Source organism: Excalfactoria chinensis, chromosome 2 (genome assembly GCF_039878825.1).
Source record: "Excalfactoria chinensis isolate bCotChi1 chromosome 2, bCotChi1.hap2, whole genome shotgun sequence".
Lineage (NCBI taxonomy): Eukaryota > Metazoa > Chordata > Aves > Galliformes > Phasianidae > Excalfactoria > Excalfactoria chinensis.
The window spans coordinates 31062757-31337891 of record NC_092826.1 but is presented as its reverse complement, the minus strand read 5'-3'; the positions used below and the strand labels follow the sequence as shown (position 1 = coordinate 31337891).

Genomic DNA, 275135 nt, shown 5'->3' with positions numbered 1-275135 from the left:
TGTTCCAGTACCTCACCACTCTCGTAGTGAAGAACTTCCCCCTAACATCCAACCTAAATCTTCCCTCTTTCAACTTAAAACCATTTTCCCTTGTTCTGCTGTTATCAGCCCTCTCAAAGAGTTTACTCCCCTCCTGATTATAGGTTCCCTTCGGGTACTGAAAGGATGTAATTAGGTCACCCCGCAGCCTTCTTTTCTCCAGGCTGAACAAGCCCAGCTCCCTCAGCCTTTATAGTTGTTGTTCTTTTAATTTTGGTGAGGGGAGCTCAACACAGACTTCGGCTCCCATAAGCAGGAGTTGACTGAGCTCCTTTGACGCAACGAAATAAAGCATTTCCATGTATGACCAGGAGAGGGCAACATCACGTCACCTAAAAGACAGAAAGGTCTCGCTAATCCCTGACTCGTCAGAATTCGTGCTGTGAAATACAGGAACTGAATTATCGTTCGATACCAACATAACGTGTGCCTCGAAGATTCCTCTGTGTTTGGTTTAAGCGCATGCAGAGGTGCCACTGTTCGCTTGTCCTTGTGAACTATAAACCTGTGAACAAAGGAGAACTTTATGGTTCTGTGCCTCTTCTTCTGCCTCAAGAGTCTTAAGGCAAATATCTCACTCAATCTGCAGAATAGGCTCTGAACCATAAAATCACCCAGGAGCTGGGAGATGTTCTCTTTTTAAAGAGTTTTCTCAAATCTTATAGGCAGTAACAATACATCACTTTATGAGAATGCTGACAGCTCATAAAATCTCAATTCATGGAACGAGGAAAGCGAGTGATTTCTATTCCTGTTCTCAGTGCTTTTCCAATCAGATGAGCTCCAAAAGCAGCGGAACTACGGGAGTGAGGAGCACAGCCCAGTGGTATGGATGGGTGCAGACACCCCACATTCAAGCACTTCATATTCAGTGAACTTCTGCCAAATCTGGGGCAGGTTTCCTGGCAGACTGAGCCAGTTTCCATCAAACATTCACCCAGATAATCCTTATCGAGCAGATCACCCCAAGGCAGCGCAGACAGACAACATCCTCCAAACAATCTGTTGGTTTCAGTCGCCTTTTCTAATATCAAAAAGTCAAATCTTGCACAGTTTGACATTTCCCACAGAAATGTTACTTGCTGACTAATTATAAGCAAAGCACTGTGGTTACAGTCTTCTAAATAATGTTTCATTTGGTCTTTAGTTGTCCTGACAAGCAAGAGACAAAGCAGCACATGCTTATAAAAGCACTGTACACCATAGCAGCCGTGGCTTGAAGTAATAATCATGTTGTGTGCCTTCAAGAGCTCAGAGTTTTACAAACATTAAATAATTAAGCACAACAGCTCTAGTGGCTAATATAGGCAAGGGAAAAGATGGATCAGATGAGACAGTACAGAAATTCATCTCTGGACAGCACTGCAGACAGCAAATGCATGGTGAGTGAACACAGAGACAAAAAGAAAGAAACAGTGTCACACCTTAAATACGAAGGAGAGCTTGAATACAAATATATTTACTTTGGTCACTTTGTGAATATCTCCCTTTTTATTATTATTATTATTCCTTTACAACCAAGAACCTACTCACCTGCATCCCATCAAAATGTCCAAAAGAATTATCATGGGATAGTGATTAACATGTAAAAGAACAGCCTGTTGCATCCCTGGCTGCCACGGCACCTCAGCAGACACACAAGGTCAGAGCTGGTTCAGCCCTGCTAACCCACAGAGTTACAGCACATGCAATAAGGCTGCTGTCCAAAACTTAGAAAAGCATTAGTGCCAGCAAATGGTCACAGCTCCATGGGAAAACAGGCTTAATGTTATTTATGCTACTTCACTGCCCTTAGAGACCCATCCTATTTGCTTTTGACTCATGCAGCTTACACAGTTTTATTGTTTCCTTGCATTTTGCTTTTGTTACCCTGGCATCCAGCACCTCAAATCAACCTCACTGATTTTCATCTCCTAGTACAATAAACTCCTATTCATTTTACTAGAATGCCTGGATCTAATCTTGCCTAAACTCCACTGCCTTTCTTACTATTTTGAGATTGTTTTGAGCCTTTATATGTATAATGAGACAGACAACCACATTAATACGGTCACCTGTGACTCACTGTTTCACTTCTTGTTTTCAGGACTTTGAAAGACAAAGTTAACCTGTTGTGTGCTGCACAAATGTCTTCTTACCACCACCAATTACTACTATTCCTGGTTGGAAATACCTAGATATTCCTATCTATAATTTAGAACTAGGAAATCATTGGTTTTCCTCAACTGGTTCTATGGTTTTCAGTCAGCCAAAGCAAACACAAAAACCCAGTATGATCACGGTGCAGGGCCTTGGCAGTAGCTCATTGCCATGAAACGTTTGGCAATAGGGAACTACTATGACTCCCTTTGCTGTAGGTCCTGATTGCTCACTCCTTAAAGCTGAGCTGCATGCCCTTGAGGGATGTGATAAAGATTAAACATCAGTTTCTTTGCACCTGATACAAGGAAGCTACAGTCAAAATCTCCTTATAGATGTGTAACCGAAAGCAAATTGCTTTCCTATTAGTAGATGGAATGCTATACTAAAAGCCATTCAGGACAAAATACTTGTGCAAGGAAAGGAAAAATCATTAAAACTCCACTAGTTTGCTACAGAACTGGGATAATATTGCAACTTTAGCAATTATAGGATGAAACCTTCAAAGCATATCTGCTAAAATCAATGACAGCCGATTCCTGGCTTTTCCTTTAAATGAAACAGAATAAAAAACAAATGATAAAAAAAGCCCATCAGTAAAAATACAAAGTTACTGTTTTATCACAGCGTAATAACCATGACACCTCTTAACGCATTTCACAGATTGGAGGAAACAAAAATAATGAGAGAGAGCTGCTGGTATAGCGGTTTGTGGGACCCAGGGCAGCGCTTATGCCAATCACACAAAGCCATTGACCAACATCTGCGGTCAGATCACTTGACCTTCTTGTTCTTCAGTCATCCTAGCTGAAAAGTGAATTAAATGCAGCACTCCTGGAAAATGACAGCGTGCATTCATGCTTTAATGTGCATATAGGATATTGTACTTCTCTTTCCCTTTCAGCCTGTAGTTTCTGGTTTCCTAAAGTGTTACGCAGAATCCTGTGCAAGTGATGTTTTACATTTCCTAAACCTTTTATATCCCTGAAGTTTGAGAAATTAGATAGTGTTAGATTTCCTCCCTTGGATTTCTAAAGGCATTTCAGGCTTGTCTTTTATCTAAATCATTTTACAGCCCATTAATTGAATAGATAGTGTTTCACAGCAAAGACTGAAGGGTCATTTAGCATTTTCATCATGACTATAACATGACCACAATGTATTATCAGCCAAAAGGTATTTTAAATGTATTAATTATTTTGACATATCTTTTTTAACAATCAACAAGTGAACCAACCTTCTGTAGCCAGTGTTCTTGATATACATAAATCTTTCAGAGGATATTTACGGAAACAAATGGGTTTGTTGTAGTTGTTAAAATGCCATGGCTTCTAGTGCCAAGTTGGAAATGGTGGAAGTGCAGGGGAGGAATGATCGACTGTTCTTAATACAAAAGGAGAAGTCAAGGTCTCCTGCAAGCAGTAGAAAATGTGGTGTCCCTAACTTACACTCCATGATGTGGGGTAAAACTGGGATTCGTCCAGTAGAAAGAACTGCAAATGTTCTGCCCACCCCAAGCCACTGTGACTAACAATGGCTGCTGCCACCCCACAGCTCGCTGTGCTGCTTTTTCATCCTTGTGCACTTATCTCATGCATTTGCATTGAAAGGTCTCTGGGACAAGGGATGCTCAAATATTTTCTCTGTGCCTTTAGGCCAACTCTGGTTCCTGAACTGATTTATAATACAGTGCTAATCTACTCAGTACAAGAAGTCACAGAGTATCTTAACAGACAGCACTTCCACACTAGATTATGCCCACTCTGCTGAGTCTGAGACCAAGATAATGTTACAACGCTACTTCTTCTGACATTCATAAGAACACCAGCAGGTACCTTTTAAATACTAAAACAAAACAAGCTCTGTCTCACCGTTTCTTATGCACATTTCTTTACAGAATGATAATTCTTGCAATAGATGCAGAGGAGGACTCAAATACATGCAAAGATATACTATGAAATGAAATTCTGTCTTTCATCAGGCATGTTTGCAGTGTGTCCATATGCATGTTCTCAAAAATCAAACAGATGGATGTTTTATTGGTAATGAGAAACAGGCTTGTAACTAAACACTGAAGGTTTTAGGGGGAAAATAGCTGTGAAAAGTCTGAATCAACCTACTGACTCTGGAGGGAATTTGTTGCCTTCCAGTGAATACCAAGTGATCTGATGCTCCAGGTGGAAGCAGAAACATCCTAATTCAATTAGAGATGAGCAGCAGATAAAATTGATGAGATGGTCTGTGGGATTAATGATTTTAAAGAAGCAAACACAGCCCACTAAGAATGGACAACAAAAACAACCTGTATGTTCCCAAACACACCTTCCTTTCCATGCTGCAATGCTTCAAGCAGAATTGTGGTTGCAGCACACCTTTACCTTGAAGCTTGCTAGTTCAGATGTCAATACCCACAAAATCCAGTAGGAGACACCAAATACTCAAGACAGGACTGAGTTCACAGCTCATTCATTGCATCCATGGCCTTATCTAACACAACGCTGAGTACACCGCTCATTTGTTACGCCAGCGGTCTAAGAAAACAGTTATCTGTACATAAGAGATCTTACAGTGATGACATCCTAGAGGCTCTTCAGATTCCTCCACTGGTCCCAAAGGCAGAAAATGACAGCAAAGAAGGAATGAACAAGAATAATTATGCGGTTCATATGGAACTGTGAATACAGTTCAATCATCATCTATTCTTGTGGCAAAACAAAACAAAACAAAACAACCTTGAGGAGATTTCTTCCTCTTTTCTTTCTTTTTTTTCACAGCCCTGGTCCTGACACAATTTGCTTCCCATTCTGCGGATGGCAGCACACAAAGTCATGCATGTACGAAACCATGGAAGCAGAGCCACAGATCAAATCCCTGTGAGAGGAGGAATTCCTGCGGGAACACAAGCAGGAAACTTCCTGACCCAGTTCTGCCAGCAGAAAAATCAGAGCACGTCTATTGTACCTTTAATTTCTTCTGCCAGAGTATTTGCATTCATACTAATAGATTTCAAATAGATCTCTGATATTTGTGGGAGCCAGGACAGGAAATCTCAATCAGAGTATCACACCTCTGTTGTATATGAACTTAACTTCTATAGTCTTACTTGTTGTTATCTTAACAAAGCTAACAAGCTTGTCTTATTTTCCCCACCTGTGAATGGCAACGATAACGTTTACCAGATAACGATGTATAAAGAGAAACCAGTCAAGATCATATAGTGAAGTATATTGGTAACCACAGGTGCCAAATTCCGGTTTTGTGTGTCTGTTTATCAGAAAAAATAAAATAAAATAAAATAAAATAAAATAAAATAAAATAAAATAAAATAAAATAAAATAAAATAAAATAAAATAAAATAAAATAAAATGGAATAATCAAGATCTCTGCACACACACATCTTTATATTTAAATACATCCTCATTACTTACAATTTGTGTTTCTATGTGACTGCTTAACCGTAACTTCTGACACTTGGAAGATCAGTTAGTGCAAGTTAGATTTGTATAAACCTGTGTCACCAAAAATTCACCTCCCTGTTACTGATATAACTGTGATAACGGATTATTTTAATGCATACACATAAGCCTGTTGTGCGAAGTTGGGCCATGCACAAGCTTTATGATGAAATCATTTGGGTTGTGTCCCTATTTAGATTTCCATATTTACTTAACAAAAGGTTTCGCTGAGGCTTTTCAGTCCATATTTACATAGATCCATCAAAGCCGGCATAGTTAGACGCAGGATGTAGTTGAAACTAGACAATGGCACAGCAGGGTTAAGGTATTGGGCTGCAGCTGAAGTGTTTTGTTAGGAAGATCTGATAAGTGCTTAGACTTTTTGCTAAAATAAAGACCCCAACAACAGTGGGAATTCAACGGGGTAATCACACTTAATGCAGACTGTTCAGAGCAATTAGAGTTGATTGGCAGTGTCGTAAAGCCCTTAAACAGAAACTACGTACAAAAAGAACTGATCTCGATTGGATTTCAGCTTCGTTGCCAGTTCCAGTCTAATGCATTGTATCATCTGGTTCAACACATATAACGTACTTTCTATCGGTCTTGTGGCTGTAAAGCATGGCTACGGAGACGTCTTCTTCCACAGAAATATTACAACCCTTCGGTGGTACTTAGCTGTATCAGGAGCCAGTGTAAATAAAGTGTTTGTACTTGCCATGGGATAGATGGATGTCCATGAGGAGTTTATCAATGAATGGATCAGGAATGCTGAAAGGAAAGTGGAGAGACAGTGACAGATGATCCAATAGCAGAACAGACTGCAAGCACAAAGTTTATCAAAGCTCATTTTTAAACAGCTGTGGGTTTGTGCCTATAAATAACATCAGACATTTCAGCTTCAGTGGATGCAATACTCCAGTTTAAATCTATGCCCAAGTCACAGCAAGAAGGCTGATTGTTTTCCCCTCAAGGATGTAGCTCATGGCTCTAAGTAAGTGGAACTAGAAAATGCACTGAATTGCACACACAGTAAGTAACACACTTAGGTGTTTGGGCAATATGCATTTCTGTGACAGTGTCTTTGGGCCCGAATTTGCTAAAGCAATCAATATTGCCAAATTCTGAGTAGTTGTCCCAGACAGAGGAGCTATTTGAAATGACAAAGTTGTGCTTATCTACTCCTTAGAGACAGGGTTTGGTCAGACAATACTATCCAGCTGGAGCAGTTTGAATGGTGGCAATCCATATCAAAATTACCATATCCTTGGTTGAATTGCAGGGCCAGACTATTTGCACATTCCTTAATTGTTGGAGTGCAGAATTTAAGTAGTTTAAATCACCTTCAGGAACTTTGAAAACCATGATCACTTTTGAATGTGTAATTACTGCAAAAACTTGTATGTATTTTATATATTTTTCTTTGATCCTTATGTATCAAAACAAAAACATTTTGTGTGGGTTTGACATTTCTTTCACTGCAATGGTGTATATTAATATACCATAACCACTACAACAATATATCTGACTGTGGGTGCTGGAGTTCTTGTGAAGAGATGCAGAGAACACAGCCACAAGCTGGCTGCTGTGGCAGCCGCCCCAGCCCCTGCTTTTAGTGCTTCAAGGGTAGGGGACTGCTCAAGACCATAGCTGGATGCACTGCTTCAGCATCAGTTTATGCTGTATGACACACACACTTCTGTAAGTTCAAAATAATGACTGAAGGGAATAATTATCTGCCAGTTTGAATGCACAGTGGACTGAGTACATGGGAAAAGCCTTCTGGGTAAAATCTAGTAAGGGCCTTCATTTGCATTAAGCTTAGTCAGTGGACTCCGTTATGAAAGACAGCCAAGAAAGATGTTGTTTCATCTCTCCTAATCAAAGCCCAAGGTTATATCAGTAGCCACAATGATCTCATCTACATAAGTGTGGGAATCACTTTACTTGTTCAGCACCCAGAAGATATGCTGCTGGCCTAACCTACTCATCCAGGCTCTCACCACGGCAGTGGAGACAGAATAGGCACCTTCACTGAGATGATATTCCTCCCACCCCAACTTAGGTACATAAACCAGGTGGCACAAGAAGGGATAGGCTGTGACTATCTACGAGAAGTACTTGCACTGTTAACCCAGGCGAGAAGCTAGGTTTAGCTTAGCTTCCGGTGATTAAAGTTTACATAAATATTTGCAAGTGGTATCTAGTGTGATCAAGAGATTAGTGGCATTGTGTCTTTCTTCAGTGAAAGGATCAGCAGTCTAGGGGAGATATGATCCTGGCAGACCCTCATGCTTCCATTTTAGCTATGGATCTTGAGAAGCCTTTCACCTGCTTTCAAATCCAGTAGGATCAGAGTTTTCTTTTGTTGTTTTATGTCAACTGTCCTGTATCAATGGATAATTTCTGAGCCCTGCTTTGTTCTTTACTGGACATAAACCTTGCCTCAAATCTCTGCATACATTTCAGCAAGAAAAACACAGGTAAATGACGTTTTGTAGTTTCTATGTTTTGCTACTTTGGGAGACTGAAGAAAAGAGGTGAAATTAAAATAATCTTATACTCCCAAGATATCTTGGGAAGGTATTAAAATAATCTTATACTCTCAAAGACAAAGAGGCTTCACAGTTGGCTGATAACACAATTTTGAGGCTTTCCTCGAAGTTCTGTTTTCATTTCTATAACATGAGTTAGAGGCTTGTGGCTACTTAGAGTGTTAGTTAATTAAAAAACACGTTAAATTAACATCCTTTGCCTTGCCATGGGGAGCACACAGCCGGAGGATAATGAGCATTATTAACTCTCATAATGTCAGTGTTGATTGCATCCACATATTGGATCCATTATTTGTCAGTCCCCAGAGAACCACCTACAGAAGGAAACGGGTCAAGGATTAATTGATCAGCGTGAGGTTTTCTCCTTCCAGTCATGTTTATGCTGTTGTGCCATTTATACTTGCAGGATGGTTGAGTCAAGCTTCGGGACAGCATTATTTCTGCACAGCTCCTTTCAGAATACCTTTTTGCCTGGATTCTCTTATAGGCTATGTTACTACTGCAGTTTTTGGGCAGGTGCCAAGTACTGTTACAGCAAACACTGATCTCCCACGGAACTGATGGAGGAGTTATCCTAGTGAAGGGTGGTTTTACTAATTGTTTTGTTTTTTAAAACCCAATGCTAATTTGTGGAGATGAAGACATTACCTGAGAATGCACCGCCCTCCAGGAAATTCTCACCAGGAAAGGACACTTCAGCACAGGAATTTTGAGAGACATCTCCGCCCCAGACTAAGGAATAGATCAGTGATTAGGACACTTGCCTGGGATGGGGGAAACCTCTTCTTCCTTTGCATTCAGCCCAGCATGTAGCCTTGGGCAACTGCAGGAAGAATTTTCCCCAGGCAATTCTGAGGGCTGGACGACAAAAACTGTTGTCAAACATATCAGATACTTAGATGTTAGCCCAGCATCTCCTAAGCAGTTTTTTCCTCAGATTCCCTCTTGACTACACTGAGATTGTTTTTAATCCAGCTATTCTGACTTGCATCCCTCAGCTGCAAAGCAGAGGCAAATCCCCACGACACCCCATTGGTTGATCTCAGGGATAATTTCTACCCTGCAAGGAGCAGAGAACGTGTCAATCTCTAAAAACTCCACAGACTTAGAGGAAGCAAGTTAAATCTATTGCTTCCATGGTGCATTGGGTGAACTGTCAGAAATGCTCCCAATCAGACCCAGCCATCTCTATTGTTCAGCTGTTGAGTCACACCGTGTGCTGCACCGACTGGATCTGTAGCCAAGGGCATGCAGCTCCAAGGAGAGGCTGTCCCACGTTTCTGAAGTCAAACAGAAATGTAGTGCTTCTTACCTCTTGAGCTGTCCATAAATTGGGTTAAATTCTGGATTCGGCTCATTTTTAAAGTTAGTTTGAGAAATAGAACCGTTTGAGAGGAAAAAAAAAAAAAGGTTCAGATGGCATTTTTCATTAATGAACCCACACAGCAGTCAGTATTTCCTAGTTCTTTAACAAAGCACTTATAAAAGTGGTATTGCAACAGCTTGACCCTTCAGATACATCAAGAACTGAAGTGTTCTGTTCAAAAAATGCATCATGATCCTAAAAATAAGCAATGAAATGTCTGAATATGAAATATATATTTTTTAATTGCACAAAATCCTTCAGAAGAAGCTAAGCACAAGATGCATTTGCATCTCTAGAAATTACAGTGCTTTGTAATGTGTTCCACAACATTTTAAGTCTCACCTCCCACAGAACTCCAATGACTAAGCTAAGCACAGGATTTCCGGAAAAGCAAATCTTACTTCTACACACCACTATGATCTGAACAACACGATAATGAAATTCCTGAAATATCTTCAATATAAATCTTTCTGAAGCCCCGTTACCAAAGGACATTTTCCCATTTCCCTGAACAAGGTAGCTCAGCCTTGGCAATGTGAATGGAATACAACCCATGCAAGCTTGAAAATGCAGCTCACTGTTTTCATAGAGCTGATGTTGAAAATGCTCTATACTAACAGCAAGTTGTGATCTAGCAAGAGCTGGTACAAACATTCATGGCTTCACCCTGCTGGGAGGTCAGTGACATACTAGTGTCATCTGTCTTCCCTGATTCATCCAGTCTAATTCTTGTACAGTGTCAAACCGCTCTCCCATCCTATCTAACGCAGCTTCTCATGGGCAAATCCTCTGAAACAGAGTAGAAAACTGACCCGAATAAAAAGAAATCCTAAACAAATGAAAAAGCATCTCAAACTATATCAGAGAGCAGTCATAAACCAGTATCACTGCTTGTATCAATCTCAGCAACAGGAAAACAGCAGAGGACAAGACAATGGGGTTTAATGCAGTCTGTAACAAACTTTGAGCTTGCTTACTCTCAAGGGGCTCAACAAGGCTTCCACTTAATGCAGCAAGCCAACCTCTCCTTAAAATCAGCAGTGTTGTTGGATATTAATACTGAAAGCCATCTGCAGCCTGGAGAGCTGCATGTATTTTAGACAAGGCAAAGCCTCCAGAGTGGCCTTGTTTTGTTAAAATGGATAGAGAAGCAGGTGAAAGGCTATGAAGATAAATAATAAATGAGTGACAGCTCAAGACCACAATTAGACCAAGGTTAATAAGTATCAATTCCAAAGGATAAGGGATTTCTCTTTAGAATAGCAACCACATAATAAACGTCTTGCTGCTAACTTAATGGATAAAGCCACTTGGCATTATGGTTGATTAAAAAATAGAGGAGTCATACATAAGAAAAGCATAAGTAAAAGTAAGGTGTTTTGCTTCATCTTTCATAATGTCAGTCAGGTAGTGAGCTTTGGTTCCCTTTTCCACTGTTCTCCAGTGCTCCCAATGAACACCTATAAGAAAAACCTGCAAATATCTTTCTCTTTTTTTCATCCCTTGTTCAGACTCAGCAACAACTTCACAATGACATATACAGAGTGAAATTATCTGTGTATTTTTCTGTCCTTCTATCATGCAGTTCTAATCTTCAAGGAGGGTCCTCCAAGCATGTCTTGCTTTGCTCTGTGTGCTAATGGCACAACCAAAAGGGAAATCCCTCCCTGTGACAACTTTACATTTCATGTCTAATGGGAATTACATTGAATTCTGCTCAGCTTTATGTCACTCATTCACTTTATTGTACATTTTAGGTCTTCTCAAGGTAGCTGAAGCAATCAGAAGAAAACTACCATTTTTTGCTGTGAAATGTTAGTTCAATTCTGCCTGTCTTCTGTTGTCACTGTTTGATCACGCCATAGTAAATGGCAAAAGATCCCTCTGATACATTCCTACTTAGCACATTAACCTATCTATCACTTAATCCCATCTTTCACAAAATCAAATCTTGTGACAAAACACTGCATTTAATCCTGTTTTTAGTTCTTCAGCTCTAAACATCTTAATGTTGTTTTACCTTTGTTGAAGGGCACTAAGAGGCAAGGTATTGACAAAGCATTGATTTATGAGACCAACAGAACATAGGAAATAATAATAACAATGACTGGTAAGAAACAGAACCTTAAAGAGTGATAATAAGCTGAAGACAAGGTGTCAGAAGAGGGAGAAGACCTTCAGGAGTGAAGGTGTAAATCACATGGTTATTCAGGACTGACAGCGCCTTGTCCGGCAGGCAGAAGAGGAAGCATCACCTCTATTGTGTTAGAACACCCGATTGCAGGTTTCTGTTACACTCACTCCTAAAAACACACCAGCAATAAGGGAACACGTCAATAATTTCTTAAGCAAATGTACAAAAGTAGCACTAGAAGTTAAATAAATGAGGTCAGGTGTTCTGACAGCTGAATATCTTCCAGCTATCAAGAATTTAAAAGAACTATTTTCTTAAAATAAATAAATAAATAAATGACTTCCAAGAACCACGAAGGACCACATCAATAATAACTGTAGTGAAGGTCACTCAAGCAATCACTGTTGAAGCACTCCTTGTTTCAGTTCTGGGAACAATGTAAGAGATGGTGGGAGAGCCAATACACCTCTGAATGATTCTTGCCACAGAGTTGGCACAAGCCTATAATCCTCCTGGCATCTCCAGAGGGAGACCAGGTGGTATCAGCTCTGGAAGCCAATGTCAGCTGAGTGACTGAATGGATTGCAGCCTCATCTTACAAACAAGAGGAGTGTTTGCCCAACATGAATGACTGAGAGAAGTTTTCACTCTGTTAGAAGCCCAGTGTCTCTAAATACAAATTAATCCCGAGGCAATAATCTATTTTCTTACATCTTTAAATGCAGAAATATTCCCAGAATAAAATGTAGTTACAACACTTGCAAACACACTTTAGAACTTTATATGATATTTCACATAATCAGTCAGATGATTGCTCCCCCTGTAGAAAACAAGCATATACTATCATTAGATTAGGCATGAACAGATAGAAACTTTAACCTCGTGCTGTGTGGATACAATTCTGAAAGTTTACCTCTCAGGTTACTTTGGCAGTGAACAATTGACAAGGTCTATTAAGGCTGCCTGATGTCAAAAAGCTCTGCTTCTCACTTTTGTTACCTGATTTCCTAGTTCACAGCACTGCGCCCTGCCTGAAAGAGAGACAAGACTGCAGTAACTATTGGTGATTATCACATAATCTCAGCATTAATTATGTACTGTCAGCTCTTATGTCCATGTATCACCCACTTATAGACACTGTACACTCCAAACAATGGTGTTTATGTTCATGATTGATACATTTGATTTGTATCTTTTTCCATCAATTCAGAGGACATAGCCCTACTGACCGTCTTTATTAAAAACCTGAGAAATGTAAATATTGCTGACATTTGCAATTATTAGTATTTCCTCATGTTGTTTTAATGTTCTCTGCCAGGATGATTTGGCCCTGCTTGAGAAGTAATTTGTACTCAGAGCCTGTTCATTAGGGTTACTCAAGAGTGGGTAAAACAACTGAGTGGTTTAAAGGATTTTTCAGTTCTGGATTACCACCATCTAGAACACAATCTGTGGTGATTCTGGCCAGCAGCTCCTCAGTGATCCACATAAAATTAGCTGCTTATAGATGCCAGGTCCTTGGGGACCAGACAGCCAAGTGGGAAAGGTGAGCACGGATGACTGTGAAGCCATCAGAGTCCAGATGGGTGAATACTGAGCACAAAATCCCAAAGAGATCATTTCACAAGCCTGCAAAGGCCCTTCCACACCCCAGACATTACCTTACTTGCCATTAAAACCATAAATTTTCCAGTGCCACTTGGAACTTGTCCTGCTAATTAGCTTCTCATTTACAGCTGACAAAAGGGCTCTTTTGTTGCTGGGGAGATATAGGTACAGGCACAATTGGGCCCATTCTGTTACGAAACCTGGTAAAGCTGAACCAGTCACATGAGCTTGCCTCCCCTGTAGCACATGTACTGAAACAGATTAGTTTGCTTGCTAGGCAGAAGGGTTAAAAAGCAATGAATAGTCTCTCTCCAAAACCATTAAGGTCTTTGTGATACTCTGGTTTCCTTCAGCCAAGCAATTGTGTAAATATTCAGCCTTCCATAACAAACACCTAGTAGGCCTCAATGTAGCGATTCACACTAATCAGTTTTGCTATAACAAATCTGTTATTAGGTTTGTAAGCCGCCTTCACAGAATCACACAGAATCACAGAATTTTCAGGTTGGAAAAGACCTAGAAGATCATCTAGTCCAACCATCACCAATACTTCCCAGCTAAACCATATTCCTCAACGCAACATCCAAACGTTTCTTGAACACTCCCATGGTCGGTGACTCTACCACCTCCCTGGGCAGTGCATTCCAGTGCCTGACTACCCTTTCTGAGAAGTAATACTTCCTAATGTCCAGCCTGAACCTCCCCTGTCGCAGCTTGAAACCATGTCGCAGCTTGAAGCCTTGTTTCATTCCCCATGCAGTTACAATGATGCAACCACCTTACACATTAAAAGACTGTTGCAGGCCTCGGTGTTGCAAAGAAACAGATACTACGAGCAGATGGACTGCTTAGCTATTAGACTAGTCAGACTATATTTCTTTTCTGACATGATTTATAAATTCATCCAGATTAATTTGCTGGTAGGAAGTGGAGTCATTTGGTCTGATTTATACCAGAAAAGTGTACAAAAGAAAATGGAGGTTCTCTATCTTGCTCTTGTCCTCTCCAAGATTCTTGTTACTATATAACATGCATCCTTTTCCTTTAATTACCTTCTTCATGGCTTGAGAGCTTTGATGACTTGATTAAGCTTTGCAGTGCAGTTCCAGTCCCTACCCATCTGATTAATTAGCCCAAACCTTATTAACTTCCTAATTCCAATCAATAATGTACTGATGCTGAACTGTGCAAGGGCAAACTAAGGATAGTAATTTTATCTGAAGACATGGAACCGCAGACTGTTTAACTAAACTTCTTCACAGCTGCAAAATTAAAACTGCAAGTCATGAATATAAGCACACTGTAATGCACTTTGGCACAATGCTTATTGTGTCTTAATCATATCTGTAATAAAACTCATAGTGATGTAGGCATACTGGTGGCATTTCTGTGCTGAGATGTCTTTTATCCTGAATGTTCAGCTGTTGCTTATTGAGAATGGTGCCAAGCAAGTAGCTGTAGTCTTCTGCATCTCTTGCAGGTGCCCTGCTTTCTCCTCCATCTGCCTGTCCAAGGGCTGGGTGACCATATTTAACTTAATGATGCCTGCAGACAGACTTCCACTCTGAAGGGGTATTTTAGTCAGCATAACCAAAACAAGACCTAGCAGAGCCAGTGAAAACTTAACTACAGGTGGTTAAAGAGAAAAGGTTGCCAATCCCTTTTCTCCTCAGCCCTCACTCTGTTGCTGCACTCTGCTGGAAACCTAGATGCTACCAAGCCTTGGCAGAAGGAAATCACTCATTTCCTTTCCTGGCATCATCTGTATGTGACAGAAGAGAATTCAAGCATATCCAGAACAGCTGAGAAATCTATCAGGAAACTCTTGTTTCACAGCTTTTCTTTCTCAAGCTCCCACTTTCCCACTCAGTGACTGACTATTGCCACTATTTTGTGTATTCTAGTTACTATAATAAAATATGATAAAGGGCCTGGAGCATCTCCCATATGAGGAAAGGCTGAGTAACCTGGATCTTTTCAGCCTGGAGAAAAGAAAACTGAGAAGGGATCTGATCAATGTTTATAAATACCTAAAGAAGGTGGAAGGCAAATGGATGAGGCCAGGCTCTTCTCAGTGGTGCACAGTGATAGGACAAGGAGCAGTGGCCTAAGACTTGAACATAGGAAGTTCTGTATTAACATGCAGAAGAACTTCTTAATGGCAAGAGTGACAGAGCACTGAAACAGGCTGCCCAGAATGGTTGTGGAGTCTCCTTCTATGGAGATATTCAAGACCCAGCTGGACACCTATCTGTGAGACCTATTGTAGGGTACCTGCTTTAGTAGGGGGTTGGATTTGGTGATCTCTTGAGGTCCCTTCCAACCCCTGCGATTGTGTGATTCTGTGATATGACAGACCTAACATACATGACCAGTAGTTGTGTTCTATTTCATTTTTCCAATGCAGCACTGATTGTGTGAATGACATTCAGATTTCTCCAGAAGTCTGCTTCAGCAGAGATTGTAAATTGAGTAGCTATACTTGTAATAAACTAAATAATTATAATTATGTGGTATAACAATGTGCTGCATTTTTCAGTTAGTTCATTCCACATTTTAGGTGATCGTGTTTCCTTTACAACTTACATTACAACATACTCGTCAGTAAAGAAGGCTACTCCTGGTTTGCATCTTTGGAATTTAGGATAAGGGTGGGTAAGGCTGATGTTTGCTTTTAACTACCCACCATTTATTTTCCAAATAGATACAGGCGATTTCCAGACTGAAAGCATCTGAATAACAGACCTGAGAAGCGCTGTATTGTGCTGAGATTATCTGCAAGCAAACGAGGAGTCGCACAGGTAGAGCAGCCAGTAGAATGCAAGGGACTGTACTTAAATGCCATTGTAATTCTTATTTTCCCTGGGCTGTAATTTTCAGACGCAGGTGAAGTTTTGGGGTTTTTATTCTTCTCATCAATGTCTGCCTTTCTAAACAATCTATAGTACCAAGTACCTCCATTATGCTTTCTGCAGGCTACTAACAACAAACCACAATTCTCTGTACAATACATTGTCTTGGAGGTTGCAAGTACCAAGGACTCTTAATAGTACAACGGCGAGGATCAATTGTTCATCTCTATAGCGCAGGAGTGTCTCCTGAGCCTTCTGCCTTTGTGTACAGTCTCACAGATAGTGAGTGACATTTCTTTCTTAGGGAACCTTCCATTAGAGAGGCTACTTTGCCACAAATCCGGTGGTGGAGCATTTAGAAAACAAAGCATGGGTACAAATGGGCTTTTATCACATTTGGTCATGTGATCGATAAGGAATCTGCCACTTCTTCCTGTACTCAATGAGAGACTTTAAGAAAACGTTTAAATTCCTGAGCTGTTGCTATTAAAGTTGTTCTGGCTCATTTCTCTGAAGTTCTGGATGTAGAATCTTGTCAATTTCCTAACACAGAGCATTCAAAATTTCTTGATTTTATTGATCTTGATCTTGATCTACATTTTATTGAAATTTACTTTAAGAAATAATATTCCAGGTACCTCCTGGACCTTTCTGGAGTTACAAAATCGTAGTTTTCATGCATCTACATTTTAATTCCTGTGTTGAAATGTAGACAGTTACCAGAGTTAGGCCTAACCAGTGTTTATGCAAAAGTTTTCACTAAAGAAAGCTGCAGATGGGCTGAAAGCAGATCAGGTTTTCAGCAAGTCATCCTACCATACCCATGTAAAATCCTTAACTTATGCATGGGTACATGTGAGTTTGGATTCCAACATCATGATAGAGGTGTGAAGTAAATCAGGATTTCATTTTTACTGGTGATAATCTGTGCTGAAGCAGCACAACATACTTTCCCTCCCCCTTCTCCACACCCACACCCTCCACTCCTCTTGCATTAACAAAATCCTATGCTATCCCCAAACTCCTCATTTCCTAGACTTTTTGGGGGTATAAGGAGAAACCAGGTTGTGATAGAAGGCAGCAATGGCTGTATGAGATACACAACAGCCCATTCACCAGTACATTGAGTAATGTTGCCATTAAATGACTTGTGAGAAGCTTAACATTACAGTGTTGGTTGTTAAGCACCACAGAGTTAAGAGGAAGCTTGAACAAAACAGGATGAACAACTCTCTTTGCCTTAGCTTCACATCTTCAGGCTGGAAAGGAGTGATAAGTCATACAAATCTTAACAGAACACTATGAACCCCAAGAACACGGGGCGATAATGTAATTGGCACCCCAAGAGCGAGGTGAGCAATGTAGCATGGTTTCACTTGCATATGATTTTGCATAGCTAGAGAAAGCAAGAGAAAAACAGTACTGCTGCAGCTTTACAGAAGTGAATTTCTGTGTTAGCACATACAGGGAATTTATGGAAAAACTTTCCCCTTCTATGGTCCACTTTTGTGTACATTAACTGCACACAGATTTTAAACAAAACAAGACTGAAGGACTAATGTTCTGAGTCTAAATAGATTTTCTGAGGGCAAAGGTTCATGAGAAATGGGGTTAAAGCAGCAAAACCAAATTAGGAAGATTAGGAAGTTCCCTGTAACTTCCCTCCTCCTCCCAGCTTTAATAGAACATGTCTCCTATCCGCTCCACTGGGTTTGACAAGGATGAGCCATGGCTTCTGTTGGGACCAGTCCTCTAAAGAGGGCAGAGAGGGATGGTGTGAAGGAAAGAAAGTGTGCCTTGAAGGACCCCAGCCCTGGAATACAAGCAGAAATATGGAGGCCACCAGGGCTGTGGAGAAGTTCTAACCCCCGCATGGGAAAGGGCTGCTTCCACCACATCTGTTGCTGAAGTCAGGATACTCAGGCCTAAGGAGATTCATAGAATGGTAGAATCACAAGGTTGGAAAGGACCTACAAGATCATCTAGTCCAACCATCCTCCCATTACTGTAGCTACAGCAAACCACTAAACCATATCTCAGAGCTCCTCATTCAGATGCCTTTTGAACACTGCCAGGAACAGTGACTCCACCACCTCCCTGGGCAGCCATTCCAGTACCTGACCACTCCCTGAGAAAAAAAGTTCTTTCTTATGTCCAATCTAAACCTCTTCTGGTACAACTTGTGACCATTTCCTTGGGTCCTGTTTTTTGCCTGGGAGAAGAGGCCAAACCCCTCCTCATCACAACCTCCCTTAGGGAAGTTGTAGAGTGCAGTGAGGTCTCCCCTGAGCCCCTCCAGACTAAACAATCCCAGCTCCATGAGCCTCTCCTCATCAGACTTGTGCTCCAGATCCTTCACCAGTTTCATTGTCCTTCTCTGGACACGTTCCAGGGTCTCAATGCCTTTCTTGTAGTGAGGAGCCCAAAACTGAACGCAATACTTGAGATGCGGCCTCACCAAAGCTGAGTACAAGGGGATTCCTTTTCTCCCTGTCACCAAGGGGTCTTCAAAAGTAATGTATCTGCAAGGCCCTGGCTCTCACAGATTACAGAAAAGAACACAGCTCTTCAGACACTTTCTGACTTTCTGCTTTTTTAACATACTCCAGGACAGCAAAGAACTTCAGGCAGCCAAGGCCCAACACCTCTGATGTCTCTAAGGTGCCTCATCTGATTCTCACTACCATGTCTCCCTTCTATTTTCTCAGACATGGTCTTTGATGAGTCTTGAGTCAGTTTGACCTCTCTTCCTCCTCATATTGTCTTCAGTTTTCTCTCCACCCTCTATTAGTCCCTTAACCTTTAAAGTGCCAAAAATCCCAATCTGATTTTCACAGATATTCATGTGACCATACTTTCTACTTGTACTTTATTTATTTATTTATCTTTCTCGTTATCTGTTCTCCTTTTCCTACCACCCTTCAACCCACTCAGAAACATTCAGGCTAGATAACCATCACAAAACATAAACAGCATTATGGGTGGCAGACAGTGCTGAAAAGACAATCAGCTGCTGAAGTTTCACAAATGCTGCAGACCATTGTGTAGCAGAGCAACACTGTCTGCAGTCAGGAAGAGGACAATATAGGTTTCATCAGGAATATAAAGAATATACCATTCCTTCCCTTGATTCAGTGAGATACTTTTTCACCACCTTTCTCCCTTCTGTGCAGCTATCAGTTCTTTCTTTCTCTAACACTGCCATGAATATCATGGCCACCACTTTCTGATACTGGGCCATATTGCTTGTTGTGGTAGTCATACCCTAAAGGACTCAATGGTGATGCTCTCCAAATCAGTGTCTTGAGAGACATTGGTGAATAGCATTATCTGAGCAAATATGTATGCATTCTGCTGCAATGCAAACCAGACTTGCCAGCAAGGATTGCAGAAAGGTTATTTTGAATTATGTGAAAGATTTATGTTGAGTGTAATGGGGAAGGGAACTGCTAAAGAAAATGTTTCAGGAACAACACATAGCTCCCTAGGTTAGAGGAGTTACAATGGTATGAACAGCAACATGGGGCCTCTGCCAACCAAGATCTTCCTCTACACACCTCTGGATTAGTGACAATCAAAATGTTTTCTACTAATGCTATTACCTCTGTATTATGTTTATCATCTCAATGCTTTTATCACAAACCATACACCCTATTTAGATATATGTCATTCTGTTTCAATAGCTGCTTCTGGGATTCTTCCCTCATGTTCCTCCTTGGCACTGCAACAACCAGGCTAGTTAAAACTTGTCCGGACCTCTTAGACCCAAGTTTCTCACTGAATAATGCATTCTCAGTTATGCATTCTTGTATCAGGTTGTTTGCTACCTGCCAAAGCATTCATAGCTTAAAGGATTAAAACTGTTCATCAAGTACAGTAGCTCCATCATGTGTTAAAGTCTTCTCTTCAGGTGTGCCTTGGGAAAAATGAAAACCATAAACAAGCAAACAAAAAAATGAATGACAGAAACAAACAAACAAAAAAAGCTGCTTATGTATATAAAAGGAAAATATATATATTCTATTTTTTTTGTATTTTTCTTTTCTTTCAAGTATGTGGAACTGTTGTTCTAAGATGCTCAAAAGGGATTTAAAGATTAAAAAAAAGTAACAAGACAGCAAAGTCTTTATGGCATGGTATCACCCCCAAAACACTAAATATTTAACGTTAGGATCCATCTCACTTAAATATATTTTAACAAATGGATTGCAGTGGCCAGAGGACAGTGAAATTCCTCTGTTGCTGATATCCCAGGGGCCTGAGCTACAGCTTTTGTTCCAGAGCATTAATGGAAGATTCCTAACCAGGCTGAGTTTACTCAAGGTCACCCTTCTTAGGATGAGATGTGTTCAATAGGATCACTGAAAAGGGCACATATGTTGCACACAGATGTACTTATAGATGTCAATTATACACATTTATACCTTTTGAAACCTGGAGTGCAATGGGAGTATATCAATGTTAAAAGACATCTCAAAAAATATCGAGTAATCAATTTCTAGTAAGAAGCCTTCATACACACAAGAACAAATGCTCTATCTGGCACTTTTGGTCCTTTTTTATTTTTAGGCTTACAGACAATGGAGTAAAGTACAGTAGGGGCTTTGTAACTGTTATTGATGAGGAGCAGCCAAGGACATCTGTGGTCTTGAAAACACATGATCAAGGCAAGGGGGAAAAAAGATCATACATTAAAAATAACAACCACCACCACCACAGAACCACAGAAATCTACAGTTAGTTCCTTCTGGTATCTCCAATGGAAATGTTTCAATGTTGTTCTTTTTTTCCTTTTTGGGTTCTCCCATATCAGTGAGACACCAGATGATCCACTGAAGCCCAGAAGCAGTGAACCTATTCCTTAGGTAAAATATCCCATGACTGGAAGAAGCACAAAAGCCCTAGTGCTGTGCCTAGAGCGCTGTTACATAAAGACATGGAGATACTGATCTCTCAATTCTGTACTGACTCTCAAACCTACCAATGCAAACTTGACAAAAATTAGTCAGTCTCCACATGGAGAATTAGAGAATTTATTCCTCAGTGCTGTATGTTTCTTTGGAAGAAACCTGCACTATCTTGAACAGTCCTGAACAGAGAGACAGTTTTCTTCATTTACAATAGAATTCAGAAACCAAAACGATCAGTAAAAAGTGTGAGGTTTAGCTGGCAGAATTGGTTTGGTTAAAACATAAGAAACTGATTTTTAAGGCTAGTAAAGCAGTGACTAAAATATAAGCGTGCAGACCCTCACTTCTCTAGTTTTGTAACTACGGACTCATTGCAATAGTGTTAAAAGGCACCACTGTTTCATTTTTATTAGACTTGGTTTTCTACTTCATCAGAAAAATAAAACCACTGAAAGTTAATGCATTGACATTATCTTTGGTACAATGAATGCTCTTATTTCAAAATATCTATTAAAAACTCAAAGCATTTGTTTAACCAGGTAAATCCAGTGTACTGTAAAATATAAAGGAAAGGATGATACTAATTTCATTTCAGGCTTGACTTCAGATGGTGAGAACTTCAGGAAAATGACTTGCTATTTTGTGATTGTAAGTTTAGGCTTTTGGATCAGGCAACACAAAATGTTGTGTATTTACTCAGCTCTGGTGAACTGTACAACTGAAAATATATAACATTCTAATTCTTGCTTAGATATTTTTCCACTATGCTTACCTCAGTAAGTCTTGCTAAACACATGCATAGTTTTACACACTAATTAGGAATTTAAATGGTCAGGAATGAAGAAGGAACCGGTAATTTCTGGACACAGGCACTAGCATAATAAACATTCAGTAAATAAATAAAATAACTGGATACTGAATAATTGGATAATTCCCCTCCTAAGGAATACTGTATTTCTATTTTATGCCATTGTTCTCAGGAATGTAATACCAACAAGACAGTTGTCTTTACTGTCATTACTGTCATTACTGTCATTACATTACTCCATCCCTAGTTACAATTCTAAACCAACCACTTCAATAAAGCTTAATAGAATTACCTGTTTCTGTTTAATCTTGTTGGCTTCTTGCAGCATATTCAACATGATACAGAGTACCCTCTAATATGATTTTTTTCATCAAGAGAACCTCAACCCCCATAAAATTCTCTATACCTGGGAGAAGGTTTCCAGTCATGTGCATGTTCAGTAGCCAATACAAAGCTGAAATACAGAACAAGTATTAAACTAAGTATCTTCATTCACCTTTGTGTTGAACTTACCTCTTATCCAGAGTCCTCAACTTATTTCCTGTGGCTCATGTTCTACTTATTCCAAGTGTACTCAAGTGCCTACAACAAGTAAATAGCTTCATTACAGAGGAAGGAACTGAATCGAGGGAAACCTGTCTGAGACATTCTGAACAACTTCTTAAGTCCCAGCAACAGTGAGGACAGATGCCCTGACAACTAGCAATTGAAGGAGTTATCAGCTTAATAGACTTTTACATGAGTTTCCTGAGTTTGGTTACAGAGGTATGGATACAGTGATCTAGCAAAAGGCATCATCAGCTGTGTAAATGCAAGCTCTGCCCTTGGAAAGCCAACAGGAACTCAACAAACAGGAGTAGGAAGAACCATGCAGTAAGACCTGGCAAAGACCAGCAAAGTGAAATATTCAAGAGGAAAACTATAGAACTAAACAAGAAACAGTAAATCCTGGTTACAAATGTGTTGATCTGCTGCTTGCTGTCAATATGTGCTACAGCTACCCTCCACATCAACAGTAATACAGACATAGGCTCCTCTCTTGTAACAGCCTGTGTAGTGCAAGGAATATAATTTATCTGATCTGTGGCTCTTTCTTCCATTTGGAAATGAATCACTGCCCCCATCTGGCTTTACAAATGACTCAGAAGAAAAAGGCCAAAATATTGTGGGCTGTATCACACTGATACATAAAAATGTACCCATTCTAGGTTTCCCAAGCTTCTGACAGCATCCTCCAGGCCTGACCCCATTCTAACACCTCGAGAAAACACCCTTTCAGGCAGAAAAACCACCAAAGAATAGAAGGTTTACTAAAACATCTGTGCTGCAGCCTTCCCGTCTTGGCTGCCTTGCAGAAGAGATCATCATCATCATCATAGTATCATAGTATTGTGCGAGTTGGAAGGGACCTTAGAGATCATCGAGTCCAACTCCCGGGATTCGAGCCCTCTGTGTAGCAGAGCGGCACTTCTACCCCCCGCTCCACAGGGAGGGATTCGAACCCGGGCCCCCTGGTGTTGCAAACGGGAATTTTACAGCTGCGCCACCGGAGGCACACAGATGATGGCAGGCAGAAGGCAGCAGGAAGGAGAGGCTCGGCTGTGCCGTGCAGTACCAGAGCCAGCCCTGCCCTACCCGGCTGGGAGCCGGGATGTGTGTCGAGGACATCGGTTTGGGGCATTGTGCTGCAAAACTCCATTGTCGGGACAGCCACGGGGATGCTTTAAAGCACCTTTACATGTCAATTCTAGCGTCAGAAGCGAGCAGGTCAAAGAGGGCTGGCCCTCATAGCAAGTTAAACTCCTGAGGGTGGAGATAATATCCCAGCAGGAAGGGAGGAAAGTGCTGCAGCCGCTTGAGCCGAGCTGCTTTCGCACTCCCCACCGCCAGCTTTAGGCTACGGAGCCGGCCATTATCACAGTCATTGTCATTATTATCTTTAAATCTGCTGCCTGGCATTCAGGCACCTATCAGGAAAGACCCGAGACCCTATTAGTACAGGCAACAAGCCCAGAGAAGAGGAGGAAGCCAGTCCAGAGATAAATTAACGCTCCTGCGGGCTACATTCCTCAGTCACCTCTGTTAACTTTGCATGACGTTTATTGAGAAGTCAGACTTTAGCACCCTTCCCATCAATCAGCTCGGCCAGCCTCCAAGCACAGTTTTATTATCCCCACACAGAAGAATTTGGTCCACTCAAACAGTGCTTTGCTGGCCCAGGGAGCTGGGGATGGTCACGCAGGCCCCTGCTGCTGAGGAGCAGTTCGGGGTGCCGCCATCTTGGTGCCTCACGGGGCCTGGTGGTTGTGTCAGTCCCTGTGTGCCCCTTTCCCAAAGCGGTACTTCCAGACTGAAAACAGCGACTGGAAAAGCCACGTATTTCACCGATACAAAATAAATAATAATAAAGGTATTAAGAAAGACATTAATAATAAGCCAAGTCCAATTGAGAACTCCTCAAGATGATTCAGGTATGCTTGGCCCTGATCTAGATGCCCAGCCATAAATGACAATATCTGACATAGGTAATTTTAGGTTAATTGAATATTTTTACAGCAGCTCCGTGCCATGCAAAAAGAAGTAATAGGTACGCTTCTCCCCTCCCTCCATCCATTTTAGATAATCGTTTGGGGAAGTAAATATTTGATCGTGAAAGAGATCTTTAAGGATTGGGAAAAAAATAGAAAAAACACACACCAAAACCACACAACACACACACAAATTAACTCCAAATATCAATAAAATATCAATATTGCTATCCAAGAGAATGGAGGCGGGTGGAAGCTCACTCCTACAGCTGTATGGGGGGTTGGGAGGTCAGGGGAGAGGAAGAACGTCTACGACGGCTGATTTGCATACAGGTTTAAGTGAAATAGCCCAAACTCGTGACATTGTGTGTGAACAGCATGGTCTTTAAGGTGATGAATAGCACTGAAAGACCTGTTTGCACCTCTGGAGGTAGTTAACCGAACTGGCCGCTTCTTAAGCTTCAACAATTTAAAATGCCTTGTTTCTCAAGGGAAAGATGGATGAAGTTTATAAAACCTTGGCTCTTACTCTCCAGCCATACACGAATCCTCTAAACTTTGTCAATTATTTGTTTGCTTATTTGATTTTTATTCCTTCCACATCCTGCCAGTGATGTGGAAAAAAGAGCCGTGAAGAGGCCGACGCTGAATTAAAATAAAAGCGTAACTCCGTCCCCTGCGAGGCGAAAGGTGGGAGGCGGCAGCCTTCCATGAGAATGGTTACAATAGCAGGTTAAAAGCTCCCTGGTTTTGAGGGCCCCTGGGAATTGATATGTATATAAGCAACCTATAATGCCTCTGGATGTCGCCGAATTGCCGGCCGAGGAAGGGACGTGGTTGCACTGGGAGGTGCACAGCTGCATCCTTTTGGACTTAGCAGGGTAAACGTCTCAGGAGTTTTTAATACCTAAAGCTCCCCTTTGGCTATCAGTGCTATAGCTACTTAAGAGGCTGGTCCTTTGATTATTTCTGCATGTAGAAATCGTAGAGAACTTTCTTGGACCTGCACAGCCCAGAACAATACCAATGCAGTAACATTAAGAAGTGGAGCAGCTTCAAAAGCAGATGCTAAAACATACTGATAAGAAAGCTCCTGCAAAGGACTTGCACTTTGCTGGGTGTTCTTTCATTTTACAGAAAGGTCTCAGAAGCCCAAGAAAATACAAGGAACGCCAAATATCAGCTCAACACAAAGATTTAGAAAAGAAGGTTAAGTACCACAGGGACCAAAGGAAACATGGCTGTAATCAGCAGTACAACAGTGATTGCCATCTGCCACTGCTGTAAGGTCTTCTGCTTGCCCTGCATTCAGACTGTGTGGGGAAACACACTGGTCATGTTGAATGTGTGAAGAAGCTCTGAGAGTGGACGTTAATTACTTCTGTATCTGCTTATTTGAATATACAGTATTGGTTAATGTTTTGAAAGGACGTTTTTAATAGACTTTTTACATACACTCAGACATACTTACACCTACACAAATGTTCATGTATGTGAACACACACAAAATCAGCACTTAGGTTCTGTTAAGGGTGGTGATTATGCTTGCAAGAGGGATCTACTAATACAGCCCTATAGTTTTATCAACAGAAGTAAATATGGATCTTGTAATCCAATGCAACACTTTGATTCTACCCCACTTAGTATCACTTCATTATTACTTGCAAATTTAATGTTGTCATGAGTACTATGGAAAAAAAGATTTTCCCCCCTATGAAAATAATAAAAGCATGAACACAACTCGCACCATCTTTGGTTATATATACTACATATACTGTATATACTATATGTTATACAGGAGCTCTAATTTGCTCTATACTGATAGAATTCTTTTGCTAGAAGGATGAGTCTGAAAGACAGACTCAAGAAAAAGCAAAGATAAAATGTAAAAGACGGTGACTGGTAATGATTTTGATTTCCTTGTTGCTATCAAAACTAACAAACAAACAAGATCCAAAGTTTCACTGTGCAAAAAGGTTCCAAAGGGTTCTGGGGAAGTTTCAAATGTTACCTGTCCTTTTAGTTTCCCTTCTCTTCTGAATTTCTCCAAAACGAAGGGATTTTATCTCATTTGCAAGAACAACTGCTCTCTCTTAACCTCCCTGTGTAACCTTTTCTCATAATAACATTCCAGTCAAAACAGCTCTCACGGGACAAAAATCAATCGACGCCATAAAAGAAGGATGCGTTTGTCATGCCAGGCCCTGCTGCTCATGGTTTACAGTTATAAAGCTGATAGCAACAGTACAGGATTACACAGGACATCTGAAGAGATCTGTCCGGTCCCCCTAACTAAAATTAACATGCTAACTTAAATTGGAACAATATATAGTGTAAAAAACAAACCCAAACAGCCACACAGAAGGAAGCTACGTTAACATTGTAGTAGTGCTATAACAGCAAGAAACAACAACAAAATATCAGCTTAAAAGCCCTAAGTCCATTCTCACAGAGTTGAACTCAACCCCCCCATATGCTTGGCTGACAGCACTCTTGAAAAGGGCTCTTTAAGGCAAGTAAAGAACTCAGATCCTTGGACAAATAACTGACTCTATTATCCAAGAATTTTCCCTTTTGCTGACATGTTTTTCATTCTGCTTTGTTTGCTTGTTTGTTTACTTGAGCATCTGGGCAGGGAACCCCTGAATTTCTGAGACTAAGGGGAAAAGGTTCAGAGGCAGGGAACTAGGCTGATAAACACACTAATATTCATATATGATTTCACACCCTTGACCTCAGGTCTATCAAAGCCAAGAGGAAAACTGATTTTGACTAGCAGATATTTGGATCAGCTTCATTACACTGTAAGGAGCAAAGCCACTCAGCAAAGGCCTGTCTCAGCTCCCTGGCTTCAGAAACATAGCGTGACTGCAAGAAAGGAAGTGTTAAGAGAAATTAGGTTGGCAGACATGGCAGGAAAGCCAAGGCAGAAATCCACCTCATGAAAATTTGTCATCCTCACTGCAGTTGCCACACTTAGGATGAAAAAGTGAGGGATGGGACATGGGGGGAAATCTGAGCATTGCCCCCTTCCAGAGCTGGACTGCCACATTTTCAGCACACAGCTCCCACCACTGTCTTTCAGTACTGCCATCTCCCAGCACTGCTGGCTGACCCCACTTTGCCAGCTTCCAGCAGTGACAAAACGGTGCTGTCAGGCTGCTTTTCCCGCTGTTCACTGGTGGGTGCCTTGATGGAAGCAGTTACACTTCAGCCAGCCTTGGGGGCTGGGGTGAGGATCAAGATTGCGCACAGATTCTCTTTTGGTTGTTTCCTTGGGGTTTTCACATCCCCGGGAAATAAATAAATAAATAAATAAATAAATAAATAAATAAATAAAATCCACTTTTCATGAAGAGTCATTTGAGGATGTTGTTGAAACTGATACTGCAGAAATAGATGTTTCTGCATGCCGTCTTCCTCTTCCGTAATGGCTCTTACATTAGGGACTGTAGTGGGGGGAGCTGCTGTTGTCCACTTACTTTAGTAAAGATTGTTATTGAATGAAACCTTTAATGGGGTGCTTACGATCCTACTCGGCTAAGAGCTCAGAGCCTGTGGCAGAGTAGTCTTTCTCTCCACCTTGACAGCTCTTAGGGCATCAATATGGGTAATTCCTTCAGTGGCGGTCAGCCCCAGCTGGCCAGAAGACTGCAGTGGCCACATGGAGAGCCTGTGGGTCACTTGTGGGATAGCGAGAGCTCTCCAGGGAGCAGTTTCCCACCATCACTGTAACATCCATCCCTCCCTCCTTACCATCACCACCCAGGGCTCTCCAAACCACACAGAGCCCTACAGCACTATGGCCACTGTAGGACAGGCAGAGCTGCCCTAGTACTTTCCTACGGCTCTCCACAATAGTTCCAGCAGCCAACATCTTGAAGGGATTGGCATTTCACAAAAGCCATTCACCTGTAGACAGCAAGCTTTTCTAGAGCTCGAGTCAAATATCCCCAAGCCACAAGAGCAAACATTTTGAATCAGGTTAGAAAGAGAAGGAATGCAGAGAACAGTTTGACACCTCCTGTATGCCTGAGGCCCCGTGGGACATGCATTAAGGACAGTCAGAAGAGAAACGGTTTAAGTGGATGTGCAGTGTATAAGGACAGAAGGGGAAATAAAGATGGTGGTGACTGTGCCCATAAGGGTGAGCCAGATTCCAGCACTCTGTGGTAGTACATACAGGGCTGGAAACCCTGAGAAACTACCCTGATGAATCACCTCTCTTGTTTAATCTTAGAAACCACAAAGTGTTTGAAAATCTTTTGTCTCTCAGGGCTGAACATTAACAACTCACCTGCTGCTTTCCTTGGGTAGGACTATTTTTCATCACAGTCAGGAGGAAGAGGCAGGCTGCTGGCTCAGGTACAGCTCCTGTCCACTTTATCTGGGCTCAGGGCTACACTCTTCCATAGACCTGACTGTGCAATAGCTCCCTAATGCAGGTGGCTCTTTCTGGGCAGCTGCCAAGCTAAATGCTCACTGTGCACATGTTGCCTCCTGATACAGTCAGCTGTTACCCAATGGGAGGACTGCAATTCCCAGGAAGAGGCAGTTTGATTCTGTAATGACTTACAAATGACACGGTAACATCCTTCATCCATTCATTAATAGCTCCAATATACAACTGAGATGCACTGGGCAGAAAACAACTCGTAGCCAATTCACATATATCAGAGCCCCAAATAATTTATTTTCTTCCTTTCTGTGAAAAGCAATTGTCATAAAACATTTACATATACGAGTTTAATGAGCAAGACAAGTGGTACCTCGAGTCACAAGGACAAGCAAAACTCTTCACGTACTCTTTTACTCATCACAGTGCTGTAGAAGAATGCTAATAATATTTGAGGACAAGGTAGATGGGGGTGCCCACAGCTGCATTCATCCATGGATTGCTTATTTCAGATGCTGCCCAGTGCTGGGCCTCAATACTTTACTTACAAATGACTCTCTATATAATATATATATATTTATTTTCAGTTTTCACCATGAAAATGAGGACAATGCAACTTAAAATACAACAAGCCATATAAAAGTTAGTGCAAGTCAATACACGTACTTATACAGTATTTGCAAGATAGAATGTGCAAGTAACTTCTAGTTTTATACTGTATTTAAAGAGGTATTAAAAGTTGATAGGCACAGAATACACTTTCAGTTTCTGTACTTATGCTCAAAAAGTCCTTGGTAATCCTAGGTGACCTAGGATATGAAGAGAACCTTATAGCCCCCAAAACACCAAACTGCCTGCATTAAAGAACCAGCTCCAGCGAGGGTTGCTATTGTCTCCTGTGTGCAGCACAGCACACACCTCTGCAGCCAACAGGAGCCTCCTGTGGAAACACAGCCTCTGCCCAGCACTGACTGATGGAGGAGGGCTCTATGCCCCCCATGCACAGTGGCCCACCAGTGCGTATCTCTACATGAGCAGAGATTTCACATTGCCATGGAATGCCACAGTTACTGATTTGGGGAATATTTTGCAACAAGTATCACTAGGGATTTTATGTTGAAAGTATTTTAGCCATTCATTAATATATACTGAGAAACCTTCACCTGGGATGGTTTGTAGGTGCTGCAAGACAGAATGCATGAGGTTACTCAAGTCAGAGCACAAAAAAAGCAAACCCAGTTTTCAGCATACTCATTCTTCACCCATAGCTAAATGAGCAGCTTTTCCTATAGAAAACAAAAGGCATTTTTCTGAGCAAACCTTTTCCTTTAGCTAAAAAGAAATCAGCAGAAAGCCCACACGTCAGTCTGAACTTACTTGCATTGTTAGTGAGAAACACGGGGTAAAACTCCCCAGCCCTCCCTCAAAGTAAAGGCATTCCCATGGTTTGGGGAGGGAATTTCACATGCAGAGGGATCTGTGCATTGAGAAGCCCCAGGACTGTCTGTTGTACGCATCTCACATTAAAGTGAAGGTGGGAAAAGGACTTTCTCCCTTTCCTTAAGTGAGGTATCAGAGTTGATTAAAAACCTTTATGCCTCAATACAGAGGAGCCTAGGGGTGGAACTGTGCCTACCCCTGGCATGCGCTGAGCCCAATGCAAAGCTGCTACAGAATGCTAAGCGTGCCCACAGCCCACCTGGGAGAGCTGTAGGTGTTCCAGAACCGCTTCAAGCTTGGTCTTCTGCAGAGATAGAGTAGGTTACAACCACCACCTCACAGCACTGCTGGAGCCATTTCACACACCTGCAGCCATTTTCATACACCTCACCCCTCCCTCCTGGGCTAAGAAAGAGTTGGTGTCGCTGTCCCAAAGCTCCGTGGTCAGCTCAGCTGGCCCTGAAGCCACAATTAAATACTCTTATGCTGCTCCAGCAGCGTTCTCTATCAAATAGGGACTCATTAAAAGACTCGCACACTACAAAGAGACAGAAACCCACACCAGGTCATGTGCCTAAATAAAACAAATAGGTTAAACTGTCTTTGGTATACATACTTGCTAAAAACACCTCTAAAACAAACCTTGGCACGGACAGCACCAGGCAGCCCACAGCTGCAGTGAATTAGGTCTGGTAATATCCTTCACAATGATACTCACAGGAGGCTTTTGGGGAAGGGACCCTCCTGAAAAAAGAGGGAGCACGTAGAAAGGGGAGGGAGGGTCAGTGCATGTCAGGGCTCACCGCAGTGCATAGTCTGCATACAATAAACCAGCTGTCTGCACGCAGAAAGCTATTTGAGACTGCACTCTTGTGACCCAAGCCATGAGAATTAATGCCTCCTGCGGCATGCACACAATCAACGTATGCGCACATACACCGATACACCCCCAAAGCTGGTCCAGAAAAGGACACCCAGCTAATGAGCAGCAGCGTGGACATTCATGTGGAAGCGGTAGTCCTCCAGCTCTGGGAAATGCTGGCCACACACCGCACAGGTGCTGCCCTTGTCCTTGCTGTGTGTGCGCCGCATGTGGCTGTCGTGGGCCGCGTGTGAGGCGAAGGCTTTGCCGCAGTGCTTGCACTTGAAGGGCTTCTCTCCAGAGTGCTGGCGGATGTGTGTGCGCAGGATGCTGGAGGCTGTAAACGCCTGAAGGGCACAGAGGGAGGGGTGGGGGGAGAGCAGGGAGAGGGGGTTAGCGGGCTCCGCTTCATGGCTGTGGAAACTCAGAAAGATTTCTGATGGCAGACACCAGTAAATATCTCCTACGTGCCAAAGGATGAGAAGTCAAGTCAATACTATCCTAATTAGCTTGTATAGGAGAAACATAATGCAGGTTTTCTTTGCAGTGTTTACTTTCAAAGTTAAACCCTTTCATGTTGATGAATGCTGGCTTGGAACTGAGCTGCTGGAATTCATTCATGCTGGGCCAGCATCCACCTCCTGTCATATTCTGCTCTGGCTTTAAGTCTCACCTCCTAGCCCATCTTTCCCCTCACATTACTATCCCCTCATAACAACCTTAACTTCTGAGAGAGAATATTGTGGAGCATTCCTATATGCTATCCCTGCAGATCTCTGAGCAGGGAATTAGCACAAATTCTGCCCCATTGGAAAGCAAGAACTAGGAGAACCATTCTCCCACTGCAGCTGTACCCAGAACGCACACACTCAGCTTATCTGGATACCAACATAAAGAGAAGGCATCTTTTTCCCAGATAGGAAAAGGGGAAGAGCAGCACGTGGTGCTGTGAGGCACTGGGACACAGGAGCTGCCCACCTTATTGCAGTAGACACATTTATAGGGGCGCTCCCCGGAGTGAACCCGCATATGTTTGTTCAGGCTGGAGGACTGCGAGAAGCTCTTCCCACATACCGAGCACTGCAAAAGGAACACGAGAGTCAGAGAAAGCACACAACGGCACGGCTGGAAAGAGCTGTTCTACACGGGGCTGAGGTGGGGATGCACCCAGGGGTGCAGCCACTGCCTCTGCTGCATCACTGCATTACTGCAGGCAATGACACCCGGTGCAGAGGTGCTCAATTCAAGGGCTCCATGGGGACAGTCAGTGTACAGGATCCCACCGATCATTTCCTCATCCCACTATTAGTTTGGAATAAATCATCATCCTCGAGTTCAGAATCAAACTATCCTATGGAAAGTCATTCGTTACTGATACATTTCCCTTCCTCTCTTTTTTAAGTCGGTTTGTCATTTAAATGCAATATCCATTCAGAACGAGTTTACCTCCCTGCTGTTCTTAACTGCTTCTTTCTTATGTGTTAAGAAACGAGTTATTCAAGCTAAAGAGGAAGGGGGGAAAAAGGAGGGGTATGGGGGAAAGGAAGAGTGGAGGAAGAAGGAAAAATGGGAAGGAAGAAAGGAGGAATGGAGGAATAAGGAAAAGGGAAAGGAAGAATTCAATGATTTCAAACTGCATAATTAGTAGAATCATATGAAACCTCAAATAATAGAAGCCTATTTTAATTCTCTTACTAAATCCTCTAAACGTTCCAACGTGACATAAAACATCGTTGATTTAATTGTATCTATTTCAGGATAATGGACGTTGTTTGGAGATGACCCATAAGGAACAAAGGAGGGTGTTGGGGACCAAAGCAATAGCTGTGCCAAACTGGAAGCCCCCCAGCCTTTCCCAGCCCCACACCGCAGCGGGTCCAGCATTGCAGAGGCTGCGGCTCACATCGGGCGACACTTCGGGCTCCCGCTGTGTCCCGACAGCCTCGGCCCGGGACAGGCAGCACCGAGAACGGTCGGGGGGGACAAAGTACCTCCCCTAAGACCCCGAGGTAACGGCCGGGACATCTCACCTTATGGGGTCTGTGCTTCTCGTGGACGTGCAGCACGTGGATGCGCAGCCGGTCCCTCTTCTCAAAGGAGCGGCTGCAGAGGTGGCAGGGGAATTTCCTGTCTCCCTGGTCCACGCAGCGCGTGTACTTGAGGTGTTTGTCTCGGTAGTAGCGGTAGGCGAACACCTTCCCGCAGCGCTCGCATTTGAAGCTCTCCCCGGCGCCTGCACGGCAAAGCGCGGTGCCCGTCAGTCCCCGGGAGGGTAAGAATGTTACAAACGGATTCCGGCCTTATCAACAACCAAACACGAGTCGCAGCTCCGAGACAAACGGAACGCTGCCCATCGGTTCCCTTTGTGCCGGGTTGGGGGCGGAGGAGGGGGGAGAGGGAATCTCCGCACCTCCCGTGTCCGCGATGGGACGCGTTCCTACGGCACGGCCGGCCGCCCCCCCGCCGCTCCCCTTTCTCTTCCCGTTCCCCAAAAAGGACCATCGATCCGCTCAGCTTTTCTGTCTTTAACAAAACGCCATCAAACAAACGCGCGTTTATTTGGTTTCCTTCGGGGTTTTAAAACTGTCCTTAACCACTGAACTTTGGAAAGATACAGGAAACGTTTCGAACGTTAACGTTACCCACTGCCTCCAATCGAAGGCAGGTAAGTGGCATTCCCTTCAGCCCCAAAACGAATGCAGCGCTTTACCACCGGCAGCCCCACCGTAGTCCCAGCGCCCCATCGCCAAGCGTTCCCCTCTCCCGCTGTCAGCGCACCCCCACCACCCTCCTCCGGCTTTTGTCTTCTCACAGCCCCGACTTCAGACCCAGGCTGGGCTGACAGCAGCACCTCCCTTTCCTTCTGCACTGCATTTCTCCCCGAATTAACCACAGTTGGCACCTCTGCGGTAGGATTAAACCAAACCCCAACCAGGAACGCAGCAAAAAGTCCCCCCACACCAACAACCCGGGAACAACGGGGGATGCTTTACATTAGCACCGCTACGCAAACCGGGGCGGCAGAGGGAGAGCGGCGCTTTGGGCTCCAGGATGGCCGTCCCAGAGCAGCCCGGCCCGGGGCTCCCCCACAGCCGTCTGATGCGCGTTAAGAAGGGCGGTGGCAGAGTCCCTTCGCTCCCCCCAGTGTGGGTCCGAGAGCGGCCCGGGGTTCTCACCTTCGGGGTGCTGTGGGGGCCGCCCCGCCTCCGGCATGCCCTTCAAGCAGATGGGGATGCCCAGGAACTGTACGTAGCAGTCCCCGTACCACACCAGCAGCTCCTCCTTGGGCGCGATCTCCCGACAGGTCTCGTAAAAGATCTGCCCCTGGCACTGCAGGGCCGTCAGGTTCTGCTCCTCGGGGAACCGGGCGCAGTTCACCAGAGACATCCAGTTGCCGGCTGCGCCCTTCCCGTCGATGAAGTGGCTCAGCTGCCCGTACTCGAAGACCTGAAGGGAGGGAATAGTAAGATCAGGGCCGAGAGCGGATCGTGGCCGGTCACAGGTCCCCTCGCAGTTACCCCACACCGCCATAACGTACTGCCTGCGGGGAGCCCCGCCGCCAACATCGCCCCGGCCTCCCCCCCCCCGCCGCGGCTACCTCCCACATCAGCGAGTTGTCGTCGTAAGTCTTGATCTCGGTGGTGTTGACCACTTTGCCTTGGAACGGACCGAAGCGGACTCCTTTGGGGATGGGGGCGGTGCAGAACACCCCGAGGTGCCAAATGTCCCCGTAGGCCACGCGCAGCACGGCCAGCCCTGCGGGGACAGCGTGGGCTGAGCGCGGCCGGAGGCAGGGAGCGGGGCGCGGGGGTGGACGGTGCCCCTGCCCATACCTTCGGGCAGCTGCAGCGCGTCCCCGTCGGGCGGCGGAGCCGGGGGAGATCGAGCGGCAACTGCGGAGAGGGACCCTCGTCAGCGGCTCCGGGGGCCGTGGGGGCGGCCCCCGAGCCCCCGTCCCCATCCCCGGATTCCCTTTTCCCTTACCCGGGCTGGCGGGGGGCACGCGGAGCCCCGATATGGCGTGCAGCCCGCCGGGCAGCTGGGGACTGCGCAGCGCCCCGTACAGCACCGCGTTCAGCTCCTCCTCGCTGAAGTGGAACCTGCGGCTCTGCTCCGCCGTCTCGCAGCCCCCCGCAGGCCGGGCCGCCCTCTGCGGGGTATCCGCCGGAGCCTGGGCGGGGGGCGGCGGGGCCGAGAGGGGCGGCGGGAGGCTGAGGAACGCGGGGATGCCGAAGGGGGGCAGCGGAGGGGAGGGGGGTAACAGGCGGCTCAGAGGCTGGAAATAGTCGGGGGGCGCCTCCAAGTACTGCGCCGGGGGCAGGAACGGCGGGTAGTAGGCGGCGAGCCCGGCGGGGCTCAGCCCGAGCGCGTCCGTGGCGTCCGTTGCAGGGCCCGGTTCTCCGGCCAGGGCCAGCGCCATACCGGGGGGCAGCAGGTAGAGCGAGGTCCGAGGGGAAGGCGAGGAGTCGGTGCGCCGCCCTCCTCTCCCGGCGCCGTCGGGGCGAGGGGGCCGCCGGCCCCCCGCGGCTATATGGGACCGGGCAGGGGGCGGCCCGCCCGGGGGTAGCGTGGCCTCGGGGGCGGGCGAGTGGGGGAGCTGCCCCGACGGGAACCCCTACGCCGGGGCGGGGCCGCTGGTGGTGGTGGAGAGAGCGCTCCGCGATGCCGGAGCCGGAGCCGCCCCCCCCGCCGCCGGGCACACTCGGGCGGTGCTCCCGGGCCGCGCGGAGCGGCTTTTGGCTGTGAGAAGGCAAAAGTCCGCTTCCAAAAGCTCGGCGGATCCAAAAGCCGGCAGCGCTCAGGGTGCAAGGCTGCGCAGCGGGCTCCTGCTGCTCCTAGGCCGGGCAGTAGCTCCGCGCAACACTGCTTAGCGACAACTAAAGCATCGCTGCGTTAGCAACGTCGTTTTTCTCTAGAACTCAGAACGCGGCGTCATACCAGGCATTACGGCTCTGTCCCATCTGCGACCAGGGGGACACACCTGAGAGGGGTGACAGAGTGCAATAAAAAATGAATTCTCAGTACTTTGTTCAGAAGACGCAGTCCTGTGTGAACTGCAGCCTTCCTCTCACAGCAGGGACGCACCAGAAGTCACCTAGAGCGGCTACTGACAGTGGCTCCAACCAGTCACTGACTGTGCTTGCCATCCTCCAAGCCCTGATTTCACGCCGGCACTGCAGTTCCCACCTGCCCAAACGCTTTGTTTGGAGCCTCCTCTTAACCTTTTGGTCTGGCTGTGGGCGCTGAGTACTTGCAGGCAGCGCAATGAGGAGGGCCAGAACGATGCCAGGCAGCTCCAGAGACCCTGAGCCTGAGCTCATGTGGGACTAATTCCCCCACCTACAGCCATATTCTCTGTCCCGATATCTGTTTGCAAGGCAGAAGCAGCCGACACACCACAGACAGCCAATGCGCACAGCAGGCTTAGGGAGGAGGCAGGAATGCAGCCCTCTGATGCTTTCTCAAGGCAGCCTCTTAGTCTGTATGGCTGTATGGATTTTTTGGCTTTTCATCATTTTCACTTTTCTCTTTCATACCAAACCTCTATCTGTAGGGCCGAAGTGATGCTGTATTGCTTTAGGAAGTGGCTTCAGGTGGGCAGCATCAGTGGTATAAGAGAAGTGCCATGGTTAGAGGAAGTCTTTTGAGAACTTGACTGCAAAAAGAAGTTTGCTTTCTCCTTCGAAATAAAATGCTGCCATGGAAAGAAAAGGGAACATATCACTGTTGGGACCATTTAATGGTTAATCTCCAATGACCCACAGTCCCTGATGGGTTGAATGATTTTATGGCTTAGAAAGTAGCAGCAGAGTGGGCATCTGCCTGCCCTGCTTAGAGACTGGAGAGGAGACAGCCTTGGGACACGGGGTGGGACTGCACCGCAGTGCCCGCTCAGCATCCCCACCTCACACCTTCACACCTGAGCCCTTCCTGTCTCACCATGTCCCTCTGTGCCACATCTCCATGGATCTTGAACACCACCTCCCTGGGCAGCCTGTGCCAATGCGTCACTACTCCTTCTGAGGAGCGATTTTTCTTAATATCCTGATATCCAGCATGGCTCCCTGGTTTTCCCTTACACAGACCTGCCCCTTGGTTTCAAGGAGTCACAGAATCAGTGGTGGGTTCGGGTCAAGCTTCTTTCAGCTCTGTGTGGAAAGTCTTCTTTGCTTAGTGGTATTTCAGAAGAGCATCACCTGCCAGCAGTAAGGTGCCTGCACAGGAGATAAAGGTTCTGTGTGCTCCACTAACACAGGCCTACCCATGAAGATTTCATGATGTGACAGGCAGTGCTACCTGGTTAGGGCAACCCTGTTGTGCATTAATGCAACAGGTAACACACTTGGACATCTTAGGCCATTTGGGGCCAAAATCTTTGTGAATTTGATTTTCAAGTAAGACCTTTATTCTCTATAGCCCCACTGGGCTGGGAATGGGAGACATGGAGAGAATTCTGCTTTATCTGTGGAGATTAAAGTGAGTTTCTCTCTCCCTCTCTGGTATCAAGAGATTCCAAACTGGGGGATTAACTCCTTTTAGAGTTTCTCCACAACTGTTGCTGCACCTGCATATTTACAAAGGTGTGCCTGTACCTGCCCTGCATATCCTTCTAAAACAACGAGTGTGCTCTCAAACATGATGGCATCTGCACAGCTCAGAGGGTGCAGCTTTTCTGTCTGCTCCTGCTGTCCTGAGTTACTGTGTTGAAAAGGTATCCTAACAACAGGACAGGAGCAGGAATTAGAACGGTGCTTTGCTTGAGAGCTTGATTTCTGAAAACCAACCAACCAACCAACCAACCAACCAACCAAGCAGCCTCTCCTTGCTCATCAAACAATACAATTATTTAGTGGAAAAGGTGAGTGAATTATATAAATGCTAAATGCATGTGGACCATGAACTAGAAAGGAAATAATGGATTAAAGTGCTTTAATATTCCTTCTCTGGCACTAGTTTTGTCGCTGGGCATAGCAGCCTTTCAATGACGTCGTCTTTGTGCAATAGCTGGACCTGATCTGCTACTTCCATGAGGCACTGTAAGTGTTCTGGTGAACTTCTCATCCCTTCTAATGTTCTGTAAGCCATTTTTCCCCTCTTTTCTTTTTCTTTCCCACTCCAGTTGCTCCCATCAGTCTGAACATTGCCTAGCACAGGTCCATTTGGGTCCTCACATAGCACTCTACAAGCTTGGTTACAAACTGCATCAATGAAGCATCTGTGCCCCATCCCATGACTGCGTGCTCATAACTTTGGGGATACTCAGACCTCAACGGGCTACAAAACTGCTGAAGGTTCTTAGGAGTGGTTACCTCTGGTGGCTGTGGCCCAGGAACCTCCTGGCAGCTGCCTCTGACCTGGCTGAGGGATGCACAAAACACAGCAATCCACGTCTCAGTTGTACTGCAGTGTACGCTTGCAAGGTCAAAATGCAAACCGTGTTCTGTTATAGCTGTGGCCCAGTGCCCTTAGGATGCTTCACTTGACCTTTTTGCAGCTCTGACATTTGGCTTGGGGTTCTGTTCTTTTGGAGGCCTCATCCTATGGAAAACATATATCCCACTGAAATCAGGTGTCTTATGTCCCCTGGACTCCAAGCTGTTCCTCAGGTGCATTTGCTCAGGGATATGATTTAGCAGAGGGCTTTTAGAGTTAGGGTACTATGGTTAGGCTGCAGTAGGACTTGATGATCTTCAAGGTCTTTTACAACCTGGATAATTCCATGATTCTATGATTTGTTTGCCAGGACCAAAGGTACCTTTTTGAGGAACTGTTTTGAGCAATCATTCTTTTGCTCCAAAATCCCATTTATGTCAGTACCTGTAAGCACTGGGGGAGTGCGGCATATACAGATAATACTGTGCAGTTCTGTCTGGGGGTAGGGGAGCTCCCTTTTATTGCCTGAATTCAGTTCTCATTCATTTGGGTGCAGCAAAGACAAGTCTAAGGATGTCAACACCACCAGGATTCTCATTGAGGGGGCACTTGATGTATTTGCGACTGCGGTTGTTAGCGCTGACAGGTGCCAAAGGAGGCTCACACTGGAGTGAGATAAGGAATGTGGCATTGGGCACACAGAGATCTCACACCAACACTGCCATTCACAGTGGTCAGCCAAGAGATGTCCCAAAAGTGTGTCCCTAAGTGGCAGCAGATCTCAAAGTCCAGCTCTCAAGAGCTGCCATCCACCCAGGTTCATTCATGTGGATGTTTCCTGACCTACCTTTCCCCTAAGGATGTGTACAATCGTCATCACTCTTCTCTCTTTTGCCCAGCAGTTGGGTCTGGGCATCTCTTTATCAGAAGCTGGGATTCAGCAGTGCATGCAAAACTAGCAGACAGCCCTTGGCCACAGTCCCAGTAGGGACTTCAAGCGATCCCATACCTTTCTGTGCAGAACCGATGGGTTTTGACAGAGAGCAGCCTGCGCTCTTGCCAGGCACAGCAGCAGATGCTGCTGCAGCAGTGACAGAACTGTGATTTAGATCAGGTCAGAGCAGCAGCAGTTTGTTGCTATAGCTGGAGGACACAGCACAGAGCAGCAGTGACAGCCTCTACTGGTGGGAGCTGCCTTCCTGCAAGGCAGATACGGCTGATTTACACTTATCAGTGCTATGCCAAAGCCTAACAGGAATCAAGTTGTATGAGTCTGTCACGTGCACAAGCCTGTGCAACTGTTCATGAGCTATCTGTATTCTACTTTCTCCTGCTCAAGAACTAATTCATCACATTTACTGTTTCAGGACATCATTCGGAGGCTGTCAAGAGGCCCACTCGGGCCTTGGCATTTCTGCTTCCGCACTATGTGACCTGCTAGGCCAAGGCAGAGGGCAGATACCCGAGGCTGCCATTTTTCCTTGCCACTCTGTGATGCCAAGCAGTGTTTGTTCTGCACAGTGAGACATACAGCCTCTTCCCATATTGGATATAACAAGTGGAGAACCAGAAGCAGTGTTCAGCAAGCTTGGGAATAACACAAAACAAAATCCCTGGCCATCCCCTGTTCTGTCCTTAAATTCTCATCCACAAGATTCATACAGGTTGCCTAGATAACAGTCCTCAAAAGGCTACCTCACATCTCTGTCGTTCTTATGCTGAGTTAGAGTAACCTGGGAGGCTCTTGGTAGCTCACTGTACATTTAGACCGATGCCAGAAGTTATATCTGAAACTGTTGTCAAAACCATCATTTCTTTTTAATACCAATGACTTAGAAGGGGACAATTACACCCACCTTTAGAAACATTTCAAATAGGAAAAATATTTCTCCTCCTTTTTGCAAGCATTTTCTCTAGCATTTGTTTGTGACCTCACTTCACAAAGAAGCATCCTCCTTCCCAGCTTTCCTTAATGTGCCAGTGCTTTCCATAGTCAAAGATCACCACCATTTTGATGAAGCCAAGCAAAGAGAACTGCAAGACAAGCCCTATTATTTTCATAGAATCATAGAATGGTTTGGGTTGTAAGGGACCTTTAAGATCTTCTAGTTCCAACCCCCAGCTGTTGGCAGGGATGCCTCCCTCTAGACCAGGTTGCTCAAAACCCCATCCAGCTTGGCTTTGAGTGCTTCCAGGTGGGGGGCGTCCACAATGTCACTGAGCAATCTGTTCCAGTGTCTCACCGCCCTCACAGTAAAGAACTGCTTCCTAATATCTAGTCTAACTCTACCCTCCTCCAGTTTAAAGCCATTTCTCCTCATCCTATCCCTACCCGCCCTTATAAAAAGTCCTTATCAAAATATTTTGGTAAAATGGTGAAATCTTTTAGTGGGATGGTGAAAGGCTGACACTGTTTGGAAGTCTTAATAATAGCAATTATTTCAGCTTCTAACGTTTTTGACACAAATACCTGCTGTCCCTCCTTCATTTCCTACACAATAGCAGGTGGTTCTTGTGAACAGCCATTCCAGTAGCCACTTTTATCCTTTTCAAATCAACTCTCCATACATTTCCAGCTTTCTTAAAACAACAGCATGGAGTAACGAGGAGAACCAGGCCCTGACTATGCTCAGTCCTACTCTGTGCCATTTCAGGTCTGTCTCTGCTCAAACCATCGTGAAAGATGCTCGTTTAGGGTCGCGATATAGAAAAGCTCTTACCGTGATGTTTCCACACTAAGCTACGCGATGAAGGTGATGAACAGAATCATCAAAAGCAAATATTCCAAGTAATTACTGGTTGGAATATATAAAACATTCTTCCATAGAGAAAGACTGTTGTGCTGGTTAAAACTGCAGACTACTCAATCCCGCAGTGCTTTAGTACTGCCTCCTAAGCCCTGGTAAGAAGAAATGAAGACACGACAGAAACACGTTGAAATCTCTAAAGCCATGTAAAACCCGAAGGCATTAAAATTTATTAAATGATGCAATAACAACAGAATTCTTTATTTACAATAGCATTATTTAACATCAAATAAGCAAATAGCATCGGCAAAGCAATATTAACTTGCATAAATGTATTTAAAATTTCTCTGAATATATCTACCTTTGCATAAACTGCTCACACTAGAAATACAAACATCAATGCAGGTGAACAAAGTGATGTTCAGAGTTAACTCCGCTTTGAAAATAAATCACAACCTGAAACACTGTAAGCTTTCTCCTGAAGAACCATAGTTTATATATTGCTTAATTTTACCCTTGTATAATCTTTTCATATACACACATCTCAGATGCAACTTCATGATGAAACTGTACAAATAAAACCCACAAATGACATCAAGGGAAAAAAAAAATTAAATGACAGTAAAATGTTTGAAGAAACGTGTCCATCATCTCTATCGAACAACATAAAGATTAAGTGATGATGCACTTATTCCAAAATTGTACACAATTCACTATACAAATATAATACATCAGACAGCTATGTAGGAATATACAATACTTAAAAACAGATCTAAGGCATTATGCTAGATTTTAGCATTTTGAGGTTCTTGCACATAGCTTTTACCTGTAGTAAGAAACTTAAAAGATTTTGTTTTAGTCTACAAAGAAACACCAGGGAGAAAATTCTAATTCAAATCAAAGCCACTACAGTAAATTTTCTTTTGTGCAGAGAATGCTTTTGCTCTTAGGCAGCATACTACCATACAAATACTAGAAAACTTGGAAATTCACACCAACAATTAATGGCTTCAGTTGCATTTCAAAACTGATTGTGTATCTTTGGGTTCTGCGAGTGGAGCTGCGCCACCCATTTCATCTGCTAAGCCCATATGAATTCCGTTTTTCAGCAAAGATTAAAAAATGTATTGTATAAACTGCAAAAACATTGCTTTTAATTAATAGGCCCAAAGGGATACCGGCGGGGGACAATATTTTCAAGATCGAGTACAAATTAATTCATTGTAGCAAAACAGCTCACTTCACTTTTTAAACTTACCACGTTACATGAACACTTAACCAGGCCATATGACCGTGTAGATACGCTTATTTTTCACATTATGCGCCTTTCACATTTAGTAATGTAAGTAGAACACTGATTACTTGTTCTGTTAAACAAAATCCTAGTACTTTCTCCGACAAATTTACTGTATACACGATGAAAATACTGATAATGAAGGGAATTGATTTGGCTTCTTTTGTTTCTATAGCGATCAATATGATCAGAAGATTCCTTCACTCACTTTTCTTTTTCTTTAGTCAGAAGACAACAAAGTCACGATGAACCCAAACTGAGCCGAAGTGATTGATAGGTACAACCTCCTGTCTTTCAAAATGGCAATGGATGATGGAGCATCGTAAGCACTATCGATGACGGGGTTTGCAGGTCTGCCACACAACAGGACAAATTTCCACTTGTCCACTGTGAAAAAGAATAATCTATCTGAAGAGGTTACGGTTAAGAACTGAAACTGATTATAACGCGATTATTTGGAAACTCATCTACGTTTTGCGTTGCATGAAGTTGATTCATTCCAATATAGACATTTCTCGTACAAATAACATTTCGTCAGATACAGAACGCAAGTTTAACACAGACGTTGGTGTAATAATGAGGCTGTGGACCTCAGGGCTGATGGCTAGTTTGGTTTTCCATCAGAACACAAAAGGTGGATTCAGCTGACCCAATATTCTTTCTGAGTTTGACAGCCAAATGCTGACTGCTGGAAAGCGTAGTGTCCCCAGAATCGTGGCACTGCCCTCCTTAGAAACCAACAGCATTGTAATGTTTCCTTGACGATCATAACAAGGAAACAGATGCCTTCCAAAGAAACGACCTATTTCAAACCACCTTCACCATATTTCCCCTCAGCCTTAGTACAGAATGATGTCTACTTTCACTCCCACCTGAAAAATAAAACAAAACTGATCAAACGGCAACAGAACAAACCTTTTACTCCCCAAAGGCATAGCTGATGAGACATTATAAAATGCACTGCATTTTACGTGACATCCAAAAATTTGCGTTCAGGTTAGAAAGTCTGAGGGCAAGGGGCGAGGGGGAAGAAAACAGAGGTCAAAAACATCAATTTCTCAATATTTCCAGTCCTCAGAAACTGATGTCAGCTTAGTAAAAGATTATTCCAACCACAGTGGGCAAGAAAAACAACAACACCCTAACAGTGGCCTGCTTAGTAACAGTTAGTTTTTCTAAGATTTGTTACGAAAGAATATAAACATACAAAAATCAAGAATCGGTTCCTACAGTGGCTGTATATAATATTGGTTAGATAAATGACATTATGAGCAGAATCACAAGGTTTAGAAAATGAGAAGTCTCAAGCCTACAAATTAGGGCTAATCAAGGCATTGTGATTCTTTACAAAACACTTTTCCAGGAGACACACACGGCTAAGAAGATATCTAATTTAATACTGAAGTACCTCATTTGGAATCAACTTCACAACATGTATATCTCACAAAAATTATACAAGTAAAACACTTAAGTTTTCAACTTAAATTATTGCTTGTTTACATATAAACTGGATTTTATGTACCTTACAAAACGTCCTCATAGTCCACACTGCTTTAAAATAACCAGAAACACACGATAGTGGTGAAGTCTGTAGTGATATCTGCTACCGATATTACATGAATCGTTATTCCCCCGGCTGTGGGGGTGGGAACCAGGAATTATCATGCCTTAAAGCAGGTATCTTTAGCTCTTTGATATTACGCACCAGTTCTGCCACTACCATAATCAGTACATGCATTATCATTGAACATCGCTGCTCAGCAACCCTAACTTGCCGCCCAGATTGCTGGAAACACACCTACGTAAATAAAGGGGGGGTAACTTGTTTTTTCATTGTTAGAAGGAAGAGGAAGATGACAGAGGTCAGGAGAGCCACTTAAATCAGGATTTGCTGATCATTAGGAATTGGATTAAATAAGAACGCAGCAGACGTGTGTTTTTGGACTCGTGACTTTGCATTAAAAAAAAAGTGTTACTAAAAAACCCAACCGAAGCGCCCCTTGTCAACAGCCCTCTCACAGGATAGTTCTCATCTCTCACACAACTCCAATCCCATTCAGAATTGCTCGGTGCAGTTTTCTTCATCGGTCCATCCTCTCCGACGTGCCGGCAGCAGGAAGGGCCCCCTCAGAGGCCTGCGTGCACTGGGCACCATGTTCCGACCCTCCTTGTGCACTCGCCGCCCCACAACACAGGCCTTAGTCTAAAACACCAGTATGCAGACAGAACGGAATCCTTTGCACCAGAATGAGTAAGCCAGGGAAAACAAAGCCAAAAACCAAGGTCTAGAACTAAACGGAAACAGAACAAGAGCATGGTTGTTTTTTTCCTTAAATACATACATTTAAATACATTCAATCTGACATGGTTTATGAAAACTGCCTGTCAACATTTACTTCGCAGGAGAGATCTAAGTTGCACTAAGGTGAATGCAGTGAACAGACTGAGCAATGTCTGTACGCTATAGCCTCAGACTGTCGAAGAGGAGGCTGCTCCCGGCACGAGGCCCCGCGGAGAGCAGGGCTGGGCCCAGCGGCACTGGGCGCCGGCACGGCTGCGGCGCAACAAATGGGTGCAGCTCCTCCAACTGGGAAGGGTGTGGGGCCGGGCGCCCGCTCAGCTGGAGAAAGGAGCAACCACACCGCCCTCAGGGTCAGCAATATTTCTGCAAAAAAGAGAGATGGAGAAACAGAGGTTTAATTGTGTTCCTTGCTTCTTTATTCCTTCCAGCTACCGTAGATATCGTAACGACCTGGCATCATCTGCCACTTGTGAACTGCATGTAAATGCACAGCAACATGGTTTTAGAGAAGTCTCGTACCTGAAGCATCTATAAAATGTGCCTGTGTTACAGATGCACACTTTCAAAAGAAACAGCCATCTTGATTCAATTTTTCTTTCAAAAACCATAATTAAAAGGGGGAATAAGGAAGCAAAAACAAAAAAAGCTTCAACTATCAACCCCCAGAGATGCTCTTCATGCTTACTGCAGTGTCCTTACACAAACAGAGTACAAGCTGGTTTCAACTGAGTAAATTATCCCTTACTTTCTTCTTATTATTACTTCTTTAAAGCCTCAGGATGTGGTTTTCACGGTTGTTTTAAGATTGCCCCTTCCAGTGACTGCAACCTGTGCCTCTCTGCAGACTCCTGCTCCCATGTGGCTTTGGGGTCAGGCAGGTCAGAGAGCTATTCTAGCTGGAAACCGTTTTTTTTTTTCCCCCAGGGGCTGTTTCCCACTTGTACCCAGCGGCTCCTCACTGGGCAGCCTCCCGCCATGCAGGAGGTAGGGCTCATTGCTCAGGGATGGCAGCAGCAGCTTCTCTGCCAGCCTACAGGAACACCATTTACCCATCTTCTGGAAGCCATCCACACAGTCCTTTAGACTTTAACACCCTTTTCTTTGCAATCGCAGAAGGGCTAGAAGCACACCTCCACTGTCAAACAAAGCCACTGTAGGAGAGCATCCCACAGACTGGGAAAGCAATGTCTGAACTTTTGTACCGAGAGTGGACATTTAGCAAACAGTATCTCTACACAGGTGCTCAGTAGATTCTTCCACCATACCACTGACTCAAATAGAAATGCTCTTTAATGCTTTTAAAATTATTATTGTATTTCTATTCTAACAAAAATCTATTTTATAGGGTGATTAAATATAAGAAAGGGAGAGTAATAAAAAGAAGGCACACCTCTATTTCTAGAAATCATTTTTTCCCCTCCCTTCTGTTTAGAAATAGCGAAAGCAAGAAGGACATTAAAGAAATTGGCAGATAATTATTTAAAGGCCAATATGGAAAGTGAGAAAAATTACTTCCATAATGATTCATACAACTTGAACACTAAAAAAAATGCCCAAGGTTTACAAAGAAGCAACCTGAAAAATGCCAAGCTTACACAATACTCTCCATATCACAGAATCACAAGGTTGGAAAGGACCTACAAGGTCATCTAGTCCAACCATCCTCCAACCACCATTACTACCACAAGCTAATGAACCATATCTAGTAGCTCCTCATCCAGACGCCATGTTGTTCGCCAAGATGTTTATTTCCAAATAAGAGCAAATTCAAGATTTTCTTTTACAGCATGAAATTAATGAAAATAAGTTGGTTTCAATAATCACAAAATAAAAACTTCTTCAGTTTTTCAGGTGCAACTACATTCACCTTTTTAAATGAAGGGTACTTTGAGCCTTGAAAGACAGAAAATTCTGTTTTCTAAAACAGCTTCTTGGTTAAATATCTGTATCATTCTTGCATGTCCTAAAAGCTCTGAAAATTTTAATCATAATGTGTTAAAACAAAGTGAAACAGCATTAAGGACACAGAGTAGAACAGTAAACACTGAGACCTGAAGTCCATGGTTACAGGGATTTCAGCAATACCCTGGCATTTCCTGGTTATTCAGCTGTAATCAGAACAGATCCCTTTAAGTAATCCAGTTGTTGAGATCAAATTTAAGAAACAATGAGAAAACCCTCTCCAGTCTGCCTGATGAGTTTCTCAGTTTCTCATTTGTCAGATTAATTTCTAGGCTTTTATATGTTAATGCCACAACTGTCAAGGGATGAAGCCCATTAATCCTCTCTTCAGCTTTCTAATTACACAGCTTGTGCTTTAAATGTAAGTATCTTACGTAGGAGTATAGTTTATAGCATAGAAGTAGTAGCTACTTAGTCTCTATTACAGGTCACAGTTCTGTAACAGATACTTACAGTGCATACAAAATGTTATTCATCAATATTTTCATCAGCCAGAGCTGCATTAGTAGAATAAAACTAAAATCACAGTGTGCCATGAGATGGATCCTTACTGAGTATCCTCAGACGCAGTTGACTTTTGTCCCCCCTTTCTTGCACCTCTCCAAATATTTTACATTACATCTTTTCTGTCTCTTTTAAAACATCCTTTAGACTTTTCCTCTATCTCCTATCTTTCCTCAGTGGTACCCTACATTTATTCTCTGCATTTGGCTTCTCTTAAGGCATCTAACTGGCTCAGCAACGTGCTGGTTCGGGAAACCATAAGGGTAACTCCTTGGTGTAGGACAGCTTCCACTATATCACAACACACTGCACCTATTTGTTAAGCTCCAAAATGACTGTGATACTGCAGCAGGAAGAATCCTGCGTGCACAGATCCTCCACCCCAAGAGACAGGCACTGCTCATGGGAACCAAAGAGCTGTGCCAAGAAATTCCTTTCAGGAGGTTTTAAACAGGTGAGTAAAAAGAGGTGGATATGATAAAATGCAGGCAGCTACTTCTTCCTCAACACCTTCACTGCCTTCGTTTCCTTTTATCTTAATACATCTGCAGTCAGTTACCGTTTTGCTTTCACCTATTGCTCATTTTTGTTCCCCCTTAACAGTTGAAAACTTTAAATTTTGCTTTTGGATTCAGCATAAAAGGGATTTAAAAAAAAATTTAAATCCATATTTCTGATTTCAACACTGCATACAAGTAGATGGCAGTAAGTGATTAGGTTAAGAATGGACTTCAGGCCGGTTATAAAGCAACTCCTGTAGACATCATGGGTTCGATCTGCTTGTTTTGATTACTTTTGAAGACTGCTTCCTGCAAAGTGTGCCTCACAGGCCAACAATCTAAATAAAACCATCTCTCTTATAATGTTTCATATTCAGATCTCTGCCCCTTGCTGCCAAAAGCTCGCTATTGCTTTCCGGTCATTTTCCACATGTTAGCCTACCTGAATCATCTTAGCACAGAAGTTTCCCGACAGACAAAACATGAAGAAAAATAGAGAGGCTAATGCCCCTTGATTAAATATTTGCCCAGTGCTGTTCACCAGGTTGTTCAGGAAATGGATGCATGTAAAGCAGCATGCGTTAAAGCCTTACTGTCCCTTCCTTCTGAGGAACAGCAGCTGAACAAGCAGAGCAGCAGCCACTAGATGGTGCCTCCCCCTGCTGCTTGCCTGCACACTGCTGGCACAGGCACTTTGTCCTGTGAACCATCCATATATTATTTTCCAGAGCACAGGTTTCCATGCAAGGCTGCATAGGAAGGTCTGGATGGGTCTGCACATCTGCGATGCTTGGAACAGGCAGGAAAGTGCTGTGCTCCAGTTTCAAATCACTTCAGGTCTCAAAATACCAGGTTTGTTGTAACAAGCTTACTATTAAAAAAGGCTATTTCGATTAAGGAAAACTCTTCCACAGAGGAGGGGCCCATAAAAAGCACCTCATTCACCTGGCCACATGCGAAGATCTCTACCATGTCTGTCCTTAAATACCGCTACTGCCTGGAACACAAATCACTTTTGAACTAAGAAAACACTGATTACACCATCAGCTGGAGATTTGTGCAAATGAGTTCAGTATCACCACTCGTCGAGAACAGAAAGTAATAAATTAAATAATTCATGAAAATTTTGCCCTAAGTATAATGCAAGGAGAAGTGGAAAAACACTTAGGCAGGATGAAACACGAAATGGGCTAAGCATGCCGCAGTGCAAATATAAATCAACAGTCTTTTTCATCAGCAGCAAAATAGTCGTGCAATTGCTCAGTAAAAAGCAAATATAACTATAAATAAAAGTCTGCTGAATGCAACTGTCTGTTAATTCAATAATGTAATGTATTCTGTTAATGTAAATGCATTCTGTATTCGCTTCAGTAATGCTAGTGGGATCAAAGAAGGAACTTAATGCAGATGTCACCTAAAGATGAACTCAAAAAATTAACTGTATAAGACTTAATTACTAACACCGTGGGTACTCTTAACTTTGTAAATAAAAACATACTGCATCCACTCTAGACCACAGTATATTCATAGTTCAGTAGCCTTTGTACACCATCTCTTACCCGTGTTGCATCTCCATCTGGCTTTATCATATCCATTCCAGGCAGCTGGTTTGGAAACAGATTGCCTCCCCTCATAGCAGGATCATTAACCTATTGGTAACAAGATAACAAGGAGTATGAAATAAAAACATATTGGGAAAAGGAGTGGAAGTTAAAGTAGCATAAACCACTAACCTACTTGCATATATCAAGAACTATATTTGAAATGACAGTAATCAGAAAAGCAACCATAGAGCTGAGCACCCTTCTTGTGCAGCCTGTGTTTGACTCATATTATTCTGCTTCACAGTCAACAACGAAGATTTCATTCCTGATACTATGACCTCTGTGCGTATTGAACAAAACAGGCTCCATAAATTAGGTCAGTAATATTTGTAACAGGACTTGTCTGCCGTGAAAGTCCTGAAAGCTGAAACATATGACTACTTTCCTAACCTCAGTGACACACAGCTTTTCTGTTTTGACAAAACTACAGGTGATTTTTCAAAGCCTGGTAACACACAGGCTGAATTGCATCGACTACTGATTTAGTGTTAATAACACACATTATTTTTTTGCTCATGAACAATGGGAGGAAGATAGCATTAAACAGGAAGACCTGCAGCTGCATGCTTTCCTAATTGGATGAGCTCAAAAAATTTTATGAGCAGCCACAGGAAAGTATCAAAGCTGGGTATTTCTGCACAACTAAAGTGTCCGTCACGCTTAGTTATGCGGGAAGGGTGGCTTGCCAAATTTACAGTCTTAATCAAAGGATTAAATCTTGCCATGTAGGAACTGATGTAAAACACAAATCACTGCCCATCAGCAAAGGCCTGAAGCTCTACAAGATCTCTTCCTTACAAGTTTTACAGGGGAAAACACATCTCCCTGGAGAGTTTTGGTTAACTCATTTCTCTCTCACTTCCCTCAGTTGAGGCGTCGGTGACAATAGTGAAGAGAGTCCCCTTTAGATTTTGCTGGAAGCAAAAGGCTGTTTTCTGTGTCACCTGCCATTTAGGACTCTTTGGTTGCCAAGGAGAGGAAGTTGTACCACTGCTCACTTCAGCTGCAGCAGCTTGCTGCACCAAGGGAAGAAGACTTCAATTTACCACACCAAAGTCCTCTTGTTTCAGGTCCTCCTGACTGTTTCTGTTGCTACTCACTGATTTTGCAGACTTGCAGCAAAGCTCAGTGCAATAATATGGCCAGAAAGGTGGTTTCAAACTCTACCAGCGACAAGATCGCTGTCTAACAGGAAAGGTTAAATCTTTTAAAAATGTTTTAAAACTTTAATATTTTTCCAATGAAATTTTCAACTCTCAAAAAACTCAGTGAAGCACCGGAAGTCTCCAAGCAATGCCATCCATGTTTTATAGGAGATAGACTTTTTTAAGCTTGAATCAGAAGATTTACATCATAAAGGAAGAGAATCACACTATTTCATTTCGAAACAAAGTAGACGGTGTCACAGTTTTATCTGTAAGCATTGAGCTAAGCAACAGAATTAACGATTTAAAGGTATTTTCTGCTACTGATCGACTGGAATGCACAGGTCCAAATGCCTTTTCTATTGTCTTCACTAGACAAAGGAAGAAAAAAAACAAATAAAAAGCAAAGCCACAAAACTGTATCTTACTGAACCGAAAGTAGTTTTGGAACAAAAAGGTAAGTGTGTGATTTGCACCGTGACAGAGTTAGGAGAGTCATGGAAAAGGAAGCTGTGTGAAGTTGCAGTCACAGAAACTCCTTGCTAGTGATGACACAAAAATCCTGGTCTGTACAGTAACAGGTAAAAAAAATAACCCAACCAATCAAGAAAACAATCCTGCAGTGTTTTGTTACATGGATGTATTTTCTTCAGAAGACCTTGAAACATAAAATATCTCACATGAACTGGGACTGCAACAACATTTCAATCAGAAAAGGAAAAGGACAAAGAAACTGAGAAGCATTTATAATCTTTTTGAAGGCTAGTACAAATGGTCTATCTATATAGGAAATGTGCCTAAAACAGGGCAGGACATGTTTTACAGCCCTTTTGCATTTGAACACGCTACTACAGCTGCCTGATGATAAAATGGAACTATTTACAACATGACTATAGGAGAAGTTTTCTTTCACTGTACAGCTCCCTTCATTGAGGATGCTGAATAAAACCAAAACACTCTTTCAAGGTAACTCTCAGTAAATACCATGATAGTTCTGACCTCAGAATCGCTGCACCTATGAACAAAGAGCTCCCTCTGATCAGACAACTAGAGAGCGGTTTATTTCATAAACTGAAACATTTCTTTCTTGCAGAGGCTTCAAATTGCTTCTCTGACAGCCCAGGAAATAACGCCTGTCCATGAGGGAGAATAAATAAAAGGCAAAAACAAAGCAGCAGTCCATTGCGTGAACAAGATGACTATGATGAGGAGACAGCAAGGTACATGAATGGTGCAGCACAGGGAAGGTTTAGACTTTCTTGGCCCTAGAGAAACTGTTTGAACAGAAGGAAAGGTACTGACCTGGCAGCCAGCAATTCAGAACTGATAATGCTAATTTCTAGAACACATACTAGGAAGAGCAGCCTGGAGAGCTTTAATGTAATTATAAAGGAGAAGATGATACTGAGACAAGGTCTCAGCCCTCAAGTACATAAAAATCTCTAAGCATCAAACATAGCAAGTCTAGGGTGAGCACAACATTTTAGGCATAATCTTCATTTTCTACATGGTGCTGCTGGCAGCAAGAGAAGCTGGAGATATCAGTACAAGCAGCTAAACGTGAAAGCCCAAGATATGGCTGTGTGATACAGCGTAGTGCTGCACAGCGTGACAGGAGACAAAGCCAAACAAATCTGTTTGGTACCAGAGGTAACACACCTGTTTCTCAGCAGGTAAATCAGCCCATGCACAGATTTTTACCAGCACATAGTATATGTTACTTCCAAAATCATCCAATAATACATGAAATGCCTTTTGAACACCTTTACAGCATCACTATTATTCATTGTGGTTAGAAAGAAATGAGCATGCAAAGTTAAAACGGTGTCCTATAGAAGAAAATAACCCATAAAACAGAGAAAGTGGATAGCAATGAATAAGTAAAAGCACAGGTGACAGCGTAAAAGAAAAGAAAGAATGAATGAAATAGCTGTCAGCAGAATTAGAGAAAATACAGTTACAAAAAACATAAATATATCTCTTTATCTGAATATTTATTTATTCCCGTCTCTCTAAAAAGAAAATGCGAAGCAGCACAGCAAACATTCCCGCAGAGAAAAAAGTAGTGCCTTGTGGCCCAGAAGTGGCCTCTAATCTGCCAGCTGCCCACATCTGACCTAGATGAAACATAAAAACATTTGCTAGCAGACTGCAGATGACACAGCGCTGGGGTGGTAAATCAGGAGGAAAACAGGTTAATGTTACAGGATGAGCCAATCTACCTTTGTTAAATAGACTTAATCTGACAAATGCAATTGAGTGTAGACAAAAGGGAGGGAATACACATTTGGGAACAAAGAATGCAGGTTTTGTTTGTGCCGTATCTAGGGGATCCGTATGATATGGGTAGGTATCATGCTGTGGGTTTCAGTATGATTTCTTTGGCGTGACACTGTCACAAAGAGAGGCAAGGCAATCCCTCTCTGTACTGAAAGAGAAATTATAGGCAAAATTTGATTCCAGACAGCTTTTGTGAAATCACCACGGCCAGTTACTGTGTGTGCTTCTAGAAAGATAATAGAGTTTAAAGTACATTCACAACAGGGACCGGAGGGCTGAAAAATAAATACTGAGATGAATAAAGAAATTCAAGCTATTTGGTTTACTGGAAGTTAGATAAATGCTATCTTGAAACAAGATCTAGTAGTCTAACAGGAAGGAAAAGCAGTGCAGCAACTGTGCCAGTGGAAACAACTGTCTGCACTGGAAGTCTTTGAGATAAAACTAGATCTCCTTCCATAATGTTACATTTCGTAGTTCAGGTTCCTGGGGAAAATTATGGAGCACATGCATGTTTACAAACCAGACTGCGCTGTCACCTTCAAATCTCAACTCCTTTCATAGTATCGTGCGAGTTGGAAGGGACCTTAGAGATCATCGAGTCCAACTCCCAGGATTCGAGCCCTCTAGTGTAGCAGAGCAGCAGTTCTACCACTTGCACCACAGGGGGGATTTGAACCCGAGCCTCCAGTGTTGCAAACAGCGGTTCTAACACCGTGCGCCACCGGGGGCACACGAGTAGCTAGAATAATTCATGCTGCAGAAGGTAAGCAATGTCTCTCTTTTAGCCAATTCTCAGGTTCTGGGTTTTTGCCTTGTTTGGTGTAATTTTTGTTGGGGAATAGCGATGGGAGGGCAACACACACAAAACACGGACATGCCTGACTATCTGACTTCTATCCTTTTGGCTAATTTCAGTCACATTTATCAAGGAGGTTCACAAAAGTAGATTATCAGTTGCTCTTCAGTCAATGGAGAAAGATAATCTCATAAACCTTATTTCCTAAGGCTAAGAAGGTTACTACGATTTCAGATTTTCCACATACTTTTACAAGCAATTCAGGAAATCTACACTGTTTTGCAGATTACCTTTAAAATTATCCTAGCAAAGAATGCAACTTCCTGTACTTAAGGTACAAAATTTGCTTGAAGCAGTGGTTTGAATATAACATGCAGAGTTCAAGACTGCTTTTACTCCGCTTAACGTTGTTTATGTTGTCTGTTTAACGTTTATGCTGTCGTCATTATAAGCAAAAAGAATTTAAGCAGAAAAGGATGTAAATAGAATTTAAATAGCATCAATAACTCTTAAGGAAGTTAACTCTTGCTTTACTACATTAAAAAATGTTTGAGAGTACATGCTTAGGAACTAGTAATAATTCACAAGTTTGCTATAGTTGGATTTAACAACTGGAAATATCAGAGAAGGTGACAGACTCGGCAGTATCAGAATTACTTCAGGACACCAGTAGGCAGCAGCTGTAAAAGACAAATGTGATCCGGGGCTAAATGTGTCAGTGTACTCTGAGAGAAATGGGGAAGAACTAGTGCTATGCACATGGCACTGGTGTTTAGAAGATACTGATTCAAACAGGAACAGGTGCAGAAAAAGAAAAGGAATGTAAAGGCTGCAAGAAGAGATAGAAACAGCCTGGCTTGTTTAACTAGGCAGAAAAAAAACAACCCACCCAAAGCCACAGAAAAACAACCACATAAACACAAAACAACAACAAACGTGTTGATAGTATGGCTCTTTTTAAAATACAGATAGAGAAAAAAAGAAAAGCATTTAAGTTAAAGGGCAATATTGGACAAGTAAATAGCCTGTTGCCAAATTTAGGCTTAAAAAAAAAAAGACAATCATTAACAAGTAAATGATACGGTCAGCTTTAAATTGTAATTTAATTATCTCAGAAAAAAAAAACGCTTGCAATTTTGTCAACCATAGCAGTAGAAAGTACCAGAAGACATAAGAGGTCTGCCTGCCAGCATTTCTAAGAAGGTCTGTAATCTGAAATCTGCACATTAAACAAAGCAAAGTTCAGTTCTGAAATAAGCCTACAAACCTGTTAAGAGGACTTGTTTGTCAAATGTTTTTAATATACCACGTGAACTTAATGATGAGCCTACAGATGGAAATGTTATTTTCCCTATAACAGATGCCCTAACTAGCAGTCCCAAATGAAAACAAGTGTGTAAACCTGTTCTTGGCAGAAAACAAACAGGCTACTTACTGGTTTAGCAATCTGTTTTATATGCACCACGTTACAGGAAGGATGGATTTGGAGCTTACAAAGATGCCAGCATGATAGTTGTTGAAGTTGACTGCTTGTGCTCTGGTACTATAAAGAAGCAGAAGCATTTTCCACCTTTCATTCTTACCTGCCTGCCATTCAGCCTCAGCGTCAAGGACTAAGCACAGACACAGGCCCAGCCACTGTGCTGTGGCAACTTACCTAGTGAGAACAGGAGCTAGACTGGCACACATTTTCCACAGAAGTCCAGGAGCTAGTTCTGTACATGCTAGCTATAGTGGTGCTAGCCCAAATGGGAAATCTATTTGCAAACAATGCTCTCTATCTCATTAGTCGATAGTTATTGGTTATCTGAGTGCAGAGCTAAAAACAAAGCCTTTTTAACATAAACATTTCTTAAGAAAACTAACATAAGAAACATAATGGCTTACAGCAGTTGCAGCCCAACACAGCGGACCTGAAAAACTACTGAAAGTCACAGAAAATCCTCTAGCTGTCATCTCAAGTCCTTAAATTCTCACCTGCTCAGGACCCATGGAGGACAACCCTGATGTAGGCACAGAGGTCGCTGAGGTCATGCTGATCTGCCCTGTCATCTGGTTCATGTTGTTCATACCACTTGTGTTGGTTGCCATGGATACATTGATGTTCATGTTATTATTGTACATGCTGGTGCTTGCTTGCTGCCCAAAATGTGGTGGGGACTGTTGTGAAAACATGCTATAGCAAGGAATGGAAAAAGCAATGTGTCAGAATGCTGAAGCCACTACGAAACTGCTCTCTTTTTAATATATCTTCAGCTAGAATTCATACATATTGTTGTTTATCCCAACCTCAAAAACAAATAAATAAATAAAAGACTAGTTTTCAACTGCATCGGTGTCTAAGGAATAGATTTTCAATATGCAAGTTCCCATGTCTGTGCACAAAAACGCATGCCTTTGCGTGTGGAACTATGGCAGAGTACAAATCTGTTACGTGTATGCAACAATGGCCAATTAGCTGCTGAAATTTGTCTTCACATATTACAAATATATTAAGGAAAGTAATTTTCGGAAGGGAAGGAAAACACCTTTTTCCCCCTCCATCGTTAGCAAAGCATAGGATTGTTGAATCAGCATTGGATTTGATCTAATAAGCTTTCTTTTCACAGCAGAGGCTATTCACACATATGTATACCAGATTTGCACATACAATTATGGCACGTGGGCTCACAAATATAGACATGCAGTTGTGCAGAAATTTATTGACTAAATCTTAGCGTCAGAAAAATGTGGCACTGTAAGAAAGAACAGAACATCTGAGACAACTGCCCTTTATGCTCTTGTAAGGATATTTCTGAACAGCATTAAGTGTAACTGTGAAAGATTTCATCCCAGGTTTTACTCAAAGCCAAGTGCTCTCTGAATGCTATCTTCCTTCTCGTTGTGTTAAAAGTCATATGAGAGGGTTTTTATATTTCCTAAAGACACTCCATTATTTACACATCAGTCTTTTCCACTCTTTAAACATACTCCAGCAGTCAATGAAGGAATTACTGCTGAATATGTGTCTGTTTAGAGGATCTGCATTAGGCTGAAGCACTGCAGGAGGACTGCTGCATATCAGGTGGCACACAGCAGCCACCTCCACATCAACAGCTGACTTTCACCCTCCAGATGTGGAAATCTTTTCAGGGTTAGTGCTCAACCTTTCACCCGGGTACTCCATTATGCTATTGCCACCCCTTACTGTTGGCCTGTTGTGACACTTTCTTTAACAGAGCCCTTTGTGGAATGCAGCTACATTCCAGGCACAGGACCAAAGTCCAAAAGTCCCGCAATTCTCTTCCTTCTATTCCATCTCTTTTCAGGCCACCTAACCCCATTTTTAAGTTGTTATCTGGATGGCTGAAAGAGTACACTACAGATCATTGTGAATACTCAGTGGCTTGTGTAAAAACATGTGACATGTCTCCACTGTCGAGCTGCAGTTCAGCGAGCCAGCCATTAGCCTACCCCTGCTGCAGTTTCAGCAGAAGCCTTGGCAGCAGTAGCTTTGTCTCCTGCAGATGCTTCAGGAAAACAATGAGGGAGAGGTACAGTCAAGGATTAGGATGAGAGATAAATTGGTTGCTTTAAGGGGAACTCGGATCAGCCTCATCACTGAAATATTGTTATTCTGGGTTTATTAAATATATATAAACAAGCAGGAAAAAGATTTCTTGCTGAGCTGGGATAGTAAAAGCAGTGTGAGAGCTTTGGGATGAGACCACTGTGCTAGAGACCTGTGAGCACTTCAGCCTCAATTGATAGAGGTCAGTTACGCAACAACCTGACAGATCTTCCTGTCTTCCACTGAAAAGCACAGATCATTGCCATCCGGGAACTCCTTGCTGCCTACACAATGTGTTCAACACCCAACCCATCTAAAGATGACAGGTTGGTTATAATAGAGTTACATTGACTGGGCACAGGCCTCAATTGGAAAGGTGACTGCATGCATAAGGCATGCTACAATGCTCTCAGAGAATGATAGCTGATCCCAAATATGTGCAGGTACTGGAATGAACCTGGTCGCACTCCAGCGTTTGAAGTGGAAGGTGATATCCAGTCACCATAATTCCAGAGCAGTTTAGAATGCACAGGCTACGGCTCAGCTGATCCAGCCATGTGGAAAGCACTGTGGGAGCACAACATTAAAATCATATGCAGAAGAAATGCATCCACACAAATGTTAGGAGCTGGAGCTCACTTGCGGCACGGTTGCTTCTTAGGAACACAGTTTTTTATCAGTTATCAGAGAAGAAGCAATGCATTGCATGGATGCACGCCTTTTAGCTATGCACTCACTTTGCCTTGTATGAAGACAGTATTTAAACCAATTCGTCAAGCTAACTTGAAAAGAAATTTTTTTGAGGACAGACCACTAGCAGCAAACAAATACATTTAAACACCCCCATAAATAAGTGTGGACCAGAAATTACCCCATTACCCTGCGTGCTCATTTTTGTTTTGTTCTGGATTTACCTGTTTCCACCCATATTCCCTTGTGCCCACCCATTCATCTCTGTAGAGGACTGATAGGCAGGATTAGCCTGAGTCTGCTGAATCATGGGGCTTTGTGTATGAGCCAGTCTTGGGGACATCAGTGGACTCTGAGGAGTGGTGGCCCCTGTGAAGCCTGGATCAGGCTGCTGACTGATTCCTAAAAAATAAGAAGAGAAAATTAGCCACCATACATTCAGAGTTTAAAAAAACAAGAGCTCGAACCTGCAGACATATCTTTGCACTTACGTCACTTGGAATCTATAACCTTGCATCTTAATGTAGGAACTGGATTTAAAGCAAGATGTTGTCAACTCAACACTACACCCATAACTTCAGAAATTATTTTGCTTAAGTATGTTGGCTACTTGCTTGTCCCAACCACACAAGTACTCTTCCCACTAGAGACCACCAACAAAAACACTGCTAAGTGAATTCTTTGCAGAAACTGCAGTCAAACAAATAAACCTGCACACAAACCCACTTTTGTGAAAGAAGTTACGCACTACCCATTTACTGCACAACTTTTAAACATTTGGTTATATTTTTTAAGTGCTTCTAAAGTTCCTAGAGCCCTTCCATCTTGATTGCTCTGTCCACACAAAACTAGACAACACCACTTTGTGAAAGCATTTAATGATCTTGTAAAATGAAAAACATATCTAGATGAAGAGAGCAACTTAGTCTGTAAAGTGCCAATTAGGTGCAGTAATTTTGTTTTCAACCAAGACATTTTGATCTTAAGTTCTTCTAGAACAGAATACTCAACAGAAACAAGCCACTCTATGTTGGCATATGACTCAGGTGGTATGAAATCAATTTCTATATTCACTGTCTCTGTGACAACTCTGTATCTGAGTTTGTGTTATAAAAAGAGAATATCTTAATGTCTCTTCATTTTCATAAAGCAATTACAAACATGTAGAGGGAAAGCACAGCTATGATTTAGAAGATGGTTTGAAGTATAACAAACCAGCAAGAATAGATAGCAAATTTAGAATCAAGTGGTAATAATTTGCTTCGATTTTATCAGAAGAACTTCAACTTATTTTCATTAACTTTTACTCTCACTTAATTGTAATGTAGCTTTTACAACTTTTTACAATTCTACTACTTTTACAAAGCTGCCAATAGCTTTGTGAAGCATACAGACAAAATGATATTAGCTGTCATGTTACACACAGGTTCAAGGATGGAGACAGAAATGCCTGATCTGAAACTAATTTTCATGACAAACTCAGTAGATGGTTGTTAATTTTACATTATACAAAGGATTGGAAAAAATTGGGAAGAAACTGTTGGGTATTAAAGCAATACTACATTATAAAAATGTAAACAACTCCCAACCAATATAAAAATGATCTTAAAGGATCACGTATAGCTTTGGTTCTGACCATTTCATGCGGTTTGCTGACATAAATTCACATTCTTTGTCTGAGCTTTTAGTGGATGAATTAATTTGTTTAGTCAAAACTGAGAGCCTATCAAGCTAGTACATATACTTCCACATGTGCATGTGTGCATACACATTTGTACACTCATGTATCTATGCACACAAACAATCACACAGATTACACTTCTGCTATTGATCAAGGAAAGAGTAGAGCTCAGGGAGGTATTTGAGCTAGAAGAGTGGCAAGTACCATGTTACATTTGAGGACGTCTGGGAGGCCCAAATCTGTATGCCTCCAACTGGAGCTGGGAAAGGAAGGGGCTGTGGGATGGGATCTTGGGGAGACAGTGGGTATAAAGGAGTGCTGAAATTACAGTAAGGACAGTACCATAGTTTGGAGGAAATGGGAACTGCTGTGTGTTCGCCTGTGGGATCCGCGGGTTGCTCATGGTTGCTGGTATGCCCCCAGTAGCAACCATGCTGGGGGTCATGCTCAAGCCCTGCCCTCGCATCATCAACGTCCGCTGCTGCACCTGTTGCTGCTGTTGCATCTGCCGCTGCCGCAGGTGCTGGCTCAGGATCTCCCGTTGCCTCTGTGCCAGCATCTGTGCGTTGATGGGGCCCTGTAGGAAAAGCACCGCTACCTGTTAACAGCCCCTGCAAAGGCAACACCACTGGAGCAGTCAGGGAGATCCCGTCTCTTTCCTCCTCCCCACCACACACCTAACATCAAATGGGAGAAAATCACCTTGCTAATGCTTCTGCTGGGAAAGATTTCCAACAGTGCAAGAGTCATCAACAGAAATAATAACGGCCTTTAATACTGCAGCAATTTCTAATTGCAAAGAGGGCTTATTATAAAAAAAACACAGCTTTAGGAAATAAGAAGTCTAGTTAAAAATGCAGTCATATCTAAATCTAGTAAATATCTATCCAGCTTGGGTAAATATGGGACTCTCAGAAATAAAACAACAAGGAAATACCAGTAAGACAGTAAAATATCATTTAGACTGCATTATTATACTTTCAAGCTTCAACATTTGTGGTGATCACAATACTGTAGCTTAGATTAATTTTAACAGGAAACGGGAAAATACAGGGATCTGTTTTGTAGTACTGTTTTCCTCACCTGCGTTGGCACCCCGGGTCTCAAAGACAGGTTCATGTTGGAGACATTGCTGATCTGATTTATCAGTGGCTGCCGATTCTAAAGGGTAAAAATAGTTCTTAGTAGGATAAAAAGAAAAGGGAAATTTTATATGTATCTTTTTCTCAATCAGTAGGCTCAAGGGTTTGAGGACCCAGTTGTGCAGATGCCAGCAGAAACTAGTTTTCCTGCTCAAGTCCTGTTATTCATAGACTATACAAATAACAACACTAATACAGTCTCCAAAGTTCCAATTGTGTTTGAGTTTCAGACTGGACTCTTGATGCTGACACCAAATCAGACCCTATCCTGATGTTTAAAGGCAGGAATGAACAATCTTTCTTTCTCCAATATCAATATATCTTTTAAATAACACTATGAACTTATACATTTTAAAACAATCCTAAAGTAGACCAAGAAAAAAAAAAAAGAAGAAAAAAGGAGGTAGGTAGGTAATATCTTAGGATGCAATAAAAAATAATGCAGATTACTGGAAGATTCATAGAATAGAATGATTAAGGTTTGAAAAGACCACTAAAATCATCCAGTTCAACCAACAACCCAGCACCACTTTGCCCACTATCCCATGTCCCTCAGAGCCACATCTTCATGGTTCTTGAACAACTCCAGAGATGGTGACTCCACCACCTCCCTGGGCAGCCCGTGCCACTGCCTCACCCCTCTTTCTGATATTAAATTTTTCCCAATCTCCAACCTGAGTCAAGATATAACAAACAGAAGCAGACCTGTGCAAGAAAAGGCTCCACTATGGCCTTGCTCAAGGAATTAGCAAGCCCCAGGCTTAAAAACTGGGCACAGTTTTGTGCGATATTATGGAAAGGATATGGGAAAGCTGCAAGAAAAGATCAAAAACTGAGAACGTGAAAGGTGCTGTTCCAGAAAACCTCATTATGGCTTTCGTTTAGAAGTGAAACTAGAGTTTGCTAAGCACACATGCAGGGCAGCCCAAGTGGGCTGACACAGTGAGGTTTGTGCCATACCTGCTGTGCCTGGAGACGGTGCTGCAGCTGGAGCCGCAGCTGGTTGGGCTGGCTCTGGATGATACTGGCGGGCCGTAGGCCAGGCCGGGGCTGCATGCGCAGGGCGGCGTAGCCAGGGCGCTGCCCCATGGCGTGGAAGCTGGGGTCCTGCATGGGCGCGTAGCTGCCCTGAGCCATCTGAGCCTGAGCTGTGTACTGCTGGGAGAAAACTTGAGCCTTCTGTTCCAACAGCATGCTTGAGTCCTGGCCAGGGAAAGTCTCTGGGTCCACAGCCTGGCTCTGCAGAAATATGGGGATGACATAAGCAGTTGGTGGGACATGGTTTCCACACGACTGTCTGAGATTAATACCACCTGTGAGAACACCCTTCCAGCATATGAACACTTTTACATAGCAAATTATGTAAAACCTTTTCTCTTTGTATTATTATTGCATTTCTTTTTTCTGATAAAACAAATATAATTGCATTTTGGTGTTACAACATGTTTCCATGAAGACAAATTCTGCCCATCTTTTCTCTTCTGCTTTTAAAACAATGACTTGCAGTCTTTGTAATGTTTTCAGCATAATAACTTTATCATTATGTTAATGAATAAAAGCTTGAAATGACAGATTTTGTAATAAAATCTGTAAATAAAGCAATGGTGGGGTATTTTTACCACTGAATCAGAGACAAATTCAAAGACATTACTAATGAATAAGGATGAGAAAGTAGATTTTGATCAGTATCTTTAGACAAAATAACAACTTGAAATAAAGACGCCTAAAACTACTACTGAAGCTAATGGGAATAAAGTGCCTTATTCTTTCAAACTGATTACCCATTAGCATAAAAAGCAAACACAACTCTAAACACTATTCTAGATAATATTTGTTCTTGCCGGAATAATTTTATAGCTTATTCCACACTGTCCTTGGAAATTGGGTTAATCTAAATCTCACTGCCCTCATGAAATAAAGATTTTACGCTTTTCTAAGACGTGTGATGGATATTTAAAAAATAACATATTCTAAAATGTAACGGTTGTGTTATGTGTAAAACTCTTTAGCCATTTTTACTAAGATATTCATTATACACAAATATATTTAAGGCAGAGTTTGAAATAAAACATTTTGGGGTTGCTCTATTACAAAAGTTATATAAAACTGCATAGAAATTTCACAATGCAAAACTGAAGTTCACCAATAAATTACACTTCACTGAGCTCTGTGTTGCACCAAGTCAATTTTGGGAATGGTTTTCACGTGTCCAAAGCAAGATTTCATCAGTCCTATTTCATAGTTACACATAGTGCATGGATGTGGAGAGATAAAAGTAGTATATAAAACAACAGAGATAGTCAGAAGTTATCACCAGGCTGCTAATGAACTCTACAAAGTGAAATGGATGTTCTAGCCTTGTCTGAGAATATGAAATCATCATAGAGGCACATATGGTTGTTTCAGAAATACAATTTTGATATCAGAATCATCAAGTACCATCTTTTCTTCAAAAGCTAGTTTTTCTGTTGTTGTTTATTGGATACATATTTTTTGCTCTATATAGAACTGAAATGGACCAGAACCAAATGAAAGCTAGCAAAATGTAAGCAAAAGCCTTTGATTTTTCAGTTTGGGTCAATTTAGCTTTATAAAGCAAATGGGCACAGCAAATGTCAGAAGAACTGGGCAAGGGCTGCATGGGAGATGCTGGGAATTAAAGCTGGGGCTGAAGTAAGCTTTTCAGGTGACAGCAATCTCTTAGACCAGCTTCCACTAAAATATACAACTTCATCTTAGCTGGTAAGAAGTAACTCCCTTCTGCAACACACATTTTACCTCCATCTTAATCTATTCTTTAACCACACTATCTAATGCATGTAATGCAGATCCCACTATACCTGGCTAACGAGTTCTGGTATTCCCAGAGCTCTGTCGATTTCTTCTAAGCCATCAAAATTTCTTAATGCCATATAAAGCTGATCCAGGAGAGCACCTTCATCACTTGGTGATTCTGATGAAGGATGATTACACAAGAGATCATCTGGTGAGCTGCCAAACGGTTGCCTGTGAAAACATGAACACTGCGTTGGTAAACAGCTACTGAAGGCTGAGAAGTAGTGTCAGAGGGTTAGTAGTCAAACTGAACTAACAAGTGGAGACAGAGATTACTTCAATAGCTGTCAATTTTGTCTGGAAACCTATTCTGGATGAAAGTTCAGCCTCCCAAAGAAATAGCTAAATAGAGTGATTAATGCCTGTCAAGACCCTTCAAGCACTGCACATTCAACAAGCAAGCACACCCAGTGCACCCGACTGCTGACTGCTTACTACAGAGAGAAGCATATCGGCAGAGAGGCATAGAAGTCAGTATAGAACGCAATCACTGAACACGGAAAGCTAATTAAATTTATCTTCAGGTAACTGTAACCTTGAATTTTAAATATTTCATCAAGTTTACAGCCATGAGTAGAGAAAAAATTCATTTCCATAGTTACTCTTAACTGTTTTTCTAACATGCTAAGCAAACTGAAGAGTCATGGAAGGGTCCAAAGATTGCCTGAATGTGTACAAACTGAGCAGCTGGAAGAGCTGGCCAGAAGCAGGAAGAAAAATACATTTGCCTTTTTGTTTGCAGTAAAACACTGTAATAACTCTGCATATCCTACGGAATTGCACACTTGGGTACAAGTTTATCTACTTGGCTATATGCCTCAGAAGAGCATCAGCAAGAATTTGGATACTGCCAGGCTGATGTAGCCCTACAAATCCTACCTACCTCACTCCTGGATTTGTATGCAAAGCATACACACACTTACAAAGACAGAATAAATATTTATTCACAACCTAAAGGAGGAAACTTACTGAGAAATAAACTAAATCTGAAATTACACATTAGCTGCAAACAAATGACATGTTTTTGCTTTGCACTGTTCACATACTGTAGGGCTTCTACATCACACACAATGCTACAAGATTAAAACAGCAAATATTAAGATAAAAGCATTCTGTGAGTAGCTACTATGAGCACATCATGGTAGAATCCCACCCAAAGTAATTACTCAAGAGAAGACAAAAGGTGTCACCAGGTGTATTCAGGGAGGTGGTTGAATCGCCATCCCTGAATGTGTTTAAGAGCCGTTTGGATGTGGTACTCAGGGATATGATTTAGTGGAGGGTTTTTAGGGTACTGGTTAGGCTGCGGTTGGACTTGATGATCTTCAAGGTCTTTTCCAACCTGGGTAATTCTACGATTCTATGATTCTATATATGGAGGGAGAAAAAAACGCTATATGAGAAGCCTTTTCGCATGCTTATTTGGTAAAACAAAAAAGAAGACCATGATTGTGTAGTTAGTTTCCATAATGAGATAAATCATAGAATCATAGAATGGTCTGGGCTGAAAAGGACCAAGATGAACATCTAGTTTCAATCCCCTGCTATGTGCAGGATTGCCAACCACCAGACCAGGCTTCCCAGAGCCACATCCAGCTTGGCCTTGAATGCCTCCAGGGATGGGGCATCCACAACCTCCTTGGGCAACCTGTTCCAGTGCGTCACCACCCTCTGTGTGAAAAACTTCCTCCTAATATCTAACCTAAACCTCCGCTGTCTTAGTTTAAAACCATTCACCCCTGTCCTATCACTATCCACCCTTGTAAACTGCTGTTCCTCTTCCTGTTTGTATGCTACCTTCATGTATTGGAAGGCCACAATGAGGACTCCCTAGAGCCTTCTCTTCTCCAAGCTAAATAAGCCCAGTTCCCTCAATCTTTCCTCATAGGAGAGGTTCTCCATCCCTCTGATCATCTTAGTGGCTCTCCTGTGGACCCATTCCCAGAGCTCTACTTCCTTCCTGTACTGGGGGCTCCAGGCCTGGATGCAGTACTCCAGATGGGACCTCACAAGAGCCAAGTAGAGGCAGACAATCACCTCCCTGTCCCTGCTGCCCCCCCTTTTCTTAATGCAGCCCAGAACACAGTTGGCCTTCCAGGCTGCATGTGCACACTGCTGGCTCATGTCCAGCTTCTCGCCCACCAGGACTGCTCTCAAGGACACCTACCCCCAGTTTTTATAAATGCATGGGATCACCCCGACCCAAGTGCAGCACCCTGAATCTCATTAGGTTTTCATGGGCCCACTTCTTCAGCCTGTCCAGGTTCCTCTGGATGGCTTCCCATCCTTACAATGTGTCAACTGCACCGCTTAGGTTGGTGTCATCTGCATCCGTGAGGAGGGTGCACTTGATGCCATTGTCTGTGTCACTCACTGATGAAGATGCACCAGTCTCAAGACCGATCCCTGAGGGACACCACTCATGACCAGCCTCCACCCTGACACAGAATCATTAGTCACAACCCTTTGGCTGCGTCCAGCCAGCCAATACCTAGTCCATCCTTCAAATCCACACCTCTCCAATTTAGAGAGAAGGATGTGGTGAGGGACCATGTCAAAGGCTTTGCTTTTAACATATATGGTTGTCACAAAGGTCTACTCTCTATGTCAAAGCTGAGTAGAAGAGAAGAGATGCATCACTGGGCTACACACCTAAAAACACCCTGAAGGACAGTAAACAGGAAAACTAAATGTGTACGCATATGCCCTATCTTTAACACACTGCAAAAGCATTAATCAATCTCATACACAAAAAAGTTTCAACTCTCAAGATCGCGTTATAAATCAGCAAAGATCTTCCAAATAAATTGCTTGCAAACTTTAAAGTTGACTTAAAAATATGAGCAGGAAAAACAATCAATCCACGGGGCTAGAAAAAACAACCTCACTCAAACTGTAAATGGGCATAAATAAGATACGGTAAGAAAAAGTTTAAAACATTTGTTAAATTCTTCACATTAATGAATAATTACTTTTTTCCCAGTTTCTTTTATATACCAGAATGACAGTGTTTAACTTCTGTCTCAAGTAATTATTTTTACTCACGTTTTGACTTTGTAAAGAGATACATGATTTAACAGTCATGCAAACAATTAGATCATAAAAATGAAAATCCCAGGGCTTAATATAAAACAAAGTGACAGCACCAAACAATTCATCACTTCTGTTCTGGTCTAGATCGTCAAAATACTTTCAGACGCAATGTGACAGGATTATTTTTTTCCCCACCATCTCTAGCTATGACAAAACTGGAGAATTATCTCCCTGGCTTGCTGACCAACTTCTGGGGCCCTGTATTTTATGTTATGGTATCATTAATAAAGTGGTAAGTTATGTCAGCAGTATTTTGGTATATGTGCATCCCATCAGGGGGAGAATTAGCACCAGGACGCATTTTGAAAAATGTGAAGAAGTAGAAAAGTAGCAGAGAATATGCCACAATGTTAAAGTTACATATAATATTGTAGGACACGCTTTTGTAATGAGAATTAAGATAATGCAGTCGGAAGATTCAACTTTCTTCACACACTTTTTTTTTTCCAATTGCTTCCTCTTCATTTCCTTTTCTGTCCTCCTCCCATCTGCTACTGGATATTCTTACTCACACAGTTCAAAATATCTCAATATTTCTCCTTTGTCTGTCCATTTTGCACCACTTATATAGTCCACACCTCTCTAATTTAAGCTGTAAGCTTTTTGGGGAAGACATACAGGTCTTTTTAAGCAAGTGGAAACTGCTTCTCATAGTTATGACATTATTTTAAAGGCATAAAAAATAAACAGCTTTTTTATATGAGAGTTAATATAAGCTGTGATCCAATGTTGGTTTTGATTACCTGAGGAGGAGCTAACCTCAAGGTGAGGCAGCCTCCCCTTCACTTCGTCTTTCTTCACTTTTACAGGATTTAGATCAATTAAAAAGGAACAAACAGAAGAGATGATGACAAAGTCCTGCACTACTAAACTCACTGCTCAACAACAGGAGAAGACAGCCATGTTGTAAATACAAAGGCTTTTTTATTTAAAGTGGCATTTTCCTGCTTTTAGTTTTAAGTATTTTCCTTGTACGAGTACTGTGTTGAAAGTAATGGTTCCTACTTTAATATGTTGGCCCACAACATCAGAGATGAATGTTGGTGGTATGGCAGTGGAAATAGAACCTTCCCACCGGTATTCTGTTACATGTTATTGCCATGTGGCAGATGGAAGCAGAGGGACAGTCTGACACAATGGCATCTGACATGGAAGTGTGTATGGAGCAATGATGTGGAACTGAATTCCTTCACCATATGGAAAAAATGGCACCTACTGACATTCACTGATGCTTGTTGAACATTTGTGGAGACCAACAGTGGATGTGAGCACAGTGAGGCAGTGGGTGGTGTGTTTCAGCCGTGGCAACAGCTACAGAGGTCACTTTGGTCACTGGTGAAAGTAATTTTCGGAATGATCCACGTCCTTAACAGTATTATGCACCACTAACAAGAACATTGCTAAAAGTAGATAGAATTATGCTCATATTCATATTTGAAAAGTGAAATTGATGCAACTACCTGAAGCACTGGCAGCATTTGCTGTGATACAAAACTCATAATTTCTCCAGCCCTTTAAATGGCAAAGAAAGCATTTGCAAGTGTCACTGCACTATGTGTACATTTCATGAGCATGAAACACTACAAGCATTACACAGATATACCTGTGGAGAGACACAGGATGCTGTTTCCATGAGGCATAAACAACTCTGGCCTGTTAAAACTCTGCATGCTTTGATGTGTTACTAAGACTTACCTGTTCTGACCACCAAAAGTTGCCTGGTCTATAGGCAAGATGCTGTCTGGCCATGGTGCAGTCTGATTTGGAGGAGCCTGCTGTTGGCTATACTGAGGTCCTCCAATGTTCATCTCCAATTCAGACGGCCCTAGTCAAGAAAAAACAACCACACAGATTTTTCTACTTTCATGATAATCCTTTCCATTGAATCATTGATATTGCAGTAAAAGCAGTACAAGCATTAAGACTCTAGTAACATTACACTTTGAAGCATCATTACTTTTCGTTAAATACCACTTTGAAAATTTGAGCAAATGATGTAATTACCATCACAGGGTTTGCAACCATAAAACAGCAAATATGACATCACAGATGTAAAATACCAGCAAGAAAAGTATTTTAAAAGGTAGTATACAAAGTCAGCATCATGAGAGCAGTGTACTTGCTTTGGAATTGGCCAAGTACAATGACAATGTTCACAGCATATCCACTTTAAAAATGTTTTCAAAATTCACATCCTCTCTCTTAGGAAATCCATATCATTAAGAAGCTAAAGAGAATCTGGAGTTGTTATTAACAAGTGTTAAAACTTAACATTTTACACACTTTCCTTCCTGCTCCCACAGGAAGCTTTCACTGTGGAATGCAGTTCTCATCAAATCTAGAACTGCGGTGAGACATTTTGCTGCTTTCACCCTTGTCAACCCAGCATGGAAAGGCACAACTCTGCACACTTACCCATATTCATGACCTGAGATGGAAGCATCTGCCTCGGGCCAGGCTGGTTGCTAGGTCTCAAGGGGATGCTGGCTGTGGGATTGCGGATCAGGCCTGCCTGCACTGGCCTGTTCATGGCGCTGGCGGTGGGCGCGCATGTCACCCTCACAGCAGAAGCCTGGCTTCCCCACTCTCCAGATGACATAGCAGGTCGCGGGGCACTACCACTGATCATTCCTGCACAAAAGTTGGGCAGAGTCAGGTGGAAGAGCATGACTCAGGGCAGCTGGCTGATGAGCTACATTTTTAGAGATGAAAATGCAGCAGTTTCACTCAAATCGCATTGTAACACAACTGCCTGTCCAGATGTGCGAGGCTACAGAAAGATGCCGATCACTGCTTAGTCAAGGCAGTGGAGATTATTATGCACCTTACATGAGGAAGATCCTTTTATCATTTCTGAAACACTGTTAAGACTAAGTGTTCCCACATGTAGTCTGCAACAGGTGCTGAGGGTGTGTGGATAGCACTGACTTCCTTCCTCAGGAAATGAATCACGTTTGCTGATGTGTGTCTGCTTTACTTTCCAAGTGCTAAGTGAGAATGAAGATTTGAGTAATGACATGTTATCGCTACACACGCTTGCAAATTGTAAGGATTAAATTCAAATTTGCATTCTGCAAACATCTTTTGGCAAGTCCTTTAATTCACAGTATATAGCCTTCTTAGCTCCAAGGCTTACCCAAGATAATCTTGAACCAATATACAGTGCAGGGAAATTACTCACAGGAACTTTCCGATAGATGCTGAAGTTCATTACCGTTATTTTAGGGGAAGTCCTCCTACATCTACTGTAAACAACTGATATGGTTTATTTACACTTGGAATATACAGAACACTACACACTGACAGCAGTAAAAAAAACCAAGCCAACACAGCACAGACACACAAGAAAGCAGAACAACAAAAATCACACTTAAATCAGTATGTTCATACGGTTTGTACATTTCAATTTTATGCAGTCTAGAGGGCAGATAAAATACGGATTTCAGACAGGAATATTTCTCCATCCAGCTGTACTTTGCAGCATCCTTAAATGAATGCTAAATGCCAACCTTATAACTGCAACTCATTTGTTTGATTATTTGGTGATGTATAACCAAGGAGAAGAACCCTCTGAAGAGGGTCACTGTTTCATCTGCTGAGCAAAATTTGCTTCAGTACTGCATCCTCAGGTTTGTTCTGCTTGTGTTCACATTCTATCAGCTGAAATATGTGGTGTGCTGAAGCAAATGGCAGGAACACAGATAATACTCTCTAACTTGTATACATAAGATGAATAACATCCTCAAATATGTATACAGAAGGTGAAAGTAACAGGACACTTGAAAGACTACAAGCTGACCTCTCATCTACTCAAATAATTTATATCAGAATCTGTCAGTATGTCTCTTTTAGTAGTGATGCAAATTTTGGCAATGAATAGCCAGATGAAATGAAATACGTATTTATTCAGTTCTCTTAGCAGTTGTTTCACACTTGTACAGTCTTGGCCTATATATTAGTTGAAGTAAGTCAATCAGACTGACTTTTCCAGTGAAACAGCTTTTAGTGTCTTTATACTATATTAAAGCAATGTGAAGAAATCGGTACGCAACAAACAGCAATACATTACAAGGTCTCATGTTTCAGAAAACGATGAAAGCTTTAGCTACTCTTCAATTTAAACTGAGAACTAACATTAATAAGTAAAAGATAACTAAGGGCAATTGCAGGGTCTGTAGAGAAACATCCCAGAAGAGCAATAATAATGTCTACAATTTTGTTTTGAAAAGAGCACTCGTAAAAAGTGGAATTATTCATTTATTTACTTTCTTGGGGCAGAAAGATTTGATTTTTACATAAGCTTCAGCTGAACCTGGAACAATGTGAACAGACTCTAACTGCCAATACTATACATGCATGTAGAAGTTTTAAAGGAAGTGAAAAGCAGAGTGCAAAGAACATGCCTAAAAATAAGCAGAAAGTTCAAAATAGGTATGCCAATATGTAACACCACACTGAACACATTTTGTTTTTCTTTTTCCAGACTGTTTGGATACCAGCATTCTGAATTTGTTAATAACCTCAGCATTAAGCAACATGTAATCTGTCATGCATTAGGCTATATGTAATGAGTCTGTGAATCAAGTACATTAAAACAAATGGAAAGTGTTCTTACCTGTGCTACTGTTTCCTAAAGCTCCTTGACTTCCTATCATCCCTTCATTCCTGCCCATCAGTCCTGGCTGAGGTATCACTGAATATGGGCTACTTGTCCTTATGGGTGGGAAGGCTCCTGCACCTGTTGGGTTCTGCAGTGTGATGTCAAGTGGTAGATTCTGGTTTGGTAATAACCTGCCCAGTTGCCCTGCTCGTGGGTTATTAAAAGCTACACAGGAGGAGCAAACAAAAAAGCAAAGTTACAAGAATGGAAACTTGTTAAAAAAAGAAAAAGAAAAAAACCAAAACAACCCCAAACACACTCAGAGCTCTGGGCTGAGCTATTTAATGCTGCTTCATTTACCCATTCCATCTGTCTGAGAGACATCCCTCCTTGACATTTTCATGTAAATTTCAAAATGGAACATTCTGATACTGAAACAGATATGACTTACCTTTTATAAAACCTTAGGTGATACAATTTAACTTAGAGGGCTGCTGCAGCAAAACATACCATGATGCGATGTGCATACTACTGCCACAGCTGATCTTACACCTAGTAGGACTGTAATCATGGGCAGACGTCACCCTGAGGCAGACTGTTAGGAATTATCTGTCTTGAAATTTTTCCAGCATGAGCTGTGTCCTTGAAGAAATTACCAAAATTAAGGACAGATCGAGTCTTTATCTGATCCTGTAGCTCCATCTCCACGTCTCCTTCCTATTTTATTTTATTTTATTTTATTTTTGTCATTAATAAATACTTTCATGATTTGGCAACAATGAATAAACTGTCCAGATTTAGAGCCATATCACCACAATATTCTGGAAAACAGAACTGTGTTTGATGATTACTGTCATCTTTCTATAACTGTTTTCTTCTACTGAGTTGTCCTGTGCTTTTAAAATCAGCATCCGCAAAGAAAACTGCAGGCTGTCTAACAAAAGTGAACTTCAGAGTTCCTTGGTTGGCAAGTATTTGGGCCAGCTGCTCAGCGTTCACATGCATGAAACTGTCTCCTGCATGCACAAGTAGTTTTCAAACACGAGCCAAACATGAACCACGTGTCTGCATGACTTTGTTCCCAATCACATAAAAAACCCACATAGACATTAACCATTTGTGTAAAAAGATTATTTGCAGTAATTTCTGATAGACTTCCCTAAAAGACTTTCTGATTTAATAGCATCCTGACGGCAACTTCTACATTTTACAATTCACTACATAAGGAAGAATTCAAAGAAGTTCTTTCTTATTTTAGATAAAAATAATGTTAGTTTCGAATCTGAGAACTTAGATGAGGTTTAACAATCTCCTTCTTATATGTACAGAAACATATCAGAAAGGTCTCTGACTTTTCTTCCTACTTTGTGAAGCCTGGTTATATGAATTCTCTCTGCAAGTGTAAATTTTCTGTTAGGTGAATTTGTGTGGAAGGAATAAATTACATCACAGACACCTATTTCCTAACCATGAGGTCACACTTTTGTTTTCACTGTCTGTCCAGACAAGCAAATAAGTTAACTTAAGAGACAAAAATGACACCATAAAGTCTTGGATTGACCCAAAACTTATCACTATTGATGATTTCAGAACAGTCTTCCCTATAAGTCTGAAAGATCACATAGATTAATAAGCTAGTATATGCATAACTGCAAGCAATCCCTGATGCTACAAGGGGAAAGCTGGAAATCCACCATATTAAGAGCAACACAGATGTGACAGTGCTCTGATCACACATTCTGCTTTAGGTTTGGATGGGACTGAAGAAGCAACAAACTGTAAGAATTTAGCAAATCTAGCAGTGCTCAGCAGTTAAAAAATATATATTTCTAACAGGTCAAATTATTTGAAGTATTTTCATGTGGAACTTAAAAAAAAAAGATGAAAGCAGGTTATTTCTTTGGGGAAAAAAGCATAATTTGAAATTGTGTATGATTTGACATTCATTTTACATTGATTTTCTGTGAGCACACAAAAAGCCACTCGTTGCTCCTGTGCACCTGTTTTCTGTATGCTCTTCTACTGAAAATAAGGCAGAAAATCCCTGGGAGAATTAGGCACAAACACAAGACTGAGCTAGAAGGGGAAAAAATAGGTTTTCAGTTTACATAGTAAACAGGATGCTTCTTTTTCAAAATCGCTGTTACCCTCCAAGATACCCCCATTGATAATCACACTTTTACTACACTTCCAATAGTTTTGAAAGCAGATTAAAAGTCAAAGATATGGAAATGATTGCAAAGTCCCCTTGTGGTATGTAGTACCTAGAAACAGGGTGAATAGTACTGTATTTGTAGGCCAAAAAGGAAAACAATTTCAAGCAGTATACTATATTATATTGTGCATGTATAGATATATAGTCTACATATATACGTAACAGGTTGGATGGGACTTTGAGCCCAACTAGACTGGTCCTGAACACTTATAAGCTGAAGCAAAGGCTTAACTTTGGGAAGCCAAAAGGAGCCAAGAGAGACCACGCTTCAGAAAGAATATATTGAAGATTTCCGATGCATGGAGATTTTTTCCTGGCAGATACTACTGCTGTTAGTACTCCTGTAATTGCAATCAGTTTCAATAAATTGTACTGTAAAGATCTGCACTGGCTTTAATGTAAATTTAAACATCAATAACTACTCGAACATTTCTAAGAACTAAATTTCATAGAATCATAGAATGGCTTAGGTAGAAAGGAACTTTAAAGAGCTCCAAACCTCTGCTGTGGGCAGGGTCATCACCCAATAGATCAAGCTGTCCAGGCCCAATCCAACTTGACCTTGAAAGCTTCCTTGTCAAATTATTGTATATATTAAAAAGATATAGTCAGAATGGCTACATTTAATTAAGAATTTGATCTAAATTGCATTTTATAAAAAAAGCCCTCCAGTATACATTTAAGCTGAACAAATGCTGCTGTCCGAGACAACAGGGGAAAAAAATGAAACAACTCTGTATATTTTCTTCAGCATTCATAGCTGATAAAACCGCTTCTTTGCTTGCTTGCTTTCCACTATTTTATGGCGGCATACCAACATTTCAATCATGATTAATTGATAGAGTTAAGGGCAACAGTCAGCTGGAAATGACTCAATTAGGAGCCACAATTCCATCTCAAATTTAGGTATTCCTCTTAATCAAATATTCTGACATGCTTCAAAAAGCCTCACTTGTCCTGTTTATGGAAAGAACTGTTGAGAAAGAGAAACTGACATCAGCGCAAAACACATGTACTCTGGAGCCCTGCAGCAGCAGCAGCATTACCCTAATTGTAGTTCTTTCCAACAGACATGTTTATTTGGAGAGCACACCTTAAATCTCCTTAAGAAAGGATTTAAGTGTGCTGTGTGAATGAGATGCAATCTCCTACTGCGTTTCAGAATAAGATGACCGCAGATGGCGCTACGCCATCACACAACACCAGGGAAGGCTGAGGAGCAGCCTCGTTCCTCCCCTGCTGCAGGCCCACAGGCACGGCAGCCCCTCTTTAGGCTCCACTTGCTTTCCCTGCCCATGCACAACCGGGACTCACTGCTCTGTGAAATCCTCATTGCTGGTTTCTGGGTGGCCACAGCCGTGCCGGGGCTGCTGTCACTGGTGAGCTGCATGAGGTCATTGATGATGGCTTGCTTGTCGACCGAGCCTGCCGGCGCGCCTGGGCGGCTCTCTGGGAAAAGCTGCGGTAGCTGGCTGTTCTGTAGGTCATCCAGGATCTCCTCCAAGTTATCCAACTCGCTGCCTGGCTGCAAGCAGAGAAAACACAACACACGTTGCTAATCGCCTGCTCCCAGTGCCCTGCTCGTGCCACAGGGCAGGGCCTTCGTATGTTTTCTCCAAGCAGCCCAAAGGAAGCTTGCCAAGTTGTCAAAAAGGGACTGTGCAGGCTGCCTGGGGCTCACCCATCTTGCTTTGGGGAGCGTGGCACTGCAGGCAGCACGGGCACTCCCTTCAGAACCCTGGCAGTGGGATGTACACAGCCATACAACATGTACCTCATGCCAATGGGAACCAGGAGGCTTCTTGCCATGATCTGTACAGGCAGCACGTGTAATTTGGCAGGGAGAGAGATCCCACAGTGATGATGATGGGGATTTATGTAGGTATAACAAATACTGCTTTCAGCACAGCTGTATTTCCAGTCTCTTTATGACTTGATTAAAAGCATATGATGGAAAAGTTGCTCCATGGCTAAAACAATTCCCCATGCGTATTTTCTTTGTTACATTAAAAATCGTAACAGTGAGTAACTTTATAGAACTTAACTGGCAAGAAATAGACACTTCGGTGAAGCTCTATAAATTAACAACTGTCAGCTAGTTACTAGATTAGGAATTTATTTTGCTCACAGCTTTCCAGATCTGTGAAAATAACTTCTCTACGGCAAGAAAGAAATCTAATTACACTCAATTCAATAGAAACCTAACATGAAATGAAGATGGCAAAAAACATAGAGTTCATCCTACACTAACATAAATACTGACCCGCGTGTATTTCTTAAATGTCACTCTTCACCAGGATTGCTTTTGCTGACCTCTCTCTCTATAAACACTCAGAATTCAAAGCTGCTCACTGATAGTTGGATTACAATTCTAACTTTTCCAATCCTGCTTTAAATTGGAAAGACTTTTAAAGCTCTGTTGGGTAATAGCTACAAATAGGCAGTACAGTCTCAGCTACCTCCAAGTTACACAGGTAACATTTTATGATAGTATTTATAACAAAAATCACCCCTACATCAGTATCTTCTGTAGGAATCTACAAGCACAGAAGAGGGACACAGCTGGAGCAGACTAGATGGAAAGGGAACAGAGCAACAGCACCACAAACACACACACACCAAGATACCATTCTTCTTGCTTTTGTCCACCCACCACCTCATGAGCTTGTTTGCTTATTCACAGTGAGATTGTGCTGCAGAGGTCAGCAAGTAGAAGAGAAGCACCTGAGCTGAAATACCTTCAACTATCTACCAAGCTGCTTGGTCTAGCTAAGAAGTAGTGTGCTAATGCTGAATTAAACTCCTGCCACCACAGTTAACCTGCTCCTGGACAGCTGAGCACTTTTACTCAAAGGTAGCTAGAGTGCCTCTAAGTTACATCTCTCAATACCTTTTTTGGATCACTTACTGCAGATAAACATGGTATTACACTTTCCTCCTTCCACATAACCTTGTAGTCCTACAGATCAAACTATATAGTGCAAAGAGGGAAGGGTTTACTCAGTTAAAATACAGCATGTATGCGGTCTGGTGTTAGTGGCAAAGTGGCAGAAAATCACAGAATCTGGAACTAGGGATGGAAGAAATGTAAAGCCTCAAGGCAGACAATCAGTATATGCCATAGCCTACAGAAGTTGATATAACCTCTTGTTAAAGAAAGGCAGTGACAAAATCCACAGCTTCCCCGGGGAATTTCTTTCAGCACTCTACCATCCTTACCGTTCAAGTATTTTTCTTCTTCTCAGTGTCAACACAAAACTTCCCCCACTGGAATTTAGGCCCTTCCTTCCTGATGTATTTTGAATCCGGAGAACAAATTGCGTTTTTCTGCCTTCTTCTAATTTTTTTCTACATTTGAAAGCTGCTTTGTGCCTTTTAGGGCTTTAGGCTAAACTCATGCAAACTCAGACATTCCAATTTTCTTCAACATATAACCTATTTTTGAGACTTCTTATCACTCTTGATATTCCCATGATCTGCCTTCAGCTCACTCACATTCCTGTTGCAGCGCAGTGTCCAGAGCAGCACTTTGGTTGCTCTCCATCTCTTTTTTTGTGTGTGCCTGTGCTATTATTCTTGCTTAATTGTAATAAATAGCATTTATTCATCCTCAGTATTCTCCCAAGGTTTTGCCAACATTATTTTCTGCTTTCAAATAAAATTGAATTCTGTCCTCCAAAGTATTTCCAGACATTCAAGCATCACATGCAGCCTTACTGAGTGTCCTCCATTCTAGCACCAGGTCATTTATGTTAATTGAAATATGGAATAGCTGCTGCTCAAATTCTTGCAGTACCCCTACTTTGAGGGCGAATCCTTAAATAATTACTTTGTGTGTAAGGATTTCCAAGCAGCTTCCTATCCACTCGCAGTAGTTTCATCTCGACTATGCACCTCAGCTTACGAGAATGCCTAGTGTAACAATGCCAAAAAGCCTTACTAAAATCAAGATGCACGGCATACACTGCTTCACTTCAGCCAAAAAGCCTGTTGCCCTGTTACTGAAGGAAAATAGATGGGTCTGACATTGCCTGCTCTTGACAAATCCCCATGCTGCCTCGCTACCTCCTAGGCTCGTACAGGCAGTTTGGTTGACACAGCATAGCAACAGAAAAGGTCGAGCCAAGAGGAATTGAATGTCATTAGAAGAAACCTAAATCATTATGAGGACAGGTGATAAGCAGATTCAAAAAGGCACTCCAAGCAAGAGACAGTCAAGAAATGTTTACAGAAGCAGCATTTTGAGCACTGGGAAAGCTGATGGAAGAAGACTGCAAGAGCCGGTAGAGGAGGCTGATGTAGAGTATCATGAATTATAAAAGGATGATTCAATACTCCTTGGGGGAATTAAGACATATGGCCCTTATTAAGCATATTTAAGACAACAGTGAGAGAAATTTTTGCATGTTGCAGAGTTTTTTCCTTTGAATTTGTGCTGGATTTTTTTCTTACTCTCTTTTTTTCCAAACATAGTGGCTACTGCACTTTGGTTAAATATCAGACATTAAAAAATCCCACAAAACACCAACCTAACAAACTGAGAAGAACATACGATACAAATGTGTCAGAAAACTGCACTCTTCACAATGCCTTTAATTCCTCCCAGGAAGCGGCCACATACAACAGATCTGTTTTAACAACATAACCTTTCTTTTCTTTCTCTCTTTCTTTCTCTTTGGCTTTAACATGATCAATATCAAATATTTTACTTTTAATTTTTGATGAGATGAGGGTTCTCAACAGTTACAAAAATACCGAGATAGTGTTAGCTATGATCTTAGCCCAAGTTTTTCCAGACCCACCCTCAAATGGCACCATATGTGTAGAAAGTAGTGTTAAAATATTTACTTGGTAAGTTTCATGGGATCTTTCTTTTATTTATACTCTATATTTATTTTGTTAATGGTCTAGATTGAACTTTATGTAAATAGAAGGCACACCCTAAACTCCCTGTAAAGCAATTATTTGTCATGAATCAAAAACAGAAAAAAATATATCTCCTGATAAAGAGCAAAGCATCACAAGAAAGTTCTTGTGCATATATTTTTAATACCTCTAAACAACACAAATCCATCTCCATGGAACTGAGACACTTCGTCCTAGAATACGTTAGTTTGTGCTTAGAAATTCCTTTTCCCATTTGAAAAAGCACCCGTTTTCTAAGTACTTACCAGCATCACACAAAGCAAGTCCAAGTATCAACAGAATTCTTTTAGTACAACTAAAACAGTAACGCCTAAACATGCAGTTTGGTTTAGAAATACTGCCATGTTAGAGCCTAGTTTCCACTGAGAGAATCTTTCCACAGATTAAGACTGGATAATGCCCTGAACTCCGCACTCTCTGGAGAGCTCTTTTTTACCATGGGCAATGCCCACAGCTTGCGGGCACTGAGACCGCATTCCAAACTCCCTTACAATCATATATGACAAAGGTACCTGGGACTTTTTGCTTACCACAGGATAGCTTTAGGTGTGGACATAACCTGATGGTTATAGAAGGAAGGTGTAGTTACAGCTTAACTCACTACCCACCTCCTCGGCACAGGCAAACATTTGATCATAAGAAGTAGAAAGAAAACAACAAATCACTGCTTCAATCTAGCCACAAATAAAAGGAATAAAAAGAGGAAAACGTAAGTCAGAATTGGAATCAATATTGTATCTTCCTCTCTGCTAACTTCTGTAAACATACCGTTGGCTAGACACCCTGTTTTATTATAAGGATAATCTACTACAAACTTCTGGAAATAGACTTCTGGAAATCTAACTAAAAGCTATTCAGAAATTCCCAATCCAAGGTTCTGGTAGAATTTTGATATGAAACCAAAATCTATCATTAATCTAATAGATTCCGGACTCTAAGAAAACTGTTTTTTTGGAAGATCAGGGATGTGTGTGGAGGAGATAGTTTAGTGTCAGACCATTACTGGTTTCCATGTAAAGCAAGGGGATAGCAGACAAGACGTGAGAGGGACATCAGAGCAGTATGTGAATTTTGGGATAAAGAGGTACATGCATATGAAGATTTCTGGAACAGCACTGGTGGGAACAGTAGCATTACAAAGTACCTGTCAGACAAACAGACTGCATACTGTCTGCTGGCTAAACAACAGGCAAATACTTCTAGAGATAACAATTTCACTCCATACTATGCCAAGTGTTTTCTCAGAGGATAAGCCATGTCACGTTCCTACATCTTGGCATCTTTATCTGTAACATGAACATCATAATCCACACCCAGTTGTATGAGAGTTTTGCAGCGCAAAACAACAAAACAAAATGTTTCTATTGCAGTGCAATACATGACATTATTCAGTGCATGATGTTTCTGTAATGCTTCTGTACATTCTCATTTGCCTCCAAGCTGTCTCTGTCAGAGCTGATGAAGAACAGCAGCATCATATAAAGCAGATTTCTCAAGTGTCTCCTAAGTCAGTGATGGAGCAGATGAAAGAGATCCAGTTATTGCCACCGTTAAGGGGCAAGGAGAGCCCAGGCATTACATTGTGTTTTGTTTCACTTTGTTTGGAGGAAAGTAGCTAGAAAATGTTGATTCTTCATCATGGGCTGCTCCAGAGCAGCAGCAGTGCATGCTCTATTTTCCTGAGAGACAGCAGAAGCAGAGGAGCACAGGGCAGGAGAATGAGGGGTGAAGTCCCATCACAGCAGCCCTATGGGAGTGCTCTGGGCTGGCTCACTGCTGAGAGACAACCTCTGGAACAAATCTGTAGCTGCAAGATTTATAATCCCACTGCTTTCCCTGTGCACAAGTGCTTGCGTACTCAACAGCAGCAGTCCTGCAGGTCTCTCTCTCATCCTCTCTCCCACAGCGGCCTGAACTGGAACAGCAATCAAGCCTAACAAAGCTCGATAACCCTCATCACACCAAGGAAGGGAAAAAGGTGCAGAGGTCCTGGAAATACACTCTGCCATTTGAGAAAGGTTTCCTGTCAGTTGCTGGTCTCCACAGAAGTGTATGTTTAAACACGCTACCTAGAAGACTGCTATTTTTAGATTGCTGGCGCACTTCAAAGCATTTCCTGCTCAGAAAGTCACACCAAAAGCAAAAGGAGAAAATGTAATGGCTCTTCTGCCCCCGAGCACCCCTTGCAGAGGCCATCCCAGTGCTGCTCCATGGTAGTTTCCAGAAAAAACTGCATACTCAAGTGACTAATTGCTTAAAAATACAACATTCCTTGGGGATGAGAAGTTTTAAATAAACCTGCAAAATAGGTAACACAAGCGCACGGCTAATTTTTATGTACGGGAGGAAGAAGGGGGGGGTTGGGGGTAGGGGCAGGGAAAAGGACGCAGGAGAATGGAAGAATTTAGCACAAGAATCTGTGTTCCAGTCTTGTACTAAATAGTTCCAGCTTTGATCTAAATTTAGGCAATGAGCACTTCCTGTGGGAGACCGTCTTCCAAAGCTGAAGAGTTTTTGATGCTAAATATTTTCAGTGATTTTATAATTGGAGTAAAGTGGTTATTTGTATAAAGGCCTGGCCTCCAGCTAGATAAATGCTTACATTATTTTATATTCCCCACCATTTCCTCTCCTAGCCATGCTGGATTTCTCTTGTTTATTCAGCTCCAGGTTGCACTGCATTTTAAGTAGGGTTTGAAACTATTTAAAACCAGGATGAACAACAAAAGCCCCTCTGTCATGACCCAGTAGCTGCACATGGCTGCTGTGGGTTTGGCTTCTCTTTGCCTCAGCACCAAGCAGGCCCCAGCACTTCAGCCCTCATCACAGCTCCAGCAGGGCCCAGCTCCTGGCCCTTCCTGCACCTCCATCTCCTCTGCTCATGGGGGAGAACCTCCACCTTCAAACATTAAGACGAGGCAATACATCTACAGTCTGCACTCCAGCCCCAACAAACCCACCCCCGACCTCAGAAACACAAAGCCTAAAAACAAAAAATGAACAGACTACTCATGTTATTGAGTTTGCAGTGTTGGGAGCTCAATTTTCAAACGCTTGTGGTGGGCAATACTTGAAGAAATGGAGGCCTCTTTCTTTCAGGTTAGTCTTACAGTTACATGTTTGCATTTAGGGTGAGACTCAACCTGCCTATCTTTAATCACAAAGACAAGGCAGCTGAATTTAAACTAGCTGTCCAGGCTACCATTAGTCAGCAGAAACACTGCTAGACAGCAGCTTACTTTCACTATTTTAAACACACATTAGGAAAGCTTTATACTGTCTTCCCCACTGCTCTCTCCTAAGTAATTTTTCTATTTTTTTTTCCCATAAACCCTAACAGAAGCTTATAGCACTAGCTTAAACTAGATTGCTATCTTCCCTTTAGATAGCACACTGCCCTTTGTGAATGGGTTCACAGCTAAGCTATTTTTCGTCTTCTTCAGAGATATCGTGAAAGAGAAAACTTTAAATCTTTACAGCTTTTCATTTTTGGGGAGTAAATCATCTGAAGGTCGTGATTTTGATCTACTCAGTTCCTTACACAGATGTAAGTTTTCTGGTGACCATTAAATCCTAAATTCTTGTACAGTATCAAACACTAAGGATTGAAGGATCTATGCTTTCAATCCAGTATTATCTGAGATAATACCATTGACTTCAACATGTAGGATCTGAGCTAAGAAATACAAGTATTTAGATATCTTTGCAATAGCTTACTCTAACCAGTTTAGTGGTGAATTTCTCAATTATCCAAGTCTTTCCAGCTTAGCAAAGTATAAATTTTCAAAGAGAATCTGAGCCCTCCCTCTGCAGGCAGTAACAAAATATTAGTTGTATTCAGAACGACTGATATCCAGGCCTGAGGATTAATCCCCATAGAAATTAGTGTAATTTGACTCAGTTTCCCTCTAAAGCACAAGATGGATATTAAAACCACAACTGACGTAATGGCAAATAGCTATCACATTCAACTGAAACAGAAGAAAACCTTAGGAAATGCTTGGATTTAGGAAGAGAATTTCTGCACAAAGGCTACAAATTGACATTTTTTAGCATAGGCCCTAGTGAGAGTGGTATAGCAACAAAAAATCTTGCACAGAACCCTGAAAAATCTGGGATGCAAAATGAAATGTACTGAGAGAAACTGTAGGTGGCTACCTACAGGACTTGGGGTTGAAAATAAAACTTTAAGTATAAAACACACAGCATCACTGCCAAAAAATAACTGGCATTGAACCAAAGGAAGCCTATTTGCCTTGATTTCAGTTTGCAGACCAAGCATAGCACAAGCACCTGTGATACCAAGGTGGAATCACTCTTTTTAAACAGATCCTGTCCTTGTGTATAAACCTTCCTTGAACAGGAGAAGTGCAGCTTGTGATGCTGGGCTAGGTCACAGGCTCATCTAGCCATGCAACAGCCTGTGGGAAAAGCTGTCTCTTAGTAAGCATCACCCAACAATTGTCAGCATCTTCTCTTAGTCTGACTACCAGCTGGGCAAAGTTCCTCAGATTTCAGTTCCTACTCCCAGGCTGAGCCTGTCAATCACACAACCACTCTGCTCTTATAGACAGAGCGATGACCACAACCTACTAATACAGACTGGGAAACAGTGAGGACTGGATTTCAAAACACTGGATTTCAGAAGACAGATAACAGCTTACTTACAAACAGCCGCAAGTGCCAAAAAACTACCCGCAGAGGAAGTTTGGAAAAAGAATTTAACAGGAGGGAACACAGATTTGGAACACCTGATTTACACATAATGCAAAGATTTGCTTACCTGTTCATTAGGCTCAAAGCTTATCTCTTCTTTTTCCGTCCTCATAGGTATTAACTTTGTGCTACCGGAAGGGTCTGTCTTACTGTCCAACCGCTCCAGTTTTGGGGGTATGTCTGGTAAACCAATATCTTTAGTATCATCTTTATCTAGCAAGTAGCGAAGTAGTGCATTATTATTCTTCTTAGGACTCACTGGCTCCTGTTTAACAGTCACCTCCGAACCAGGAGCTGTGCTACTGGACTCCTGGTTCAGTTCTTTTCCTGTGGCCTCTGCTGTGAGCTTGGCCAAATCTACAGGAGAACTACTGTCCTGTAATAGTCTGTGCAAAATTTTATGCTTCTCCTTGAGTGAGGTTCCGTGTGCCGAACCAGACCCAGGCAACCCTCCCGTGGAGTCCTTGCTGATATCTCCCATAGTACTGGACAAAGGCGAAGGCTCCATCTGATCTGATTTGGTGGTCAGCAACTGTAAGAGCTTTGTCTGGCTTTTTCCGTCATGCAGCTTATTCTGTCCATCAGGTCTCTCGCCACTCACTACCGATGGCACGCTGCTCTCACTGTTATCTTTCTGTTCTCCTGAATGGCAGCTGCTCTCTGTTTGTCCAGTTGTACCTTCCGATTGCTCCCCATAGAGTCCAAAGCAGTCTTTAGAGTCCAGGCTTCCCATCTTGCTTAACTGGGGAGGGTTCATATTCACAGGGGAATTTTGTAAATTTCCCACTTTTAGGTCAGGTGAAGCCAACGACGATCCTAGAGAAACTCCATGGCCCTCACTGAGGGCCTGAAGGGCATTCAGGGAACTGTTGGTGTAGTTATGGCTATTTCCTGTGCTGCTGCAAACTCCCACGGGTGAATGCAAGCTTCCTGCAGGGGAGAACTGACTAGGTGGGATTCGAGGACTGCCTGCCACTCCAGGGCTCACACGATGCCTTGGGGAAAGCATAGAGTTTGGCTGCCCTGGGTTCATGCCGGGGCTGCTTTGAGAGGGGCTATTCATTTTTAGTGCATAGTTACTACCCTGAGGAGTGGATGCTTGGATGCTTGACACATGGTTCATTCCCCCTGAACCACCAAATCTGCCTGCTGGCATGCCCATTTGTTCCTTTGGGCCATTTATGGCAAAATTCATATTGCTACTGATGGTCATATCCTGACCTGGGTTCCCACTGCACATGGCCTGATGGGCAGGGCTGCTGGAGCTAATTGGGTTCAATATCTTTCCCATTCCTTGTCCAGTCAAATCCTGATTCATTCCACAGACATTCTGCTCTCTATGTGGCAAGGGGAAGAAAAAACAACCCATTAGATAAAATAACAGTGGCCAGCTTGCAATTATGTTACAGAAAAAGAAACAAACCCCAAACCTCCCTTTAAAATAAAACAGCAAACCTACAACTAAAAACAAATTGACATTTTATCAAACGTGATGTGCAGTTACCAACACGGCTGCACATTGACAGTACGTTTTTTCTGCTGCTCGTTAAGAAATCAGCGGAATAGAGGAAAAACAAAATTAATCTCATTTAAATGACAGTCATTAGAAACGCAGATAGGTTATAATTTCAAACTCGCTCCCTTTAATGTATATCTTTCCTCTACAATTCAGCAAGGGCTAACTTCCATAACAGAGAAATCTCATCTCAAAGATATGGCCCAAACAAATACATATTTTGCAAGACAGCTGTAGACAGCTGTTTGACGGAGCTTTGAAAATCTATGAGCTAGCCCTAGCACAAGGCTGGAGTGGGCTATTTGCCCACCAACTTCACAGTAAAAAAAAGAAGTTGAAAAAGTCACATTTCTACACTGCCAGAGTATTTCGAGACTGCTCCAAAAAAGCACGTGAGCCAAAACAACTAATGGACGCCACTACAGAATGGGAATAGGCTGTTAGCAATCCAGTCCTGCGCGGACATTCAGAAAAGGAGAGGAAGGGGAAAAAAAAGTCACATATACAAGCTGAAATTTGTATTTTAGGGATGAAGTGTGTAAGACGGAGGAAATAGAAAAGAAACATGTATACACAAAAAATACCCTCTTATGAGTGCATTTAGAGTTCACTTCTCAGTGGATTTTAATGAGCTTACAGGAGGATGCAAAATTCTTTTTACTTCCGTGCTAATGCTGGAACCAGAAAAGTAAGACCTGTTCCCAAATGCCAGAAGCTATGAAAGAGCTACAGGTAAGTAGATGAGGAAGAAAAAAAATACGTTCTGAGAAAGCATGAATTAACTCTGGACTTCCAAAGACAAATGCTAATGGGACATTCCTAGTATTTATTTGTGGTTGCATTAAGAACATTCCTGCACAAGATAAGCAGAGGTAAAACTTCCCATTTTGTTAAAGCGTGAGAAGTGCTGAACAGATTTCAGACAGCTTTTGGTCCGATCAGTTTCAAAATCTACCACCTCTGTAAAATGATTTCATTTTTAATCCCATTTATTTTCTTTTTCTCATAAAAGAAGTGATGCTGTGGTTACACAAAAGCAGCACGGCAATTAAAATCAGCAACTGCAATTTGAAACAAATTCTGACCCATTCAAAAAATTCAGACAATTCAGATTTTATGCTGAATTTCTGAGGTCCGTGATAACCCATTTATTTGGCTGACAGTGGTGGCATTTCTCAGAACTGGGAAGTAAAACCCCCTACTCCATGCACCGAAGAAAAGGAAAGACAACAAATGAGGAGAGACAGGGAGTGAAACTATGCAGTTTGTCTAGAATACAGTTCTAAAAATCATAATACATTCTGAACTGCGGGAATTTAACCCTCCAAAGTTTTAGAGCTTTAAGTACGTCTGGAAAGTTTCCCTATTAAACAAAATACAGGAGATTAAAATACTGAAATTAAGAACAAGAAATTAAAGAATTTCTTTTTGTTTAATAGAGCATCTTAATGTGAAAATCCAGCATGAGGCTTGTAATACTGAAATAATCTCCTGCTGTAATATTGGAAGAGTCTCCAAGCGTTGCATTGTGTTGATTTCAAAAACCTATTTTGCTTTCATGCTATCAGTTATAGGTCAGCTGAACGCCCATCAGCCTATTTGCACTGGCAACTTTGTATTTTCCCTCTCCCCCTGCAAAATGTGGGTAGGACAAACAAGGGAGCATTACCTGTGAAGCATATGCAAGGAGATGACAAGCTGAGGTTCACTAGTAGTCTGAGAACGGATGAGTTTGCTCTTGGTTTGGGCAGAAACTATAGTGCCATCCGACAAGGAAAACCGATAAACAGGACTAAATGCTAGTCCCTGCCTCAGCACTGCAAGCAAGCAAAACAACAGAGGCAATTAATGAGAAATGATGAGACAGATAGCTTAGTCACTCATGTTCTAAATCCATCAACACTGATACCACAGACATCACGTCGTCTTTCAGAAAAAAAACAGAGGAATAATTTAGAAAAGAAATACAAGTGATGATGCATATAAAATAAAGAAGCCCACGTACTGTAGAGGGATCAAAGGAAAACTTATGAAGAGTGACAGCAGTAATAGGGCAGATATTATGAAATACAAATTATTTCAGGAGTGGGTCAAGAAGTCCTTGATGTCCATATTGCTTTCCATCAAAAGTGTTTCCAACTCCCTTTGTTGCTCATACATTTTTTCATCTGTATCGCCTACATCAAGATGATTAATGCAAGTGCCTTTAGTTTCCAGATCATCTTTTTCCATTAGTGTCTACCTTCTCCTCCTTATTGCCTGCTTGAATTATCTTACAGCAGTTACTCTCAGTAATTCTTTAATTTAAAAACTACATAAATCTCTTACATAGAAACAATTAGAAATAAGAACAGCTGGAATCATAAATTACTACTTTTTAAAGAAATAATACAAAAAAATGTAAGTGACAAAGTTACCAATACTATTACCTAAACTGGAATCGAGTCTGTTATCTTCCTCTACTGTTAGACTGGACCGCATTTCAGTATTCTGCAGCCCTTAAGGTTTCAGTGTAAATCTGAACTTCACCAAATTAAATTCTTTGACTCCTGTAACCCTCTGTGACATTTCTTTAATTAAAATGGGAAATCATGTTAGGAAAAAGCAAATTTTAATGGATTCGACTGTTAGCACTTTGCCACCAGTGAAACAAGCCTCGTCATTTCCAAAGTTCAAAGGTGACGTTACATTAGGATTGCAGGTATGGCAGGATGGAAATACTAATTCTAAGTCAGAATGCTCATGTAGTTGATTAGGGAAAAAGGGGGAGTAAAGCACTACAAATACCTTTAATTTCCTATTTTTTCATACAGACACATTTTCTGTCTTTTTTTTTTTTTTAAATTATAATTACTATCTGATCTTTATTTCATTCCTTTTTTGTTATTTCTGTTGTCGCTGTTGATGCTTTGTTATTCTTCCTATAACAATGACAGTTTTCCAAGCGTGGCTTTATTAAATACCCTTTGCTACAGAGCTACTAGGTTTTCAGACTTGCAGGACGCATTGTGATTGCTTTTCTTCCCTGTCCTTCTACTGTTATATATTGTTCTGCAAGGTTTCAAAGTATTATTTAGGCAGTGAGAAAACAGGAAGCACAATTTAAACAACCAGAGGGGGTTTTCAGAGTAAAAATGTAAAGAAAAACAAAAACCTACAACTGTGAAACAATACAGAGCAAAATTTCACTGTTAGGTATGTCATTGTTTCAGTTTAACCTTTGGGCACCAGAAGGTCCAAAGCTCTTAACTTTAGCATATACCACATCAGGAAATTCCAATACTCAATGCCAACAGGATACAAGTGAAATCTCTACTTAAATCATTTTCCAAGCTAATTCTTTAAGCAAACAAGAATGTTTCCGTATTCCTCTTGAGGAAATGCTATTTTTCTGACTGTGGCCAATAAAAACTTGCCATATATTTTGCCCTTTTTACTGAGAGTTAATTCAAAAGGTTTGTGTTTTCCTTGAGCTAATGTTGATTTTTTTTTCCCACCATAACACTGAATTACATGTAGCAGACTGCTATTTTATTTGCCTCTATTCCCAAACCATAGTAAAAACCTAAGAGTCAAAACAAAACTAAAACAGAAAAAGCAAGGAGTTCTTCTGTCAAATGAAAAGAAGCTCTGGCCCAAAATATGCCTTTTCTTTTCTATACCACAGGACAAGGGAAGTAAACATTTTAGCCATTATTCATCTCTACTGCTGGATCCTTTACAGCAAAACAACTCCAGAGTTTTTTTCTCCTCCTCTTACCACTTACTCTCTTCACTTCCACAAGAAGAATCCCCTCATTTCAACAAACTTTACAGTTTATATGACTGTCCTAAGCCTTTCCCACAAAATGATGCAGTTTAAACTCCCAAAGGTATATTTTTTATCAGTTTGCACAGAACTGAGAGAGGAGGCACTCAAACCTCAACACTGAATTTAAGAGGTGCTAATCCGGTCCGGAATCCTTTGAAGAGGACTGCAGTAAGACATGGCTGGATGCCACAACAGAAACACCTAAATCACATCTTTACAGATGGATCCATACCTGAAACTACTCTCTAAATCCTTACTTACTACAACTTCAATTGCACACTACCTCATTCAACTCAGCCTGAAATCACAGTGTGAGTTTGTGTATACACTCCAAAAGCTGTAATATAAAATACCACTCTATTTTTGAGACAACAAATTTTGAACGTGGAGATTTCATGAAAGCACAACTTATTAAAGAACACTTAACTAAAACCGCATGATTAAAGGGATAAACGTGCTTGTGTATGTATTCAGTGGAATAATTTGAGATTCCAATTACATTTCGGTTTCCAACACAGCATACCCGTTGTTTAATGACCATGGCAATCGTTTGTTACAGGCCACCTGAAAATCCCGTTCTATGAACATGAGCCAAAGACTGATGCCCCTTTCACTGGAAATGTTCCAGTTATTTTCCACTGTTTTTGAGAGTATTTTCCCGTGGTTTACAAAGGGATTTTTTGTTTAGAGATGTGTTGTTAGAATTAGCAGTGACAGAAATTTATGAAATAAATAATATAATAATTCCCACCCAGTGACTACAGCAGAAACCTCATGGGGAGCCTGTCACAATGTATTACTCTCCTACAGTTTACTTCCATAATCTTGACTGAGTAGAAGTGCTTGTGGTGAATCCTATAACGCTTATCAGCTAGATACAATACAACAATGTAGGGCTCCCAACAGTATGAGCGCTGCATCTCTGATAATCCACAGTGAGCATTTCTCACAGGAAATGTGACAGTCCATTTATTTATTTATTTACTCATTTTTGCAGTGAAACGGAATGCAGGTCAATGAACTCGTTGTGTAAACTGAGATTCTGAAGCACACCGTGTAGTGAATGGGAAGACAACATGTAAAGGTCTTGTGTTCTACAATAACTGTAGCAATTTCATGATATAAAGCCACCTCCAATATGGCACACTTAAAATAAGAAGGGTAAAACAAATGAGGTGCAAAACCTCTCTAGAGAGAGCCATCAGCGTGTTAGGGAAATCAGTTTGAAAAAGTGACCGCCAGAAGCTTGACTGTTCCATGTAGACATAACAAAGGGAACACAACTAATAGATATAAATGGCAAACAGTTTAAACTTGGAAAGTGCTAAAAATATGAAAACTAACCTTCCTGGTGATGCCTTTTGGCAAAAGATATTTCTCCCTCATGCTGTGAATGGAACCTCTGAATACATCTTCTCACCAAATCTTCCCAGCCAGGTTTCATAGCTGCTCGCATGCTACTAGTATCCAGTGAAGTTATTTTGCCTGAGATTAGATAACGCATTTGTAAAAGCAATTTCTCCTTTACGGAAACCAACCAACCCACCCAAGATATATAAAAGAACTTCTCTTTCACAGTACCCTGTAGATCCTGGCGAGTAGTAAAGCTCTCTGATGAAGGAAGAAGCGGCCTTTCCTTCATCGGAGCTCTTCTTGCAACACAAATCAAGCAAGACTGCAAATCTTAAAGGAAAAAGAAAAAGGCACTTTAGTTATTTGTATGAATAAGGAAGGTTTCGTTTCCAGAATGAATTCAGAAGTACTTTCAGCATGCCGTTTCATTATTTTTCAACCAAGAGTAGTACTGCATACCAATGCAAAGATACTCAGTGGTTTTACGTCTTCATTATTTCCTAGGATATTAAACACCACAGGAGTGTGTGTTTCTTTTCTTTTAAAGGAAAAAAAAAGATTATTCAAGGGTTGCACCATGGCCTACAGTTATTGGCAAATGCTTATGCTACCTCTAGTAGCTCAGCTGCTTGGACGATAAGCATACACAGAGAACACATTTCTTCAATACTTTTCTTAAACATGCTCCAAATGCTTGCTGTCCGAGAGGTAACAGCTTCAAAATAAACCATTTTTACTTATCTGAATGCTTAAAATACAATGTAAGGGAATGTACCTGCTGAAGTAATAAGGAAAATAAGGTAACAGAAATGATGAACCACACCAGACTTTGCATTCTGAGAACTCAAAAAATTGCCAATTTAAACTTCCTCCCAGTCAGAGACATTCTTCTTACAACTACAGAGGTATAAAACCAGGATACCCTACTCATGTAAATAGAGTTCCTCACAACTTACGCTGAACAAATTGGGTACGCATTACAGTATACATTCATAATCCAAGACAAAAGTAAACTTACATAGTTCAGTGAAAAAGGGAAAATGTACAACTTTTCTATTTCTCAGGATTCAGAGGCTGGTTTACTGACTGCACCAAAACTGCTGTCTTGTAACTATATGGGATAGCTTGGAAAGAGAAAGTACTAAGACAAATGCAAAGTGGTAAGTACCTTCACCGTCCTCCTTGAAGGAATTTGGTTGAGAAACAGCAAAGCACTGCATAGTTTCATATTTCTGATGTGCTTCCTGATTATCATGGCCTTCTTCAGAATCAGCAAGCGGTTTCACAAGCATCCGACAGTTGAAGGTATGGCTATTACGCCTAGGAGTGTCACCAGACCAAGATCCCCCATTCACTGAGCAAAGCAAAGATCATATAGTGAGATAAACTTGGCAGAAGTCCTTTCTGCAGCTTATCCACAGGAAATTAATCAAGGTGCTTTGTAAACTGATCAGGAAACAAGCTGATTTAACAACAATCTACTTTTAATACTAGGGCCCAAACCAGCACGTAATAAGGTAATTATAAAATTCCCATATTTTATTAACATTGCTGTCTAGGTTATACAGGCATTGTATCCTTTCCAAACGACTGATAATGGCAGCAGTAGAAAAGCAGAGTAAAATTCTCACCATTCAAGCATGTAAAAGTGATAGACTAGAATGAAAACTCTACTGGGAAAATATGCTAGCTTATATGCCCGGAAGAAAAAAGGTAGGATGTCGGAGCTATCTGTTGAGTTTAAAACTGATTAATACAAAAGAGACAGAAACAGCGCATAAGAATCAGTGTCCAGATAAGAAATAGGAAGAAAATAAACTCACATGCATTCTATAAAGACAAGATGTAATGCAAGCAGGAATGTATTGAAACGCATAGGCTCAGATACAATGGGAAAGATTGAGTGGATGAGAATTACCTGCTAAACCTCAACACAGAGCTTAACGTAAGTAAAAAAAGAAACAAAATCCTGCCATGCACGAATACAGGTACTGGACATCAGTCAAAACAAATTAATGTAATACTGCATAAAGAAATAGCAGGGTCATATTTAAAATACTCTTCACTCGCCCTCTGTAGTCATAAAATGCAATAAAGGCAGTAATTTATGGGGCTTAGCCATTAAAAGTGTTACATTTTCAATTCCTCGGGGGTTTAGAAGCAAAGTCATGAAATGCTGAAGTGAATTACATAATACTTTTTAAGCTGCTGTGAGTAAATGAGGAGCTCTGCACTGACTTTCTCTTTCTGTGCACCTCCTCCAAAAACTAATGACGTTAAAGCCAATATTAATCTGTATACAAAAATGGCTGCAACTAACAAAAACTGGTTTTGAAAGAAAGATAAGCTTAAATATCAGTGAAATAAAAAGTCTAACGTGAGGTATTTTTTGATTTTGCAGAAGACATCCCCATTTTATTTGGACAGTTTTAGGGTAAACAGCCTAGATAGAGAGCTACCAGGGCTAAACACTGCCCTTTTGTGATTCACTTTTGAGAAAAATATAAATCATTCGTACAGCTGATATGATACTTTAAGAAGAAATAACGTATACGATGAAGCCATAAGTAGTGGAAGGACATTAACTAAGTTATGGAAATGCTGATTTACAAAACCAAAGTTAGATAAGTAAAGGTATGATAAGAGGAAAACATTTATACCTAAAGATTTGGGCAGCAGGATTTTAACAAATTCATTGTGGTCCCCTACATGCAGGATGCTATATATGCTTGTGTTCATCAGCTCTTCTTGGTTGTACCTTAAGTACTGCGTCACATTCTCCGAAACAAACACAACATTACCTTCTGGGTTCACTACAAAGAAGAACCCATCCAGGGCCTGAGAGGAAAAATAAAAGACAGAGAGAGAGGAAGGGGTTAGGTGGAGAGAGAAACACCATATCAAACGATCAGATTGACAAAAAGATATCAAAAAAATAAATACTTTCTTCAGAAGACATCTTGATCTTTCTGAATCCATCCCAGTTCTTATATTCTTGTCATAGCAAAGTATATGTTTCATACTGAGCACCTCATCTTACTTATAATACTTATATTACTATACTTACATATGTATCAAACTGGTTTAAAAGCACAGGAAGGACAGATGCTTAACTTGCACTATAATGAAAACCACACATGAAAACAAACGCAGAAACCCAGTCAAACAAAACACAACAAAAGAAGAGGCTGCTACCTTACTGCCTGCCTATGAAGTAGGAAACCTGTACGAGAAGCCAGTTCTGCCAAACCTAGAGCCTGTTCACTCTCCTTTCAACACAGGGAGATTAGTGATGAAGCCCAGGAAGTCACTGCAGGACTTGCTGACACAAGGCAGTAAGTAGGGCTCCCTTGACATACCCAGCAAGGTATCTGCAGAGCAGTAGGCCCCAAGCAGCCAGAAAGGCGAGACCCACACATTTAAAAAGGAAGGAAAAGGGAGCCCACCCTGCCCTGCAGATGACAGCAGGTGGTGGTGGTGCAAAGAGGATCCCACACTTTCAGTTCCTGCTCACAGGACTGTTTTCTTTTTCTTATTTGACACCAGTTTAATTTCATCTTTTCACCTCAGCTCCACAGTATTTTATATGACTTACATTTTCTGAGCAGAAGCGTCTAAATAAGGCACTTCTTACACTGTGTGATGGCTACCCCCCTTATCTCTTCTGACAGTGACAACCTGGCTAAAGGAGTCTTTCACATATACCTGCTGTGTACTATCTGAAACCTAACTCAGATATTAGTTCACTCCTGGCTGTAAGGATAAAGTAAAAATCTGAGTATCAGGAAAATCTTCTCATGCAGACTTTCTTTTCTTTAGATACAAGCATGACTGTGCAAACTAGAAACATTTTAGGGTACGTCCCACTAACCGTTTGTCATATGAGCAGATAAAGGGGATTTAAACTTAGAACACAGAAAACTTTTGATCTAAGCATTCAACTACCAAAACTACCCTGCAGCTTTGCCTGACTTTTTCGCTGCTCTAGAAGATAGAGGGAAATCAGCTTTTTCAATCTCAAACCCACAAACGCTATATCACATCTTCAGCAACAGAAGCAAATCTGTAAAACTGGTAAACAGTGATTTATCAGATTTTGAAGTGAGTGGATCTTGAACTCAGCTCACTGCAAAACAGCCCAGCGAGGAGGAGTGGCCACAGCAAGTGCACACAGGCATGTGGTATTTACTGATATGACCAAACCTGCACTCGATACAACTTCCACATCGGTGTTAACAGGCAGTTCTTATATTTTCAGGCTACAGATACCTCTAAAAAATACTGAGGGTTACTTAGCTGATCCAGACAGTGCAAAAGAGGAAGCCAAGGAAAGATCTTATTTCTGTCCCCAGCCACCCACCTGAGGGACAAAGAGAAGACAGAGCCAGGCTCTGTTCACTGGGGAAGAGCAAGACACAACAGCAACAGGCTGCAACACAGGGATCTTCACACAGATACAAGTAAAATAAATCATCATGAAGGTGCTGAGAAATGGGAAGTGCCTGCTCAAAGGCTGTGAAATCTGCTTCCCCAGAGACACTGGCCCTGTGCTGCCTGCTCAAGCTGGACCCACTCTGTGAGGAATAGATACTTTTCTTCTAAATGAAGATAATTGTCAGAAATTCAAATCTGTGACTTTGCTTTTTGTTGTTGCTGTTTTGCTTCTGATCGTCCTTGGTTCCTTCTGCTAATTCACTTCCTGCAGTGAGCTCCTTCCTTTCCATGGGTTTTCATAACATCCACGCCATTTTCCTGCTGACTAGTATTTGGTTTAACTACTAGTGATTTACAAGATTCAATTAATGTAGGCTCTTGTGTTATTTTCTATCAGAGTCTCTGTTACAGATTAGTATCTTAAACTGCATTTCACCTCTGCTTGAAGCTGAGGGAAGAACAACCTCTTTGGCTTAGTTGCCACCACACCACAACAACCCCCTCCTTCAGCAGCACTTCTGAGGATATCAAGAGCTGGACTATGGAGCTCAGTTGGCTGAAAACGCATTTAGGAACAGAAAAATTACATGCTGGCCACATCAGTCCCCTGCACTGGCCCACCATGAAACCACATGGCTTTTAGAGCTGGCAGAAGGGTGTGGGTTTGGCTGAACCATTCTGCTTGGCCATAGGCCACGCTTACATCAATTCAAAGGGACTGCGAAATCAAAGCCAGAGCAGATGTTTATCACAGTCCTAAGAAGACTTTCAAAGGCAGAGAGGGCAAGAAAGTGATTATTAGTCACTGGCATCCCATTATAACCCTCAGTTTTCCCTACTGTTTCCTCCTACAGCACCTTCTTTGCCAAGGAAGTGCTCTGGGCTGCTTCCTCACAGCTGCTGCTGGGCAGCATAGGCAGGAGAATACGCCCTATGGGCCAGCCTCCCATTTCTTTCTGTTCAGAGGTAAAGCCACCGTAAAAGGATTTTTTAGGTAAGCAATAGGCTTTGGAGCAAAGTAGTGCACCAAGCCACTTAAATATTTCCGAAGCTTCCATTTTTGCAATGATTTCTTAATTCTGTTCCAAGATGTATTCCACCACAATAACCAACAAGAACAATATCGAAGACCAGCACTCTTTTCTTTAGAGCTATTGGTACAGCTGGGGAACAAATAATGGGCAACATGCTGGAAGAGAAAACAAGAACAGATATTATTTGAGATGATATACTGGAACAGAGAATAAATTTGTGTTCTTTTTGAGCTCTTGCCAGCTCTCTCTTGACTATTTTTCACACTATTTCCGTATCTACTTTTCTGCTTTAACCAAGAAATATGTTAAAATATTCCTCAGAGGCAGCTGTGTGATGAATTTTACTCACTTTCTTCAGCTAGTTGGAGGATTCTTCAGTTTTATTATTTAATAAAACAGACAATTATGTTTCTAAACCAAATCAAGTCAGAAAGCGTTCATCAGTGCTGCCATTTTTATGACTATATGGCAATGGAGGAAGAGTAGATTTTTCAAGAGGTTGTATAAAGGAGTTTTGTAGAGATGAAATCACTTTAATTGCATTTCCTTAAAGAGATAAACACCCCCCAAAAAATATCTGTAGTCTTTTCACAGCAAATGTGTAACAACTTTCAGTCCTTTTAAGTTTCTTATTACCAGAGGAACACAGCTTATTAATTTAGTTCCACAATCTTTCATTGTTAATATGCAATGGTTTTACTGTGAAGGAAAAATAAATGGAATAAATGAACAGACGGGTGATTTTCTGTGTGATGTCTGCTGCAGTAACCAATCATCTAAGACAAGCTAGGAAAGATCATTTAATCCTTATTTTCCCTGAGACTAAAACAGGTCCTCACGATTACATTAATGGAACTTAAAGATAAAATTTAACATGGCGATGTAAGAGAGGAATGTTTAACTATGATAGCAAAAGTAACAACATTCAATTCAGTAAGCGTGTATAATAAATATGAAATTAATTATTCAATGGCTCCAGCTTTTCAAAGCGGAATGTTTTTGCTCTGACCTGTCTAATCTTCCTTATATTTAGTAGGAAGATTTTGGAGCCTTTATTTCTTATGTGGTACAGAAAACTGTATTTTCCTCAAACAAATTGGGAAAGATACTACAAATACTTAAAACCAATAAAACATGCAACATTCTGAAATGACAGAATAATTATACTTCAGCCAAAGTTTCTTCCTCTAGTGAGATTCAGGGCTTGTGTTTTATTTTATCTGAAGTAGTGCTTATTCTTCTTACAGATAAAGCCCGAAGTCAAATAAGGAATAAACAGTTTGTAAGTGAGCTTATGCAGATAGAGCACCAAAGGACAGCAACATACGACACAAGGATCCCAGACAGCGTACCTACACAACATTACTATTACTGCATTTAGAAGTCAGGTTTTAATCATGCATCCTTTTTTGGTTATGAAAATAACAGCTAGAATCAGGCAGAAATCTTTACTAAATGAACTGAAATACATATCCTGTAAAGCTCTCCTAGATTACTTTACTGCTCCAGAGGGAAAAGAGTGAAGCTGGAAATGCTGGGATAATAAATCATGAAAACTGTACAGCAATGACATGCAATTTTAAAGGAAGCATTATTCATGTGAGTTCTACTGTATCTGTAAGTCAATGTTCAGGTACAGCAGCTCTCCCAAATTTGTCATGGTTCAGCATGAATAAAACACGCACATACCAACCCCGAGACTGTATAATAAAGGTACTGAATCATCTCTTTCTCTCCCCACCCTGAGTTAAGGAGAATTTCAAAACTGAACCCAGCAGAAATACGTTGCTGCTCATCAGTCCCATAATCCTAAATAGTCAGAATGGTTTGCATTGCTTGACCATTCTTGTACAGCAGTCTCCAACTGCATTATTTCATTTCATTTACACTGCTCTTCATCCAAGGGGGTGCAGAACTGGCTTAAATAAAGGAATTTTGTGCTCTTCACCTCAAGCATCATTGGTCCAAGTGCATCCTTGTCGATGACACTCTGACCCGTAGATGACACATCTGCTTTTTGCACTTCATCTTCATTAGCTGCTGCTGCTTTTTCTGCAATAAAGAAAACTATGCATTAAATGACAGAGAAGTACCAATCAAGGGACAGAAAGAGAACACAGAAAAATCAAGACTACGTATGAAAGTTACAGTGCAACAGTACTGAATATGAGGTCGAAAGATCTCCCACCATGATTCAACAGAAACGCAACTATCACATTTACTTCTCAGTTGTGAAGTCTGAAGACACAAAGTAAATCCTTTCTGCTTTTTCTCTGCCGAACACTCTAAACTACAAACAGAAGTCAGGGTACTGACAAGAACTCCTTACAGAGGTGCAGTGAGTATCAGCCAGGAACGAGGCGCGTAAAGAACCAATCCCACAGAGTATGCAGAGCTCACAGCTGCACAGCTTTCCATGATCACTGTATATAGAAGGAAGAACCCAAGCCTGCCATCAGCTGTTTGAATACAGTTTAATAGTGGTCTGGTTTCTGTTCTCAGGCCTCCACTCACATTTTTACTATCTCATTGTTTTCACACCACTTTACCAGTATGCTATTAGAAGTACCAACAACTTCAGGTGCTGCGCTTGAAAACTACGTGCAAGAATGATTTCAGGTTTCTGAAGTATAATGTTACACACTGCAATACGTAATACAGAGTATCACGATCGTACCCTACTCCAAATGTAAGAGACGTTCAAACACACAACTTTGAGGTAAAGAGGGCTTATAATTCCTAGCAGGCAATGGACCATATTATTTTTTTCTATTCTAGGAATGATATCAGCATTTAAGAGTGAAAATAATAAAAGTAACAACAGCACTATGCTAAATATATATTCTGTGTACATCTTAAGTTAAAGAAATGAGAGTTTTTCTTTCTCATTCTCTACACACAACAACTTTCTTTTTCAAGCAATTATGCTAAAGGACTATGCCAAAATCTAGAACAATCAATTATTGATTTTTAATATTATGAAATAGATTATTTTATTAAACATGATCTCCCACGGAATCTACAATAACAGGTTTTTTATAGCCATTCTACAATCTTAAGTCATTGAACAAGAGGCCGAATAAATGAAGACTCGTAGGAGTTATGTAAGGTTCCATGTGCAGATGGATCAACATGTCCCTGCAAACTCACACTTGGTGAAAATTAAGGATTTGGTCATACAGGAGTACAGGATCTTCCACTGTCTGCAGATCTACAATTCTGCAGCCAAATTTCCTCTCAGCTCTTCTCTTGTCCGAGGTTATAAGGGCAGCACGATTATACAGTGCTCAGACACAAAGTGAAGGAACTGCTTCAGAGAACCCCTGGATGTTTGCCTATCAATCAGTGACCACCCGCTGGCCGTGGGGCTTTGGTCACTCAGACCATCTCGTCCTGGATTTCTAATGTTTCTTGCTTTCATGTGAACACAGTCAGGACAATCTCAGCTGTCTTTGTATCACGGAATCATAGAATGGTTCGCATTGAAAAGGACCCCAAGGATTATCAAGTTCAAACCCCCCTGCCACAGGCAGGGCCACCAACCCCCAGATCTGGCACTAGACCAGGCTGCCCAGGGCCCCACACAACCTGGCCTTGAACACCTCCAGGAATGGGGCATCCACAGCTACTCTGGGCAGCCTGTGCCAGCACCTCACCACTCTCTCTGTTCATACACAATATAACACCATTGTGAATAATGAGGAACCAAGCTTTGTGAAGAGGTACTATTAAGACTTGTATAATTTAAATCATTAAGATTACAACACTCAGATAGCAATAAATACTAGAAATAAACATATTTCCTTTCTCTGGCAATTAACTGATCAGAATCTCTGCTTCTGGTTTGCACTGAGGATAGAAATGTGCCTTTTTAGTTTTCTTTTAGCAAAAGGCAGAGATTAGGGGTAAGGAAAAAAAGTTGAACAGTCCTTTTATTATTACAATATAGCAAAGTTGGCACCACATGACGATACAGTTCTCAAAACACGCTCTAAAAATTGTAAATGGATTCTAAAAGGTTCCAAAAATAGGGCTGAGCTTTTAATAAAGTCAGCAATGATACTTGTTTCCCATCTGTTCCTGGTATCATAAAGTGATCCCTGGTTTCACACTGCAAAATACTATAGTGGATATGGATACCATCTCCCTGCTTTCATTCCCTTACCGCTGCAGTCATTGATAGCATCTTGACTATCAGGGAGCAAAGGATTATCCTGCATGCACTGTGATACAGGGACTGCAGATGTGGCACAACAGTAGCATGAGGGCATGTTTGCCACATGGCACAGCCTGGCTTCATAGATTTACAATGGAGACTTTTATCAACTATTGTTCAATACAAAAGACTCATTGAATACTTTTTGCCACTGATACAACCACAGTGTTCAGATCAAACCCAAACCATGTATCTATATATTTTAACAACATCTCCATGAAAACAATTATACTCTTTTATGTGCCGTGCAAGGCTTTACACAAAGCAAAATGTTTTAATGACTTTAGTGGTAGTTAACACAGAAACTGCAGCACCAGCTCAGAGCAAGGACCCACCAAGCATCATAGCCTCTCAAAACCAGCCACTTTCCCCTTTGGTTCCCACTTCCCCATTTTGACCCCTAGATCCCTGACCACTTCTGTTCTATTTTCAGCTGCCCCTCTAAACCATTTGATTTCCCTATTTCCTTTTTCCTTAGCCCACATACAGCCCAACCCCAAAGGATCAATAAATACTTTGCTTGCTACAAGAAAAACTAAAGAAAATAAGAAAATGCTGCGTAGACATCACTTACCCACCCACTGGTGACAACATACACTGTGCTCCACACAACATTTTTTTAAGCACAAAAAAAGCATCATAAATCGCAAGTGCTTCCAAATGACAGACTTTATATAATCAGACCTGTAACTTAACTGTGTAAGAAGTTTAGTGGCCAGAGAGCTTTGAACAGGCTACACGCTCAGGCCGCAGGTCACAATACATTTATTTAAGCAGCACTGTATAGGAAACCATGGCCTCAGACAGCCACATAAAAGCAGGTCCATCAGTAACTGATGTTGATGCTATGAACTGCAACTACTGACAATACCCAGCAGTGCAGTAAATTACCCAGTTTTGTCTGGACTACAAAGCCCCTGAGTCAGTCAGGAATAGTGAATGCAAAGGTGGTCAGCAGCACTGTCCTGCCAGGGGAAGAACTCAAAATGCCAATTGATACAGTGATACCGCACGTGGGGATAACTAGGAAAAAGAATTTGTTGCAGGAAGGCTGGAAAAGAACAGTGCATGAATTTCTAGCACTGGCAACTCTCACGTATTTAAATCACAGGTTTGTATTTTTGATTTTATTAACATTTCCAGCTTCTGGAGTCAGGTGGTGGTGCAAAAATGTAAAGTTCGTTTTTCCTTTTTCCACTTCTCCCCTCTTTTTTAGGTTCACTAAGGGGCCTAAAAACAGATCAGAAGCACAGAGTGCTTATTATTTCTGCACAGATGAATGATTTCTGAAGGCCAGTGGTCAGAAAAAGAGCTGCAGAGCTCTCAAGCCCCATGGGGACCAGTAGCATTACCCCACAACTAACCACTGCTGCCAGATTTTTCCACTGCTGCCACATTACACGGCTGTGCTGCAACAGCTCCATCCCTGTTGTAAACCACAGGGAAACATCACCAGGTTTCCCCTGAGCAAGGTAGCACAGAGCAGAGATTCAACAGCATCCATGTGACGGGGAGGGGGAGCATCCATTGGAAATGGGACTCGTCCTTATGCATACAGCTACCAAGGATCAAGCGTGCTTTATCTAAAGTATAAAGGAATAAGCTTCACAAGTATTTGTTGTATAATTATTAGTTCTGCTCAATTAACAGTTTAGCCTAGAGAGTAAAAAAGAATTAAATAAAATAGAAGCACCCTTGAGAGATTCTACAAAGAATATATACATCCAATTATGTACCATTTCAGTGATGTAATTCATACTTTAAATTGTGGGTATGTTTATAATTGCATAAGTAGTAACATACTGAAATACATATTAATATTTTCAATTGGGTATTTTTCTAGTGTTTACTTTTCTATGTTAATATGCAGAGTTAAGAGGAGAAAAAGGCCCTTCACAAACATTTTCTGGTAAATATACCAGTGGGAAAGCCTGAAGCTTAGTTTGAAACTCCTTCTAGATTCTGAAAGCAAACCTTTGTGAAATCACTTTAGTTTAACAGAAATTCCTAAATCAGCAAAAAAGAAGTGAAAAGCAATAGCTCCAAGTCTCCTGCTACGTTTAAACTCAGGAAATCTTCCTGACTTTCTGCCCTTCAGTTCCCCCCAGCCCAAGCTCTCTGTGCTCTCACTGGGTACCTACAGCAGGCTCAGAAGTACTTCTGATGGGCCTCACCTCCTCCTTGGGTTTCAGACCCTCCATTCCTACAGATGGGCTATTGAGGTTGGTAGGTCTACCCCAAAAGCTTTCTTTGTCCTCATCCATACTTGACTCGAACTTCCTTAATGAAATCAGCTACAGAAATATTTCCCCCTTGACACTCTTGGCAAAACCAAAATGTGTTTATAAAGTAAAGAACAAAACTGTCATATGAACAATCCCCCTTTAGGGACTGCAAAAATATGAAGCATGCTCTGAAAGAAGACATTGGCATCAACACACATTTGTCACCAGAGAAATGCTTCCGGTTCTTTGCAGAACGAGAAGAGCAAAAGAGAGACATCAGTGAAACACTGCGAGGGCAGGACCCACGTTCAGCAAATTGCTGGGGAAAGAGGTCAAGAGAAAAAAAAACTGGAGCAGTGTGGGTGCAAATTTAGTATTCAGTACTGTTTAAAGCAGTTCTTCTTTGGTGCCCTATATAAATCATATACATAAGAGTACTATATTTTCAATAGTACTAAGTACTATTGAAATGCGATACCCATTTAAAATCATATAATCTCACTTTATTGCAATAGGTTAAACAATAATATATATATAAGCAAAATATAAGCAAAGAGATTTATTAGAAGAGACACTGGAAAATTCAGTTCTTCACGTTAGAATAATCATGGATGAAGAAGGAACCTTATACAGCAGTAACGGCAACATCACTTGAAAGTGACTGTAAATGCTATATCATGTTTAAACACACAGTTAAATTTTACAGTGCAGCTGTCTGGAAATCAAGTCATGTTCTCAGTTGTTTTTTTTTTTCTGTAGGCATCCGCCAACTTGTTTTGCTTTGCCTCATTTGTATGTGTGCGTTAAGCCTGCGTGATCCTTGGGACATCTCCTGAATTGCTGTGCAAAAGTAAAATGCAAACAAACAATCAAAGGAACAGCAAAAGTGTCTAACTGGCTGAAGGCAAAGTCAGATACCGCATTAGAAAGCAACGCTATTGTGTAATGGAAAAAATAATACCTAGCAAACTCTGTAGTTGGTATTACCCTTGAAAATAGTAGATTTAATACTGCTTATGATGATTGCTACGTATTAACCATGGTCACAGACGGGAGGTTTTCCACAGGAGTAATGCTACGCAAAAGTACAAAAGGAAAAAAAAAAACAAACAGGAAAAGAACGAGCCTGCACTCGGTAAAGTGAGTGGTTCTGCATCACAACACGTGACAAAGCAGAGCAGCAAGCGACGTGTAGGCTGTTCTGACGCCTGGTTAACCGCAGGGAAAGCACTCGGCACCACGCACACACGCGCCTGTCAGCCGGTTCCTGTTGCCTCAGCACAAGTTGGTTTTTCTCCCTGAAACCAAGCGATTTCTCAAAAGACCAGTGTCTAAGAAACAGCAGCTATTTCAGTAATCAATTTTAAGACCGGCTTATCCCATGCCTATGAATAAAGTTAGCTGCTATTTTGGGGTTGGCGATTATGCGGTGAGGTTGCTCTTTCATCACACAGCATCCATCTGTCCAGAGCACAGCAGCCATTGGGCTCCTGAATGCATTTTTCTCTCAGAAACTATAGATCAAGTCTTATGGGAAAAACTATGCAACATCTCAGGAAGGTTTTCGGAGGTAAAACAAGGGAGAATTATGCATCTGCACCGAACTAAAATTAGAAAAGCTGCCATATGGCTCTGTGAAGCCAGCAGCACGTTCTTATTCATTAGGAAGCATTCTGCTAACATAAAAACACAAGGCCTTCCTGTGCTCTCCAAATGTGTTTATCTTTTCAACATTAATGCATGATATATCATCAGGCTGCTGAAATCTCCTGCAGTGCATATTAAAAAAGCACAGCTGCACTTCTTCTCAGCGCGTTTATTCAGCATGAGCCGTCTCTGAGAGGAGCCGGGCCCAGCTTGAGCCACATAGCCCTCGTGGTACAGCAGGCAGAAAGGGCCCTACACAGCTTAGCACACCCACAGGGTTCAGCTTCATGCTTCGTACCGCTGGTGGAAGTGTGCTTACGTGGCAGCTGGCCCTGCGGATTGAACTGGGAGACGCCGGGAAGTTGCGGGCTCAAGTCATTGCTTGGTAGTAACAGTGCTTACAGCAGGGTGTGGGGGTGGTGTGGGCACCTGCGCCAACCTCCTGACCTCCCAGTTTCACCTGGGACAGAGCTAGCTTTCCTCACAGTGTCTGGTATGATGCTATGTTTTACCTTTGGAAGGAAAATAACGTTGGTAATACAGTGATGTTTTAGTTTCAGTTTTTCAGCTGCATGTACTGCCCTGTCAGCGAGGGGGCTGGAAAGCACAAGGAGCTGGGTGGGAATAGAACTAGGACAGCTGACCCAGACTGGCCAAAGGGATAGCCCCTGCTGTATGACATCCTGTGAACAAACTGAGGGGAGTTGGCCAGAGGGGCAGGCAATGCTCAGGGACTGGCTAGGCATTGCTCAGCAGGTAGCGAGCGACTGTGCTGTGCATCACTTCCTTTGTGTTTATATATACTTTAGTTCATACATATATACACACACAAGGGCTGTTCCAAAAGTATTGCCACCTATTTAATTATGCTGTCTCACAATGTCAGAGGCAGGTGGTAGTGGTACAGCAGTAGAGGTTGAACCTTCCCACCAATACTCCATGACATGTCATCACTGTGTTTGACAGATAGCAGCAGAGGGGCAGACTGACAAAATGAAGTCTGGCATGGAAGTACAGATGGAGCAATGGTGTGTCACCAAACTCTTCCATGCAGAAAAAATGGCACCCATCGACATTCACTGATGCTTGCTGAATATTGAAGGAGGCCAAACAGTGGATGTGAGCACAGTGAGGCAGTGGGTGGTGCATTCCAGCTGTGGTGAAAGCTACAATGGGTCACTATTGCTGGTGCAGACTTTTACAAGTGCAGCACGAAGGCTATTATTCATTGCTGATGAAAATGCATACCTTATGGCGGTGACTATACTGAAAAACTTCTGTAGCTGAGAATTTCTTTTATCAAATACTGATATTTTGCTCTTTGTATCAGTTAGTTTTAATGGAAATAAAGAGGAGGCATTACTTTTGGAGCAACCTGCATGTATGTATATATGTACTTAAAAAACATATAAATATATACAAATAAAAATATAAAATCATAACAGTTATTTCTCTCTACTTATTCAATAGTTTTTATTTCAACCTATGAGTTTTATTTACTCATTCCTGATTCTCTCCCCCACCTCGCAGCAAATGGCTGTTTGGTGCTGAGCTGCTGCTGGGTTACAGCACAGCACCACTGTAAGGAAGCACTGGGAAGACAATGGATTTGCAAAAAGCTCTGTATGCTCACACACCCACCAAACAGAGGTGAACATTCATGGAGCTTTTCGGGCTTTGAGTGATGTTTGATCTTCAAAAACTCAGTGACAGCAGCCAAGTATGTAACACTTTCCTAAACACTGAAAGCAAAATAAGCACTGAAAAGCCATGATGGATTTAGGAGTAGAAACAAACTGAACTAATAACACATAAAATTAGCCTATTTCCTTTCTGGTATCAGTGCTGACCTTACTCCATCGGTCTTTCTTGTTCCAGTCAGCCTTTTTTTCACCCTACACAACTTCCATTAGAGGAGCTGTCTGTGAAATAATCCCCTTCATTCAGTTAAACTGGAAAAAATTCACGACATCAAGAATAAAAATCATTAAACGCAACTCACCAAGAATAATATTTAACTACTGGACAGAAAGAAGCCTAGTACCCCTGTACGTACTCTTGCTAAATACTTTAACGTGCACTTTACTACATTTTTTTTTCCAGTTTCTTCTCCTTCCCATTTTACTACTTTTTTTTTTTTCAGCCATTACACTACAATCCCTATTCTCTTTCATGATTACAAAACCTAACGGCCTTGAAACCAAGCTTACAATCTAAAGAAAAAAATGCAATTTGAAGAAAAAACAGGACAAGAAAGCATCCTGCAATTCCAGGCATTGCCTTTACAAGTGTGCCTTCCTGCTGTGCCCATCCACCAGTGCTGGAGCCCCCAGTCTCACAGCTGCCACAGTCAAGATATTGCTCTTTTCAGAGCACTAAGCCTGAGTATCACTTCTGTGAAGATACTTCAGTATCTGCTCTAAAGGTTCCTAACTGCTGGATTTAACAGCAAATGCTACAAATCACAACATTTTTATTTTTTTTTTTACAGAAATAACATTATTTGCAGAAATACGCAGCTACAGTTTCCATGTTTCATAGAACCACAGATTCACAGAATCACAGAATGACCTGGGTTGAACAGGACTTCAAAGATGATCTAGTTTCAACTCTCCTGCCAAAGGCAAGGCCACCAACTCTAGATCTGGCTGCCCAGAGCCTTTCTCTACTGTTTAACGTAGCAGCAGAGATTATTCAACCCTGAGATGACCGTGGTGTCACTGCTTTCAGTTAAATGCTGCCAGGATTGTTAAAAGAAGTAAAACTTAAAATCACAACCCACTTGCTGCTGCTTAAAACAGAGTCGAAGAATAAATTGTCCCAGCCAGGACCCCAAACCTTTAACAAATTGTTCCATCCTCAACATGCATCCAAAATACAAAACAAAACAGCAAGTAAAATAATCTCCCTGCTGAGATTATTTCTAGTATTGTTATTCATTAGTAAAGACACAGAAGGACAAGTGTCATACTGCTATTTCAGTGAAATTTAAACCAAGTCTTAGAGCTGCTCTGCATCGAGAAACTATTTCTCACTCAACACCTCATTTTAATCATGATGTTGCTCTAAACTACCACACTGAATGGCAAGTTGTTTTTCCCCGCCTAGGGAAAGAGAACAAATAAATAACCAAAGGAGCTCCCTGTCCATGAGACTTCCATATCAAAAGGCCAAGATCCAAGATGGCACCATGGATTTATAATTTTCACTGGTTTGAAATGCTGTTTAAAATGCTTTTTTCCCCTCTGCACTTGCACTTCCTAAGAATGAGAGGTGGGCGCAAATCCTTGACTGCTTATGGTACAATTTAGCGTATTTTAGAATTGACTGTGATACAGTGTTTAGACAACTACACCAAGTACACAATGCAGATGAATTACATTGGCCATCAGTGTCATAGATAAAAATTCCCTCACTGATGAACTACTCTGCAATCAGATAAACGTATTCAAATATACATAGCTGTAGTTACACGCTTCCTCTCTCTTGCTCTTTTTCTCAGGAAACAGTTTTGCGTCTATCGATATTTGGATACTTCAAAAACATTTATCTAAACTACCTACTTCTGCATACTAACAAATGTCATGCATCCATCAATGCTAAGTTAAAATCCGTTACATTAATATGGCCAAATTCTGAAAGAAAAGTCCAAGCCAACTGACCTCTGTGCTGACATATTAGATACAAGGATTTGGCATCACATGGCTTAACAGAGTAATTATTTTCTTTGGTATGTACTGAATTAGGACAGAAAATGTTACTGTATTTTTTGGCATTTGAAATTTTCTAAGTGTCAGATATTTACTTAATGAGTAACCTCATCTTGTTTTGATAATTCATCTCTAAAAACAGCATTAATATGAATGTCTAAATGGTTGGAGCCCAATGTTCTTTAACATTTTGGCTGAGCTGATGTTTTGAAAGACAAGAAATATGGCAGGGTTTAATAATTTAGCTCAAAACAGCGCTCCATTGCTGTCTCAGAAACAATATATCACTTTCACAAAAGTTAACAGCTCTCCAAAGCATAAGAATCACAGGCAAGATTGTGAAAACAGAGATTCAATGGTTAACACTCTTTAGACTACAATCGGCAAATATAATTGCCAAGCTAATTAAACCTACAGGTTTCCAAAACTCAGGCCAAAATAACTAATTGCAAAGGAATATTAATCTAGTCAGACGCCATTTCTTGAAGCCTTATTCTTATGCACTTGACCAACTGTTAAAAGGAACCAGATGACTCTCCTTCTTTGAACGCCACATCACCATGATTACAAAATATCTTCTTTATTTTAGGATGCTGATGATAAATCTTTCTGACACACCAGATCATTCACAACAACATGCAAAGAGCTTTTTGCTTTTATAAATTGCCATAGATGACTGCAAAATTTTTCAAGAGCCCCAGTATGGCGCACCAAAAAGAAATATGAGGGATCACTGGCTCCCTGTGATCTTTGTGAAGGAAAAAGTTTCCATAATGAAGTGTAGGCCAAAACTGAGCACAGATAATTGAAGACAGCTAAGGAAGAACAGAAACAAGTCTAATTTAATGTGCCCATGTTAACATACAAACACGGCTCCTACTGTTTCCAATAGCTCAGATTATAGGAGATAAATCTTTTATGAAAAAGCTCTAATTCACTGAAAAGTAAAGTTTTCTCCCAATAATAGCTCACTGTTCAGAAATAGACATCGGGGCCCCTTCTTGCTTTTCTTACCCATCAGCACAGGCCTGAGCCAGACATTTAAGTGAGTTTAGAAACAGAAATGTTTCTATTACTGCAAGGAAAAAATAAAAAAATAAAAAAATAAAAAATAAAAACCCCAGAGCTTCCTTAAGGAACATCTTCTGTATGATGGTAACTTAGAGAAAACTGTAAATCTAAATTCTCCGTGAAACTGTGTTCAAACTTCATTTGTATATTCCAACAGTGGCTACACTGCTTTAGGAATGTCAGTGGCATGGTATTGACTGGGATAGAGTTAATTGCCTTTGTAAAGTCTCACATGAGCCGGTGTTTTGGATTTTTGATGAAAATAGCAGTGATAACACATCAATGTTTAGCTGCACAGATCCAAGGAAATTTTGGTTTCTTGGACTGCCATGCTAGAAAGAGGAGCTGGGGGGGCACAAGGAGCTAGAGGAGACAGAACAAGGACAGCTGACCCAAACTAGTCAAAAGGAGATCCCACTCCAGGCGGCATAACGGTTCCCTAGTAAGTACTGGGATAAAGGAGGTAGGTGGGATACTTTGGGTGGCCAAGTTTGCAAGTAGACAAATGTACAATGCGCCCTACTTTCCTAGGAGCAGAAGAACATCTGTCTGTTGATGGGAAGTAGCAAGTGAATTCCTTGTTTTGCTTTGCTCATGCATGCAGCTTTTGCTTTTCCTAGCAAACTGCCTTTATTTCAACCTGTGTGTTTTTGTACTTTCACCTTTCCAAATCTCTCCCCCATTCCACATGGGGGAAAAAAATGAGCAGTGGTGTGGTGCTGAGCTGCTTGCCAGAGTTAAAATATAACAGTCAGGAAGGATGCTAATGACTACTAACATGGAAGTAGTATAAGACATTCTTTAAAATGAAAAGATCTTATTTCATCATGCTAGAAAAATTTGGCTTATCTGGTTGCTAAGATTTACATCCAGACCAATTCATTTTTCAGCTCAATGAACGTTCAATTTACATTCATTTGTTCCGTCAGATTTTAAAGTGGCTACTAATAGATCTGATAGGTACAAACAGGCTCCCTTCAACAGACTGAACCATACTTACAACATAATTAATCAGGCATTATCATTTCTTGTTCTCTACTTTAAAGTCATGAAGCAGAGATCAGCATCCAGTCTTAAATGGCACTATAATTCAATATATTAATTCATAAACAGAAAAATAAAAACAAACAGTATTGCTTTCTCTGTTTTCTTAGTGAGTTTAATCAGCTCTGCACTTAGAAGCAACTTAAAACCTGCTTTGAAAGCAAAGGACACTTAGCCACTGACAACTGGAAGCTCACAGAAAAAGATGCTCCAAGTTGTGAGGCTGGGAACTGCTGTTCCAGGCTGGATGACTCCATTCGGCAATTGTGGCTTTAAATGAAGACTGAGGACTCCAGCCATGCCACTACCTGGCAACAAGGCTGGTAATACTGGTCTGCAGCAAAGCCAGTACATCAGATCAGAAGTCCTAATCCAGAACCTTTTCCTCAGGTCAGCAATTTACTTATTCTCTTGTGGAAGGAAACTTGGGTAGCTGCTTCTCACTCCACCCTTCTTTTAAATAACAATTGTTATTTCTACAGGATGCTGGGATGCTGTTTTTTGATCTACAAATCTAAACTCCAAGCCCTTTTGTAGATCTAGGCCAAAGCCTTGTTAAAATAACAATAAAACACCATCACAAAACTCTGGGAATGTTTTAAATTCTTGAGAACCCCTTGTCTGAGCTTCAAGAAAGAAAGAACGTCAATGTCCATGACCATCACAGAGCTCAGGGAAAGAGTCTTTCACCACAACTCACAATGAAGAAGAGTCATGTTTCACAGAAGTTTACAGACTGTCTTCTCAACATGTATCACTGCTGTATAGTTTAGACTGTGTATTGGTTGTTAATATACAGATGGTAGCAAATGTACAGAAGGAATAAGTAAAGGAAACCTCACCAGTGGTGGTACCTTGGCTGAAGAAGCTGGGGCAGTCCTCACTGGTGAGCAATCTCCAAGAGATGCTGCCTCAGTGGGAGTCAGCCCTTAAATGAGGTCTCAGAGGGGATGGAGTCGAGCTCCACCCCCTCCGGGAGCACAGCTACATCACTCTCACCTGTGCTCCCACAGCTGACCCCATACTTGCCTCAGCTGATTATTCAGAGGTTCAGGCTGTGATTACCAATCTCCCATACAGACTGTCAACTGTAAACACACAATTATACTTTGAACCTTATGTAAAACAGCCCAGCATTATAAACGTCCAGTTAAAAAGAGCAACTCTAGAAACTAGAGAGATAGTGACTCCACTCCCAAGTGTCACGGTAATTACAATAATCCTTCATATTGATCACTGTAACATTCAACAATTTATTAGTAAATTTTATCACATTTCCTAAAATTATTCCATTATATCTTAGTGCAGCATTGAGATTAAAAAACAGCACCAGACAGACAAGGAGCAAAACGAGTAAGACCATCACAGTTACGGTGATGCCAGATGCACAACTAAAGCTACACTGAAAACATGAAACAGAGTAACTGGGGTAGAAATGAAAGAGAAAATATAGAATTATTAAAAAGGAGAGAAAGGAAAACAACAAGGGCTGAAAAAATATATATCTCTTCAAGAGAAAAGGGAGAAATAGGTTAAGATAAAGAAAATCCATTCTACATGAATTTCTTTCGACAACTGGTCAAGGAGTTTTCTGTGTTCAGAAAAGTCAAGGGGGGATATAAAAAATAACTAAAGGTAGAAAATTCAGCTCAAACGTTCAAATATTTCCTCCATGCTGAGAGGGTAGAAGGTCATGTAGACGCAAAGAAGACAGGAAAAATAGTATGTTATTGGCATAAAACACCTCTATATTTTTCCACGCAACACCAAAACAAACAAAACAAGAAAAATCTAAATGAGGATCGTTCTGAGTTTTCCGACCTATATTTAGAATTAACAACCTTGACATCTCTTCCTCCTCTTTTTTCATTTGCAAGTGAATCAATTGTTATATTTAAGCACACTTCCTCTTCCATGTTGAACACAGGCCTGGACCTAACGTGACATAGAATAACCCGTCTCTGGAAGACGTCTCTCAGAAGGATCATGGGAACTGCAGGTTGTTCCAAGTCTTTCTAGGAAACCGTGCCTCAGAAGAAAGAATAACCAGTAAAAGGTTAGTTCTCTTCATATCACTCATCTTCAGATGGCAAGGGTCTGCTATTAACTGTCTAGCCAGATCTTCCTAGCAGAACTCAGAAAGTTTCACCAAGTGATTTCTGCATCATGCCAAAAACTTCTACTACTCTGCAAAATATGCACTTCAAAAGATATTCAAAATCTGATCAGGAGGGATGATGAAACCCACCAAATTCTCCATTAAGTTGCTTCAAATTTCAAATAACTTTCAACTCAGAATCTGCATCTCATGTACGAGTTGACTTTGGCCTCAGACTGCAGCTTTTAGGCTGCACACTGCTTCTGCCTGTTAAAGAGTCCTCTGTGGCAGGCACAGTGCACTTCTCCGTTTTGCCTTGTATCAGCAAAGTTTGCAGGGAAATGCCTTCCTGCTTCAAGATGAATGGAGCCTAAATCAACAGATGTAGGATACTGCTGCTTGTTCAGAGGGACACATGGATACTGTTTTAGATAACAGGGCAATATCTGGAACATCTCCACTTTTGGAGTGTCTGAAATTACATTTACTCTGATTTTTCTTCTGCATTAGCAGAACTTAAATTTTCCTCACTCCATCTCCTAACTGACATTCTCTCTAAACAAGAATAGCTTGCCTTCAGAGGGAACAGGAAGAGTATGTGCATTTGTATATGTATGTTGTGCACGTATTACAGCACCCAATGCCTTGTAAATCACATACAGATGTGCCAACATGCTGTAATGACAAAAGGAAACACGAGGAATGTATGTCTTGGCTCTCTAATCACCTGCCTAAGGTTGTTCTCTAGGAGCTCCAGTGTACACCAGAGAAAGTAAATGAATGTTTGCCATGTCATATTTCAAGCTTCAGTCTATATGATTTTCCTCCATTGCACACTGTGGGTTTTCATAAAAGAAACTAAAACCTGATATATTAGCTGTTTTTCATATCCTCAGTCATTTCATTTGCAGAGATCCCCATTTCTAACTAACTGTGCAGCTGTCCATATATAGAATCTTTGCAGAAATAAGAAAAGGCACGAGTTAGAGCAGATGCAATTATCTTGTTTTCAGTTTGAACACGGATCCTTTGATCAATACCTCTTTAACGTGCTGTGAATCCACATGTTTTCAGGATTCAAAGATGGTACAAAAGGCAGTGCACTTTATTGTGAGTAAATATCATATTATTACTTTTCAGGCCACATTCTTTAAAAATAAAAGAAAAAAGCCATGTAACACAAGCTGGGTTCCTTATAGTAGATGATCTTATTTTGATTGAAGTATCATCACTACTCTCAGTAAATTAATCTGCTATTCCATAAATTAAGCTCTACAGAGAAAATCAAGGTAACATAAAGCTTAGAGACCTAAGAGTCAGTACCTTTCACACTGCATATTCCAGCAGTACTAGTGACTACAAACACTAAGATTCTAATCATAGAATGGCTTAAGTTGGAAGGAACCATCTAGATCCAAAGATCATCTAGTTCTAACATCCACCTTGGGACCAGCGCTCTTCAACATCTTTATCACTGAAAAGGGATCTAGCACACTCTTAGCAACTTGGTTGATGACACTGAGCTGAGTGGTGCTCCTAATCCTTCTTCAGCATCTAAAGGTAATATTTCTAAATGACCAGGCACCAGATGGCACAGCTGGTGGGAAACTGTAGGCTAAAATCTTAGTTCAAATTGTGGAGTTATGTATGTGAGCCATAATTTCTGTGTTTTATTCTTTTTCAAATTTAAAATGTAAAAATGCATTTATAATGTCTGTAGAGTTCATAAACGATTACATGATAAATGGCAAAAGAAGAACTGTAGAGGTCTGAGCTTCGAAGTACTCAGTGATAGTTTAAATATGGCTCGTAAATATGCTATTTCTGAGAAGGTAGCCTCCAAAATCCTAAATTTCAAGAAAAGATGCCTTTCCCTTAATTATATGTTTTCACTACATTCTCAGGAGTTAAAACGTATATTGACAATTCTATAAATACTAAATTAATGAAAACAAAACTTAAACGAAAACACTCCTTCAAGAAACAAAGAAGGAGCACTTTAGCCAAATCTCCCAAAGCATGCGAAATTTAGCAGAACCACTGAATCCTGTATAGCATTCCACACCTCTTGGACCACAACCATCTTTGCAGGTACAGAACATAAGATAAACAACCAGACTTCACTAGTTTTGAATGATTTTCTCTCTTGGTCACTTAGAAGTTACTAAAGAAAACAAAACAAAAATCAAACAAAAGCAGAATTCAAGTAGGATACAAAACAAACAAATTTTCCTGTAACACTTGCCAATAACTACTATTGCTAATTGAAATACCTGTGAAGATTGAACATTCAGTTCCTCTTCAACTTGGAGCCACAACTTGGAGTTATAGCTTAGATTTCAACAGTTTAAGACTTTAAGAAACTCATCCCTAGAACTTTCAGCATCAATGGACAAAGCACATGTCTTTTTAAGAGAAAGACATCTCTGACAACAAGAAATGCTCAACAGCTTCAAGGTAGCCGTAAGACAGACCATCGCTCAGTCATTGCAGGCTCTCAGCCTGCTAGTGTGGGAGGAGGTCCCACCAAGCCTCTGTGGGGAAATACCTCCTCTCCTACTTTGATGAACTGGCCAAATCGAAAATACGGCTCAACTGCATAAATGCTAATGCCAGGGGAAGGGAAGGAACAGGAACTTGTGGCAATGATGAGGGCTGAGATGGGTGGAAGTAGCGCTTTCAACAGCTGCCTCATTTCCTGTGGAATAGTCCGTGCCCACATATCAACATCCTTAGGATCACTTTATTATTGCTCTTAACAAGGAAAAAAAAACAACACAAAAATCCTAAATCTCCTATTCTGATGACAAACAAACAGTCTCATTAACTTTGAGGAACAAGGTCATATTTATTCTAAACAAGCAGATAAAAATTCTAACCATGACTAAGGGAACAAAAAATGACAACAATCCAATAAAATCTTGTCATATGTACAGACATTGTGCTGATTTCACAATTAACAGTCTGGTGATTATTTCTGCCTGTTTTCCTGAAGTGACAGTTTGAGCCCAGTGTAGACAAGCTATGTGCCATAGGGGAGTCTTCAGACACTCTTGCCATAAGTTATATTAGGGAAATCACAACACTGTTTACACAGAAAACGATTATAGTAACTATATAGGATAGTTTAAATGTTTTAACTTATGTGTAGACAATGCCTATTTCAATGAGTCTGAACCATCAGAAACTCCACTGAAATAAGCAGACCCTAGGAAATTTCACACTTGGTGAATCTGTTGTCTAATGACTACATGTCATCCAAGCCAGAAGAGAAACTGACAATTTGCATTACCTAAAAACAGTCTAAATTCTTCACTGAATCAGCAGTTCTCTTGAGGCATGCAAGTATTAAGTCAACATAACAGGATATTTAGCTGAAACGCTTTACGATGTACAGAAGAAGATCAAAGCCATTTTCAGCGCATCACTCTCAGCTGTTGGTAATGGAGACAGCAAAACAAATTCAGTAATGGATTTTTTTTTTTTGTAAATGTTCAGCATAAATTGCTTCACTTCACTGTACAAATTCCTCTGACACTTAATTCAGCCTTAGAATCCTATCAAACGGAAAGCATGGCATATATAACCAATAATAGCCACGCAGAATTCCTTTAAAAAAGATTCCAAAAGTACAAATTAATGTATACAATGGCATCAGTTTTAAAGCTCCTGACATCTCAAATACAATGAACTTAGAATAATCTCTAGTCATAGTACAATTGACTACCTGAAATACTTTCAAAACAAACAACCCCCCCCAAAAAACGTAGTATACATATGCTTTCATAAAAGCCTGATTTTGTAAGATAATTACGCACAGAACTTTAAACCTATAAGTAGTTCCACTGACTTAACGGGGATTAGTCATGTTTAAAGCTAGGCAGTTGCTTAAATATCCTGTGAAGCATGAATCTAAGTTCAGATCTGAATTCTCAATTCAAAGTAACGGCAGCAAAAGTAACATCTCATTACACCTTTAAGACTGTGCTGTTTTCCTTTAGCAAGCAACTTTACGTGCGTACTGGTGTTGCAGGTAACAAAAAATATCTGCTGGAGAGAACCTGTGATTACAAAGTAGTACAGCTGCAGGGAAGCAAAAAACTGGTTTTGCTATCGTAAGTGAAATCAGCAAAATAAAACATATATGATTAACAACAAGTTTTGTTGTTGTTGTTTGTTTTGTTTTTTAATTCATACAAATCCCATAGCTCCTGCATGTCTCTTTTCATCAACTAATATTCCTACTCCCTGTGGTGTTCAGCTTTCACATGGCGATTCATCTTGTTCAAGGTCTGTCTTGTAAGGCTATTCTGAAAACAAGATCTGACAACTCAAAAGTATAAATTACCGGCTAGACTGATAATCACCACCCTAATACCTCTTCCCTGTACTACTGAAAACCTGATACACAGAACACAAAGTCTTTTCAGAAACCAGGTAGAAGTGAAAGCTGGGCTCCACAGGAAAATAGAGTTGACAGATCAAATTGCATTTGGGGATACTTTGGTACAGTAGGTTACATCCCACTGGGAATGAATCTAAGTAACCCAAGTGCATGTCATTGCTAAAAAGGCTTCTGAAAAAAAGAAAGGCTTGAATAACAGGAGAAAAATAAATAAGAGATGCAGACCTGGAATTTAATAACAGGAACTCAGGCGAATTGAGGAAAAAACCCTCGCGTTGTGCTTGAGGGTAGGCCATGTTCTCCAGTGCTCACACCAGAGGGGTGACAGAAACACAGCTTCACTAGAGAAACTGCTCAAGGAGCTTGAGGTGATCTTCATTGTCCTCTGGTACCCAGCGCACTTCTGATATCCATAGAAGAAGGCAAAAGCTCAATTAGATAATGAAAATAAAGAGGTTTCAAAGACTGAACCAGGAGACGTTCAAGCAGTGAAATATAATGAATTGTCTCTGTTTGATAATGCGAGCTATTTACCTGCTGAGACTGATGTCAGCGTGACAGACAAAAGAGCTTTAAGCTAAGGGCAAAGGTTTGATTTTGATACAGTGTTTAATAAAGGAAAAAAAATCAGTTAAAGGAGGATGTAGCAACCTAAAACAATAATGAGAAAGAAAAATAAGGGGACAGTCAGTCAGAGGATAGGATTCAAGGAAAGGGCCCATCATAGGTATGAAACCAGTAAGATCGCTGTGAAACAGTTCAACTGATTGTACGACACCTAATTATAGCTTCTAGGTTACTCGGCAAATAAAGGAACGTTTATCACCAGAGGTCTTCGCGCTTCCCTAAAACAAGCTCTTTAAATTAAGATGCACAGATACAGAATCATAGAATCACCAAGGTTGAAAAAGACCTAAAAGATCATCTAGTCCAACTGTTCACCTATTACCCTCAACACAACGTCCAACTGTTCACTGAACACCCCCAGAGTCAGTGACTCTACCACCTCCCTGGGCAGTCCATTCCAGTGCCTGACCACCCTTTCTGAGAAGTAATATTTCCTAATGTCCAGACTGAATCTGCTCTGCCGCAGCTTGAAACCATATGAACTCGATGTGCTTGTCTACATGTGAACATCATACTACAAATTAAAAAAAAAAACCACATTTTTTTTAAAGAAAAATTCTCAAATCTCCAATAGAACCGTCAAATCAAGATTTGCATGAATTGAGCTCCCGTTTCATCTTTATGCTGAAAACATGTTTTTTAATCTCCATTGGATGACAACAAATGTGCATGAGATCACTGTACGATAATATGGTAAGAGATCTCAGAAAATTAAGCTTTTCTATTTTTTTAAGAAACTCATTTTCCTTCTCCCAAGCACTATAAACATTTCAGAAACCCGATGAAAAACTGCATGCGATGGTTACATCTAAATATCTTTAATTCATCCAGTGAACTCAGTCGCATGCATATATTTATAACTTTGCTTCCAAATTAAAATAAAATGAATCTTTAACATACCACAACTAAAGAATCTTTGAAGTGTATGCTGTGAGAAATGATATAATGATAACAGATATAGTATTGCAAATACATATTTGCATATAAAATATATCCAGATAATAAAATATTAAATTACACATTATTTCCACAGCAAAAAAAAAATCTATTACTCTTTTCAGCTACCAGCCCAGAGAGCTTGACATGGGAAATGAATCTCAGTCTGTACTCTTTCTTTCCTTGCTTTCATTCCTAGAGCCTAGAATAAAGCCTCCTTGTCAAATCTCAGTGGCAGTTATAAAACTTGTTGCCTTCAGTGGCTTTACAAGGTATTTAAAATGACTGCGCTTTTGTAAGTAATTAAACCTTAATGTGTGATTCTATTTATAGACAGAAGAAAATGTGTTGGAGAATTTTTAGTATTTATTTACAAAATCCAAGCTCTTCAATAAAACTTCCAAGTTATAAAACTGAAATAAGTTTTTATTACTTTACTTTTGTCTTTGAACAAAGACTCACTGTGCAAAAACTGAGCAACCCCAATTTGCCCATGTCTGTGCAGAACCACTCACGACATTCAGAACCTCCAATTTAAGTTTTCTCCTACAGATGTTCAGTGTGGCATTGAAACAAAATATTTTATTTATTTATTTATTTAAAAGGAAAAATGCCTTAAATGTAAGACAACATTATTTTTATACCTGACTCTTGTGGCACCTTATGTAAATACAGTATTATATTTGTTATTTTGCTTTAGAAAGATGTACTATTTAACATAATGCGTTTCACCACAGTAAATACCTTCAATCATACAGCACAGAATGGCCTAGTTTGGAAGGAACCTCAAGGATCAGAATCTCCAACCCCCCCACCACAGGCAGGACCACCAACCTCCACATTAAATACTAGACCAGACTGCCCAGGGCCCCATCCAACCTGGCCTTGAACACCTCCAGGGATGGTGTTCATCCCAGCCTCTCTGGGCAGCCTGTTCCAGCATCTCACCACTCTCAAAGTAAAGAACTTCCCTATGACATCCAACCTAAATCTTCCCTCCTTCAACTTAAACTATTTCCCCTCGTCCTGCTGTTATCTACCCTTTCAAATAAGATGCCCAGGCAGTGGAAAAGCCACCAAAAAGATTTCTAACAACATAAAACTTAGATATTCATCATTCAAATACATCAAGTGCAGGATCCCCATTTGAAGTGATAAAATCTCCGAAAAACATGAGACAGTAACAGCAATATTTTCATTATCTCTTTACTACATTTCTTTGGTTAGGTTGTGAACAACAGAAGGAATGCTTGTGAAGTTTGAGCATTTACTATACGTGAGCTTTATTTGTTAACAAAGTTCCTGTTTCAAAACAATGCTGTATTTCAGAATCTGCTGCCACATGAATTCTTTCTTAAAAGGAAAATCCCTTTACATTACTATAACAACAAACAGATGCAAAAAAGCAGAAACAAAATGGATATCAATTATTTTAGCAGATTAATTTGAAATATAATAATCCTTGTTTCTAGACCCTAAGATGCTATTGTGACCACTTCCAAGGCCTCAGTGTTCTGCAATGCACCCTAGGGAGGATTAAGGTCTACTCTACATCAGATATGAGTTTTACAGAAAGATGCAGTTATCTGGCAGCCTAATTATTCTCAGCTGAAGATCTCTGTGTAAAAGATCAACATCATAAAGAGTAGATCAACATCATAAAGAGCAGTTTAGTATCTTCAGCGTTCAATGGTTGCACTATACTTCTACTTGTTGAAATAAACAGCACTCATTGCTTTTTACCTTATCTTTACGATTTTACTTTCAATTGCCTTAGTAATAAAATATTATGAGCATAGAAAATGAAGCATACATTTTGTTTTGATACAATTCTGGCACTACTGTGAGCCCATGATGACACAAGCAATGTGGATGTAACCTGGTCTGATGCACATGAACATTTTACAACTATATGAGAACCACTTTTAAGATACTGGTCTTGACCAGCAATGCCCTGCATTTGCCAAAGCCAGAATTACTTAGAGTCAGATTTTTACACTAGATTTTCTAGAGCTTTTTAGTGAGTTTTGAAGGGGACTAATGGATTTCACTCTGTGCGCTCACTTCCCAGGAAGACACAGTTCTGCTGTTTCTTCCTTATGCCATCTCAGGTAAGGATAAGGAGAATGTGGCCCCTGACAACAGCAAAACAAAAACTGGAAATTGAATGTGAAGTAAGGAAAAATGAAGAATGAATGAAAAAGTAAGGAAATTCTCCTAATATGAGGCATGAGTAACTTCACCAAAATAAAAAATGTTGGCATCCTAGTTAGCATTAAGAAAAGAACAAACCCAGGCAGAGGAACATTTCTGGAGGTTAATCAAACACGGGCACATCACAAACTTTGAAGCAATCTGACTCTGTATTTTCTATTCCACTTCAAATAGGCTGATATCTGGAACTACTGATCTACTTATCTACCTGTTTTAGAAAGAAATCTATGTCTAAATTAAGCAAGAGATAATCTCCAGTTTTACAAATTCCCGTATATAACATGCAAAAGGAACCACTATTTACTTATGGAAACCACGGGATACTGAAAAAGTGAGAGATGTATGAAAGTGAAATAAAGTGAAAGTGTTTGACAACCAAAGGAATTACTCTAAATACAGCTTATAAAGAAATTCCAATTGTCTTTTAAATTAAAAGAAAACCAATATGCACACACTCTGAGGAACTTGAACCGGTCCCAAACACCTGCAGTGCTATTCATGCCTGTCCAGATAGACCCGTGCCATCAAAAACACTTCCAAAAATTTAAAGTTCCTAATTTTTATTTATTTATTTATTTGCCTTTGCTTTAAATAGGAAATATAACAAAAGAAAAAAAAATACAAAACTAATCTTCTAGACAAAGAACAGGAAGAAAACTGTCACGTTCCCTGGTTTACATTTATAACAGGACCCTATCTGGAGATTAGAATAGCTCCTGATCTATTGTAGTTCAGGATGTGATGTCAGAATTTAGGGGACACAGACCATTTAGGCCATAATATCTATTCACATGAACAAAAGAAAGCAAGAGAGGGAATGCAGAATACTTTCATATCCGATACTCTCCTGGATTATTCCTATTTCACGAAGAGTCATCATCCATGTAAGAGTATATCAGTTTTTCCCCACAAACCCACCCTGCTAATTTAACTTTTGTTCAACTACAGCTGATTTCAATCACATCAGATGCACACATCAGTCTGACTGACCTTCCTGCCCTGTGGGTTACTTCTGAATTTTTAGTGAAGGTTACTTTTAAAATGCTGAACATGACACTTAAAGCACTCCGCTCACATTGCATTACAATGCTTTCTATAATGACAACAAAACCACTTGGAAATTTGCTAAGAAAGTCTGAAGTTTGTATAAATACACATATATATTTAGTAATAATAAACATGGAACATATGCATAGTCAATTAACTAGACTTCTTACCTTGTTCTTTTATCTGACGAATTTGCTTCACAGTTTCTTTCAAGATTGCACATTTGTCAGGTTTAAAGTTAAAGTTGTCAATATCATTAAAATTTGCAAAAATCAGCTCTGCAAGTTCTTCTATGTATTTATTCTCTTGCTCACGATTGCGTTTCTCAGTGCTTCTCTTAGGGCTGAGAGAGGAGCATAAAAACGTCGTATTTAATGTCAGTTCAATTGCTTTCTGGTCAAAGATGATTTAAAATGGTTTGAAAGTAATCTAACAAAAACAGAAAGAACTGCCCTCTCTCACTACAGAACTATAACACACATGTTACTCAAACAGAAAGGTTTATTCTTGAACAAGCAGAGCAGCATTAAAAAAGACATTATTTATTTTCCCCTGTAGTCATGTTTTGTTTCAAAAGAGATTTGGGATATGAAGTTCAAAACAAAGGATTAACTGAGGCAGTGGTCACATTTGAACATTGACAAGTCTGCTTCCTCATGTTGCTGAGAATCCAAGGAATACCAAACAGTGACAGCGTGTGAGAAAACAAAACAGCTTAGAAAGTTCAATTAAACAACCCACACCCCCTGCATCTCTTTCTGAAATTACACAGGAAGGTCGTAAGAAAATACGATAAATGAGCAGTTGCAGTTTAACAATTATCCCAGTGTTGTAAATGTACATTTTATGAAACTGCGAAATATTTTTCAACTTCCTGGTAACGACGCACAAGAGTGGTGGCAAAAAAACCTCTTAAGATTTGCAGGATGAGTGACTGAAGACTGTCTGCGGTGATCAGCCAACAAAAGTTTTCACATAGCTAACATATGATCACACAAATTGTGCATTTTGGCACTACAGTGGATCAATAAAAACATTATATATATATAATATATATATATATTCCAACTCTCACCCTCCATCCACAACAACACAGAATTACTGAATCAGTACGGTACTGATCCCTCCTAGCTCTAATGGCAATTCTGTCATTCTCTAAGGATTATGAAAAATAGGGGCTCATTTATCAACGTTTTCTTCCAGTGTCCTCAGACATAATTGTTCTAACCTGGGTCCAAGCTGATCGGGATCCTTGCGCTTTCTTGACTCTGCCCTGGATGGGTCAGAGGTATTTTCTCCCATCCCACTCATCTTGAACACATATCAGCAACTGAAAGGAAGAAAATACGCAGGAAAAATGTTATGGTAGAAGAATTATGAGTTCCTCCATTTGTATTTCTAAGTTTCTTGTTCCATTCCCAACTCCAGTTTTTACTTTGCTCATCTATCACTCGAAATAAGAGTTAGAAAGGTACCAATAAAAATACTGTGTTTATGATCCCACAAAACTCATCCAGAATAAAATTTGCGGTGAGCGAGCAAAGCATTCTCATCTCTTTCGTTGTTACCAATTCTGTAGGAGAAGATAGGTACATTTTGTGCCTGAGTTGCTGAATTTTCATGACAATTTTGTAAGGCTGACTGAGGAAAGACAAAGGAAAATCCATAATGCCACACAACAAGAAAAACAACAGAATCGAAATACATGAAATGAAACATGTATCACAGCTACACGAAAAGACAACACATACAGCTTTGGTTAAAAATCAAAACACGATGTTTGCACAAGTGCAGGTACAATATAGTAGAAACTGAACATCTGTCAACACTAGAGATCACTGAAGAGCTGATAAATATTTTGTACATTTAATCTAACTCGTAAGGAAAATAACCTGCCAGTCTATCACGTGTTAAAACAAAACAGGCTCATTATAATTTGGGAGATAAACAGCCCAGGGAAATCCTGCCCTGCTCCTGGCCCCTGTTGTCCTGTGTGCCTACAAACACATGGAAGTGGTCTGTCCCAGTTTACACATTTCTCAGTAATTAGCAATATGCCAGAGATAGAAAACGCTATAAGAAGAGCGCACAGAGATGATGTAGGTCATCAAAAAGACTGCACAATGCAGAACTAATTCACCATTTGTCCAGTTGCTGCCACGTTTTGCAAGTCTGACTGCAGAGAAGTAACTATGAGGGCCATAACAGAGCAGGTGAGCATTTCTAGGAGGTGATTCATACCATGCTAAAAGGAATGCTAGAAGCACTCATCCAGGATCACTTCATACTGGCATGAAGTGGAAATTTTGGTCAGGTATCAAAACCAATGGGTCCACCACCTCCCTCAAGCCAACATTTCTGCCAGCTCCCTTTCCTGTGCTGATTTTATCAGCCACACTGAACTTAATAAGTGAACTGATGTGGGTTGGAATTGCAGTACCCTTCTCTTTTTCATTTTCTCTTTTTAGATGTTGGCATTAAAAGTGTCGGTTCACATTGTAAATCTTCATTTTCCCAAGGCGCAGGCTGAAGGAATATAATGGCACAAACAGTCTGAAGGCTGACATCTAGGCACTTCTGCAGAGATACAGTCATGGTTGTAACTATATACTGAAGAAGTTTCATTTATTTATTACAAAACAAAACTAAACTAAACAAAACCAGAAACAAACAAAAAACCTGAAGAGTTTGAGGAGAACGTGGCACTGTTTTTCTATATACTAATTGGATTTCATTCAAAACATAAATCAACCCTGAAACGTATAGCTCCTGATCAGCCTTGTACATGGTTGGTACCAGATCCTGTTACAAAAATACCCAGATCACCTTTTTCTTTATAACGTCTATACATACATAAGTATATATCCATGTATGCATATACCATCAGTCTGTTGAGAACAACCTACCTCAAGAAGACCGAGAAGGTCTGGTTCTGCAGCACCCGAGGGGAGTGGTTTAGTGGACAATTGTGGCAGTAGGTGAGTGGCTGGACTAGTTGATCCTACAGGTCTTTTCCAACCTTGGTGATTCTATGAATCTATTTCTAGAGCAGACTTGAGCTTTCCAAGAGAAGACCTACAACAACCTGCACCTCACAGGGCTTTCCCAGCACCAGACCAAATATGACCTTGCTGCAGAGAGCAAAGCATCTGCTGAAGCCTCCAATGCAACTTGTGACACACTCACTGCTCCTCGACAACTGTGAATCTTATCTGATTTACAATCAGATGCTCACGTCAACCTTACTTACCTAAATGCAAAACTAGATGTATACGTTTGTCTAGTTGGTAAAAAGCTAAGCACTTCCTTGACAATAGGCGATTGCACAAGTGTGTAACAGTAGAGAACCAAGGAAGAGGAAATACACTCTTAAAGAGCAAGTGCCAAATTCCACACCTGGACAGGGCAACTCTGGCTGTATTTACAGGCCGGGGGATGAGATACTGGAAACAGCCCCATGGAAAGGGATTTGGGGGAGGTTCTTGTTGAAGGCATGTTGAATCTGAGCCAGCAGTGTGCTCCATCAGCTAGGAATGCCAACCATACCATCAGATGCAAAAGGTCCAGCACTGCCACTGAGTGAGGGAAGGGGTTGTCCGGTTCTACGTTGCACTGTGCAACCACATCTCAAGCACCTGGGTGAGGAGCGGAGGGGCAGCACTGAGCTCTGCACCCTGGTGACAGCAACAGGACCCCAGGGAACAGCACAGAGCTGTGTCAGGGGAGGTGTCTGGAAAAGATTGTTCACGTGTGAGTGTGATCAGGCACGGAACAGGCTCCTCAGGGCAGTGGTCACAGCACCAAGCTGCCAGAGTTCAAGGAGTGTTTGGACAACAGTCCCAGTTATATGGTTTGATTATAGGATGGTGTTGTGTGGAGCTGGGAGTTGTACTCGATGATCATTGTGGGTCCCTTTCAACTCGCAATATTGTATGATTATATAAAAGAAAATTGTGACAACAGTTGCACAGGAATTGCGAGGAGCCCACAGTCCCAGACTCTCACGATTGCTTTGCTTCAAAGACTAAAGTTTATGGTCACCATCGTGAGAAAAAAAATAATCATCAGCGTGATGAAAGCTGTACATTCCAGAGATCATCTGATCTCTGAGCAAGTCTCAGATTGTGGTCTACATTTCAGAAGAAAACTGGGTTGGGGAATTCCTTCATTTCTTATGCTTCCCAAATATTACCTGAGAAATGTTGATCTGTTGAGTGCTTTTCGAAAGAAAAGCAAGCATGAAGGCTCACAAAGATCTGTTGAGCATTCCATCACATTCAGGAGGAACACCTCCCTTTAGTCCCCTTTCCTCCCTAGGGGAACATGAACAGATATCCACAGTTATTCTATCTAATCTGTTGGGCTTACTTCAAAGGGAGCTTTATTTTTGCTAGACCCCAAGTTTTGCCAGTAGCTCCACCAATATGCAGCTCAATTCTTCCCACCTCTGCCCATGCCGTCCTGTAGGACTTTCCTACCGCTCCAGTATCAGCCTATGGAGGACATGTTAAAATTAACATCCCGCTATGAACATCTGAACTTTCATCTTTCTGTATTTAAAAGAAACAAAAGCGATACCATTATTACGAAATTAACATCTTCTCCCCATGTTAAATGCAGTCATTCCAAGCAGTTTTTACTTAATCATTTTTATTTATTTTTCTTCTTTTTTTTTTTTTTCTTTTTCTTTTTAATTATCATTTTTTTAATTTGCATTTACGGGCCAATACATCTTTTTCTCAGCATCACTGCCAGTCTGTTCTTAGAATGAGTTACCTTTTCCTTTTTACTCATCATAAAGCTTTTCTGGAAATCTACCACCCACTACAATGTCTTCTGCTCTCCTTATGTCTACACTAAAAATCGCATTCAATACCTCACAGATCTCTGTAAGCTCCACAGTTACTGAATGTTTGGTGTCTGTGCTCCAGAGAAGAATGGAAAATCCTGAGCTAGGTGCCTTAAAACGTGGAGAGCCAGATAGATGATATTAAGCCAAAATGAAAATCACTTAGAGCTACCCAGCACAGAGCACTAAAAGCAAGATGATGTGAACCCAAACATATACTTATACTAGTAGTATAGATTCCTGGGGATATCAGTCGCGCCGATTCCCCCTGTTCTCTTGGGATTTAAAAGCCAAAATGCTGAATTGTCCTGAATTAGGAAAAACGAGGAAGAATTGCCTGTTAAAAAACATGGATAAATCGGCAGCACTGCTTTTCCATAATGCTAAATACCAACTGCAACAGAGATGGAGACTCAGTTCCCTCTTTGCGGAGGGATTTCAAGCCTATATTTTTAATCATGCAGAACAGCTCCCTGCGGTGATAGCTTGCTGGAGCTGGATATTTATGAAGCCAAGTCAATTGATTAACTCTTGCAATGCAGTAGGAATCTTTAAACGTGTATTCAACTCATAGGTAAGTAGTAGAACATGGCTTTACGAAGCAAGGGATAAAAGTTTATGTCCCTTGGGCTGAGGAGGGCAGGCACCCCATCCTTCCTTCTCAGTAATGACTCTAAAAGATTGAGCAGAGCCAAAAAGGTGAGAATCCACCCCATTTCATCATTTACTTTGAAACAAAAAAACAAAAAACAATCATAAAACAACAGCAAGAAAAATCAACTATTTAAGGTTCCAGATCTATGCATGCTACCAGATGAAGACCTCTGGGAGGTCCAGGTACCTCCACAACTTCAATGAAGCAAAAGCAAGAAACTAAGGCATCCAGGAATGACTGGATGTCAAGGAAAGACTGGATGTCAAGGTATAACTGGATGTTGTGTTGAGGGACATGGTTTAGTGGGAGCTATTGGTAATAGGTGAATGGTTGGACTGGATGATCTTTTAGGTCTTTTCCAACCTTGGTGATTCTATGATTCTATGATTTTTCAGGAAAGAGTACTTCTTGGGACATGTAGAACTAGACATCTAGGAATTTTTCAAGTAAAAATGGTAAAAATCTAATCAATGTAGAATTTAAGGGACTAAACATAAAAACAAACATTTGTGGGTGAAGATCAGCTAAACTGCTTAAAGTGTTTTTTAGGTACTTCCCTCTTAATTAATTTACACATCCTTGAACTTTCTTGGTTCTTCAGTATTAGCAATAAACCCCTAACTTTACAAATTTTGATCTTAACAGGGTGATACAGGAACGTTTAACGTTCTAATCGGTCTCCCCTGAAACACGCAGAATAACTTCCTCAGACTCCAAAATACAGCTTCCAAACTTGAAGACCTGCAATTTTTCTAGGAAACATGAAAATTCAAATCTGAAGCCGCTGACAGCCAGAATGACAAGTGAGAGGCTTGAAGTTTTACTCCAATAAACTTCCCCTATAGGCAACTACTTTAGATTAGAAAGCAGCATTGATCTTGTTCATCTTCTTAATACATCTTTGCAGGAATTTCCAGAAAGAAAGATAAAGAAACAGAACAGTTCAATTCATTTAGTGTTTCAGAAGGAACTGAAATGAAATATCAGCTCTACCACACATCTTCTGAAACAATCTGCAGCAAAAATGAAGAAAAAGTGGGTAATGATTATTTAGCTGGGTATTTACTAGGAAAAGAATTAAGTCAAAGTGGGAATTAGTAAGAACAAAAACAGGAGTAATCTCTGAATAGACAACAGAGAGAAGGACAAATACTTCCATTAATGGTGTGTCAGACAATGAATTAACACAATATTTATTTATTTCAAAGAAGCTGCTACACAAGGAGGAGTTAAAATGAACATCTTGTAGAATTAACTGTCATGTAAGATCAGGCACTCTTGTTTTTATGGTATAAAAAGTTTGGAAGATGAACTACACTCCAAAATACAAACCTAATATCTCACTCTGGAATTAATATTTTGGCTTCACTGGCAGAAGCAGATTTTTCAACTACATATATAAACAGCTGAAAACGTATTTACGTGTAGTTGAAATCTATATTTATATATATATTTCCATTTGTGCTATCAAAAACCCTTGCAACAATAACCAAGAGCTCAACTTCTAATGCTAACTCAGATACCACTCAAGTTTCAATTCCACCAGGCATCAGTGAGGAACAACAGGGCAATGGAAAGATAAATACATTCACTGCACCATTTTTATACAAGGAAGTAGATAATTAGAGAAACAGCATTATTATTACTAAAAATACCTAAGAACTAAATCCAGGCTCAAACAGATATCCTGTTTGGGACACCTTTGTTAAGTAATTACTTACTTTGCTTTTATATTAAAAAATATATATATATTATTTAAAAATATTTTAAAGGTGTATTTTTATCACTCCCTTTATATCACTGCTGCAGCATTTAGCACCCAAAATAATGGCACATTTCAGTTTAATCTTTCCAATTGTTAAATGTAAATCACAACACAGAAAATTAACTGAACAATCTCTTGGACGGTGCAATGACAATCATTGAGACCTATTCAGTTTCCACCAGATGTTGGGAGATTGAAAAGAGAGCCAGAAAGAGGTTTCAATTCATGTTTTTCTTGTTATCAGTAACAAAACAAGAGTTTCTGCTCTCATTGTGACAGCACATCCGCCTTCACATCCTCTACCGGCAACTGCTCTAAGTTAGAATACACAGAGAGACTTTTCAACCTGATTAAGAAGCAATAGTAAACACGGTACTTCACAAGAGAATAGTCTTAATAAATGCCATCAAGAAGCATGATACATAGAGTAAACCTTCAAGCACAGATCCCCAGCATCAGTGAATCCAGTTAATCATCCAGAGCTAATGTAGAAGAAGATCGTGTGCATTTTTATCTCTTATCAGTGCAGGCCATCTTCCAAACAAGGCCTGTTAAACTGACAGATTTATTATAAGCCCAACAAATGCAGTTAAAGAATGAATGAGGATTACACCTTCAAAGCCGCTATTTCAATCTGAAAAGTAGCAAACAAAAGGTAACGTACCATATAGCAGGCAATCAGGTAGCAGCACCATGCTATCCTTCCAGCATACATTCAGTTAGTGTAGACACAATTGCTACACACAGAAGCAATTTATTCAAGCTATTGTTTTGGTGAGTAGTAAACAGCAAAGAAATACTCAGCTTCTCGGCCCCACAAAATTTACTCAAAACTCAATGAAAATTTTGGCTAAATTTTCTCTAACTGCCCAGTTACCAATAAAAACAGCTCATATTTCTGTGGTTAATTATAAACTGAAACATACGTCCATTATATTTTTTTTCCTGTTGAGTTCTCATGATTAGAGGCTTTCAGTCTCAGTTTCAATATTACTGATGCTCCCTGTGTACCGCTAATTTTGGTAGAAGCCACAGCAAAGCTGGAAGTCACATGCAACTCGTGATTCTTCACATTTTTTCTTGCTTATACACTCTTTTTCATTCAGTGCATTCCTCACTCTGAAAATATTTAACACTGGTATATGCTGTAATTTTCAGCTCCTTTGAAGAAGGAAATAATGGTAAGCACTTGCTAGCAACTTTCCCAGGCCTGAAAAGGAAGCCATTGTCAAAGATAGGATAAGCTCCTAGACCAGAGTCTGTGGCCACTGTAGCCTAAGGACATCCCTTTATTTGCGAGCAGCAGCAATCCATGAGGGTGGTCTGAAATATGCTTTGATTCCCAGCATTTGCCACTGAGCAAGTGTAAGAATCGCACCCAGCTGAGGCAGCCCGCCTGTGCCTGCACAGCTATGCACGTGGCTGGGGATGCCTGGACTTCTTGGGCACTGATGTCCCCTGCATTGCTGTTCTGACAAATTCAGAGACACGTGGGTTTGGAAATGAGTAAAAAACAGAGATGAAAACCAAGGGAAATAAAAGGAGGGGAAAAAAAAAAGATTGCGTTGTCTACTAAAATTAAACTAAGGCAAGATATCCACCGCTAAAAAGTTCAACAGGGAAAACAGGGTAGAGACATACTAAATCACTGTTCTTCATACACACCTTGGTGTATGCAAGCAACGTGTTCTACTGTCAGCTTCCTACCTCCATCCATAATCACTCACACATGGAACTGGGACATACCCCAAAAGAAACAAGCCCATTCTGCCAAAATAAGCAAGATGGCCAGGACCTAAGTTGGCAAGGTTCACTTCGTATTAAAAATCCCAAGTAATTTATCCAGAAGGACGTCCTTTTGTTTTCCCGAAACTCCACCTCTACTTTCACTGTAGATGAAACTGCCTACAGCTGTTGTCACTCTACACCAGTCACCATAGTACAAAGTGAAAACAGAGGACAGTTTCTGTGATGAAGGTAGCAGTAGTAAGTTGAAATATTCAATGGTTATCCTTAGAAGGTTTGTATTAAAACCTGATCTGCGCCTGTGGTTTATCTGTCCATAGCCTTTTCTATCTGAAAATAGCACTCATCACTTCAAAGATACAAATTCATTTGAAAGTGAGGCTATTAGAGGCAACATTAAAATGAGATTTACGGTAATATTTACTAAATGCTGCTTCATGCTTCAACTCCACACGCTAGAAGATAATTTATTAGGAAACAATGTATAAGAGAACCAAATGCTGGCTCTGACACTTACCACTTGTATTTCTGCTCAGTCTACAGAAAAGCATAACAGACTATAAACAAATGTTTAAGTGGAAGGCTCCTTCCTCAACAATATTTTTTCTCTTACTTCTGTGTAATGGCTTTAGAGTGGTGTATTAGTGACAAGAAGGCATATTCCATTTGCAGACTGAAAGCCAATAACGCTCATGAATTTTTTAGCTCAAAGACACGTCAAGAAGCCACTGCAAAGACCATCTAATAAACACATTAGGCTTCAAATGGGCAGCAGCAGCTCTTTAACACACGCTCGAACAATCAAATAAATGGCTAACATTAATGTTCAGTGTTACAGGCTGGTATTTAATAGGACTTTCTTTAAAATACACCTAAATCTGAAATATTAACATGATTGATTTTTTTTTCTTTCCCCCCAAATACTCAAACCCACAGGTTTCTGAAACATGCAGTTCCACTTCAGACCTCACTAAAACCTCCTGGCTGACAGCGGCACTGTAAGATGGCTTCTATCTTCTTCATTCCCATAGGTGAGGTCTCTTAATACAGCCAGTCACTGAGCTCCTTACAGATTAGCCTACGTCAGCCACCTCTAATACGCTCAGGAACAGCAAGACTTGGATTTAATAAGACAACACAGTAAAATATGTTTACCCTTTCTACCTAACATTCAAAAGCTTTGCTCCATTTCTACATTCAAAAAAGGTCTTTTTTGACCTGTGCTACCAGATGTGGTACTATGGAAAAAAACTATTCAAGGCTATACATCATAATTTTGATCTCTAAGGTCCCTTCCAACTTGCACATGATACTGTGATAATTTTGAGTTTGCGATTTTACTCCTCTCTCATTATCAAGAACTATTTCTGATTCTTGATCCTTGATCATAAAAGAAAGGTAGCTAAATGCCACTAAATGCCATTAAAGCATCACATTAAAAAGAAACAAAACTCACAAGGCCAAAATATTACACACACTGACGTCAGTCACTCTTCCAGTCTTTTGTTTGTAAATAAGGTAAAGCAAAGGTAAATAAAGTAAAAACCAAAATGGCAAACAAAAAAAAAGCCTAAATCTTTATAAAACCACTAAATCTTAATAAAACCATTTAATCTTCTAGGCTGCATTTCATAGTCATCAAAAAATGGCTGGGAAAAAGGAAAAAAAAAAAGTATTACAACTGCAAGAGCGTTCACTGAAAAAGGAAGGGGCAAAATTCTTACATAGGACATTGGTTTGATATACTTTTTTCCTTATACTTCAGTCCTATTAATAATTTTACTCAACAAACTGTTTTGGAAGCGCAGTATTTTAAATCCACTACCATTTGAATCCTTGTGAATACCACATAAATTAAGCAAACCTAACAACAAAGAAAATGTTATAGGAAACCTGTTTAAATTGCCTTCACTTCCAAATGAAGGCACTACTGCAGCAGTTAGTCAAGCTTGTTTAGACTCCTGCTGAATCCTTTCTGCCAATCTTAGTTTCAAAACTTATCTGTCCACTTAGATTTCCATGCCAACATTGCTCCCCAGAAACAATCAAGCAGCAAAGGAGGGGAAAAAATGGAGAGGAAAAGATTAAAACTATGGCTCTCTCACAAATTTAAGCCACTGTGTGAAAATTCAAACCCAGGAACACTTCTGCTGTCTCACAAATATTACTGATGTGCACGTATGCATTACTTATACTACTAGCAGCTCATGCAGTTTGGTGTGATTTTGATAATTATCTTAATGGTGAGAAAAACTTGATGACAAAGGCATTTACGCATCTCCACGTCACATGGATGCCTATATTAGGGTTTAACTCAAGATACCTGTCAAATACCAGCCTGTTTACTTTAGATAAATACATTCCATTAAGGGTAGAAAGTGAAAAGCAGAAGCTGAGACAGAGACATTTCCATATCAGTTGTACAGGATAGTATATAAAATTATCTGAGCTCTATAGTATATAAAATATATATAGTATACTCTATAGCATATAAAAATCTGAGCTCTATCTCCTATCAATCTCAAATTCAGTGACTTCACATAGCAGTCCTCCCAGTCACTGGGATCAGCTTAGCATCTCTGCATGGCTACATCATTCTAGAGCTGTCAATCAGATACATATAACAAAAGCTTGCACTGGAGCTTCAGCAAGAGATGCTTATTCTGCAGCCCACAATTCACAGCTCTAATCTGCTCATCCAAATCATGTTCCTTCAGTCCTAGAGCTGATTCTTTACTGAAAATACATAATCTTACTGCATAACTATGCATAACTGCTTGTGCCTAATCAAAAATTAAATTCATGGCTCTGATTTGCAATTAGCTAAAGCAGAGGAGTTTGCTTTGGTCTTCTCCCACACCACTTGCTACTAGGAAGCACTAGGATGAAACTTCAGGTCATTCTTGGCCTGAATGCTAAGGTGCTAAATACAAAAATATTTACTGAGATGCTCTAATAAGCGTGCATTTATTTGCACAATGTATAAGAACATATGAAGTTAACAGTGGACCAAATTCAAACGCATCCATATTCAATTCAAATATATTCTCGTCCTCAGCTGCACAAATACACATAGACGTAAGAGCTGCCTATGGGGTGAATTTGACTTTGTGTCTGAACATGGGCCTGGGCCACCTGCTGTGGATGTCCCTGCTTGAGTCAGTGATGGACCAGTTGGACCCAGAGGTCCTTTCTCACCTCAGCCCTCCTACGGTTAGGTGGTGCACTTTGCCATGCAGCTGGAGCCCACATGAGGTTCAGAGCTCTGCATCACTTCTTTAAATTATACATCTAGTACAGCCAATATGTGATTAGTTCAGCCTCTGCCTTTGAAATACATTTAAAACAAGACAATTCAGTGTCCTTCACAGCAGAAGGTGGCTTTGCTTGCCTCAGCCCTGGTCCCGGGCAGTGCTCTGATGACAGGAGCAGTCCCAGTTGGCACTGCCATGGGAAGCAACAGCCTGGCTTCAGCCCCATGCCCTGTCCTGTATCTATGCGGGCAGGTAGCTCCTTTAGCCAGGGGCTTCCTGAATCCCACCCACAGCAGTATCCTCCACTTACATTGGAGCAGCAGCATAAGAGTTTGGAATTCTTTTGTTTTTTAATTACTTAAAGAACAATCTTCTTAATTTGTACTTTAGAAGAGCATGCTAAGTTGATTGCATATGCAGTATTTGAGTGCATATACTTGTATCGACTGCCAACATGCAGAAGTATATTTTCTGTTTTTTAGCATGTTCAACTCTGGTCAATACATGGAGAGCACTAACTGTGCCCATTGTAATTGAGCTCAGGAATCCAAACTAATAGACTAAGTAATGTCAGAGCCACATAGAAGTGTGTTGTGAACATTTATTAAGCTTTAGATTAAAACTAAAACTTGAAGAAAAGTTCAACTTCCAGCAGCAGTCTGTACACCCTAAGTGAGTATGTTCTCAAGTTAATCACAGATCCATGATCATCTATCACTTAATGACTTCACATTTCATGTCTATATCAGACTTCGTTTGTATATTTCTATTTGTTTCAGTGAAATACAGAAACCAACAATAACAGAAGAGGAAAATTCAACTGTCATCATTAAGCATCTAAGAAAACATAACTCACGAAAACCTATTTGCTTTTGTTAGTCAGCTGTAAGGAGCTGTAAGAAGCAAAGCCTTGTGGACACAAGCTTCGTATCCACACTATATATAAAGGAATGCAGCCTGTGTCCAAATAAAACCTACATAAGAACAGCTGCATGAGTCAAATGAAAGAGACTAAAATTTATTCCATGGCTTGTCTGTTATGGAAGCTTGCAGCAGTATGGAGAAGAAGTGCAAAACAACTGCAGAACGACCCTTTCTCTCTCTTTCAGACAGTTGGAGGGTCAAGAGAGATGATAGCTGTGATATTCCACCTCCCTCCTCCAAACTTATCCTTCAGGGGTGCGTTTACCCGTTAGTCCATAGACACACCTTCAGCCTCCCCAGCGTTACAGGCAAAACCCTGCGAGCCACGGCTCCTTCAACAACAGAGATCACATTATGGAAAAAAACGTGGAGTTCTAAGGGGGCATATTACGACTCAATTGAAATAAATCAGAATTTTATCACCGACTGCAGTGAAGCTTGGATTTTCCTCGTAGCCTACTAAAGGAAGATGTCAAACTGTTATTTCGCTCTTTTGTAGGACATAAATCACTCCACAGGCCTGTCACAACTGTGCTGGCATCCCGCAGCCCAAGGAAAACAAGGTTCTCTGCTATTAAATCTGGTTGTTCATCACCATCCATTTCATTCTCTTTGTAAAAATAAACTGAAATTAATTTGCGTGAAGGTTGAAACCGTTTACAGTAAAGAAGAATCACAACTGCGATGAAAGAATAAGTGTATATTCCATGTATTTTAAATTTTGGAATATAACCAAAGCAAGCAAGAAATACCCACTACATTTATAGAAGCAGTAGATCAGAAGGCTGCAATGCACAGCCCTGAATGGAAAAGCACCACACATTTACAATTAGTTGGACTGAAGCAGGAAAAAAAAACATCAGGAAAAGTAACAAAAATAATTTTATTATCATGGAGTTCTAAGAGGAATTTCTTATTGGCATCCTGTATTACAGTTGCTTAATCACAACAGCCTTTGCTATCAGGAATGAGAAAACAGAGCACTACAGTGTCTTACAGTTTGGGGACAGAGTGCAGTGTAAATGGTGAAAGTGAGGAGTACGATTTGAAGACCAAAAGCTCTATCTGCTAACAATAATTCTTTGGTTCAACTCAGTCATTCTCTCAGGCCTGTTGGAACCAAGCAGTTATGAGCAAGAAAAGCAAGTCAGGAATCCAGCAGGCTGACCTGACAGGTACACAGCTGACAGTTCTGTTCTCATCCTGCACTCCTCTCAGTCGGCCTGGCTCACAGACCTGCCCTCATCCCTCAGCTCAGCTTCATCTTCATAACGACGGGGCCAGTCTGCACTAAGAGATTCTTTCAATTTATTAACAATGCAGATTCTGATCAACAAGGCTGCTTTCACATGTCCTCATCCCTCCTCCCCACCCCCATTACTAATGTAAATAAATAAAATGGTGCTGCAATAAAATAACCAGTCATCTGACCTCATTGTGGCATCTGTTATTAAATACTGTGGTTAGACCTCTGGAGTGAAATGCCATTTTCAAACTGGTCACCCAGTTCTGATTTACCAGTGTTTGTCATTGTCGTTGTTTATTTTCTTGTAACATGGTATATTTTGCAATGTATTATTGTATTCTCTACTTCCTTATTCAAGAATTTTACCTTACAGAGATGATAAATGAGCTGGAGAAAGAAAAAGAAGGGAAAGAAAGAAGACAGCAACATCTTTTGATTATTACTAGTAACCTTTTTTGACTGTGTAACCTTCTCGACTATACGAGCATTATTTTGAAGCGTGGGCAAAGGATAAAATAAAATTCCTTGGGTTTCAAAGATAGCGATCAATGTTCTATATACGCCGCGTACCATGCTTGAAGAATTACTTATGAAAGGAATTACTGTAACTTCTGAGATTTGTGAGAACAGAAAGCCATTTGAAAAGGACAGTCTACGCAAAAAGTTAGTTTTACTTATAAATTTCCCCCTTAATATGTGTAACAAAGCATCGGGCAAACAGAAACAACTGCACAGACAGCTGAAATTTGTATGTTTGCAAAGGTGCAACCATTTCAGTGAGAGCCCCTTGGCACCCGCTGCCTTGTGGGACCTCCCCCAGAGAAATGAAGGAACGCAGCACAGCACAGCACAACGCGGTAGGCTGGGGAAGCTGCACTGTCCTTGCAGAATCCACATTTGCTGGAGGGAAGGCACAAGGCTACCAGCCTGGCCCAAAGGCTCTGCAGGCCATGGGCCTGCGCTCCGCCATGCCATGTCCTGCACTTCATGTCCCCAGCAGTGCGGAGAGGACAAGCAAATAAATAGTGCTGGCTTGTTTACCTTTCTGTCTCTGTCCTCGCAGCATGAAGTAAAGTAGCTTCAAACACACTCTCCATTACTCTGGAAAACATAATATTTTCCTTCCCTTTCCTATCTCAAAGTAGCATGAGTTTTTCAAAGTCCTAAATAAAATAAACTATGGCATTTCCCGTCGGCATTTAATTAATTATTAAAAGGATCCTACACGTGATAGTCACCAGCACCACTGCAACGCGTATCCAGGAAAACATACAGTCAGGTGGCTGCCCGAGCACTGCAGCAATGACCCGTTCTACCCGGCTTTGCGAGACGGCCCTTTGCTTAGGGGGCAAAACTGTGCAGAATTCAGAATCAGTGCTCTGGTACATATCGTTTTATCACTTTTTGTGGCGCAGGATCACTGTTGCTGTTATACAGGCGAAGCACAATGCTGGGCTTAATGCCGTGTGCGACAAGGAAATAAAACAAACAAGCTTCAAGAACTTCCCGGGCAGGGGAGGCGGCTTACTGCCTTCCCTTACTGAGGGGCAACTGCCTCACGCTTATGGGGGATATCACTATTAAATTCATCTGCAATATTAAGCATTGCTCTCCCAAGGTTAAAAGAAAAGTAAATACTGCCAAGATAGCCAATGACATCAACACGCACAGCCATGAGATAAATGCGAGGTCTGAAGATTAACTGAATGTCATTATGTTTGCAGGACCACAGACTAGTAAAGAAAACTACAAAGATTAGGGAATCGAGAAAGTTATGCAACAACTGCTAATGTTTCCATGTGTTTTGTCTACTTAAGCTCGTGGTCAGAAAGAGAAAGCTTTAAAGCAAAAATTTCTCAGTCTGACTTCCTCTGTACTTTTTCATGTGCACAGAAATTACTGAATGCTGAATTGTAATTACTGCAATGAAAAAGGCACTCGTGGGCTCCACCTCCTCTCGACGGTGGGAAAATACAGACGGGTTTGTGTATTATTCTGGATGCCAGAAAACTTGCTTACAAAAATATTTCCTGCGCGCGAAGATATATTTAGCCACATAAACCCATAAAACTGTCACATGCAATCACAAGTACACCTGTAGCCTTTAAAAGGGGGGAAACTACAGTCACTGGAGAATCAATTTTATGTTATTTCTTTACATTTGCTACTTAGAAATAGTATCTTTATCCCCATTGCTCCAGACGAAACAAGCAGTTCCTCCCTCTCCCCAGAACAACCCCCACCCCCAATGGAACCCAGAAAGCCCCGACGCACCCAGGGCACACAGACGTGCAGGAAGAGAACAGCAACGGCAATGAAGTCACGGCACTTCGGTAACACACCTTGTCTTCCAGACCTTGCAGCTCAAGGCAGATCCCACAAGCTTTTCTGCGTCTTCAGATCAAGATGTACATAAATTCCCCATCCACCACGCTTGCTTTTTATTAAAAATGGAAAAAAAAGAAAAGAAAAAAAAAACAACAACAACGAAGAATATGTGTATATATAAAAGGCAATTACCAGAAAATTTACAGCCTTAAAAATATCAGCTCTCCATTATCCCAAAGCAGTGTTATGTCTCGATGTAAACCAAAGCACATGCTGAGCGAGGACGTGCGCACACAGCAGCTTATCATCTCTGTCATCTGCTTCTAATGACAGCTGACAAACTGGCCGCGCTAATCCTTCCCTAACTGCTGATCAGAGAGATCCCCCTTTGACAATCCAGCATGGTGGAGTACTCGAAAATTCCTCCTGCTTCTGTTCTGTTGCTGCTCTAAAAAGCAGTTTCCTTTTCATTGAGATAATGCCTTTTCTGCAGTCACGTGGCGCCGGGCTACATGAGCAGCGCTTTATGATAATCGCAGAGCAACTCCCTCCCTCCGACCTGCGCTTCCCAGGGTATGGCTCCTGAGGAAACCCGAACCCGGAACACTTGGAATCCTTTTATATCCTCCTCCATTGACAAGCAGATCGGGCTGCTGATGCGGAGGACGAATGCACGCGCCCTCTCTACTTGCACCAAAACTACTTAGCAAACACGTTTCTAGGCACCGCCTTTGTTGGGGCACACACAGAGGCCATAAACATGTCATATGGAACTAAACTGAATATTAAGCTCGCTTAGTACAAAAAATCTGGCATGCTAGATTTACTCTTTTCCCCTATAACTTACTCTTTTGCCTGTAATTTGAGTGCTGCTGCAATACTCTCCTCCTAGCAACATCCTACAGCTTAACTCCTCCCAGCTCTGAGCTCTCATAAAATTGCAAAAAAAGTAGAGACAGATATAACCTCCACAATATATCCTCCAGCTGGACTGCTTCCTTTTTATGTTGTTGTTGTTTTTGTGGAAGGGATGGTCAGTTTGGGGCTTTTTCTTTTTCTTTTTTTTTTGACATAACATCATTTATCTTGCTTTAACTCAATACCCTGACAAGCGTCTTAAGCATTTCCTTATGCTCTGCCCAACGAAGAAACCCATCTAAGCTTCTTCAGCTTCCGATTTCCCATTCCTTCTGACACAGAGTACCTGGTCTCAGGTTGGTTTGCACCCAACTGCTTGTGAGGTTTCCTGCTTGTAAAAGGCAAAGTATCTACACAGAGGACAAAAACACACACACAGACATATCTGACAGCTCAGACCAGAAGCTTTTCATCTGCTACTTCAGTGCTGGGTTTTGCAAACTGTTAAAAAAAGCTCGGGATGGGGAATCTTAAAGGAATTTTCAAGCCCACAAAACAACTTTTGCAGCTTTGCACCTACTCTTTTCAGTTCTTAATAAGGAAACAATTCTCTTTCTACTTCCATCATCTCCCATTATCCCACATTATTCTCCTTAAATGCAAGACTGATCATAAACTTGTGTTTTTTCCAAACACTGAAAAGGTTAGTGTTGGTTGTACTTGTAGAGAGTACAAGTACAAGTAGGTTGTACTTGTAAGAGAATAAGGTAGATCTCACAAGGAAATAATAATTATCCTGTGCACTTCGGCTTCTCCCCATCATCTTCTCTGTTTATTCCTCTCTCCAAGGACAGCTCAAGGCTCTGAAGAAACCCTGCTCCAGGACTGACCAAACTGAAGGACAACTTTACTGGGGCACAGGAGCTGGAAATGGAATGAGATCCCTCTCCATGGTGGACTACATAAAACCTATATTCACCAAACATATACATGTGCACAATAAACCAAATATGAACTTTTTTAGTTCTTTCTTAGGATATCTTTAGAACTCAAAGTGCCGCAATCTAAAAGGTAAGTAAAATGAATTTTACTTTGAGTTCCATTTAACAACAGAACAACAACAATAAAAACAAAACAGTTATCAGATGTGTGGAAAAGTGAAGATCACAGACAGACACTTGATATTCAAGAAAATGAATTAGTAGACAAACACTAGAAGCAAAATGAGCTTTCTAAAGGACATACACAAAATACTTAAGAAGTATAATCTAAGAAAACCATAAAAAATGGGAGCATACCAGTCAGGATACCAGGGAAGAAAATCTACTGCTAATATTTGCAGGAAAGCTAACATAAAAATTGAAAGCCAACACAATACAGTGAGCCCGAACACAGCAATGATGACATTAGGGAAGGAACTGCATGTAAATAAAAAGGAAAGAACAGAAAAGGCTCACAATAGTCGTGCAGTATGAATTAAAGACTGAAAGAAGTACACAGATGTTAGGAAAGAGATTGCTTAGTGAACAACTGAGTATAGATAAAATGAAGAGAGAATAGGGAGTACAGCACTGTGGTACAGAGACTGATTCTAGACAAAACAAAAAAAGAAGAAGCAAGTGAAAAATAGTCCTATTAGAAAACGCCAGTCTGTGTATAAATAAGGAAACACACAGCTGAGAATGAGGAAAGGCTCTTGGTTTTATCAGCCAGTGAATAAACACTTTCAGTGGAAAACTCAGAATCGGTGTCTCCTTTTCAACACAGTTTTGTAGGAATTAATCCAACAAATGGTTTGGGATTGAGCAGGTGACCTTTAAAACAAATTCTGGCACCACAGATTTCTTGTATAAGACAAACATTTTATACAGCAGTAGCTGTTCAGCTGAAGTTTTCACCAGGAAATATCCAATAACAACAACAACAACAACATTAATGCTGTGCTTTGTTTGCCCAAACACAAGTGGTTTTGCAGCAGGCACAGGAAAGCTGTTCTTTCACTAAAACATTCACAGTTTCTACGTCAACACAGTAAAATAATTGAAACTGAGAAGGAAAAAACTGATTCCGTTATATGCGTTTTATAAAAGTTTTCTTGAACTTGTGTTCTTTTTCCTTCCCTCTGCAGAAGAGTGAACCAGGCAGAGATGAGAATGCAACATGACAGAGCCGGGCCTGCTGCTCATCCTCATCCCAGCACACCTGCACCTGAGGCAAGGCCTGGCAAAGCAGCCCCTAGATATCTCGAGGCTTTTCAGTCTATTCTCTCAGCGACTGTGCCTCATCCTGGAGAATCCAGTCCCACCTCCATCAGCCCTTTGGTGCTGTCCTGCAGCGCACTGAATGAGGTGCAGCCATTGCTGTTACAGTGACAGCAGCTGTTTGCACTGCAGAAGAGTAAGACACTTGAAAACGCTCTGGAAAGATGACAGAGCTGACTCTGGGCTTTATTTGAGTCAAGAGGCCACTGACTTTTAGGAGAGCTGACTAGCCTGTGTCAAGTGCTGTTTGTGAGAAAGGCTGGGAGGGCAAAGACCTCCACCAGCACAGAAAAGGAGAAGCGGAGATGCCGAGGCCTGACTTCCAGGAAAGGAAGCACAGTGCACACGTTACCGCTCAGGAGTAAAGATGGTGCAATGATTTTTCATGTGTTAACTTTCCAAAAATGCAGAAGCAAACATATGGCTTTCAAATATCAGACCATAAAGTTCTTCTGTGTGAACACTAACACAAATGTTAGGATTTTCAAGTCAGAAATGGAAACTTTTGACTTAGATGTCAACGACATAAAAATTTCACCAGTTCAGGAACTCCTAATCCACCACTACCTGAGCACAAAGTAGATTTTCCTTTTACCAGCTGAGCTAAAATAAAGAGGGTTTGAGAGAGAAAATGTAGTTTTTCTGACCTCTGCACCTTCTCCTGAGAGACAACGAACAACACCAACTCCTGCTGGAATCACATTGATTGCATTTCCACTGGGATTTTTAGCACCTGCCATTTCTGACAAGTGTCTGTATTATCAGCACTTACACCTACAGTAGCACACTGCTAAGTACTTTCAGATTTCTGCCCATATGAGAACCGTGAGAAGGCAGGAACCTCCTTCTCTCTTAATAACTCGGATATAAGTAACTTCTCCTAGCAGTATGAAAACATTTATGCTTTTTGATCGCATCTCTCATAACTTCATAACTGTGCATACAGCACCCACAGCGTGCAAGTTTCTGCAGTATATGACTGGAGAACTCAAATATTGTGCCATGTGCTGTATAAAACAATTAAGTTCTGCATGGACACGTCTGTTGGCAATTATACTATATTTTAAATGCAAGTGTGATGACTCCTACTTACGTACTTTTTGAGTGAGTAATGATTTTTTTTTTTAAATTTAATTTTTATTAATCTCTGCTGCTTCAACACTTGACCTTTATTTAAGAAGGCATATGAAAGACTGGAAAAAAAAGGAAATGGTCTTTCCTGGCTCAGGACGTTTCTCCACTTCTACACTAATAAAGGGCTGGATCCTCTGCCTTGAGGCTCTTGCCAGTGCTCTCCATGGGTTACACACAGAGGGCTGCTCTCTGATGGCTGAGTCTCACCCCGCAGAGATGCAAGCTCAAGACAGCAGATTGCTTCCACTGACGTCGAAAGCACATGAGAGGAACTCAACACAGGAAGCTGAGCAAGCAGAGAAAACCAGAACGAGAATGGAAATACTACAGAAGAGAAGTAAATAGGTTGTATTAATATGATATGTTATATGTGTAGTAACACTATCATCCCTTCTTAGGAAGAAAATTATTATTATATATATATTTTTAAAGAAATGATTTAGCACTAAAAATGTGGCTCTCAGTGAGCATATTTTCATAACACTGCTCAATATCTTTATTTCAAGAAATCAAAAGTGGTCTCATCGCAGAACAGGAATACTCATGGAGGAAATATTTCTGGTAATAAAAGAGTCGCTAAAGCCGTAGACTAACATGGGGCAAGATTCAATGAGTGAAATTTTAAGTTAGACAGAAGTTACACAATAGTCAGACTAGCAAATGTTTACTTTTAATAGTGGAACAAAATCATTCTATTTCATCCAAGGTAGGTTTCCTTTGATGTAGTCTCAGCTGGAGACAAATCCATCTCTAAATGGCATCCTATGGCTCAATCGAGATAGAGGATTAAGGAAGAAATCATTTGGTGAAATGTTACGGTCTCTGCTAACCAGACAGGACAGTACTGCATTACACTCCACCTGGCCATAAAAGCAGTGCTGTGTGAACTCAGCAAGACTTGATATACTGCCTGTGGTTTTACTTGTAATAGAAAGTTGCTGTTGTGTTTAATGCAAGTGGGACCTCTACCTTTAGTTCAAGATACAGCAAATTACTCTACCATACCTAGTGATGAATACATGGGTCTCTGTGCCTAGACTTCTTTCCAAAGAGAAAACTAACATGTCCCACTAAGACAAAAAATCTTCTGTCCAGTCTCTGCTCAGTAGTCTTTTTCCAGCCACCAGAGGCATGAAGACATTGCTGTGCACTTGGACAGCCAGCTCCTGGAAGCGGCAAGAAGGAAACACAGAGGGACTGCATCTTGCAGACCCTGGAATTCTGGGACTGCATGTCCCTCTAAGGGACCTCATCGAAGAAGGGAGACTACCAGAATAACTGGCCTCACATGTGAGAAACTGTAATGCCGGGACAGCTGCTTATTGCAAATTTGAGAATAAATCGTGAGCTAATTCAATGCTTCATCATCCACTCAAGCTAAACCTTACAAACACGTCAGAAAGTGCTGTGTCAGTAAAAAGATGAAAAGCAAACAGTGAAGAACAGTAAACACCAAGGACCGACCTCTTGTCTTAAACATTTGGAATTCAGTACGCAGTAACAGTAGCGTTACTAGAACAGGGCCAAGCCAAATTTTGGTATAAAGCCAAACTCCTAAGTATCCAGAACATCAGTGGATGATACAGAATGGTGCAGAAGAGAAACAAAAGAAATGTAGCTTTTCTATTAAAAATTTAATTGTTCTGGTCGTAACTTCTCTTTTTATCAGCAGAATTGTGGGAAAAGAGAGACACCTGCTTGACTGAACCCAAACACAAATATTCCTAAAAGTTACTGTCACAGATAACAGTATTTGATGAGTGAACTGAGAGCCAAAGACTGCAATGAGTAAAACAAAAGTGAAAGAAGTCTCAGGAGTATCAGTAGCTGGAATTCATTTCAAGGGCAAATAATTCAATAATCAAATATGGAATAAAATCAACTTGAGGACGATTTCTAAACAGCTGAGGCTGATGTGACAAAAGTGAAATTTAACTGAAATATTATGAAAATTCAAGATCTTCAACTTTTACAAATTATGAGAGTAAAAGAGGAAAAAACAACCTTATGCTAATATATCAGCAATTGCTAGCATAGGATATTCAGGAATATTTAAAGCCGTGACAGATTTGTGCTCAGCAGAAGTATGACTTCTCTCTCACAACACTGCAGGTTTTCTACTAGTGTCAGAACAAACAAATGTGTCTAAAGAAATGTAATTATCATTTTATACAAATAAAGGACAAAATGTAGGCATGCAAGTAATTATTCATAGGAGGAATTAAACACAAAAGTCTAAGAGAGACCTAATTTTGAACAAAAATGTTACACAATCTCAATAACCCCAGTGTTTATAGTTGAATATTTAAGTCTTTGATAAGAAAGGAAGCATGTCAGGACTTGGGTCTATTGCTAACTCTAAGAGAAAAGTTCAACACAACAAACTATAAAAATAGAAATATAGTTCTCAACTTATTTCCTCCGAGTTTTCTGTAAAACTGACTGCAGAGGATGTACATATGCATGACAGAAGGGAAAGGCTCAGGAACAGCCTACAGCTCAATCATTTTCATCTGATATATTTAGAACGTATAGATAATACTGTAACATTCTGATAACTTCTACACATACACATCAGTGTTATATTATACTTCACAATTCACAGGACTGTTTCTTGAAATCTCACAGATCACTCTTAATAATAAAATTTCTATACACAAGTTTTCAAAAATATGAGGTTCTTAAAACCTCACCTTTTCAAAGCTTCCAGTTAATAATGTAACAATAAATACTATGATATAAGCCGTTTGTTTTGAATTGTTAGAGTACCCCTTTGACAAGAGACCAACCAAGAGATCCTTTCACCCATTCAGCAACTTATCACAGAATGGCTTAGGTTGGAAGAGATCTTTAAGATCATCTAGTTCCAGTGTCTCTGCTGTAGACAGGGTTGCTACCTACTACAGCAGGTTACCCAGAGCTCCATCACACCTGGTCTTGAATGCCTCCAGGGTCGGGGCATCCACAGCTTCTCTGGGCAGCTTGTTCTTAGCCAGTACTACATGGAAAATAGGTGGGATATGTGACATCTCAAGACAAACAGGCCTCACAGAGAAGATTTTGATGGCAATTTTAACAGGAGCAAAAGGACAATCTCTAAAATAATTGGAATGTAAGGTCATTTACATGGTTCAAAAGCCATAATTTCAACCAGAAGCCAACAGATAATCAAAGAAACTGCCAGAGAACTGAGGCACTCTGTGCTTCCACACTACCTCCTCTGGAGGAGCAGGAAGCCATGCAGGTCCACATCCAACATCTAGAGAATGACTACTGCCCTTACAAAACGCAATTCAGCCTCCCTTATAGAGTCTCATCAACTGACTTACGGAGGATGCTGCTACCCTCTAAGTCAGAAGGACTGGTTTTCTCCAGGTTGTGCATGATGGGAATTGTGGTTTAGGATGCTGGGGCTGTTTAGTCTGAAGAAGAGGAGGCTGAGGGGAGACCTTATTGCCGTCTTCCAGTACCTGAAAGGTTCTTACAGTGAGAGTGGGGCAGGTCTCTTCTCACTACTGACTTGTGACAGGACGAGGGGAAATGGCCTCAAGTTGCACCAGGGCAAGTTTAGGTTGGATATTAGAAAGAACTTCTTTACAGAAAGGGTGGTTAGGTACTGGAATGGGCTCCCCAAGGAGGTGGTTGAATCGCCATCCCTGGATGTGTTTAAGAGCCGTTTGGATGTGGTACTCAGGGATATGATTTAGCAGAGGTTTGTTGTTGTAGTATTGTTTTGTGGTTGTTTTTTAAGAGATAGGCTACTGGTTAGGCTGCGATTGGACTTGATGATCTTCAAGGTCTTTTCCAACCTGAGTAATTCTATGATTCTATGATTCTATGCTATTGCTCTGGGAGACCTACACATTGACTACCACACTGACAGTCACTCAAGTTTTGGAAATGGCTTCAAACTTAGCTTGGAAAAACCAAAATTCATGAATGGTCATTTGTTCTCTCACACAAAAGGCTAACAGGTGTGGACAGAATATAGCTTAAATGAACTAAGGCCGTTAACAAATATTAAATGGAGTTTTACGCTCCAACGGGAGTAGTTCTCTTCATGAATGTGACACGCTGATGTTACCACTGAAAGACTGAAGTTAAAGTATTGCTGGGCAGTTGAAGGGCTTTCCTTTTATTTCCTTTGCTTGAGATAGGCATTTTTTCCAAAGTTTTTTCATTTTTAAATCCTACATAAGAGTGAGTACAACACATAGTAATGACTCCCCAGAAATATAATCCCTCACAGATCTGTAAGCAAAGATACCCAGAACAAAAGAAATATATATATATGTATATATATATATGGAGATAGATAAAACAACCGTCTTCACCAGAACAACACCACCACAAACACCACCACTTTAGAAGGAAGCCAGTAGATGGTAAACTATATATATATATATATCTGCCACCATAGGCCAAGAGCAGCAATTTCTGAAATCACCTTCCTGAAGACTTTGGATTCATTATCATTCTGAATATGCTAGCCATATAGAGGCTTAGACTGGATGGCATTGAGGAGGGACAAATGTGAGAATGCTTTTTGACAGGAGCAAGAAGGGAGAGCCTCCAGTGGAAGCAATGAGTGATGCACTGGGAATTAAGTAACAGTGTCAATTAAATTGCCTCAATTTTAGAAAGCCAGGCAATCTCATGATTGCAGCTCCTAGATGTGATGGGTTTTTTTTTTTTTCCTTCTACTGAAGCAGGGTTTTGCTTCAGTTGTGATGGCAATATCATACCCAGAGTTTAGATATTTCATAATACAAGGAGGAAACACAGCAAAGGGAAGGTTGAGCTGGTCACTCCTATATAACACTGATACTAACATTTGTATTTTCAGTGAGGATTATTGAGAAGGATAGGGGAAAGAAAAGGAAGTGATAATGTATCCATTTTTGTTTTAGGCATTTAGAAAGCCTCCATTATATAGAATCCCTACCATCTTCAATATATATAGAGAGTGAGAGATTCAATATATACATGTATATAAATAAATTCATACAGCTTAATTATACGTATAGATTAATTACTTTTATTAATATCTATCTTGCAGCATCTCAGCCACCCTCAGAACCAGAGCAGTGGGCCGATAAATAAAAATCAAACCAGCAAAGACCTGGAGCTCTGCAGCTGAGAAGAGCGCTAGATGAAAGTATCAAGTCAATGCAAAGAACAACCAAAACTATGCCTAAAGCATAATGGAAGAGGGCCAAGATGGAAGGGAACATGCAGGCAAATATTTCAGAGCAGATGACTGTTGTTAATCAAACAACTTACCACGGTCTAGAAGTGTATTCTTCTAAACCACATATATTACGACTGCTTCCCTTCTCCATCACAATTTTTGTTCTAGAAACATCTTCCAACAGTTTTGGACTGGATGTGACTTCAGGTGTAAAGCTATACTTCATCCAATGGCACAGTCGAGAATACCCAGGGGTCTGTTATCGCTAGGGGAGGTCTAATATTTCTGCAAGAGCCCTCTTGCCTCTATTGTTAGTATTAGAAAGCCTGGTCCTTTCCCAAATAGTTAAAGGCTTACTTGGATTTACCTGGATATCATTCTGAGCTAATATTTGGACTCGGATTAAAGGCCAAGCACTTCAAATTTATGCTAATATCATGGATCTCTACGTTAGATAACTTACAAGTGTGCTTTGCTGAAGTCCATTGCTTAAACTCATCCAAAAGCCAAAACTGATACACGTAAGAGAAACTCCATTATAAAGCTACATATATCAGCAGGAGCATGTACAATAGTGCCCTTCAAGACCTTGCTGGTTGCCTACTGATTTCCAAGTAGAGTCGAAGCTGTTCACACAAGTACAAAGTCCCTTGGAATACGCTTATTTTTGCTTTCAGTATGTGACATACGTGTGTGTTTGTGTGTAGATCTGTGCATATATATGAAAATACAAGATAATGACTAACGTATACCTAAATGAATATAAATAGTAAGCATTGACAGGAGCATTTTTTCCCCTTCCACACTTTGATGATAAATAAGACCTACAAGAAACCTTAGGAATCATACTAAAAATATCAGTTTATTTAAATATTGAATAGGTAATGGCTACTAGTATTAGTAATCTGTTGGAAGTAAGCGATCCTTCAGTTTGCGGTAAGACCACCGTGGTTCTGAACTCGTGAAATTCAAAATCCAGTATTCCCCCAAACTTTGATTACTTTTCTGATCTTATTTTGTTTGTTCTTTATTTTTTGAAGTGTTTATTATTTTGAAAACTGTATTTGCACTTATCAGAGTAAGCTGGGCACTCCTGCTTGAAAGCAATTCCTTGGAGACACCGAAGTTTCAATGCCATCACATGCACACAAAGATTATATTAGATTTCCTATAACGAATACTTCTTCTCTAAGTGGAGTTCTGAAGGTATGACTTCTATTCTCGGGGGGAAAAAGAACAGACAGGATTTCTATAACCCTACAGTCTGCATGCTGTGCATGTCATGTAGCGATAAATAATTCATATTTTGACCTTATGGGATACTTTTTACCCACGGATTTCAAAGAGCTTTCGCAAAGGCGGATATATGTTTTATTATCTCTAGTTTATAGATCGCAGGATGAACAGAGAAATGAAATGACCTACTCAAGGTCATTCTGTGAGCCAGGTGTATGTAGGCAGGTAACACCAGGCACGCTGCCTTTTTACTCAGGTTGCAGCTTACAGCAGCACTATGAAAACGGCCAGATACTGCCTCCAACTTGAACAATACCCATGAGAATGCACAGTGGATGTGAGCTCTTTGACAAATTTATAAGTCTAAACACACCCAAGAGGAAAAAACAAGAAAGGACTGGCTCTAGGAAATGGTACTGGGAAAGAGCACTACCTCCATCAGCAAAGCTATCTGCAACTCCTCAACAGGGATACACATATTTGTCTCTTCCAAAGTGCAGATTTCTTGGAGACCACATCAGAGACCAGTCTGCACTTGAAAAAAGCAGCTGCGGTCTACTAATACATGAATGATACTGCTAGGTATTTCAACAGATTATTTTCTGATACGGATTTCATCACACCTCGCAAACAGTTCAGCCTGAAAATAATTTACTTCAGAAATATTGTTTCTACCTAGGAAAGGCATACTGCAAGGACTGAAGTTACTTAAAACAGAATTGAGGCCCACCAAATATTCTAGGAAATCAAAGATATATATATATATATTTTACATTTTCACAAGCTAAAAAAGTAGTGTTTTTCCTAATGTTAGTGTGAAGAAAAAGAAATTTAAAGCAAAAATAAACATGCAAGAAATGCTCTGCAAAAAACTAACTGCAACCCCCAAGCAAATCCCTACTTCTGAGAACATTTATAAGACTGTGCCACTGTGGGAAGATAAGACAGTTTAGTTTATTTGTTAGTTAACATCACAGTTGTAATGGCTTGGATTAAACATTTAATCTTGCAATTCTCTGAACTGTCTTACCTAACATTAAGTCCAAGGCTCCACTCATGTCCTTAACTGCAAAGATTATGTTGGCAAATGCTTTGTTGGCATTGGATCAGACCACTCCTGATTTTTCAGGGTGGAGCCTTGATGCTGTATCAGACTGCTGAGGACTTAAGAGCATACAACAGGCACAGATTAACCTGTTGTGCTGCCCTCTGAAGTGCAGGAGCAGTAGGACCCAAGGTCCATATGCATTAGCCAAGGCAGATAACAAAAGTGAGGTTGTGTCTTCGTCTTCCTTTGGTTTGTTTCTTTTTCTTTCCCTGAAGGAATAACATGCACTGATCTGCCACAAAGGACAACTTAACTCTGTTGAAATAGCACAATATTTAAGCAAGCCAAAGACTTACATTTTACAGACAAAAAAAAACCAACAACAAACAAAACATTGCCACTATTATTACCACTGACATATTACACTTCAGAATAAAACATGATTCCATAAAAGCACACCAAAGCCAGATTCAATTAAAACAACGTAAGAATGCCCACTTCACCAAAATAAATAAATAAATAAATAAATAAAAAGAAAAACACAAGTTTTTGAAAAGGGAAAAAAGAAAAGAAAAAAAAAAAGGGGTGGGAAGGAAGAAGACAAATCTCAAACCACACACGCTCCTTCCTCTGCATGTGCTAAAATGAGGTAAACCCGAAACGTGGCAATTGCAAACCAAAGTATCATTTTGAAACAACAACAAAAAAAATAGCTCTTGTCTGTGCTATAAGAACGAAATGAACTTAAAAGATACACTCCGTGCATTAAGAAAAGACAAGATTTGTCAGCATTTTCCTGGGATTAATTAAAGGAAAATGATTTAAAATCCCTCTCTTTTTTTCCTAGCCTCTCCCAGCTCAATTTGGGTACCAAAATACAAAGTGGGCAAGGAGGTAGCTGCTATTTTCTGATCAAGTCATCCACAACAAAGCAACCTGATGCTGTTTTAGAGAATTTCTTAAGCTTTCAAAGCATGAAGTTGTTTTGAAGACTCAGGGATACATGCTCCTCTGTGCAAATGGAGTCCTGCAGACAGTAAATCGAAACATGCATATGTCATCAAAAATTCCTGTGTGGGGTTTTTACGAGAAGCTGTTAAAGTCTTGGTATTTACACCTGGTGCAAAAAAAAAATAGACAAATGTACTGAACGGGTGAGTAATGTGTCTTTGCAGAGTGTGGTCTTTGATTCCCATACAGCTAAGTATAAGCAGGGATATCAGCATCAAGGACAGCGCTGCACGCATCCCCTGCGCTAGAGAGCCGCCGTGTCAGGCATGTTTCACCACAATTCTCCCCATATATGTAAGCTCCTTACCCTTTTTTTTTCCACCCCTCACTACTACTTTCACCACCTGTGCTTAAGTAGATACTATGTAAATTATTATAATCTTATTAGCTTTAAGTGGTCACGTCTGCAAACATGGGCACTGCCTCTGCTTTCGCCAATCAGCTTTCACTAATCTGCACACTAATATTGCTCTGGCTGCGCTCGGGATTGACTGTCACGAGGTCAAAACAGTCACCTGAGCTGACACGGACCCCAAAAAGCACACTCTTCTGCTGAAGACTAGCATCAAGCTCATTCCCACTTCCATTGGAAATGAGGGTCAAATGATCCTTTTTTCATTTTTGAGATGTTTGCTGCATCTCATGCATTGTCCGAAGCTGATGCCCCCTCCGGCTTGCATGAGCAGCTGGGTGAAAAGAAATCTCTCATCAGATCCCTCACCTCAGGTCAAGGATCTTCTGCATTCCTACCTGGTTTACAAATGAAGAGTGCCAAATTCAGCAGCTTCACTCTTATAGCAAGTATTTCACCTTAATTTTGGTGCTTTCTGTGAAAAGAGGTTTAGCTCTGCACCTTGTCTATTTACTATTTCCTAACAAATTACATCTATCAGGAATAAAAGTGCTTTTAACTAGATTTAAATGGCAAATTACTACTTTTATTGTGAAGTTCCACAGCCAATGTTTAGCTCAGCGTGCAGCAGACAAACAACATCTATATGCTAATTTATTTCTAATGATTTTCCAACCGTTTAAAGACAGTTTAAAAACCTCTCAATATCTAGAATATTCTTGTGACAATAATTCACTTGTAGTGACCTAAATATTAGAAGTACAGCAGTAATGGCGCCCTTTTGTGACTCGACTTTGACACCTGAATTAGACTAGGAAAGCACTGACCCAGTTAAGTTATACTTCCATACAGGACAATAAGGAAAGAATTCCACCAGGCCTGGAAAGTTATCTTTTGGGAGCAGAATAGGAGGAAAGTTAAGAGACAAGCACACAATGCGTTATTGTATCTGTATGCAAGGTGACAGCTATTGTCTGTTGCTTTTTCAGAGTGAGAGTAAAGGAAAACTAAATGAGGTATTTAGATAACACTGAAAGGAAACTACGCTAACATGGCACACAGGAGTTTCACCTACTTACCAAAGAGCAGATAGGAACTTCTTGTTCAGTTTACAATGGAAGCCTTCCTAGGCTGCTTTAAGTGATACTGAAAGCGTCATTTTAACTATTTTATTTCCAGAAATTATTATAGAAAGAAAAAGAGAAAAATGCAGGTGCTATGAAGTATGTATGACTTGTTAAAGATTTAATATATCCCTCAGAAAAGTCAACGTTTTCCATTTTACAGAATTATGTAGCATATTTATTAAGTAGATATTAATTGTTGGAGATGTTTCAGTTCCTGCAGTATGTAACCAGTTAGTCTATTATTCCTAAAATAGGATGTGTGTCCACGTCCTTCACTTAGATTTCTACTTTAATCAGTGCAGCTATGGAAATAATCCCATCATATTTCAATGAAGTTTCAGTAATAACATTTTGGGACCTCCCTTTCTGCACATCAAAAAGATCTTGAAAGGCAAAAATAAGTTGCTAAAATAACTTCCCAAGTATGAAATCCATCTTATTAACTAATTTTCCTTTCCGCTCTATACATTAAAGAACATTCTTTCCCTACCAAGCTGTTTTTTTCTTCTATGTCCCCAAAGAAGAACAAATTCAGAACATATACTTGAAATTGGCACTTACAAGGCAGAAACGTGCCAACAGTCACTATTTTCAGGTGGAATAGCTGCCACGCAAACAGCAAATCCAAGCAAGTCATGGCCACAACAGAGACAAGCCTTTGACGTTGAAGAATTACGCTCCTTCCTTGAAGATCAAGATTACTCAATCAGGCTTTAACGAGTCTGTTGTTGGGTCACTCTGCCAACCCACGAGTTCCTACCGAGGCCAGCCCTCTGCCACCTGATTTCTGCTCATCAGTACAAGAGAAGGATGGACGGGTGATATTTTTAAACAACCAAGTTGTTTTGGTACTTTTTGTTTGTTTGTTATTGGAGGGAGAGTTGAAAGTCAGCAGAAAGAATTAGTTGACAATAAGGTATGTTGTTTGCCATTTGAGTAGTTTCCATTTCACTGTATTTTAACAAACTGGAAAGTTTCAAAATCCTGTGTGACAAAATCAATCAAACTCATGTGGTAACAGTCACTGAGCCATTTAAGTGCCTTAAAGCTTTCAGCAGCAGCTCTTTGCTGCAGGTACAGGCATGGCTAAAGTGAATACATTTGTCTCCAAAAACAAATGGAATTAAACCCAGCAGTCAATGTAAAGTGCAAGCTTCAACATGAAGAGAAAAGAAAAAAAAAGAGAGAAAAAAAACACCTTTATTTTATCAGTATTTGAAAATTCTTCCTTCCTTCAAAACAACATTTTTCAGTATCTTATTTATCTTACTACCATATGCTTGCAATTTCCACTCTCTGTAAAAGTCATCCTGGAAAACCAAAGGCAAATTTTTGTGAACCGCAGTTATAATAAAATAACTCCCTTCATGGAGTGGTCTGAAAGCTTGGAGTGCTCCTCCTGCACCCCTCCACATCTGGCATACGCATCAGATTATAAAGTAAAGATATGGGAAGGAAGATAGTGGTTGCATCACAAACAGGAGGCAGCACACCTTCTACAATGTAGACTTGCTTTCCTGACTGCCAGCGTGTCAAAGCATAACAGCAAAGGCAAACATGGGAGAAGTGAATACACAAAGATCCTCCACTTCAGCCAGTTCCCTGATAGGCCCCAGGTTATATGAACTGTGCTCAGAAGGCTTTGCAGTCATTGCTCCGAAGCCAGTAGTGCAACCAGGCTTCTGACTTTGTTGACAAAGTGCACAGGAAATCAGTCTCTCATTCACAAGACTCACTTGATGTCAGTTGTGATTTCATAGGTACAAATGAAACCAAAGCCCAGCCAAATGGCCTGCATGTCATAATATTTTTTTGTCAGACTAATAAATGAAGTTTATCCACTGATCTTGTTAATCAAAACTATACTGGAAAAATGCATGCATCAAAAAGAAACCAAGAACTAAATAGGATTATTGGTAGGGCCATTTCCCAGGTCTCTCTGAAGTCACACTTCCTCATCCCTTCAACCCCACGGCAGCAGCAGGACACATAAAACCTTCATCACGTCTTTAAGGCTCAGCAATAAATACCCTGCAGCCTGAATTATCAAAATTATTCAGAACGGTCAAGTGATTTTTTGTTCAAAACCAACTTGGCACATTGCTCAGGAAACCATTAAGGCAAACAAGAACGACAGAAGTTGGATTCTTTTTGCTGAGCTAATTGATGGCTGCACCAAAATGAAACATGCAACTGCATATGCAAAACTTTCAAAGACGCACTGTATTACAGTTACAAAGCGACTTCCCCTCCGTGCCCGCTGTAATATGATCGTAATTGCTGTGAAAGGGCGAGAGACCGACTATATGTTAAACCCTGCCATCTGTAGGTGCTTTACACAGTTCCATTTGCTGCTGCCGGGTCAAAAGTTTACTGTATTTTCACTTGTTCATAACCAATCACAGCAGTCTTTGCTACGTGTAATCTTTGACCCACTCTCAAAGCAATTTTTGTATTGTACAGTCATATGATTACACTGAAGGAAAAAAAACCCTACCCACACATTTTATTAAGAATACATTTCTTGTTGGTTAGCTTAATAATTATTATTTCCATATTCAGTAAGTGTACTGTAGAGATATTGTTCTTCTCAATGAACTCCCCTGGAGCCCAGCAACCATGCTAAATCCTCCCCGTAAAGAGCTCCAGCAGTTTTGGCGGTGTGCAGTTGGAACCACATGCAGAACGTGGCTGGAAGGAGCTCACTGTACCTGCAGCTTGGAAGGGAGGGGAGCAACCGCTCCATGTGCCTTGAGAGGGGAAGTGAAGCTCTGCAGGCATTTCAGCTAACTTTTTGTGTTCCTTGTGAAAGTGTCTTTGAAAATTAGGATTTTCACATGAATATCCCCACATTTTTAATGTAAACATTGAATATGTAACAGAAGGTTGAATGAAGACATTTATGCTGCTGATATTATTACTATTATTAAAATATTTACACAACAAGCAGTCCCGCAAACAACAGAATTAATGAAGCCTCATCTCCCACAGATTTGCATCTCCTGGTTGGTTGACTTCTGCACCTAGAAAGGCAAAAGCTTTGAAGGAAGCTTTTCCCACAGCCAGACCGTTTGTGAAAAGCCTATCTTTTCCCATTCCTAGGATTCACACGCAACTAATAAGATTTAAGATTATTTCAGGCTGCAACCTTTCCCTTTGTCCGGACATGTCTAGGTGCTCCCACCTATACCTGTTTGCCCAAAATGTGTGGGCTCCGACTTCAGAGATCTCTGCTTTGCCAAAAGACGTGACCAAAAAGCCCCAACAGTTAAAGCTGCCACCAAAGAGAGCAGTACCAGATCTGGAGGTTGATGGCCCTGCCATGGCAGGGGGGTTGAAACTTGATGATCCTTGGGATCCCTTCCAATCCAAGCCATTCTATGACTCTATGATTCTGTGAAGGGAGATGAAGGAACAGCATGAGTGTGTGTGTACACAAGTGCATGCTGACCTCGTGAGCTTTCATTCCATAGCAAAGAAGGCTAAAAATAAATGAGAATATATGACCTTATTATAATTTCTTAGAAAGCTAATTTAGACGGCCCAAAGGTGACAGATGGTTATGCTAAAAGACTGTTTAACACAAGTATCGTAGGATTTAAGTCTACCTATAGTGGGTTTTGCTAGGCAGTTTTCAAAGGAAAGAAGACAGCCAGACCCCACGTTTTCTAACAAAAGTTATACAGAAAGAGATACGTTTTCAAGGACACGTATTTTACTGTAGTCTATGAATTGGGATAGATTTGTGATCCTTTACTTCCTTTTTTTAAAATTCAGTATTTATGCACGTGCACTCTATCTCCAAGGACAAACTAAAGTCGACACTCATGAATACTTGCAAAGCTGTGTCTCATGTCTGACTCTTACATGCTAAACCCTTTGAAAATGCAACAGAGAACAAAAGCAAGCCGGTGCCTCTGAAAATATCAGTCAAGTAACATATACAAGGGAATAATCAAATGAATAACATTCAATCACTTCTAAGCAGTTCATAACCTAAAATGCATTCACACTCAGAATTAAAATTATGCAGTCACAATCATTCACATAAAAACAAAGAAATAAAAAATATAAAGAAGAATAAGAATTACCCCAAATATATTAACCAATATCAGTCTGAAACAGCCCATTATCATCTTACCTCTTTCGTTACAAAGACCATAGGATTTTACTTAGCAGCTGCTAAACAAAGACTGATGCTCTGGGATCTGTCAGCTATGCTTACTGCATTTGTGCTTTGTTACCAACCCGATTCAGAAACGAACACATGCAGGTAGTGTCAGAAGCAAAACAGAAAACATCTACTTCTAAATCAGTGTCTGCACTTGGAGATACTTCTACGGCTCTGTCTGAACATGTAATTAGAAAAACGTTGATCCATCCTCCATCACTCCTGTCTAAAACCTTTAACAAACTCGTAGATGAGACAGACCGTGGATTGGTTTATGAACCTCATGTCTGAATAAATCTAGATGTGTTTGGAAAAATGCTGATTTTTTTCTACATTTTTTTGTGCCCCCTATTAGCAACAGCAACAGAAGATTATTTTAAAACACTGCAGAAAACAAACAGAATGCTGAAGTGTCACTACTTCTCCTGAACTCTGTAATTCTTCTTTCTGGAAAATAAAAGTCTGGCTGAAATAGAAACCAGATTTGGAAGAAAAATGGAAAGATCTTAAGACCAAGAGTTGAAAGAAGCCCTGAAACCACCGTTAAATTATTGAAGATAAGAACTGCAACATTACAGTAACAAGAGTTCAGAAATCTCCTAAATGAGACGACTGCTCAGTAGAGGTCCCACCAGAATAAAAATACACAGGATTTGAACCCAGGTGCTTATAGCTCCTTTAAAGAGTGCATCAATTCTAGTATTTCTACAGCTCAAAAAGAAATATTAGAAAGTTTGCAGGCATAGAGCATGAAATTATACTGCCGTTCATATTACTGGGGCAATTTGGAGAGTTTAACACTGATCTGAGCAGTCGGGTTAGCTGACTTGCAAGGGTCCCATTCCTGACAAGGAGAAAAAGTCTATCCCTAGGAAGCAGATCTTTCAGGCCAGAAACCATAGGGCAGCCTGATGAGGCTCAGTGGGATTTACAAGTACCTGGATTTCATGTGGGTTCACAGAGCGCCAACTGCAGGGAAGTACGATGCAGGAGAATTGGTGCTTTCATTCAATTTAATTAAAGAACAACAATCCTGCAGAAAATACTAGCGGCCAAGACTAATTGCAGTGACTCTCTACCACAGTATATGCATCTCTGTGCTTCAGCCTGAGTTAAGTAATGCAGATTATTTAAATACACAAGCATAAAAGTAACTTAGAGTTTTTCCTACCATCAGCTGAAAGAGAGAAATAATGCAAGCTGAGATCTTAAAACTAAAACCTTAAAGCCTTTTTTGTACATGATTTTCATATGATTTTGTTTTTACCTGAGTCTCCTCATTTCAGCTAGAGCTTAATGCTTCCTTTAATGCTCAGGGTGAAAATTTGTACAACAGTCAATGCAGAAAAATGCGGTATTTAAAGAAAATGTAAATAGTATAAAAAATTGAAATCTTCATCTAGTATTTAACCTTGTGATAATAAAAATACACAACTGAGCACAGAGATAATTGCTTTGGACAACCTGCATCTATTAAATAAATATTCAGTGCTCTCATGTAATGGGTACGTGTATTATCTCAGGATAATAAAATTTCTATAGACTATCACAGCATACCAATGACAAATACATTTACATGCACTGTGATTTTTGCTATTCCAACTTCTTATGCTCTTTTCACATTTAATAGTTACTGTCTCAAATCAATGTTTAAATTTCCCTTAAATGCAATATAAAAGTATAACATAATCTACAATAATACCGTGTCTCCTCAGAACTATTTGACTTCTCGAATGGCAATTAGAATCTGAATTATGTCATATGCAAATTGTACGCTTTTTATATGCTTGTAATTGATAAAAGCATTTTTAACAAACCGTCTTGAAGGATGTGGTTTTCAATTAAAAGAGGTCAATTCTTATTAGGGCTTTGCCATTATGTTTTGGTGGTTGGCTATAGATTCCTCCCACCACCTGATTCTCACAGACATTACTTCTGAGTCTTCATGGTAGTTGATGACCTGACAAGCCTGCACATGCCACAAGAGTTATCCCAGATACGCTGCCAAGATGAAATAAGACTGGTCCAAAAAAAGGTAGAGTTGGAGGCTCTTCTTTTGAGCTCCCTCCTGTGCCTTAGAGCCTGTCCTCTAAACTGGACTGGAACAAGCTCTGAATAACACCCAGGTGCTGGGCAGCATCTGCTGCTTCTGAACTCCCCAGCTCCTTTGTCAAAAAGCAGAGACAAACATCTCCTGCAGACTCATCTTGGCCCACAGACCACCTCTGGGACCATACTACAGAACAAATGAGAGCAACCTATTCGTTGCACTGAACTGACTGGTCCTACCACCCTCTTTAACAAAACAGACCCTTCCAGACACTTAATTCAGTGAGAAAGCGACACACAATGTGAGCATGTTTCAACACCTGAGCTTGGATTAGGAAGGCAACCATGAAGGAAACTACAGCCATGTCACGCTAAGCCAAGAAACACATGAGAAACTCTGGCAAGTGCCCAAGATAAGGCTTTTCTGAATGAGTGATGATAATGTTACAGTTATGTTATAATTAATTACCTATGCACAGAACAGAGTACGGAGAAGCTCAAATGTAAGCTGTATCACCACTGCCCTTTCAGAGTGGGAGCTGCACATTCTCTTAAAACACTGGAAGACCAGAATCATAGAATCACTCAGGTCGGAAAAGACTTTAAAGATGTCCAACCACAGCCTAACCATACTATGCTAACTAACAACCCTCCGCTAAATCACGTCCCTCAGCACCACATCCAAACAGTTTTTAAACACATCCAGGGATGGTGACTCAACCTATTCCAGTGCTTAACAACCCTCTTTGTAAAGAAGTTTTTCCTGATGTCCAACCCAAACTTACGCTGGTTCAACTTGAGGCCATTTTCCCTCATCTTGTCACCTGTCACCAGTGAGAAGAGACCAACCCCGCTCTCACTGTAAGCATCTTTCAGATACTGGAAGAGAGCAATACTCTCCTCAGCCTTCTTTTCCCCAGACTAAACAGCCCCAGTTCCTTCAGTCTCTCTTCATAGAACAAGAAGGAATCTTAAGGTTTTAGAATGAAAGAAACACCTCAAACAACCACAGTTTTTCGCAAGTCTTACTTCTCACTTTACTTGGTCTTCTCTTGTCTTCCACGTTAAAACAGCTCCAAGCAAAACTGTCCTGATTTCTGGCACTGGAACATGCTGCCCAGGGAGGTGGTGGAATCACTGTCCCTAGAAGCGTTCAAGAAACGTACAGATGTTGTACTAAACGTCAGCACCTGATGTTGTTTGAGTTAGCCATCTTGGAAAAGCTTGGGTAGCACAGTATGAAGGAGTTGTTTTAGCGATTATTTCGTGCATAAAGTAAAAAATTGTCATCATAAATGCATAATACTTCACGAGACCTTGAGTAAACACTATCCACTATTTATCTGATAGTGGAAGAGGAAAGGGAAGAAAATGTTTCTTTGCCATCATATTATGTGTAGGACAGAGTAATGTTTGTTGAGCTCAGCCTGAAGGTTCTTACAGGGCTTTGCAAAATGTCACGCAGCCTCTCACATGACAAAAAGCCTCTCCAAGGCTGTCAGAATAAGAAAAGCTCCACTAGTGATCCTGGCTATGTGGCAAGTGCCTTCATCTCAGCAGCTGAGCAGGGAGGGCTTCCCCAGAGCTCTACTGGAGAGCTGCCTATCCTTCAACAGGCTCCTCTCTGGCCTTTTCTGGATGAGAAGCTGGGGCTCTCCTCAAAGGCCCCATACAGCCCAAAACATGTTTGAAATGACTTGCGAGTATGGGAGCCAAGGGGAACTTTCTTATCCTTCTATATTTGCAGTATTTTTCTGCCATACTGAGCACACCAGAAGAGGTGAAGACAGGGTAGGTGAATTAACTCAGAAAAAAAAAAGCTGTCCAAAACAACTGAGCAATCAGTCCTCAAAAAATTAATGATAAAAGACTTTGAATAGAGCCAATTTGTAATGAAATGTAAGGAGGGAAGTCCCTGGAGAGAGAAGCTGTCTACCAGCTCTGTGGCAGGTTCTGCTGCCCCGTGCAGTTTATGGTGGCTGGCAGCCAGCTTGGCGAGGCTCCTCTGGACACAGGCAGGGCCTGGACATGGGCCAGGCTGGGCATCACTGCCAAGCACAGGGTGAGAGAAGATCCTCTCTGTGAATTTGGTTATGAGTGGGAATATCGAGGTTCCCAAATGCTCCTCAGATTGTCGAGTTCCCTGTTTATACAGGGATGGACTACGTGAAATGGAACACTTGACTCTGTTAAAGAAAACGAGCCACAGATTGTTAATTATATGGCTATTTGCACTTTGACTGGAAGAGGAAGTAAGCTGGTTATAACTACTTCGGGCTTTACTCCTGCAACTGCATTGAAACCACATTTATGACAGCCGAAACTATGCAATTTATATAATGTGGGCACTTCCTGTTTTTGAAGCGAGTACTCCACTACTATCGCTTAGTTCACATTAATACATTCCAGTTCCACAAAAGTTAAAACGTGCTCAGTTTTGAAGACTGGCCTTAAGATCCTATTTTTCTATTTTTAAATGAGTAGATAAAACTCATATATTAAAATACTGCTGTCAGGCATCTCCATTTCTAAGGCCTAATAATATTCCACAGGCGTCAGGAAGCACATGTGCTATACATGTGTGAGCCCCAAACACCCAGCTGTCATCAGAGCATGCACAGGGCTGGCTGACGGTCACTGCGTGTCCCACTGGGCAGGCAGCCTACACTACTGGCTACACACACCAGCAGGTCTGTCTTTTTCCACTCAATATGCTGTATATTTCAAGCAATTTCTAATAGCAGCCTTGTTATTCTCAACAGTGCACGATTAATTCTTAATTGTGGCAAGTGTATGTTCAATTTTTATAGGCGCTGAGCATGTGGAGTAACACAGTTCTCTCTGTATAAATAATATTTTTCTAAAAAAATCATTATTTGACCAGAAGATAACTTTGAAAATACCATTTAATAACCCTAATAAGCAGCAGGATGTTCCCTGTGCCTTTTCTCTTACTCTGCTTATTTAATTGGATCGCTCAAATCAAACTTCTGCAATTACATAAATCAGCCCTCCGCTCTTCCATTGACAGTTACTTTCCTAACAGATTACAGCAGGAAAACATCTATAGACTGATGAATTAAATACCAAATGCATATCTCCAGTAACTTCAGACGACGAGATATGATGATGATTCTTACAAAAAAGGCCCCAACAACACATTTAATTTACAGCATATTGTTCCAGCTTTGTTTCCTGACATACAGCTTGGATTCAAATACTCACTATAAAGCTATTTACAGCCTAGATCTCCAAAACACTTAATACAGAGAAGAGTCAGCACTTCTACTACCTGCTTTCTGAGACAGCCTCTTAACATCTGGTCATCGGATCCAATCCTGTAACTGTGAAACGTGCCAGCACTGCAGTACTAATGGAGGGGACAACTCTTACAGACCTCTTAGTCTCAGACTGGGAGAAGATTAAATGAAGGTTCAATTAAGAAGTTCTTATAAAATAAATAAGTAAATAAATACTAAAGAAATTCTAAAGGTAAAACTTCAAATGCTGTTACACTGTGTGTAATAAATTCTCTTAACTCTCCAAGTAAAAAAGTGTAACTCATACACCTGTTCTCGGCCCCCTTCTTCCTTCTCCAAGCACAGGCATGGCTCCGAAGCAGCTCACAAGCCCATCTGCCACCAGAAGAGGCCAGACCTACCATCTCTCCTTCCAAATCACCCTCAGCACAGACTCTGGTCCAGCCACACAGTCAAGGAGCTGCAGAGCCGGCCACCTGGTCCAGCCCAAAACGTGGCACAAAGGAGGCAGGGCAGTACCTCCGCTGCAGGGTTGCAAGGCACTGTTTCAGAAGTCATGAGACTGAGGTTAGCAGCAATGACACGACTTTGGTGACATCCTCACAGAAAGTCGCCCTATATTCAGGTTCTACCTTCCAAATTGGGAGGACACAGAGAAATCCAATTCTCGGGGTGCAGACTAAGGTTGCAGTTACCTTAAGAGCACTGCCAAACTACAGACAAATTCTACATCTCATCTCTTTTAATTACTTTTATTTTGGACTGAGGCCTACTGACTGCATGGAAGTATTCATGCCCACAGCCCTGCAATCTTATTCCCAACCCCCAGAAATACTGTGAGCATTTCTAACATGAAAAAAATAATAAAAAAGAACTCAATGAAGGCAGTTCAGATTAGCTAAATGATACATCACAGTGGAACAATTCTGCTGTTAAAGATTATGCAGATGTTACGATGGGAGCCAAAGAAAGACTTTCTTTAGCTACAGCACAGCTGTTACATACAACTTCAAAAAGACTTGGCACAAGTCTTCAGCCACTAAACTTCCCCCTCGCTTCATTTCATGTCATCCGAGACTACAGGGAGCTGCACCAAGGACAAAGCTAACACGACGGGAGCGTGGAACATCTTATCAGCAGGGCAGCTCCTTAAACTGCCAGTGCACCCTCACAAAACTCAGCTATATGTCTCCATTCCTTTCCAATGAAGCAATCCCTCGCATGAAAAAAACACAGCAATGATACAGCACTGCTGTCTCTCACACTTATACTTGCATTATCTTTTACTTAAAGACAACAGCTGAATTGCCACATAATTAACATGTATTAAAGCTTCAAAAATAGCCATAATAAAAAATACAGGAAAATATCCATTAAGGCAAAATTATAAAGTATTATCAGCTTCAGTTCACATCCTTTACTACTCAAGCTACTCCAAAAACAGTAGTCAAGTACCCTGACCAAGAAGCTGACAACAGCACAGCTTACAATCACACTGAATGTGTGTGTTTAATGTCAGTCTCATATTATCTACATCACATATGCACCCCAAATAACACATGTATTCGCTGTCTAAATTCATTTCAGCTTTTCCCCTTCAATGATGAATGAAAAACGTGTCAAAACAATACTGCTAGTTACACAGCACCCAAAAAGCACTGGCACTGATTTTGTATACCTAATGGTTAAGCCAAAACAACATAATTTCATTTGCGTGCTAACATCACACTTAGCTGTGATTTCCCTTCGTTGATTATATTGGTAGGAAATGTATCTGAGAAACATAAGTTGCTTCATGTGTATGAGATTGAATCAATGCATTTCTGAGGCACGTGAACAAACTCTTATAAACTGCATTCAAATGTTTCCTTGTTAATTAATTCAAGTGGCATCAGTTCTGACTCTTATGACACACTTAGCTTCCACCACATGAAGTCATGAACTGATTTGTCACCTATAACATTCTTCCCACAACTGTGAAGTCTGAGATGAATCACTGAATTGTAAGAGTTAGAAAAGACCCCTGGGGATCATCGAGTCCGACCTCCTGCTAAGGCAGCTTCCCTACTGCAGGTCACACAGGAAAGCATCCAGGTGGGTCCTGAATATCTCCAGAGGAGGAGAGTCTGCAGCCTCTCCCACGTGAGACAACAGCAGTGGGAGCAAGTAAAATACTGCTGGCATACAGATTTCCTTCACAAGTGCAACAGAGTGGAAGAAACTACTGAAACAAGGAAACACAAGCAGAAGTGCACTGAAAAAGGTGGATTTGGGCTTTCTTTTTTATTTTTAATCGCTCAAATACTTTGTTACTAAGAACTGGACAAAAGCTGGAAACTGTATAAAGATATAAGCAACGTTGATTAAAAACAACAGAGGAGAAAACTCATTAAAAGGAAAAGTTAAAATACTAAAAATATTAACTCTGGTATTGCTATGTTCGTGAAAACATAACACTTCAAAATGCCTTACTTTAATAATAATAAAAAACACGAGAGGATATGGGCTCTAAACCTCAGACCGTACCGGTTCTATAAAGCACCATCCACTCCTCAGAATCAGTAACAGACTCGTGAAACTGAATCAATTTGTTCAACAGATGTTTCAGTTAACCCAAAGGAATTTTACTTTTCTATTGCAAAAAAAAATAAAATGAAGTGCTATGAATAAACTCCGCTATTATGAGCGGCTTTCAAAATACACCAGCTCAAAATTAGCTTCCATTTCCATTATTTCTTTCACCTAGCAGGAAAGATTTTCCACAGCAGCATAGATGTGCTGCTGAAATGAAGTAGGCACGCTGATAACGCACAGCTCCCTCCCACCACAGCCCTGGGTTTGCATTTTGCTCGCCCCCCCTCCACCATTGAGCAGCTCCACACAGTGGTGCCCCGCTGCTGCACCCTCAGTTCCCTGCAGCAGCCTCCGAGTTGGTTCTATACCGGGGGCTGTTGCATCAGTCTAATTGCAACATCATTTCCAACGCTGTGGGCAAAGCAAAGGATTTCATTTTTAACTTCTGCTGCTAAGATGCAGGCCATTTCTGCCCTTCTCTCCCCACCTTTTTTTTTTTTCTTTTTTAAATTATTATTATTATTTTTTTAATTTTAAATATTTGAAACACAAGGATTTAAATAAACACTTCCCCTGCAGGGCAGTAGTCAAACAAAAATACCTCAGGTTTTCTTAGAAAGCAGCCCTGAAAACCCTGCTCTGTGCCTGAAGCAGCGCTGCAGCCACTCGCAGAGCCAGATGCAGCGGATCCCCCGTGAGCAGGCTGGAAGGGGAATGTGCATTCTTACTCTGTGTATTTAATGTAATATTTAGCTACTATTAAAGCTTCAGCTCTTTTACTGCCTCCCTCTTCTGCAACACAGAGTAACAGCTTATCTGGCAAACGCGCTTGCTGTGTCTCTAGGCACCGTGCTTTTGGTTAATTCATAAAATCTGATCTAATGTTAGATATTCTGCATTCAGGTTAGCTGAGTTAAAACAATATTTAGCTTAACTATGCCTCGGCCAAAAATTTCCCCACTATCTACTGATTGCGGCGCTATCGTAGTCGACTGCGGACACCATGCTGGGAAAACACAGATCCTGAGACTGAAGAAATGCAGCTGAAATTCTGACCTCAAGCCATTCTGATAGCGTGTATTACAAACACTGGGCGCTTTGTATCTGATACAATAACCAGGCGCAAGAGGCATGTGCCAGGGATGAGCGATGAATTTCCTTGTCATTTCAGTTCTGCGCACATATATTATCTGAGTTGACAGCATCAAAAAATGCCCTGCTTCCTGCACCCCAAATCAGACTGCGCGATACAGACATCTATGCTGAAATCAATGTATGGAGGCAGGCACTCGCGGGAGGAAATGCCAGAAGTTTCAGAGCAACCCGCACTCTGCCCTTGCTTGTATGGCTCCGTGTGCCCTGCACTGTGTCACTGAACTTCCAGGGCACCTCTGCTCTGCTCAGCATACAGAACCAAAGCAGGGAGCTGCCTCCCTCCTGGTATTTGCCATATAGGCCGATTCCTTCTGTACTGCACATTATTCAAACCCTTTTTTTAGAAGACGGAACAAATCATTTCTTTGTGAATTCAGCGGTGCAGCCCAGCTCAACAAACAGAAGGGTTACTCCCACTGTTACTCTCAACTTAGAATAACTCTGTTATTCCTAACTTCCTAACCAAAGCAAAGCCAGCCTTAAGGTCAAAACGATTCCCCAGTTCTGAACACAATTTCGTCTGCAGTTTGGCACAACTCAGACCTCATTTCTTCGCAGTGCTTAGCATTACAGCGTGCTTTATATAGCACTTTCAAACCTCAGCCCCCGCTGCCTCGCTTACAGTTATCAGTGCTCAGCACTTTCCCAAATCAGATACAAAGATCTGAAGTCACGTGCAGGAAAGCAAGGTGCACAAGGACAGGAGAAAAGCCCAGGTCAACCAACTCACCTAGCATCACACAGGAACTCTGTAGCAAGGCCAGGAAGAAAGTCCCAATCCCCAGGGCAGCACGCAGCTGCGCAGAGCATCCGTACGGCTCCTGCTGTCAGCGAGGCTGGGCTACCACAGAGAACAGCCTTTGCCCCGCGGGCACCAGGCTCATCCCCAGAGCAGGTCCATCCTGTGCGCGGCGAAGCAGGGGTCCTGCAGAACAACGGCATGTCAGCACATGGGTAAACACCATTCAGTGATAACACGAGGGAGATTCGCAAAGACAAACTTGGTTTTGTCTTTCTTTGACTTGGGCAATGCTATGCTGCAAAGATGTTTGCATCAGCACTTCCAGAAAAATTAAACTAAGGTACTGGAAATGCAGTGCGATGGTGTCACACCAATACCTACACAAATTCAGATCTCCTCTGCCGGTTTTCCTCAAGCCACAACCCCTGACCCATGTAGATTGCCTGTCCCTTCTTCACTCTGGCCTTTAGGGCCCAGGTCTCTCCAAACCCCAACTCCCTGTTGCTTTTCAGCTTTTCCTGCTCAGCCATGTCCCCTGCTGACTGGTAGTGCTGCTCTCCCCTTGCGTTCCCTGGTTTGTTCCTCCTCCTGCATGTTCTGACAATCCCACCAACCATTACCCTCCTTCAAACCCATCTCCCATCTTCTTGATCTGATCTCCCACTGCCTTCAGGATTCACTTTCTCAGTCCCACTGCTCATCAGTTCTTGTGATCCTGCATCTTAACTACTTACTATGTTCCACTCACATTCAATGGTCTCTTTCAGCCTAGATTTATCCCTTTTGAAAGAATCATAGAATGGTTTGGGTTGGAAGGGACCTCAAAGATTCCAACAGTTCCAACCCCCTGCTGTGGGCTGGCTGCCACCCACCAAACTCAGCTGCCCAGGGCCCCATCCAGCCTGGGCTTGAGCATCCTCCATGAATGGGGCACCACAGCTTCTCTAGACAGTCTGTGCCACTGCCTCACTGCCTTCTGGGTAAAGAATTTCTTCCTGACATCTAACCTTAATCTCCCCTTTTAGTTTAAAGCCATTTCCCCTTGTCCTGTCACTATCAGATCATGTAAAAAGTCAGTCCCACTCCTGCTTTTTCCCTAGCTCCGCTGAATAAAAACTCTATGGAGGTCAACAGTGACAGAGAAGGGCTGCTCAATAGGATGAAGTGCATGGAAAGAGCAAGGGCCCTTATACCGAACTCTGTCTCCCCTGCTCACAGCTGGGGTTGTTTATTTGGGGTGGGGACCAGGCTACAGATCTGCTCATGTTCTTAGGCACCAGGCAGCCCCTTCTGTCTTGCACAGCTCGCTTGCCTTCATCCCAGTTTTATCAACCTCCTGCCCAACTGGTTGACTATTCCTTTCTCCCATTCAAGCAGTTTCTCTTCCAAAACTGTCTTAGGAAGAGCCACTGAGAATAAGAGAAGCGGGATTTTCAGCCCTCAGCTAGAATGGCCCATCCATTACCTCCTGCTGAGACACCTGCCCAGGTGTACCTCCGCTGGTTTTAGGGACAGCACGTGCAATCTGCACACATTTGCTCAACAAGATAGAAAATGCTGCAAGTTGCAGCCGTGCAGCTCTAACACGCTCAGGACATCATGTGAGAGCTGTGATTTCTTTAAGAGCACACAGTTTGGTTAGATCTGAGATTCTCACACTGCTGACAAAGGCAAAGCTGTGACTCATAAGCCACTCTTCTTCCCCCAGAGCCTATCACCAGCACTTTCTGCACTGCCATTTCAAGTTTCTGCTTCAAGGGAAGAGACGTGAGCATTTGCTAAAGAAAATAAAGTTCTTCAAAAAGATGACATGAGAAATAACTGTATTTTTTTTTATCTATTTTTTCCACAGATTGTTATAAATAGCCAAATAATTTTGGTAGGAAATAATAATAATAATAATAATAATAATAATAAAGGCTATGTTGGAAGCAACTATTCAGCTTCAAATATTTCACAATTTTTTTGCACATTTATAAAGAAAGAAACAAATACCATAAAATTAAAAATAAGTAAATCAATCCAGCATCCTATCCAGGAAAACATCAGGCAGCTTTCCTTATTACAATTCCTGGCACTTCCCTCCCAGCCCTTAGCAGTGTAAGCCATCCAAGCTCGCTAACAGAAGAACAGCGCAGATACTAAGATCTGAGATCAAGTGGTCAAGCTGCAAATGAGCTGCTGAGCTGGGGCAGTGGCTGGGAGCACACCAGGGCGACCTGCCTTGTCTCCAGCACCACTGCTGCAGCGTGACTCTGGGCACTGCTCACACCACATGTGTCCCGGCAGTCCCACTGCTTGGCTGCACAGCTGCAGCTGCGCCCCAAATACTTCTGGGCCACGGCAGTAAAATGGGTTAGTTCCATTTGTGCTGAAGGTTGCACTGAGCTAACGAAGATAATTTAAGCAAACCCATTTACTCTCCATCCGGGCTAAATCGGAGCAGGCAGGTATAACAGCAAACAAGACAACATTTTCTCCATGGTTGTTGTAAACACTTCTGCACAAATACCATCCAGAAGAGCAGATCCAGTGGAAGTGTCACGCATCCACAGCTGCATGCAAATTCTAGCACAGCTTAATGCACTAAAACAGCCATTTTCCAATAAGAAATAATTATTTCCAAGGAACAACCAGCTACTCCTCGGGGACTTTATTTAGAGCCATCTGATGTACCCAATTTTCAAAATGCCCTACCTACAGCAAAAACAGTACATGACCTACACGCATATTCCTGGAACGATCATTTTCATGATGAAAATAAACTGAGAAACTGAAGTAATTTTATTGCATCTTGAAATCAACTTAAGTAGTGAAACTGGTTTGTTGAGCGTCTATAAAAGCCAGGTGGTGCTTTAAGGAATGAAATAATTATCTGATCACTTGTTACAGCTAAGATGAGAAACATGAAATAAGTTGAAGCAAACTTCACTACTTCGATGTAGAGTCACAGAAACCACAATCATCTTCATCCTAAAAAAGACATCCGAATTTTGTGCGCTGCTTCTTTTGGCACAATATAATGCTGGCTGTCAGTAAAGGGCTTTTTTCAGTGAAGAAAAATGGAAAGCAAGCATTCCCATTCATACAGCCCTGCTGAGCTGATTAGAACTGCCTGACACCGGTAGTTGTTTCTCAACTATATGCAATCATAGAAGGCTCGAGTCCTACACACCATTATAAAGTGTTCCTATACACTCATCTGAAATCAAGCAGACCTCCAGAAATGGCATCTGTTTAACACTAGCCAACTTAATTATTTTGTCATTGAAATAAATATTTATGAGCTAAAACACTACATCAAGTAGGAAAGCTTTAACGTAAAACAAATCATAAAACACTGATAATGGAAATGCTTGAAATGGCCCTAGAAGCACGTGGATTTATGTAAGATCTGTGAACATATAAACACTCAGATAGATATGTGAAGAAAAAGGTGGGGCTCAGTGCAGAGGACTAGACATCAAGAAGACTGATCTTCCTTAGGACAAGTGTATTCTTGCCAGCACTTTGGCCAGGTGGCACAAGTGTAGTGAATATCCTACCCATCAACAAAGATTCATCAAAAACCATTCATTCATTTTAAGGTAAGATTTTTCTTTTCTACATAGTTTTCAGCATTTTTAAAGTACGAGTTATTCCCTGAAATATTCTCTGAAAAATTCCCTGAAGCCTTCAGCAGTTCCCCCTTCCTAATGCACTTATCACAAAAGCCTCACTGCAGTGCAAATAGTGTGTTTGATAATAATCAACTTAATGGAATTATTTGATGAGGGATTCTTCCCTATGTGGCAAGATTAAGTCTATTATTTTGTTTAGGAAAGCTGTTCTTTAAAACATAATCACAGAATCACAGGGGTTGGAAAGAACCTCAAGAGATCACCAAATCCAACCCCCTGCTAAAGCAGGTACCCTACAATAGATCTTACAGGTAGGCATCCAGCTGGGCCTTGAATATCTCCATAGAAGGAGACTCCACAACTTCTTTGGGCAACCTGTTCTAGTGCTCCGTCATCCTTACCATTAAGAAGTTTTTCCACACATTAATATGGAACTTCCTCTGTTCAAGTTTTAGGCCTTTACTCCTTGTCCTATAGCTGCATACAACCAAGAAGAGCCTGCCCTCAACCATTTGCTTCGTACGTCCCTTCAGATATTTGTAAACACTTATCAGATCCCCTCTTAGTCTTCCCCAGGCTGAAGCGTCCCAGGTTACTCAGCCTTTCCTCATGTACGAGATGTTCCATGCTCTTCATCGTCTTTGTGGCCCTTTGCTGGACTCCACCTAGGAGATCCCTGCCTTTTTTGAACTGGACACAGTATTCTAAGTGTAGCCTCATCAGGGCAGAGTAGAGGAGAAATATTAAGTTTACTAAAACATTAGAACTATCATTCATGAGAAATCCCCAAATCACAGTTTCCCTTCTAACTTCAAGAAACACCTAAAACAAATTTACAAATGAAAATTGCACCACCCTAAATAAATAATGCAGCAGCACAAAAGCTACTTCTTGTATTGATCAACATGTATACTATAGTTTGCAGTTTTACTTCAATCTGTTCAAACAGCACGACACAATAAGATCAGTATAAAACAATATGGTTCTTATGCAAATAAGAAGACTTCCAAATTAAGTCTGCTGCTCCATAATATATTGCACATGGTTCTTCACAGCTTGTTCTCACACTGAAAAGTAGATTAAAATGGAATAGCAACCTCACACCTGCATTCCACTGATTTTACTGACTTAGTTCCTATTAGTTTAACAAAGAAAAAAGAAATATCTGAAGAAACAGAAGTCACAAATAGCGACAATAGCACCTACAGCCTCCCAGTGATATGGCACACTGTCTGTAATTTCATGGCACAGCATCATGAGAGGAAACGTGTGTCTTGCAAACCCCATCTGACACAAGAAACACTCACCCCACCGACCCACTGCTGTTAGCCCTGTCCCACACACCACTACTGTGAACTTGAGGACATATAGCTTCAGTGAACTATTTGTAATGCCAGTCACCTCCTCCATTCCTTACCAAGTACCTAGGGAAGCACAGGGTCCCCATTTATTTTCCTTTCACCTAGGTGTTCCAGAAATTCAAAGACACATAATAAAATGCATCCCCTTGCAAAAGACACAAGGAACTTCTACAAACAGCAGACAACTAAGAAAACAAAAAACTGAGACATTCTATTACTCTCCTAAACAAACATAGGCTTTTTAATGAGACTATGTTTATTAAACTCCAACACCATATTTGTGCCTAATTTTGGAGATTCTGTGAGAAAATGTCAGGTTTTACATTATCCTGCTATTCTAGTAACATGCTCAGCCCCAGGAATTTTAAGTGCTGACTTAACAACTTAATTGAAAGCCATGATGAGTAGAAGCAGGAACTATTTTCTAACAAGTACTCTGTAAGCAAACATGGTGGGTTTTGGCCATAAATTATGTTTAATGGGGATACAACACAATAACATGACCAAGCCAGGAAGGGAACAAGGAAAAGGGGTTTCATTTCTAGAAGCAGTCAACTTTTATCTTTTACCAGATTAGCTCAATTTATCCTATTGTACCAAAAACCTCCACCACCTGTTGATGCTTCTCCACTTTCCATAAATTAACACCTAATAGCTCAAGGCAGTGAGTTCAGGTATGTGAACACCTCAAAAGAGCAGTTTCCAAACTGTAATCCACGGCCAAAAGACACTGGCTGCAGAATACAGCTGGTCCAACAGAATTGTATCAAGCATTGTAATCGTTCATGTCTACATTTCACCGCATTACAGCAGTAACCAACGTGCTATACATCTGGGTATAGAGAAATACACGTGCATGCATACATAAAATTCTAAAACATAGATATATATACACATATAGTTTATAATACAGGTTAAAAAACAATCTGCCAAACCCCTGTTATTCAGTTCTTCTAAAAATCAAAGCCATTCCAATTTTATGACTGAATTTTATGACTGATTTTCTCTTTTGGTTCCAAAATCTTCCTCCAGACACCCAAAGGAAATGTGGAAAGTGCTTTTGTTCCCCCCTGAACGCAAATGGAGGAGGTTGCATCTCTCACAGACAGACAATACTTGGATTCATTCAAGTGCTCCTTAAGTGCAAATGGAAAAGCAGCCACAGCCACATCTTGGTGCAGTCCACAGTTTTTGTCATGTTCATTAGTGCAAAGTTGGGTGCAACGATATTCCGACTTTTCAAATGAAAAGGGTTAATGAGAGCTCTGCACTTGTTTATGACACACAGTCATGCTCACCACACCTCACAGAGGGCCCCAAGCACCCCCTGCCAAGTTTCCAACTTATGCCATTTCACAGGCTATTTTGTTTATCCACTTCATTAGCACCCTGAGCAGGCCTCCTCCTTCCATCCACCCTTCTGGAAGCTGAGGGCCGTTCATACATTTGTTACCCAACTGGTTTCTAACCAGGCAGGCCCGTTCTTTCTGCTGCCTTAATGACTGCGGATGAGACAACCTAATGTTCCAGTTTGATAAGCAGCCACACCACTCCATGGAAGGATGGATGGGAACACCTGGGCACAGGCCTGGCATGGTGTGGCCATGCTCCCAGCTCATGTACATCCATCCATTTGCTAAGGCCAGTACTTTTCCACATGCACAGAGCACCTCACAGCAAACACACAAAGCCTCCATGGATGTATATACATATGTGCTTTTTTAGAAATAACAGCCCAGCTGGCATTCTTAACCTTCTATTTCTCTCCTCTTGCACATCAGCAGTACTTCCATTCCAGCCCCAAAAGAGTTGCCATAGTTTGGTAACACCAGGAGTTTCCGTGTCACCTTCCTTCTACCTCACCTTTCACCCCACCTCCCACACACCTCATATCTTCATTCCCATCCTATTCAGGGGTAGGGCCTTCTGAGGGCCAGCTTTGAGCTGCACCAGGAGGATGGGCAGATGGTGCTGGGGATATTCTGCTGGGAGGTGTTAGCAGCCACCATCATACAGCTCTTTGATCTGCAGAGGACTGCGGATCTGGGCCTGCTAACCAGATGCAAGGGGCTCTCCCTCCTTCCCCCTTTTCATCCTTCTGCAGTACAGGCAGACAGTAATGCCATCAGCTTGAACGCAAGGGCCTATAAAACAATTACAGAGTTATTCTGAATCTATAAGGATCTACTTTTTCTTGACATCTTCTGTGAAAGCACAGAGTTTGCAAACCCACAGCTTAATTTGGAAAAGGATTCTTTTATCACAATCCTTGTTATTTAAAAGAAGTCCAAACCTCAACTGCAATTTTAATTGAAGTTAACAAAACTTAGTTTTCCAAAGTTCTTATCATAACCATATAACTTAAATTAAGATGAAAAGTATATGGGGTTCTTTTAGTACTTTCTACTAATTACTACCACTTTCATTAGATGGTGAAAGAAAATGACAATTTCTTTCCTAAACTGGCAGAGAATAGCCAATTCGGTAAGCTACATTTTTGTTCTCTGTGAGAGGGCAGTGGAAAAATCTCTTTCATTTATTAGGTCTTCAGAGACCAAAACTGGCTGGGTGTCAAACCTGCACTGTAGAAGCCCAAATCCATTCAGCCACGCGTAGATAGATTCAACAGCTTTTACAACCTGTTATCAGTATCAGCTTAACAGAAGACGAATCTCTGGTGTCCTCCAACGAGTGCTGCTGCAGCTCTTTATAAAAGGGAGCAAAAAGCTGAACTGGCATGCAGAAATTGTCATGGGGACAGACTGGGCAAGGCCTAAAGGTGAAAGAGTGATGATGGCAACCTCGGATAGAAAGATTATTTTGTTAATTTTTAGAAAGGTAGTGCTTACAGATGTGATGAACTGATTAAAATGTGCAGCCCTGTTCAAAAGGCACTTATCGCATTCAATCAGGTACACAACATATTAAAATCCAGGGAAAAATATTGAAACTGAAGTTTCCGGTACATACACCCAACATCACAGTATATGAACGCAGTATATGAATGTACCATTTCTGCAGCAGAAGTTTATGAATAACAGCACCTGCAATACTTTCTAATCTCGGATTTTAAAACTGAATGGAATAATTGCGTAACAAAAACACTTTTGCAATAGTGAGATTGCTCTTTATTTAACAATACTGTCGAAAAATAAATGCTCGTTCAATTTTTTTTGTTTAGCAAACACATTCTGTTCATTCTTTGAGATAAAAGGAACCACAAGCTAAATCACAGATGTTTCCCACATTATTAAATATTGTAAACAACTATTTTACCCTTAAAACAAGCAACTGTTGTCAAGCATTCAGCACGCATGAGCTAAAAGCTCAGTATTTTCATTCCAAACCAGCGGGCTGCAGGTATGGATGCAAACCTGTATCTGAGACCAGGTGAGCCTAAACATTCTGCAAATGGCCCTGTCATGTGAATTATATAGATTTATCGATACAGATATGCACACAAACACACGTGCCTTCTTTAGAGTTTAATAAAATCCACATAGTCTTCAGGGCTTCTGGGAGTAAGTGCGATTTTTATCACCATCACATCAGCCGGCCTCTTTAAGGCTCCTCTCCTCGCCATGCAGTTCACAGATCACAGGAACACAGAGACTCTGAACAGAGTTTTATTTGCACAAGAGCACAGGAAACGTTACACAACACCGGCACTCATATGGAGGAGGAGAGAATCTGTGCTCCTCACACCCATATTCGCCTGAATTCAGCCTTCAGTCACAATTTGCTCAGAGCTTTGAGGTAAGGAGTAAACTTTAAATAAAGTAAACAAAAACAGCATCCCTGAATACAGCGCAGAAACTATTTATTGGCATTTGGGGAGCAGAAAACACAAGTGTGGTTCAGGTACGTTGCAGAAATCTGCTGCAAAACAGTACAACTCTCCTAATCTTTGTCTCTCGCTTGAAGCAAAACAGCTTTGTGTTGCCTCTAAAAATAGGAAAGGAGCGCAGGGGGAAGGGAAGGGGGTGGAATAAGAGGATAAGTGGGAGTGAGAACTGATACACCATCCTGGCATTAATTTATAAAGACCGGTGAATTGTATTCTTAGACTACGGTTTTCCTAACCAAGTCAGGCACATTCTCAATTATCAAATAAAAAGAGCCATCCTGTACTTTTTATTCTGTACATGCAAAGAAAAAAAAAAAGGAAAAGTTTTGTTTCATCTGTTACCAAAACCATCACTCTGTAGTCAACGGTTCTAATGAAATACAGGCCAGAGGATTAGTCAGAGCAGATTCGTGGAAAAAAACAAACCCCAAACAACCAAACAATGGAAATCTGTATGCAAATGTAGGATTATCACAGCAATTAAACCCAAGGATGAGCCCTGCTTGAGTACCTCTGAGCACCATCCTACAAGGCTTTCCCTTACCCCAGCTCCACATAAATGAGTAGATAATGCAAGCCATTGCCCCAAAGAAGAGTGAAATCATAATTAAAGCTCTCACTTAAGCATTCTAAATACCAAATGTATCAGAAATGAAGCCCCTATCTGCTAAAATCCTATAAAGATTTTGCTCATTTCTTCAAAGGAGGAGTGGGCAGGGGCCTGGAGCGGAAGGCTGTCCTCTTGTCTATGTTTTGGGCCATTGCCTTGCAGAGGAAAGGTTGCTGCAGAGCAACATCCAAGATAGGAGGCAGAAGAGGAGTTCTTTGAAAGCTTTACGGTGTTGCAGACAAACAAACAAGCAAAGACATCTACCGATCATGCTTGTCTTGGGAAAAGCAGGCTGCGGTACAGAGCCCCAGGTTGGCTGGAGGCAAGGCAGCAAACCACTGAACGGCATCAACACAGCTTTCAGGCCAGATCCATCGGAGGAGGAAGTGGCAACAAAACGCTTTTCATGTTTTAACATCAGACCAATCTCAGCTGGGGTTTTGTGCAAGTAAATTGGACTCAGAGTTTTTCTCAGAGGGTTATTTTTAAATACCTGACCATATGAGCTTGCTTGGAATAGGAAAAAAGGGGAGGCAAAACTAAATGGTCATTACATATATGTATAAATATAACATTAAAAAACCCACAAGATATTTAAACGGACTAGAAATGTCCACTTTCACTTTAAAATTAAAGTTGGCACTGGACCTGAACCAAAAAAAGGCTATATTCTGACCGAGATGCAGCAGCACGCAGTTTCTAAAACCAGTATTTAAAACAGTTCAGAAGAGGAGAAAAAAAACACAACCTTGCACAAAATCTATCCTTTAGAAAAGCAGCAACTTGGTTTTGAGTCCTCATTCAAATACGTGCTGAAGCCACTCAGTGCTTGAAGAGAAAGCTCAAGTAGCAGAGGCAACAGCAGCAAGTTCACAACCAGAGCGTGGGGCTGTACAGAGTTCACTGGCTGGCAGCAACATCAACAAATAAGGGCTGGAGGGCTGACCCTGAGTTATCTCAATGCTGCTTTCCCTGCAAGAAGCAGCTGCACCAGTGCCAGAAAGAGCCTCGTGTTTATTTCAGTATTTTGAAAGAGAAGTAGATAAAGGCTCACATCTAGGCCTATGTAAATCATCTCGAAAGATTCAGTGGGATGCTGAACATCAGAGAACACATGATCACAGGCATGAAGCGTTAGCAAGAGAAACGGCTGAGACCAAGAAAGAGAATACTTGTATCTAACGGCGCAGTCCTGAATCCCAATACTGTCTGACTGTCATTCTGGTAGGTAGGAATCTAACAATTGTATTTTTTCAGCAGTACCCATTAATATATTTAGAACCACATCACGTAATGCCACCTAAAAATACAAAACAAGCAACTGCTTCAAAAACACGCTTTTGGGATTGAAGAGGCATATTTTCACGTATAGAGAATAGCATTCGTATATCAATTTATCTCAAATCAACTGTCCCCATCTGTTTACTTAGGCCTTTTTTGGGTTGTCACTATCAATAATATATGCAAAAATTTGCATAGCTCTGCCAACAGTGCTGGTTAATTGTCTGTTTGCTGAAGTTCTTCTGAGCAAAATTACTTTATTTGTCAAACAAAAAACGGTGCTTTTAATAGTGTTTTGACAATGGAAAAGCACAATTTAAATATTAAAATTACATTATATGATCTCAATGTACGATAGTGTCAGCCAAAGAACTGAAGTTCTGCCAGTGTGCATATTCCCCTTCCCAAGCTGTCGCTGGTATTGCTTATCTGTCATCTCCCCCCCTTTTGAATTTGGACTTTTACACTACAAGAAGGAACTGATTTCTTGGTTTCAAAGAAGCTGCACACACCCTGCTTTTCACAGTGGAAAACACAGAGATAGAAAGCTGCCTTCTAAGCAAAGAAGCCCAAGTTAAATAACAGAAAACAAACAAAACAATCAACACTCAAAATTCAAAAAGCCAAAACCACACAAATGCCACCAAAAGAAGAAAAACACTAGAAATGCTTTATCCCAAACCATACTGGTTCGTATTTGCTATTTTACTTGTTTAAGTGTTTCGATATTCCATAGTTTTTTTTTATTTACTCTGTGTACAGTCAATTTCTGAAACTACAAAGTTATGGGTGCCCAACCTTTTGGCTTGCAAGGGCTGTTCTGAATGAAGTAGGTGCTTAGGGTTATGATTTAGCAGAGGGTTGTTAGAGTTAGGGTACTATGGCTAGGCTACGGTTGGACTTGATGATCTTCAAGGTCTTTTCCAACCTGGCTAATTCTACGATTCTAAGAGGGATTGTCTAGGGCTGCATCTATGAAGGTTTCTCTGAAAGTAACACTTCCTAATGGTTACCGTAGAAACTGCAACTGATACAAAGAGCACAGCAACACTATTTGATAGAAGTTCTCAGCTACAAAACGTTCTTTTTCAACACAGTCACTACCATTAGCTATGCATCTTTGCCTGCGATGAACAAAAGCCTGCATGCTGCGCTCAGGAAAATCTGCACCAGCAATGGTGACCCACTGTCACCACTGCTGAAATGCACCACCGACTGCCTCACTATGCTCACATCCACTGTTTAGTCTCCTTAAGTGTTCAGCAAGCATTGATGAATGACAGTGGGTATCATTTTTTCTTCATGGGGGAGTTCAGCTCCACACCTTTGCTTCATATGCACTTCCATGTCAGATATCACTGCATCAAACTGCCCCTCTGCTGCCATCTGTCACTGCCACATCCACCTCCGATATCACAGCCAAATGTAATACCATAGGAGGCTCTATTTTTAGAGCAGCCCTTACAAAATATACAATATAGCTAATGTGCATAAGTGGCAAAACTCACATCAACTTCTAATGTTTTGGGTTGGTTTTTTTTTGACATATTAAAAAGAAAACCACAAAAACACAGAACTTGTGGGATACGTGACTCTGTTTTCGTAAAACTAATGCCTCCATCTGGCTCAGTGGCAATGGGTTCAATTCTCACTGAGCTCTCAAGGTGTTCATCAGAGATTCTGGAAGAAATTTTACTCTTCCTGTGCTTCACCCTGGATAACTGTTGTTCACATGTGTATGTTCTGCTAAATAGCAATGACACGGATAAGGTGAGACTATGAAGCAACGGATATTTCTCTGTATTAAGAAAGGGCTTATGAAAGTCCGGTAAAGAAACATGGTCAGATTTTGGATTGCACCTCAGCACATTCTACTCAAAAATTCGCAGGTCATGTATTCATGCTGAAATAAAATGGACTTGTATATAAACAAAAAAACTGATGATCTATTCTGCAATCTTGAAACCTATTCTCCAATTCCTGTACCAAAAAGGAGAGCATGGCTGCCTGTTGTTTTTTTTTGCTGCTCACAGGATTGTGTTTAGCCACAGTATCAACTAATGAAGTCTTCTGCTGTTTATTAGAGTGGAAAGGAAGAGATCCATCAACTTTTAACCAGACTGTGTGACACTTTATGTATCTTAAATGCTTGTTTCCATTCCAAGGCAAGAATCTTCTTTCTGAGCTTAAAGGATTTCTCTCAAAGCAAAACCAGAAAAATAAAAATACAGAAATAAGCATTCACACCACACTTAACAATATGTGCACCAATCACCCACACAGACGGAATAGAATCCCCTACTGCACACAGTTTTGAGTACCACCGCCATCTATGCTTAGTTGTATTTGCAGTATCTCAAATTGTTCCACCCATGTTCCAGACCTCTTTGTTTCAAGCAATGCATTTTGGGTCCCCTTTCCCCAGAGTGCCAACAAAATACTTAAGGCAGCGATCTGGTACCAACAGGAGAGTGAAACAAAACATACAATATTTACAAGAGAAGAGCTGCATCCAACCATAAATTAGCTCTCTTCAAAGCTGTTTTATTTTCTGGTATTTATAACCAGTTACAAGATAATAGTTAAGTTGGAGTGAGTGCAACTGAGTATCTGCAGGAGACTACAACCATTAAAACCATCTGCAGAAAGCAAGTGGAATTAAATGATCCCAGGGCTACTTCTCTCTGCTAGAACCTTTGTATTGTGGAGACACTGTTTCCTTCCCAACTCTATAAATCTCTTCAGTATTTAACAGAGTTAAGATATAAGCCACAAAAGGAAAAAGCACGAGAAAAACCAACCAAACAACAAGAAATAAAGTGCATTAGTGCCAGCAAAAGCCTATTTCACATGAAAACAAGGGTTATCTCACTCACTTAGCTTCCATGTTAGTGCATCGCTCTGAAAATAACACTGAGGAACAGAAAAATCAAGCTCTTGCGTTAGCACCTAACTTTGCTTGCCTGAGTAATTCAACCTCCCCACATAGATGAACTACAACACAGAATTTAACCACACATGCCATTTTCCATTTGCACTGCCCTCTATACTTCACTACAATATTCACTACATTCAATATTTTGTATTACTTTTACTGACTAACGTATGACTCCATGCATCATTTCTTGTAGGTTTCAGAGGCGTTCAGTGGCATGAATTACGTATTTTCCTGAGAGAATATTCTATGTATTCTATAAAGTTCACCAGTAAGTCAACGTGATTCACTTACAGCATCATTTGCATTTAGGGTCTACATTATGCCTGCTCCTAGCATGAGCAACAGGCAGTATGTAAATGTAGGTGGTTATTATGGAAACTTAGGCCCTAATTTTACAAAGTATTTAGGAAATAGATGTATTTAAATATTCAAAGCACATCGTCTCTTGAGTCAAAGCACAGTTTCTCCTTGAGAAGACTGAGCACTCAGCATTTTTACAAATCAGTCCAGAGGCGATTTGCCTCTGCACAGGCAAGCAAGGCACATATTTCACGACGACCTCCTGAAATGCTAAGTGACATGCAAGCATCAAGCAGCTTTATTGATCTTATTTCGTTCCTAAACAGGAACTCTGTTTTCCTTTCTGAAACGATATGCCCTCCTGTCTCTTCAGCATGGCAAGCAGTGCTTATGTCATGGCCTACCAGGCCCAACCCCTCTCCAGTTCCTCATGCCAACACCAGTCTCTCCCTTCTCAGCCCCGCAGTCAACTTCTGGACCTCCAGCCAAGCACCACAACCCCGTTGGGATAAGAAATGCAAGGAAAACAGGGCAGAGAGAGCTTATGTAGATCATGTGTTTGTTTTGCAAAAGATACCGAGCAAAGCACAAGTGAACTCAACAAAGACAACATCTGATGTTTCATCTACTGAGACCGAAGTATGTTAAAGCTTACACCCTGCACAAAATGTTGATGTAATGCCTTCTGCTCAATAAAAAAACAACAACCAAGATCCAGCTTTTTCTCCAGAATATCTAAATTTTCACTCCAAAGCACACATTCTACAGAACTGATAAAGAAGGGACACATTAAACTTTCTAACAGTCTCATCCGCAAAAGCAGAGACTCTTGATCAAAAACCACAGAATAAGTATCTATTAATTCAGCTTCAAGTAGACACCCACCATGAAAAACCAGTACAGATGAAAGCAACTGAAGATTAGATTTCACACTTATATAGGGTTCTATCAGCATAAGTTACAACTGTTATCATAACTACCTTAAAATATTAGTTTCTCCAACTCTCTGCTCACTTCCTGTCATTTGTCAACTTCACAGGCCACAAATTTCCAGACACTGAGTTTGATTTACTCTCTCTATATGTGTTTCTCTAAGTTTGGGTAGTTTATATAAAAATGGGCTTTTATGTGTGTATGTATAAAAATTGTTAGTCATCTATATTTCAGTATGAATAAAACATGTTGTTTTTATTTAAGATAAAATGCTTTATAATGAAAGAATAAAGCATCTATTTCAGAAAAAAAGAATGTTGAAAGAAAAACTTATCAACCAAATGTAAAACGTAGTGAAAATACACTGCAAAGGCAGATATGTATGGCCCTTTAACATCTTATTTGTTGTTACACTGTTAATTTATGGATTACTAACACAAGTTTGAATACAAACATAACGTGTAAATGACACAGCCTCACTTCAAGACATCTGTGAACTGAAAATAATAATTAATTCAAGTCTCCTGTGAAGAGTCAGATATTTATCATGCTAGAGAACAGTGGATTTCATACAATGAATTTTTCCACCTCTCCTTCTGAGTTCTCATAAATCTGAACATGTGCAGTAAGCAAACAGCTGATCACATTAGAGAATACAGATTAGTAAACCACAAGATCCACTGATCACATAATCTTACTTTTTGTGTATTACAGGCCATGAAGCTAAATTAATTTTTGAATTAATACTTGAAACAGTGCTTCTCTGGAGGGAAATGCATCTGATCTTGATTAAAACTCACTATGAAATTCATCCCATATATGGCAGCGCAGTGCTCTTCTGTTGCAATCCTTACAACAAAAAAACAAAACCCCCCAAAACCCTGTACCTTTAGTTTTGAATTTTATCTAGTCTTCCTGCCCCTGGATTTGGTTACAGGTTTGTTTGCTTAACTTACAGACCCAGTACCACAGAACAGTTCCCTGGCAGTCACCCTCCCAACCACAGACTTGTTTTTCCAGAGGGAATTACACTCATGATGAAGGCTCTTCTGCTGTTTTCTGATTCTTTAATCTAAATACCTGACTTAGGGGGGTTGTGGGGTCTCCTTCCCTGGAGATATTCAAGACCTGCCTCAATGCCTACCAGTGTGACCTGGTGAAGGGAACCTGCTTTGGCAAGGGGGTTGGACCCAATGATCTCTGGACATCCCTTCCAACCCCTATGATTCTGTGACTTGGAGCATTTATATTAACCCACCTATGGGTGCCAGTACAATAAAATATTGAGCTTACTAGAGAAATGATCTAGCAGCCTGTCTACTGCTATATAACATTCCTCTGCTCTTCTGCTTACACAGCCACAGTTGTGTTGGTCTTTTTTGCCAGGACTATATTGGCAGCACCTGGATTCAGCCGATTATTTGCCATCACCTTTCCAACAGCCACCTTTGTTCCTGGATGCAGGACTCCATATTTAACTACTCAAATGCATTTTGTCATTTTGCCACCACCAGCCAAATGGCCTGTACAGCTCTGTAGCAGCTCCTTGCTCTCTTCATTATTAATCACTTCACAAACTTTTATACCATTTACTTTCTCCATATTCTATTTTGCATCATAAATATCAAAGGGAATGTGACCAAATTAGTCACTTGCAGTTTTCTACTGAAATAGTTACTTGGTGATTCCTCTTTCAACACTTATTAGTCATAATTTATATAGTGGGTATAAAGCATTTTGATTTTGCCTTGCTTTAGTTTCTTACAACTCTGAGCTACTCTGACTTAGATGATATGGTCCACAAGGCTAGCTACAAACTTACTCAAAATGAACAGCAGTCATGGATCTCATTCTACCTCCTGTCCCCCACAGTATACAAATTCTCATCATCTCCTCTTATTTTATGTTTTTCGGTGTTCACAATGACTGACAGAAACACGGGAATACACATGAACAAAATGTGACAGCAAGCATGGTTTTTCAAGAGCTCTTTCAAGAGAAAACCTTGAGTTCTGCTTCATGTTTCCAAGAATATTTGTTTGTTTAGCAGTTCTGAATTAAAACCAAAATACTTCTTAAGTCTGCACAAAAGGAACACGGTACCACGCCTGCTCAGTACCAGTGAGGAGAGGAAAGTCCTCTCTGCATTCAGTCACTCAAACTTTATCTGAGCACTGTTTCTGTAACGTATTTTATCGGTGTATTGCATGAAAACTACTAATCATTTCTCAAGATAAAATCAGAGCTGATCTTGTCAAATGCGCTATCTCAGCTAACATTAATTATACTGCCCTCTTCTAATTCATGGTAGTCAAGTCTTGGGTCAGCCTTTTCAAGATTCTATCTAAGGTCAGAGTCAGGCTGTTGAGTCTAGAATAGCAGCTTATCCCACTCAAGACAATATTCTTCCAAGTAAATCTAAATTTTCTGCATCCACTGAGGGGAAAAATATCAATCAACATTATCAGCACAGAGAGCCACGTAGATAAACCATGAAGTTATTGGACAGCAGTTGGCAAGTTTACAGAATCACAGAATCACAGGGGTTGGAAGGGATCTCTGGAAAGCATTTTCTCAAAGCACATACCTTACACTTTCTGCACAAATTTATGCGCATCTACTTTTATGTGATTCTTATTTTTCAGACTAGTCCAGAATTGCATCTTGAAACTCACAAGGTGGGACTTTAAAAAATAATGAAACAAAAAATTACTATTTGAAAATAGTTTTGTGCTCAACCCACCTCCATTTCTCATAACGGGACAAAATGCCTTCATTTGCCCCTCTCTGAAGAGTACTGTGCTAATCGTCTCCAGTTTGGAAGGCACCAACTCTACATTTAGAACCTCCAAAGTTAAGGTACTACCATAAAAAGACTTTGAGTACAGCTCTCAGCTTGCGGTCTATCGTAACAGCCTCCCTCCTCGTCAGCTCTCAGAGGGTCAAATGATCTCTTCTAAAGATCTGACAGTCACACTACAGCAAATCTTCATCTTACACTCAGCTTTTAAACAGATTTTATATTATTTCCTCTTACAGCTATTTGAAAAAATCACCGACAGTTAATGACACTGTTCCTGGCAAATTCAGATGTCCTCAATATGTCTAGCTCTGTTTCACATTGTTCAGTTTTCCAGTCAGAGGTCTGAATGTGAAGAAGGCTTTTTTTTGGGGGTGGCAGTCAGTCTGGAGATCTTCTCTTTTTTTTTCCCCTCCTACAGAAGGGGAAAGATTTACTTGTGGAAGCAAACGTCCCTCAATGCAGATTTCTGGGTAAAACGTACAGATTTGCTCACATTTTTCATATAATTTTCACTTCATTTAGGATTGGGGCTTCAGTCATACAGTGAGAAACATCTCCTGTAACCTACTGACCTCAGATAATACCCTTCTAGTTTCCTACCCATAGTCTGTATATTACAAAAGAACTCCCAATTAAAAGGATGCACAAAAACCCTAAGCACTGTTTGTACATATAAATACACAGTGAAAGAAAAATCTGAAGTTGAATCAGATGTCTGTATACTAGAAGCAGCACTTTGAGAAGTTCACAGTGATTTTCCAAAAGGGTGTCTCCAATTGATCCTTGGCTCATTTCCACCTAGTTGTCTTTTAGAGAAGAAAATCTGCTTTTTTCGCCATCTTCATTATTTTGGGATGGAAAGTGAAAGGGATGGAAACAGGAAGACTCCAACCACAACACAAGGGAAAAAAACCCATCAAATGAGAAGCAGAAAGGGATAAAACTGGCAGTGACTTTTTTTCCCCCAGCACAAGTTAATCACAGCTGTCCCTAAATCAGCACAGCTGTTGAACTGCACCAGCAAGCAGGCAACATGGGTTTGCCCAAATTATGAAGGCTGGCATCACCAAAGGTTCCCACAAAGGAACTGACTTTGTTTTTGAAGAAGTATTAAATCCATAATTTTTGTCATCATTCTATGCATAATGTGGTCATGATTTCACAAAAAACTTTGCTGTTTTGGTTTGCTGGCAACATCAGTTAGGAATAAAAGGGCTTTGGTTGCGGATGCTGGCAGCCCTACTTCTCTGCTAACTGACTACAGCACATCTTACCCATCCCAAGCAGCTAGCATCATTGCTCTCAATACGTATAAAGATCTACCATACATAAAAAGAGTGCTATTAAATTAGTTTTACAGGCAGTCTCTAACCTGTATCACTTTCTTTTAAATTCCATTTTTCTTATGAATAAAATGAATAAAATTGCAAAGCAGGACAGCAAAATCATCTCCAGTCTACAGAGATGTAGACAATAGGAACCACACTGATCCCTTTCATTAATCAAGCACAGAGAAGAAAGGAGGAAAAGCGAAGCTGTGCTCTTGAAGTAAAAAATAATAGAACGGAATAATGTTTAAAAGATGGTTTACTGCAACAGTTCTAAGGCATTTTATAAATATTTTAATTTCAGTCAATTTTGTTAAAGTCGTAAGAAGAGCAATTGACGTTAGTTTATCAATTCTGCATTTTGGACTGCCATGAGAAATGTTTTTCATTAAAAGCTTTCTAAAACGCTGACAATGTTAGAAGCAGATATCAGATTTTTCTGAGATTTGTTGAAAAGGCTTCATCCCATCACACAGTAAGTGACTTTCTGAATTAACAAAGACGACAACACATTTACAGGCAAAGAAAATTCCATTTCTTCCTGATTATGTAAACAAACAGATAACATTTCAAATACGAAGCAGCCTTCTTATGGGAAAAAGAAAACAAACTCCTCATTAAAAAATGCCCTTTGCTGAGCACTTTCACATGCGTTGGAAAAGTGACCAGCCTACTGATGTCACTATGCAACCCTTATGTACACGTTGATTGTTGTTTTATATATATAAACAAACACATAGCGATAAGATACAATCAATGATACAATCAGCATTAAGACTCGAAGAAAGGTCTTACATGTATTCTCCAACAGAAGAAAAATATCACTCTGCAAAACAACAGGGATATGAAAGATGTAAATTAGTCATCTACTTTCCTACACTGTCTCTAAATGTAATCCCAGACTGACACTTCCAGAAAGCTAAAGCACCTTTCCACTACAGTTGTACCGACATTTTTACACTGTCATATGTGGAACAGCCTTAATGAACAGACATCTTGACCAAAATGACATAGAAAAAAATTGTTTATATGGAGAAATGCACTCAAATAAGAGATGCTTCAATTTCTTACAGAATGGCTTTTAAAGAGCCAATAAAATAACATTAACAAACTAATTTGCAATTAATCACTTTTTGTTCTGAATTAACTTGGTCATCACTTCAGACTAGGCTTTGACTTTACTGATGGAAATGCAGTGCATCTTGAATGAGCCTTCGAAATCCAAAGTAATATTATCAGCCACAATAAATTCCTAACTTCCAATAACCACCCTCTTCAATAAGGATGGCTTAACATATAGCTATATGTATAATAAATACATGCTTGCTTAAAAAACAGTCCTTCAACAAGCACTGAGTAACAAAGGTTGATTGAGTGATTGATTTCACCCACATTAAAACTCCGTGCCTGAGACATCCAGGAGATCACTTTTACCAATGCCAATTCCCTTGAGTCTAATGCCTTTTCTTCCTCAGTTCAGGTATTAATAAAAGTCTCACTCCTTTATTCAACTTTCTGTTATTATACAGGTTTTTGAGATATTCACTCCTCCTCCCTTTGAGTCATTTGCCAATTTTTATTGAAAAGCGCTAATAATGCAGAAGTGCAAGTGATGAAACGCTAAGAAAGGCAGACGGCATAAACACAATCATTCCTTTTAATGCAAAACAAGTTCAAACAGTGAACTTCTGAATTTCAAAGGGTCATTAAATCCTTTCTTAGTGAAGGTATCTGAGTATATCTTGGTGTATGGGGAAAACATAATGCCTTTCATCACATTTGGATTGTACTACCCACAACTCTCAAAAGCCGATGAGAACAAAAATTGCACTGAATCACAGCAAGACTGAATTCTGGGACTGCACAGGTAAGACGCAGCATTGCCTGGCAATTAAGATGTTGGATCTGTTACCTACTCTGACCTAATTAGCTCCTTACTAAAACTCTTGTCAAGACAAAGCAATTGTTCTTCAAAAAGTGCTAAACCTCATAAGTTAATACTTAAGATTCCCCGTAGGCTTTAACTCCATTAACTGGAGGTGTTAATTAGATGGAGCTGGGTAAATCAATCAGGATCACACCTCTAAAGGGTGGACTAGGCAAGGCCTAGCCCTAATATATTGAGGTGATAGATTTATAAGCATGCTTATTAACATAACCGCCAAGCAAAGGTCCCACTAGGCTTGTAAGGATCAGCACCTCTAAGATGCAACAACACAAACGGATTAAAGGTCTGCTGTAATGAAGAAAAGTGGTGACACCGATAATAGGCTAAATGAATACATGTTGGTGAAACTCAGTGTGTACTTTTCATTTTCAATTGCATGCAGGCTACCATCTCCCAACATTACTTAAATAATAAAGGCCTGGTTGGAGTATCTCCAGATGAAACATTTAGCAAGACATTACCCAAAGTGGTTCCAGTTTTCATAGAATCATAGAGTCACAGGGTTGGAAAGGACCTACAAGATTATCTGCTCCAACCATCCTCCCATTACTGTTGCTACCACAAGCCACTAACCCATATCTCGTAGCTCCTCATCCAGACACATCTTGAACACTGCCAGGGACGGCAACTCCACCACCTCCCTGGGCAGCCATTCCAGTGCCTGACCACTCTCTGAGAAAAAAAGTTCCTTCTTATGTCCAATCTAAACCTCCTCTGGTACAACTTGTGGCCATTTCCTCAGGTCCTGTTTGTTGCCTGGGAGAAGAGGTCAAACCGCTCCTCATCACAACCTCCCTTCAGGAAGTTGTAGAGTGCAATGAGGTCTCCCGAGCCTCCTCTTCTCCAGGCTAAACTATCCCAGCTCCCTGAGCCGCTCCTCATAAGACTTGGGCTCCAGACCCCTCACCAGTTTCACTACCCTTCTCTGGACACGTTCCAGGGCTTCAATGTCTTTCTTGCAGTGAGGGGACTTTTGAAGTCTGGATCAAAATTGTATGGGGAGCGCGAAGGGCTACGTACAACGGAATGAGAGGATACACAGAAAACTTGCACTGGGGTTTAACTGGCAAACCACAACTTGCTTGTACCATGAGAACGCAAGTTCTCTTACTCCGCATTAAGCAGTCTTTAAAACTAATTACCAAGGGGAAAAAAAATAAAAGGGTTTTCATTACACCTTGAACTTGTAAGCAACATGCAAGTGAGTAGCTCTGGAAAAGAGCAGCACAGCACTGCGCAAGCATAACCTGTATGCTTCAAGTGTAAAGATCCCAGAACAGCAGGATATTACAGCATCCCTAACAGGCTACTTCACTGATGATTACAAGACAGATTTATTCACTTTGTATTTCTATTTAAAAACAACAAAAACAACAGGAAAATTCCAGATTACTTTAAGCACCAGGAGTTCTCCAGCTTTTCGATGCTGAGCAGCTTTATTTGAGGTTATCACACAACTGGGAAATCTTGCTGTCCAAAACTTTAAGCAGATTAAAATGCTGGGGTTTTTCTAGAGCTATCTTGCTGGAAACAGTCCTTACATTCATACCCCTCTGAAGATGTTTAACATGTGCCAAGACTCCTATTTCAGGCTCATCTTCCAACCATCTCCCTTATAAGGGCAAAGATTTCCAAGTTTGAAGCAATCCAAAGCACTGATTATGTATTAAAGATGTCCTGCTACAACCCAATTAAATTATTGAACAATTTTTGAGTACTTTTCCCTAGCTTGTGTGAAATAATGCAAACTAAAATAAATTAAAAAGGAAAAAAAAAAGAAAGATTCCAATCTCAGTCTGCTGCAACCAGCACTACAGTCTCTCAGAGACTGAACCCAGGAATGAGTGCAGATAGATTAACAAATGTGTACTTTAAAAGTTGTGAGCAATTTTCCTCCATCGTGAAAATAACCCGCAGATTTTATAGAAGTCAGTTTTTCAATGGACTACAGGAAAATTCTGCCCTGAAAGTTCTAAGCTACATTTAAGAAAAATTTGTATACACAATTTGCCTCCCAATTTGCTTTGGCACTACACACATTAATCATGGAATATATATATATATATATATATATATATATAAAACAACAACAAAAAAACCAACCCCAAACCATAACCAAAACAGAGCATTTCTACAGGATGGACTTCTCCTGGGTGATTTAAGGCAAGAGAGCCATTGTATGCATGCAGCTCCTAAGCCAAATTCTGCATAGCCAACAGCTGAATTCCAGTCTTATCAGAGACTTCAATGCCTTCCTGAAGACAATACACTTAACTTTTTGTACTTCTGAATCTTTCTTGCCTTGGCAAGTCATGGAACTTCAGCTCCAGCCTCATGAATGCCTTGATTAGATTCAATACCGCTTGAAAACAGCCAGATTTTCTAACATTGTTTATAATTTCACAATTCTTAAGAAAACAAGCCTAGACTAAGACTGAAATGAACAAAATAAAGTAAAACAAGATCTAAAGTAACATGAGGAAAAGAACTGTTAAAAGATACAGTATTCACCATCTTATTTACTCTCAGATTTAGTATCATTTTAGAAAAACAATGTAAAAACACTAAATATGCCCATCTTATTCTATCAGCAGAAGGAACTTATTTGTAATGATGAAATACACAGATTCAAACCTAACGCATTTTGGGTGATTTGTTTGGCTAGGTTTTGCTTGTTCAATATGTTGGCCTGCAGTATAGCGAGAAACACCCTCAAAACAACATCCTCAAAAAGCAGTTTTCCAACTCTGCCTACAGCTGAAATAACCCACTCTTCTAGCTTCATCCTCTTCAATACAAAGAAATTGTGCTTGTTGCTAAAAATAAAGTGATTTAGTTAACCAAAAACAAAACAAGCTTTCTGTTATGTTTTTAGTTTTGCCATACCTTTAAGGCCAAGCTTTTCTTGCAACCATTACAAATCGACTGCTTAATGTAAATGGGAAACCAACATCGCACTCACATGTGGCAAAAAGCACTGGTTTTTAATGCAATAACTCACAGTTACGTTAACAAGCACACTTCTTAAAAATCACATCAAACATGACTTACACTAAAAGGCCCAAACCTGAACAAAAACCCAACAAATTGGCTGGAACGTAAGAAATTTACCATTTTGAAGACAATTTGAAATATTCATTTTCTGAAATCCTTCTAACAGAACCGCTTTTCCAGTTCTTAACTGCGGTGAATTCACCTCTTCATCATCCACAGCCTTCTCCTCAAATCAGTAAATCTACTCAACAATTTAATGTACCGCTTCTTTATGTAAAACATTAATATATAATTTTACTGATGAAAAAGTTTGAGTTGTGGCACTTCCCTGTGGGTGAATGGAAATGAGAGAACTGTAAATCCTAAGATTGCTCTGCTTTATAGGATCCCAACGCAGGCAAAGAAGGAGGAGACTGAATAAATTCCAGATTCCTTCCCATATTAAAAGTGCATTTGAAGATTAACTTCTGAATTATTCTACAAGTTCCTCAGACCTCACTATTTGTTGTCTTATAAACCTGCAGAAGATGAAATCCCCAAAGCAGACAAGTGCACATTTCTGATCTGTTCTCAGATCTTTGCAGGGCCACTTTCCACCAGAAAAGATAAGCATGTTACAAGGGATTGCAATTGCTCATCACTAATGCTCAGTACATTTTCTTTATATTTGAGTCTTCATGAAATTTAAAACTAACAAGATTTCTCAATAGATCAATCCTGCTAGATAGAACTAAGAGACTATTTCTTGCGAAGAAATGAAGAATGCACAATAGGTATACCATGTACACACACCATAATTATGATACTCTGTTCAGGCTTGAAAATCTATAGGTTTTGACATCTTTCCATTTATCCTTTTGCACCGAAGAAAATGGTTTAGAATGTGGAACTGCATAATAGCTCCTTTGGAATCAGTGTGAAGAGACAAGAGTATAATCACCATCTCCATCACACAAACCACTACAGTACCTCCATTATTTTCAGCTGCGTTGAAATACCTGCACTGTCATCATGCTTGAGGTGCTGATCGTTAATGCACCTAGATATAGAGGGTCACTATATAATACAGTTTCCAAGTGATGTATGATGCTTAGTAGAGAGACCAGAGGTTGTGAAGGAGGCTAAGTTACAGTTTCATCCTTAACAGCAGCCCCTGAGATACTCTGGCAGTGGCTCTGTTTCCGCAGATGACTTTTCCTTCGGGCAGCAAAGTAATCTAGGACCTTTCAGAAACATCTACGGTAATACACAGGTATTTCACGGAGGAAAAAATGCCAGCGCCGCTTCAATAAAATAGTTTTGCTTTTCATTAAACAGTCACAACGTAATTTGCAAGAAACACAACGATCCTCCTATTTCAATGAAATTAATCGCAAGCGCAGAAATCTCTCTCATCTCCAATGCCAATTCCACCCCACCCACACTTCACTGAAAACTCTGAAAGAACCAAATGGGAGAGAAAATCTCACAGCCTCTTCTCACAGTAAGAACGCTCGGGCTTGGCATACGTTAAACGCAGTTTATGACAAACATTCCATTATGTAAACTTCCATGAATAATTTCCTTCTATTTAAATTAAAACTTCAAATTGAAATAAGGCTGCATACCACAAGAGATGTTTTATTCAGTATAGTGAAATTAATTCATGTTAAATGTCAGCCCATTTAACCAACCAGAATCTTTGTGCCCAATTGATGTTGAATAATCATGCGATCAGACAGTTCTTGTAACAGAAACCAGACGCCAATACCGAACACCCTAACCAACATGGAATAATCTTATTAAGAAAGACTTCAGGTTTTGGAATGAGTGTTTTTGCATGGGCGGATGTGATGTAGCAGTACATCAAGAGGGTAAATTCATCTAAAACGCAAAACTACTGACATCTATTACCAGCTATGTTACATACCAAGTTGTTCCTGCAATACCTTGCCATTCAGGATATAGTATTTTCATACTCCAGCCATGAAGATCCCAGAGGCTCAAACCCACATTTCCTGATTTCTACAACAAAGAGTGTCATTAACTACTAGCATCATCAGGAATGCAGTACTACAGTAACCATACTTAAAGGAACCTTTCATCTAGTTTGAGAAAAACAAAAGCATGGCGAGACTGGTATGACAAGTTAATCAACTTCTAAGCTATTAACCATTAGCTTCAAACAGGACAGCTAGACTAGTAAGCACAAAGCCTTACATGCACAGAACCTGTACTGAACGAGTTAGAAAGAGCATTAAACATTCAGTTTAGTCGCCTTATTCTGATTCTTGACTTCAGTTTAGTCTGCACATTCTAACTCACTGCTTTCCTCTCTTTTCATTTCATCCATATATCAAGTAATGCATAAAGTTCTGATGTTTGATTTAGCTGCTAAACCACAGTCTAAAAGGGGGTTTTCCTTGCAACACAACTCTACCACTGGATTCTTATAAAGAGTACAATTCAACATTTATTTTACTAATATGCTGCTGCTTGAAAAAAATCTGCACTGTTGGTTAAGAATTATGACTTCTCTAAGCCTTTTTCTGCAAAAAGTGCTTGACTGTTGACTTTTATTAAAACAATAATAAATTAGAATGTTTTTCTATAATTAGCCTTAGTAAAGTCTTATAGCTCTTGGTAATCTTATGACTTCTAATTCCTTACATTCCAGTATGTAATTTTGCTGTGCCACAGTCAGTCCAGCTGCAGCGGAAGCCAAAATCTTTACACACAGCCCCTGTGACCATGCCTCTGATATTCTCTGTCATCTTAATGTGTTCTGCTAAAACAATATTTCTGCTTATGTCATTTTTACCTTAGCTTGTCCTTATGCTTCCTTTTTTGTGAGGTACATACCTTAAAGCAGTGTGCACAGATGAGGATATAAACAAAGTTCCCTGAGCTTCCCATGTAAAACACAAAATTTGTAGAGTACTAAAACCACAAAAAAAACCCCAACCAACCAACCCTGAGTTTAAAAAAAAACACTAAAAGGCAACAAAAGGTGCTGAAGGATATCAATCCTGCTTCACCTGACGGGATGCAAGGTAACTGCAGATTCCTGATGCATCTTCCAGCAACCCACAGCCAACTTGCATGGAACAAATCCCCACTTCCAGACAACCAGCACTTTTCCTTGCAAATCCCAGCTGGCTGTGGTACTGCCACTGATTTTTTGTGACTCACGTACACTGAGCTTCAAGAGATCACAGGTTAAATATTAGAGATAATCCTCTTGCAGCTACCCAGCTATCTGTAATTTGTTCACATCAGTGTTGTTTGTATTGGCCAGGCTAGTAGAATAAAGTCTCTCCACTGCTTATCTGTGGAGCCCTGCTGTAGCTGAGCTACAAAAGTAACGAAGGTGGTGTTGCTGGAAAAGAACTCTCTTATTTATCTGCCACTCCTCCTGCATTTTGTTTACCAGCAGCTGCAGCCTTCAGGAACAAAAGCTTTTCACAAGTTTAAAATCAATTAGAAATGCTTTTATTATCTCCACTCATTTAACTTCATATAAATATAAAGGGAAAAAATTACATGAAGGATCTTCTATCTGACTTTTCAATCTCAGAAATCCTGGTTCTTTTACAATATATTTTTAACCGAAAACCAGACATTTCCTCATTAGGACTCTTCCCCCATTATGTTTTCTTTAACAGCTCAACATCTGATGAAGAGCTCCAGAAGTCAAGCTAAATTAGGCTCTGAAAGTGCTTACTAGATGAGATTAACACAATTCCAGTTGTGTCCTGATTAAATACACCAAACAAGTAGCTCTCATTGCAAAGTTTTCAACTGTATTTTCCTTTTACAGTTTTAATAAACTCCTTCTTTTCTCAGGAATGCAGTGAGAGGAAGAGGGATGGAAACTGATGGAAGATACAAGAGACAGAAAACAAAGGACAAAAATTCTGGGAGGATCAGTTTGTTAGTTCCAGTTCACAAAACAAGCTTTTAAAGCAAATACTTCAGTCACTCTCAAAGACACGACTTCTAATTAAAACCTAATTAATTTAGAACTCAAGAATTGCAAGCCACACAAACATGAAATAGCAGCCTCTGTTTTATAAGGTTTACAATATAAATAACGATTCTATAGCAATGTGGCCCACCCTGAGTGGGTCTTATACTATTTTCAAGATTACTGTAAGAATCTGCTTAGAATTCTGATATATTTGGAAAACACACACTACAGTTTTATTCATGTGTTTTTAAAGAGTATCTGACCAACACTTAAGTACATAATACACATGCACTAGAAAGAATATATCTAATTGGGGGAAAAATGCATCACTTGTAAAAACTATGACTTAAATCACAGAACCCGTGATAGACAAACTCCCGTTTTTAGAAGAATGCAATTTCTGGCAAAGAAATGCCCTGAAATTACTGAAGTCGAATTTGGCCCATCATGAGTGAGACCACTGAGATAGTCGGGCATACCCAAAAACATCAAATCACAGTATCTATTCAACACGGTCCCGGTGTCAATCAGCAACAAGTCCAGAAATAAAACAAAGACCTATTGAGGTCAATGGGGCATTTCAAATAACCCTGTTATGCACTTTACAATGAGACTCACCAGTAACTCTTACACTTCAACCTCCTAATTCCTTTTATCATAAAGGATCTTGAAAACTTTTCAAGCAGAAGCGCCTACACCTCTATGGTTTACAGTATACCTTTGATATTCAGCAGAGGAAATCCCCATGGACTATAAGACTGTTTTAGCTTTCTCCCATGAAATTCCACTCACTTCTGGATGATATATAAGCTGTTGAAGTCAATTTTTTCTCCTCTCTTTCACTCTTGCAAGTTTTTTTGGCGGCTTACCATAGTCATAACCGGTGGTTAAAGCTGAGATCACTTCACCACCAAAGCAGCAATGGAATTGCCAGAATCACTTCAGCGGGTCAGCAGAAAACTCTTTCCTTCCATGCTTCCTCAAGTCACCTTCCAAAGTCAGCATGCAGGTTAGCTGATCCCTTACTGCCAACCATGACGCAATGATCCTCAAAGCACAGGTTTAATACTAATTATGACAGCCAATTTTCCACAAGAGAACCATTTTCTTAAGTATTAAACATGGGAAAAGACTGTATGAGCAAGACTGCCTGACAATTCAAACACCTTAAAACCTAAAATCAAACTACCTGCTCTATCTAAGACTGACAGCACTGACAGTTTTGTAGTTCAGTCAAATACTCCAAGATACTACAGCTGCAGTACAAAATGACAGCGCTATTATTTCCTCCTAATTAAATCCAGGATGGCTCCTGCGCAAGTTATGCAAGAGCACAATTTGGGTTACATACTCAAGACACTGAAACATGGGAAACAGTGGCTTGACAGTCATCGATGCTGCTTTGGGTATTCTATCACATCATGCAAATACATTATGATGGAGTGTTTTAGTTACATAACACCATTCCTTCATTAAGTTTATCTTCTTCACTGTGAAGAAAAACAACATACAAATGTCTTAAAAACATGTAAATGAGTGTCAACCAAGTGCAAGCAAGGCAAAGAACACTGTAACCAACTTCCAGATGAAGAATACATTCTCATTCATTGCCAAAGAAAGATTTGTCCTCTTCTGGTACTCAGTTGTTTTTCTCTAGACACTGAATACTTTTTCAGTATTAATAAGAACCAGCAGCTTTGGTCTAAGGAAACTTCAAGTCTGAACTCTTTTGCTTTGTTCCCCACCACCCTATTTCAGTATAGAGAAGCACAGAACAAAGGTTTGCACTAGAGTACACAAATTACAGTACACAAGAGTGATATACAACCTGTGTCCCGACTCTTCCTCAAAAATCAATGACTTCCACAGCTTCAGCATATTTTGAACGCAGGTAAATTTTCAGACCCAAAAGAACCACTGTTCATGCTTAGTGAAATAAGGGGAGCATAGGGTGGGATTCAGCCATGGTCCTCACCTACATCTGGCAGGTTAAAGTGACTCTCGCTCAGGAACTCACTGAGCTGCAGTTGCTACCAAACCACTGAAGCAACCTCAAAGGAAGATCAATGGGTAATACTGTCTGCAACTTTCTTACTGCTTCTAATAGCATGGAGTTACTCATCATTACGGCCTCACTTCCAAAGTGTAAGAATTTACACTGAAGTCACTGTGACAGAATCACTTATCAGCCTAAGTTTGAAGGGATCTCTGGGGGCCATCTAGTCAAACCTCTCTAATCAAGCAGGGTCAGAAAGAAGGCTGCACAGGAACATGCCCAAGTGGATCTTAAATGTCTCCCAAGTACATCTCTACAACTTCTCTGTGCAGCCTCTCAAGGCAATGACCAAAGTCTATCTAGTTTTTAGTATCAATAATGATCCCAGCCAAACTCTATACTTGGTCATTTCTGCCCTGCTGCTCATCAGAACATGAAAGATTCATTCAGTGTTGGGACTGAACATGCCTCAAAGCCACTTGAAAGGAACAGGCTTTCCACAGCATCCTGACCAATCACAAGACCTCCCTTCAAGCAAATCATCCCAAGTCTATTCATATTCACATAATCTACCTACAGGGTAGAGTTTAGTGACTCTGCATTGTTTGAATGAAGTGCTTGCACCTTCTAAAGAAAAACTGCTAGCTGCTGTCTGCCCTTCTATGCAAATCTGGAAAGGAAATGGTGACTTGCTCTAGAACACCGTATGCACATTAATAACAACAGCTCAACAATACTGAGAAACTTAGTAGTCCACCCGCAGAATATCAAAGAAAACTGAAAGATCTTCCCATGTGATACCCATAATATCTCAACATCTCATCCAGAAGGGCTGAGGAAGTCTTGGTCCCTACAGAGACACAGCTTCAACAAACAAGATGTTGAAGCCTTCCTAGAGCTTTCCAAGATGACTGATTTTGCTTTGGATAGAACTGACCAGTAAGTCCAGGAGAAAATATGACTGTTCTGTGAAGCAAACCATTTCAGTCCTGTGCTTCTTCAATGCTTCTTACATAATAACAGAAGAAAGCAGAGAAGACTTCTCAAAGTAAAGAATCTTTGACAAGCAGCTTTCTTCAAGGGATGCCCAAGCAAACAGGAAATCTGCTTTTTTATTACTATAAAGATGTGAGATACATGAAGAATAAAATTACCTTGGTAAAGGACTTCAGACCTGTATCAGACAGCAAGAATTCTTAGTAGAATAAAATGACATCAACATGAGCATCACAGAAACAGTCACACTTTGATTCACTCAGCAAAGATGAAGGAAGCAGCACAGGCTTCAAGGTATGCAACCCTCCAGCTTTAACAACCTCATAGAAGTGATGTAATTTCAATACAGGAGGTGTGCCCGCTTAGAGAAACCCTCATGAAATCTCTTATCCCCCTGTTCAGCCAGCTCTGCTAAAGCAAATAATGCCAGGCCACACCTGGAAATCTTTGATCTTTCATGCTCCAGGGAGAAGGAGTAACCAGCAGCCCAGGAGGATGCATGAAGTGGGTCAGAGCATTTCTTCATAGAGTAAAGTTTCTTTCAGTCAGCAGAGATCCTGCCTCCTGGAGCTGGCTCTCATAGCCAGCATATGACAGACAAACTTCAGCGGAAATATGCTCCTGAGACAGCACTTCAGAGTCACACCTACCTCTTCATAAACATAACCATTAGAAATATTTTTAGACAGGTATCGCAAACCCCTCAGAAAGCATTATAGACTTCCTAGAAAGCCTCCATTGAGAACTCAGAAAATATGAAAGGTACAGCTCTAGAAAACAGGTCCTCTGGTTGACTGTCATACAGCAAGAGGCATCTCAAAGAGCAAGCGCCTCAGCCATAGCTATGGCACTTATGTAGGACTGCCCCAAAGACACCCACAAGATCAGACCTGCTCTCTGTGCTGAGAAGATAAGACATGAGGAGCAGTCTCACAGAATCACAGAATCACAGAATGACCCGGGTTGGAAGGGACCTCAAGGATCATGTAGTTCCAACCCCCCTGCCTAGCAGGGCCACCAAACATACGCCTTTACTAGATCAGGTTGCCCAGAGCCCCGTCCAACCTGGTCTTGAACACCTCCAAGGACGGGGCATCCACAACCTCCCTGGGCAGCCTGTTCCAGGACCTAACCACTCTCCTAGTAAAGAACTTCCCCCTAACATCCAACCTAAATCTTCCCTCTTTTAACTTAAAACCATTTCCCCTAGTTCTGCTATTATCAGCCCTTTCGAAGAGTTTGCTCCCCTCCTGGGAGTAAGTTCCCTTCAGGTATTGAAAGGCTGCAATGAGGTCACCCCGCAACCTTCTCTTCTCCAGGCTGAACAAACCCAACTCCCTCAGCCTGTCCTCATAGGGGAGGTGCTCCAGCCCCCTGATCATCTTCGTGGCCCTCCTCTGGACCCTTTCCAAAATCTCCATATCTTTTTTGTACTGAGGGCTCCACACCTGGACACAGTACTCCAGATGGGGCCTCACAAGAGCAGAGCACCCTACAGCTGCCCAGTAGCCCAGCAATGGCCTGGCACAGCAAGGCAGACAGTGGCACATCAGGAAAGGGGAGCTGGTGGGACAAGTGGTCCCCTGTGGCATTCTCAGGCCCGAGTACCTACAGACTGCATTCAAACACAGAACCAAGGAAACAAAACCTGAAATAAAGCCCATTGACTGGTGAGAACTTACCCAGCAAAACAACTCTCTGCCATCAGTTCAGAGGAGAGCATGGTTATCTGTGACAGAGGCAGACAGTGATGCTTCATCTGCTGTCCCTTCACTGGAAGGCGAAGCACACACATACAGAGCTGCTATCATTTGCACACCTCAGCGCACACTCTGCATGCCAGGCTTCAGTGCCATGCAAACACCATGAAATAATTACATGAAGAAAAGTAGCCTCAAACAAAAAAAATCAAAGGCCACAAGATTCAAGAGATCTGTCACAGAAACAGTGCCACAATTAGACCAACAAAACCTTATTATTCATCGCTGCTATCATCAGGTACTTATAGTCTTCAAACAAGTACATGTAAGAAGCCATCAACCAAAACCTAAAAGCAACTCAAGTTTCATTCAACGACTTCTCAGCCCAAACACAAGAATCAATTTTACCAAATTAACGCTTTTTTCAGTTACTGCTTGCAGTTCTGTAACTGTACTTTTACAATAACCAAGCTGATAGACCCATGATAATCAGTTACAGAAGCAAGATTGATTTCTTGCATGGGAGATACACCTATGTAACAAAGCATATGTTACTGTGTTAAATGTTACGTAAATGTTTTCTTAAAGAAAGAGTGTGCATTTGATCGCTGTTCTGAATATCAGGGCCCATGAAAAGCTGATACGTGGAAATATATTTATTATTACTTTAAAACGATTCCACATGTACTTGAGAGCAATCAGATTTTCCAACACAGCGGATCAAATCTGGGGGAAAAAAAAGTGAGAAAATACTCTAACAACGAAAGATTTATTTAAGACGAAAATAATGACAGTCAGCATTACAGTTTTTACAGAACTAACACTTAAAATGTGTGTTCATGCTCTAGCCAAAAGAGCAACACTATGAACTAATAAATAAATATTAAAAAGCAGCAGTTTCCAAGTGGTAGTCCAAAAGACCACGGTTGGCATGTGGTCCTACTTACAATATTTTCCCTCTAAGACTCTATTAGAAGCACATGATGGTCTTGGGGAGAATGAAGGATGAAAGCTGCTCCATTGCTGAGAAAATCTGGAAAACTTTGGATCATTTTAAGTTTAAAAAAAAATTATTAATAATACATAAATGGTTAAGTAAAGCTGTTCACTTCTTCTTACATACCTATTTCAATAGCCATTCCCTATGAAAACTCAAAACTAGTAATTACTGAACAGTGTTTTCAAACACATCAAAACTATATTAGCAAATTGGATGTCTTTGGAAATGCATCATTTATAGTCTGAATGGCTCACGTTGCTCGCACTACTCATTTGTATGAGCCTTTTTCACAGCTAAAATACAAATGCACAGAGGGTTTTTCAAAAGCTAGATGCTCATCGTCAACTGCTTTTCTAAGCCAAATAAAAGGTGTATTTTGTTTAAACATCTCTTTAGGAAACAATACCCTACTATTATTTAAGTTTATAGTTTCAACAACTCACTGGAATTCTATACCAGACTTAGCATCGTTGGTAAGCATTCCTGAAATGATGATGCTGAAGGGAGAATATGAAGTAAGAGATTTGTCAGAAATGGGCTGACTTTAATGTGCCAGGTGACCCACAAGCACAGATCCCAAGCAGGAAGTTATGCCTTAGCTTGAACCCAGCCCAAACACATAGCTAATTTTTTTCTACTGATGATCAGGAACCACCCAAATCTGTACCACACCATGTATTGTTGTGCTAATCTGCCACACCAGCCTTCCAGGTAAACGTAACACTTGTTGGAATGTGTACAGGCCCATACTGCAAAGTGAGGTGGACCACAATCTAATCAAATAATCTGAATCATGCCATGTTCAAGTGTCCATTCGTAGAAGCGGTAAAACAAAAATAGCTGAAATACAGCATACTACCATAGCATTTCACACCAAAAACCTATTGATGGCTACAGCCTACTCAGACACCTGTTGGTGGCAATCCCAAACCCTTTCTGTTAATAAGATATAAGGAACGTGCAGTGGAGCAAAGGGTTCCTCCTTCTGCCAAGCTCTGTGCAAACCTTCAGCCAGGCACAACACCAGCCAGCAGCCCTCTCTAACACCAAGAGACCCAACGACCGCAAGATGACCAAACATCATTAAAAATTGGTCACCTGTCCTTCATCAAGGGCTGCAATGATTGTTTTAGGACTGCTGAGGAGCAAAGCTGCCCCACAGTGCCAGCCAAGACAGATATGCTAAGACATCAAGGCCAGTGTGATGATATTTTCAGGGCAATCAGGAAAGAAAAGCATGCCATCCCCATCATCTCATCCAATTCCAGCTGGGCTTAAGGGATTTCCAGTCACTAACAACTTCACTATTATTGCTGCTGTTACACTTCCTATGGCCCCATAATAACCATATCCTGGCAATAATTCATTACTCCAAAATTCATCTTCTTGTTTGCCTAATACCTCCTGGCTTTACTTTTTACACTGTCCACTCGATTAAAAAACCCCAAAACAACACACACTGCCAAAACACACAAGACTGGAAATAATTGTGTTAGCATGTTTCAGACCATGTTTTGTCCAGAATAGTCAGGTTTACAACACGCTGTCAAAACTCTTGATTTTCCTTTCTAATTTGGTTGTGTTTTAGGCTAACCTTTTTTCACTCCTCATAATTAGATTAGCACCCATGTATTTTTACTACACGTGAAATGTTGTGGCTGGGTTGCCAATTGCCCTGTATAGCCAACGTGATTGAGTTGTACTAAAACAGATGCAAAACCCTCACATGTTCAGGCTTTATCCTGAAACAAAACCACAAAAGAAAAAAGAGCTATTTCTTTCTCTAACAAGTTTCAGAACATGTTTATTTAAGGTTAAAAGATTATTTTCTTTCTGTAATAGTAACTTTTTCAAACTGAGTTAAAATGTTTGCTGTAACAATCTCTGCAGGTTGCCAAATGCTTCCAGGGTACAAAGTCACAAGCTCTGTGGAATGCTGCTCTGTGTACTCTGCCTCTGCCAGCACACCTTCCCCAAGTAACCCATGCAGCTTGAAAGCTCGATGTCTGCCCATGCTTTTAAGGTTTGTTAACAACAGAGTACACAGATTCTACTTTACCAAGCACACTGTCCTTCCTGGGTTTCCATAGCAAGTGCAAAGCCAGCTTCTCCCTGCCATACAGCCAAACACATGTAAAAAAATACTCCAGGAAGACAAGAAGTTCAAAGGACCAGAAATAAAGACAGCAGTGTTTCCCCACTACGTGTTATGGTGAAAGGGTATGTCAGCAACCCCCCTACCTTAGCATTCATCATTTTTGTAACACATGACAAAGGAGATGATTTTATTCAAACGTACCTTCAGAGTAATATTGCTGCACATTACACTTGCGTTAATTTATGCTATTAGGAAACAAGTATTTAGTGCTAGCATAATTATTTCATTTGTTACGTAAAGGCAGTAAATCTCAGTCCTTGAAACACATGGCCTTGTGAACAGGGACTTGAAATAACAGCTGGAAACATTCAGGATCACGTGTAAAAATAGTAATACAACTATTAAAATATAGATGTCCAAAATTACAGGATGAACATTCCTACAAAGCTTAAATCATGCTTCACAACACTGGGAGAAATCCCAAGGTAGAGAACACAGCCTCCTGGCAAACGAGCCCTCCGCCAGGGCAGCATATCAAGTGTGTGACAAACCCTGGAACATTCACAGGGGCAACCGACAGAGATCACTAAATGTGCTCAAGATCAATATCTCTGCACAAACAGCAAAACCCAGGGAACTAAGCACGGAATTGGTATCCAGCAAGTCTTATGTTTAATACTGCTGTAGAAACAAATATGCATGTGCCTGCTTTCCTGCTGCTGATGATATTCACTCATGTATGGTTTGTGTTTAAGAAGTGTTGTGAAGTTCAATGAAGGAGTATATACACACAAAGGTAGAGCCTGAACATTTCTGAACAAACTAACCATTGCTGCATCTGTTTTCAGGAATCTTGGCGTGAAGGAGAAAAATACAATACGATACTACTACAAAAAAAGAAAGCATCTCTCCAGTGCTTCTGTTAGGTCCAAGAGGACGTGCCTTCAAAAGGAAATTCTTCCAAGAGAAAGAAAAAACAACAAAAAAAACCATATATCAGTAAGCAAAACACCACCGCCAACCCAAACATGGTGCAAGGTGGCATGAGGAAGATATCACACAATTGGACAATTGGGCCAACTCTTCCAACAGAGCGACATAACATTCTCTTTAGTAGGATGGCATGATTTTCCGGATTTTTTTTATTTCCCCTGTGAAACCTCAGTACAAAACATGCTTCTGACCTTTCCAAATAGCTAACGCCATAAAACAAAGCTGAAGTAGTTAGAGATCATTATCAGATTTTGCTTTCTGGCTTATCTTAGAACAACCGATGAGAGTTTTTGGTAAACAGCAAATATAAGCACCATGAAGGAAGAACTACATAAATTTTATGAATATTCTTTCAGAATACAAAAAATACTGATGTCAGGCCTAAAAAGCTCTTACTTATAGATTGAAGGTGCCCTTGGAATTTGTTACTTCTTTTAGCTCCCTCATTAATTCTAACTGGAATGAAATACCTTGATTGGCTGATACAGCTTTTCATTTATGTTTTTTGTTTTGTTTCCTCTAGACAATACAGAATTTTAACATCATAAGTATATCTCAAAATTTATTTCGTAATAAAAAACAAAACAACAACAACCCCACAACCTTTAAAAGCCCGACAAATCAAGTACACGGATAACTACACAAACAAATCAGCTTAAAGCAACAACATTCAGTAACACTACCACACTCCCAGTTTATAATGGAAGAAAATACTCTATACCTAATTCACAAAAACACAGTCCTGAAGTACTTCTGACTGTAAGCAGGAGATACCACCCAGCCCATCAGTTCCAATATACACTTGGTGTGGCTGAGGTCTTTCAGCGTTGGCGACTTCTGCCCAAGGATTCAAATGAAAAGGTTGTATCTAACAAATACACAAAAAGGCAGAACTGCCGCTTAAACTGGAGGCAAGTAAATTTGTATTGATTTTTATGAGTAGGTATTGGCTTTTTACCCTGCAAAGAAATGAAATGTTTTAATCATCAAGGGAAGGTAGATAATTCTCAAATCTGCACGTACACAAACCCAGCAAACGGAAAGAAAGGAGATGGAGTAAAACCTGTTCCAACAAGCTGAACGCTAGAAAACAGACTCTGGTACTCCAGAGGAGCCAAACTAAAAAAGATACAATGAAAAGCACTTTAAGAACGAGGTGGAACAGAAACCATACAAAGTATCACGGTAGTGAGGAAATCCATTAAAACACCTTTCTGTAGTTTTAAAAGGCGGAAAAGAAAAAGAGGATTTTTTTTTCTTCATTTTGCCTTTGAACACACACGCACAAGCCCTTCACAAGTGTCCTTGGATCTTAAATTAAACATACCTTCCCTACAGGTCATGAAATTGGCAGAATCAGACAAAAATATTTGGCTAAGGCGAGATAATTAAACCAAGCCTCCATACTTCAGCAGAAAACATTAAAACGTATGGAAATAAATGGACTTATAAGTGCTGATGGTTTACCATGAGGATTTAAACCTTACATATAGTAGTCTTGTAAAGTTACAGAGTGCCAAGGGGTGACCAGCACAACAACAACATCCAGCAAAAAGTAATTTCAAAGAAGACTAAACTCATAGTAAAGTACTTATATAGCTCTTCTTTTGTGTCTAGCCCATCCAACGCTGGCTTTGCAATCAAAGTTCTGTTGTACCATTTGTAGACTGACAAGTAATTATTTGCGCACAACTTTTAGGAGCAAACATGGACATAATATACAGCTAAGTAAGGCAAATTAAAACCAGCTGAAGCCTGCACAGATACTCTCCAAAGCATTCATGATGTGGAAAGCTTTTCACAAGAATTCCAGCTAATTTACAACAGCAGAGGAATCATCCCCAGACGGTTGGACAGATTTTCCTCTGCTAATGGTTATATTGCATTCCTGGTGACAAAAGTTGTTGACATTAATCTTGAATTGTAGAAACAGCACCAGAATAAAAACGGCCTTGTGTACACTTCCAACATTTTTTCCTTTCTGAGAACACTTGAACTAACCAAGAACTTTAAAAGTTGAAGTACGAGACGATTGAAGAAACAAGTCTTTTACCCTGTCTCATTTAAGGCTGATGTTTTATTTTCACTGCTATAGGCCAGTGATAGCTTATTTATGTCTTTGAAATTATCCACCTATTTTTACTATCCAGACACATAGGAAACATCTCAACTACAGCCCTGTTCTTTCAGGGCTCATTTTCTCTAAGGACTGCTCTTTAATGGGACAAGCTAGCACATGTGGCCTACTGCTGGATTCTTATCTGAAAACCGATCAGCATCTACATCACCACTGAATGGAATAATTGAAATTACTGCGTCGTCATTCATCGATAGGCCTACAATCAACTCCAACCATCACTAACATGGTTTACAAGTACAAGAACTGGGCTTTAAAACCTCAGTTGTTTTCCGACCAGAGTTGTCACTGCTGTAAGACGTGACTTGGAAAGCTTATGAGGTGCAACTGAGTACTTACTCAGCTGGAAGTAATAGAGCGATACTTTCACAAGAGCATTTAAAAACTAAGCGTGCAAATGATATAACACCAGCAGACAGAAAATAGACATGAAAATAAAGCAAAGAGGGGAGGAATAAAATGCACTTATGTAAAAAGTAAAATCATTACCTTGAAGTTTTCTTTTTTCCCTAAATACCTCTTCTGCCCAGTAATAACAATGCATATCTTAGTAACATCCATTCGTGCATTATGCTTGGGAAACAAATGAACACTCATTTAATTTGTAGAATAGCACTGAATGCAGAAGCCCCATCTTTCTATTTCTGCCACATTTGACAGCAATTTATTTATTTACTGAGTTAAGTCGCATGACCTGCAACTTGTTCCGTTAACTGTATCCTGAGATATGCAGGAAGCACACAATTACCAGAATTACACTTAATTGCAGAGATCTTGTCTATACTAAAACAAAGAGGTGAATTTCCATACTTAAATGACCGTTTCCACTCTTTATTTGAGAGGTTTGGGACCAGAAAGCTTAGAATCTGCTTGCACATGAAAAATAAGAGTATAGTTTATTTTAGGATTTCCTGGCTATTTTGGATATAAACTGTGCAATAGACATTTAAGTCCTTTCTCGGGATTTCGTTATTTGAATCTAAAATATATTCCGATTATCAGAGTATGTATCATTCTATTTATAGTCAATAAAAATTAATGCTTTTACCACTGAACACCTGAACCATAACAGTGTATTTGCCAAATGTTCGTCACCTAAGATACTTGTTTATTCAACTCAAGTTGCGGTTAATTTTCTCATCGTATTCCTTCCATATTTGTTTTCACCCATGTCCATGGCTTAGTTATATCCAATTCTGCATTGGTAAAGAGAGGTGAGAATTTCTGTAAAACTAAAAATCAGAATGATGTTAAGATACACATACATAGAGTTACCAAATTTGTAACACTGAAACAAATCAGGTCCTATTCTTTTTGATGATATCTGTTTATCTAAGGGAAAACAGAGAATGAGCGCACTCCGCTCAGTCTCTTAAGTGCACAAAAATGAGAAGTGTCAGAAATAAATTCAAAGTGGCACTCATCTGAAAGCTGAAGAAGAATATTATTGAAAAAGAGAAGTGTTAACACCTCAAAGCATGATTTGAAAGCTCTTAAGGGAGAAGGGATGGGAGGACAGGATTATAGCGACTATACTACAAATAAACACAGAATCTAATGAAGCACAGTGGCACAAAACTAAGTCTGTATGTGGGTGGGACATTACGTAAAAGCAAATACATAAACGAGCCCACAATTACATTTATTGTTTTAGAAATAGCCATGAAAATTTGGTTCCGTTGCACTGAGCTGACTGTACTGGATTCCCACACCACCTTATTGCTGTGACCACGGGTCTTTTTTCCTACAATTTCCCTTTCTACAGAATCAAATCTCATCTGGAAGACAACCATGAACTGCTTAGGGTAAGTTTCCACTGCTTCCATTTTGTCCTCCACAATTTCCCACCAAAAGGGAGCAGGGAGAAGGGTTCACCTGTGCAGCTGCAGAACGCTCAGCTTCAGATGAGCAGCAAGCACATTTTCTTTGAAACACCATCTAAAAAACACTAACCAATCACAACCAGTATATCTGCAAGAACATAACATCTTTAGGAACCCTGTTAGAAAAGCTTCAGGACTAACCTTTGAGTGAGCAGTAGAGTATGGCCCCAAAATAGCCCATCTAACCATCCTAGTGCTCACTACAGATGTTTAAATCCCTGACTTGAATCAGACAAGCTGGCAATTTTACAACCCAAGTTCCTGTCAACACAGGAAAATGCCGTAACACCGGCTATTCATTATTTCCAATCCTCTTTCATCCACACAGTCTGCAAAACACTTCTGAAACTTTAATCTCATCCTCATATTCAACAAGCATGTATCAGATATCTCACTATTTTGGGGAAAGGAAAGTAAAAAAATCTGCTTTAGTTCTACTCTGCTTAACTTCTGACACAGGCTAAAGCCTTAAATCATTTGTCTTACCATTCACACCCATTTCCTCAGATACACTTTACAAAAAGGGGCTGACAGCTGGTGTGCACGCATCCCAGGAGCTCTGAGACCACTAAGGACCTCTATCTCCTCAGGAGATGCTTCCCAGATGTATCAGGAAACAAAATGGCTCAAGGGCCAAAGAGAGAACTTAAGCTTCAGTACTGACTTACTTATTTGTCAAGGATTTAGAGACTGCCGTGAAATGTGTATCATCAGAGTCTAGCTAACTCTCTACAACAATCTAAGTTATACACTTGATTACGGATAACAGGATTCTGTCTGCTCCTTAAAGCAGCATCAAAGAAGTTTCTTAAGGGTCATCATATGGCAGCAAAATGAAAAATATAGCAATTAAGCTCTTCTGGTGGTCAAAAGCTTCTTCTCCCTAAAGCCTGAAGAATGGTCAGACCTTTTCAGGTAATCTTCTAGCCAAGCCTTTACTTTCTGCACACCAATTTAAATTACATTTTGTGGTAAAACTTTAATCTATTAAAATATACACATGCATAAAACAAAGACTATTAAGCTTCATCCACCAAAAATAAATAAATAAATAAAATAAAGCTGCCAATATAAAGCACACACACGAAAAATTAAGCCAATGAATATATATAACGAAAGACATCTGACATAAGTGTCAGTCTTTGCTTTCTTGTTTTGTCAGCTGTCAAATCGTGGTAATATACAATGGTAAAAGGCACGTTGACAGCAACACTCCTAGTACTTTAAAGAACAATCACAAAATACATGCAGCTGTATGAAAAATATCTGCACTGCTACCAAACTGACTGAACAGAGCTGGTGGTCCTTAAAAGAAAAAAACAACATTAATGCTCAATACTTCTGAATCTCAAATGGAATTCTTTGCAGGACGGATCCCAAATTGTTTCTTCCCTACACAAACCTTTTTGAGAAAGGAACTCTGTGCAATCCCATATGTGGTTATTTATGTAGTTATTGTAAGTAAATACTGTTTCCAGGCAGCAAATGACGTAAGGTTAAGAAGTGCCATCCATTATATACTTTTTTTTAATATATATAATGGGAAAAGTCTTCCTAGTACTTTTGTACAAGATTATATCTCCGCCCCAAATGCACACACAAAAAGAATTGTTTCAGTGCTTTACCAATTTAAAAAGCCAATGCTTTACGCAAAACACAGGTTTCAGATACGCTTTGTACCTATGCACATGAAGTTGCAAAAACTGAAATAAAAGCTCAGGATGTGGCTCCATTCCGGTCCTCCTACAATCCACCCAAACCAACAACGAGGAATTGGAAAGAAGAATGAAAACATTATCTTCACACAGTTTTTGAATTTAATATATTTCCTGATGAAATAATAAAGGAGTAATATCGTGAGACTGAAAAGAAAATTGACTAAGATGATGCCACATGCTTTAAGATTTCATATAACATTATAGCCATCATCTCCTGGAAACCAAGGGAGCAGTAGCAATAAGAGTTACTCATAAAGACTGCAGCCTAGTTTCCTGTTAAATATATAACTGTGCTGCAAAAAAAACCACAAAGCACATTACTTTCAAATAACCATTCCTTAAAAAGTATACCTGAATTCTTTTATGTGCTGCAGCCAGGAAGCTAAATCAGGCTTGCATTCATTCACAGAGTGGGCCCACTGTGCCACGTCAATTTTAGCACTGAGGAAGGTGAATGAAGCAAGTTTTCACTACAAAGCAAGATTATTGATGGTTAGATTACAGGGTTTTTTTTGTTGTTGTTTTGGTTGCATGTGTTTGTGTGCATTTTCTTCTTTTCCCTTTGTAAAGCAATTCCTACTTTGGTATTTAGGAAGTTAAGATTTGGCCTCTCTAATGCTGACTGCAGTGAGAAAGGCCAGGTGTGAAGTGGCCTAAGCTGCAATCACTGGCTGGCAGAGATGCTGCAGTACACACTGGACACGATGGCTCATGGCTGACCAGCTCCCTGAAACACTCCCCAGAGCTCCTAGGGGACAGGATTCTCCAGGGAAACCTTATTATAGAAAATAAGTAAGTTATCAGGTGTCATTTTGCAAGATACACTAAAGCAAAGCCATCCAACTACTGCAATCAGGAATCAAATAAGGCCAGGTTAAAGCTGGTTCACAGCCATGCTGGAGATTCTCTGTGGCATTTAAGATGTATTTTCAGGTTTTCCTGAAGTATCACTGTCCTGACCGGGGGGTTCAGACCCAAGTCACAGGCATCTTCCACCTTGTAGAACACAATGGTGAACGCAAAGCCAGTCATTACCAACTTGAGTCCATTACACTTGTGCTTAACATGTTACTACTCAGAGAACCTTTTCCTCAACTTTTTTATTAAGCAACATCTTAAGTTGACTGCGTACATAAATCTCGCTGCTTTCACTCATCCAGATAGGAACTAGGCACACAGGACAAAGTCCTAATAGCGGATTATATCTACAATCGCTCACTCTAAAAGATACATTCCAATACATATTATTCCCATCTCTTTTGTTTCCATTAACTCTGTTATCACCAAGACTATTAAAATGAAGCCTTTCGCATGAGTAGCAGCTCACTGAAATATCTCACCACCATTCCAAACACTTTCTGTACAGTATCAAATACTGCCAAGAACTTAATCGCATTGATTATCTGAGGCTGAAGCAAACAACTTCCACTGCTTATAGCCAAAATCATTATGCTAGAAAAGGGGAAGGGCAAATGAAGGCCTGCACTGCCACTCCGCCATATGGCGCTTTATGCTTTCTGCCTGCATGTACCTTGAAAATCAACAAAGACTTACTTAAAAATAGTGAATTTCTACATTTTATTACTTACATTTATATCACAGAGTATCATATTAGTATCTCAGATTATTGCATCAGTATGGCACAAGTAAACAACCTTTAGCAACAGACTTCAAAACACAAAAGACAGTACCTTGATCTAAAACCTTCTGATTTTTAAGATAGGGCTGTGTTAAAACCCCACAATTCCTCTGCACTAGAAGACACGTAGCCTGCAGTTACCAAGAAGTAACAGTAAGGCGTGTGAAAAAGGAACCGGACAACCACACCAACAGCTTGAGTAACGTGGAACCTTCACTTACCCACAATGGTGCTCACCCAACAGGGACCTCCTGATGATAAATAGGTTTTAGCATGCTTTCTGTCACCAGCATCTCCCTGAGCACAGATGTTCTTGCAGCCTGCAGGAGCAGTTTCTCTGGGGGCTGCGGAAGGAAGCGGCAAGCGCACACAGCCACACAAATGCACATCAACACGTTTTGTCTCAGTCATCATCACACGAGTTTTGTTTCCTTCAGAAATCAGATTGAAACGAGGAGAGTAAGGAAGGTACGTAAACACACAGCTATCATAATCCTCTGTTCTCACACCTTTTTCTCTCTCCTTCTCACTCCCATTATGATTTTGGGTACTTCCTCCCCGTTACATCTCACTCATCATCATGGAGAAGCTTGGGAAACATTTTGGCATCCATGTAATTCCTGTAAAAACACCAGGAAGTGTAATCCTCTCAAAGCAGCTGCATTTTGGCTGTTTATCAACCATGTTACAGCAAAGGTAATCAGTAACTTGCATACAATTGTAAGCAATACCAACCGAAGATGCAGCTTCCCTTTCTGCTTGCTCTCTGTGCTAACTATGCCAAGATGGTGACAGGCTTACTTAGCATGGTTATCGCTTCCAGTTTCAAATCCTTATAGTTAATTAAGTTTTTTTGGCTCTAGACAGTCTATGTTAAAGAGCCAAACAAACCAAAAACACTCTAACCTCATCAGTTCACTATTTCTTCTTACTGTAGCCACGATGTGCCAGATACACTTGAGGACGATTCTGTTTATGAATGGCTAACATTTGTTAAGTGCACTTAGTGTGTTACTTTTGAAATAAATTACACAGCACATCATACATCCCCAATAAAAGCTGGCAACCAAACACAGGTTGTTCTTCTCATATCAAGAGAGGGCTCTATACTTCAGAGGCAAAAGCCTGTGACAGAAACCACAAGTGAGATACATGTAAGAAGCGTTTCATGAGTGTTACGTACCTTATTCTATCACATAGCAAACTGGAAGAGCTGACCTTCTGCCTCTTGTACAAAAATCCATTGTATTTTTGGACAGAAAAGCATCGGACATTTGCGACTGCTTTTAAGATTTTATATAACATGCGCTCACACATGCTGGCATGCACATACACACGCAGAAATGGAATTCCAAGATTTCCATTCAAATACAAAAAGCAAAGCTAAAAAGATTGTAACAGTGATCAGAATCTCAATAGTCCTTTTGAGAAATCAACAGGAAATGATAACTAATGAAAAATTCCAAATATTATTAATACAGGAAAATATGTCCAGCTTTGACAACCAATGCAGTCATGGAATAAACACTTCCATCTTCAGTAGCTGCTAAAACAAACACTCTTTTACAGGCTTTGACAGAGAACAGAATTCATTTCCCCTTTACAGCTGCACTGCTTCAAAGTCACTTAAACATCAATGTGACAGACTTACTTGCCAGAGCTTAGACATTTACTGTATTATCTTAGCTGGACACCACCAGGAAACAGAGACTGAAGGCAGAGAGGTAAAGGGGAAAGAGAGGGAAATCAATATTGCTTTTCTTAAACACTGTATGAATTATTTGACTTACTTGTTGCCAGTTACTCTTCTTTTTCACATATTCTGTATTTAAAACTCGGCTAATACAAACAGAGCACAAGTCTAAAGGCAAAGATTTCACTACAATAGAGATTATCAGCACAGATTGTAATCAGGCACCAAATTCTTACTCCACAAATACAATGTACTTCTATAAATGAAACTCAGACTGAGCTGTTATCTGTAATTACAAATCAGGCCATCTTATTTGTGACCAGCTATTACCCTACTGATCTCCTCATTAAAATCTAGAAGACACACAGTTTGTGCTTTCTCTTCTTTCTGCCTCTGACTTTCCAGTGCAATCCCCATCTTCCAAAACGATAGCAGAACCAAATTTATACTTATTACACACAGAACAACGAGCACATTTGTAAGTATTTAATAGTAGTTGAGAAGGACTACTGGTCAGATGTCAAGCCAGCCCTGACAATGAGTACAAGCCACTAAGTATATTGCCTTGAATGAAAAATAGACACCAGATAACTGCAGCAGACATTTACAAAGACCGGCCCATGAAGTATTTCTGATGATTCTATGATTCTATTCTGGAGAAAGCTGGCTGGTCCTATGGTAACAGCTCTGCTTGTTTCCAGATGTTTAATTGCAGTAAAGAAAACCCAGAATACATCAATTCATGTACTCATTTCCCATGAAAGCAGTTGTCGTGGCCACTGGGGAGAAACTGTGTGATCACAAAGAAGACATCTTGTGTATTACCTACCAAAACACAACACAAACTTCTAGTGGAAAATCTGCCAAGTGACTCGTTCTTTTACGGTACATGATCTCTCAAAACCACTGCTCAGAAAAAACTTTCTATCATATCATGACATTTTTCCATTAGGACTTGGAACACACTTTTCATTTCCCTACATATGCTGTAAGCAAGCTTGAAAAACAAACTATATTTTCCCTTATTTTTATTAGTATTTTCTGCCTATATACAGAAAAGAAGATGGCTATAAAAAGTCTAAACCAACACACAGAAAGCAGAAGTTACTAAAGGCAAAATGCTACATGACCATCTGCATAAATGATGATACGAGGTGCTATACTTTTTTTCCTTATTTGAACTCTCACTTCAACCAAAGTCAAAATTCTAGACAAAGCCTGATGATTTGCGGGCCTATAATTTGGCACGACTACTAAGTTTACATTCCAGAAATCTCCAAATCTCAGCGAATAGGAGTTTGAACCACCTTTAACCTTTTTAAGGGTCACATCAGGGCTAAAGGGAAGAAAAACAGAGATGCGCTTCATCTACCAATAATAAAAATCACTCTTCTCCACACATGATAGAGCCTTGATTGGAAGATTTCTCATTGTTTCACAACCACAATGCTCTAAATTTCATGGCATCCTTACACAGTGCTATACAGCTCCAGACTGCAGCGTATTTGAAGTTTCTGCCTGGAACTTGTCTGCGTGAACTCCCACACTATTAGAGCTTGAGTTTCTATTTCCCCTCTAGGAAAAAGAAGTACAGAAGCAAATGAAACATCCCCTACAAAAACAAAAGCTCTTTAAAATAAATGAATAAATAATATAATTCCCCTCCCTGGGGGCATTCGAGGCCAGGCTGGATGGGACTGTGAGCAATCTGGTCTTGTGGGAGGGGTCCCTGCCTAAAGCAAGAGGTTGGAACTCCATGATCTTAAGGGTCCTTTCCAACCCAAACCATTCTATATGGATTTTATTTTTCCCCCAGATAGCCCCAATGGGCAACTTTGAGGACACGCTGCAGGCAGAGGCTGTCCATTCAGCTGGACTTGGAAGACAATGTGGCTCATGACTCTGTGAACTGTGAGGAGATGGTGTGTGTTAAGTGTTTACTTGCTGAACTGTTTAGGGCTTTGGAATTGTGGGTTAGGGTTTTGTTGTTGTTGGGTTTGGGATTGTTCTGTGTGTGTGTGTGTGTGTGTGTGTGTGTGCGCACGTGCCATGCTGCTGGGCTTTAGAATTGTGGGTTAGGGTTTTGCTGTTGTTGGGTTTGGGTTTGGGTTTGTTTTTTGTGTGTATGTGTGTGCCATGCTGCTGCCTACTCCAGCAGCATTGCTTTCATTAACAAATGGGTAACTGTGCCTCCCCTATCAAGTGGAAGATAACCAGTTTGAAGCAGCAAACCAGCCAGCCCAATTTGTACATGTTACCAAATCTTCAGGTGGAAACTTGTGAGCGAGACCCAGCTGCTTGTGCTGCAACTAACACTTCACTGTATACGTTTTAACACAGAAGGCAGAAGGAGGAGGTTTCACCTTTGAAAATAAGCCCTTGGTGGAAATACAGCAAAATAAATCTGTGTACTTTCTATCTTTATAATTCTTATTGCATTATGTTATTTACATCTCCCTGTCAGTTAGAAGAAATTATAGAGAAACACATCCTTAAGAATTTCCCTCCCCTACATACATACAAAACTGATTACTACACTGCTTTGTACACAATATTCCTTCTCAACATCTTACAAGATTTACATTTCCATAGCTATTGCCAACTTCAGAAACCTGCCACAACATATTAAATCAAACTGATACAAATTGAACTTTACACAAACCAATATGTTTGTATTCTTAAATAAAGAAAAAAACAACAACAAAAAAAAACAACCAGAAGCAACACTAAATAAATTCAACCACGCAATTCAAATATGCCATTCAACTAGCACAGAGCTAGAGTTACCGAAATCAGAAATCTGAGTTGAAATAAAGGCATGCAGTCTGTGACAAAATGGCAGTGGAAAGTTCTGAAGGAGGGGCTGCACTCAGCAGGGCTGGAGTTGAGCCCACAACTCATTCCAAAACTTGTGTCAAAAATGTCTTCTGATATTTCTCAGTATATACAACGCACACTGCACAGCCCGTCTCCATTCAATAATCCTGAAGAGACACTAAGTGCAGTTAAAATGATTTATTCCGCTGAGCTTTTCTTTGTATTAATTTATACCCTATGACATCATAAACCATAGATGCTTAAAAACTCAATTTAATTTGTAAGGCTGAGAGATATGTAACCTGCTAAAATATGAGTAGGTACGTTATATGGCTTTTAAAGGTGAACTGCGGCTGAATGAATGAAAGAGCAATATGCACAGGACATCTAGCACAAATACCATCAACAAGGGAAATTTCAGAGAGAATTCATGAACTGAAATCCTGCCTTTATTTTCCCCCTAAAATTCAGCTGCAAATGAACTTCTAACTATTCCCTTTATGTATGACACAGCACAAAACATCTGAGTTCTTTATTTCAGTGCTTTCCAAATTAATTTTAAAGGTTCTGGCAGGCTAAACATGACATGCGTGAACTTGCAAAATATTCAAGCTGCTTCTTTGTCTGCATATAAAAAGCAAAACTTCTCCCTCCAATTCCACGGTCATGTGAACGCCATTTAATAAACAGTTTTATTACAAGAAAAAAATAGTAACGATTCTTCTTGAGGCATAAAAGAGAATCTGAAAAGACAAAACTCACCCGTGCATAAATAACATTGAAGACAAAACAGATACTAAACCCTAATCCCATCCCAACCTCCCCCTCAGGTAAGTAAGATATTTTCCCCTCATCTCTCAAGCACACCAATTTCAATAATACATCCGATGGTAACTAAAATAATAATAATAATTTAAAAAATACAGCTTTTTCCCCTCAAGGCAGTTCTTGGGAATAAGCCCCATTCACATAATCTCTCAGTCATTAGGCGACAATCCTCATTTAAAACAACCAACTCTCCCATGCGGCTCTATTATAAGGCGATAGCTATAGCACCTCTTGTAATTTAAAGTCATCCCATTTTCCTTGAGGTCAACCAGACAGCAAATCAAATAATCCCACAGAGGATTCAGAGGAAGCTTGACCCATTACTGAAGTGTTAAATTAGAATTTCAAAGAAGAACTGCATCGTCACCACTCAGAGACAGTTTTTCATTCTTCCCCTCTGTGAAACGCAAAGCTAAGTCAATGCTTGGTTTTATCTCCTAACGCAAGCAGCCCAACATACTGTTAACTCAAACCAATTTGGGTCATTTAATAAAATGGAAGAAAGCCATTGCTTGAACAGCAGTTCTTACAACTTCATTAATCTCAGAATACAGGTGGACAAAAGCAGGCATTCCATTTGTATTTGAGGAAATGGAAAACAATTGTTTTTATTTTCTGTCAGCAATCCACAAACTGTGAACTTCAATATTCCCTATAGGGGAAAAATAATGATAACTGAGTCCATTTAACAGATAAGGAAGAGAAGGGGCTTACAGCTCAGGTGACTTCTTCAGAGCACCTCTCACCACCCTGACAGTGAAGTAGAAGCTCCTGGCCCACAAGCACAAGCCCAGAGAATAATCCCATTCCTGTAGTTCCCCATGTACCGTAATTCTCATGGGCAGTGTTACATTTCCATTGCACAATCCATTCACTCTGGGACGAACTCTGTAAGCCCTTGAATTCTACAGATGGTTCCTGATACCTTATCCAAATCTGTTGATTAAGAGTTGTTCAAAGTACCACTAAACTTGATTTTCATTGCTGACTCCAAACTTGAATTAAAAAAACTGATCATTCAGCACCACAAGGGATTAAAAGATGCTTCACACAAAGCCACAGAGACCATCAGCATGGCAAAAAGATTCTTAAAGTTAGCTGATACTTAAAGCAACAGAACGAAAAACTGGTAATGCAGCTGGTACAAATTACAATATAGAAACAAACAGGCGTTCAATTATTAAAACACCTTAATAAATAAAAAAATCATGTGTTGCTATTATGCTATTACCAACTTCTTTTTTTGTCAATGGAAATAAAAACAGTTAAATAAAAAACAGTAAATTAAATTCATATAAATGAAGCAATTCCTCAATTAACAGAACAAGGTTTTACCCAGCATGGAATTTTACAGCTGTAGTTGGCTCAGCAAGAATCCCTCCTATTTCTCTTCTTAGATTCTCACCTCTCCCAGAAGGAAATTCCACAGGTATCTCTTTGGGAGATGTGTTTTAAACAGCTCATAGGTTTACTTCTCCTTTTACTCTAATGCGAGGAGACCTAAAAATGCTGATTTTGATCTTTTCAGGTTTTCAAGAATTCCTCATGGCCAAATACTTCACACTGGTCTAACCAAAGAACATAGAAAAAAGATGGCATATATAGTGACAACACTGGGAAATTCAAATTAGTAATAGATCTCCGTAGTCAAATGTACCCGTTCAATTATAGACAGAGATACCACTGATATAAGAGCTGTGCCTAGAGTGGATTTTTCATTGCAGACCCTACCAAAAACAACCCCAAAACAACACAAAACCTAACATTTCAGAAGCGTTTCAAGTTGCACAAATCCTCAGTTTGCCAGTAAAAATGTCTTTGTTTCAGAAAGTTTACCTCTTGTCAGAGTAGGGTAAGCTACCCTGAAGCATTACAAGTAACCACAAGGGGATTTAATTGCTAAATATATCTGTAAATGTACACCTTGGCTTCCTCTGCAGTACCTTGCCTGGAAAGACAACCTGATAGGTAGCATATAAATAAATTAAATACATAGAAGTGGCAAAGCGAAGAAACTCCCGTCCTTCACTGCACAGCACACACAGCAGATTGGGTACTCACAGCTGAAGTGCAAAATCCAGCTCTCCAACAAGGTATTCAAGCAGCAGTAAGAAGCAGAAATGTTTCAGAGGCAGAGACAGAAAACTGCCCGCAATGAAACATCAGCAGCCCAAAGAGGCAACAACCTCCCAGGGTGTCCAAGTGCAGCAGGAGCATCATGACTCCCTCCTCCATGCTGCTGCACATTCCAAATGAGGCAGTACATAAGATGTGCCCTCCCATGTTCCTCCACTCAGCAACAAAGACAGGTCTGGCCCTGACCATATACACTGATGTCCATGCAGGCCCAGGACAGCATTCCCCAGCCCATGAACCATGTCAGGTAATACCGGCTATGGAAGGAGATATGTCCTGCAGGTGTTATACAGGGGACTGATGAGGCCAACTTGATAAAGCAAACAGCACTTGTGGAATGGGAACAGGCACTGGGAAGCAGAAGGACTGATCGACCCATTTCCAGCCTCTCCTATGACAGTTTCACATGGATCAAACTGTCCTGATCCACACAACATCACTCCTGCCTAGGGGTTTTAACCAAGCAGACAAGCATGGACTACCACAAGGCATTATATCACTGTTGTCAGATAATGATGAATTTTCTGAACTGCTGTTACTGGAAGCAAATTCACCACCAGTAGGCTATTACATTTCTTCTCTTTATTTCTAATAGTGCCCTAAAACAGGAGCAGAGCAACATATGCTTGGTTCTAGGCTGATATTCAAAAACAAGTTAATGCTACACAGGTATATATATACACACAGAATGTCTGATGCTAACCAGTGAAAGCAGAAAATTAACAGAACAAATGACATGTAACAGTTTAGGCTGAAGCACACCTCCTGTAGACTACAACAGCAGTGCTAACACATTTGGTACATAACAGCAGCAGAATAGCATGTGATATTTCATATAAGATGATGTATTGCAGGTTGGCTTTTTGAGTGACTGTTTCTTCAAACTTTTGTCAATTTGTATCAAGCATGTCTTAAGTGTTATACAGGAGACTCACACGCATTGATTCCCTAAATATTTCAGTGCTGATCAGGAGCTGAGAACTTGAGTTATGACAAGAGTGGGCTCACGAGGAACACTAGACCAGCATCACAGATGCAGACGAATACTTTAAACATCAGACGTCACGCGTGAAGCTCCATTTATCATCACACATACCCTACTCCACTATAGAATACATTCAGGTAGTTTTACACTGCAATTCTAGACCGGAAAGGTTTTTTTGCATGGGTCTCCTCAGCTGTACTAAGCAGCAGAAATAGAGCTAAGCAGAATTTGTGAGAAGAAGCCAAGTGAAAAACCACAACTGAAAACTGAAAGGCCATAAAAAATAACTCAACTGAAATTTCATACGTGTTGGCCACCTACCTTCAGAGAAATTTATGTTTCAATCCCATTCTAAAATACTACTATGTGTGGCTCCACACAGTAGAGCTTCAAGCTCACATACTGAACAAAGCAATGTAGGAGACATCTCCCCCTCCTAGCTGTGAAACAGGTGCTTGGAGATTGAAGGACAAAGGAAGCCAAAGCAAAATGGAATCCTCAGTACCATGGGTATGGACAATTAAAGGTCTACATAATATCAGCAAAAGCAAGAGAAAAGCATGGTGAAAGAGAATGAATGAAAACATTTTAACTCAATATGACACCATTTGCCTCAAGGATGAGCTGATCTGCAATGCCTACTACAGATCCAACTCTTTTCTCAGTTCTAATTTTAAACACGTTACCTAGCTTACCTATTGCTGCCATTGGGAGATATATGGTACTTGGTGTATACTGAACGGTGTAGTTTATTGAACTGGGATTACTGAGGAAGAAAGTACTGATAATGAAAAAGAAGCAGCATCTGGATCATCAGTTGCTAGACACATACTAAAATCTGGCTCCTATGCAATCAGCTAACTACAAATGACTCTTTTCTGGGAAAGGAAAATATTCAAATACCTTCTCTCACTTCAAACTGCTAAAATGAGTTATTTTGTCAAGCTATGTATAGTTGGAGAGATATTTCTAAACCATTTAAATCAGTTAAAGATATTAAGAAGAGAAATATTATCTTAAGACTGCCTTTTCAATATTCAAAGTTCAGTTAAAAAAGCTAAAATGTCTTGCCAATTCAGTTATATAAAGGTAAATTAGTCAGAAGAAAACAAATTGTGCCACGCTTTATACTAACCAGTTGCAAATTCATTTACTATTCCTGTCACGTAAGACTTCAGAGTTAACATCCCAGCATCATGGCATGATAAAAATTCACCCACTTTAATGTACAGAAATATCTATGATCGTCAAATTATTGTACTATAATGCTGTCAAATAAACAGACTACTGGAATTCAATATTCAGAAAGCCAAGGCAAAAATCTACCGGCCTTAATCCAAAATACCAGTGTCATTTTCAAGCCCTGTATTTAATTAATACTATTTACTGTCAAGAGCTGAGCTGGGTAAATATTTCATTCTTCCCAATTCAGGGGTTAAACTCAGGCCCAGAGGAAAATTTGCCCGAATAAACGCATCTCATCTTCTTTGGTGATGCAAGTGCTCAGTTGTCCTGTTCTTGACCCCTCTAGAATTCCCAGGCTCCAATACTGGTGGTAGAATGTCATCAATCCATATTTAAACTATATATTGATTTTCCACAGACAATAATGACAGCTATTTCTTCTGAAAATGCATATATACTATACCTTTGGCAACATAAAAAGGTTCCTATCAAAGTAAGAAATGAAAAAAAATCTTACCAAAGCCCATTACTAAGTTGAGACCAATATTTAAGAAGTGAATGAAATCAAGTTAGCTATCTCATTTCCTAAATATTTTTTTTTTTATGTATCTCACCGAAACTAAAGTGTTAGAAATAATCTTCCTGGATATAGCTACAAAAGGTAAATTTCAATCAATTAAATGATAGTGTTTTCAACAGGACTTGATAAATGAGGTTTGATTCTATCAGTTCAGTAAGAATTTCACTGATGGAGCACTCCATTTAAATCCATTCAAGATAATTAATAATAATTTATATATATAATTGTAATAAGTTAAAAGGTAGTAAGTTTTATGTATTTAAGGTAAGTTTACCTCAGACTTAAAATGAAATCGAATATCGTGGCCTCAAAATATTGAAGTACTTGAAATCTGCTTTCATTGTTAACAAATCTAGTTCTACTAGTAGTAAGGATGATGAGATTTCTCTGTACTCCCAATTTTCATTAATTTTAAAGGAAAAGCAATATACTGCATTTGCGTAAATCCTACCTCTTCCGTACAATAAAAATGAAAGGTTTCCATAATCACCCATTCCCAACTTGAAAAAGAAAAAAGATTTCATAAATCTTAATAGATGCTCATTTCTCTACTTATGTTGAACATCCTCATTGTGCCACCCACACAGAGTGCTCACTCTCAGACTAGGAGTAACATTTTGACCCTGACTGGATTAAATTCGCTATAATCAAGAATCTACTTTAATAGGCACCTTCATAGCCAATCCACATCAACTAATATAACTACAGAACAGGAGTGACTGAAAACAGAAAATCCAATCATATTTCACGCACAACAGAACCACTCGGTATTGAGGTCTCAGAATGTGACCGCACTCTCTTTATTTAGCACAAATCAATTCAAACTAGGCTAAGAATTGTTCACAAATTCTGCTTCAAATGAGAAGATCTGAGTCAGTTAAGATTATCCATTCCCACGATCAATAACTATTTTATTTCAGGTATTTACCGCTCCTCTGGGAGTCAAGGTGCTGTAAACTTAACACCTGAGCTCTTGGTAAGCTCCACCCCAGCGTGGCTTTGAGTTTTGATAGAAGTGAGCTCTCTCCCTCCCTCATTTATATTTTATACTTGGAACCCATTGTGATATTTTCCTCCTTGCAACTTCAAATTAATAGAAAAGATTAACAAAACTTGTTTCAGTGTAAGCTACTCCTATATTTTCAGTATCGTGCTTCACTTTCTGGCAGTGCTCCTTTTACACATACAAGTATTTGGAGGACTGCATCTTAAGTGAGACATCTGTCAGAATTTTCTTTATCTACAACTGCTGTGAGCAACAATAAGGAGTGCTATAACTCATAACAAACAGACAAGTATTTTCTATGTATCACACTTGACACTAACTACAACACAAATACCAATGAAGCCACTACAAAGTTGGATTGAAACAGAGTGTCATTGAAAGCGACAGAAAACTGAGATTTCTGTAATCTACATTCTCTTCTTTTCCCTGAGAAACGTTCCCTGCCAAAGAAACCATTTAAAGCAAAAAGAAAATGAGAAAGAAAGAAGATATTTTCTGACTGAAAACTTTAAGACTGGAAAAGTCAAGTTCACACTTTGATCTGGTTGGCTGATTTGCAAGTCTCTCCTTCTTGCTATCTCTATCTGCATATCTTCTCAGTAGCACACAGCATCTATCCTGCATTACCTTAGCCACCACACACCATCTATCCTTCATTGCCTTAGTTACCACACACAATGGTGTGTGGTCACAAATTCTAGCATTCACATAACTTCTGTGTTTCTTTACGTATGCTCTAAAGCCATTTAACATGTCCAACATTCAAGCTTCCACACACTACATCGCATTTAAAATAGAGCCAATCAGTACTAAGCAGGAATTTCACCTGCTGAAAAGCCCACTGCAGTGGTAGAGACTGCATGAACACAAGTCCAGCCACACTCATGGTACAGCATCACAATGCCCAGTGAAACCCAGCACCTATTCCACAGGCAGCTCCCATTAAAAAGACAAGGCCAGGAACTAGGAGATTCCAGCTGGCATATCCCTCCTAACTTCACATACTAGTGTAATTTCAAATTGGTATACTAGTTAACAAATCCATTTCTAACTGATACTGTTCCATAGAGAACATCTGAGCAAGACAAACAATAGGACTCCTGAATTCAATGATATCAATTCCAAGGGTTTGAAGGAACCAAACTTTGAAACTACTCCATGTCTCACACAGCGCTCCTTCACAGAACTACTGTGGGAACACTTGGATAACTATTCAATTTAGACCATCAGGATATTCTTTGGGGAAAATGGCCTCTCTGCTTCGAGGCAGAGGTAGATTCCTTGTCTTCCAAATCATTTCACAACATCCATTTGTAACACAAGTTTCTTCTCTGTTATCACTCTATACATTATATACCAATTTTTACCATCTAACTGCTTGTATTAAAACTTGTGACCTTTCCAAGAACAGCAGCCATGTTTTAGTCCGTACCTGCAGAGGTACCACTTCACTTTTTGGCGCTATAACAACTAAAATTTGGAAGCCTGGTGCAGAATTTAGCAGCACTAAGCAAAAGGATTTTTCCCCCCCCACTCAGGTTAATTAGGAAAAGAAGGTAATTACGTGCAAATCGCTTTTTATTTGAGTATTTAACTTTTTCAGTTTTCTTCTAACATATTCGTTGTTTAATAGAAAATTACAATCAAGCTGTCTGAAATGAAAACAAACATGCTATCAATTTGACAACAAAATTTCATGTTCTCTTTAGGGAATTTTGGCTATGGCGTTTTTCTTTCTTCATTAGTCATACTCAACACATTTTATTATGAGTCTTTTATTCACTCAAAGAAAAAGCAGATATTTCACAGAATGGCCCAGGCTGGAAGGGACCTCAAGGATCATGAATCTCCAACCCCCCTCTGCCAGGCACCAACCTCCCCATTTACTAGAGATTAATATTTTTAGGTTCATACTTTCTTCTTAAATAGTTAATTTAAATGATCGCAAATATAGCTTATTACTGAGAAAACCTGCATGCATACATTATGATCACAATGCAGCTCAGAGAAGTACTTTAAACAAATAATACAGTGTAAGCAATAAGTGTACATAAGCAAGCAATAAACAACATCTACGAGGCACAGCACTTTCAAGTTAATATATTGTACAAACAAACTACTCAACCAATATTACAAAGTTTATTGAATGCAACGAACTACAAATTTTTGTTATCAGAACAGTCACAGAAAAAGGCAGAAAAACAGAAGCTCAGAAAAGCTTCTTAAACCTGTTTTCATTCACTGATAATAGAAAGTGGAAAAAATTTAAAGAAAAGTGCTGTTAGCTTGTAAAAAAAAAACAAAAACAAACATTGGTCAATGTAATTAACAAAGGAGGAAATTATACTTGATGTAGACATACATAATTTTACCCATAAATGGCCAGCATTGTACAAACAGCTATGCCCAAAACAACTGAAGCCCTTCTTAGCTGGCTCATTCACCACCTCTATATTTAGCATGCAAGCCTCAAAAAATACATATTTCCGACCTTAATAAGTCACTCTATGTGTTAAAAGACAACATTTACTCATGAGTATCCTGAAAAGGTTCTCACATAAAATCTCAAATGCGTATTTGTCAAAGGTTTATACCAAGCAAGTATATTGATATATTAAGCATGTCTAAAGTAAAAATACAGCAGTTACATTCTACCTTCTTTCACTATTATACCAAACTACTATTAGATTGCATTTAAACAATCCACAGGGGTCCCTTCTCCTAATTCTCAGCAGTATTATCTCTTCTGAGCAATGTTAAACAGGAACAGCACTGCCTGATGTAGCCATCAGACAGTAATTTTTGAGCAACAAGCAGTTTAAGTCATCAAGTGTCATTATACTTATTTCAGCCCTCAATTTAAGTAATTTATTAGTGCAGATAGTTGGATGGAAAATCCTGTATTACTTCATACTCAACCTTCACCATAAGACAGACCATAGTCAGCACATTTGAAAAACATCAGTTCCTTGGTTAAAGGATCAAGTATCAAACAAACTTCAAGGGAAGGAACATCACATTGACCTCCTTCAGCCCTTCTCAGCACGGAGTCCCATTTCTGGTCTTGGCACAAAAGCAAGGTCCCTGCTTCCATAACCAATTTGGGTGCTACCGTTCAAAGCCTCTAAAGCATACATATTTCTACTGACTGCAACACCACACATTACTTAAAACCAGGTTGGTTCCATTGTATCCACAGAATCAGTTTGAGACATCTCACATAAAATCTCTTGGTGAAAACTTGGTAAAACTAAAGCAATCCAACAAAACACAATAACTAACAGTCAACTCACCAAGATTCAGCAAGGCAGGCAAGGAGTTCTAGAGTCTGTGTGTACGGGGGGCCCCAGCACTCAGATACATCTCAAGTGTGCTGTGAACAAAATTGAGAAATAAAGGATTAGCCTTTTTCTGGAGGTAGGCATAGAAGAAATGAAAATATGATAGTCAGTAGAGCACAGTTTTAAGTGTAACATAACGATGGAAACACTATACACTTTGCAGAGTATTAACTGTTTTTCCAGACATAACAATAATCTCCTTCCAGTTGCATAATCACTGTAGGCAGGCACACAACTTCCTTTTTACCTGCTGCCTCCTGCAGATTAGCAAAGATAGCAACTACGATGTTTAAACTAATTTACACGGTATGTAGTCCTCATTTTCAGAAAAGAATCTGTGGTAACTCTCTGTGAAAGTGGTTGGTTCCTTTTTTGGTTGACTGCTTGGTTGGTTGATTTTATAATCAAATCTCCAAAAAAAGGAGAAGATGTTTTTATAAAATGTCTCTTAACTATCATTAAAAATTGTATGTATAGAACCACGTTCCTTCTCTGAATCTTCACTTAGAGGGCAACTGACCTCAGCAATGAGTATCAATGGAGAAATTAAAAACAATATTAATAAAGTAATTGTATTATAATGACTTTAGAACAAACAAACAAACACCTAATCTGTTCCTTAGTATGAAATTTAGGATTTCAGAATAGCAGAGGGCACACATCACTAAGCAGTGCATACCAATTTGGGGAAGAGGAGCAAGAGGGTAATGTTAACATGGCACTACCCACAAAAAATACTGTATTAGGACTTTTCTTTTTTGGTAGTACTTTATGTAAAATGTATCCAAGCAGGCTACCAAAGAGTATTCCAGTTTGTCATTCTGACTAACAGAAGAGTAGGACATGAAGAGCCATAAGTTATCAACAACAACATAAAACACTAATTATGCCTCAAGAAAAATGGCATTTTAAAATGATGTTATTTCTGTCAGTTCTTCCACCTTCTTCAAATAAACTCAGCTTGAATTCTTCCAGTTAGACACGATACCACTACAGCAACAGGCTGCCAGAGGGCCCACTAACAAAAAAGTATTCTTACATAAAATATATAAACAGAAGATCTGAAAACAAACACTACCCCCTCAGGAATGCCTAAGTATATGAGGCCTACAAATCACAAGTATGGGGCTTTGGAGTTTGCCCATATTCATGGAAAATGTGATCTTGTGTTAGAATCACACTTTCAGTAGAACACCAGATTATGTGGCAGCTTCAGAAGAATTATAATTTCTGTCAGACACCCATAGCACAGAAAGAGGCCGCAAGGGGAAGCCACTGCCCAACTAGCAGAAGAGACATCTGGGGGCCGAGTGCCCTTCATGCCAAAGGCAGAGGATGAGGGCTGCAGCCCCAGCTATGGCAGGGAGGCCCTTTTCTATATAACAGCTATGATAACAAGAGCTTAACAAGAGTGTACACAAAAGTGAATTCCACTCATCTCCCAAGTCCTAGGGCCAAATCCTCATGCTCATGCCTGCCTTTCAGTCAGTCAGCAAAGGAGGATACACACTACTCTAAGCATCAGTTCATCTTTCAACAACTAGCATGGCTGGTGTTTTGTTATTGCTAACATAATTTAAGTCCTTGCCTCCTGATCTGTGTGGCCTTCTGCTGCTCAAGAAGCCTGCACCGAGCTAATAAAATTCTCAATGACTACTCAATAGCACACAGGGTAGCAACAACAAAAACTTTCCAAGAACTTGTCATTTCCATTTGCTCTGTAAGTAAAACTTTTTTAAAGAACAGTAATAACCGGGCTGTCTGAAAGCCAGGACACTACATGACAGTATTTCTGTATGAAACTCTCTTCAAAACACCACTAACAAGATTTTTCCTTTCTAAGCCTCAAATCGTACTGTAACTAGTGACAAGCTCCATGTACCCAAACACATATCATTCAGTGTACTCCAGATTGATAACTTTTCACTGAACTACACCACCAATGAAGAAACAGACCAATACTGGGCACTGACATTACCTATTAGTCCTTGCTTTCCTTCTTAGGCCGTTTTCTGAAGTACAAAGGAAAAGCAACACTGTAGGAAACAGCACCACTAGTACCTATTCCCATGCTAATCACTCCTACAAGAATCACAAGGTCCTTAGGGTGCCTCTGGAAACTCAACAGAAAGCACCCTTGCATAAAGCCAGCTTTCACAGTAATATAATACTGTTAATGGTGATGTTCAAAGGCCTGTTTGCAGGCCTCAAACAAAAGCATACATGAGGAGATGGTCTCTGCATGGCTTTAGCTATGATACAAAAATGGAATATATCATAGTTACTATTCTTCACACTTGCCATTTCCCAATACAACCGTTCAATCAATTTTTCATCCTCTGAAGTGAAAAAAAAACAACCCACAACTTGAAAAAAAACCATGACAAGAGGTGAGGTTAAAGGCTAGGTGCAACTTATCAGGCCCAAAACAATGCAACATCCTCTGACTACAGGCCACTTCATATTTTCACTTTCTGTTCCTTCACAGTATTTCTTTCTTTCACAATGCAAAGAGATATCTGTACTCCAGCTACTTATGTCAGTGCTGAGGCTGTTATCTCCTTGCCTCATAAAGGCTACAGGCTGCAAACAAAACAAACAACACTGGCCCAACAAACTACAGTATACCCAAGAAGAGGAGAGTGAAGGACAACTTTCAGACATATGTACGAAAGACATTTACTTAATGCATGTAAGCTTTGTGGATGTATTTTCTGACCATCTACACACAGTATAAGAGAGAGGGAAATCTGAAGACTACGAAGAAATGGTCCTCCAAATCAGCTTATTACTATGCAGTTAAGATTAATCTCACACACTGCAGCAAGAAAACAACTGGAGGTCTCATTTGAAACACAATACCAAAGTAAGCCATGATTCACACACACAAAAAAAACAAAACCATCAGAAGTACCTTTGTAACACAACTGCCAACACAAGTTGTATAAAGAAAAGAAGTAGTTAAAAAGTAGTTAAAACAAAAAGAAAAGCTTTAAACTATGTCATTAAAACTACACTTGAGTTATCAGCAGGTTGGCTTAAAAAAAACACAAGTATTCTAGCTCACTAAAACAAAACAGCATACTTACAGTTGTAAATATCAATTATAGGGGGAAAAAAGGATCAAAAAAACCCTCAAAATGTTCAGACTTGGATTTGCAGAGCTCTTCTTGAAGCAGCAGTTGAAATCTGCTAAAATAAATAATGTATTCAACTGTATGTCCTCAGTCTTCCTCCTCAAAGAAACTATTTTAGGAAATTGATAGGAAAGGAGGATGACACAGCTCGTATCTCTCAAGACCAAGGTACAAATCTGTGTAGGAGCACTGTGTGAAATTAGTCAAAATAATCACATCTATTTTGAGAATAACAAACGTGGCTGGTCCACAAGCCCTGGCATTACTTTAGAAACAGAAAATCTTTGTCACCTATGTGCCCTGCCATTTCATTACAGCATGAACAGTTTCCATAACATTTACTGCTTCAGCAAAATACATTATCCTTTCCAAGTAGCAAGTAACTCCTTCAACAAACAATGAAAAGCAACACAAAAACCACGACTGGGATTTGCAGAGAACACTGCATCTTACCTGCAGAAATCAAATGTATTTTACAAAAAGGCTCCTGAAAACCTCATCAGAGCATGCTCACAGAAAACGTGAGATTTACTATCAGTTATAACTGCTAAAATGAGAGCAAAGAAAGAATAATATCTGCCAGTAACTGTATTAATGGGAGATTGTTATGGAAGCCATTTAAGGAAATGCAAGGCTTGGAATGGTATAATGATGCAGCTGCACAAAGGGAAAAAAAAAAAGTGTAATGTTAATGTGTTGTTGTATAGCTTTAGACATTTAAATTAATGAACTAACTTCAAAAAGCCAGCCGGCCCAGTGACCATACACTTTCCATAGGAACTGAGCCTACATGATTTCCCTAAAACTAAGCAAAAGTTCTATTCCACTTACTTGAATAATATCTTATTTCCATGGAATGAGATTGAAAAATCAGAAACATTAACAAAATGTGAGGCAGTGAATCCACCACATTCAAGATCTATTTTTTCTTTAACTATTCAACAATTCAAAGTAATCTTATAAAGGAGCAGAAATATTCCAAAAGCTCAGCAAGGGAAACATTATTCCAGGTAATAAGTAAATGCAGGACTGAGCAGAAGAAAACTAATTTCCTCCACTCGGCTTTTTTTCCTATCAGGTAAATTCATGCTAATGCTATTTCTAAGTACTTACATCACACTACTGACAAAACAGTTTGGGCTTCTTGTTGGTTTGGTTTAAGTCCTGATTTAAAAATACATCATGATGATCTTCTCTTTTGTTTCTGTTTTAAAAGCTGCACCCCACATTGATTAAACCATACAAGCTGTCACTTCCCACGTCACATTCCTACCTGGTATATCTTGAGAAGGCTGAAGCTACTGAATCATTAAAACAGGGAGCGTTTGCATAATGCAAATACTGCTGACAAACTACTAACCTCAAAGTGGTAAGCTGCTTTAGTAGCACGTAACCACTGATGTCATAATAGAAATTACTCTTACTACTCCAAGTTACCATTTCAGCAACACGCACCGCTGTTCGAAATGTTATTCCAACACACAGCAGGAGTCCCTGCAACTGCATATTCTGCCTGAAATCTTAAATTATTATCAGAATACTATCTTTATCAAAATACCATCTATAATAAATAAGCAAAGTGTGCGTTATCTAAGCTCAATTAACCTGACGGGTAAAAGTCGAAGAACACTTCTGCAAGGCTTCAATTCCCCGGAGAAGAGAGGCTCAGATCCTGTCTGCCAGCACACAATGGAATCACAGCTGACGATGCACATCTTTTTCTGGATGTCTCCATATGCTCAGGAGGGTTCCCCCCCACCCTCCATCCCTCCCCGTTTCCCTCTCCGCCCCCCCTTACTCCCAGCATCGCATTGAGAGATTTGTCATTATCTGCCACCAGGAGCATGAGAATGTTTTAACCAACTAACACAAATAAAGTGGTGCACTGAACTTCACCTTATTTAAAAACAAAAACAGGGGCTCCTGCCAGAGTAGCCATCTGTAACTAAACGATCTGAGAGCGGCAAACGAGCGCTGACTAGATGCTGCCATATACCCTTCTACAAAGTAAATAGCAGCATTCAAGTTTCTAGCTCAAAAAAGCCAAGTCGCACAGAAGGGCACATACCCTGTAACAGCACACCCAACCTTTGACCTCAGCAGCCAAACGCAGAAATAAATGTAAACTGAGCATTTTGACGTGCGTGAGAATACTACAGAAATGCGAGGGATTTGTTAAATACTTCATATGCACTCCGAAATTAATTGCATTGTTTACAGAAGCCAACCATGGCAAGTGTGCAAAAATGAGGGTGGCAGAGACAGCCCTGGCTCAGCACTGCCTTCCTTCAGCACGCAGCCTATTAGTGCTGAGCAGACAAAGAGAGTTACATTTGTACTTGAATTTGGCACCAGCCTTTCCTTCAGCCTTTTCTCCTAAACGAACCGACAACATCCTCAAGGCTTACATCTCACAAGCCTCAGCAGTTTCCAGAATTCTCAATCCGGGTGGTGCTACCAAAAGTCAGCACTGAACCCCAGATTCTACCCGTGAGACAGTGACATCAGCAACAAAGGAAAGGACCAGAAGACAGTGGGCATTGTCAGCGCAGCTGTCTTTCCAGAGGACTTTATTCTTCCTGCCGACAGCCCTCGCATTGCAGATGGACTGGATAGGAGCTGCCTTCAGCCACAGAGCAGTACTGCACAGCGCACAACCACGCTGGGAGAGAGCCCTGCACTGAACAAGCTGCACCTTCATTACAAAAACAGAAACATCCTCAAATACCTAACTAACCTTTATGGCTTCAATATAATACATTAGATTATATACAAACACATCCCCAGTGCGTTTCCCCCCCCCCCCCCCCCCATAGGGAAACATAGCTGTGCTTTACAAACTTAAATGCAACTGTCTTACTGCAACAGTATCATTCTTGATAGGAATAAAGCATTCCTCACTCAGATGCATTGGGTTTCACAGAGCACTGACACCACCAGGACACACAAAGAAGAACAGGGCAGATGTGCACACCCTACTTTGCAGCACAGAGCACCTTCAGAAGCTGCAGTATGAAGTATATGTGCCTATGAAGTAACAGTGCAACGTGTGGGCCCTTTTGCCAGTAAAGGCCTTGAGCCTGAGAAGATACAAAGTTGAGAAAGCTTCAGTTTTTAACGCAAAATAGAAGAACCTGCTGACTGGAAAACTGACACGGTGATGGCACCTTCGTCAGGCCCTTATTGTGCAATGCTCACCAAAAGGAGATACAAACACGCAAAACATTGTGTGGTCCTCCAAATGTCTGCATGGCATTCAAGATCAACCTTTCCTTCTAAAGCTGTTCCGAGTATTTCTGAGGGCCAATGCCATGACAGCATTGCTCGGGGTGCTGGATCCCAGGGCTGGCTTCAAACACCGAGCTCATCGTGGCACTTGTCTTGGACTTAGAGAGTAACCACGGGTGTACAGTTACACATGGCTTTATCTCCGTGACACAGCCCAGCTGACTGCCGTGCTCAGTTCCAGCACAGCCCTCAAGTAGCTGTATTCCAAGTGACAAAACAAGGAACACAAGCACAAGTGTCCGTGCATGTGCCGTATACATGTGCACGTTTGCATGGGCTTTACATACCCCATGCATGATACCACCGATATAAGTCCTGAAACTCTGTAGAAGGTTGGTACTGACACAGTTCCTATTCACAGGGGTCCTTAAGCTGTCGGGAAGCAAAGCAGAGCACTGCCCTGTGGATAATGGTTCGGGGTGAGTGCTCTCTGGGGTGCTGCAATGCCTCAGCAGTTCCCTGTGACCCACAGCCCCCAGAAGCAGGGCCCAGCACTACTGCAGGGCTGTACAGAGCTGGGAAGTGAACTGGGGAGGAGTGGCTTCATAATTTGGTCCACGCAAACCCAAAAGGCTGAAAGTTAACGAGTGCTGTCAGCCACTGTAGCAGCAAAGGAGAACGAGATGAATAAATAAGCGAATTCTGGGAGTAAGAAGATGAGCAGCATTAAACTGCTCACTTATCATTAGTAGCAATAGAGCTGTGCTGGAACTGCCATAGCAAGACACGATGTGCTAAGCCCAAACCCTTCTAAAACACCACAGAAATATTACCGGGTCAGTTACACAGCCCCATTCACCTGCTTCCTAAAAACCAGGCACGCAGCAGCAGTTACTGCCGGAGCAAAGCCGTCCTCCTCCCACCAGGGCAGCGCTTCCTGGCTCAACGACGGCCGCGGGACAGCGAGCCTCGGCCCCGGCCCGCAGGACGGCACCACCGCCCCTCCCGCAGCTCCCTCTCCACGCCGCGCCGACCTCACGCACGCAGCCCCGCGCGGTCCCACCCGCAGCGCCCAGCCAGGCCCGGCAGCGCCGCGCCCCGCAGCCTGGGACGAGGACGGCGGCGGGGTCCCCGCGGCGCGCACACGGCGGGGCGGGGCGGAGAGGGGGGGGGGGGAAAGCGGCGGGCACCTCCCCTCCCCCGCCCCTCGCTCGCGTTCACCCACCCCCTCCCCCCCGCTCCGCAGCGACACCGGAGCGAGCGGCACCCGCCCAGGGACCCCGGCCCCGCGCCCACCGCCGGCTGCCACAACCCCCTTCCTCCTCCTTTTCCTCCTCCCCCCGCCCGCTCCCCGCCCCGCGCACACCCGCAGCCACACGGCACTGCGGCGGCCGGGCCCCCACCCCTCCCCTCCTCGGGCGGATCGCGGGGAGGCGGCGGCGGGGCGCCCCGGGCTGCGCAGCGCCGTGCGGCCGCGGCCTGAACGCGGGGCCCCACCGCCCCACCGCCCGCCCCCGCGGTTCGGCCCGGCCCGGCGCGGCACACGCAGGCGCAGCCCCCGCGCAGAAAGTTACAGAAGTTGCCCGCTGTGCCCCCGCCTTCCCCGCGGAACGGAGCGGGGCGGCCGCGGCGCCGCGCCGGTGTCACACGGGGAAGGGGCGAGCACCGCCCTGCTCCCGGATCGCCCCTTTTGTCGGCGGGCGCGGAGCCTCCCGCAAGTTTCCCAACCATCCGCTCCCCGCAGCTGTGCCCCGTCCTCCCCTGGCGGCCCCGACCGCCCCCACCCCCCCGCAATCCCGGCCCGGCGGCGGGGCCGTCCCGGGGAAGTCCACCCGCAGCCCGAACGCGGTGCCCGGCGAGGGGCGGCCCCGCGCCGCCCGGCTTCGCTTCAAGCCCCCCCCTCCTCCTCCGCCACCCCTTCCCGGGAGCGGGGGAAGCCGCCCCGGCGCGGCCGCGTTGCCGCCCGCCAACGCCGCCGCTCTCCGCGCCGCTCCGCTCCCTGCGGGCCGGGGCCGGGGCACACCCCCCGCCGTGGCGGGGCCGAGGGGGCGCGCGGGAGCCGTTACCGGGGTCAGTGTCGCCTCCCGCCGCGGCCGCCGCCGGCGCTGACCTTCGCTTTGTAAGATGAAGCTGAAGCTGGGGCTGCGGCCGCCATGTTCCCGTTTTAATAACTGCCTGCTTGTTTATTTCAATGGAGACCCTCCCACCGCTCGCCCTCCTCCTCCTCCTCCTCCTCCCCTTCTGCCCGGAGGAGGGCTGGGCGGCGGGAGGCGGGGGGAGGCACAAGGCACACCCTCTGCCCCCGGGCACGGCGGTGGCGGCTGTGGCCGGGCTCGGCTCTGGGGGCCGGGCCGGTGCTCCCGCGGCGCTGCCGCGCTCGGCGCCCGCGGACAATGGCAGCCGCCCGCGCTCCGGCGGGTGAAGGAGGGGAGAAGGAAAAGGGGGGGGGGGAAAGTCCTTCGTCCTCAGCGGGAGAGACTTTAAGTGCGGCCCCTTCTCTGCCCCAGGGTGAGTGTCAGTGGCCCAGGTTCACCCAAGCGCGAGGGCAGCCTTATCGCCTCCCTTTGCCCCTGGAAAAGAAAAAAGAGAGAAGAAAAAGAAAACGCCGCGTGACACCGCTGCACAAATGCACGGCATCAGCTGTGCCTCACAGGACGGCGACATGAAGATGCAGTCTATTCCGTGTGTAGGGCCTGAATTGGAGAGTTAAAGATTGTTAAGGGCTGAAGGGTGACTGTTGACCATTGCCCTTCAAGTCTGCGTGAATGCCGTGGTGCAGAAATCCCACCTTGGCAGAAGGGCTTTGTGTTTTTACAAGCGGCAAGCTGCGCTTAGCGGTGGTAACAATTGTTATTCCTGAGGGATGTGCAGCCCGAAGTGCCTGGTGGTCATCCAGGGGTTACACATTGTCACCGCTGGTGTGGTGAGCACTGTTTGATTCAGGCTTGTCTGATACTGCCGGGACAAGAACCTTTGCTCTTCTGATGGTTACTTCTCGCCATACTCTCTGCTCTGGCTATGGTTTCCCATACACTTGTGTGACTCAGACTGTTTTACTGTTTTGTTTTCCTTTCATTGAGCAGTTATAGCTCAGAACAAATCTAACCTAAACCTTCTACACCACTCTTTCCTCACTACCACATTCAAGAAAGTCTTTCCAGCCAAATCATTGAAAACTTCTCTTCTGGAGAAAGAACTTGGGTGAGGGTGGCCATCAGAAGTCTTTTCCAACATTAATGATTCCGTGACTCTGTGATGAGAGATCTGCTTGAATTTACTTAACGTCAGGAGGCGTAGGGGTAGTCTGTCTATTAGAATCATAGAGTCGCAGAATCGTTTGAGCTGGAAGGCACCTCTGAAGGTTGTCCATTCCAAGTCCCCCATTCCCAGAACTCTGCGTCAGAGATCCTACCTCCCACAGATGTCTCTCTTTTGGAGGGTGCTTTTGGCACTGGCATGGGCAGCAGCCAGGAGTCAGAAAGACCACTCAGAAGTGCGGAGAAATCCTAATGTTACCTTGAAATAACATGGCAAAGGAGAGCAGCTTGTACGTGGAAAAAACCCTGGGGCAAAGGGACGGAGCTTTTCCTCTAGTCTCATTAGTTATATCTGTGCGAATTTCTGTAGCAAATAAGCTAACAGCTATACAGGCAATAATCTTATTTACCTCGCGGTCATGATCCGTTCATTTTCCCATGCTAAATGAGACAGTGGTCTGCTGGAAAAAATAATGCAACGTCTTTGATATTATAACCATAAGCAGACCAATTTAGAATTGCACAAGTAATTCTAGTTCCAGTCTTTCTTACACATGAATGCTTGATTTTTTTCCAACCCCACACATCCTTTAATGTAACCAAAAAGTATTCATTAAACGATTACCTGCACCCACCAGAACAGCCCTTCACCTTGCTAAGTGCAAACACAAAGACAACCCACGTGTCACAAAGTTCAGGGCTTGGTACTGGCAGAGCCCCCACCCCGATGCAGCAGCGTCCTTGTCACACTGTGTGAGAGAAGGGATCTAACTGCACACATATGTTCAAGTCCTCTGAAATTTGTTCCAAGCTGCTAATTCATCTGCAAATTCATGTTGTCATCAAAGGCCGATGAAGCCTGGTTGGAAGTATCGTTGTGTGCAAAGGCCAGGAATTATGTCATTCCCGACTGCTACCCTTTAAAGCAAAAACATCATCTTCCAGAGGAAAACGGACCTGCTGAACACACTTCAGTGCTGGATTTTGTTCAAGGTTCCAGCTCTTCTCTGAGCCTCCTCTTATGTTTTGCCACCAGTGCGGCATTAAGCTGAGTAGATATGGGTTTTGCAACTCAATAGAAGCTCTTCCAGTTATAACCAAGAGCAGTATATGCTTTCTGCCATCTTCTAACGTCCGTCCTTCTCTGTCTTCAAGGCCAGGTTGTCTGGGGCCCTCAGCACCCTGATCTCATGTGGGTGATCTAGTGGGTGGCAACTCTGCCTACAGCAGGGTTTTGGAGCTGGATGACCCTTGACGTCCCTTCCAAGCTAAGCCATTCTATGATCATCCTCCCATTTATACATTTACCGTCTCTGCCTGTTTTGTTCACTGCATCACATTGGCTTGATTATTCACTGAACTGCAAACCTTTCCTGGTGTGAAATTTAAAACAGAGAAGCTTTTAATTCCCCAGAATTTTCAGTGAAGCTTCTTCACCATAACCTTACTTTTCCCCAAGTCAACACAATGGAAAGGGGAATCTGAATGTAATAGCGTTACCTTGATCAGTTTAACCGTATATTTTCAATGAGTTTTGTTGCTGTTCTTTAAAATCATTTATCTTGTCTACATGATATATGTCTACAGAATCTGGCACACGGGGTACTGTGAGCACACCTAACATACACAGCAGCATTCTTGCCTGATTTTCAAATAAGTCATAAAGCTGCTCTTCCATAAGTTGAAAGGTAATGAATAATTTGTTCAATGTTCTTGAACTTGTTATGCCCTGTAGGTACGGCTGCTGTCTCACGAAGCTTCATCTGCAGCTTTAGTGTGTGACAAAAAAAGTTTATGTGCACCTGCTGACACCTGGGCTATACATAAAACAGATGTTGGTATAGAGAATTGCATCCTTACTTGCTCATTAACATTCCCAATTTGATTTAAATATGGCCTTTATGAAATCGGTTGAATTTCTGTTGATCCAGATGATCCAAAATGACTTTTAAAATCAAGTTAATCTACAGCATGATCTTCACCCTCTCCAGGGTTAGGAGACATGTCAAAGCCTTCTGATTGAACCCCCCAGCTCCAGGTAGGATCAATTGTGAAGTTACCCACAGACTTGCCGAGAGTGCTCTTCAACTCATCACTGAGGTCACTGACAGAGGTGTTACTCAATACCATCAAAGGAATCCTGGCCACCGGTTGGATCAGCTCATTCTGATTACAGCCTTTGGGCCCAGTGGTCCAGCTGGTTCTCCCCAACTTACCATCTGCTTACCTAGTTCATACCCCTGCAATGTGCTTAAAAGAGGCCTACAGGTGATTGTCTCAAAAGCATTGGAAAAGTCCAAGTAATTTATATGCACTGCTCTCCTCATCACCCTTCCCTCTGTGTGAAGTAGTTGGGTTGGCAGGCAGAATTGACGTTTTGTAAGCTGTTACTGCCTGTCCCCTGCCACCTTCTTAATCCTCCCACAGTCTAAGGTCAGACTGGCTGGCCCCTTCTTTTGCAAATCTAGCCCCTTGAAAACAGAGGCAACTTCTACCTTCTCCCAGTCACCATGACCTTCCAAAAGTATGCTGTGCTCCCCTGTTCTGCTATGTATGCCTTGTGGTTCCTACAGCTCCTGTACCCCTTTGACCTCACATCCCATCTTCAAACATTCTCATTATCCTCCTTCCATTTCCTCCTTCACCAACATCTCCTCTCTCCAAGTAACGCTAACTTAAGCGGCACTAAATTCTTTTAAAGAATCCAGGATCCAGCTCAACTTCTCCAATGGGACTTTGGCTTCATTTGCATTTCATGCATTGATAGACTGGCTTAATTAAGATGTTGCAGTGAAAAACATATCCTAGGCATGTAGTGCGTATGAATTAGAACTGAAAGTAAGATTGATTGTTCTCTTAGAAAAACTGAAGACATCAACAATTTCTTTTTTCACCTCAAATAATAAAACTTGTAAATCCAATAAGTGGTGAATCAAACGTTTGATTGCATTATGATGTGTCTTGAACACAGTCATTTTCATCATGTTCTTCCTTTTTTTCTAATCAGACAAGCTTGAAAAACTCCCAACATTTTTTAAGACAAGGAATGAGTCGAGAACAATCCCATGTTACAAAATGCTTTGAATTTGCCATACCAACACCCCTTACAGAAAGGTACTATTAAAAATTCTGGGTTCGCTTGACTACCTGCATAGGAAATTTCTGAAAGTGTAGGGAAAATATTAGAATTTTAATATTTATACTCATTTATTTATTTATTATTTATACAAATATTTTTAGTAGTAAATTACTCGCCTCATTCATGCTACTTTGCCAGTAGGTAAGGCTGAGACCAAATGATGTTCAGCTGAGGTAAGTATATGCGTATAACTCAAACACAACTGCTGTACTGGTGTGTGTTCGTCCTTGCATCACACTTAAAGTCTCACACATTTTTCACTCAGCCCACTTGTTTGAGCTCCTTTCCTTCAGCTGTGTGTAGCAACCATGACCCCGATAAATGCTAGATCAAACAAAATCTGACCCTAAATTTCTTCTTGTGCACTGCAACAGGACTGCTCAGCTGTTGGCACAGACACCCAGCCATGAGAGGAACGTTTGCTTCTCTCTGCCTGCTGGGATCTCCTGGACACCCCTTACCGTGTGGCCCTGCTGGCAGGACCAGGTTCCTTCCAGCCTCAGGACATCTGTGGTTCTCTGATGCTTTTAGTGGAAGACGTTCTGCTTTCTGCTTCTCTGTTTTATTTCACACTACTCTTCTAACTTTAAACATTTCCTATTACTCTTCTCCAACACTTTCTTTTTTTTTCTTTTGACCTTATTTTCCTTTTTATCTTTTTTTCCCTAGTCTTTTATTACCACTCTCTTCTATATTCTCATCCTGCAACATGTGCTCAGCAATACTTATGCCCTGACATAATCTGCATATTCCTATAGCCTGTTCAAAAAGATGCTGCCATTCATTCTACAAAGTATGAAAGGCCCAGCTCATCCCTATAGTGCGACTTTAATCTAGAAAGTCAGTGCCACTGAGCATCCACACTAAGGACCATAACTGAGCTACACATAAGAAATAATGCTACAAGTGTTGCTTTGTATTTTGCCTCTTAAAGAGAAAAATTCCCTTCCCCTTGCAATTAGACTGATAAATGTTAACTTACTTACCTTCTGTTTGGATCTGTGTATCACTGTCTTCTTCCCTTGGTTTCCTGTGCTTGAATATATAAAATTTTCAACCTTCCCAATATTTTGACAATAAATTCTTTGCTGAGCAAAGGAAGAACTGACACTTCTTAAATGACACCCAATCATTAGCAAGTTGACATGTACACCTTAGCAACCCCCGTAGACACACCCTTCCTTTGCTCCCTTGGATGTCCTCAGAAAAATTACTCTAATATTTAACAATTACTTCTCATCACTGACCAAACACATCAGAATGTTTTCCTTCAAAACCATAATGATTGTGCAACTTTCAATCTAAGGGGCCCTTCATCTTTACTGTTGAATGCACTTTCTAAATCCTCTGTGAAGATTACACACAGAGGATGATCAATCTGTGTTCTCCATTTGCCATTTACCACATAAACCTGGAGATATGTCCATATGTATGTATATTAGCTCATGTAATTAGAGTGCAAAAGACATTAACAAAAAAAAAAAAAAAACAACCAACAGAGAGGAGGTGAAGCATGTTTTTAACTGGCAAAAAACTCAGCGTGTCTGTACAAGCAACATATTTCATACGGCAGACTTAAGATCTTCCTCTCTGTATTGCAGTTCTTAATGCTATTATGAAAGAGACGAAATGAAGATGGGGAGATGACAGTGATTTAGTCACAGAACCAGTTAAATGGCTTTCCAAACTTGAGGCCACAGGTAACATTTTGGTTTAGAGGCAGCACAAGCTTCATCTTACAAACATTTAACCAAAGTAAATAAAGTCCAGAAAGTGTAAAGAATGAAGTATAAGGAGCCTGGCACAACTTAGCTCCACATTTGATTTCCAGTCCTAAACCACAGAATAACCAGCGTGGTTTTCTTTGTTGTTGTTGTGTTTTTGTTTTGTTTTTTAGGTTTTTTTTAGTTTTTGTTTTGTTTTGTTTTGTTTTTTTAATAGCTTTATTTTAATCTAATGTATACTAGAAGAAAAATGATCATCCCTGAGTTTGTCAGACTACATGGCAGGGCAGGAGTTTTCAGTTTCCTGAGACTACCTCCCTTCCAGCCTAATAGCTTGCCCCCTGAAAACTGGTTAGCATCAGCCCCATCTGACTCACCAGATGAAGGCATTAGGGATGGGGAACAGTCATTCCTAAAGAGTGAGCCAGAGAGCACAGACCAACTGGTTGAAGATCTCCCTGGCACGTGTTGGACATTTATCCTCTCCTTCCCTAGGCAACTCTTGGGGCCCACTGAAATCTGTGTGGGCCAGGGCTCTGCAGTCTTTCCACTTATGGGTTTTAGCTGCTAATACCACATGATTCCTCTAGGTGTAGGATGGGAAGACACATTGCTTACCATAAAGCAAACACTTCTAAAGGTTTTCTCCTTTCTTGTAACAGGGAGTAAAGCTAACAGAGTTCACTTTTAAATTATCAGAATTAACAACATCTCATCAAAATGAGTCTCAGGGCTATTGCTCCATCCTTCCTAGGCATTCAAATAGACAGCTCTTGATCAGTATGAGATAGCTCGCATTTCTGAAGTTGCTACAATACCTTAGTACATGCTCATGTCTCCTCCTTTTTATTTATTTCTTTTTGTTAGAAATACTGATTTATCTTTATTACACGTGGTTGTTAAGTTAAATATCGTCCATCAGGGAATGGTAAGGTTAGCAAAGGCAAAACTGAAGCAGGAAATCTTTTCACTTTTAAGTTCTCAAATGCATTTTTAGTAATTAACACAGTATTTGCAAAAACAAATACCGAATGTTAAACTCCCATAAAAACTGAAAACTGAATAGAAGAAAGGAACTAAGAGAAATGGATTAACTGTTTGTACTTGCAGTAAGATAAAACGTGCTTGATTCGGTTCTTGAAAGATGATGCAAATACACTGAATGGTTTGGAAAAGCACAACGTGTAACCGTGCGCATACTTACACATACCTTAACCAACTCAGTCTTACTATTGTCTGGTGACTCCAGTCTGACAGCTGAGGTAATGGGCTCTACCAATATTTCAGCCTGCTCTGTTTAAATCAACAACTGCGTTGCAAGAGCCTCTATAGGCTTTAACATTTAGAAGATGAGTGGCATAAAGCTCTCCCCTATCTCTTGCTGTCCTTTTCAGAAGACTAGTTACATCCTAAGCTTGCTGTTTTGCATTTTGACTCTCATAATCAATAAAGGTCCTGAATTACAGAATTAAAGCACATTTGAAGAGGTTGTTATGTTTTCTGTGCCTTCTGGGACATGGGCTTCTAAAAACAGTCTCTCTCTGCCCAAAGCCTCAGCCTTACACTCACTGAAGGAAAAAGGTTCTGTGAGAGACACAGACTGAGCTGAACTGGTACTGTTCCTTTTTTACACTAGAGAGTGCCAAAGTGTGAGGAGGAATTTCATCCCTATACAGAAAACGATCACATTCCCTCTTAGTTTAAATGCAGCCAGGTGGGTTAAATATATACTCTCTTTCCAGAAAAAAAAGAAACAACAAGATCATGAGGCTGAAAGAGGTCAAGAGGTCATCTGTGTCCTCCCCCTCCTTGAAAGCAGGACACTCAATGCCTATCCCACTGCTAAGATGTCGGTCTAACCTGTTCTTAATGACCTGCGATGAAGACATCACAGCCTCCCAGGTACTGCATTGCCCTGCTCACCCCACCATTAGTTTTACTAAAGTTTATTAGCTTGACCCTCAAATCTATCATAGGTATGGAGATCTGATTTTTTGGGGTCTCTTTACTTACTGTTTCTCACCCATATGCAGAACTACTGCTGTGTTTGTAATATATATATATATATATACACATGTATATATATATAGTCTGAGCAACCTCAGTTCCTTTCAGCACTCCTTTTATATCTTGTTCTGCAGGTCCCTGGGCCTGTGGGCTTTCTCCACGTGGTGAAGGAGAAAGTGCTTTTGACACGGAACATCCTGCTTTGTCTGAGTCCTCATACTACTCCATTTGCCATGCATGCAGTGTGTGTCTGTGCATCCCAGTATACCCATCCCCAACAAGATGACTTTGCTCACTCTTGTTCAGAGGTCAGACCTGCCACTCTAACTTTAAGGTATAGAATCACAGAATCGTTAAGTTTGGAAAATACTTCCAAGATCATGTAATCCAACTGTCCATCTACCACCAGTATTGCCCATTAAACCACGTCACTGAGTCCAACTAAGTCCCCAAATTTAAAACTGTCTCTTAGTACATATTCATATATATTATAGTACAGATAATATTGGCACATAGCACTTCAACTGAAGAGCTCACCCAGTTATTTCTTCATAACATATTAAAAGAAAATACTAGAAAATATTATTAAAAATTCTGGTGGTCTTTTAAAGACTATTGTCTGTACATTTCAGTAACAAGCATAAAATGAAAGCATAGTAAACCACACTGGGGAAGTCTGCGTGTAGATCTGCCTGAATTTTCCAAAGATAAGAATTCTTGCATTAGTTTCTCCTTCGTCAGTATTTTGACAAGTCAATAGAATGACATCACTCTTTCACAACAGAAAAGTCTCAGTATTATCTCTCTGGTAGCTTTATGCCAAATAATGTGATATGTAAAGAATAAACAAACATCCAAAGCTGGAGAAAGATACTGTTTTTTTCTAAGACACTGAGATGGTTGCATTTGCTCGAGTTTTACATGTACATCCATATGTTTTTAAGCATGTCACACACAGCTAACTAGAGGTTCAAATTGGGAAGTAAAAACTAAAGATACAAGTAAGTAAAAAGAACAACCTAGGAACCCCATCCCCACTCAGCACCTAGAAACTCAAGCTAAAAAAGAACAATGAGAAATTGACCAACTATGGGGTTTAGTATGAGAGAGAGGTGTCCTACTCGACCAGCTGCTTAGCTGTTGTTGAGTCACTCTGGGTAGAAACCAGAGCAGGGTAAACAATGCAACAATTCAAAAAATTCAGGAGACACCCTAAGGTAAGTGATTTGGCAAATATATTGAGCTTTGCTGGGGATACTCATTGGGACTGCTTGCATGCCTAAGTGCCTTGCTAATCAGGAGTCTATTTAAGATATTTGGAGATAGAAATTGAAATGTGTCCGTGTAAAGCTGTTTAGCCTGGTTCTAGCTAGTTTTTGCAAGAGAGAGTCATGCATAAAACAACATGCCTTGCAAACATACCTTCACTTGAACTTATTTGTTACCTATATATTTTAAAAGACAAGTTTTTCATACTTACATCTATAGATACTGATCATCCTTTTTCCTGTTTAAATGAAAGCTATCAATGAAAGAAATGAATAAATCCAACACTTCAGTGCTTGTAAAATGCTTCTAGTTTTGAGGAAAATATGTTTGCAAATAGAAAAGGCTTTTTTGTTGTTGCTGTCATTTCAGAAATTACTTCTCCCTTAGTATTTTAATAAAATCTTTCATTGTGAAACTTAGTTTTGTAATATGAAGCATGTGTATCATCCAGAGAAAGCACTGTATAACTGTGCACAATACATATAATTTTGATTGTGTCAGTTTTCATAAAGATAATACATTTAGTTATGTAGCATACTTGTTGATAGAGAACACACAGTTTGGTTTTCCACACTGTCTCACGTGCAAACCCTTTTATGACAAAATGCATTTCAGTTCGTAAGCCCCTTAGAACTAAGCAGAATACTCATATACTATCATTATACTAGAATAATAGAAACACACTATTAAGTGTTTTGTACCTTTTTTCTATTTCATTCCTTACTTTAAATTATGTTAAATTCTCTGGTGCCTGTTTCTTAGCTAACACTTAATTGATACCTTACTCATGAATGCTTGTCCGTTTTGGTAGAATAATTTTGGTTAGAGAAGTCCTGTATTTGTATTTCTATTAAAATCAGGTGGCAGATGCAACCATTTAGAAACAAACTGCAGTTTAGCTGTCATACAAGAATAGACAAACATACACATCCCTTGATACAGCCAATAGTTGTGATTCTTATGAGCCAAACTGAGCTTACTTCCAAAGCACTTCTCACTACTCTGTCAAAAGGTAGAAAAAGTAAATGGCAACCAAAGATATCGAGGACAGAATGAGAAAGGAGCAGTACTCTTGCCTACTTTGAGTAAGCATTCCTGATTCACATGACTCAAACAAGAAAATCAAGAAAGCCAGCAAACCTGAAGCAGTGGAATGAAGAAGTAATGCAAGAATGATTCCTAATTAGTGCTGTTTATTTTTCAGAAGCAGAGTATTTAAACATTTGGAGTTTCACCTGACTCTATTAATCACTTGTGATATCCTGCAATGTATGTAGAGATGTGTCTATATGCACATTATAGGCACGAAATGTGATTTATAAAATCAACAGCTGTAATTACTTGTACTCATTGGATTTAAACATGCTGAAGTCAAAGTGATAGCAACTATGGGAGCAAAAGTTAAAGCTGTGCATATTTCTGAGAAGATCAAATTCTAAGAAACAGGAATAATTTCAAGAGATAATTTCTCCTCTTTACATACAAAATGCTTGTTCGGTGCATGGAGTAAGAAATTCTGGAAACCAAATGCAAATAGAGGTGAAACTGAAAACCAAGTTGTTTCTTAAACACAGAAATGCGCATACTAGATATCCTTTAATATATAACCAAATCATGATTAAATTGCTACTTCAGAGCAAGCAAAAAGGTATCTTGCTAAAAATAAATGAACTTCCTGAATAGTTAAGCTACGGAAATATATCTTCATCTGAAGCAATGACATCCCATTCTTTCTGCGTTCCCTCAAGACCTACCATAATGATATATCTCATTCACACAGCTCGAATAATCCGAATATGGAAAACATTACAAAATACCGTGCAGATTGCAATAAGGATAGTACCTGTATTGGAATAGTGCATGCTTTTAATGGTGGTGGTGGGGGGGGGGTTAGGAAGAAAGATGCCACCAGGAAAATCATGAAGAGTCAACCCTGCACTGTGTTTTGTAGATGCAAGTATTATTCTAAATGCGAGCTGAAAGACCTCACCCTACCTCAGATCACAATGTCTGCAGCTACCACCTAGGAAAAAAAAAACAGAAGAAGAAAAGGAAACTTTGTAGTTCTGGTGTAACTGGTTCACACACAGGTGCATCAAAACACTGCGTCAGCTCCTTTTTATACGGATGCCGTGTGCTATTCTTACCTTTCCTCATTAATTGGGACGGAACTGCAGCACTGACATCAATTACATAAAGCAAAACAATTTGTGAAGTGTTAAAACAAGACCATGAAAACCTCTCCCTGGCTGTACTCTATGCTTTTTTTTTTTTTCCCCAGCCAATATCATTCTTCTCTCTGCACTGCAAGATGTTCCTATTGATAGTGCTGCTCATTGCCTGTTTTAAGTATAAATAATACACTAGGGAAAATGTTCTTCCAAGCAGAGTAATGGAAACCAAGCAGCTTGCAGTACAGCAGCTCCAAACTTAAGGCTTAAAATGCTGTAAACGGACTAAGATTTTAACTTTATTAAGAAGCCTGTTACATCTGTGCTATTTGACAAGCAGTTGCATGATGTGCTTTCTACACCGAAATCTGCCCTCACATTTAAAACGCCTATATGCTGGGGGGTTACAAATGTAAAGGGTTCCAAGTTGGGCACATTCTTAGCCACTGAAAAGAAAAACACTGTGTAAAACAAACTTTCCCAGCTCTCATAAACTGACAATTGCAGTGTAATTGTAATGGTGAGTAAAAGCAATACAGACATTTGACTTTCAGAAAGCAAATTGATTGCTTTGGACTGCTCAAGCAGAACAGTGAGATCTCATTTGCCTCTGGGGTGAAGGGTCAGCTCAGGCATAAACTGACACCGCTCAGGTTTGCAGCAGGAGATCTGCCTGGTTTCCAGCAGCTTGCACCTTCTGCCCACAGCCCTTTGCCCCAGCTGCTCCCCTTGTCCCCATCAGATCCTCTCTTGCTCTTTGCTTCCTCTTTCACAGAACATTAAAAAAAATCCTAGCCTCCCTTTTTCATGGAGAAATCACTTTCTCTACCATCTTGGGCAAGAGTGGCTGGAGGGAGCTTTAGCTTCCCAGTGCAGGTGGTGAGAATATGGGGCAGGGCCCGGCCTGTGCTGCACAGCCTTCTGCCATCCCCACCACCACCAGAAAAACATGAAAATAGAAATCATTGTGTTACTGGCACCTGGAAGCAGCAGTTCAGTGAAAATAATCATAATAATAAAATACATACCTAGTAAGAACTCTCTGTTGCTCTTTCACTGAAATTCTCTTGAACCTCGAGCATCTGAGAGACGTGAAGGAAAAAGAAACAAAAAGCCCCACATGATGGCAACATACGAACAAAAAACCTGCTTCCAATGGGCAGTGCATCTTATCAGGAGCCAAACGGCTTCAGATAGCAGGCAGCACGCCCAGGAGGAGTCAGCACTGACGGGCTCCATTTGGGTACTTTGTAGAAGACAACAGGCCCGAACCGAGAGCCATGGGACTGCTGCTCCACGGCCCAGACATGGAACTGGACCTGCAGCCCAATTTGTACTTTCCTACTATCTTCATAGAACAGCTTCCATTAGCAATTAACTCACTTACAAACTAATTAGAAGAGGTTCAGCACCTTTAAAAACTGGGCCCTCGTTGTTCTACAAAAAATAAATAAATAAAGGAAAAATGAAGAAAATACTAATTCTATTTCTAGGAGTGAATTTTCCACAGAGTAATAGCTGTTTTCTCTGAACTTAAAATCCTTAATTAATTTACTTGCATAGATTAAGACATAGAAGCTTCACAAAAGGCAGTTAGTGAAGTCTCTTCAGCTTTAGTAAGGGATACAAAAACTCATGTTTATGTAGGTTTGTTTGGGAGCCCGACATTTACTAAGATAAATGGTGAGGTAATTGTATTCGATGCCACTGAAAGAAAATGACAGGGAACCTTATGTAATCATTCTATTTCTTCATATCCACTTCTTTTTTTTTTTTTTCCTATGCTAGGCTGCAATCTGTATTTTACCCAGTCATATTCCAATTTCCTCCCTAAGACAAGCTGCAAATTGAGTTTACAGTTTATTTTATAGTTTATTTTAATATTTCCTGCCATCAAATTATATGGATAAGAAAACCTGTATACTCATGATATAGTCCCATTGCTGATGAAGAAAAGAGTATACAGACCTGTAGTATAGCATTTCATGCCAGAGGATTTGTATCTCCCTATCTTAGCTTGCCCAGACTTTGAAATCTTTAAAAGTAAGCATAATCTTTTTGTTAGGCTGGCTGGGAAATGAACATTCAGATTCATGGAAAGCTGAGATATCTTTCAAGATGAACAAAATAACACAGGAAAAATTAAAAGAATAGAAAAGAAAATAAACCAAACAAACACCAAAACAAACATGTAGCATGTATTCGCTTACAGTTCCATTAAGAAATGAAGAACCCTCTCCAAGTACTTCATCTGGAGACGCTGAGCAGACCTTTGTTTTCTTCTGAGCACAGGTTTTCTGACGTGCATGTTTGATTTCGTTAGAAACTGAACCAGAAACCACATCTCCAAGGATGAAATTCAAAGGAAGAATCATATCTATATTAAATACTTAGTGTAAACAAGACAAAAAGAAACGCCACCACCAGCAGCAAGAGAAAAATAAATAAATTAGTGGGAGCTATTAGTAATAGGTGAATGGTTGGACTGGGTGATCTTTTAGGTCTTTTCCAACCTTGGTGATTCTATGATTCTATGAAATAAATAATCACTGTGTGGGAAGCAGAATGCAGCACAGGGGAGCGTGTTCTCTTCATGAGATCAGTGAAAGAATTTTGATTTCCTATGAATTTTGATTTCCTATGAAAAAGACTTGATAGGAGTAAATGAATGTGAGTAGAAATGTAGCAGGATCATAACAGCTGCAGTTTCACCGCAGGAATACCAAGGTAACCATAAAAACAAAGTGAAAAACATTTGATTATGATAAACAGGCAAGAAAATCATTTGAGGGAGGAATTTAAAACTGGTGTCTACATATTTTCAATTAAGTTGTTATGAAATCGGTAAACCACAAGAATTATACGGCAGTTGAAATTCCTTAAATTAAATGCTTTCTACAGCAAATGCATAACAAGAAAAAATAAGCTTATTATTTTTATGCTAGATTATATGCAAAGTACAGAGTATTATCTAGGGAAATGAATCTAGTAATGGCCAAGATTTAGCTGTTGGTAATTTCAGGGTAATTGAAATTTTAATGTGGTCTGTTCTCCTGTCCTCAATGCTTTCTGAAAATCAGGTCCCCTCCAATGTTTCCACAAAATCTGGGGCACATAGAGTAGCTGGCAATTTGTCCAAAGTGTGGCCTGAAAGTACCTGCAGGAAATAGATAACCTTACAAAGCTTGGTGCATATTCTAGCTGACTTCAGTGCAAATTTTGAGCAAATACAGAATACCCTGAAATACCAAAAGTTGAGTAATACAAAAGTACTAGAGTGGGAGATAAAAGTCACCTCCCATCAAAATAAAAACAAAAGGTACAGCATTGAATCTGATAAGGTTCTGAAGAAAAAATCCGACACATATATGAAAAGGAGAAACAATCTCCCTAGCACATCCCTTGGCAGAATAATCACTAACAAATCAAACAGTGTCAGATATATTAACTAACTGCTCTCAGAATGTACCAAAATAATACCAGAAATGCCCAATGGCTGTAAATTTAACCATCTAACCATATCACTGTGTGACACTGAGGAAGTTCTCTCTTCCCAATTCACCACAATAACATGTTACTATTCGTACTAGCACCACAGTGCATAGAGGTGCTCTAAAGCTAGAAAATGATAACAGTTATCGTTTTATTACTACCATTACAAAGCTTTTTATATTTTATCTAGATACCCGTATTAAAGTCTTTGAGAGGTTTGACTGTACCTGAGTGTACAATGTAGCCACTACAGAAAAAAGACAAACAAACAAAAAACTAATTCATTTTGAGGTTATTTTCCAGAAAAGCTTAAGAATGCTCAGAGATACTGAGATATAGAGTGGAGAAAGTTAAGATCAGACCCCAAAAACAAACCAAACACCACAACAAACCCGTATATATATGGCTCTATAATTAGGTCTACTTAAAATCTTCCTTTTCCCTCATTCTTGTATCAAGCAGATTTTGTAGTCTTCTGTCTGGCCTTGTAGGCACATGGATGCCTAGTTTCTAGAACTGAGAGTGCAATCTGGAGAATAATTACCCCTTACGGTACCCTTGTGATACATGCTATGAATAACCTGACACAGGAAATGCCAAGGTGCTTTGACTTTTGTTGCAAAACCTTAGGCCAGAAGAGAAAACAATTGCTTTGAGTAAGATACAGCATCAAGCCTAACGCACTTCAAAGAAATCCCAGTGACCTACACGAAATTGATGGTACAGTCTCATTTAAAATGCTCTAAAAAAATGGAAGGAACACCTGTAGTACCCAACCAGGTTGCCCTCCTGCAATAGCAGGGCCTGTTTCACAGGTTTTTGTGGGGACTCGTAATGCATCTTCTTCATCTTCCCTAAAGGGTGACTTCAAGCTGTTTTTCAGGTCTTGAAAGCCATCTATAGCCATCTTTAAAGATCAGAAAGTTAGAACGGTGATTATTATTTAAGTTTATTTAACCGTGCTTGAGCTTAAGGAGGTTTGTGAAACTGGTTTCACCTCTTTTAGCATCTTCATTAACAAAACTGGGTGCTAATCATATCAGGTAATACTAAAAAAAGGTGCTGAAAAAAAAAGGTAACAGAAAAAAAGAAGCCAAACCAAACAACAAAGACATCAAAAGACAATCAGTAAGGATGAAAATGCTTAAATAAAATACAATATCAGACTTCTAAAAATTCTTGCAGGGAGAACATTTCAATCATCCTGATATTTACTGGATAAGAAACACTGCCAGGCACACACAGTCCAGAATGTTTCTGCAGTGTGTGGGGGATTACTGATGTAGGTGTGAGAGGAGCCAACGAGGAGAGGTGCACTGCTAGACCTTGTTCTTACAAACAAGGAAAGACTGGTTGGGAAAGTGAAGGCTGGGGGCAGCCCTGCATGCAGTGACCAATAGGTAGTGGAGTTCAGGATCTTACATGGAAGAAACAAGGCAATTGGTAGGACTGAAACCTTGAACTTCAGGAAAGCCAACTTTGACCTCTTCAAGGACCTACTTGGAGATATCCCTTGGGTAAGCGCATTGAAAGTAAGGGGGCCCAAGAGAACTGGCTGACATTTAAGCACCACTTTCAAGTTCAAGACAGATGCATCCCTATGAGTAAAAAATCAAGTAAAGTTGGCAGTAAGTCTACGGAATGTGGAAAATGGGTCTGGACACTTTGGGGGAGACATAGGAACATTGTCAGGCATACAGAGATGCAATGAAGAAGGCTAAGGCCCACCTGGAATTAAATCTGGTGAGGGAGGTCAAGGACAACAGGAAATGCTTCTTTAAGTACATCAATAGCAAAAGGAACACTGGGAGAAATGTGGGTCCACTGCTGAATGAGGTGGTTGCCCTAATAATGAAGGACACTGAAGAGGCAGTTAGTGGACGCTTTCTTTTCTTCAGTCTTTTCCACCAAGACTGACCCTCTGGAATCCCAGACCCTGGAAATAAAAGAAAGTCTGGGCAAAAGAAGACTACTTCTTGGTCAAGGAAGATCTGGTCAGAGATCATCTAGGCAAGCTTGACACAAAACTGTGATGGAACAGCTTATTTTGGATGTCATCTCCAAGCAAGGAAAGAGAAGGATGATATCAGAAATAGTCAGCGTGGACACACCAAGAGGAAATAATACTTGACCAATCTGGTAGAATTCTGTGATGCCATGGCTGGCTGGGTAGATGAGGGGAGAATAGTGGATGTTGTTTATCTTGATTTCAGCAATGCTTTTGGCATTGTCTCCTATAAGATCCTCATAGATAAGCTTGGGAAATGTGGAATAGATGAGTGATCAGTGAGGCAGATTGAGAACTGGTGGACTGTCAGAGGTCAGAGGATTGTGATCAGTGGTGCAGAGTCTAGTTGGAGACTTGTAGCTAAGCTGTATTCCTCAGGGTTGGGTACTGAGTATGATTTTATTCAACATCTTCATCAATGACCTGGATGTAGAAATAGAATGCACCTTCAGCAACTTTGCTGATGATGCAAAGCTGGGAGGAGTGGCTGACACACCAGAAGACTGTGTTGTCATTCAGCAAGATCAGGACAGGCTATACAGGTGTGCAGAAAGGAACCTTAAGAGGTTCAACAAGATCGAGTATAAAGTCCTACATCTGAGTACAAATAGCCACATGAATCAGTACAGATTAAGGGCTGACCTGCTGGAAAGGAGCTCTGCTGAGAAGGACCTGGGTGTTTTGGTGGTCAACAGGATGGCCAGGAGCAGAAGTGTGGCCTCGTGCCCAAGAAGACCAATGGTACCCAGTGGGGCATTCATGAGTGTGGCCAATAGGTTGAATGAGGTTCTCCTTCCCCTTTACCCTGCCCTGGTGAGGCCACATTTGAAGTGCTGTGTTCACTTCCGGGGTTCTCAGTTCAAGAAAGACAGGCAGCTTGTAGAGAGAGTCCAGCAGAGGGCCACAAAGATAGCATCTCCATTGTGAGGAAAGGCTGAGAGAGCTGGGACTATTCTGACTGGAGAAGAGAAGGCTGATCTTATCAACGCTTATAACCATCTAATGGACAGGTGTCAAGAGGATATGGCCAGGATCTTTTCAGTGGTACTCAGTGACAGAACAAGAGCCCAAACTGAAACACAGAAAGTTCCAATGGAACATGAGAAAAAACTTCTTTACTTTGAGGGTTGCAGAACATTGGAACAATATGACCAGGGAGGTTGTGGAGTCTCCTTCTGTGGAGATATTCTCTCAATTATCCTCAATTTATTTCAAGAACCATATTCATCACAGGGACGGAGTAGCTCATTATCTGCATATTTCATGAGAATTCTGACCAAAATTTAAAGAAATGTGTCATTTTGAAAGCTGGCACTCAAATCAGGTTAAATAGTCTGAAGAGAGCCACAAACAGCCATTTAACAGAGCACAACTACCAGAGGACCTGGTACTTCCTCATGCCACAAAAGCTTCCTTTAGATTGTGCTGTTCCTATCTCTATTTCAAGGTTTTCCAGCCCTTCTCTTAGAAACAGTGCTTAATGTAATGGATGTAACTTACAGCTTCCTTGTTCACTGACAATTTCAGGCCTACTGTGCGATAAATATTAGCGCAGTTGGTAAGGCTTCAGTAGGATTTATATGCCACCTTTTCCCATTAAAGTAATCACTGATGCTGTTATTCTCTGAAACTTTGTAGTCATGATGTAAAATGAACCCATCTGCTTTACGAGGAAGGAGAAACGTATATTTTAATTAGTAACTATTTTTTTCCTTTCTGAAGTGCTGAAAACAAAACAACATGTACCTCATGCAACAGGAGCACCTCACTCTTAATTTTATACACTCAGATTTGAAAACCATGAATCATAAGATTAATCAAAGGGCAGAACAGCTCTGCCTTTCGATACAAGACAGAAAGTCTTGCATGCCCTCTGAATCTTGGGCTCCAACTACATGAAAAAGTGCTGACTGGATCTGTTCAACCCAGCCAGCATGTGAAGCAGAACTGGAGAAGATTCAGTATTATATATCCTGTATCCCTCACTCCTTATATCTTCTTCCTTTTGGAAGTTCCCCATGATAATCAAAATAAGCATATTTACTCAGCTTACTCCTGAAGTGCACCTTCAGCTGTGGGATCTCCAGGACTCCCGCTCCTCTCAAAATACAACCATTTTGTGCAGTTATTAGCAGCAATAAAATCAGTGGCAAACTCCATTGCTTTGCTTACACTTACATCATTTTGTTCTTTAAACTGTTATTACAAACAGAGCACATATTTAGGAATGACAACTTTACCACACACTCGTTAGTGACATAGAGAGCAGTCAGATATCTTTGTAGCAATATCGACGTGTGCAATAAAAATGGCCTTCAATTTTTTTTTCCATCAGAACTCTGTACATGGGAAATTCCAGCACACCACAGGAAGCAAAAGTACGTTGTCTCTGTAATTATATATTGATAAAATATATAAAATTATATATAGAAAAGAAAAGAGAAGAGAAGAAAAGAAAAGAAAACTAAATGAAATCTGATTTTAATTCACGATCTTGACTTCTCTTCTAAGCCTTCCTGACACTGGCTCAGCCTCCCCCACTCTGCATCTCACTGCACTGAATGCTGCCTGATCACATGGCCACAATTCAAAACGAGACCAAATGACGCAGAAAACTAAAATTGAACTTTAACCCCACCTCCTCCCCTCAGCTATTTTCCCCCTGCACTGACAGCAAAAACATATATTTATATAATAATGAGGAGAAAAAAGATCCCAAGCAAGTAATTCCCCGCAAGTACTGAAAACAAACAGCAACAAAAAACCTCATACATTTAATCTGACACAAAGACTTTTCTTCTTGCACAGTTCTGTCAGGCATATTATCTGCAACTGGAAATAGAGCATTTAGAATGAAGAGCAGAAATAGAAATGTAGGGGTGGGGACTGTGAGCTCAGAAGAGCCTTTTGTCTGGCGATACTGTGACTAAAGATAATCTTTGTTTATCTTGTATGTTTAACTTGCGCTTTGTATATCCAAAGTGTTGGAAAAAAATGTGGAATTGCAAGTGAGTAACTGAGCAAACCCATAACGCAGGGTATAATTTCTAGGCACGGCGAAGGCAGGAAAAACAAAGTCTGCAGTTATTACGCCGTATTTTTTCTTCACAATAATCTCTCCCAGACTTGTGGCGCAAGAGCGTTGCAGTTACAGCGTACCTGAAGTGAGGATTTTACAGCAGAAAGAAACAAAACGATGGTCACATTTATTCATGCGCTAACGCAGAAGAACGTAGCTGCAGCACACCTCAGCTACGCAGGTACAGTTTAAAGATAAAACTTTACGGAGAAGAATGAATAAGCTCAAGGCTGCGGAAAACTGAATAGGATTTAAGTATTTAGTGTCATCCAATCAGTGAAATATGATTAATGAATCTGGAGGAGTACACTGTTTTTTAGTCTGCAGAGTAAAACGAGCATGGGGGGAAACATATTTGAGCTCTTCAATGATAAAAGAGGCAGCAAAATTCTGCACAGCTAAACTCCACGTTATATCACAGTTGCTTATTTCTCCTCTGTGTGATTAGAGCCTCCCTTTCCCCTCATTACAGGCTTGATATTATTGAAGCAAAGCCAACAGCAAGTTAGCAAGCCAGCAGGGGAGCAAATTGATTATACAGTTAGCTGTGGAAAAACTGAAATTCTTTATTAAGGGGAAATGAAATACAGTTAATTTATGCTCCAGCTCAACCCCTCCCACACTACACTTACTCTGCCGGTACTCTGAATTTTCTCTGAAGCTACGAGACAGCCAAGAAATTACAGAAGCTTTATTGATATAAAAATAAGTCAGGCCTTCAGGATTCTTTTAAAGGGCTTTTCTATTGCTAATTAACATAACTCACTCACTATATAGGACAACATGGCATTAAAACTAGAAAGAAAGGTGGAAGCGTTTGGTTTAATGTACACTGAAAGACTTTGCTATCTGTCTTCAAACAGACTTAGAAAGGCGATTCACAAATAAATGTAAACACCAACTCATCCGTAGAAAAACAACTTAACTTCTGTGGTTATCTCAATTACAAATCTTCTTCCCCAAATGAAGGAAGTAATCCTTTGGGACCAGAAGTCATTTTCTGAAAGACACATTAGGCCATTTACTTTATTTCTGAGAAGAATGGCATGTTAAGCAAACCACAGGACAGAATTCACTTCTGAAATGAGATCTTGCAGGAGACATCACATGGTGTCACCCTTACCGTGTCGGTGATGGTATCGGAGAAGCTCAGTATTCCTTACTAATCAGAAAAGCACCAAAACCTCCTGTGCAGATTGCATCTGAGGACACCTCCTCCTCTATCTGCAGCCCTTTGTTCTCCCACCCCGAATGCTTGCCCTTGGTGAAGCCCTGATAAATGGGGCTCTCAATGGGACCCCACTGAGAATTGCCTCCTCCCAAGTCCCTGCCACATCCCACTGTTTTCAGCTGGGCTCTGGTCACCGGCTTCCATTCCCAAAGGCAGCCACTGCTCCTTCTAATCTATTTTTCATCATCCTTTCCATCCCCTGATGGGATGAGGGATACATCATCTTCAGAGGGCACCTTGCCTCCTGTCCCATGGGGAGTGATGGGTGGGGGAACTTCTCAAAGATGAGCAGTTTACTAAGAGACAGCCCACACGAGAAACCCACAGGGGGAAATGTTTAACCAGAACACTCCCTAGGAAGGAAAGAAAAACAAACCATCCAACATGCTTTTAATAAATAGTGTGAATCAGTCAGGATTCACATGCACCAGCACAGCCTTCATCAGAGCAGTGAGGAGGGGCAGCAGTAATTGCTGGCCTGCCTCAGGTACGCCCCTCAGTACTTCAGCTTGTTTGCATCAGCTTTCCTTCTGCTTTCTCTGTTCTTCATGCCACGGCATTTGTACATGCAGTGCACCAGACGCTGATTAAGGGCTTTGAGATTTTCCCCTCATTTTCAGACAAAACTTTAACCAACACTATGCACCTGTCAACGTCTTTTGGCTGAAAACATTCAATAAATGCATTAGTATAAAAGCAACAAAGCCTTGTTTGCACTACGCGCTACATGAATAATAATAGCACTACAGGAGAAGTAAAAATACATGTTATGCTTTTATTTCCTGTTGCCTCTCCCTTCCCCCAAGTACTGCAGAAAACAAATGCCTCATTTCTTATTTGCTGTTATAATACCCAGTGACTAAACCAGGGAAGTGATAATAAATGCAAGTGAAAGTTTGCATACATCTTGAAGCGCAAAATGGCTTATTTCACTGAAAACTGGATGTTCACCAGGAAACAAGGAGGGATCCAACTGCCCCTGCAATTGCTTGAGATATATTATTTTTAAAGATGGTATTGAAGTAATATGCAGGAGGAAAGAAACTGTTTAAAGGATAGTGCCAAGACTGGCAAATCTAAAATTTCCTACACACAGTCACACTGCAGCTATTTTGGGAGCCACAATCACCTCTTGGAAAAATAAATACATTTCCACAGAACAGCAATTCTGCATGTTGCACTTGGCCAACTTGTCTGAAACCAATGGGGTAATGACTTTTACAAGCGGCAAAACCCAGTCCTTCCACAAAAGCAGCCCCTTATCTCAAGAAATACAGAGTTATTCCGTTAAAAGAAAAGAAGAAGGTATTGGAATGTGTTTTTACCTAAGTGTACATCTAAACAGAGTTAAAAACATTTATTGTTTGTTAGAAAATTTCTCCATATTGCAAATCTGCAGTACACAGACTAATATAAACAATCATTGACAGAAAAAATGATGCTCTTGTTCTGAGAGATGTTTTTAAAAGGAAAAAAACCTAATGGCTTCACCAATATATTTGTATATGTATATGTATATGTATATGTGTATGTGTATGTGTATGTGTATGTGTATATGTATATGTATATGTATATGTACATGTATATGTATATATGTATATGTATATAAATATCAATGAGACAGATTTCAGTTAAATTCTTTGTGCCCCTCTGAACCATCTTTCCTGATCTATGGCTGTTATGCATTTTAAGTAGTACTATTCACATATGATGGAAAAGAATTATAAGGAAACCAACCAACCAAAAAAAACCAAACAAACGCAAAACCAAACAGTTTACCATAGCTCTGACTGGGATGCATCCAAAAAGCAACCAGAAAGAAGTGGGTGTATATGTATGTATATATGGAAGTATATCCATGTGTCTATATAAAAATAGATTAAATGTATGTTGTAAAAATACCTAAAAGAAGTCACAAAACACATGAAAACTAAAATAAAACATTTAAAAAAATGTAGGAGGAAAGTCTGTGCAAAATAGAATATTGAATGGGAGGGTGGCAAAAGACTGTGGGAGAGCTGTAGCTCTTCTCTTTGTGAGGCAATGGAGGCAAGGGCTGTAGATAAGTCCACTGTGAAAAGCAGCCCTAACATGGCCCGGTTATGGGGCCTAGCACTTCCTAGAGAAGCAGGGACATCTTAAGGAGAGGGTTTGGTGAAACCTACATCACAGGCTCCAATCTGATTAGCCCCATCATCTACAACACGCTTTCCAGACATAGTCAATACTACACGATTTCATAGTGCATGACCAAAAAAGCTATGATACATGAAAAGCAGAAGGGACAGATGCTTTCTGTATTAGCAAGAAGTTGTTTTTCTAGGGAAGGGGATGGATATAGGTAAGTGAATTACATTACTAAACATATCTGTCCATGTGCAACAGATCTGGAGTCTGCAAATGGTGTGTGAACCTTCATCTTTGTCATGATGAATCCAACTGAGTACAGTCCATGTGGATGGCCTTTTAACCATCCAGGGTCACAGATATCCCCAGATTGCTGTCAAGTATTTGGTGGCACAAGATCTCCGAAGACCTTTGGGTGACCCTGATACTGGTCTTCAATATGAATTAAAACACAATTTCTTATACCTCGAAGGAGTGGAAAAAAACACACTTCTGTGCAGTAGGCAACAAAAAGAAAGGTGGCTGAGGGCACATACCAAGTGAATGGCACAGCTAGTGTCTCTATCCTAGCTATGCATTTTGTACAATACAGTTTCCTAATGCTTTCACAGTCGTTTCTAGTACTTTTCCATTAATAAATGCTTTGCATTTCAAAAAATCATTACTGATTTTGAGGCTATTTTTCTGTGAACCAAAGTTGAAGTCCTAAAAGAAAAGATGAAGAAGCTGGCCTGATATTTAGTACAGCAGACAGGCATCTCAGAGGCAGCTGGTATCAAGAAGAGTGACAGGACTGAAAGCACTCAAAAGTTCTCAGCAAGTTTCAGAAAACTATCACTTGTCAGTGCCATTTCCTGCATCTTTAAGACACAGTAAGTCACACTTCAGCATCAGAAAATACCTGACTGCAGCCAGAGCAACAAGCATTGCTGATATCAACTACAGCTTTGTCAGCCGTAGGACCCTGTACTTAAATGATTATTAACTGTAGGTGATTCCTCGAATCAGGTGCAGTGCAGAGGACAAGTGCTTTTCCATCACCTTACTGACAGTTGGATCCTGAAGAGGTGCAAAGTCCTTGTCTACCTCACTACCAGAAGCAAAAACTAAGAGTGAAATTTCCTTACTGAAAAAACACTGGATCATTTTTTTTTCTTCTCAGTTTTATACAGTTTGATAGGTCGTATCAGTCTAATATCATGAATATTCCTAACGATCTGGAAAGAAAGTTGATCAACACAAATTAAAAGAACCCTAAAATGAAAAAGAGATGGAGAGTAACGTTTTACCGTGGTAGAACTCTTCTATTAGCATCACCTATTGAGTAAGGCTGAGGCACAGCAATCTGGGCTGTTTTGCTCTGAGTTACCCAAGTAGAATTTCCCTGCAGAAATGAAGGAATGCAGCAGAAAGGTGAAGATTTGAAAAGGAGGATCTGGTTCTCTAAAAGAGCAATGTAAGAACAAGTATAAGAATTTGGAGAAACGTTTCTTATCATCCTTGAGATGCTAAGAATAATGTTTTGTAGATTTATAGTCTGTATAGAGTCAGCTCTGCATCGTTTAGACTACTGGAAGATTTTAGAAACCCCAGACAACTGGAAAGCTCCAGCAGAATATCTGGAGCAGTAGAGCTTGGCTGATTCCCTATGGAATACTAGGTAATAAATCCCATCAAATGTAAGGTTATATGGGGATTCAAACTGAGGCTCAACAGGAAAGAAAATGAAAGTAAAAGTAAAGAGAGGGGCAAGGACGATGATTGATGTAGTTACAAAACAAAGGTTTTTCTTTGCTAAATTCCTGGATATAATCAGGGCAAGCTGCATTTTGAGATACTACAGGTTCCTTATGGCTGAAAGACTTTCAGTCTCCAAGCCAACAAGGATGTTATGAGGCTCAGTAGCATCTGTTTGTTTCTTTTGTGCAAGATTATATACTTGAGAACACGGAAGTCTGGAACAAGGATAAAAGGGGTAAAACTATCAAACATTCTTACAATTTCTGTAAACTTTTCCTTGTCTGGGAAGAGGGCAGCTCTGTCTGATGTGCTTCTGATCAGTGACAGGAGATCATTTAGGATAAGCACAGTGTTAAAGCAGATAAATAATGAAGCGGGCAAAACATCCAACTGACGTTGAAAAAGCAGCTCTGAAGTGAAGGTATCCAGAAGTGCCTAGTGGTCAGGGAGAAATCCCTATTTTTAAGATCTACTTTTAATTCACAGGTATTTAAAACACATTTTCAATAAAAGTGTTTTTAAAAGCAGTCAGAATTTACAGAATGAGGCCAAAAGGTGAAGTCCTGGATGACTTTAGGTTGAAAGGGGAAAGAGAAGGGGAATCACTGGCACACACGTCTCAGAAAGATGGCCTTGCCTGCATCCCTGGCCAGATCCCAGTTTTGATAACCACTCTCAGCTTCCCCCAAGACAACTTTTGGCTCTGCCTCCTGCTCAAAGCTATTGTGCAAGAGATCTCTGAGTTGTCAGACTGATACTGCTCTTTCAAGCAGAAGTAGCTGTGATTCAGCCAGCAGTGGAGTAACCCTTCTGAAGCTAAAGCTCCCCCAGCTCAGCTGGAATTAAAGGTGGTATTGTAAACACAAAGAATTTGTTTTTCTAAGCTTCTCCACAATCACTGGATTGTTCCTATCTTTGTGCATACGATGTCTCATTGGTAATGACCAACCATGTGCTGCTGACCATCTTTCACTACAAACAGGAATAAGGTTGGGCGTTTCACAGCAGCATTTTAGTAGCATGAGCAATATTATGAAATGGGTTTTTCATTTGTTCGTCATGTCATCTCAAAAGAACAAGAGAAAAGAGGATGTCCTGGCATTACAGAAGCACTTGCAGTTGTGGGGCTGGCAAAGCAATGACTTGAAAGTTGAGACACTGCTCTAACCAATGTTTCTTCAGCATCTCCAACAGCAAACCAGAATTTCCCTCGGGTTCTAACACAAGCTGTTTCCTGCCTGTCACCCACTGTTCTTAGTTTGCTTTCCAGTAGGCTCAGAAGGTTGCATCTGCATTGTTTGATTTTCCTAACCAAATTCAAACTTTTGGTCATCGGCAGCTGTACCTCAGCACTGATTTCCTCTTACTCTCTCTTTTCTGACTAGTTCACTAGAAAGACTCCTTGTTTCTGTAATGCTTTCTAAATTGCTTAAACAGTTCTAAAACTGCATTCTACTTTTCCACATTCTCCAAATAACGCTGTTGCTAACTTACTTGTGGTACCTTTGTGAGTCAAGCTTAGTACTTTATGAAGAAAAACACAAACATTAAGATTCAGCTTGCCTCCAACATTTTAGTAATCAGAATATTCATACATCAAACACCACTACAGTAGTCAATTAGGAGAGATACTTCTGTTAGCTTTTTCTCCATACCACTGCCTTTGTCATGAGAATGAAAGACCCCGTATGATGCCTCTAACAGTGATGGAGGGAATCTGTGTTTTCAGGAAAAAAAACACCTCAGGGACAACTTACCACTGCAATTTAGTTTCTTACAAATGAACAGGAAAAGGAAGAACAGGAAAGGAACTAACCTCGAGTCTCTTAAGTGACCAAGCTTCCATGAGAAATGATACAGAGAAAATAATCAGCAAAGCAGCTAGTACCAGGCATAATAAACAGCTTTTCTGCAAAGATAGATATATATTTAACTCATGTCATTTTTCTGTATCATATCTGTGTAAAGAAAAGCAGATTGAAACTGCGCAGTTCTGATTTAAGGCATATTTTTTGGTTGTATTACAAAAAGACTTCTTTGGGCTACACCCATTGGTAAGTTCCAGCATTTTTGGTCGTGTTGGCTGTCAAATATGCACATGGAGTTTTGTTCATGGGAAAGGTCCATTTCATGTTTCCAGGCTCAGGCTCTTATTATAGCTGAGATCAAACCTTGTAATAAAACCCTCTGCAGCCGCCAATTCTATCATACGCAAATACTTACACTTCCACTGATTCCTCTAGCCTAATCTACCATCTACAGCTTTACTTACCCCAAGGATATTGCCAAAGGTGCATTTTTTCCTCATCGTTTCATATTCCAGACATGGCCAAAGTGTAAAATTCAATCATTTTATTCATCTTACAGTGGGAAAGCAACAGCCTTAACAGCACAAGCTCACAAACAGCAACAAATTCAGATATGCCGTTACAGTTTAAAAGCCAGCTTTCAGACCCTCATGGCTTCTTTAGACAAAAAAAGAATAAGAAAAAACAAAAGCCAAATTCACAACTTCCCCATAATGAAGAAATAATCTGTCGCTTTCGTTCTGCCTTCTGTACTTCTGCCTGTGCAACCTCTTTGAGATACTGGGAAGAGTGTGGAGCATTATCAGGCATACTTGTATGAAAACCCCCAAAACAAAAAGCCCTGGACTTAGCTGTCCCTGCCTGCTCTCCGTAACACCTCAGAAACCCAATGCCACCAAATGAATAGAATGCTACTGCCAGACTGTGGCAAACTGGGTTTGATCTCAGCCCCCAGGCTGCATTATGCCAACATGGACTGCTTCAGCTCTGGTGCCGCACACATCGTTTCTCATTTCGGCCACAGAAGAGAACCTATGAACAGAGACAGGAATGACATTAAGCAAGTGATATTTATGTATTACAGACCAGATCTCCGCAGGAAGATTTATCCAAAAATGTTCCAGATCAGATCAAAACCAACCTACCAGCAAAACCTGCAATCCTCTGCTTTAAGTGTCCTACAAGAAAAAATGGAACTCAAGAATGCCACAGTCCTTCATTTGTAACACACCTTTAAACTTCACTTAAATTTTGATCACTTGACGAGTCAAGGAAGTGCATGTGAATTGGAATGGGTACACAGGGACAACAAAGAACATTCAGTTAAATTATATTCCAATCTGTGCCAGATCATCTAGATGAAGCACTGAGGTATGCGGGTCACATAACTCTATATCTGTCCTGTAGGTACATACAGGAGCCATTTGGTCATGCCTGTGCAGTGTGAGGATCCTGGGGCCAGCCTGAGGATCTAAATTCATCTGTACAACAGCAGCTATGAAGGAACAGTAAACAGAAGCAGCAGTAGGCATCTTCTTCCTACCCTTAACTATCTACTGCTGCTAAATCTCCATGCTGCACACCCCTACTTTCCACAACGCTCTTGCTTTTTCAAGCCTTATATCCCCACCATCCCCCAGAGCAACCAGCCTCTTCCCACCTGCTGCTCCCATTTTGTGCTGTTTTACAGCTGCTGTCATACAATTGGTGCAGGTCCATTAGTCTGCAGCTGGTGGAGGTAAGCAGTCCTCCCCCATCAGCCTTTTTAGCTCCTCTCCATGAGTGTTTTTATCCCAGCTCAGGGATCACTTAGTGAGGAGGCCTATGTACAGGACTTCAACTTTTTAGTAGATTAACTAGAATATTTTAGAGGTAAAAAAAAAATAAAAAAATACAAAAACCCAACATGGAAAAAATGCACCAGCAGCTTGGAGAAGCAAAAAAGAATCATTTCCTTTCTGAACTCATTTGCTGCTGAGTAAATTATGAAATAAGATTATATTTCCAATTGCTGCCTTCAGGAGAGCAGAAGAGAATTGGAAAGAAAAGCACAGTGCTGAAGAACGGGGAGCTGTGAGTGCAGTTTCCAGCTCTGCTGCAGGAATCCCCTGACGGAGGTGGTACGTCAGCCAGGCTGCGGGTTGGGCACAGATTAACCAAGGTACAACAGAGACATCCTGCTCTGGAGCTCTGTGCAGCTTTCAGGTGAAAGCCAACATAGTTGGAGGCTCCTCATCAGCAATGTTGCATTTTAAGGCTTTTAACTTAGCGCTCTCTTTTCCAGGCGCTTTGCCAAGAGATGTGGAAAAACAGAAACAGAACAGCGATAAGGACCGAAAATGAAGAGTTTTTACTTTGTAAATTGATGCTAATTCTTCCTGGTTAAAGCCACGTTCTCAGTGATGCTAAGCATCGCTCCCTCTCGTGGCTAGAACTAACCACTGCTAACTCGGGGGCACTTGGAAATCTTACTGTGAAAGTTCGTTTGAAAAGGAATTCTTCACCTAAACTTCTTTCTCAGTGCACGGTCACATACCTGTTCACATGCACCAAGTATGAGTCAAACAGTACACAACGCTTACAGTTCATACTGGGTATAGAATATCATCTACCATCTTGATGTTGAAAGACTACAAACACTTCTCTCCCTCAAATGGCTGATAAAACTGGAAAATAAAACTTACCGGGGTCTGATATTCGTACACATTCAGCTCTGTACAAAAGAAGTGAGTTTGGCAGTGTTTGCTGCCTGAAGTGCTGTGTCCGATTGCCAGGAGTTAAACTGACAAACTCACTTGCAAATTAAAGATGTGAAACTGCTGGATTTCACTGCAAGATTAAACACACACCCTTCAGCCTCTCTTCCGAGGCTGTGCAGAATTCTGCATGCTACTTTCTGTGGGCATTTCAAGACCGCAGTTGCTTCATAGACCTTGAAAGTTTAATATTAGTATTTTTTATCACTCTTCAATGGTTATTACAAATCCAACATATAAAGCAAAGGCAGTCCTTACGAAGTGAAAGTTGAGTTGTGTTATTGGTGTTGTTTAACAGTGCCATGGCAATGCACTCCAAGGGCTTGAAGCCCACTGCCCTGCCCTGGCTTCCAGCCTGCTAATAAGACAGAAGATATATCTTATTCTGTCTCAGTTCACCGTAGGCTTGCATGAGGAGACAAAACTAAATGTAAAATAAACAGCTCTATTTTCCAGTCAAGCTGCAATTCCATCAACAATGCAATGAATTATTTGCTGTGCTTCCAGTGCTAACAAAATTTACAGAAAGCACCAAGTGTATTTAGATTTTTTTTTACATGAAATATCATTATACAGTAAATTCTCCCCAGAAAACATTGCAGTATGAAGATGGGAATAGAAGACTGCGGAATTACCAATATTTATGTTCTCTTTCGACTTAATAGGAATTTATTTGAACAAGAACGCATTATTTCATTGCATAGAATGAGTAATACAGCCATTCACAGAAGTAACAGCTAACTCAGATATTTCAAGCTGATATCAGGAAACATTCAAATTTATCTAAAATACACAGCCACCGTTAGATTTGCTGCAAAGAATGGTCCGAGACCAAGAAAGAAACTACCTTGAACAATAGGACATACGAAGTCATTTGATCTCCAACATAAAAGCCAACGTGCATTCTGGGATTTTTCCAACCCCACCTTCTGTAAAGTTGTATTCAAGGTGCAAACGTCCTTGAAACAAGGAGTATAAAGTTGATATTTTGGAAACAATCTGTAAGAACCTATGTCCGTAATTGCCAGGGACTTGCAGTTGTTTTTCCTCAGCAGTGGCTGTAGCTGACTTTGTTGGAGCCATTACATCCTCCTAAGGCAACTAGAACCATCTCTTTGGGAGCTCCCCTCACACTGTCTCCCTGCCCTCCCTTTCTATTAAGGAGCTGTAATTCAAGCTTAAATACTTTGGAAAGGAACTCATTTTGCTGCAGCAAAGGAAGACTGATGCACAAACATTAGAGGAATCTAATTTTAGATCCTTCAGACAATACGCTGGATCCTTCCACGCATTATTTAAGCCTATTTATAGGTCCCTCAGACAGCGCTGGAAGCACAGCCATCCATTGTAGGGCTGCTCAACTGCGCTGTGTCACAGGGGGGAGGTGATCAAGAGTCCCATTGTTCTGGGAAGGCAGGTATTCAGGTGTTAGATGAAATGTTCATTTTGCAGCCTGAACCCAGATCAAAAGATTCAGCCGCTCGGCAACTCGGCCGCTGCCAAAAACTGCGGGGTTGCTGTAGAACTTGGAAGTCCCAAACCACACCAAATTACAGGCCCAGATACAAACATTACTCACAGCTGCAGGCACGGAAAAGTGACCGTGTGCCAGGGTAAGGAGGGGGGGGGGGAAAGCTGAAAAAGTTTTCTTTCCTCTGTGGATGCTTTTTGGAGCGGTATAAATGGCTGCACTGTACCCCAGGGGCTGAGCGAAGCACTCAGCAGCTCCCTTGTAGGCATGTGACAGCTGGAACATAGTTCTCCTTTCTGGTATAGCCCCTTGAACACTCTGATCTAAAAGCTGGCACTTTCCAGTCTCCATGAGTTGGTTATCAGAAGGCGCCTCACACCCCAGCCCTTCTTCACTTCTTCTTTTTAGTTCTATATTTTCTTTTCTGCCCCCTGTTTAAATGAACATAAATATCATCACGTCTTCTGACTGCAGAAGAATTTTGACAGCGCATCTCAGGCAACGCTTCCACCACACCCATGCAGGGGGAGGATGAGGTGGGGCCCTTATATACGCTGAGCAGGCCCAGCTCTCTGAAGTGCCACAGAAGCCTATGGACCATTGGCTCCAGTTGTGCTGTAAGATGAGAACAGTATTTTCTCTGCAGTCCTTCTCATCTGTAACTCATAGACCATCTTCTATCAGATTTTTACTTAGTTACAAGTCTTCAGGTCTTCAGCTATACTGGAACATACGTGCTGCTTGAAGTTATTTTTAGTTATCCAGGTCAAAGGACTTTGAGTTGGAAGCATGGAAAATCCAAGGCACAACGGAGCAGTAGCTTGTTTTCAACATGCAGTGTGTCTTGAGTAGAAAAACAAACAAATCTGCTTCTGAAGTTATGGACAGTCTGAACAGAAATAGCCTTCCCATCAAGCTGACTCACCTGGCCATGCAGAACCCAAGGCATCACCATTTATCTTTAAAACAGCAGCTGCAAGGCACAGCACAGAAAACACAGGGTCACAGAATGGCTGGGGCTGGAAGGGACCTTAAAGCCCACCCATTTCCAGCCCCCTGCTGTGGAGAACACCCACCAGCTCAGGCTGCCCACGGCCCCATCCGGCCTGGCCTTGAATACCTCTCCAGGGATGGGGCACACACAGATTCTCCGGGCAGCAGTGCCAGTGCCTCATTGCCTTCTCAGTAAGGAATTTAATATCTAATAATAATCCCTCCTCTCTTAGTTTAAAACCATTCCCCCTTGTCCTATCACCATCATCAGACCAGGCAAAAAGTTAGTGTCAGTCCTGTTTATAAGCTCCCTTAGGCCTATCTGTAGGTCACTGAGACCCTTGGATGGAAGGTGTGTATGGATGAGTCAGTCACTGTCCTAATATCTACACGAGCTAAAAATAATCCACCATTTAAAGAGGAGCAGGTAGGAAGTTTGAAACGACAGGTCTGAGGTTCACAAAGATGACAAACAGATTCAGACAGAACTGAACTCATCACTGTTTTCATCTTAACCTCTTAACCACCTTACGCAGCAATTCCATTTGTTGTGAAATCAAAAGCCATCCTTGGAGCCAAATTGCTGAGAGCTCCAGAACCACACTGGGAGAGAACAACTTTGCATTTTATGGAATTTTATGAAATTATCAGGGGCAAAGATAAAGCAAATATATACGTACACTTTAAAGGCAAAATAAAACAACAAAGTTGCTCTGTCTTAAAGGTTTTTGCTTCTGAATTTATGGCTTGAGATTAGTTATGACCCTGTAAGTGTGAGCTGACCTTCAGTGGAGATCCAAACTTCTCTTGGTAACTGGGGCACACTGCCACACTCCTGCCAGGGGGGTTAATTTGTTATGCTGTCTTTTTTTCAGTCACTCGTGATCCCAAACCTTTGACACTTCCTGTGTTTGCTATTGAAACACTGCAAAAATTAAGGCATTCCGACCAGCTTAGGACTTCTTACTGACTTTCATCATTCAAGGATCTGATCCTGTTTTTCAGGTATACGCGCTGCATTCTGGATTCACATCTTTGAGGGTCATACCTTTTCTGTTAAATATCTGCACGTTGTATGCTCAGTTTCAGATTCCAGATGCACATAAAAGCTCGTAGATGAGAGTACTGTAATCTCAGAGCAAAACTGAAAATAAGAAGCAAGGTCTGACGGACCTTTGATTTGATTCCTTCCAACATTAAGCAGAACAGAATTCAGCTCTGAGTACGCTTACAGAGAAGTCAAGAATGCAACATTCATATAATAATTACACATTTGCATAAAAATGCTTACTTTGAAAGCATTTTTTCTGAATCATTTGAAGAACGTCATACTAGCACCAGCAATAACAGCACCAGAGACCAATCCCTGCCCAGCAGGCTACAAACAAACCCAGCAGAGAGGAGGGGAAGGCAGCACAGTCAGGACAGACCTGCATGCAGGACTAAGCCTCTCTTCCATGCTGACAAGTTACTGCTTAAAGTGGTTGTGTATCATTGAGCAGCGTTCTAAAACAAATGCCTCACTTTCAAATTGTTGGAGGAATGTAACTGCTCAACTATCTAGCATGGAAACACGTGCAATGAAAGCAGAAGGAGAGATGTGAAATACATACTGGAAATAATGTCGTTTAAGATCTGAAAAAAAATGATGTATCCAGAAGGGAATGAACTGTTAGGAACTACTTCTCAATGAGGGTGGATAAGGCCCTGGGCAACCCAATCTAGATGTGGTGCCCCTGATCATTGCAAAGAGTTGAACTGCATGGCCTTAAGAAGTCCCTTCCAAGTCTAAGGGTTCTGTGATTCTATACAGGAAAGAAGAGGGAAAAAAAGAAGCATTCAAGTGGATGAGGAAAGGTACATAAAAGTGGCAGAGAGAATCAGATGGGCAGAAGAAAACACAAAATAGATAGGAAATGGCTGGGCTTTAAACAGAGAGATACATAAAGTTGTGTGTAGCATTCAAGAGATGGAGAGGGAATGATTTTCACAGCTCAAGACACACACGGAAATCATCAGGTCTAAAAAAACAAGCCAAAGGAAATACATTCTTTTTGAAAAAGCCGTCATTAAATTGTGTAACCGACTGATCGTTGTGGATGCCAAGTATTTAAATGGGTTCAAGAGCGATCGTACGAATGCATGTAGAATACTTCCATTGGCAGCTACAGAAACAAGGAGTAATAGAAGCTTTGATGCAATTGGAAGAGTCAGAAGCCCCTCAGCTGTTGCTCACCAAACACGGGGCGAATGGAGCTGGCTGACAGCTCTCCGTCTCGCCTTCCTTCCCCACAGAGCTGTGAAGCTGTGGCTCTACACAGGCATGTGGGCTCTGGGTTTTCCCAGGACAGCAGCTCTCTGCAGCGCAAAGCAGCTCTAGGGCCTTGGAGACAAGAAGTCTGCTGGTCCCTGCAAGAGGAACCTGCATAGTGGGTGAAGCAGCTTCCCACGGCCCCATGGCTTCCGGGGCAGAGCAAGACTGAAGGAGTGAGATGGGGCAGGAGGGATGTGGCCATGTCCACGTCGCATCTAGAAATGATGCAGCATTTCCTTCTCCTTCTCAACCTTCTCCTCTAGAAAGCCAAGAGCTTTCTTGACAGCACAGTTTACAATGTCTGTTGTTTTTTTTTTTTTAAGATCCCGGTGCCAAGAGTTAAGATGATTTACATCATTCTCTCCAGGGTGGGGCACACTGCATCCTCCATTCAGTTAGAGGCTCCTAATAGACCCCACTCTGCTGAGCTGCGTTTGCTGCTATAAATTAAAAGGCTTCCATTTCAAATCTCTTCAGTTCTTGAAGGAGGGCAGATCTGGGGGATGGGAAGCATGGTACAGCTTCCAGTCCCGAGGGGCTCAGCTGGTCCAGCATGACCACAACTCCTGGCTCTGCATCCTCCTGCAGGTCTGTATGCAGCCATGAAGGAAAGGAGAGCGCTCGACCTCCCACCTTCTCAGCACAAGCACCATGCACCTCACGACCCATTCCCAAATGCATTTACGTGATGCAGAGCCACACGGATGGACTTGCTGCACTTCTACCCTGCTGGTCAGTGCAGCGCTGCTGAGCTGGGAGCAGGCTGGGCGGATGCTGAACCCGCCCACGACCATTTAATGAATTCCAAATCAGAGCACGCTCACAGCTAATAATGTGACCCCGCTCGTCTGCCATCCCTCACCAGGATTACCCAAATCCAGATGTTCAGGACAAGTTGCCTAGACTCCACTAAAGTCCCAAGACATTCCCGAAGGAAAGCCTTTTTAATTATCCTTCCAGGGCTAAATGATCCTGCTCCGCAGCGCTTTCCAGCAGATGAGGGTAAAACGACCCAGAAGATACCAACAAAAAAGAACATATTGCAGACAGCCTTCCAAAATCACCATGGAACTCTCTTCTACTACATGAAAGTGGGCACATGCTGAAGAAAACAGACTTTTCTGTATTACTGAAGGCAAAAAACTATAAGCTGACAAGTTCAATGTATTTTTTTTCACTGCAATTACTTTAACTGCAGAGTTCTTCTACAGCATCTAAAGGGGGGGTGTCCACAGCCAATGCTCCTGCAAAGCAAGGCATTTATTTTCAGTGCAGAAAACAGACTTATGGGATCATCATCTCACATCTTGTTCTGAAATCAACAAAAATTACTGGAGAAGCAAAGAGCAGGGTTTTTTTTTTCCTTTCCCTCCCCCCCCCCTTCCACACACAAGCAAAGAAATCAGCATCTGCCACAGCACTGTGTATTTGCCTGCAAAACCACGCAGAGCCAGCAGATCTAATTTGAGGCTTGCATCGCATTCTGTACTCTGTTTTTAATGCAAGATGTTGCAGCTTGGGAACAAAATAAAGCTCTAACAGTGAAGATCTACATCCTGCTCTCCCAAACACGAGTCAGGAAATAGTTTCCATCCCAACAAGACTGTCTTTCGAGATCTGCAGAATATCACTTCTCTTAAAAAATAAATTAAAAAATAATAACAGATAGGTCAGCAGCAAGATCAAAACTACAAGGAGTTGTGACTAATTTAATTCAATGCTCGGCTTTCTGAGTTAGAGCAGAAATGCTACTTACGAGGAGATAAAAACATATACTCTTCTTTGCAGGAAGGGTAGCAGGACTGTGGGCTTCCAGACACCCAAGTTCAAACCCATCTGCCAGAAAGATTGTGGTGGCCCCTAGCGGCTGCTTTTCCCCCCCGCACACCAAACTCATCACACGCTGGGCCCAGCAGGTTCCAGTTGCTCCACCTCCCACCAGCATTTTCCAGGTCACCCACCTGAGAGGGGCAGCAGGGGAAGGCGAGGCAGGCGGTTGGTCCGGATGATCCCAAGATCCCTTCCAGCCTTACCATTCTGTGACTTGTCAGCCATCCTGCGTGCCAGTCATGCAACCTCCACCAGTCCTCACCAGGTGACCTGACAGCTACATCTATCACTCAAGCAGCTCCGGTTCTTAGAATTAGATAATCAATGGAGAATATATAACACGATTTCATCTCAAGCTATGAGCGTCTCAATGGTAACTGACCCAGATGTGATGAACCTGAGAACGAGATGTGTCTTCATGGATGACTGGTCACGTAGGATTTTAAAATGATTAAATAGTTCTTCACAAGGACTCTGATTTATCCAGAACTGAATACGGTGATTCTTCAGTCTGTTCTCAACCCCTTTACCATACAGGAATCAAACTCATCTGAAGGCAACACTTGTGCCACAGATTTTCTGCAGCCGGTCTTCACTTTCCCTTAATTCAGGCGAAAGCTCCCTTCCACCCGGCCTACATCACCAGTGGATCAGTGCAGAGGTTGCTTTATCAGATTGAGCTTTCTCTTCTTTGTCAGTGAGCCCTAAGCCTAAAAAGGCTTTAAATGCAAGCATTACTACAAACAAGCCGCACCTTCCCATGATGGAGCACAAAAGTAGGTTGTCCAGTTGATGGTAGGTGGAAAACTCAGCCTTGAGCTGCCGACAAACGTTGTGCAAGCTCCAGCTCCAGCCTCAGCTGCAGAGTATTTCTCTTCAGTCTAAGGTTGTCTCCTGGTTGCATTCACCCATTACAGAGAACAGCGAGCATCTCTCTGCTACTGGTGCAGCTTGACTGCAGGCAAACCTCCATCATTTAACAGACTATCCAAGCACAATTTTAAGTAGATACTCTTTATTATGATATCCAGGAAAACGATAACAAGGTGATTGCTTATTACAGCTTCCACAGACTGGGGCTCGAGGCCGTATTGTCCTGGGTACACACGCGCACACACACACACAAGACAACTCTTGCCACAAAGAACTTACAATCTAAATAAACAAAACAAAAGTAATGATGAATCGAAGAAACGAAGAGGAGGAATCACCTGCGTGAGAACACAAGGTAGTTTTGGTTTGGCTTCCAGCCTGAAGTTCAAGAGTTGAAATTCCTATCCCATTACAACGTTCCCATCACCACGGGCTGAATTTGTAATCCGTTAATTACAACGCAAGATACATTCTTCAACATTCATAAACATACGAAGACACAGACAAAGATCAAAGTCCTTGACCACGGTTTGCCAATACCTTGGTTGTGTAACAGCAAAACTACTTTCTACAGACACAGAAATCCTATGTGCCCAGTTTCCTAAATGAGAAAAGCAGTAACAGTGAACGGTAACACAGAAAAATTGGGACTAACAGAAACATCCAGGAACACCATTTTTTCCTAAAGCAGTCAGAACTTCTGTTTTTTCCCCCCCCATTTCAGTATATCGTATTGCATAACGTTCTTCTGTTTGGAATAAAGAAATGACAATTGCATTGTGCTGCATGACAGCACCCGACCTTCAGTGTTACCCGCAATAAATGAGAAGAAAAACCGACCACTGAAAAGCTACCAAGTTATAAAGCTACGCCTTCGATGCTCTGATTCTGCAAAAAAGATTCTAACATAAAAAGAAGAAAAAGGAGTTGTCATTTCTGGCACTCACATCACAGATGTTCCATTCTCGAGCTGGATACAAATAAAAGTATTTGCAGGTACCCAAAATAAAAGTGACAGGACACGCTGCGCGAGATCAAGAGCGATCATCTTAGATCCAAAACTAGGGAGCGCTTTATTTCTTTCAACTTGAAACAGGAGTTGTTAACTTTTTTTCTTGTCGACATCAAAAGAAACTTCCCTAAGAGGCAGGAAAAAAAACCTACTGCAGCTGCAGCCCAGGACTCCTCACCCATCACTCACAGAAGGGGAACCGACAGTTGTAGATGCTAATAGTAGTTCTGTTTCACGGACAGAAAGGCACTTGCTATCTGAATGTGAGCTAAATTCAAACACCTCACCTGAAATACAAGTTGTATCAAAATGCTATAAAGAGTTTCAGTTCCCATTAAAGGGGTTCTGATGACACCCTGTATATTGCTTTAATGTGCTTCTTTCTTCTTTCGTGTCTGCTCCAGAAACACTCAGGCACTGCTTCTATTTTAGTTCTGAAAAGTATGCCAAACTCCTTAATGCGCACAGAACCAGGCTTATTAGATCCTAAATTGAGTAGCTTGGGGAGCAGTGAAAAGGGAGATAGCAATGAGAAGAGGGTGTGCCCACCACAGGGATCCACCACCACCACCCACAGCAGAAAAAGAAAACAAAGAAAGCTACTAACAAAGCCAAGAGCAACCACGGCAAAAGCCCAAACAAACAAGCAGCATGAGAAAGTCAAATACAGCAAACATGATAATGGATATCGGTTCTTTCAAGAGTCCTATTCTTTTCAAAGGATCTTTCCAAAATCCCCCCCCCCCCCCCCCAGACTAAACTCTGTAGGACATTGTCACACCCAGTGCAAGAAATAACTTAAGTACTTGTGTAACAGGATAACTATTACCGAACCTATAGGCTTTAAGCTACCAGCCACTAGAATGCAGTATCAGTATGCTCTGTATGCTGACTCGCACCGTGCCTGTAAATCAAACAAGCAGTATGACTGCCTACCTGGTGTTCTAACTCCTCCAACACTGATGCTTTCCACAAAGAACCATCAGGCCAGCAATGACCAACACAAAGAGAGCAGCCAGGGAAGCTGCTGGTTTCTACCTTCTGAACACAGGTCAACGGCTGAGTCACAAATGAAACAAAATATGAGTATGACCTAGAAATGGGCTACCAGCTTCCTGGAAACAGAAAAACTAACTTCAAGACAAACTGAACAACCCTCCCTCCCAGATTCCTTGACAGAAGGACAACGCGGTTCTTGCGAAGCTCTTTGGAAGACCTGCTTCAACACAGAAAGGGTTCACGGTGAAAGGGAGCTGTAGTTTCCCAGCTGTTAAGGAAAGTAATCTCAGTCCTTGATCCAGAAGAAATTCTGTTTTTGGAATTCCTATTTCTACACTACCAGTTCCACAGCTTGGAAACCTATAAACTGAGATGGATAAAATGCATTTCACTATACAATACTGATTATTTCCCCTTCACCAAAATACCTAGCAAAAAGCCATAAATACTTAATCAGTTTGGCATGTCAGAGCTACCAGAGAGCCCAGTTTCCTTCTTGTATTGAAGACTGGAAGCCCTTCAATAAGGTCTTCCAATTTACACACAGTGTAATCTGTCATCTGCAACCAAAAAAAGCACAGCTGAGAAGGACAGCTGCCTTACGCCATCATGTATGCTTTTCCAGCATCTCTTCTTCTTGCTTATCTATAAAGATTCATGTACCTCCAAGGATTACTCTCAGGCAACTAATTCAGTAAAGAAATGACTAAGCAAACGCGTCAGTTTACAGCTGCACCAGCTCCTTGATCAAACTGACCATGCAACGAAGAAGAGAAGGGGCACAATCTACAGTATTTTAAGTTTAGCACAGCCATGGAAGCGCTCCTTCCTTGCGACACCAAATTTGACTCCCAACAAACAGAATTCAGGTGCAGTTAATTTTGCTACATTATTCTCTAAAAGGGCTGAAAATGCACATTAACTTTTTCTATAGCAGTCTGATTATGGAAGATGATTACTTTTACCAGAGTACTAAACTACTTGCTAGAATTCAAGGTTGTGTAATTCCATAAGCGCAACTAGTATTTCCAAAGAAAAAAGCACTTCAGAAAAAATACCAGCTGCTGATAGTCTAAATATATTATCCCAACATACTTCATTTACTTTCAGTGTATCGTAACACTACAGTCCATGCGTTCTCTCTGCGTGAATCCTTTCCCTTCCCTTGATCACTCCTAAGTTTGGGCACGGGATGGCACAGAAAGCAGTTGGTGAAGTGTCACCCTCGCAAGTAATTTACACATGGGAAATCACTCTTTGTAAGTAGTTACGGGGAGAAAGTGCCTTGACAAGAGCAAAAACTGAAAATGAATGTCAGCAGCTCTGCGCTCCCTGTTTACGCTTCAAAGTTTCATGAAATTATTCAGTAACAGTAAAGGCCCAGCTTTGGTAAATTAATTCTGGCACGTAAAGTAAACATACATTTAGGGCCAAAAAAATAAAGAAAAAGACTCATTATCATCATCAGTTGCAAGTCTAGAAAGAGTTCTTTCAACACTAGGGGAGAGAGGTATGACAATAACATTAACACCCTTAACCACAGTCTGTGTGGACCATTCATTTCACTTCTATTTACTTGGACAAAGCCTCCTCCTTGTGGGATCTAGTAATTGATCAGGATAAGCTGCCACAGCCTAAGCAAAAAGCATTTTATTAGGCATAGCAGTGTAATAACAAACTCTTCAGTTGTTCCCATTTCTCATTATTCTGATACCGTAACTTTGAAAGCATTATTAGACAACCGATCTTCTATCCTAATGAATCCCAGACTACACACAGAGCAATGAAATGTGATAAGGTTTGAAAATCAGAATGTAAGCAACTCAAGAGAAGTTATCCAAACAGGCAAGGATAATCTTATGCCAAAGCAAGTAACAAATTGGAAAGTGAAGCCTCAAAATGTTTTAAATTCACAGAGGTTTTCACCACAAGGTAGAAATTAAAACATTATTGCTTCTACAGGAAGTCAGGAATGCCTCCTCCAATACTATCAATATGCATTTTTAGCTACGATGTGAGAAGATGAAAGAAACTGGCATCCAATGCTCTGTTCAAACCCGAGAACAAGAGAAATCATTCTATATTACTCATTGGAAAACAACAGGTCCTATAAGGCAAAGATGAAGATTAAGCCATCATGGAAGCAAAAATTCTTTTTGTAAAGTCTCAAGGCCAAGAACATCCAAAGGCCAACAGGAAACAAAAAGCAAAGTCAATAATATTAACAGGCAAGAACACGCTTTCCTGAAGTGTCTGGAAGTGAATCTGAAGTTCACATTTCAAGACTCCCGTCACAAAGAATGAGCTTTACAAAAGCAGTTTGCCTTAGGGACGCAATCACAACCCTCGGACTCCAATGTATCAAAGAGCTGAAGAAGTACCTTAAAAGCTCCCTTTATGACTTCTTTCTCATCATTTAGGACTCTGACAGCACCAACACAACCAGATATCAGACTCAAACATGATTTACAGTCAAAGTACCAGACAAGAAGCTTTAAACGTTTGCCCCTTTTGGCTTAAGGTACAACTCAAGAGCAAGGCACACAGAATCTATGCACGTCTCTGTTAGAAATATCAGATGCAAAATGTGACTTTGTGCAGCACTTCATTTATCAATTCTCTCCGCATTTCCACATTCCAAATTTCCAGTTTCATGGTCATGTTGGACAGACCCACAGTTACATCATTTGAGCTTTCCTTGTTCTTTTTTTTCACATCAGTACATAAAAATAACGACACCTACTGAAGTAGACTGGGTGCATTAAAGGGCGTGCTGCCCCACAGTTCTCAAGTTCACTAAGCCCAAGTCTGCCAAGTACACCTCAGGTGCTGCTGAAGCAAGTACTTAAACTGTGACTTGAACTACCTGGAACATGTGACAAATTACACGGTAGGCACTCTAAGCAGCACTGTATGACTGAAGAATGGATAGTTACATGTAGTCAAGATTTTGTACTAAAATGTTTATTCTGTATAGTAAGCAACCAAACTGTGTAAGATACAGAACGCAGCTTTTTGTTGGGTAACAAACTCAACTATAGTAACAATTTCCAGTTAACCTGTTTGTTTATCAGTTTGATTGCTTATAATTACTCCTACTCAATCCACAAACAGTCTAACGCTGGGGTTAACCTGAAAGCCGGATTTAGTAACTTCTCAAGACTGAATAAAAATCTTTAACTCATTCCCAAGTCGAACGATTCCCACTGCAAAAGGATACACAAGAAAAACATTAACTGTATATTAAATTGGAAAATTAACTGGACAAGGCTTCACATTTAATACAATTATGAAAGACAGATAATGGAAAAAGTCTTAAATCCAGATTCTTCCGGCTGTAGCAAAGGGCACAAACAATATATCGATTTTAAGAAGTTGTAGCTTTTAAATATTCTTTCATAAAAATATATATATAGGAGAAATCAAACTATTTCCTAACAGAGGCGAAACAA

General features: G+C 40.8%; 2 protein-coding genes across 9 annotated transcripts; both read right to left on the bottom strand.

Annotated features, from left to right (window-relative positions):
- Positions 1-31208: 31208 nt before the first annotated feature.
- On the bottom strand, positions 31209-35512 carry PRDM14 (PR/SET domain 14). Its single transcript, XM_072330357.1, has 5 exons — positions 34691-35512; positions 34269-34539; positions 33123-33325; positions 32071-32172; positions 31209-31439 (listed from the first exon to the last, which is right to left on the bottom strand). Exons 1-5 carry the CDS (start codon positions 35510-35512, stop codon positions 31209-31211), a joined length of 1629 nt encoding a protein of 542 aa, XP_072186458.1.
- A 5890-nt stretch (positions 35513-41402) lies between these two features.
- NCOA2 (nuclear receptor coactivator 2) lies at positions 41403-232623 on the bottom strand. 8 transcript variants are annotated; one of them, XM_072328561.1, is made up of 25 exons: positions 232450-232616; positions 223971-224050; positions 165364-165558; positions 137153-137315; positions 121668-121769; positions 120610-120782; positions 97148-97251; positions 92392-92569; positions 90900-91085; positions 89960-90061; positions 89723-89863; positions 86237-86384; positions 83119-84388; positions 74724-74934; positions 71210-71419; positions 69010-69225; positions 68290-68419; positions 63507-63672; positions 61627-61905; positions 60608-60685; positions 59867-60101; positions 58068-58245; positions 55581-55779; positions 49335-49424; positions 41403-45172 (listed from the first exon to the last, which is right to left on the bottom strand). In XM_072328561.1, the coding sequence occupies exons 5-25, from the start codon at positions 121748-121750 to the stop codon at positions 45161-45163; spliced, it is 4389 nt and encodes a 1462-aa protein (XP_072184662.1). In that variant the 5' UTR covers positions 121751-121769; positions 137153-137315; positions 165364-165558; positions 223971-224050; positions 232450-232616; the 3' UTR covers positions 41403-45160. The 8 variants fall into 8 exon arrangements, with proteins under 8 accessions (XP_072184662.1, XP_072184665.1, XP_072184661.1 ...); XM_072328564.1 differs by lacking the exon at positions 137153-137315 and having other exon boundaries at positions 232494-232623; XM_072328560.1 differs by lacking the exon at positions 137153-137315.
- Between the last annotated feature and the right edge of the window lie 42512 nt (positions 232624-275135).

Bases quoted from the DNA above. Each gene is read 5' to 3' on its own strand.
- PRDM14 (XM_072330357.1), bottom strand. From the start codon at position 35,512: ATGGCGCTGGCCCTGGCCGGAGAACCGGGCCCTGCAACGGACGCCACG. The intron at 33,326-34,268 runs GTGAGAACCCCG...TTTGCCGTGCAG, and splicing joins GCCCCCACAGCACCCCGAAG to GCGCCGGGGAGAGCTTCAAA. The intron at 31,440-32,070 runs GTGGGCAGCTCC...TGTGCCCTTCAG, and splicing joins AATGTGTCTACTGCAATAAG to GCGTTTACAGCCTCCAGCAT.
- NCOA2 (XM_072328564.1), bottom strand. From the start codon at position 121,750: ATGAGTGGGATGGGAGAAAATACCTCTGACCCATCCAGGGCAGAGTCA. The intron at 90,062-90,899 runs GTACTTACCACT...TTTTCCTTTAAG, and splicing joins CTTCAAGGAGGACGGTGAAG to ATTTGCAGTCTTGCTTGATT. The intron at 68,420-69,009 runs GTAAGTGTGCAG...TTTCTTGACTAG, and splicing joins ATCTCAGGTCATGAATATGG to GGCCGTCTGAATTGGAGATG.